We start from the raw sequence: 264,925 nt of genomic DNA, 5'->3' as shown, positions 1-264,925 counted from the left end.
GGGTAGCCAAAGAAGGAAGAAAAAGGGAAGGACAAGAGACATGGATGAAAAGGGAAGTGTGTCATAAATAAAATAATAATAAAATAAACAAACAAATTATTTGAACGGAAGACTATTCTTCAATTATCAAGCTTTATATTCTTGATAATTGATATTATACTTGATGTTAACTTACTTAGAAAAAAATTAACGAATGAACTTTTACTGTAAAATATACAAAACACGTATACAAGGTTACAATAATTTGTACATACATGTATGTACATACTCTTACATTGTGTTGCGAATCCAGGACAACAACATCCATATTTTTCTTATTTTTATAAACGTCTCTTCTCTTCTCTATCTATAGATAGGGCAGTGAAGAAATGATTGTAAGATAAGAAATATATGACAAGAAGAAACTGTCTCTTAACCATCTCACATCGATAAGCCAAGTAGAGACATTGGATGAGAAAGGAAAATCGTCCAATGCTAGAAGCTAATAATTGTTAAACATACAATACACATAACAGATTACAACAACGTGTACCTATACATGTACAGCTCACTCACATTGTATTGGCTACCCATGACTACAAAATCACTATTTTTCTTATTTCAGAAACGTTTCTTCTCTCCTCTATCTATAGATAGAGAGAAAATGAAGAAACGATTGTAAGATAAGAAAAATAAGATAAGACGAAACTGTCTCTTAACTATCTCACACAACATTGCACGATAAAGGAAAATCGTCCGGGGGGGGGGGGTTGAAGAAAAAAATATTTACAATAGTTTACACTATAGACTACAACTACCCACATCATGTTAATACTGATAAACCTGTACCTTAATAACTACTTACACACAATGTTAACCATTAAATCATACTGTTTTTTACTCATCATAGCACACCTTAGATATTACCACCATGTAAGACATAACAACCTACAAACATTTATGACATTGTAAACACCCATACATGTACAGAAACTTACCTTAAGTTTGGTTATCCCTGACAAAACAGGTTGTCATAAAGTGCATCTTAGACAGACAGAAGAAAGGATTTTCAAGAAGAAATGATGACAGCATAACGAAATTGTCTCGTATCTCACACCAATAGGTTAAGGACAAGAGACAGTAATTATAGGATGAAAGGAAAGGTGTCCAAATCGGGGAAAATAAAAAAGGCACAATAATTTGCACCGAAGGCTACACTTATCATGCTAAATACCAATATACTTGTACCGTATTAACTACTTACACATAATGTTAACCATTAATATTTATACTCAGAGCACACCTAAAGTATTACCACCATGTAAGACATAACAAGTTGTAAATATTTCTGACACTGTAAACATACCCATACATGTACAGAAACCTACCTTGAGTTGTTATCCCCTTGACAAAAGCAAGTTGTCATGCGGGGGTGAATCTTAGACAAAGAGGTCCAGAGTCCATAGATTGAGAAGAGACATTTGTATAAGATAATAAAAAAGAAAGGGCTCGGGGACCAGTGTGCTCAACCTGTCATAATATAGCTTAACTATGCTAATTACTACCTTAATAACTAAATGTTAACCACTAAAGACATAAGAAGTTGTAATTACTTCTGACACACATATCAATACATGTACATACATTTCCCTTAAGTTGGTTTTATCCATGACCAAAAAATATGTCATGGGATGGGGAGTGTGTCCCAGAAAAAGAGATTTGGGATCATAAGCAGAAAGATTGTCTGAGATGAGGAAATAAGAAGAAGTATTGGGGGGGGGGGGGCTGTGGGTAGGATTTCCCACAGGTGAGCAGGACAGCCCCAAAAAGCTGCCTTGAAGTGTCACAGAGTAATAACAAACTGCATTTTAAATTATCCTTATTACATTCACAGACACTTATTTCTTTACTTGCAAAAACTTACTTACCATCTACTTTAGATGTAAACCCACATAAAAAAATACAACAAACTAAGCAGGAGGTAGTAAAGGAAGAAAATTACTTGGAAAAACAATTTCAAGTGTTAACTTACCTTTTAAATATAATATTTGTATATACTTAATGGGGAATTTAAAAGACACGTGGTTCACTGAAATCGGTGCTGCAATTCTCTTCAACCAAAGACTATAGATGTGGCAAAGTCATTCATGAAGAAACGTCAAAGTAAGAATCAACACAAGAAGAATGTTGATCAAGACAACGAGCAGAGAGGGGGAGTGGCAGCTGAGTCTTCGTGACCTCAAGTCATCAATGGCAGACCACTAAAGTTTCTTCAAATAAGAGCAATGATGGTGGCAAATACATCAGGAAGAAAAGTCATTGTAAGAATCAACACAAGAAGAATGCTATGTTGATTAATACAAAGAGCAGAGAGAGAGGGGAAGATAGATAGGGGGGATGCCAGCTGTGTCGTCATGACTTCAAGACATCAATGGCAGCCCATATCATACAAAGTTTACAAAAAATATTTAATCTATGGACAAATTCAATACAATTTCACTGGTGCATTCCAACATTGTGTACGAAAACACTTTCTTCACATCCTGACTGCAAACAGGTGAATACCTGATTCACACAGAATGATCACCGTTGGCGCAGAGTGTACATGAGACATGATCACAGAACAGAGAAACTGTGCATTAATCTCAGAACCAAGAAAGATGATGTGGTTTTGAATCCACGAAAGGCAGCATGAACTTGAGTATAAGGACATCAAAAGAGAAACAAGAGGGGGAATAAAGGAGTTCAAAGCAAGATCTTGAATGTATAAGAACTTGAAAGATTTAGTGTGAGAAGAGAAACAATGATTAGACTAAAAACTGTAAGCCTAAACAAAACTAACTTTTAATTTACTTCAAAACACTAGCTTTTCTTGTGTTGTTTTATTTCATAATAATTTTGAATGCACTCCTTTTGCAAACATTCATTCCCTCTCCAGGAGGCTACACGTTCATCCAATTGTTATCTCAATCATTCACTCTACTAAAAAAAAAACTGTAAGCCTAAGAATGCTTTAATTTAATTTACTTCAAACTCTACTTCTGAATTAACTTTAATGTTGTTGTTTTATTTCATAATAATTTGTGTATCCACTCTTTTAGAAAACATTCATTCCCTCTCCAGGAGGTACACGTTCATCCAATTGTTATCTCAACCATTCACTCTATACTACTTGGAACTTGAGCTATAACATCATGTAAATTAAGCACCTATTAACTTGTTTCCTTCCCACTTTCTCGAATTTTCCAAAAGAACTAATTTTTCAGTTGTTTAAACTCCCCTACAGGAGCATTTATTTATATTTAAAGTCCAGTATGTATAGTTCAATGTTTGAATGATTGTTTGGGTCAGTAATGTTGGTGTTGAGTTTTGCCTTTGCATCGCATCGCGTATAAACAAACTGAAATGTTCCAAAGTCAGCTTTCTTACACAGTCATTTAAAAGTTATGCAGTCCAATAGACCCCTAATCCTGTTACGTGCGTTGAAGATCAATGTAGTTTTCTTCTTTTGTTCATCTCCTTTGAAAAGTGTATTACAAATTCTTCTGTTGATGCAATGAATAACATCAGTTCCGAGAGAAGTGTTGGTTTGCTGGAAGCTATTGGCACGCGACTGGTCAACTCTTTCCGTTTCATTGTTCGTTTGAGGGTGAACAGGTGGTGTGTCCACTGCGAGTTCAGCAATAGCCGAGTAGGGATACTACATGATTGCCAAACAATAATAACCTCCATTTCTAGAAAATACTTTATGCTACACACATTAAAACATTTCAATTCATTCTATGTTAAGACTAAAACTTCCTAGTATGACCAAAATTATTTTTGAGCACATGGATACACACACTTGTTCAAAATTAAAACATCATCACAATTTCCACAAAACGTTATTAAGTGAGGTTTGAAATACCCTTTTAAAAACTTGTCATCTTTTTCATTAATCTGTTAAAACATCTTGCGAAACCTGTCTCAATACAGTATGTATTGCTTTCGAATTTGACCAGTAAGTTTAAATTGACAGTTCATGCAGTAGAATGCAAAACTTTGCAAATGGTTACCATTCATTTTTATGGTCACACAGAATTTTTTGTTTGGTGCTTTTATTTTTGAGAAAACAAATACTTGCTAAACACGTATTTCTTACAAGAGCATTAAACTATTTGTTAAATGCTTCATTTGCTTTCTTTTCCCCCAATACCTGAATGGAAAGTACCGTTTAAGATATTTGTTTAATGCTTCATTAGCTCTCTTTTCCCCAAAAACCTGAATGGAAAGTACCGTTTAAGAGGAATATTATTCCTGTGAATCTGTGAGCACGGTATCGAACATTTAAAAAGGTGTTTTAAACGAAATAAACTAGGGTTTTCAACACATAGCTAAACATTAATAATAATTGTTTGTCTTCTAAGATTTTCAGTAAAAAAAACATCAAAACAATATGTTTCCATATTCATGAGAATTGTCTGCCCAACTGAGTACTATTGGTGGTTCTAAAAAGAACCGTTTCGTTTGTTTGTGTTGACTCATTCATGTCATTGACTCACCCCCTCCTGGTCAGGCTTGACCTGGTCTTGAACATTACACAATGATTCGACGACAGTATTCCTCTTTCTGCTAGAAGTAAAACTCAGCTGTCTCTCTTGTTGCACAAAAATTAAGTTCATGTTCAAGTACAACATTCGCCGTCAAGCAATAGTCAAAGTCTTTGCTCACAGTTGTACGGTCTCACCTTCTCGAACAACAGCGACGTCGTGCTCTTGCATGGTTGTTGTCGTACTTTTGCACGGCGCGATGACGGACAGTGCGAGGGCGAAAGGTTGAGATGGCGCAGTGTTTTCACTCCCGAAATTCAGCATTTTTACTCGTCCAGTTCCAGCTTCAGACAGTTTACATTTTGTCTATATAATTTAAGGTGTCCCATTTTTAGTCCATGGCAGACAAAGTTTGGCAACATCTTGAAATATTGCCGTAAATAAGGACGTGAAATACGAAGGAGTCGCAAGTTTGCTACATCCGTTTTAACGTGTGCTAATAACTCCAAATAAAAATCCGCCAAATTGCCTTGGTGGACCATTTACTCATAATTATATTTCTACGCGAGGCGTTTACTTGATTAAAAATGTAAACAAAAGTACATTATTAATAAAAGTAAGATTATTTTCTTCAAAAATAAACAAAATAAAAAAGACTTTGGAAAACTTCATTGTATTTGGCCCTCGTTTTCCAATGTTTATACACAGCAAAGGCGCACTACTTTCACCAGTGTGCGGAAGGAGTTTAGTGTCCTACGGTCGCGGAATGTTGTCCGTGAAACTTTTAGCATGAGAAGCATAGCTAAATCGGATGATTTTTTTATATTTTTTTTTGCGGGGGGGGGGGGGTGGGGGGCTGTCTTGGCATCGGGGTGCACGTACCATGCCAGTGACGTAGGCAAATATTTCATTTTGTTGGGGAGGGGGGGCGGGGGGGGGGGGGTAAGCAGGGGCAATACACAATTAAGGGGTCATATTCTACAACCGATCATTTTAGTTTCGGGGGTTTCGTTCAGTAAAATATAGGGCCTATATCGAACTTACTGATAGGTATCAAGGAAGAACTATTGTTTCTTTTTGTTTGTGTTTTTCTGACTATTAAATGTTTATTTCATGTTATATGTTACTGGTTAAATGTTTATTTCATGTTAGATGTTACTGAGTAAGTTGGACATTTCTTTGTCACGATTGAACTAACTCAAATGTAACTGGATCTTTTATTTGTAATAAAAGAAAACCAAAATTCTTATAAAGAGGTAGGCCTACTTCACCGAGGTGCACTGACATCATCCGCCCTTCGTATAAGTGGGGGGGGGGGGTCCATTAATCTCCTCACTATATTATGACGTCTCAAATGATATTACGATAATTATTATCATGCACTTTATTTAGTTATCCATTTAGCCACTGGACCGCCCAGCCGCCTATCGATATACTGTAGTGGTAGGAGGAAACCTTGCTAGCTTGTGTTTGTAGAAAAAAAAGAAACATCAAAAGAATCATCGATAGTCATTATTAAGCTAATGAAGCTAATGATGGTGAAATAATTTAGCTCTTACCCCAACAAGACGCTCATTAGTAAACACAAAGGAAACTGTATTTATTCATCATTCATGATAATATTGTCGAAAACTCACGCCTTCGCATTTAATCGGTATAATCATTGAGTCAGATAAAAGCCTTGAAAAGCTATTGTGTCCATTGTATCCTTACAAACAAATTAATATTCGCCATAAAAATTACCGTAGCCGTTTAACGAGAGACATGTATTGTTCTCATGCGAACTTGTATTTTTATACAATATCAAGGTTCAAATTGTGCATACAAATTAAGCTGTGGCTATCTTTTAAAATTTGAACAACGATTCCAAGAATTAACTGCAAGAATCTTGAAGTATTAGTTTTCAGCAAACTCGGGCGGTGCAGGGACTAGAGGGTTATAATTTTACGGTATAGTAGAATACAATTATTGCACAGCGGCAATATTATTGACATGACACTAAGTGCAGATCAAAAGGCCATCACTCGGATGGCTGTTCACTACTCGTTGCACGATACTGATAAAGTTTAACAATAAAACAATTACTATTTAAAGATTAATGCGTTGCGAAAAGTTCAATACGTGTAACTGCAGTGGTAAAAACAAACACAATATTCTCACTCTGGGAAACTAACACTCTAATGCCAAGAGGGAAAATGGTGTAATCTAGAACCCGATCTCTCTTCTGGAAGCCAGATGGAGACGAGAAAGGTCGCTTAAACTCAAAATTAAGTTTGTAATGAAAATATATACAAATTAAGGAATGTTACATCATCAGGCCCATCAACACTGAGGGCGTGTTTTCCTTAAGTATCATTGGTGCATTGGTTGGGTCAATGATCACTTTAGAAAGTGTTATCGTCAATAGACCTGTTGTTCATGACGTCATTTGAGTAGTGCCCATGGATTCAGGTCAAAGAGGTTTACACTGCGCGCTGCACTTTCATAATGTGCGATTTACATTGCATCATCGTTTTGATGGCGGTGTGATGACGGCAATGCACTATATCTATTATTAAAAGTAATTTATTTATTTATTTACTTCCGCAAAACCTCCAAAAATTGGAGAAGATAAAAGGATTTATAAAAATCACATCAAATATACAGCATCAGGGATATTAACACGTAAATAAAGAAACAGGATAACCCTGACACTCTCGGACGACCCCCAGACCATCTTGACAAAGTATGAAACAAAAGGGTTGTGAGAACGATCTGAGTAGCCGACCGAGAGTATCAAGGTCATCACATTCAAGAAACTGGTTACGAAACAAAACTGTTTTTTACACTGTCACATTAGTACCATGGTTGACGCAGTTTTGTGGTGCGACATTGTTTCGAATTCATTACAAGGCCAAGTAAAAAAATGTTTAGCGTTCCCACCCGCTTCCTTTTGAGAGGCCGCCTCCTTATTTATTTATTTTTTTTATGCACATTTTTTTTATGCACATTTTTTTTATATGAAAAAAAGGTTGATTTAAACGATCTCAGCTAAAACAATCTGTATGCCTTTTCTGAATGTCTTCACCAAAATGGTTCATTTATGTATTGTGTTTGAGCAGTAGAAAAAAACAATGGATATTTGACATTTTAAAAAGAATGGCGGCCATCTTGAAATAAACAATAAAAAATAAAAAGCCCCTCCTTCCTTTTTGAGAAACCCGGACGCTAAACATGTTTCATTTTTTTACTCGGCCTAATGTCTCTCATGTATGCCCAATGCATCGGTGCCCACCAAAGTTGAACGTTCGTCTGCCGAAGTGTCTCGAACGTGTAAAGTAAGAATAATGTCTTTGTACTTCGTTAAAACTTCCTGATCGCGATCTTGAGCTGAACAAAGTCACAAATCAACCCGTGCCTTCTATCACGGCCATTATGGTGCATAACATGACCAGTTTACCGAATTAAATTATCTTTAATCATGAGAAGAATTGGTGCTATTGACAATTCGTACAGAGTATCATAAGCTGAAGCTTCTTTTTTCTTGCAATCCTAAAATTCCTGCGATCCAGGAATCCTTTCTTACTAAGTTCCGAAATAATTCAACTCCAATGTATCATTCGGGGGAATGTTATCTTTTTATAATCAAACCATCGCCAGTTGGTGTTTAATTCGGAATATAGTGGTTGCAGCTCCCTGCTGTACTCAACATAACCTCAGCATCAGTGCTATTGATCAGCTCACATTGGTTTCCTCTCAAGTTGAATGAGCGGCAACGCTGGTCCTTGTGGCAAGCCAGACAGCACTGCAATCTTCCCCGTACGATGAGAGTCTTGAAGGTGTGGTCGAGCAGACAGCGATCGGTAGCGACGATGGAGCAAGTCGCGGTCTGGGTCATGATCTCTACAGGGCGTTCACACATCACGTTCTTCAACACATCAGTGCAGCTCCAGCTAGCCCATAGAGGATAGTTTATGTTCATAACGGCACACTTTTGATTATCTCCGATGGTCCCATACCATTCCGCACGATACTTCACGTCTTGGGTGTCTCCATTACATTCCCACACCTTGTCACCATCTTCATCCGTACAGCCAATCCACACCCCATTAGACGACGAAGCCCAAAAAGTACTCCATATAAAATCGTATTCTTGTATTGAGTTAGGTGTAGCCAGGTTTGCCCCAAGACCCTGGCAGCTTTCTAAGGCATCTTGCCAGTTGGTCTTTAGAGGGTATAAGCTCTTGTAGCAAGACATTTCCCATAGTTGCCATCCTGCAGGGCAGATACCACAACTTTGAAAAGCAGTGACTTTTCTCAGTAACATGCAGACGATCACAGTAAAGACAAGCGTTACTGCACGATATTTGCCTGCAGTAGAGCTACTGATGACATCCATGCTGTTATAACGAAAGGCTTTTTTAGATTCCGAAATGTAAACTGTCGTCAGTAGGTTAAATTGCTGAGTAGTTTCATCAAAATGTTCTAAAAACTTCCCGTTATTAAAGTTCGCCTCATGAGCTTTAAGGGTGCTCAATTTTGCACGGTTTGTTTTCTTTCTCCAGTCGACCAACGTCAATATCATTTAGACACAGTTTGCAGTGAGTTTAAGTCCTTTAGTTGTGGAGTCTTTGTTGGCAATCGCTGTTCTATCTCAGATCTGAATCCCAAAACAATGTCGTTTAAACAACGCAGTTTGTAAGTTGACTGTCTACAAGTAATATAGGTTTCGAGTCTGTGTACAAGCTGGTTCAGTGACGCCTCGGTGTTTCACATACTGCACAAGCACGACAAAATAGTTTTTGTTTTTCCCATGGAGATGATTTATCTGAGCAGTTCATTTTAATTTGTCGTTGTTCACTTCACTGCACTTAGCCACGCCTACGTACTGCTGTACTATCAGTTTAATAAGTGTTTTTAATCTTCCCGGCCACATTTACCGAGGAGATTCGCTCCATTACATTCCAATTTATTTTATTTTGATTGTGAAGTAAATTACTACCTGAAAAGTGAAACTAATTACTGTAATAGCCAGACCCTCGGTGTTGCGAACCACTGCTAATGTATGCAGCGAAATGTATTCCTTTTGCATGACGTCACAGAAGCGATGGTTTTTCTTGCTCAATTGAGGGCGCTGTTTCGCCAGGAATAGATCAGAAAATTTATTTGTCATTAGTCAGTCATAATTTCACCAATATTTTGTTTAGAAACATGTAACTCACAGTACTGTGTGCTAACACATATTTACCATAGAAGCTTAAGTATTCCATAATATTACAAAGAAGTCTATTACATGGTTTTCCTTTTAATTTTAGCAGAGACAAGAGTTCCGTTTATTTTCTAACTCGAGTTCGTCCTTTGACAATGCACCTTCACTTCGTGTCTTTCCGTAATGTTCATGTGACTTATGACGAGTCGAACAAGCGACTGTTTGCAAAGGGTTCTTTTTAATATTAAGCTTAAACTTCCGCTTTATTGTGATAGCTTGATGTCTACTTCATTTTTAGACTAAAGTGGTTGCATCTTACTACTGTACTCAAATGATCCTCAGCATCAGTGCTATTGATCAGCTCACATTGGTTGCCTCTCAAGTTGAATGAGCGACAACGCTGGTCCTTGTGGCAAGCCAGACAGCACTGCAATCTTCCTCGTACGATGAGAGTCTTGAAGGTGTGGTCGAGCAGACAGCGATCGGTAGCGACTATTGAGCAAGTCGCGGTCTGGCTCATGATCTCTACAGGGCGTTCACGCATCACGTTCTTCTCTTTGTTGCATAGCTTGCTGGCCCACTTAGGAAAGTGCCTGTTCATGACTGCACGCTTTTGATTATCTCCGATGGTCCCAGACCATTCCGCACGATACTTCACGTCTTGTGTGGCTCCATTACATTCCCACACCTTGTCACCATCTTCATCCGTACAGCCAATCCACACCCCATTAGACGCCGACGCCCAAAAAGTACTCCATAAAAAATCGTATTCTTCTATTGAGTTAGGTGTAGCCAGGTTTGCCCCAAGACCCTGGCAGCTTTCTAAGGCATCTTGCCAGTTGGTCTTTAGAGGGTATAAGCTCTTGTAGCAAGACATTTCCCATAGTTGCCATCCTGCAGGGCAGATACCACAACTTTGAAAAGCAGTGACTTTTCCCAGTAACATGCAGACGATCACAGTAAAGACAAGCGTCATTGTTTGACCTTTGACTTCCATATTGATGTGGCGAAAGCGTTTCATGAATGTTTTTCCTTTGTGTCCTTAGTCTTTCAATTGTTTTGTGGATGAAACTCCACGCCAGATTTCGCTCAGCGGTTTGAATCTTTCTCTCACACTCTGTTTTCAAAAGCAATACAAATAGTTTGCAGTGAACTGCCTACTTCACCGAGGTGCACTGAAATCATCCGCCCATCGTATAAGTGGGGGGGGGGGTCCATTAATCTCCTCACTATATTATGACGTCTCAAATGATATTACGATAATTTTTATCATGCACTTTATTTAGTTATCATTTTACGGTATAGTAGAATACAATAATTGCACAGCTGCAATATTATTGACATGACACTAAGTGAAGATCAAAAGGCCATCACTCGGATGGCTGTTCACTACTCGTTGTACGATACTGATAAAGTTTAACAATAAAACAATTACTATTTAAAGGTTAATGCGTTGCGAAAAGTTCAATACGTGTAGCTGCAGTGGTAAAAACAAGCAAAATATTCTCACTCTGGGAAACTAACACTCTAATGCCAAGAGGGAAAATGGTGTAATCTAGAACCCGATCTCTCTTCTGGAAGCCAGATGGAGACGAGAAAGTTCAGAGGTCGCTTAAACTCAAAATTAAGTTTGTAATGAAAATATATACAAATTAATAACACTGAGGGCGTGTTTCCCTTAAGTATCATTGGTGCATTGGTTGTGTCAATGATCACTTTAGAAAGTGATGTTATTCGTCAATAGACCTGTTGTTCATGACGTCATTTGAGTAGTGCCCATGGATTCAGGTCAAAGAGGTTTGCTAATTGGCTAAACACTGTGCGCTGCACTTTCATAATGTGCGATTTACATTGCATCATCGTTTTGCCTCTAAAGATGGCGGCGTGATGACGGCAATGCACTATATCTATTATTAAAAGTAATTTATTTATTTATTTACTTCCGCAAAACCTCAAAAAAATGGAGAAGATAAAAGGATTTATAAAAATCACATCAAATATACAGCATCAGGGATATTAACACGTAAATAAAGAAACAGGATAACCCTGACACTCTCGGACGACCCCCAGACCATCTTGACAAAGCATGAAACAAAAGGATTGTGAGAACGATCTGAGTAGCCGACCGAGAGTATCAAGGTCATCACATTCAAGAAACTGATTACGAAACAAAACTGTTTTTTACACTGTCACATTAATACCATGGTTGACGCAGTTTTGTGGTGCGACATTGTTTCGAATTCATTACAAGGCCAAGTAAAAAAAATGTTTAGCGTTCTCACCCGCTTCCTTTTGAGAGGCCGCCTCCTTATTTATTTTATTTTTTATTTAATTTTTTTATGCACATTTTGTTTATATGAAAATAAAGGTTGATTTAAACGATCTCAGCTAAAACAATCTGTATGCCTTTTCTGAATGTCTTCACCAAAATGGTTCATTTATGTATTGTGTGTTTGAGCAGTAGAAAAAAACAATGGATATTTGACATTTTAAAAAGAATGGCGGCCATCTTGAAATAAACAATAAAAAATAAAAAGCCCCTCCTTCCTTTTTTGAGAAACCCGGACGCTAAACATGTTTCATTTTTTTTACTCGGCTTAATGTCTCTCATGTATGCCCAATGCATCGGTGCCCACCAAAGTTGAACGTTCGTCTGCCGAAGTGTCTCGAACGTGTAAAGTAAGAATAATGTCTTTGTACTTCGTTAAAACTTCCTGTTCGTGATCTTGAGCTGAACATGCACTCTGCCAAAGTCACAAATCAACCCGTGCCTTCTATCACGGCCATTATGGTGCATAATATGACCAGTTTACCGAATTAAATTATCTTTAATCATGAGAAGAATTGGTGCTATTGACAATTCGTACAGAGTATCATAAGCTGAAGCTTCTTTTTTCTTGCAATCCTAAGATTCCTGCGATCCAGGAATCCTTTCTTACTAAGTTCCGAAATAATTCAACTCCAATGTATCATTTGGGGGAATGTTATCTTTTTATAATCAAACCATCGCCAGTTGGTGTGTAATTCGGAATATAGTGGTTGCAGCTCCCTGCTGTACTCAACATAACCTCAGCATCAGTGCTATTGATCAGCTCACATTGGTTTCCTCTCAAGTTGAATGAGCGGCAACGCTGGTCCTTGTGGCAAGCCAGACAGCACTGCAATCTTCCTCGTACGATGAGAGTCTTGAAGGTGTGGTCGAGCAGACAGCGATCGGTAGCGACGATGGAGCAAGTCGCGGTCTGGGTCATGATCTCTACAGGGCGTTCACACATCACGTTCCTCAACACATCAGTGCAGCTCCAGCTAGCCCATAGAGGATAGTTTGTGCTCATAACGGCACACTTTTCATCATCTCCGATGGCTCTGAACCATTCCGCACGATACTTCACGTCTTGTGTGTCTCCATTACATTCCCACACCTTGTCACCATCTTCATCCGTACAGCCAATCCACACACCAATCGACGCCCAAAAAGTACTCCATATAAAATCGTATTCTTCTATTGAGTTAGGTGTAGCCAGGTTTGCCCCAAAATCCTGACAGCTTTCTAAGGCATCGTGCCAGTTGGTCTGTAGAGGGTATAAGCTCTTGTAGCAAGACATTTCCCATAGTTGCCATCCTGCAGGGCAGATACCACAACTTTGAAAAGCAGTGACTTTTCCCAGTAACATGCAGGCGATCACAGTAAAGACACGCGTTACTGTGCGATATTTGCCTGCAGTAGAGCTACTGATGAGATCCATGCTGTTATAACGAAAACCTTTTATAAATGTCGAAAAGTAAACTGTCGTCAATAGGTTAAATTGCTGAGTAGTTTATCAAAATATTCTAAAAACTTCCCGTTAAGTTCGCCTCATGAGCTTTAAGGGTGCTCAATTTTGCACGGTTTGTTTTCTTTCTCCAGTCGACCAACGTCGATATCATTTAGACACAGTTTGCAGTGAGTTTAAGTCCTTTAGTTGTGGAGTCTTTGTTGGTAATCGCCGTTCTATCTCAGATCTGAGTCCCAGAACAATGTCGTTTAAACAACGCAGTTTGTAAGTTGACTGTCTACAAGTACAATGTAATATAGGTTTCGAGTCTGTGTACAAGCTGGTTCAGTGACGCCTCGGTGTTTAACATACTGCACCAGCACGACAAAATAGGTTTTTTTTCCCATGGAGATGATTTATCTGAGCAGTTCATTTTAATTTGTCGTTGTTCACTTCACTGCACTTAGCCACGCCTACGTACTACTGTACTATCAGTTTAATAAGTGTTTTTAATCTTCCCGGCCACATTTACCGAGGAGATTCGCTCCATTACATTCCAATTTATTTTATTTTGATTGTGAAGCAAATTACTACCTGAAAAATGAAACTAATTACTGTAATAGCCAGACCCTCGGTGTTGCGAACCACTGCTAATGTATGCAGCGAAATGTATTCCTTTTGCATGACGTCACAGAAGCGATGGTTTTTCTTGCTCAATTGAGGGCGCTGTTTCGCCAGGAATAGATCAGAAAATTTATTTGTCATTAGTCAGTCATAATTTCACCAATATTTTGTTTAGAAACATGTAACTCACAGTACTGTGTGCTAACACATATTTACCATAGAAGCTTAAGTATTCCATAATATTACAAAGAAGTCTATTACATGGTTTTTCTTTTAATTTTAGCAGAGACAAGAGTTCCGTTTATTTTCTAACTCGAGTTCGTCCTTTGACAATGCACCTTCACTTCGTGTCTTTCCGTAATGTTCATGTGACTTACGACGAGTCGAACAAGCGACTGTTTGCAAAGGGTTCTTTTTAATATTAAGCTTAAACTTCCGCTTTATTGTGATAGCTTGATGTCTACTTCATTTTTAGACTAAAGTGGTTGCATCTTACTACTGTACTCAAATGATCCTCAGCATCAGTGCTATTGATCAGCTCACATTGGTTGCCTCTCAAGTTGAATGAGCGACAACGCTGGTCCTTGTGGCAAGCCAGACAGCACTGCAATCTTCCCCGTACGATGAGAGTCTTGAAGGTGTGGTCGAGCAGACAGCGATCGGTAGCGACTATAGAGCAAGTCGCGGTCTGGGTCATGATCTCTACAGGGCGTTCACACATCACGTTCTTCTCTATGTTGCATATCTTGCTGGCCCATAGAGGATAGTTTTTGTTCATAACGGCACACTTTTGATTATCTCCGATGGTCCCAGACCATTCCGCACGATACTTCACGTCTTGGGTGTCTCCATTACATTCCCACACCTTGTCACCATCTTCATCCGTACAGCCAATCCACACCCCATTAGACGCCGACGCCCAAAAAGTACTCCATAAAAAATCGTATTCTTCTATTGAGTTAGGTGTAGCCAGGTTTGCCCCAAGGTCCTGACAGCTTTCCGAAGCAATTTGCCAGTTGGTCTGTAGAGGGTATAAGCTCTTGTAGCAAGACATTTCCCATAGTTGCCATCCTGCAGGGCAGATACCACAACTTTGAAAAGCAGTGACTTTTCCCAGTAACATGCAGGCGATCACAGTAAAGACACGCGTTACTGCGCGATATTTGCCTGCAGTAGAGCTACTGATGACATCCATGCTGTTATAACGAAAACCTTTTCTAAATGTCGAAAAGTAAACTGTCGTCAATAGGTTAAATTGCTGAGTAGTTTATCAAAATGTTCTAAAAACTTCCCGTTAAGTTCGCCTCATGAGCTTTAAGGGTGCTCAATTTTGCACGGTTTGTTTTCTTTCTTCAGTCGACCAACGTCGATATCATTTAGACACAGTTTGCAGTGAGTTTAAGTCCTTTAGTTGTGGAGTCTTTGTTGGTAATCGCCGTTCTATCTCAGATCTGAGTCCCAGAACAATGTCGTTTAAACAACGCAGTTTGTAAGTTGACTGTCTACAAGTACAATGTAATATAGGTTTCGAGTCTGTGTACAAGCTGGTTCAGTGACGCCTCGGTGTTTAACATACTGCACCAGCACGACAAAATAGGCTTTTTTTCCCATGGAGATGATTTATCTGAGCAGTTCATTTTAATTTGTCGTTGTTCACTTCACTGCACTTAGCCACGCCTACGAACTATTGTACTATCAGTTTAATAAGTGTTTTTAATCTTCCCGGCCACATTTACCGAGGAGATTCGCTCCATTACATTCCAATTTATTTTATTTTGATTGTGAAGCAAATTACTACCTGAAAAGTGAAACTAATTACTGTAATAGCCAGACCCTCGGTGTTGCGAACCACTGCTAATGTATGCAGCGAAATGTATTCCTTTTGCATGACGTCACAGAAGCGATGGTTTTTCTTGCTCAATTGAGGGCGCTGTTTCGCCAGGAATAGATCAGAAAATTTATTTGTCATTAGTCAGTCATAATTTCACCAATATTTTGTTTAGAAACATGTAACTCACAGTACTGTGTGCTAACACATATTTACCATAGAAGCATAAGTATTCCATAATATTACAAAGAAGTCTATTACATGGTTTTCCTTTTAATTTTAGCAGAGACAAGAGTTCCGTTTATTTTCTAACTCGAGTTCGTCCTTTGACAATGCACCTTCACTTCTTGTCTTTCCGTAATGTTCATGTGACTTACGACGAGTCGAACAAGCGACTGTTTGCAAAGGGTTCTTTTTTAATATTAAGCTTAAACTTCCGCTTTATTGTGATAGCTTGATGTCTACTTCATTTTTAGACTAAAGTGGTTGCATCTTACTACTGTACTCAAATGATCCTCAGCATCAGTGCTATTGATCAGCTCACATTGGTTGCCTCTCAAGTTGAATGAGCGACAACGCTGGTCCTTGTGGCAAGCCAGACAGCACTGCAATCTTCCCCGTACGATGAGAGTCTTGAAGGTGTGGTCGAGCAGACAGCGATCGGTAGCGACGATGGAGCAAGTGGCGGTCTGGGTCATGATCTCTACTGGGCGTTCACACATCACGTTCTTCTCTTTGTTGCATAGCTTGCTGGCCCACTTAGGAAAGTGCCTGTTCATGACTGCACACTTTTGATTATCTCCGATGGTCCCATACCATTCCGCACGATACTTCACGTCTTGTGTGTCTCCATTACATTCCCACACCTTGTCACCATCTTCATCCGTACAGCCAATCCACACCCCTCCAGACGACGAAGCCCAAAAAGTATTCCACATGAAGGAATATTCTTCTATTGAGTTAGGTGTAGCCAGGTTTGCCCCAAGGTCCTGACAGCTTTCCGAAGCATTTTGCCAGTTGGTCTTTAGAGGGTATAAGCTCTTGTAGCAAGACATTTCCCATAGTTGCCATCCTGCAAGGCAGATACCACAACTTTGAAAAGCAGTGACTTTTCCCAGTAACATGCAGACGATCACAGTAAAGACAAGCGTCATTGTGCGACGTTTGACTTTCGTATTGATGTTGCGAATGCGTTTTATTTATATTTTCTCTTTGTGTCCTTATAGTCTTTCAATTGTTTAGTGGATGAAACTTCAAGCCAGATTTCGCTCAACGGTTTGAATCTTTCTCTCACACAAATCTTCTTGTTCAAAATATTCTCGATATCTGTAATCTGTTATCCTTATAGTATAGCCAGTAGACCACGAGTCAGAATTCTATAGAGACACAGTTTGCAGTGAATGAACTCCTTCGGGTAACGAGACGGTCTCGGACCTTCTTCAGTTTTTTTCAGTACAACTAGAGTACACACCGTAATGTGTTCGTTTTGTCCCTCCAATCCCCTTTTTGTTTGTTTCATGGTGCTCAAAACTGCTTAGCCACGCCTACTTGAAGGTTTAATTAAACATGTATTGCACTCTTCTTCTACGAATCCTATTGACAACAAAAATCCGTTAATCGACTCTATTATAAAAATGGGCCATAAATGTAATTGAAGTAAGTTTGTGAAACCATAGTGTTTCATAACCAGTTTCATTTTGGTGATAACTTTGGGTGAATATCACCAATTGTTTCCATCCTTTATTCGGATCATAATGAGGCACCAGGCGATGCTGACAATTATTGTTTTTCTCCGAAAAGTCATTGTCGCACTTGGCCAAATATTTAATGTGAAATATTCTACAACACCGCACTTTCGATAGGGCGCCATCTGTCAGCTTGGTGCAAGGTGAATCATTTTATATGAGCTTGACTTTGCATAGACTGGGCTACTCTTTATCTGCACAACCTCGAAGTGTGACGTCAGAATGTTCAGGCAGAGTTGATGACTGGAAAACGCGCTGGCTAAAATCGTTCGCTTAAAAATGTGTGCATTCCGTTTTGCAAAAATTCATTACGTTGTGATATAGTGCTTCTTTTTATTACATTGGTCCACAGTAAAGGACCACATGCCCATTGCTTTGTGTGGATGTAGATTCCGTCACCTGGATATTCTGTCCCTCTGAGATTCTCTTCCTAATGAAGTTGAGCAGTAATTTTGTCTGATAGCGCCCTCTGCTGACTCACCACTCTTCAGCCTACGTTAATTTACCGTGTGGGACAGACTGTATCCCTTATAGGGTGCGTTCGTTTAGCTTCCCCGGGTCGACCCCGGTGTGTGGTTATTTTATTTTTCCAGGACGAACGTGTGCAGATAATTACCCTCGTTTGTCCTGGAAAAAAAACCGCCACACACCGGGGTCGACCCAGGGAAGCTAAACGAACGCACCCATAGATTGGGCCCCTCTCTTTATCCGTGGTGACGTCATGCACCTCGGGCCAGCCCCAGGTGACCCGTTCCACAAGCGGGGCTCTACGGGCTGACCCGGGTGAGCCCCTGGGATGACATCAAAGCTATTCAAACGTACCGGTGCAGATCGGGGTCGACCCGGGGAAGCTAACCAAACGCACCCATTGTTAACACAAATTCCAACGCCCCCCCCCCTTCCAACTGCATTCCAGTGCCAAGATCTTTGGTTTCTGTTGTGTATGCAGTGAATGGTACAGTGACGCAATAAACCACTAAGGCGTGACCGCTGGGGGGCAGCCTCGTGTAGCCCTGCTGGCCACAGTCCGAATCCAGCCATCAACGAGAAAGCATCTAATGTGTCTTTACTGATTGTGTTCTGACTGATGGACCAGCCAAAGACTAGGTAAATACCAATAGGCCGTACAAGGTTAAAACCGTAAGATTCGTCTCTGCCCCAAAAGGGAGATACGATTAATTGTAGTCAAAATAAAAGTAATTTGTCGCAAAAATACATGTTAAGGTTATAAATTTAACATTTTGTACTGTTTTTAAAGCTCTGGGGAAACTCCCAGCGTATGTTTGGGCACACACCCATGCATATGCATGTTTTACAATTGCTGTGGATATAGTGTACACAAACTTATGGAGCACACCACAGTGTTTGCTGTAAAAAAATATTTGATTGTCTTTGTTTTATATTTTTATTGTAAGACGCTTTGGGGTATTTTATGTAAGGTGCTGTAGATGTGCACGATGGTAATAACTCCATTACCGCCTTTTTTCTCATTGATATTATTGACATTGACATTTCATAACTCACAATAGCGATGCAAACTTCACACTTGCGTCACAGTTTAAAAATAGCTCTACGAACTTCGTCATTTCACAGTTTTTATCCGAAATTTTCAGTTAGAAGTTTTAGTATTTCCCACAAAATGACAATCGATATTAATTAAGGGTTTCTGAAAGAACTTTTCTTAATTGAACCACTCCCACCGACACCGCGAAACGACAAAACTCACAATGGACCATTCTTTGGTCTAAATTGAAACGTTTTTGTGTACAGACGAAAACACGGGACCTAATGGCGCTTGAAATTAAACTGCAGGCGTTAATCACTGGTCTACCACTTTTACGGGGACTAGGGGAGCCGTTTGGCGGCACATTACGAGGGGGTTAACTGCCCGGAAGGCGCATGCTTCGGTGCCCGTTAAGTCCACAACAACCCCGGCATGATATGATGGTCAATAAGGCCATCGTTAGTTTACAGGGCTTCTCTTATCTAGTCTGGATGATAACATCCCGAATAGATATGTACATGGAAACTGAACATTAATGTAGTCTAACTATTTCTGTGACGCATCTAATAATGAAGGTCTTATAGCGCACGTATAAACCGCTAAGGTGCTCAAAGTGCTTGAACAGATGTAGACAGAAACAATTTTTGTACAGATTTTGTTATGAAAACTGTTTTATACAGTACCTTTGTACAAGGGTTTACAAAGTGCTGTGGCGCATTCCGACGCCACAGCAAGAAAGATCGGAGCAACCCCATTCTCTTAACGATCAGTGTAACGTAGTTCATTTGCGTGCATTATACAAACACACTGGCAACACCTATGGCATTACGTCCCATCCGAAGGACACAGTAATGATAGCAAAGTGTAGCAAGTGTCACAACTTGGACTCGAACCCACACTCTGCTGATTAGAAACACCAGAGCTTGACTGTTTTCAATTAGTAATGGATCGGGACGGACTATGGAGTTGCATTTTTAATCGATCTATAATTCTATTAATTTTCTTATCAGTGACCTTAGCCAGTCGTTTTGCATTGGCAAGATACATTATAACGAAATCCGAAGAGGTGGTGTGTTATGGCATTTTCAGAGCATTGTAGCTTCGCTGTGGTTTATGTCTATGTGGAAGATTCGTGTGCATTCATTGAAAGACCGTGTCCACCCTTGATTGCTTGTAAGTAGGTATAACTTCACTTGACTCTCCCCCGGTATCCGGTGCCATATTGACGGTAGTCGGTCGCGGTTGTTTTCCCCACCAACTCCCGGAACGCTCATATTGTTTAATTGAGAGCGACAGCTGATGAAATCCTGGATAACAATGCTTTAAATTTAAGACATATCTTGAAATTCAGCCGTGCACAATGGATTGACTGAATCAGTAAGCCCCTTACCTTGTAAGCTAATTCGGCGTTATATTACCATGCCGCGCGATACTAAAAACGGAAGTCGCAATACTTTCCCCTCAAGATTTTCTTAATCAATGAAAATTAAAAATGCACAACTGGGTTGTAAGTAAAGCGCAGAGAATGCAAAGGAATCTTATTAGTAGGGGTTTCCAAATGTGCAAGGGCGTGAAACTACCTCCGTAATTGAAATGTAATTGCAATTGCGCAATAATACACGATTATCATAAAGGCAGTTTTGGTTTCATTGTACAAAATTCGTGTCATGTTCGCATTCACAGAAAGTATGGTAGCATGAACCGGTTTTTTTTTCCAGCCGTGCCCCAACCCTTGCTGTATATTCCAACCATGCACAGGTATTGTTATTTTTTCTGGGGGGGGGGGGGGGGCAACGATTTAGAAATGTCAGGTTAGACCTTTGCTTTATGTGGTAGAGATATCGTGACGTATAAACCTGTGAGTGACAAAGTGATACAACGTCTACGATTTAAACCCAAGGTTACACCAAGAAACCCCTTAGGGTACATAGTATTTCCTCTCCCTCTCCGTCATCAATACAAAATGTCTTAATTGCCACTACAAAATGACCTCAGAAATTGAACGGTTATTAGGCAACCTTTTAGCAGACACCTCGTCCGACACCTCACGCCCGCCACCAAGCGATCAAAACAGGACGAGCCAACTTCCTTCGATTCGCGCCAATTTTCGTCACTTTGGCGCTTTTTTTTGTACACTGGTGGATCGATAGAGTCTGGGATCTCATGTTGGGTAAATGTGGCTTCACAACTATATAGACCCTCGTCGCTATAGCAACTCGCGCTCTTCATGGAGATACCCAAAAGAATCCAGCTGCCATCATTTAAGGAATTGCGTCTACTTACTATTGCAGCTATAGTAACAAGAAAGTGATGATTTGAAAACTGTTTTACTTAATACATTTGAGATTTGTTGACCTTTTATAGACTCGAAAGAAAAAGCCATTTCCCGGTTGTTTGCTTTGAAGAAGTGCGCAATGCTCTCTTATGCTCGTAATCCCCAACATAACCTTATTTCGGCAAGAAAATTGCTCCTTTACCAAAATGACACTGCTACTACGTTTTTGTTCATAAAAGTACCCAAAAGAATATATTTCCCATTCTTATTCAGACTTTAGCATTCCTATAATGACTGGTGCACATTTCAATTTATTGGGGACTTAAACTTAAAGCTCAACTTTCACATTTTGCTCACCGTTTAAAATGTCAGGCCCCTATTATTATACGCATTCGAATGATACAAAGAAGGACTGTACACCTTTCTTAGTAGTTGTCAGAGACCAGTATTCTCACTTGGTGTATCTCAACATTATGCAGAGAATAACAAATCTGTGAAAATTTGTAAAAATGGTCGTCGAAGTTGGACGAGAATAGGGGCAAAACACCCTTGTTGAATATCGGGGGTCAGGCTTGAAGTATTTTAATACTTGATTGAGAAATTAGCCTTTTCTTCAAAATTACGATACTTCAGAGAGAGTCCGTTTCTCGCAATGTTTTATACTTTCAACAGCTCTCCATTGCTCGTCACCGATATCTTTAAAACTAAATAGTTATAACAATCGTGTGTTACTTATCCATGTGGTTTCATCCGCTGTGGTAGCAGTTTTAAGCTGCCGAATAACTCGGTTGTCTGGAAGGTTCGCAACGTTTTTCTCTCTTCGGTCTGTTGTTTGTGAGAAAGCTTTTTAGATTGTCCGTATACCGGGGTGACCGTTCAGTGCGAGACTGCTACCCGTAACGCTCTCTCGACGTGCATACCGCAGAGTCAGGTCCGCTGCCAGGGAACGTATAAGAACGCGCTGCTGGTTTTTGCCTTCCTTGATTTATAATCTTTTATACAAATAGGCATTTTATGTTGACAAAAGTAAATTTTGAATAGTATGAGGAATATGTTGCGAATGTCATTTAACCATGTTATAACAATATTACGAAGTACTTTTATAGCGCTCTACGAAGAACAGAGCGCTTTTTGACGGTTTAGCTGATCGTAAAACATGGGTTTTTTAAAACATGATTTAAACTACATTTCTCAATTAGAGACATAGTTAAACGCAAACAAAAATTAAGCAAGAGACATCATAAGGACAATAAAACAAACCGAATGGATGGGCTGCTGGAAACAATGCCTTTAACGAGCCAGGATGGACCAGGGAAACCCTAACTAGAAACTAAAAACTCAAAAGTTAGAGATGTGTTGATTTGAAAGCGATAAAAGCCGGTTTGTTAAAAATGACACCCATCTGGAAACTGCTGAAGATGCCTAGAATGAGCTGTGACTGTGACAGAGGATGTTTCTTGAAGTCTTCTTCATAGGGGGACATGATCAAGATACCCCCTCTCCACCCTGTCACTTCAGCCATGAAATCAAATAAACAGGGTTCCCGACGACTCTTTTGTTTGGCTTCGAACGAGTTTAGGCTCCCTATACACTTGTTCCAGAAGTAGGTGTTGGTTCGTATCAGGCAATGGAGAGTAGACTAGTTTATAGTGATGTACTTTAAGATGTTTTCTCTTCGTGATCGTTCTTTTAGAAATGATACTTTGTCGTCAGGATGTTGTTATGATGTATTGATAAGTTCTCAAATTTAATTACTTTCCAAAAAGAGTAAGGAAAAAACGACATAATTGAATTGATGTAGTATTGACTATGAGGACTATTTTGCGGCATCGAAAGATTTCATGCGCCATTGTCCCGTACATGAAACAGCCGTTGACTCGAGCATCTTCCCCCTGTTCTGCGTTTAAACGGGGCCTATTACAAAAGGTCTCAGGAGCGCGGCATTTCAAGAGGAAAGACGATTTGAAAAATGCAAATGATGTTTTGTAGGTTTTACCGCGCCGTTGTCTTGAAGCAGGCGATTTTGATACAAGTCTACCGTAAAAGCTCTCGGCGACGTGTATAGGTTTCGAGGGTCACCGAGAGACGTTTTTCTCCAAAGGGTGCGACTTTCAGGACACACAGAGATTTTAATAGTCCATTTATCTTCCAAATAAGTACAGACATCTGAATAAGTCCTCACAATTGTTGAAACGGGATGTGTTGGAATGAAAACAAACTACTTAAAAGAGATCGTGTTTTTCTTTGGAAAACAAACAGACACTAATAAGTCAATAACCACGCTGTTAACATAAGGTGGGTTGCTGTCAGTGAGTTGCACCCCTGACGGCTCACTTGTACTTGACACTTCTTTTAAACACATCGAAACAAGTTAAAGGCAAGTTAGTATACTCTTTTAACTGTTTGATTGTTTTAATCCCACACTTTGTGTAGTTTTTTATAAATGAGTACAACAATTCCACGATAATTTCATTTAAGCATGTACAACCGATTTACGCGACTCTACCGAAAATATTGCTTTGTGATTTTTCCTTTTTTTTCTCTCAAAAACGTGATTGCATGTATATTGCATTATATTACATACATATTTTTTTCACAGTGAGTGGGGATTCATGTCATGGTCAAATACTTGATCTGCAAAAGGTATCAAAACGCTTTAGGTAAACAGTACAAGAAGGAAGATCATTATTGCCTATACACTCATGTAGTAATTTTCCTTTTGTATTGATTGTGTTCCTTGTAGTGCTGAAAGAACATGTATGTCTGACTCATATCTGTTTCACCTCCCATGGATATTACTTCATAAACGGACGGGTACTTTTTGAAACATGAACCATAACACATGATTTATTTTAGGTCTTTTAGAACCTTTTTTAATAAAGATCTGCTCGCTTAATATCATCTTTAACCAATTAATATCTTCACATTGCGTAGTTTGAGTACCCGGGCGAATTCTTTGACGCCAAATGTGGCAAAAGTACATACATATTAAAACAATTAATTACAGCAAAATTCGGCACTTTAGAAGGTCTTAAAGAATGACTGTCCCACGCTGCATATGTGGTTAACGCACATAAAAAAATAACAATACTTGAAATAAACCCATTACTTAATTTTAAATTGTGATAAATCAGTGCACGAAGAGTTGAGGTGACGTTTTTCTTTACAATCCACTCGAGAATCGGTTTGTGTTTACCGTGAACGCACGGCTGAGCCCCGCGGTGCCGACGCTAAAATTCACGGGGGGATATCCGCCCTCTTGCACGGTCCTCTCACCATTGATAGAACGAGCGGTGGTTTTAAACGTTTGACTCTCGGAAGTTTAAATGCGATTTATAACAATTAATGGTTTGGTCTGCCGTCGACAAGGGGAAAGTCGAGAGATTTTTCAGAATAAATGGTTTCTTCAAAACTGTGAAATGTTTATAACTTGGAAACAATTACTCTGGGTTCACAGACATCCCAAGATCATAATAAATAAAGGGGGAAGGATGTGTACATCAATACTAGGAGAACTATAGGAATCTTTCGATTAAAAAAAATCAACTTATCAATACATATAACAGGAAATACAAGGCATGCTTTTGTTAATTACTCCAAAATTTAATGACTATGAAAACGACAGAGCACCGGAGAGCTGTTGATATTATAAAACATTAAAGTACAGTTTGTTTTGCACTCTCCCAGCGAAATTTGAACATGTGAATCCATCATCAAGTCTGTTCATTTCTGAGGAATTTGGCTTCATAGAAAATGTCAAACCCAATGCCGTTTTGATTAAAATACCATCAATACTCAGGAATGAATTAACAATTCTCCGAACAAAAATATGTCCAGACCATTGTTTGAATAGTGACGTCAGTGAAGGATTTTGGGATTAAGATCCTTTGCACTTGAAGGTTGTTTACCAGATCAGTGTCATTATTAATATTAGGTTTGAGATTTTTTGTTCTTCAAAATATTATCCAATAAGGGCTCCATCTTTTGGACAATTTGTGCAACACAAAACCGATTTTGACCTTGGAGCCCATCTTTAACCACAATTTACAAGCCCCTTTTTCACAGAGCTGCTTAAGCACAAAAAGTAGCTAATACTGTAAAAACAATATGCTTACCAGAATAAGGTTACCAGCCAAACCACCATTTTGTTACTAGTGTCCTACTTATTTCTGCTTATAATAGCAGAACATGGTTAAGCAATATTTTTTGCTTCAGCAGCCATATACAATTCAATCATGGGCCAAATTGCATGGCTCTGCTCACCGGAAGCTAAGAATCGGAGCCTATATGGAAGCAGGGCATTTGTTTGCATACGTCAAAGCAATTGTTCACATGTAAACATTGAATGGTGTTTAATCTTTTACCATTCTCTTGCAAATTCGAAGACAAGTTCAATAAAAATGTTCACAGATTTATTATTTGAAACATATTAACATATGAAACGTGTCCAGTGCCTATAACCACAAACACCGTGATTTTCTCATAATTTAACGAACACGTGTCAGTTGCGTAACAACTATTTTTCCAATGATCTTTGGTATTCGGTTATCATATTTTTAATGACGAAAGCAATCGAAAGAGGTCTTTCAAAGTCAGCTTATTTAGATTCTTTGGAAAAATAGTTTTCAAATCCATTATTTTAGCATACTCCGGTCAAAGTACTATCAGTTTTATCATTAAAACACGGGATGGGGGGGGGGGGGGGTAAATAGTTACCTCGTTACGCAAACTCCAAAAATTTCATTTTTTGCGAGCCAAAACTAAACCTTTAGGTTACAGGCTGTTGCTTTGTTGGGTATAATGCGTTGTCCACTTTTCTCGCCTTCCATTGGACCCCAGTTCAAATATCGCAGGGGCACTATGTGGATTTTCTTTTTTCAGTCTTTACCTGAGTGGGTTATAGGTTTTCCCTGAATTATTTTTCTTGGGTTTTCCTCCCACATTATTAAGACTGAAACATTCTTCTTGGTCTTATCTCAATTCGGTTCTTGACTAGTACAGTGATTAAGTTCAGTTTTATGAGAGTTCTTTCCACAGGTTTGTTGTTTCATGGATGTTTGGTTGATCACATACAATTATTACAATTGTCTGTGACTATTCAAGAAAAGCAATTTTTACTTTTAAATGTTTAAACGGAGCCTCAATATCTATAGTTCCAAAACATAACTCAATACTATCCCTTCCGTTTGAATGATACCCTTCCCACGTTCAAACGTTACCGTTTATTTTTTACGACCGTCAAGCGTTCGTATAATTATTCATTCTGTTTTCTTCTTGAAGTCGTAACAAAGGGATAATACCGTCGCTGGGTCATTAGGTAGTAAGCTAATTGTACGGTGGTTCACTAACGGCCATTGCTAATTATATAGGGTAAGTAATTGCCTGTTCATTAGGACTACCACTAGGTCGTAAACGCAAACCAGTTTGGATGTAAATGCGGACGGGTCTATTTTCGAAATTACTGCTAGACTTTAACTTCTGCATTAGACAACCACGGTGCACTAATATTGTGTTTTCGTGTGGGTGGACAATTAGCTACACAAATTGTTGTAATGATGACAATAAAGTTAGTCTGATATTGGATATTTGACATTCCCATAGGTTTGTACAGTGAACATCAATGTTGCTTATTCGATATTGGATATTGGACATTCACATAGGTTTACACTACAGTGAATGTATTTTGTACATCGATATCGATATCGAATATTGGGCAATCCCATAGGTTTGACAGCAAATATCGAGGTTAACACAACCGCATAAGCATGTGCGTATACACCAAATAATAATAAATAAGTGTCTTCCCTCATAAGCGCCCCTCTCACTATCAATAACATCCAATTTGGTTTCAAACAGATTTACTTCAAGGTCAATAATGGTAAGGGATTTTCTGATGTTGAACTTGAAGCTAATTCACATGACCAAAAGGTCAACAACCAGAGCATGAGACAATGGAAGCTCCGTGACCTCAGCGTAATTTCAGGTTGTCTATTGTTTGGTCACCGGTAGCCTTGTGTATTTCGTAAAAGTGAGTTTTATTGGCGGCTTTCGGACGTTTGGTGGCGGTGTATATTACTGGGTAATTTTCCATAGACCTTTTCGCAAATACTGGGGCGCGCGCGTAAAGCTTGGAATTAGGTGCATCGTGGTCTAGCTGGTAGCAAAATTTGATTCATATCTATCCCACAATGCACCTCATTCAACAGTCTGCGCTTGCGCATTGGTATTTGCGATAAGGTCTATACCTAGTTCTGAGCACATTTCAACGAACATTGTAGATAAACCTGACAATTCCACTGCCACGCTGGCGTTGGTCAATCGTCGTCATGAGAAAACAATAAAGTGAATCCAATTGAAAGTATAATGAATCATATATTATAGTTATAAGCTAAAACCGTTGTATATTGTTGTTTGAGAGTAATTATAGACGCCCAAACAAGATGATAAAGCCTATTGCTGTAACCATAAACCAAAATAAAACTATCCGACACACATACTTATTTTATTATGAATGTGATATTGCACAATTTTATCTAAAAAATGCAATCTTAATGTGTGTAATAACTTTCAAAAATACAAGATTTCAAAAGCAAGTTACAAATTAAATAAAACATGTGGCCCAGCTAAAAAAATCAAATGCATAAAACTGTGTTGGCCAAGGATGTTAATTCGACCTCTTTGTTTCATTTCCCCCCATTTTAATTGTTTGCTTAAACTACCCCAGTTGTGCTTGACGCGTTCGTGCTGCCCAATATCATTTCCCCGAACATCTGCGTCTATGTCAAACAAAATTCTCTCCAACAAAAATCATTCTCGTGTCTTTTATGTTTGTACTTCCAACAAACCAACTTCGTGTATAAAAAAAACCCTCAAAACTGTATTATTATTTCCCTTTTCTTCTTAATTGCTTGGGATAATTTGATGCATCAACTCACGATAGAGTGAGATGGGTCGGGTACAGAGTAGACTGTGTATAAAAAAAAAACGTCAAAGAGTAACTTCGATTGAGGCAGACGATCAATATTGGCGGAAAAATACACTCTGACGGGTGTGAAACGCCGTTTGTGACTGGTTGTCCCGTGTGTGTGCCGTCGTGTCCTTTAACAAGGATCTTGATTGGTCGTCTGTAATCAATTTCTATGCTAGGATGAGAGGTTACGTATAAAGTTGAAACTTTACTCACAGACTTAAGATTGGTTTAGTTTTTCAATAATCAATAATATTGTTTCCTTTTTTGCGATTGTTTCTACTTTCAGTTAATTAATGGACCACAGGTACATCACTAGTGCAACCGTAAAGGTTCGGGTCTTTAATGTCAATAAGTTTCATTATTATGTTTTACCACTTCGGTTGCCGCGTTGTTGTTTTTTTTTTTAATCGGGAGTATGTAAACCGTGTTAGAGAACAAGGCCTGAGCTGTCCATGCTATCATAATTAGTTTATAATGATATTTTTTAGATGCAGTAGGATATGTAACAAGCCTGCAAGAACTAACCCACACCCGCCATGTTCTACAGCTACACATGCACATGGGGAGGGTATTACGCCACAATCCTATGATTAACCCTGTAGAACGAACCATGCTTAGCCACCCATTCAATGGTTGCTGAGTTAATATTACTCACTCTCCTCAGCACAAAAACTTAATTACACAGTCAAGGTTGTTCTATCTCTATTTCTCCTCAATATAAACCACAAGGGATCTATTTCTCCTCGTTAACATTTCAAATTCCATGGCAAATTTGCCACGGTTTGGTTTACAAAAACCCAATTAACTCAAACCTTCCGTACACAAGCATGTTGATCAATTTTGTTTCCTTAATAATCTCTGGGGTAATTTGAGGGCGGCCATTTTGTTTTCATCCAAGTAGTAATGCGGAAATGAATGTCAAAGCCCACTCTTACCATTTTCTTGAATATTAACGCCGCTCGCTTACCCGTCTGTGGTTGTTGCTTGAAGCTGACAGGCAAAGCATGTAATAAGTGTACAACATGCCAGCAAGTTGAACGACACTACCTCACTCTGGTGGTTTGGTCATCGAGGGTTCGAATCCCGTTCATGATACTTTGGTCCTTGAGCAAGATGCTTTGAACCGATGGATTATAATCAACCAGTGGTATAATGGGTACAAAGAGTAGAGGTTGATATTGTGTATATAGTAAGTGTTTATTCATGTCGTATTTTGCTTAAAGGAACTGGACATCAATTGCTCGTTACCATAAAAAGAAATATGTTTTCCTCTAAAATATTTTGAGTAATTACCACTGTGTCCAGTTCATTTGAATACCTGCTCCTATTATTAGCATTCTGTCACCGTTTCATAACGCACGTTTCACAGAGGACAATAATAGATACGCTCAAGGGTAAAGCCAAAGGTATATGAAGAAAAAAAATGCACTTTAGAGAAACCGGCAATAATACATTGACTTGGGTTCTGATTATTAATCCTAAGAACTAATCTGAACATCTTCTCATTTTTGTCCCTGAATTTCACGCATAAAACCGTAATTAGCAGGGCCATACCTTCTCACATCTAATAACGTATTGCACACTGTGGAAGCGATTTAATCTACACAATAGATTCCCCTGCTTGCAGCTTTGAGGTATGGCCTAGCGATATATAGAGGAAAGCTTGCGGTGAGGAGGCCGGGTATATTAAAAATCCGACCGTTATTAGTTTAGTGTAGTTTTTTTAGAACCAGCTCATACACAAAAATAATAAGCGATCTGCGAAAGGGTTGTAGGGGGTTGGAAGTAAAATTGGGTTCAATGGGTTTATGCAAAGTGGTTACGTGTCATTATTGGTTCGAGTTAGTGTCAGTGTGAGAAAGGTTTGAAGGGGGAGTGCAAATACTAATGGGCTCAATGTATTTTTTTTTTTTGCAAAGTGGTTACGTATCAGAGTAAGTGTGAGACCCTACTCTAAAATCTTTCTGGTTAAAAACTGACCCCTAATCTGGGTCACACGGGGCCTGACTCATGTCTGGGTCAGTTTGACCAGGAATCTGTGGGACAATGACCCGGAGATGGGTCAAATGGATGCAGAATCCGAGCTTAAAACCTTTTTTTTATCAATCAACTTCCGGTTCATCCTGACCGAGAACGGATCAGGATCGTGGTTCTTGAGCGGGGCTCGGCTCGACTCAGCTCTGAGTCAGTGTGACCCATAAAAGGTTCAGACCCCTTGAAACCGGGTCAATTCTGACCATGCAGTATTCATAGGGTTAAGCTTTAATCTTTGCGATGTTTTTTAACTAAAAAAAACGTTTGATTGAACATTGAAGTTTATCTATGAAGTAATCTTTAAATGCAGTTACGATTAGCTTACCTTGGATCATTTGTCCGAATCAACAAATCTTTTCACAAATTGTCCATTTGTCATCAAATTGACTTGAAACGTCTGACCTTGCAGCTGAGGGATGATTTAAGTATCTATCTTCAACCAGTGTGATGTATTGAAACTTTAAAAACGTAAATCTGAAATAATGGTTTTCATCATTCAAAACAGCTTTTAGTCATGTCATAAAATGCATGGGGCTTTGATTCGCATTTGATGAAGTGTTTTGACGTATCATTAATCTCACGAAAATGACCAGAGCAAGCTAGTCGAAACATTGAGACCAATTAAGAACTCACTCCGCGGTAGTGAAATTTATAACGAGAAGTCCCCTCGATCCATTAAAGCTAAAGTATAGTTTTGTTCTCTTTCTGCCCGAGAAGCAGTTAAAAAGCAGGACAGTTATTTTTTGAACTGATAAGTCTCCCGAATTCCGAAAATCTCCTCCGCGGTAGTAGATTATAAAGCAAGAAAGTTCTCTAAGGAACAAACTCTACCTGGCAACAAGAAGATATACACATGGTGTTGCCGTATACCAAATATACAGATACCCAACCATGCAACTCTTCAAATCTCATATTTTTAATTAATCTGGTATATGACATCTTTGAAGTTGTGGTTAATCTGTATTTTGAGGGTTATTTTTTTCTCACCACAAAAGTGAAAAACGGCATGTTACTTGAACGGCCTGGGCACAATTTCAAAGAGCTGCTTAAGCACAAAGAATGGCCAAGCACAAGTTTTGCTAACAAAAATAAGGTTACCAACCAAACTACTGTGTCACGTATACTACTTGCGCCTGGTATCCTACGCAGCTCTATGCAATTGAACCCAGAACGGATGCAGTTGCAGAGGTATTTCAGTAGCGAACTAGTCTGTCACCTCAATTGCGTAGTGTGATACTTCACTCTCTACTATAGGGAATCCGACCTAGTTGATTCTGGCGGCAATGACACTCGTGAGGCGGGCATTGCCGTCTCGCCTGACGTTCAGATTCGTGCAAAACAAATTTTAAAAACTCATAATTATTTCAGTCCGAAGCTTTCCCCGCTAAAGCACGACACATTAGCTATATTTCGCCATCAATACTGGAACACCAACACTATTAATATTTACAATTTCGTCCCCTTTAATACATCCGCATAAAGCATCCACGAGAAAATTGTCATCTCAGTTTGACGTTTGCAAGCATAACTCATTAATATAAGAACAAAATCCTCCCTTCAAGGACACAACGCAATATGAAGATTTATTTTCCTCGAGAGAAGAAAAAATAATCATTTCTCAGCTCCATCATTGGAATGGAATTGTCTCTTCAATATAAGCCTTCTATTGTCCTCTGCAATGAATAGATAAAACAGTCGAAAAGGCCATGCAAGTTGTATTACTCGCTATAATCCCGAATTCTAATAAATATTGCCATGAGAAATATTGAATATTGATCCCCAGACAAACAAATAACCAAAGGCGAGGGGGGGGGGGGGGTGGCTATCTTTTTAGATTTTTACAAAGCTCCTATAGTGTCGTGTCGTTGAGAGTCAGTTCTGCTCATTTTTAATATTTTTAAGCCATCATCTGGCATTGTATATGAATGCATGAAATGAATTGAATGAAATAATGCATGCCTTGCGTACACCTCAACGTAAAAACAGTCGATAAAAACAACCTCGATGTAGAAATTCCATCGACTGATATTTAGACAGAAAGAGCAGCACCACGAAAAAAAAATGGAAAGCAATTCGGGGAAATGTACTACAACGGAATAACAACGCGTTGAAATGTTAAAACAATAACTAACTTCAACTTAAAGCCATTGGACCCTTTCGGTAAACACTATTGTCCAAGGCCCAAACTTCGTGTATCACAACTTCTATATCAAATAACAAACCTGTGAAAATTAAGCCTCAATCGGTCATCGGAGTCTGGAGAAAATAACGGGAAAACCCACTCGTGTACCCGCGCGTTTCGCCGTGTCATGACATGTGTTTAAAATAAATCCGTAATTCTCGCTAACGAGAATTGATATTGTTTTACTGTTTTCTCAAAAAGTAAAGCATTTCATGGAATAATATTTCAAGGGAACTCTTTCACCACTACCTTCTGTAAACCCTGTAAGTTATTTGTAAATCTGTGAAAGGGTCCAATGGCTTTAAATGTGTAAGTGTCTTCATCCCAACATTAGCCTGTGTGATTTAAGGAGCTACTTATCAAGAATGAGCCGTTAGTGTAAAACATCGATAACAATTTCTTGTTTCAATTAAGTTGTTCCTTTTTATAAATTTAGTTTTGAATTAAGAAAATTGTTGGTAGAGAACAGGACAGAATTGGCGTGTAGCGGAGGAGCAGACAAGAACACCGGACTCAAAGTAATGTGCGAGTATACTCCAGAGGAGGTTTCTGCATAATATAGGAAGATGAAATAGTGTTTCTGATCAGCTGAGTGTGTAGGTCGAGTTCCGATTGTGACATCCCTAGTTCTTATAAAGCAAGATACTTAACCATTTTGGTGCGTCTTTTGGATGGGACTTAAAAGCCGCCAGTCCCGCGTCGTGTTATCTACGTAAAAGAACCCTGGCTTTTATGGAATCTTTTTGAAGATACGTGGGAAAATGTTTGCAACTATTATTACATTTACTAAATTAAAATTCGTTTGATCTCATGTGGACTCAATCCCCTTATTGATTGACAACATTTCAAACTAATTTCGGCAAAGATCATCTGTTTCAGTGTTCGTTTACATGGGTCTTTAAGTTGTATTGAAAAACAAAACAAGAATAGCTTGTTACGTTCAGGGGCAGATATAATTAGAGACAGTTGCTAAAACTACCCTCGCTCCTTCGACGATTGCGGTCGAAGGTTTCTTAAGAATACAGAGGTAAAAACGACTCCCACGTAAAGTTTATCAACACAACACCCAACCTAACGCCACACTGGTCTTCTGCCTTCCCACTGTCAGTGTCATTCAGGCCCCCGCATCATTCCCCATCAACAAAACAAAAAATGACAAAAAACAGGAGTAACAAAGAAGAAGAAGAAGTACCCACATCAAAGTCTCTCAGGGTTAAACCAATTAGAATCATAATCGCACGTCATGTTAAGCTTTATCTTTTCTTTTTAGCAATGGCGTCGTTGGGAGTTTATCATGGAGCCTCACCCCCACTATTTTATTCGATTTTTATCAATTGTGCCGCGTCAAAGCAATAGAGAGATTGCAAGATGGGAGTTTGACCTCTATGTCGTGTAAAGTGAATGGGAGGGCAACTCCAACACAAATACTGTGCGGGCAAAAGAGCGCTCAACAACGACACTCGGTTCCGATTGGACAACAACACAAAAACCACGTGTGATATATGGCGATTATGCGCGCGTGTTTGCTGTAAATGAGCGTGTATGTGACATTGACGTGTGTGTGACATCACGGAACTCCCAGCCAATGGGGTGCGCAGCTGCTAAACAAAGACACGCCCCCGTTCCGGAGCAAGTTAAAAAGCCACGACCAAGCGGGAGATGCTTCATTGATAACGCAATCACAGGCAGAACACGACTATTCGTTAAGTGACAACGATCGCTCGTATCAGAGACACACACACGGAGAAAAGCAGACGACATTTTTAACCGAGAAGGCCAACGCAAAAGCATAGACGCCGTTCCTGCTTCTTTTTATACACAAACATTCCTTTTCTCATTGCAAAGATGAATGCCTCGCCTATGATGAGCCTTGTTGTGGTCGCACTATGCGCCCTACTGGTCGTCTGTCAAGCTGACCTCACAGATATAGGAAACAGCGACATAATGAATGAACCTGGATCGGTAAGTCTTTGCATTATTACTTTGTATATTAAAAAAACTATTTATTTCATCTTTAACATGAGTTTCTTAAATAAATTGCGGTGCATTGCAGTTTGTAATCCTTAGCCACACACCTGTTAGAATCTGCCATGGAAAGTACAACATCGCTATCCTCTGTGATACGATATTTTAGCACAATACTCGGTATTAAATGGCGGGGGGAAATTATTAAAACTCTTCCCGGGAGATTTCAGAATGTGTCTGGTTTGATACTGACACGAACAGGTGGTCTTTGCAGCGTGACAGTTCAGTTAATGAGCGTCTTCAGTGACATGAAAACAAACCAAGCGTTAACATTTATAGTTAAAAATAATATTTAAAAAAGGGAAGAGAAAAAAAAACAGACTTGGAAAGATTTGCGTTCTAGTACATAGGGAAACTTGATTCCATTCTTAGGTAATGATACGGACTTTAAAGGCACTGGACCCTAATGGTATCTGCCAAAGTCAGTCACTCGGTGTATCTCAACATATGCATAAAATAACAAACATATGAACATTTTAACTCAATTGGTCATCGAATTGATATAATGAAGAATTGAAATCGTTTGCAGTACCCGCTGCTAAAACATAGGATTCGAACTGCCTCTAGCTACCGGGCAATCTCGGTGGTCTAGTTGGTATGGCACTGCTCTAGAATTGCAAAGGTCGTGGGTTCGAATCCCACCCGAGTAAAAATGCCTATGATTTTTTTTCACAGGACTCGGGAAAGTACTGAGTATACAGTGCTACACACATCGGTGTATATGGGTAAAAATCAAAAATTAATATTCTTTATCCCCGATGCAAATTTAACATCTATTAAAATGATATAAGAAGAAAATAATGAAAGAAAAAACACCCTTTTTGCACAAATTGTGTGCTTTAGCTGCCTTGTAAAACAAGAGTAACACGTCTTTAAGGCACTGGACACTATTGGTAACTACTATAACTTAACTTTTTAGCATACAACTTACTTGGTAACGAGAAATGAGACAGCTGTCGATACTATAAAACATTGTGAGAAACGGCTACCTTTGAAGTAAAACAGTTTTTGAGAAAGCAGTAAATTGTTTGAATTGAATTTCGGACCTCAGCTCAGGTCCAGAAATCAAGCATCTGAAAGCACGCACCTTGTGCGACAAGGGTGTTTTTCTTCTTCCATTATTCTCTCGCAACCTCGACGACCAATTGAGTTCAAATGTTCACATGTTTGTTATTGTATGCATATGTTGAGATACACCAAGTGAGAAGACTGGTCTTTGACAATTACCAAAGGTGTCCTGGGGTCGATTTCACAAAGAGTTAGGACTAGTCCTAACTTAGGACTAGTCCTAGGAGATATACATATTGCATGGATAGTCCTCAGTTAGGACGAGTAACTAGTCCTAACTCGAGATAAGACGAGTCCTAAGTCTTTGTGAAATCCACCCCAGTGCCTTTAAACGATCGAAGCTATTTCTCAAGACTTTCACTCGAGATTTGCGAGAAGATATTGATTTATATCAAGGGGTTGGAGTGAGATGTAAAAAAACAATGTGTAGAGAAGAAAATATCCTTCAATTCTTACTCTCTTGGAGTAGGATATAGTGGGATCTGAGGCATTGCATGATGAGATATCAATATATTTTATTCGCGGCATCAACATGTGTTTATCTACTTGCCAGGTAGATAATTTGTTTGTTTTTACTTGTCCGCGTAGAAGATTTTTCGGAATTTGGGAGACTTCTCAGTTCTGAAAAGATTTTCAGTCCTGCGTGCTTTGTATTTACTACCTGGACGGAAGGTAGAAAATCGGCTGAGACTTCCACTTTATCGCGGCGGAGTGAGTTCTTAATATTGTTCTAAACGTTTCGACAAGCTCGCTCTAGTCATCGTCAGGAGACTGTTATTTCTTGGTCTAAGATGAGAGATTTTATGAAGTAGCTACTCTGTTTCAATTTTTACTCATTTGGTGTACTTTTGTCCAATACTTTATTTCGAAAACGTAATAATTTTTTTCTTAAGGTGTTTTAGGTTTTTTTAACGGTTTTGGCAATTTTAGTTTAAGTGTAATGAAAAATACTACATTCAAGTAAAATTGTCATTGCATTCACAAATTCACCAACTTAACGGCGGGAAGAAAAATACGAAACAAGTGTATTTACTTTGGCAAAGTGGTTTAAAATGGGCACTGTTGTCATGACAATTGTTTTGCTCTTTCAGTTGGTGTATACATAACCCATAACACAGCCCATCCATTAAGGGTTTGCCGTCCTTTAGGAGCGAGTTGATTTAGCTGTTGCATCCACTAGAAAGTAATTCTCGTTCGCTATTGGACACTCCCCCCCCCCCCCCCTCGCCACGAAATTAACAAAACTCATTGCTTTATGATTGCTTTGGAAACTAATTGTCTCGCTCAATTTGGATGTTTGCGTTATATTACGTGCGGATCTAAGCACATAAATGCCATGAAATGCACACATCGTAAGATCTGATCTATCTTGATTTGCGTTATGATTATGACATTGGTTGTAGGGTAGCGCAGCACACAATACAAGGTCTTCGGCCATGTAGAAGTAAACGTCTCAGTATGTACGAGTCTGTGTGATGCGGCTCCAGGGTGAGCCATTGAGCCCAAACTCGGTGTTAATTCGTCCATTGATCAGTTTGAAGCTGTGCTTGGACATGCATTTTGACAGACAAATAAAACGTTGTTAAGGTTATCTTTTGTAGATCAATTTTTTTGCCAAGACATTAATCCCTACTGTGAATAATGACGTTTACTTGTTGAGGCTTCAACTTCAATCGGCGTCAAGTCTTAAAAGCCATCAATGTTTTAATAGTATAGTATACATTATAAGTCAAAAGCGAAGAATTTCAGCGAAAATACGAAGGTCATACAAATGACAAATCACCGAGCATGCGACCGACTTCTGACGGTTTATTTAGTATTTTCTTTTTATATTTATTTATTTATTTATTTATTTATGCATTTATTTATCTACTTATGTTTTTATTTGTTCACTTTTTATTTATTTATTTATTTATTTATATGTACTAACCTTTGAAAGTTTGTGCTTCATTTACCAGCTTTGCGAGTCTAGGTAGGCCAGATAATTCGAATGATTGTGTTTTCCCCATAGCAAAGTTCTACCTTCATTTATTAGACGTAAACAGATTGTTTACTTATAAAAATGACTCAAAACACCTGTCGACGGCTTGTTAAACCAGAACAGGCCCCGACTTCCTTAAATATTTAAAATACATTTTATCTAGATTCGGACCTAATCAAAAATTGATTATTAAACGCTTTTTCATTCATGGTGATCCGTTTATCGACAGGTGCTATGCATACAAATAATTCCTATCTGAAAAATTGAAACGTGGCCCATGGCTTCGAGGTTTAAAGGCAATGAACACGATCAGTAACTACTCAAAATAATTGAAAGCATAATATATTGCTTGGTAAGAGCAATGGAGAGCTGTTGATAGTTGAGACATTGTGAGAAACAGCTCACTCTGAAACAACGTAGTTTTCAAGAAAGAGGTAATTTCTCACTCGAAGATTTAAAGACTTCAGGCCTGAAGCCTTTTTCTGCGCATCTGATAGTGTGTGGAACAAGGCTGTTTTTAAAGCTTTTTTAAGCAATCCGAAAGCACAAAAATGTGTTCAAAAAGGGTGTTTTCTGTTTCATGCTCTTGCGACTTAGATGAAAAAATAATATCATTGAGTCCGAATTTTCAAAGGTTTGTAATGTTATGCATGTTGTGATACACCGAGTGAGAATGCTGGTCTTTGACAACTACCAAAGGTGCCTTTAAGGCCTCGAACACATCATGAGAAGTGCCAATCCATTTTTATCTAGACGAGTTCGACGGGATTGATTCGATTTCAGCCCATTATACGTGTTTTTGTTGTGGGAGATTTGGCAGTGAGTACGATATTTATAGAGAGGCAGGTTCCGTCGTTCTCATGTTGAACTCTAAACGTGATTTTTTTTTCATCGTCCAAGCCAAAAACATTATAGACACTGGAATGCTTTTTAAACCCTCTGAGAAATATAATGTCAATTTGAATTTTGTTGATAATGTTCTTGGTCGATTTAAGGAGGTCATTTTTGACAAGTGTGCCATGAAACGTACCCGAGTGACTTTAGAACAAGGGTGTTGTCTATAGATGCCTCTAAAAAGCAGTTTATATAATAGTGACGTGGAATGTGTATGCATGACTATGTTGGGATGAATGTAGGCCTAAAACTATTTACTTGATACGGGAGAAATGTTGGTATCATTACACACTGTGTGAAGCGATCAGCTTTGAAGTCGTGTAACTTTAGAGGGAGGAAGAGGTACATGTTTCATCCTTAAAATTGAACCTGAAAATGGCTTGAGGCATGATGCCTTTATCAGCCATCTGAAACCACACCGTTATAAGGAACAAGGGTATTTTCTTGCAACTCAATGATGTTGACAGGTTTACATGGTCACAAGTTTATCCTTCCTATAAGTGAGAACATTTTTAATATCGTGAGATGGATTGTGCACTCGTGCTTATTATCAAGTCAAACTTGTTAAATTCCTATTTCGCGTATGTACACAATGGTGTCAACTTTTACCACTAGGCGCCAAATTAATGAGTACAAATAAAAATGGTGGATGGACGGGGGGGGAAATGAAGTGTACCATCGAACTTGTTTTGTTTTTGTTTGACTGCTGGTTATAATATGTTGGCCTATAAACGATGAAGCATCAACAAAGAAATTTATAATTTGCCTTGAGTAGTAACGAAGCAATGCAGCTAATTTTCCCTTGTCCGAACATTTTACTGTACTGCGATTTTGTTTAACTGTAATTTCCAATAACTTACAATGAATACCTAATATTTGACTTGCTCACATATGGAGTTATTATAGGATTGTTTTCCCTCCTAACAAGGTAATTTAGCCATTACGAGAATTTTTACCCAAAGTGGCTTATACCCAACAGACTTTGTACCGGTGCGCAAGAGTGCATTCCGGGGCCGTACCCGGCTGCATAAAAACGGTCCTGCCCGGTTCTGAAGAACACGATCGCTAAAACGGTGCCGTGTTTCTAGCTGTTTCCTGGGCTCAGTTGACTTAGTGTTTCCTGCTACAGATTGATAATCACGGAGACAAATCTGTAGATACTTTTATTGCTCCCTTGATTCTTCTCCCTTTCTCTCTAGTAATGCGGTTCATTTAAAGCAATAGGCACTATGTGTTATTCCTCAACATAATTGTTAGCTTACAAACTTCCTTGGTAACGAGCAATGGGGGCGGTTGATAAATTATTGTGAGAAATAGCTCCCTTTAAAGTTATGTCTTCTGAGAAAGATGTAATTTCTTACCCAAAATATTAAAGACTTCAGGTCTGAAAACTTTTAGAATGCATCTAAAACACACAATGTGTGCAACTTGGTTATTTCTTTCATTAAGCCTATCTCTTGCAACTTCGCAGGCCAATATGAGTCAAATGTTTACAGATTTGTTATTCATGCATATGTTGGGATACACCAACCAAGTGAACATACTGGTCTATGACAATTACCAAAGGTGTCGAGTGTCTTTAAGTGAAAATTAAAGACAAATATTTTGGTCTGTACTTGCTCTTCAAAAATATAGAAGAGGAAAAAGGGGATTTGATGTCAAGCGAACCGGCTGCGCGGGAAAATTTTCAGCGTGTAACCCAACACGTGGAAAACACTAGAAATGAAGAGCAAATGAAAGCGCAGAGTCCTTCCTCTTCATTGTGTTCCTCCATCACCATGGTAACCATTATCTACTATCATTACGTAATCCCCACTTGAGTCTAATCTTGAGGAGTGGTTGTGTAAATCAATGTGAAGTCAAGTCGAGCGCATCTGTGTCAAACCGTGCCCAGTAATTGGGGAACAAATTAAAACATCTGGGTTTTATATCTACAAGGTCTCTTCTTTGGAAAATTTATGAAAAATATATGATTTGGAGTGTATCGGCGCTACCGTGTACATTGTGAACAAATCATTACAATTTCTATTCACTGGTTCTCAATAACCACACAAAACAAGAGCTTAAGTGTAGTAATGTGGTTATGGAAAAGGATACAATGGATTTTCATCACAACGTTTTGAATTTGAGAAGCTGTTCTTTCTCGGATTTTGTATGCCTACTTTGGTTGCGTTTTTTTTCCCCGGCGATATTTCAAAAACCCAAACCGCATTTGTTAAACAAAGAAATTCACAAGTTAGTTTTATTGTGATTAAAACAATAGCCTGAACAGCTTCCGAAAAAGGGTTTAACCAGATGAACAAACGATAGTAAATAAATAAATAAATAATCAAATAAATAAATAAACAAATGAATCTTTGCGTCAAATCATAGTACAAAAAAAAAATCGTTTTCAATATATGTTTGAACTCATCGTGATTTCGTACAAAAATTATGCGGTCTTAAATCCAACGGTTAGAAACAACTGTGAAAGTAAACCATGCATTTATACTATATAAACAGTTCCATTACATTTGTGTAACGTCATTGCTTTCTTACGGAATCGGGTCTTGGGGAAGATGTTCTGTAGGATGAACGCCCCCCCCCCCAGCCACACCCCCCTCACACCTCAAGACAAAAACCTCCATCTTTGACCTGTTAATATTACATCAACAAACAGGGAGATCAAATTCGACTTCGCAGATGCAATTCTGAGACAAATCTCAAGGCTTTGTGGAGATTTGCGCCGAAGAAGAAAAAACAAAAAAATTGAATCTCGATTTGCTGTATCTTTGAAAAGGTTGTTGAAGACCGCAGACTGGTTGAATAAAAGATTACATCAACACTCTAACAAAACCACCCGCAAGTAAATCCCATCCTTAAGTATTCAACTCACAAAAATATTCATTGTTTGACAAATTCAACCGTCTATATTTTGTTTTTGTTTTGTAGGAGTTTGTATTTTGAATGATATTTTTGAAGTCGTTGTGGGTTAACAAAATACAAAAAGTAAACCTGCTACTAAAAATACATAATGGCTATAGATGATAGTACGAGTGGACTACGTGTGCTCGGAGATCAGGGGACACACAAACAAAAACAAGGAAAGCTAAAGGTCTTCATGAGGGAATTCTAAAGACTGATCCACAAGGAATTTCGTGTAAACATATTCTTTAGGAAGTACAGGGACAAAGGAAATAACAGTAGATCGTTCCACAGGGATGCATTGTCTTAAAGGAATATGTGTAAGCCGATACGCACAAAACAGCACATGCCTAAAAACGGCCGGTCCGCGCGTACACCTTGGCCGCGTCATTGGGTTGGTGAATGTTTTTCTGCGTTGGCTGGAAACTGGATAATGTTTATCCAAGTCACAGCAGGAAAGGACTGTTTCTGTCTGGAACATTCCCAATGGGGAAAAATGAAAAAAGGGCAAAGGACCTTTCTACAATAAGGAAATTGATAGTGTGTGTAAAAATGTCCCGTAGTCCTGTAAATTTGATGTCATGTTCTAGTTTATGGATATACATTGTATTGTCCTTGCTTTTAGTAGGTGGAATCATTCAAGAGCCTGATATGCAATACGACGGCTGTTCTATGGACTGTTTACGTCTGTTTTTATTTATTTATTATTTTGTTTACTTTCTTAAAAACTATTTAAAAACAAGACACCTTCTAGAGAAAAGAAATACATCATATGTTTGTGTTTGACGCTGCATACGAAGTGCGCACCTGAGAAATAAATTATTAAACATAATGAAGGAACTTAAACAAGTTTTTCTTCTTCTTTTTTTTCGTATTATTCTCGAGTGTAGTAAATTTTCTTCTCCGGAAAATCCCCCACGGCTATACATATTTTTTATTAATACAATAATATTTTCATATGCCCTACGCTTGTACTTTTCGTCGAGTGGCTTTAAATGAAGGCTGTCACATTGTGCGCGACGAGACGGCCGAATTCCCTTGGGGTAAAAGGTCACAAGTTTTCTTTTAGAAAAAAAAAAACGAAAAAAAAGAGAAAGTTAGATGAGGAAAAGGTTCTGTTTGGTGAGCAGCAGATTTGATTAGTGCTCCACGATTCATTCGGAGAGAGCAGCAAATTAATTCAGTTTGGAGTGAAGATGTCAGAACGTCAGGGTGCCAGACGCTTAATACGACGGCCGATATTAGCAATTACTGCAAAAAAAAACACTTAAACCGTCGTAATACACGATGCCTCACTTAATTATTCCATCCAATCCTGACGTTCACTCTGAAATTGAAATAAATGAGATGCGTTTCAATCTGTCAGCCTAATTGATTGAGACATTGGTGATACTAAGACTTTAAATCATAAACCGGGTCAGTCTATGGCCTTTTCCGAAACCACGGCTTTGGCTTTGGATTCGGCATTAGACTCCGTCCACTCGTCTGAAGCCCTGAGTTCGTACGTAAAGCACGCGCAATATTATCACCAAAACCGCTGGGTCAAGCTAGCCTGCGCCGAACCTTGAGGGGAAGTCGTGAGCCGAAGCCGTGTACAGCAAGGTTATATGTTGTTTTGTTTTTTTTACAATTACCAATCTTTAAGCATCTTTATATGTTAGGGAGCTGTTTTACAATCCCCCAGTGAGGGTCGAGATATCTCAAACTACGAGTCTGTCAACCCGAGGTAGCTGCCCTTTTACGGGTCGCAAAACACTTTGGGTAACGGCCCACATTGAGTGTGTTTGCTCCAGTTCACATCTGTGCTTTTTTAGGTACAATGTGCTCGGGAATGATCGTTTACTCACATTATTGCTGGGCATGCCGTGCGGCATGACGTCAAACCAAACCGCCCCATCTGTGAAAACTTCGCTAAAAGATGGTATTCGATCAATTATTACTTGGTCACGGTTTGTATTCATGAACAAATAAAGAAAACCGGAAGTGAAGTTTTCGAATACAGAAGAGTCGGTAACCTGTACTTTGATAGAGTACATTGTCGACTCAGCAATAGAAAGTTGATAATCAAATTATGGAAATCGAGTGATTGTAATGTAACAATTGTTTGGTCGAGGACACTAGGGCCAATCAATGTCAGTGCACAATACGGGATACATTCTAAAACAGTCGATTACATTCTTCGATACTCTTTTCGGGTAACCGCTTTTGTGTATTTGAGTGACAAGCACAGTCTCGATTCACGGTTGAACACCCTCGTGAACAGATGAAGTTTTCAATTAATTGATGAAGAACAACATTTATTGAATGTGACATATTCTTGGAGTCGATTACATGAGTTTAATTAGCCTGAACCTCTGACGTCACACTTTTAGGCTGGTTTAATACCCTGCAACTTACGTTGTGAAAGTTAAATTTAGAATCGGCTAATCGTAGTCCCAATGATGACGTCATTCGCAGCCTTGCGATGTGAGTTTGTAAACACCGCTCGATATTGTGTATAAGCTAAACAAAATCGAAAATATGTTCATGTTTTGAAGTTTTTGATTTTCCGTCTATAGAACTGATGAAAACAACGATGTTTCGAAAACGGCTTGCACGCTGTAGTGTTCACAATTCATCCATAAATTAATGTTGGTTGTAACGATCGTCGCAATATCGACACAGATAATTCGCTATAAAGAGTCAAGTGCTGTACATAGCGGCGACTGACCGTACTTTGTATAAAGTGCACTACATACAAGAAGATGACCCACGTGATATGGGTATCAGTATTTCAAAGTGAATGATAACCCACAATGGTAACTTGTCCAACGACTCTTTGAGGGCGCTTTAAGAAAAGAAAAGCAAGTGAGGCCGTGTCCGAAACGGCGACTTCGGCTACAGCTACGGCTAGATCGCGCGCGTCTGCCTATTCTTCAACACTGGTAGACGCGCTGATCTAGACGTAGCTGTAGCCGAAGTCGTCGTTTCGGACACGGCCTAATTCACAGTAAATTCAGATTGACCCAGATCAAGCTACCCGACGACTCTTTCAGTTACATTCAACTGAAGATAAAATCCCAGTTGTCATCCTGCGGGGAAAAAAAACACCCAAATAGTTATACACAGTATTTCAAACTGACCGATCTATTCATCTTTACCCGACGACTCTTTCAGTTGTCATTCTGTATGATGAAAACTAAGCCTCTCAAGGCAAAGTATACATTTGTGTTTGAGTAATTACCAAAAGTATATTCTCCATGTGTAATTAATCGAGCATACTCTTTCAAATTATCCATCGAGTCCAATCCTGAAAACATAATAATACGTCATGTGGCAGAGTTATGACGCATACATAACTGTAATGGATGTTTTGACATCAGATTCATCATATTTCCTTTTAACTTTTAGAGACACTAGATTTATTAGTTGCGATTAGTAGTTTGTGGTGGAAGTTACTTCTAGAATCCAATACAAATCAGTTTAAACTTTGTTAGTGTTCATAAATTATAAACTCGGAAGTGATTTAATTTTTTTGAATCGGGGACATATTTTTGACTTCATGTAGTTTGCGAGTGTTATTAGCATGATACATTGATGACAAGATGACCCAAACTTAAGATTTTAATTAGTGTGTTTTACACACTAAGTTAAAACCACCGTTCATTATCCTGCTGACAAGCTTGATAGTTGGAAGTTTTATTGAAAATTGTCCAGGAGGTTTTTCATAAATAATCCTTTGCTTCTTCTGCCTAAAAATGGTCAGGTTGCTGTAGTATGTTTTACGGCTACAGAGCCTCTTGTAGTCAGGAACCAAGACAAACATAACAAATGCTGTTTCTGTATTTGGAAACATTGGTAAATGCCAGTACAGGATGATGCCTTTTAGCGACCTTTCTGTGTAAGCATTTGTAGCTTTCCAGAGACGAGATCGAAATCAGTTCAGCACTTACAGGTGAAATATCTAACCGTCTCCTTTTTCGAAGAGATTTGGGTGATAAAAAGCCTGTTTGTTTTAGTTTTTTTTTTCCAACGGGGAGTTTACAGAGCAAACCACCACTTTCAACACAAGCCCTTTTATTATGTTAATAATAATATCAAACATTTGTAAATCGCCTAATGCAAAAGCCTCTAAGTGCGTAAAGAGACACATAAAATATACAATAAGTGAAAGATACAATTACAAGTAAGCAGATTACAAATAAACAGCTTTAATCAATGAGTTTTAACAGAGATTTAAAGCAGTTTAAAGAACTGGCCTGGCACGGGAAGACTTTACCAGAGAAACAGTGCGGCGTAAGAAAATGACCTCTGGCCATACAAAATAGGGAAGACGCTTTTACCTATAAGTTGGAAGCAATGACTGTTGAGATGATCTTAAAGTCAGAGTAGGGAATCAGGTGAACAAGTTTATAAGCAGGATATTGACATATTGTTTGAAATGTAAAAGTTAAAAAAACAAAATTCATAAATTTGCACAATGTTATGCATACGATGTGACTCATGCGTAAGAAGGTTGAAGAATGAAAAATGGGGTGTTATCTAACACGGCTCATAACTCGCTATGGCTAGCCAAATAAATCTCTTTGATGGAGTGTTGGCTCTGAAAAGAGCAACGAGCCGTTTTGAACAGTATACTCTGCTCGTCCCCATGAGAGAAAAGAAACAGTACTGTTTACTGGTTCCGGAATCCATGTAATTGAGACAAATATCGGCACAAACCTTTACTGTATCCTTCTTTGCGCAATCGATCCCTCTTTGATTCAGCATGATTTAATATCGTTGCGGCTAGTCTGAGTGGACGACAAACATGTATAAACACCCTACCCCGGGGTGGGCTTTCCTGCCCCCCGATTACTGCAAATCCAATACCACTGATTTTTACACTCGTTCGTTTTACACGTTAGAAACATCCAATTTAGCGTAGGGTTTAGATGACAAACACCTAACCTGGGGGCCAAGTGTTGGGGAGAAGCATGTTCAGCATACGGTTCGAGTTTTGAGAACTGAAGTCGTCATATCTTATTTTTGCTCGTACCGTGTGGCCTTTTAATAATTCAACCAGTCTGCCCTATTTTGACGGGCCCTATATAACAAGTCAGTATTTGCGCTGAGTGATGGGACCGCTTATTGGCTTTCTACGACTACAGACCACCTATCACTAATTCTGTTTTACTGTAAGGAACTCTGATTTAGCAAAAAGCTCAATCGTTTTGTTGTAGGCCCCTACAACTTCATATAAATGTAAACAGATTAAGCTCTGGGGCGGCACTGGTGGATCATGGCCAGTGATTCGTCCCAATAGAAGGAAATTACCTCAAATATCTCTCCGGAGGACTCCATGTCGCAGTTTATATAGATTGAGCAATCGTAGAAACACTTCAAACCGACGTAGAGTTGTACTTTCTGATGTAAAGCAGACTTGGCGTTATTAACCAAAATGTTTGCCTCGAGCCTGTTGCCACGAGCCGAACTCACGTGCGTAAAACACACCATTCGCAGCTCAGTTTTAATTCATCTTTTACCCGGAGTAAGAGAACAGTTGCTCTTGTTAATTTAACCCAGAAACCAGAGTGACTTTATAGAGACCAACAACTTGATGTATGACTCTTGTAATTAGAAATCGCAGACCACTCTCATCTAGAGCAGCGGATGTGTTTGTTTCGTGATAATCACGTCATGTGAGACTTCACACATCGTGTCAGACTTAGTGCCTCAGACGCATCGTTAACGCGTAGATCTTCTTAACAAATTGGTTGCTCCTTTCACTCACAATTACTTACATTAAACCCTATGTGCGCCTTGGCGGACGTGGGCGTAACGACCCCTTCGGCAACAGACACATGCAGTAACTGTCAAAGACTATAATTTTCGTCTAGTGTGTCCCAACATATAATAAGCATAACAAATCTGTGAACATTCTGTGGACTTTAAGAAGTCATCTATAAAGTTGCTAGAGAACGATGAAAGAAAAACACCCTTGCCGAAAGTTGGCACCTTCGTGCCACAAACTCATATTTGTTGCAGTATTATTCCTCTATGCTTATACCATACCTTTTAGTTGGTAAGCAGGTTGCAACAGCTAATTTAATTTTCTCAAAGTTTTGTAAAAGTGTCCCCTCTTCCCTTGTGTGAGCTTTACGTGTTTCAAGGCCCTAAAGCAACTTGCACAAATCCATCTTCAGACTTCCTTGAATATAGGTCAGAATTTAATTGGGGATTTGTCAACTGACTCCATCATTGAACAAATCATAACGTGCCCCGATTACAAATATGCTTTGTGATATAATTGGAACTGAAAAACACTGTGTTTGTTTGTCTTTTTTCTTTCAGCTGCACCGACAGTATTCCGGAACTAGTTGAAAGAAAAATAAAACTGAAATTAAAAATAGAAATAGCAGTTTTAACAATGTGGAAGTTTTACTAGACACAAACTGTGTATTTTCACCGTCTGTTCTGAGAAAATAATCCCATCTGAAATAACTGCCTTCTGCGAACATAATTATTCTGCTCAACACCTCTGTGTTTACTTTTGGTTTCTGTAAATTGGTATAGAAACATATACTTGTACAGGCCTCTGACAAAAGCACAACTCTGAACGTTGTTCGTCCACACATGCCATTCGAAGCAATTGAGATTATTCCAACTTTTGTAGAGTGGCTGTCTTTTTATGTTTAAAAAAAAGAGCAGGGTTTTTACCGCACTCTTCCAAAAACAACCCCACACTTTACTATACATAAAGTTATGCAACCAATATGGTAAATGTCTGTTAATTCTTTGTTGTATTTTAAAACCTTGCTCCTATCAGGTTTATTTTATGCCGTGCTTTCTGAATACTGTAATTGGTTTATGAAAAACAAAAACACATATTCCGATTGTGATTATTTGCTTATTCTTGTGTACTTAATCTGTGTTGGAACTCTAAAGAGTATTAAATGACCTGCATCACCTTGCGGTCATTGCTGCTTAATTCCCTGTTTAGTCAGTTGATGATAACAATTTAGGAGGTTAATCAGCCTTACTCGCCCCAGCTGATGAGAGGTTGAGTTGTGAAGGACACCGGGTTACCGCGCGGTCGAGCCGCTGGCAAGCAACGGCGCATTTGGAGCCACACCAACCCGTGACCAGCCTGCGATTGACCCCAAACCCCCTAAGGGCGTCTAGAACAGACCCCTCGCGGTAGAAAAGACAACCAAGGCATAACTCTCCTCGAGCCGGTTCAGAACAAACGGGACCAACGGCATTGCGTCCTGAGCGCCGGACGAAGCGTCAAATCCCACTCTAGTAAATTTTAACTGTGTGGATTTCTACTCTTTATTAATTGACCACACCCAAACAAAATATTTTTAGTCGAATCACTAAACGCACAACATCACAATCCATCCGCTGACTGACTAAAACCATTTTTTACGACCCGCGTTCAATCAAGCTCAGGAAAAAAATAAATAATTGGCAATTCAATTGATTTAGCTGTTATTAATACCAATCATGCGTGGAAGGAGGAGATTTATCCGAATATGGCCGACCCCCCTTTTTTATTTTAACCTCATAGGTTATCTCTGTAATCGCCTTCAAGCACAAGGGGAAATTTCAATCAGGGGTGACTTACCGAAGCGATCCTCAGATTGCTCCGGGGACTTTACTGCGATCTACCCTGAGGAAGAGAGAAGCAAAGGAGAGGGGAAGAGCAGGGGGGGGGGGGTTGAGAGGCCGACCTCTCAGTCACACTCTACCGGGCAAAGCGGCCTTCCGAACGGGCCCCATCTGCAGTTTCCTCCCGCTTCATTTACCCCCCCCCCCCCACCCGAAGGGAAACGACGAGTTTCGGCCTGTTGTCGGTGCGTAGTTCACAGCGTTTTCTCAGGCTGTCGACTTGGGTTTATATAGGCGAACCTGCCGGACATGCTCTCTCGAGGATAAGGCCAGGCTAGGGTCCCACCCTAACCACATCGGAGATGTCAATGTGTTGTTTCTTGCACCTGCTCATTTTCTTTCGCTTTTGTTTTAGTTATTTTTTGTATTAATTAGCTAGCTGGAAACACACCCTTTAAGCTACGCTAATTTCGGTTCTTAGTGGTGTAACTGATAGTCTGACACCCCGTCGAATAGCAATGCTGCGCAGAGTGTGTGTTTAAATCTCAGTTGACTCCAGTTCCCTTGAGCAAAGCACTTAACCATAAATGCTTCTCTTCACTCAGGTGTTAAAATGGGAACCTGAGGGGGTTGAGACAGTGGTATTTTTAATTAACTCATCGGTGATTACTTTAAACAGCTTAGTTGTATTCTCCTCATGGAGTTGAGAAAGTTGGAGGAATGGTCTAACAATGCAAGATTTACATGGAAAGTATTAGAACGCCTTAATAACTATAGCGTTGTCCTGGGTTCACACTCGTATACCTAAACTAACCCAATACCCAATGCCTCGACCCCCAACCTTCAATTTATTGTCTCCTAGCTCTTTTATTCCTCGAGGAATACCCCTTACCCACGCAATCATGACGTCAATACGATATTGTTTACAACAGCCACCCTTCATAACAAATCCCACAATATTTTCCCCTCAATAATTCAAACAGTAAGGATCATTGAAATTGAATTAACAATCTCAACAACAATGTAAACATTGCCTCTCCCCTTGGCTTCCAAAATAATCTCCAGTCACCAAACATCTCAGGAATTGTCTGCCAGAAACGCACGATCTTTTGTTCGTCCTTCGTAGTCAACATTTCTCGCTAATCGAAAAATTGAATATTAAACATAAGGGAGTTTTCCCCCGGGCCGTACTGGTCAAACAAAGCTACGAGTTTGAGTATTGGGAGAGGGGAACCTGAAGTAGTTAGACAAAAGACAAAATCTGCTATTTTTTATGACAGTAAAAATGAAATTGTATAAAGCTCCGGGGAAAGCATATTGATTTTTATCTTTAATGTGATTAAGCAGAATATTATATTTTGCTTGCTTTGTAGAAGAGAGTTGTAAAGAAGTATCGAATCGAAAAAGAAAATCAATCAGAGGGCGTTCTACTATGTTTCTGTTGTTCAAAGTTGTTGCATGTTTGTCTTTTTAGATTTCATGTTACTGTGGTTACGCTTCTCAGATTCAAATTGTTTGGCATAAAACTTACTCTATCTCCTCATAGGGTGCCCCTTACTGAGGAGAAAGTGCCTTAGTGCAATTGCCCTTTCAAAAACGAAGCATACAGACTTGGTATACACAAACACACTATAGTATACCTATTAATGCACCCGTTCTGCATTCAAACCACTCACTATTCCTAGCGCAGAGTCTAATCTAAATTTCCCATTTAACCAAATCTAAAACCGTATTCATTGAACAAACGTAAATGCCCGGAGGCCTTCATTCAGCTACCGGATACTTCACTGAGTTTACGACAACTCCCGGAATCTTACAAGTGCAAATCTTTCCACGTGCTTTGCAAAGAAATAAAAAATGCACATACATTGTACAAGAAATCCTGATTATGAGAATATCATTTACTGTATCAATGGATTGCATGAGACATTATGGAGAGACCTCAACACCATAAGGAAGTGTTTTGATCAATGGGAATTCATAATTGATAAGTCTGCCCTAAGGTGAAACAAAAAAAGAGATATCACTTACGACGCCATTTGCATTTTCCATTGCAACTTATCACTGGGGCGAACGCCACATTAATGACTCCACTCAGTCATCAGTGAACATTTACGCAAAGTCGCGTCATTCTCCGTCTATAATAGATGTCTGCTGTAAAATTGATGGATCGGTGAGGGATGTGCAACTTTTTTCTGAAGTTTACCCGCGACCTTCATTCATTCTAAACCTGTAAGACTATACCACCTAAGGTTAGAGTTGCTGGGGTGGATTTCACAAAGATTTAAGACTAGTCTTTTATCGAGTTAGGAAGAGTAAACGTCTTACGTCCATGTCCTAACAAGCCTGAAAATTTTAATGACATGTTTGCATTGTAACGCTTACTTCTCCTGATGCGAAAGCTATGACTAGCTGGGCCCAATTTCACGACTCTGCCAACCGTATGCCAAGAATCGGCGCTTACGGAAGTAGGGAATTCTGCGCTTTCGTCAAGCGTAATTCACTGGTTAGCAAGGAATGTTTGCTCATGCGTGTGCGAACTTCACGTTGCTAAACATTCTTCACTTACACAGCTAGCGCAGAAATTTAGGCAAGCGGGGACCGGGAATGGTGATCGTAAGCGCAGAATTCGGTGGTTAGCAGAGCCATGATTGAGGGCTCTGTTGCCGTGCCGTGAGTGTGTATCGAATATAAGTCCACAAAAGCCGATCAAAATACACCATGCACCATTAACCGAGAAGTCGAAGGCGCATGCATCCCATAAGTGGCATCGTATTATACAAACGGGAAACGTCTCGGTTCAATGGGACTGGGTCAGGACATTTGCAAACATTCATCTTCAATTTTTAACCCTTATGGTTAATTAGTGTCAGAATTGTTTAAAGAAACTGGACACCTTTAGTAAAATGTCAAAGACCATTAGTCTCAACTTGTGTATCCCAACATACTGTGCGCATCATACAAAAACATCTGTGAAAACTTGACTCAACTGGTCATCGAAGTAGCAAGAGAATAATGCAATTAAAAATACTTCACTAACTAAAGTCTTTTATTTGTTTGATTGAGAACTAACCCTTTCTCAAAAACTACGTTACTCAGAGAGGGTTGTTTCTCACAATGTTTTATATTATCAGCAACTCTTCATTGCTCGTTACCAATATTGTCCAGCGCCTTTAAGGACATAATAGCATCACGACCGGGACTCGAACACAGAAACATCTGAGCTCGGCCGTCGATTTCACCAAACTCTTCCTAACTTAGGATTAATCTTAGGACGAGTTAGGTTCCGTATATCTAAAGGCTTAGGACGCATTAAACACATTCTAAGTTAGGACGAGTAACTCGTCCTAACTTGGATTAATCTTAGTGCTTACATGCTATAGTGCATGGCTGGGACTCGTTGTAAGTCTTAAGATTGGACTGACGCACTTATTTTTAACATTTAATTCATCCATTTTGTTTGTTACCCAGTACATCTTGTCTTTGTATTCTGTTGTGTTTTTCTCTAGAGCGCTTAGGGACATGTTTTATTATGTGTTATGCGCGATACAAGAATGGTTAATTATTACTATTATATTAAGATTAATCCTAAGTATAGGAAGAGTTTGGTGAAATCGACGGCGGGGGTCTTATCCGCCCGACCACGGTATGCAACACGTTTTGTTCGTCTTGGTGTGTAACGTAAGGAGCTTCGGAAGACGAAAGAGAAAGGAAAGGTTGTGGGGATCTAATTCCATTAGAATTACACAAGCGTAAATTCAAGGATATTAAACTGTGTTTACGGGGAGTCACGTTATACGCTGGTTGTACTGGAGAACGTAAAATGCATTATGGTTACTAATTGGTCCTACTGTGTTACGTTAAGGGAACTGGGGTGGATTTCACAAAGGTAATCCTAACTTAGGACTAGTCCTAAGCAATGCTAAGAGATAGGACTGGTCCTAAGTTAGGACCAGTAACTCATCCTAACTTAGGACTGGTCCTATCTCTTAGCATTGTCTAGGACTAGTCCTAAGTTAGGACTACCTTTGTGAAATCCACCCCTGGGCTAACGTGTAGCCTAGGTTTAACTGGGTTACATTATGAGAAATTGGCCAACGCGTAGGGGTTTAACTGGGTATCGTCAAGTGGAAGTGGGCTAACCCGTAGGTTTAACTATAGGCTACTTAATTGCAAGGGGGGGGGGTTGATGTTGATCTTTCCCGGCTGCCATATTGGAATACGGGTTACGTATTGGTTATACTTGGACGTCAAGGGAACTGGGCTTACGTGTAGGTTTAACTAGATTACATAATGGAAAATGGGCTATGTTTAATTGCTGGAACGTCAAGGGAAGTGTACTTCAGTGTGGGCTAACCTACAGACTAAACTGGCTCAGACTGGGCTATACGCTACTGCAAGTGGGATAAGATTTTGATATTTTTTTCGGCTGCAGTATTGGGATACGAGTTATGCGTTGGTTCTATACGGGCTACGATGTAACCAGTTCAAAGCCATCTTCAGCGAGAAAGATCAGGCACGTTTTTTTCTTTCTCAGTATTTTCTTTGGTTAGTGAGTCACGTATAAGAAACATGTCTTTTGTCCCGTCGAAGTCTTCATTGTGCATGCAGTGCAGTTGGTTGCCTCCTAATTAACCCGAACAAAACTGCCTTGTGTGACACGGCCATAATTGAATTAGCTTGTTGTCTCAACACTCTACGATGGTGCCTGCAAAAAAAAATGACTTTCGGTCTCGCTGGCGTTACTTATAGGAAGCCGACAGGGTGTGTTTTGGCGACCATGACCGAAATTAAGTTTCTGATGTAAAATTCAATGAACGAAACATTTTCCGAAAACTAGGCCTATACAAGAAACAGGTCAGCAAACGGAAACAGTTCATGATGTATTAGGTAAGGGAGTTCATGTTGGTTCATTTTAGGAATGGAAAGTCATAACCCCAGAGTAAATACAAAAATATTTCCCAGAACTTCTTTAAATTGTGTTTAAGTGCAGAGCCATTTCATAACCTTCCGTAAATATATCGTTACCAGAGTAACCGCCATGGGCGTAAGGAGCTTAAAGAGGAGGTTTGCGTTTGATAGTCACTCGAAAAATATGCCAATAAAAATCAACAGTCTAAAAAATCCAGTCAAAAAGAAAAAACAAGTCAGAGGTTATAGAACTCTATCACCTCGCATTGTTGGAGAAACGAGTGGCAAATTTTAAAAGCGAGAAAGGGACAAAAAGTGTGACTTTTGTACCGGAAATCCAAAGACTGCCTTTTATCCATCAAACTTAATTTAGAAAAAGTCTATTTAATCAAGACTGATCGTTTCATAAAAAAAATGTTGGGAGAGGGGTTGAGTTTACTTTTTATTCGTGTCTGCCTATTTGTATTTTCCCCATTGAGAATGAAGTGTGTCGATGATTAATGTGCTTGCTGAAGAGGCTCATAAATGGCTAATACAATAGAGAGATAATTTTATAGGAAGACAAAAAAATGATAACTTCAGATGTGGCTTTATCATTGAGAGATCGAGGAATTTGTATTCGACAGAATGATCAAATTAATTGATTGAATTAAAACAAATCAATGACGACAAGATTGAAGAATCAATTTGCATCTTCAAATTCCCCAGGTGTCAATATAACTAATTTAAAGGAAACGTATTCCTTCTGGTTTGGAACTACTATGCCAGGATCTTGACAATGATACAAGTTTATCATTCAATTTGGTTGATTGCTCGTAAGTTCATTGATGTAATTCAAACCATTTGAGAGTAATAATTATTAACAAAGTTTCTTGACAAGAAAAAGAAAAAGAGTCAGAATCTTTCACTACTGACCTTAACAATAAGTTTAATATCAAAAATGCCTTTGGGAATGTTTAATTCAATGTCACTTAAATTCAAGTCCTTTTGGTTGGTAAGCAGTTTGCAAAATCTAATTATATTAACTCAATCTATCTGTAAAAAAAAAAAAAAATTCCAGACGGAAATCCTGAATTTTATAGGTAGTTATTAAATGTCAATGGTTTCCATTTCTTCTTCTATTTCTACTAACTGCTATACTTCTAGAATATGATGATTTTCATCAAAGCCTGTTCATTATCTAGATTTTAGGCATAAGTGCATTAGATGCCGGGGCGTATCCAGAACTTTTTCGGTTGGGGCACGGGGGTGTTGTACCCCACTAATTACTTGCTTAGCAGAGTCATTTTCTGCTAAACAGCTTTATGAAATCTGGCTCAGATGAGAGGACGGTAATAACACTATAACAACAGTAAATCAAAGACTTGTGTTGTGCACATTTTCACCCAGCTGGGTGATGTCCAGTGCGCATGGCGATTATGTGATTTCGAACGCTGATGCTTAGACCTTTATCACGCTGTCACCATCTTGATCATGTTCCATGTTTCACAACAGTAATGCATGCTTACATTCATTTTACAAACATGGCATCAGGCTACTATTTCGTCTAGCCTCAGTGTGGTGAGTTGGGATGAAGTAAAATCAAGATGACCACGCCGTGATAAAGGTCCGTTGTCTTCAAATGCCCCATTGACATGGTCAAGGGGAATGGTATGATTGCGTATAATACTGAGTCTCCCCTAGTTACACACGGAGAGATAGAGACGCAAATCAATCTCGACAATAGAACAACAGAATCTTTAAAGAAAAAAAATCTACCGCACTATAAGACGGGATTTCATCCAGAACTCCTCTGTGACGTCTGCTGGGCAAACCGGGCTTTAGTCACGTTCCCACAGCTGAAATACCCCCCAAAAAGTTTACTCTGAATGAATACACCCCCCCCCCCCCCAACCAAGCTCCCGCTTGTCTGAAAACGTTTTCCTTTTCCCCCTGATGTTATCTGGATCTTGAAAAAGCTTACCCTTCCAGAGGTACTCGATATAGAAATGAAATTAAAATTGGAGTCGAGGGTAGGAGCGTCAACATTGTCCATCGTGGAGCATCGGAAGTAATTCATCTTGTCGGACGTATATATCGGACACCTCATATATACATCAAATAAAATATTCATTTTTACCTCTACACGTTCACCGCACCGTTTTGTCATTAAAAGCGGGGGAACTTCTCCCTTTGATCAGATAGGCTATAGGATAATAATATAGCATCTCTTTATATCGTACTTGTTCTTGATCAGATATGTTACAATATAGCAACGTTGAGGTATACTTTCTCGTACTAGAGTACCTTTGTTGTGTCTCACATGTTCTTGGATAACAATATAGCAACGTTGAAGTATAAGTCCCGTATTTAAGTTCCTACATTTTTGTAAAGACACTTGTTCTTGATCAGATTATGTTTTAATATAACAACGTTGAGGTATACTTTTATAGCAACGTTGAAGTATAAGTCCCGTATTTAAGTACCTACATTTTTGTAAAGACACTTGTTCTTGATCAGATTATGTTATAATATAACAACGTTGAAGTATAATGCTACCGTATACCGACTACCTTTTTATATCTTACTTGTTTTGGTCAGATACATTATTGTACGTTGCAATATAATTATGATGTCGTACTTGAATACCTTTTTGCATCATTTTGGTTCTTGATCAGATGTAACAGTATAACAACACACAGAGTTCAGGAAACCCTTTTGAAGTGTTTTATAATTACGACTCTGATGTATTGTTTTTCATTATAAATTAGTATTTTCGATCATCATTCTCGTATGGCTAGCACCTTTGTGTTATCCCTCAAAATTATTACCCTTATTCCGGCCCTGCGTTTAACTTTGGAGCGAGTTTTACTTAACACAGTTTGAGGATCCGATTTTTTCCCCACTAACAGTAGCCCTCCCCATCAACCCCCCTCCCCGTCATCCTCATTTCCATACTCACATCTTCTCTCGCATCCTTACATCTCGACCCCGCATATTACTTTTTAATCTAAATTAAACCTCAAAGATCGCAGAGTTCGCTTACTCCCTTCAAGAAGTGCATGACCCCCCTATACTCGGTTGGCATTATTCCACATTATTCCTCATTTCATCATAGCACAATAATTCTCCATCCGGACTTCATAAAACACCCAGAGATAAAAAGCATGGAAGACTTGAACTTCCGATTGTGGGAGGAGAAAATAATAAAAACAAAATCTGGGCAGAGCTAATAATTTGGGCTCGCTTGGGTGGCGTTAATGTTGACGCGTGGGGTTAGTTCATCAACCACTGGTGGGCTTATGGACTTATATGCTATATCGTTAAACTCTTTCGTCAACACTTTTATGTTTTCCTTTTTTTTTTCTGGAGACATCAATAACTTTTAATTGTAAATATGGGGTTGGTTACAATAACAATGACTTGTTTGCTCTTATCAGTGAACTTTAATGGCGCGAATAATGACTTGATTTGCGTTTCAGACAAGTTCTACCCCTTTTCTTGTAAAGGTACTTGCAAATACCAATGTTCTCACTTGGTGTATCCATACATTGCAAAAGATACCAAAGTGAAAATGTTGACTCACTTGGTCATCGACGTTGAAAGAACATAATGAAAGAAACAAAATTTGTTGCATAGAATTGTGCTTTGAGATGCCCGAGAAAAGACTGTGCACCACTGTCCGCCTTAACGCTTGCTTGATTTTCGTCATAATGCCTTCCCCTGTTCGTTTAATTGCAAATGATTTGTTACTGAACCGCAAGGTGTATTAAAGACAATAACCAATCGATCAAGGTTTTCCTCACTATAGTCAGTAGCCACCTGCATGTCACTTAGTTCCCGATCGATAAAGGCTCACAGACGTCCAGGTACTAGATCATAGTTCGCCGACCGTCTTACCCATTGCGTTTTGTGTGTACCTCAAAAACAAAAACAAAACTGCAATTTTTGTTTCGTGCATGAGTTAGTGTTCCACGTGATTCGCTAACCTTCCATTTTGTTTCCAACATGCCTCATTGAGATTTTAATTCGTCGACCGGGCACGGCAAAGCGGCGTTTCCTGCCCCCTGCCTAAAGAAATACCTCAATACGAAAGAGAGCGCCAAGCGATCCTTAACATGAAATCCAGCGACTTTTGCCTGCACTCTTATCCAATTGACTGCATTGCTGTTCAATGGGTCGATATATCTTACCTAGAACACCTGGCAATATATGGTATAGAACACAGCCATCGAGTGTGTGAGAAGATGGGTCTATCTCACTCACTAGATTTATGTTATGTTCTATTTCTGATCCTGAAAACCTCCTAAGAAATTATTTCGAGAAAACCACTCGCCAGACAAACAGAGCTACCTTGCTCTTACCTATACAGTATAGAACACCTGGCGATGAACTGGTAAAACCCATCCATCGGGTGAATGTGCAGATACGCCTTTATCTCCGACTGGATTTATATACTATTTTATCTTCTCGCGATACCTAAAACCCATTAGAAATTACTTCGAGAAACGACGCGCCAAATAAACGGAGATACCGTGCTTTATATGAGACATTGGGTCGATTTCACAAAGAGTATAGGCCTGGTTCTAACTTAGGACTAGTCCTAAGAGACATTGAAAACTTAAGGATAGTCCCTTTAGGACGGGTAACTCGCTTAACTCGAGATAAGACTAGTCTTAACTCTTTGTGAAATCCATCCCTGATATTTTAGCCACCCTGCGAAATCGAGAGCTCTCTGTTTACTTCCCGAACCTTGTTGAATTCATCGAGAGAGCTCCACAATGCACCGAGTTGTATTCTTGTTATTAAACACGTATACTCCATTTATACAACTTATAATGCATTGACACTGATGGTAACAACTCAAAATAATTGTTAGCATAAAACTTACTTGATAACGAGCAATGGAGAGATGTTGATAATATAAAACATTGTGAGAAAGCGGTTATTTCTCACTCAAATAAAATATTTCAGCTGAAGTCATTTGTTATACATCTGAAAGCACATAAAGTAATGCAACAATGTTTTTTTTCTTACAGTACTCTCTTGCAAATCCGATGACTAATTATTGAGCACAAATTTTCACAGGTTTGTTATTTTATGCAGATGTTGGGATACACCAAGTGAGAATACTGGCTTTTAGCAATTGCCAGACGTGTCCAGTGTCTTTAATACATTATAAGTACATATTCGACTCTGAAATCGACCTAAATTATTCTTTTTCACGGAATTCGGAAATTGGTAATATGAGAACATGTTGAAGGAGGACAGGAAAGTAAAACACAAAAATCAATGTTGCATAATTCATGATTTTACGTAAAACTATATCTTCCAAATATAAAAACTTAAAATAACAAAATGCAGCATATCCGACGTGGTGTTCTCGGGATGCAATCGTTAAGTTTTATTACCTTGACTGATGTTTTCAGCACTTTAAAAAAACAATTTTATTTCTGAATAATTTATAGAGATTTTCCTCTCAGTGAAACGGTTCAAGCACAGACTAAAATATATCAACAGTAAGAAGGTCTATTTTGATGCATTCTTCGTTTTTCCAATACCCATTAACTTCCCTTTAAATACTCCTCAATTGCAATTAGATATCATTAAGCAAATGTAAATTCTTAAAAATAAAATATCCAATGTTCAACTCCCATGGGCCTGCGGCAAAATGCGTGCACGGTGTGTAGGCCTACTCAAAAGGTAAACACTGAAGACGGGGTTTATTTGACGATTGAGGAGGGAGAGCTATTCCGGACTGATTGCCGACCTTCCGATACTCATTAATTAGTACTAATTAAGGATAAGTAAACGAGACATAGCCGGGCATTGCTGTATACCGGACCGTTTCATAGAATGCAACAGCTCCCTTAGTTGATTGATACGAGCCTGAGTGTGTGAGCCTGTGAGAACGTAGACTTGATTCAAGTCCCATTCTCGTGTGAGAGGTCCATACGCAAGTCACCCCAACTTTACTATAAAACAACACGTAGCATACATACAGTACAGTGCGCGCTCGCCGTCAAAATGTGGTCCCGATAATGCGGAACAGGTTTGGGAATACAGTGCATCACAAACCAGTAGATTCCTGGGGATGGCACGGGATTGGGACTTGAGTCACGTCTAGTGAGAACGAGGACTTAAGCAATTTTAAGGAGAATAATTCGTTCAGTCTGAACAAAAAAAAAACATTTCGCAGAACTATACAATTTTGTAAATGTCATCGTATATTGAATACACGGTTTTATTTGATGGTTTTATTCGCATGTTTTGTTCTATTTGGGTATGTTGTATTTTTATTGTCGTGCCGTACGCAACTTATGAACGTTGTATCCTCGTTTTTGAATCTCTAATAGAATGATACAAAGAATATTGTACAATCAGCAACGAGTATTAATATTCTGAAATCTTAAGCATAAAACAAATTGATTTTTTTATATTTTTAAAAAGTTGTTATCCCACAAAGTGTAAACGAGAAAGGTTACTGTCATATAGTTTCTCAGATCGTGTATTCCAATTGCGGGTGATGTCTAAAAAACGCAACCATCTTTTGAAATCAATATATCACATTTTAGTTTTATTGTATATTTCAACATTTATATGTAGTGTTAAAAAAAAAATGGTTCCAGAAACAAAAATGTATACTTTGCCTTTAAGTTGTTGTAAAGGTAAACAAAAATAATAATATGCAACAAATTATAGCAACTACTGAAGGAGTCAGTGTTCTTCAATTTAGTTACATTGATTGAGTGTGTATAAACGAAACAGGTACTCTGTTACCTTTCGCGACCCTACATGCTTACTAATGAGGTATATGGATGATAATATGTGTGTATCTACTGGCCATGTAAAGTTTGTTCTTTAGAGAACTGGCTTGCTATATATTCTACTACCATGAAGTATATTTATTGGATTGTTGGAGACTTCTCAGTTCTGAAAAGAACTGTCCTGCTTTCGACAAAATAGTCTATGTGACTTATATATTTGTTGTTGGTTAATTCAAAAACATTCAAAATTGGCAGCCAGAGGCTGAATTGCGTTTAAAAAACATACACAGCATAATAATGTGATCATCAGGTATTCGTGGTTTGTGTGGCAAATCGGGGGCGACTTTTTTTAGGGGGCGACCTTGTCGGGGGCGACTGTGGCGGCGGCGACTTGTGGGGGCGACACTGTTAGGGGGCGAGTTTGTACGTGGAGGGACGAGCTTGCTGGGGGTGACTTTGCCCGGGGGCGAGATGACTGCATGGCAATCATCGAAAGCTCTTCATTGCTTCCTACGAAGTAGGTTCTTACTGCCATTGTATAGAGTAATTACAGAAAGTGTGCCCTGCCTTAAAGTCAGAGCTTTTGATATATTATTGCCTTATTTCTTTTGTTTGCTGATTAGTTACAAGGGATATTGACAAAGCAACAGTCCCTGATGAAGCTCAAGGACACACGCAAACACGGGCTTTTGGGGAAATGTATTCAGATTGAATTACAATCAGAGTTACAAGGACTCGTTGGCGTTTGGAGACCGCGTATATAGTAACTTCTTCTGTGGTTCCAAGGCGAGCCTTTATGGTTTTGCAGCGGCGCAACTAGTTTCATGGGAATGGTCATAATGACTCTAGGCTAGACGGTCCTCCGTCTAAGTCTACCCATGACTCTGTGAGGTAGGCCTACCCCCAAGAGGGAAAGGGAAAGATGATTATGGTAAAAGTTTACCGCGGCTGGTCTTGTTGCTTTTAAGCTCAAAAAATAATAATTGTTAACAATTTAGTTTTTTTATCAGTCAATCGGTAATACTACAATTCAAAATAATGCACAGAATAGCAAGTAGTAAATATAATTTTGGTTTAGCTGGTTGCAACGTTTCGTTGTTCTGTGGCAAAGTATACCTTTACTATTTTTGAAACCGTTCAAACAAAAACGGGGTACTTTGCCGCTCGAGAACCATTATGGGTCTAAGATTGAGTTTTTTACGGCAAATATGTTCCCTTTTATCATACACGATCATGGTCATTGTCGACGAAATATTAGCTGTCAAATGCTCCCAATCGCATCTGGACACATTATAGAATGTTTTTCTATAATGTGGTATTATGTTTTAATGTGGTATTATGGTATCATGTTTTTCTAACATGAAGGTATTATCATGTAGCGTTACTAATCTACATCTAATGCGATGTCCCACGTGCGTGTTCTTACAGTTCAACAAAACGCGCCCCGACAAAGTCACAGTTATTTCGGTATCGCTAGAGGGCTCGACCACGTAAGCTTCCCGGGGAAGAACGTCGTCTTGCCCCCGTGTGACATGAGAGTCAAAAGGAAAGAAACGTGTCTATTCTCGGAGAATAAACTCGGGAAAAGCCCCGAATCTCGACGGGGCGAAAGTTCAGTTTACCCGTCCTCGCAAAGCGGCCAATGCGTCAGTTGTTTTTCTTGCACTTGGCACGAATGTTTCTTGCACTTTTTACTGTTTATATGCCTTCTTGGACACCAAGTAAGAATATAATTACACCTTAACCCAAAAGGATTCATTGAATCTCATATATAGGTTTAGGCGTAATTTTATTCTAGCATTTGCTTAAAAACTTTCGGCTTTTGTGTTTATGCCTTTCTAAACACCAAATAAGAATAAAATTGGGCATAAACCAAGACTCACACTTTCTTTTCTTCAAAGTGTGTTGCTTGAGGGCATAGTTTATTGTAATACCTTTCCACAATATGAAACTGTGCGGTTGCTATTTGCACGAACTAGAAATGCTGGTCATAGCATTAATACAATGGCGTTCTAGTTTCCCCGTGCACCGTTTATGTATGTGGGTTTTACTGATTTTACATAGAGTCCCTGAAGCCAAACAAAACGTGTTATTTAAAGAAATCTGATCATTACAAAAACGTCTGAATATAACCAGAGGGAATATGTTAGATACAACCACACTCTGATGTAATTTAATCACAGTACAGTGTGAGTTACTAATCTAATGCGACTTCTGTACCCGTCAAACAAAATATTGCACGAATTTGAAACAGTTCACATTGGGTCATGTTGATGCTCACAGACTGCCATCTTAACAAAACCGTGTATTGGGTATCGAGTTTCGGACACGAGCTGACCTACCACGTGGCTCAGACAAAACAAAACAGTTGGTAACAGCTGACGTAGGAGTGTCAACCATGATCTTAACTCTTTAGTTGGCGCCAAGAGTTTGAAGCAGCCTGACGAAATTTGGCGCGGAAAACGAGGCACGTTTCACAACGGCTTACGCTCAGGCAACCGCGAAATCAGAGAATGGTTTTATCCCGGGGGTGCACTGCCCTATAGATATTGCTCTCGCTAAATTGGATCCAGAATGGGAATGTGTGAGCTTTATATCTTAACTTCTCTATTTGACAAAAAAAAAAAATTATAGGGTGAAGTTTCCGTGGGGAGGGGGGGGGGTTGGATTCGGTGAAGGGTAAGAGTCATTGTCAGTCAAGAAGACATAACCTGCTCCAGGGTTAGTGGCAGGGCTGTCGATGTTCATATAGCGTTAGCGTCTGTATAAACATAGACGCACCATTTCAAATATTCCTAACACGGTTCTGGGCTGTGCACACGACCGTGTCCAACTGGATTACCCCAGCACCACAACCCCCTGTCTCGCGCCAAACAGTCAACCCCATAAACAAATCAAGAGTTTCTGTGGGTTTTAGCGTTAGCAAAATCAAGAAACTCTCATACCTGAGGGCATGAGTCGGCTGGACGCCAACAGAGCAAACAAATCGTCAGTGAGCCAAGACCTTGATTTTAAGTGGCAGTGTCGCCCACGGATAGAAAATTAAGACAATTCTACTGGTGTATTTTTACCGCGTTAAAAAACATGTGAAGTGATCATCACTAAAAAAATGTGTCAAACAATGATACCCCAACGGCTCATTTGCGTTCATATTAACAAAATTAAAAGAGAGACACATTTACATGCCCCGGAACCATGTAAAGGATTTTCTTGGCTTAATTTAATTCCGGCTGTACGGTGAGAAAACGGAGTCAGCTTTGTAGTTCTGGGGGTATCTACCGTAAATCACGGATCGCGTGAACAGAAGATGAGTGAAGAGTGTAAATTGATCAATGGCAACATACTCTGTCTGTCTGAATGCGTCATCCGTGTACCAACAGGGCCCAATGTCATGGCTCTTCTTACCGCCGAATTATGCACTTACTTTCACCGTTCACCGCTCACGTGTAAGCACAGAATTTCTGCGCTAGGTGTTACTTTAACGGTATCTTAGTTGAAAATCGCAGAAAACCAGTTTCGAACATGATGATGGTAAGCGTTTTGAGACACAAACACAAAACGTTATTATACCAGTTATTTTTCATTCTTATTCTGCTTACATTGAACATCTTCTACCTTTCTCTGTGTACTTGCAGGAAAACGGAGGGTTCCTTCATTTCTTGAGAGAGGACCTGGTCCCAAGATACCTCCTCAGACAGGGTGGCATGAAAAAGCGACCATTCAGCAACAGCAATGACATGGACCCCATCTCAGAAGTCAAGAGGAGAGCGAAGAATGCAAGGTGTATGGCTGACTTCTGGAAGGGCAGAGGACTGGTTGACTGCTAGATGATCATGTCTCCTATCGGCCATCGTACATAACTGGATCCAGTTCAAACCAGATCGGAGCGGATCAAATCAGATGGCACCGGACTTTTTGACAACAGTGGACTTTTTTTGACGCCGATTTTGTTTGTAAAGTTGCTGTATATATTTAGATCGGAAACCCCATTTTAAAGGAAGGAAATGTGATAATTTAGTAGGGTCTGATTCCATAGTGAAAACACAGTGGTACAATGACCCCGGGTAAATCTTAAGTCTGAACAAAAATAGCCGGGGTCCTTTGAGATTCCCTAAATGGACGGACATCAGCGAGTTTCTTAAAAGTTTGAATGCCGTCATCTCACTCTGCATTTCCCCTTAAATGGAACCAATTTTGGCTCCTCTACATCCATCGGATATTGCACATAATAAAGCGATATTCCACCCATCACTTTCAGCAAAGCATTTCTGACTTCTGATCACACGTCATCGGTGACGTCATCGGTTAATTTATGTTGGTTTACTGATTCTGCACATTTATTTTAAGGGGTCGTAGAGTCATCCACACACGGAGTCTTGAGCACCGTTGTCTGTTTGCCAAATGACCCTTCAAATGCACCGTAGGCTTAGAAGTAACAATTTTTAGAATAAGCTGCATGAAATTCAATTGACATTACTAGTCATTGTGAAGACGTTTATTGAGGGTTCTCACCAATCAAACCCCAAGCCAAGAAATAATTGTACAAACATCTCGTTACAGGTTCTAGTGTATAAAGTCTGTGATCTTAAAGGAGTCTAGCGTGTGTGGTTGGTCGTAGAAGGATTACCACAAATTACTTGACCGACTCACATTGACCAATGTAATGTGTTGGGCAGGAATGGTGAAGAAAAGGGGGCATGCTGATTACAAACGATTGACACCTTTGTTTGGTGATTGATGGAAGTTTTCTCAAAACACTTGCAAAGTTTGTACACTAAACTTATAAAGAAACGCAGTGCTTACAATGGGAGAACACATGTTTACAAACCAATGAGACGCCAAGTCCGTGTGTCAGGTTTTTTAGCTTAAAAACTGTGTTTAGCAATTCAAAACCTGTGTACGCAATCAACTTATAGTTTCCCTATTTGTATATCATTTTCGTGATATTCATGCTTAGCATGTTCGTTGTTGTCCGTGCTTACAATCGCATGCACCGGAAGTTGTGTCAATGGGAGACTTTTGGGGTAGCAGCAGACTTACCATGGGGCCATCGTTCTCAGAATTGCGCGCATGCTCAGAATGTAAACAGTGCAAATTTACCTTGTAAGTCTGCTGCCACCTAGCGTTACAAAGTCTGCCATTATTCGGCACCTCTCATTGTGACTCCCTCCGGGTCAACTTAATGTACCACTAACGATTTTTGTGTGTGTTTTACAACTCCTTTGATCTCTTTACTTAATTTTGTTCTAAATATTTATAGAAATGACTTACATCGATTAGAAAGTTGTTTTCCACTATTTTTATTGTTACACCCCGTACCCATACAAAAACATAAGGCCAGTATTCGATTATTAAGGTGGCCAATCCAGAGTGACTTGAAAACGGTTAGTACTAATCGATACATTGCTCTCAACTTTGCATTAAATCAATTAGTACGTTCCTTGAAAAACAAAATGAAGACGGTTTATGCTAATCGATACTTTGCGATAACAGTTGACTCCATTAAATCAGCTTGGTTTTCAAGTCGGGGTATTCGACACCGAAATTATGATTGAAACTTTACAGTCTTACTATAATTAAGAACTTTAAAATAATTATAGTTTATGTTATGGTGAAATAACAAGAGTAATATAGCGTTACAGGACTTCTGTTCATTGCCCGAAGAGTAAAGTTGGACCAAAATATACGTCAATGGCCGCCATTTTGTTTAGGAAGAAAGTAACGCAAATTAGGTTGAGTTTTCATGTACTTTTTTTCCTATGGAAACAAGATGCCCTTTAAAAAGCAGAGTTATGTTTCCAACATTATTTGTAAAAACTTCAAGGACCACGAAAGAAACAATGAAACAGTTGTTAGAGAATAAACTCATAAGGTCATTACGAGCTTAGCGATATAAACTATTACTTTTTTTAAAGATATAATATATTAATTTAATACATTATTCTTATAATATTACGAATTATAAATGGTTTAGTGTGAGTATACAGCAATGGAGAGGGTATTAATGGGCTTGCGCATAGCAGGCTATCTGCATTTTAGACTCGGAGGATGTGAGTGTAAAAGTATAGCACAGAATGGCGACAATAAAATGAGAAGAAAATAAATCATTCAAAACTGACAAGTCTTCTATTAGTCTCACTTCTTGTTTCCAAACTGTGTTTGTTCAAAGACACTGGACACTATTGGTAAAATTGTCAAGGACTATTCTTCGTGTATCTCAATATAATTATGCATAAAGTAACAAACCTGTGAAAATTTGATTTCGAGACCGCAAATTCTAAATCTGAGGTCTCGAAATCAAATTCGTGGAAAATTACTTCTGTCTCGAAAACTACATTACTTCAGAGGGAGCCGTTTCTCACAATGTTTTAAACTACCAAACTCTCCCCAAATACTCGTTACCAAGTAAGGTTTTATGCTAATAATTATTTTGAGTAATTACTGTCCAATAGTGTCCACTGCCTAACATCCGCGTTTGCTATACAGTCATCATTTCTGCATTGACGTAACTCGGTCTGAGCCCTACATCGGGTGCTGAAGCAGAACATACTACTTAAAATTGTTCTGCCAAGCAAACATAAATAGGATTTCAGTGACTGATATAACGACATCGCATTTGGTTTTGTAATCTTTACCTGGCACTTGATACTATTGGTAATTGTCAAAGACCAGTATTCCCATTTGGTGTATCCCAATAATTATATGCATAAAAACTGTGAACATGTTGGCTCAATTGGTCATCCAAATTGCAAGAAAACAATAAAAGAGAAAACCCTTGTTACTCAAACCTATGTGTTTCAGATGCCTGATAGAAGGCTTCAGCTGTAGTTTTTTTTTTTTTTTTTTGTGCTGAGCAATTACCTCTTTCAAAAAAAGTATGACGTTACTAGAGACCGTGTCCAAATTGGTGGCAAAAAAACTACGGCTACGGCTAGATGTCCAAGTCATCGTGCGTTGAGGGTATATGACATCCTTAGCAACACCCTTAGCAACAGCCGTAGCTCTAGCCGTAGTCACCAATTCAGATGTGGGTTCGTATCGTCTGCACCCAGATTTTGCTCACAGTGCTAAGATTAATTAGACATCTCATTTTCCAATGAGCGCGATTAGTAATGATTCACTGGATAAACTCATTACGAGATCAATCTTAAATGCCTGCCTGCTCCATAGCAGGTCGATGACACGTTTTGTAATACCACTTGGATGTTTTCGTCTTGGGTAAAAAGTTGCATCCAAGTCTCGAAATTTTGTGACCCCATCCCAAGTTCCATGCATGCCCAACTCATCTTATAATCTCATACACAGTGGCGTAAACGGGGGCATTGTATGGTAGCAACCCCCACCCCCCCCCCCCCCCTTCCCGGGCGAATTTTTTTCTCCCCAAACGACATAGCAATATTTTTTTTTCCTTTCCGTCAAAATTGGCTCTTTCCGCCAAAATTACGTCATAATGAAATTGGCCTGCTCTTTTACCAAAATCATTGCAATGTCGTTCGGGGGGGGGGGGTAGCTCCCGGGGTCTTTCTGGTGCAGCTAAAAAAAATTACGTCTTTGTGTGCCCGCTTGCCCTCCCCAATTAAAATCCCTGGTTACGCCAGAGTCGTATATTTGAGAGAGTTTCGACAACTTGCGATTGGAAGACATTTGTGTCTTTAACAAAACGCATGGCCGACAAAGTGCCAGACTCGTCTGCCAGTTTGGTTGTGCTGCATTTTGAACCGACAATGGCGTGCAGCCGTTCCCCTTAAAAACAAGAAAATTATGGTCCCTCTGTTTCAGCTTTCTCTCAATAAAATTACACAGCTCTGGTATAAATAATATTATACGCCACTCTACTTACACGTGCCCAGATGGAAACCAACTCTTCTAACTGCAATGATCATAACCACCGGGCAGGACTCTCGCTCCTCAGGGCTGCCTGCTGCCTGCTGGCTGCTGCCGGGCCCTAGCTCCCCTGAAGCATTTTAACATTTTGAGCAAGAAGTTACCTGTTTCTTAAAAAACGTCTTTACTCCAAAGTCACCCCCTTACAAAGTCACCCCTTATTATACTTCACTCTCTGACAAAGTCACCCCTTACAGTTCAACAGGAGGGGATGTTCGAAGAGTGATCTTTCCCGAACGTCCTCCATCGTCTTCGATTTATGTCCTAAAATGGGAAGTTTCGGAAGAGTGTTCATTAACTTTTCATGTTCTTTCGCTCTCTCGCATGATTGCTGCTAAATCAGTCACTGTATTTATAATGGTTAACAAGCCACTGTATCCTACAGGCTCAGTTGGTGGATGGAGAAACATCCGACTCTATTGAATGGATAAGTATGCTTACTTCTTGGGGTCCCAACTAGAAAACCAATCGTCTACCTCATTACTATTGGTATGCCCTCAAATTGTGCAGGCCCTCCAAATATTCGATTATAGACAGATTTGAGAGCCCAAGAAAAGGGATAAATGTGTCTTCCAACTTTAGGCGTTTTGGATGACACAGGCCGTGAAATAAATGGTTTTGCCGAGAGGTGTTTTTCATGCTCGTACGTAGAAAATTACACTGGTGTATGTCACGAGGTGTTTATATTTGGACCGATAATAACTCACTCGGCCTTGGGACTTCCAATGAAGAGACGTAAACGTTCAAGAGTCATAATTTCCGATTTTCTGTAAAAAGCTGTGAGACCGTCTCGTGTATAGTTGAGTGCTTAGCATTGTGCTCATTTGGGTTTCATTTTATAGTGGGGTGTAGCAATAGGGAGGTTGATGTATGATGCACACTCGCACAATAACCCCCGATTCCCCCCCCCCCCCTCCCCGCGATAATGTTCTCATCCAAACCCGGGGTGAGGAATAAAACCGTTATATGTTTTACATCACATAACTCTTTGTAATATGCTGCTGTAAGCTTCCAACATTTTATTGCAATTAATTTGAAGGTGATTACCGGCTGCCTTATTTCCTTTAATTTATCCGGGGGGGGGGGGAACGAGATCCTTCATTTGAAAATCCTGTTCAGACTAATAAGGTCCATCTCGAAAACTTAACCACATAAACAAAACAAAGCACAAAACACCCTCCATTAATTGACAATTCTGATGGCTTCTCGGAACTGCAACATCAATCAAAGCATAGAGGTAGATAGCTACACTAACATTTCCCTCCATAGCAACCAGCCAGAGCCGCTTACCGAAGCCGTACTAGACATTGGCCGCTCATTGGCTACGAAGTCAAGCCAACAACATTAAGTAGTATGTGTACGGTCAGTTACTCATGCGGCTAGCAGTTAGAGAGATACGGGGTACCATACGAACATATAGCGCTGGTGACCAACAAGTTATCGAGTGCCTGCGAAACGTGGTAGTCAAGTACCAGTGAAAGTCGTCTGCTTTTTGCCGAGGTCAAAATAAAGAAATGTCGGAAGGTAGGTTCTCACAAAAACCTTATTTTGTCGAAACTGAAATACTTTGGAAATAGTTGTATGTAAAGTACATGACAGGAAGAGGTTAAAGGGGCTGGAATGTATTATATTAACCCCCAATGTGTCCTTAACATTAGGTAAAATGTGTTTTGAGACTGTCTCTCCGCGGCTGAACAGTGCCACGGTGCACATTTCCGATTCTGGCAAACATGTGGAGATATGATTTAATCATGTACTTGGTGATTCGTCATTTTTTGATACTTTGCCTCATTTTTAAGATATGTAAGATATTTGCGACTACATTCTTGTGCTGTTTTATTATGAAATTTCTATAAAAATGAACTCCCTGTGTGAAAATGAAAGGAGGTGGGAGTTAAAGGTGGCATGAACTACACGTTCTTTGAAGAAAAGGCACACACATTGCATGAGTCACAAAGCATTGAGTGGACTGTGCACAACAATAACAAAGGGCAAGGGGGTGTACTTGTTCCAGCTTGTCTACGCAGTGTATGGTGGAACTGACTCATAAATGTTTACAGTCAGCAAATTTAGGTCTGACGTTATGTTTTAGAGAGCAAGTTAAAGCATGTCTTAAGGTTGTTGCTCAAAACAGAGTGAAAATTACTCGTAAATAATGCAGCAGTAATTAATAAACCTGCTAAATATAAAAGAGGCTGCAAAATCCAGTATGTAATTATTGTGAAGTTGCAGCCTGCTGAGTGGTGTGTTCATTAGGTGTTTCTACCTCCATGGTGTTTTACACCCTTACTCTATGGTTACTCTGTACATTGAAAGTATACACTGTGAGTATCAACTGTATCATGTAAGCTTATATTATTGATAAGACTGGGCGACTAGTGCGACATGTGTCAAAGTCTCGACTATTAAAAATTAGTCACAAATAGTGTAAAATCACAACTATTTGATGCAAAACCTTTGAGTTGAAACCAGTGTAGTAGTTCAATGAAGAACCACCTCAACTCATTTAAAGATTATCATTACATGTGTTGTTACCCCAAATCTTTAATAAATTAAGGCTTTATTTAGCATACTAAACTAAACAACACTAACAGTTAAAATCTAGCTTGATCTCATTAGTTTGAAAACAGGGAAAACATAACAGATTTTTTTCAAAATTTTCTTGTGTCTTTGTCGACTTTCACAGACTGTATTTTGTCATCATGTAGTATGGATTCTGGTTTTGGACACAAATTACACTTAAAAATTCTTATATTTTGTTTACATTTTAGACTTTCTAAATTTGGCATTGGGATTTTTTTTCTTCAAACCTCCCTTTTAAGTTTCCAGTAAATGTACTGAGACAGCAATTATATGAAAAGTGCCCGATTTAACCCCTGTGTAGTTTATATACAAACAGAAATTATCAAAATTGAAGACCTGGTGCGTTTTGTTTGGATTGAATTGGTGCTTGTAGATTAATTGTGTAAAGTAAAAATTTGGGTCAATTCACCAAGATTTTGTGTTTTCGTTTGAAATGTCCGCAATTCGTGTTGGGGGTTGCCATCAACTACTATCAACTGCTGTACCAATCGCTCCGATGTGTTTTTACTTTTTACTCATTTAAACTGATGAGCTACACTTTGAATCTCGGCTTGATAAGACAAACATGCCGTTAATACGGTAAAGTAGTTTTAAATACAGATTGATATTATTCCCCTAACATGAAGGGGTAGACAGGGACTTGTAACTGCCAAGCTTTGAATCTAGAAGCTTGCTTTAATTGTAATTTGTCGGCTCTGATTGATAATACTGAAGTAGGAAACCATTACCTATTTTAACCGAACTTCATGCCATGAATACAAATAATACAATCTATTTGTATGTATACATAGCCAGACGTGTTGTAGGCCTAATACAGGCACGTGCAAAACTCATAGAATCTGGTAATGTGTGTACATGCAACGTTTGACCTGGGCCCAGTTTCATGGCTCTGCTTACCCCCAAATTTCGTGCTTACGATCACCTCGCTTACTGTGCAAGTGCTAAATTTCGGTGGGGCACTACACAAAGAATGCCTAGTAATGTAGAGTACTTCCTTTAACCCAGTTATATTAAAGCTTGCTCAAATAGGAGACACCCAACACTGACTTAATCTCTAACATTTATTTAAAGTACCTTAATGTTGATCACTTTGTAAGCCAACTGATTGAGTAGAAACAAGCTAAACAAACCGAACTGAGCTGAACTGGACTGTACCACTGATCACTTCAATGTCAAATTTACAACCAATGTTGTATACAGTTTAATACAAGCGTATCGGAAACACTTTATTAGCAAAGTCTTTCCAAAAATTAAAAAAGGGGGAGGCGAAGTATCCAAACAAAACAGGTGCCCACCTGGAAATTTCAAATGAACAAGCCTAGAACATGCTCAGAGGTTCACTCGAGGGGCAACCCAGGCACAGGTGAACACCCACGAGTGTTCACCTTGCGACACCAGGGCTTCACCTGCCGCTGTTACTATAAAAAGCACTGCGGCAGTGTGGCTGACAACTCAGTCAGGATAACCCCTGCAGCGGTTTGTAGAGATAACCAGAGAAGAATATTTGGAAATGACAATGGGGAAATTTAAAGGCACACACTAGACTCAAAATAATTGTTAGCATAAAAACTTACTTGGTAACGAGCAATGGAGAGCTGTTGATACACTAGTATTAAACATTTTGAGAAATGGCTACCTCTGAAGTAATGTAAATTTTGAGAAAGGTTATTTCTCACTGAAGCCTTTTATTATGCACACAAATTGTCAGCGAGAAGTTTTTTTTCTTTCATTATTATCTGGCAACTTTGTCGGCCACTTGAGCCAAATTTTTCACAGATTTGCTATTTGATTTTTACTGGGTTACACCAAGTGAGAATACTAGGCCGTGACATTACCAGACTTGTCCAGTACCTTTAAGACAGGTCACAGAACAACTCAGAAAAGAAACTGCTACTTATTCACCAGACAAGCAAGCAGATGCGAGATGTTATGTGTCAGTGAATGACTGACACTTGCTCGATAACTGATGGCTAATTTCAAATTTTCCTACAGCTGCCAACACTTTTTTTGACATCCTGTAAAATATCAAAATACCTGGAGGGACAAGTCAGATTTTTTTTGTGATCTCTGTAACTGAATCATCTATAATTTAATAGTTTGGATACTGTTTTGACTTGAAGATATGGCGTCGCAATTTCTGCTTTTAAATTCAATTTCGGCTTTATCAGGAGGGGCTGGAATGGGGCGAAAAAATGAAGAGAAAAAAAGAAATGGAACAACTGAAAAAGGAGGGCACATGAGATCGATAGCAATGGAATTCAGTTTTTAAAATTTGTGTGAGTGTGGCATTTTCATTTTTTAGGATTACGCATTTTGATGTTTTTATGTGACGATACCACTTTACTTTTAAAAGCTGGGTATTCAGTACTTTGGTACTTGTCTTAGACCAGGATTCTCACTTCTCAACAAATGCATCAATGAGAAATCAGAACATTTTGTGCCAATTGGTCATCAAAGCTTCAAGAAAATAATAAAAGAAAAAACAGTGCACATATTTGTCCCTTGCTCAAAAGCTAGAACGTTCAGTGGGAACTGTTTCTCACAATGTTTCAAATACTGACAGCAGCTCTCCGTTGCTCAAAACCAAGTAAAATTTTATGCTAACAATTGTTTTGAGTAATAACCAATAGTATACGATGCCCTTTAACATCGCATGTGACAGCTCTTTACAGCAGTCCAATATTATCAAGTAATTATATGGTGTCACTATAACCATGGAGTGTATAATAACTTTGTTCAAATTGTAATTTCACGCACTAAACGTCTGTTCATGTCGGCCATTATCACTGTTTAATTGTTGTTTTGACAGTCATTATCAACATGTAATATTGGGTGGACAAGATACTGTTACTTGTTATTCCAAGGTTTCGTTTATCCTGAACACAACAATATGAAAAACATGTAGACAATTACACTGGACAGACTCCGTGAAAACTGACTACATTTACATTTCCTTTTTTTATTTTCTGTAATTGTACTTTTAAAACATTAATGAACTTTTATTGCCTTTTTGATGTCTGTACTGTATGTTTTCTTTGAGGAACATCCACACCCCAACAAAATATTTTAACAAAAATAAAAATAGTAGGTAATAACAAAACAACAACACCAAAACAACACCTACAAACCATCAACTACAACCCCATCACGTAAATGAAAAACAAAGTAGTACATTTTTAATCCATATTTTAAGCGATGTTCAAGTGACACAGACAGCGCCCCCTGGGCAAGCACCATACAGCATGTACAGTGTACATTTTATGTGTTATTGTTAATACCTTTTTTTATTATTTGACTCAACCTATCCAAACTTTTTGACACCATTATTGTAACCTTTTATCAGTTTCTATTACACGTTGAGTTACATACAAGTATAAATTTGCTCTAGTTCTAAGGAAAACAACGACGGGTCCGACACATGTTCAAGTAAATGCTGATCCACCTTCGCTATCACAATGAAGTGTTCGCCCAAGAGTCAGTTTCGTTTCAAGATTGGGGGTCACACTATTTGCTCAGTCCGAAGGCGGTTCCTTTTGTCAATTTTATTAGCCCTACACAAATTTGCGTGGCAGAGAATCCCAGCCTCATTCATTAAGATTTGTTTTTTTTCGGGCCCGGAGGAGGGTAGGCTACAAAGCTGGCGTTGGGATGCTCAATTTACCTGGATTAAACTCGAACTCGCTGACAGAAGGAGCGGATTGGATCCGACGGCCCAGAAGGGATTCCAACAACAACCCGAGCTCGATTGGCGTCGACCGGCAAATTGCACGCTTATTAAATTCTAACACTTGTGATATTGCACGTTGGACTATCGAACACAAAGACCAACAACAGTTGACTGCTTTTTTTTCTCTCTCTAAGCGACATCTGGATCGGCTCGGTGTGGCATAATTAGGGAGCAATTCTCGCTTGAGATATGAAATCGGAGACACAAATTTATCCACCAGGGCCCAATTTCATATTAGAACAGAAAATATTGCTTTAACAACTTTATGCTGAGCGTAAATGAGCAGGAAACCATACACAATATGTAAATGTGCAGTTTGGCTGGTAACCTGTTTCTGGTAAGCATAATTTTGTTGTGCTTAGCTACTTTCTGTGCTTAAGCAGCTCTATGAAATTGGGCCCTTGGAGGTGACGGGAGATGGGGGAAAGGTGCATACACATGTGTGAGATTTACTGGACGCTTTTATAAATAGACACCCAATGTTTCCTGTAGGGAAATAAAATACTTCTTGTGTTGCTTCTTAACCTTGTGTTTGGGCTAGATTTCAATAAAGTTGAATTTCAATGTACCTGACACCCTGTGACCTCCAGCCGCTATTAAAATTACCCTAATTCCACTACCGAGATGTCGATAGATAAATCACTGTATAAATATTATATCGATTTTCCTAGAGCCAAAGCGTATTTTAAAATGAACTTTACAATTGATCATACTTTTAGAACATGCAAAAATGTATTACAAATGTAAATTTTTCCCATATTGAAAAAGTTTAGAATCGTTGCTTTTTTGTTAAATGGGTACCTGCGAAGGTAGGGGTTGGTATTATATACGGCAGCTCTCTCGGGAGCTGAGAAAGATTAAATGATTGTTATTGGCCCAATGATCAGGGCACTAATGTAAAGCGCATTGGGACGTTATTGTGAATGCACATTTATAAGAACTAGTTAGTAATTTTGTAATAATTCAACTCCACCAAATTTGTTGTTCCTAACAGATTGAAACTTCATCAGTTTGAAAATCACTAAAGCACACCATGGCCGAGAACCGCTACGCCATCGACTATGCTCGTTTGGGGACATCTAAGTGTAAGAAATGCAAACAGGGCATCGCTAAGAAGGACCCCCGCATCGCTAAGCTGGTTGCCAATCCGTTTTCTGAGGATGGAGGAGACATGAAACAGTACCACCACGTCAAGTGTATGTTTGAGGCGCTACAGCGGGCACGGCCGTCGACGAAGAAGATAGAGGAGCCCGACGATCTTGAAGGGTTTGACGTGATGGAAGACGAGGAAAAGAAATTGGTCAAGGAATTGATTGCAGGTAAACATGAGACATTATTTACTGAGTTAGCCGTTTCAAACTACTTAAATAACCAACAGGACCGATGGTACAATGTATAAAAGCAAATAATTGTTAGTGGACTGCCGTTTCGACCCTTGCAGAGTTTTTTTTTGAAGGCTACGTGTAGCCTATACAACAAACCAACACATTAATAAATAGGTAATGATAATTTGTTTCCCCTTAATGCTTGATAGTGTTTAGTGTAGGAATTATTTGCCATTTGGTGAAGTGTTATACTGTATAGCAATAAGTCAGTGGCAATCTCCATACATTAGTCTTGCCTACTCCTATGGAGAAACTGTATCAAAAAGCTGGCTTGGGTAGGCATCCCATACATGTACATGTAGAGACAACATCAAAGTCCTCATGCCTCTTTGTTGTCAAAGTGCACCGCAGGAAACAAACATCAAGTTGATAGATACTCTCTCCCTCTCTCCAAAAAAAAAAAAAAAGGGAAGAAAAATAAATCAGTTCTGAGCAGTGCAATGTGTTAATATCAACAGAGCTTTTCCCCCTCCCTGCCTACATGTACATGTACCTAGAATGCTGAGAGATGTTACTAGTGCAAACAAATGATCTATGGATACAGAGTACCTGCATCTTCATCCCCCGAGGGAGCTCTAACTTCCCAACGTCCCCCCTAGGCTAACGAGGCCGGAAATTACACTGCATCTCACTCCATTCTCGGACCCCTTGCCCTACGACCCCGCTGGGGGAGAAACATTAAGTGTTATGGCCAGGCGATTGCCGATCACAAGACAAACCGCCTCCTCAAGAGTTGATGTGAGAACATCAGTCGACACTGTATCCCGTGTCCTCTTTGCTCTGCACTCGAACTTGTCAAGGCTCGTCTCACTTATAATCCCCCTGGCCGATGATGTTGTCTTTTTTTTTTTCTTTCTCTTTTCATCCTGTCCGTGATTGTTCCCCAGTCCCGGCCTTGGTTAAACTTTTTCAATTGGTTTTGGCCCCCAGGGCGGAGCTGTTTGCTCTTGTAGTTGTAAAAAAGCGTGGACTCGCGTTTGTTTAAACCGATGTGGTCCTACACGGCTGTGGTGCTAATTGCCTGATTTGCATTCAGGTAGGAGCGTCGGCCCAAAACCAGGGGTGTACTTTGCGTGCTGTTGAACATTAACAGGTTCTTCTAATCATTTAGCTTGTTGATATTCTGACAGGGAAATCTTGCCGGAAGACAAACTAAGGTCTGAAGTAGATCTGTTTTTAGATTGTTACTAGCTGACAGCTCGGGACTAAAAAAATCCAACGAGTGGTCGCGATGATGGAATTTTGAAGCGGAAAGAGCTGTAGGTATGCACAGTGGTCGGAAACTTGGCATAATGGCAGTCCAACTCCAAATCAGATGTGGTTGAACACCGAGATGTTTCTAGACTCCTCGAAATAACGCGCATACTGCCTTCGTTTGATTTCTCTTCCAGTATCTGTTGTCTGTTGTGAACAAAGATTTTAATGCTAATCAGTGACGGCACTATTACACGAATATAAGCCTTGTGTTAGGCGATTTCTCGTAATTTTGTTTATGAGGACTATGTGGAACTGGCCTGCTATACTCTGTTAGTGTATGCAATAAAATGGTTCTTGAACAGGTTGAATAAAATTAACTGATTGAAGAGGTTCCTTTTTCAAGCATTTCCCTTGTGACGGATTCATAATCTACATTTTAGATGTAGCACACAAACAAAAGAAAACAAAATGTGAAAATACCTACTTTTTGTTTATTTTTTATACTGTGTCCTGAAAGCGCTGTCTGCTATAACCCACATTAAAAACAAAAGACGGTCGATTTTTATTTGTTTGAATTGAGATGTGGAGCTGTTTGTTTTAAAGCACATTGTACCATGTGAAAGCAACCTGTGGTAGAATCCACATGGGGCAGTCAAGACACCCCCAGGGCCCAATTTCATGTAGCTGCTAAGCTCGAAAATTTGCTTAGCAAGAAATTTCTTCCTTGGTAAAAACAGGATTACCAACCGAATTTCCATTTTGTTGCATTGCCTAGTTACTTGTTTTCAGCTGTTTTATGGTTATCTTGAAAATCACGTAGAAATTTGGTTGGGAAATCCTGTTTTTATCAAGGCAAACATTTCATGCTAAGCAAATTTTTGTGCTTAGCAGCCTATGAAATTGGACCCTGGTGTAGCTCCTGTGGAGCGAGAGGGAAGAGAGAATTGGTTGCGAGATTCAGTTTACAATAACAAAGGTAGTCCTTCAAACATGTTAAAGGCACTGCACACCTTTAGTAATTGTCAAAGACCTGGGGTCGATTTCACAAAGAGTTAGGACTCGTCTTATCTCGAATTAGGACAATACTCGTCCTAACTTAGGATTACATGTAATCTAAAGGTCTGCATGCTACAGTGCAGGGTTGGGACACGTCTTAAGTCCTAAGATTAGTCTTAAGTTAGGAAGAGTTTTGTGAAATCGATGGCAGAGTCCTCACTTGGTGTATCCCAACATAAAACAACAAACCTGTGAAAATTTGGAAGCCACTATTAATATTATTTTACTCATTTTGCCTGTTCATTGTTCATGTAGTGACTGCTATGGACTCATGTTGGTTTATTTGTATTTCTTATCCCGTATTTGCCCTTTTCCTTTTGATGCTATCTCGGAATACCATCTCCTTTTATTAAAATCAAAAATATTCCTTAGGCCATGACCCTGACAAAATCCAATTTTCAATTTCAAATGGACTTGTGCACACAACTTGCAGGGTTCTGGCCAATAGTTCTTTAGTGGTGGGGAAATGTTTCCCTGGAAACCATTGCGAGATAGATCAGTTAGGCCTACACGGTGATCATATAAATAGACTCAAATCAGAGGAGTGTTCAAAATGATTGGCTTCGGACTGTTGGATACCATAATACATAAATATCCAATTTTACATTTTGTTGAAACTTGAAAACCTTTGAAAGGAAATTGCAGGTGTAATTTAAAGATTTTGAAAATGTGTGGTCAGTGGTGGTCGGAAACAGAGGAAATTCCTCCAGTGGTGGTTGGGGAATCCGGGTGGTGGTTGGGGAATCCGGAGTGCCGGGCGGCTTTTCCGGCTCAGACCACTGTGGGTAGAACCCTGAACTTGTTTTCCAATTGGAGAAGCTGCACTTCACGGCAATGTGTGTACATTGTATGTGGGCTAACCTACCCTTTAAAATGTGTATGTGTTGCCGCTTGCGTGGATCTCAATTTTAATAGAGTGTGCTTTAATGGACAGGAATCTTGTAAACCAGACAAAATATATGAACTGTGTAAAGTACTGGGGTTGGGCTGTGATGATATTTAACATACATGTACATACACGTCAATCATTCCACCAATCAATCAATCAATCAATCAAATAAAGCGAATCAGTGCAGTGCTGTAAGTGACTCTCATTGACTCTTCATTGGTCCTAATGCTCCAAGGTGTGCCATATTACATTAAAGTGGATCTCACTATCTAGAGTGGATTTCGAGGGTGCCGGTAAATGTTGCTAAATGATGTCTCATGATCTACTTTCATGTTGTGGATTCAAGAATCACCCCCCTCTTATTATCTTCGTCAAGCCACAAAAATATATATATTTTGTTGTAGTGCAGATTTTTTTTATGTACACGTAAAGACATGCAGAAAAAAAGTGCCTGCCGTTTCCCAAGCCGATCAGTGCACATAAGTGAACGCACAAGTCGTGTGTGAAGCCTACATGTAGTCGTGCTGCATTAAGCGTACAGTACATTTCTTGTTTGTCTTGTTACAGTGCCACCAAGCTCTTGTCTTTGCCTTTTGTGTCGGAGTAAATTAAGCTGCAAAGTGTGTCAAATATTCCAACCTTAACCCCTTTTTTTTTACGCCGGGAACCAAGTCAACCGTAGCTGCTTCAGTCTCAAGAATCTCAGTGGTTAACTGACCGACTTGGACAAGATTTAACGGGGATGATACTTAGAAGAAGAATCAAAAAGGGGGGGGGGAGGGGTTTAGCGTTGTACTGTAAAGCTGACTGACGTTTAAGAATGCTCCAACAACCCGGCAATGACATTGAGTATGATCAAACTTCAGAGAGCTTTACAGCAAAGCCTCGATTCCCTCCTCCTTGGATCAACGCACATGTTGTCGTCAGACATCTTGTCAGAAAGAAACGACGAAGAGAAGAAAATACTTCTCAGATGTCGACGAAAGGTGTGCATCAGCTCAGCGAGTCCTTACGGATGTGTGAATTCCTAAATCTTGTCTTTCCAAATATCCAAAGCGTCAGGTTTGAGCGTCAGGTTCGAGCGTCAGGTAGAAAAGGGTCCTCTGTATAAAGTTAAGCGATATACACTCCCCCTCCCCCTACGCATGGGGCTAACTGAATTAGAGCGGTCTTTAGGGATTAAAAGTAGAAGGGTTGAAGAGTACCTCCCGACTTGACTAAAGTGCTAACGAGATTAGAAGCTGGTATCATCTGAAGGAAGCTTCTTGTATCACATGTCACTTCCATGTTGAATAACTCCCTTCAAGATCAAGGTAGATTCCTTACGACAGACAGGTCTGATGTGTCGGGCTGACGAATCTGACACTGGTGCAATCATGCTCACTTCAAGCTGGTCTGAGATAAAATACAAATATATCAACTCGAGTCAAAGATCCCCGTAGGTTTAAACTTAGCATCTTGAAACTCAAGGTGCGGTTACGAGTGATTTGTTCTTTTCGCTTTGTATCACTAAAGGCACTGAACACATTGGTAAATGGTAATTGTCAAAGACCAGTATTCTCACTTGGTATGTCCCAATTATTTGCATAAAAACTTACTTTATTTGTTATTTTATCCAATGTTTTTTGGGATACACCAACTAAGAATACTTGTCTATTTGTTGACAATTAATGTACTACATGTAGGCATATAAGTGTAGTGCCTCTAAAATTGAGTTTTACCTATATATCTATATTATGTAAAACAGTGTTGGTTATTTAAGGTTAAAATCTGATGTCAGACAATAATGAAAACCTTTTCACTATTATCTTTTTTTTATCATTTATTGAGCTTAAACTTTCACAGGTTTGTTTTCATTTAGAGCAATGGTATAGGCCTGTACTTTTTTGAAAGGGCAGGTGCACCAAGGCATCTACTCCTTGGTAAAGGGCACCCTACAAAAACATGAGGAAATTGTAAAGGCATTGATCCAGCGCCGTAAAGGCTTGCAATTACCTGTGTTGTCTCCGTGAAGTATCGGGCATGAAGTCGGGTCACACAAGATACAGAATTTTGACATTGCTCTGTTGTAGTTTACCTTTCCTATTTTGTTTCTTTGATTCGCAGACCTGGCAACCAAGACGCAAAACAAAGCCAAAACTCCTGCCAAGAAGAAGACAACAGTTCAGAGTACTCTCTCCCCAGCTGGGAAGGTCACCACACCCTCCAAAAGCCCCGCTGCTACTGCTCCTTCAGGTAAGGGAAACTTTAACAATCAGTAAATCCATCGGGGATCAGGTCTACCCTAAAGCTTTTATAACATGAGGTAGTCTTAGGAGGCTTGTAGCATCATCAAGAAGCAAATCTCTGTTTAAGAAGCGTAAGAGCCGTTAAATTGTTGCACTTTTCTCAATTTTATTATACAACTAGTAGTTTTAAAGGGAGATAGTCACTTTAAAAATGAATGGCAATAAAAACTGTTGGTTTGAGCAGCTTTTGATAGTGTACATGTAAATGATAATAACAACAGTTGATTCTTTTAGCGTGCACATCAGTCACTTAATCTGAGAAGCATTACGACTGTAACAATTCTCAGATTGTTTAACTCCTATTGGGATTACATAATACTGTAATTCTTCCTGTGTGGACATACATGCCCCGTTTCGCTCCAGATTTTCAGCGATAGTGTACCATAAACGTCACCACCTTTTGAAATGAAATGTTCACACATTGTATACATCCACATTTATGTAGATAATCGAACGGTTTCATCAACGGAAGGTACACTTTACCTTTAATTGCCTTCACCTTTTGCCTTTAATTGTGTCAGATAATGTCAACCTAACTGCCCCCCCCCCCCCTCCAAAGTAACACCTCACCTTAGACTTGAGTAATGTATGTCTGATGAGCAGCGATTAATCAGAAAATTAAGGGGCGCCAATATTTGCTGTCGATTGATATAAGGGGGTAGGGTGTGTAAATTACTCACAACACTATGAAGTGTAAATGAATGAAAGATTTATTAAAAGGAAGACCCTTTGGTAATTACTTCAAATATTAATGACAGTACAAATTTACTTGGTAAAGGGCACTGAAGAGCTGTTGATAGAATAAAACATTGTTCGAAAGGACCCCCCTTGGAGTAATGGAGTTTTAGAGAATGAGTTCATTTCAAAAATGTTCAAAAATGAGACAGGCTTCTGGTATCAGATGAGGCCTTTCTCGGGTAACACTGTTTCAGCCCTAGGAGTAGATTGTAACGGCCTCTGGACAAAAAATTGTGGCCCACACCTTGAAGTGGCCTTCAGACCTTGTGTGTCTGGCAACTTGCATAAAAAATAAATTAAAAAAAGAACATACTCTCTTCAGATTTTCGAGATCTTCAGATTTTCGAGGGACCTTTAAAGAAGTTTGAATCTTTCTTTTGTAACGATTACTTTTAGTATAAATTTGGTTCCCTCTTTTTTTTCTTTTTTTTTGCGCATAGAGGCTCCTGCATTATGCGCCATATAAATATCTTGTATGATATTATTCTTATTATTAAAATTAATCATCTTTTCCTCTTTGTTCTTCACATTTGCAGCCAGCACTTCAGCGACATCATCTAAGAGCTCGGCAGACTTGACCGACACAGACACAAGTCATCCAGACAACTCATTCCGGGAGTTCCGAAAACTCTGCGCCCGAATCTCCGATCAATCAGCTTACCTTTCCAAAACCAGGGAGGTTGCGACGTTCATCAAGAAAGGATCGTCTGGTGGTGAGTAGTGTATGATGAGAATGTTTTGTGGTCTAGGACCGGAGCGCGATAACGATCAGAGTTTTCAGACCTGGGCCCAATTTCATAAAGCTAAAGCAGAAATTATTGCTCAGCAGAAATGAGCAGGATACCAGTCACAAAATGTTCATGTGACATGGTAGATTGGCTGGTAACTTTATTCTTGTAAGCATAACTTTACATGGAAGCCATGGCCGCTGTTGCCTCCTTTTCTTGGTCTTTGACTTACTCCAATGGAAGTGCCCTTTGCAAAATGGAAATGGCCTTGCCCTTTCAACATATTCAAAGATGAAGTTTAGCTATTTTTATATCCGATGGTCATACAGAAATGAGTGGTTTCTGAAGTGTAATAGTAACAAAGAAGCATGTTTGTTTGTAGATGGATTCAAAGGAGACACATACCTGCTGCTGAAGCTGCTGTTGCCGGGTGTGGTCAAAAGAGTTTACAACATCAACAGTAAACAACTCGTTAAGGTCTTCAGCCAGGTGAGAGGCAGAATAGATGATTAATAAAAACACTTAATGATACACTTTAAAGGCACTGGACACTGTTAGGAATTACTTAAAATAATTTTTAGCATGAAACTTACTCAGTAACGAACAATGGAGAGCTGTTGATAGTTTGCAACATTGTGAGGAATGGCTCCCTCAGAAGTATTGCATTTTTGAGAAAGAGGTAATTTCTCACTCAAATAATAAAAGACTTCAGGCCTGAAGCCTTTTATTAGGCCTCTGAAAGCACACAAATTTGTGCAACAAGGGTATTTTTTCTTTCAATGTTTTCTTGCTACAGGCTTGTTATTTTATGCATATATTGGGATACACCAAGTGAGACTACTGGTCTTTGACAACTACCAAAGGTGTCCAGCGGCTTTATGTGTTTTTTTAGGAGTAAATGTTCACTGACATGATGGAATCAAGCTGAAACTCATCAATTTTGTTTCTTTTCTATTCTTTAGGTCTTTGGGACTAATTTGGAGGAGATGGTGGAAGATCTGGACCAAGGAGACGTCGCTGAAACAGTTCAGAAGTTCTTTGATCAAAGTGAGGAATGCCCTCCAGCCAAGAAGAGCAGACTTTCAATTCATGAGGTAGGTGACGTCAATTCCCTTTTTTCTTTCTTCTTGTAGGAAGAGGTACTAATGATAACTAACAGTGAGGTCGTGTTGCACTCACTTTAACAATAATAATACTAGTGGGTTCTTAAATAGTGCATTTATCTGTCACTCAGTGATGCTCCTGGCGCTGTAACATACGTACAGTATTTTCCTGCACGGTACGCAGAACTACATTTGAATTATGAGACCTCATAGCTCAGTTGGCAGAGCATCTGACAAGAGTGTCAGAAGTCTTGGGTTCAAATCCCAATGAGGACCATTCCATTTTTCTCTTATCCCACTAAAGTTAGTGAGAATTCACTTCTTTTCCACAATAAGTGTTTTTAGCTTTTTTACAAACATTACATATCCTAGTACACATGGCCTCTGTCCAAAACAATTTGTTCCTTTATAAAAGTATATTGCTCAAGGGCACAAGCATCGTGGCCAGCCAGGCAAGGATTCGGACCCACACCCTGTGAACAGCAAAAGTTTAGTTCAGCGCACTAGATCTCTTGGCCACGACGTTCTGCATCCTATTCCTGTACTGTTTCTTAAGTACTCTAAAGCTATCTGCATTAATAATAAGCTTAACTAATTGATCACCTGTGTACATGTACATTAGGCATCACTGCCAGCTGTGGCCTCCATAGCTTGAGCTGACAGTTTAATGTAGAGTGTTTGTTTCGCTTTGTCTATTTTTCACAACTTTTGTTCTGTTTTTGTATCGTTTTATTGTAAAGCGCTATGATCACGCTCTTTGGAATACATGTAGCACTGTACAAGCACTCTATGTTATTATTATTGAGAAAATGCAATGATGCAATTGTATCGTTTTAAAGGTATCGCGTCAAAACCACTTAGGAGTTCGTCGATGGATTTAATGCTATACAAATGTGGATGTACAATGTATATATACTGAACAACTTACCTGTGAAAACTTCATTTCAAAAGGTGGTGGCTTTTTTGAGCTATCGCCTAAATTTTGCAACAGTTATGTTCACGCAGGAAGAATAATCTGCAATCGGAATACACAATCTGACAAACAGTAGACATTTAATTGAAACCCGTTCTCACAATCACATTTCTTAGACGGGAATCGTTTCTCAAATGTTACACATTTGAAAAACATTCAAAACAATATTAGGACATTAAAATCATGAATATTTTATAGCCTTGATGACGGAAGAGTGTTTTCTACGTCATGGAATTTAACGCCACAGTAAGCAACAATAATTGGTTCTGAGTATTGACATTTCGACTATTTTCTTGTCGCCCGGAAACACATCCTGCCCTTAAAAAACTCACCTCTACAGAAATCGACATGAAAATAACATTAGTATGGGATTTGTTTTTTCTAAGACTTGTTAAAAACGGTAGCTATTATACAGTGTTATCTGTAAACCATCCCACCTTTTGTCACCGACATTTTTCAAAAAAGTCCCAGGTGTAAATGACTTCCAAGTTGCTAAATTTCTGAATGTAATTAAGAAAAAATTTCTTAGGAACTGAATTATTTGCAGTTATCTCAGGGACATTGTGATTCGGGGAGAAGGGGGGGGGGGATCAGACTTGTTTTTTGTTTTGTTTTTTCTTGAAAATCCCAGCGGAATTTTTGAAAGCTCTTTTGAAAGAAATCGATTCTGAATTTTTTAAATGTATAAATATTTTGTAGGGAGAGTCATTATCAATGGCTTTTGCCATGAGATTTAGGAATGCATTTGACTGGCTTTGTGTCATATTGCGTTTGTATATTTGTTAATTCAATTTTCTGTCTCAAAGATATCCTTGACAACAATCATCAGGAAGCAAGGGGTACTTGAAATTCTAAAACAGAGAAAGACACATAAATTACTTTATGTACGACTGACTTCATATTGTCACCGTTTTCATGAAGAGACACTTGTGTTTTAACAGTTAATTTCTCATTAGTTAAACTTTATATGTACTATGATTAAAATAACAACAGATTTGCAAAATTTCCACTTTCATGCTTGGTTAAAATGTAAATTTTAATAGACAAACGGTGTCCGAAACAGTGATTTCAAAAGATTTTCAACTTCCAACAGGTTTTTTTTTTCAAAACATAAACATACATTTTTTGTTGCAGGGGCTTTAAAAGTGTCTCTTCCTGAAAAGGGTACTGATGTGTGTGGTTTGTTTCGGTTTGTTTTTTAGAATTACAGTAGTAGTTAAAAACATACGAAGATGATTAGAGCCATATGAACCAAAAACTATGGATTAACTTGCCGGCGTCTTATGTCTTAGGGAAATCTGCCCCCGGATATTCTGTCTGCCCATATGGGAAATTAACATGGGTTGGAGGAGGTTGATTCAAGAGAGGGCGCTATCACAAGAAGTTGGTTCACAGTTCACCGTATGAGGGGATAGAATTTTGTTCTTAAAGGGGCACAGCCATTTTTCTTTTAGTAAGAGGCACTTCTATGATGAGGAAAATGTGTATTTGTTTTGCAACGCTGCAAAGGGCACCACAGCAATCGGGCACCATGGCAATTCGTGTCGGTGCTGTTGATTATTTTGAGGCCCTGCAGCCTAAACAGCTATACCAGTTTAACTAGACAATGTACACTAGGCTAGTATTGATGTTGATCCCTGCGTTTCATAAGTTTCAATAACGCTTTCACGCTTTCAAATCTGGTGGTGGTTAAAAGAATACTAACCCTGTTAGGAAAAGAGATTCGATTAGCTGATTTAAGTTTGTAATTTATCTTGACAACAAACCCATTCAGAGGTCGGCCTATGACAGAGGGCTTTTCAGAACTTTCATTGTCGTACATTTTCATCGCGGTTAACAACATTATACCCCATCCAGCCAGGCAATTGAAATAATAATTTAATTTCTGCGAATTGTGCGCCCCATCACGCCAACGTAAGTCGATGCTGTAAATAGGATTATTATTAATGTTTGACGCCACACAGCCCAAACCGTGCGCAGCACCCTGCAAGGGTTTTAACTTTATGTTCTACTTTTCCTTGATCGCATAATTTTGTTTAGAGCCACAGAAATGGCTGTCCACTGCCCTCATTTAATAAGTGGTTTATTGTGGTTCTGGCGCTCAGAATTTAATACGGGGTTGCGTCCTGGAGGGTTGAGCTTCTAAATGAAAAAAAAATTATCCTGTGGAGGAGGGGAAATAAAAAAACAAATGAGAATATCATATTATCTCATTGGTGGTTATTAAGAAGACAAGGCTGTTGGCTTTGTTAAGATTTCCTTTCTCTGGCTCCCCTCCCCCCCCCCCAACGTATCAAACGGAAAAAATTAGATCACAAGAATTTCAGTTATCCTAGTGTTGAACAGGGAGTGGATTTAATTTAAACAGGGGGGCTCCAAGGTCAAATTCAGCTTTATTATCCACTTATTTCCCCTTTCATCATCTTTAATTTACCAAGATTTCTTTAATCCAGTTTGGGCATTGATCGATACTGGAAAGGTAGCAGGTGATCTCCCGACCGTCGCTTCCAAGAACTTGCCACAATAACCTGGGGTACCGTCATCGGCTAAACCAGCTCCCTGTACGAGTTTAAAAACAGCTCATGACTTTGTGCCTTCTAGATCTAAGATGTTTATGGACAGTAAAGGAAGATGGCAAATTAAAGGCCTATCAGTATGATGGTTGATACCCACGGTGGTGTGTGTCATTCAATCCCTAAACAAAATAAAATTATTGTTTCCTGAAAAAGCTCAGATTTCTACAGATAAGTTGGGATGGATACCGCCCCCTTTCTCTTTTTTAGTTTTAGATTATAATCATTATTTTCTCACAATGTTTTACTATGAACAGCTCTCTGTTGCTCATTACTAAGTAAGTTTTTATGCTAACAGTTACATGTATTTTGAGTAATTACCAATATAATAGTGTTCAGTGCCTATATTTGTGGTGCATATGTGTATACATTTGTGTACTGTAGGTAATAATTTGTTGTTCTGCAGAGAACTGTTTGCAAAATAAGCCAGTATACCCCCTTCAGATACAAACTCAAAGTCAAGAAGCTTTTCTCGTAATTGAAATATAAGTGAATAAACACCTCCTTGTCTGTCAAGTTTGTTTCTTTTTTTAACTGAAAATCCCTCGATGTGAAATGTTAAATCCCTAGTGATTTAAACCTTCCCCCCTCTCCTGTTTAATCGCAAAATGTTTTTAAAAATACTTGAAACTGGAGCGAGGTTTACATCTGTCGTTTCGACCCGCAACATACAAAGTATTGGCCATCTGGTGTAGTGCCAGAATGAAACAATTATTGAGACCAACAGAGAAAGGCAGGCTGTCCCATTGCCGATTTGGTTACGTCTAAGTGATGCTTTAGCCTTGTGGCTGCGTTTGGAGAGCTCTCCGATTTCACACACACCAAGAAATCAGATCCCTATACAAAAGCATCCACACGTTTCCCCTTGTTATTTAGGGGATGTTGTGTTAGCGCTCTGGCAATTTTCAGGGTGTTTTGTTAACAGATTAAAATATCTATCTCCAGTTTTTATTTCTTGTGTTTGGTGCACTACCTCAGCGTGTTATTTTGATACCATCAATGACGTTGATTCTTTTAAATGAACGTAATACCAGGTGCCAGGATAGCCTGTACAGAAATACAGGCATACAAAGTTAAAGGGTATCATACCTTTTAGTTTTTGGAACCCTTCAATTCAATTTTCAATGTGAGACTTTTGGGACGCTTGGTGGCAGCAGACTTACCAGGTAAAATCCATTGTTCTTGGTAATGTGTGCATGCTCAGAACTACGTAAACAATGGAAATTTACCTGGTAAGTCTGCTGCCACCTAGTGTTCAAAAGCCCCCAATTGTTTATAATATACATACAATAAAACTTACCTTTTAAATTTTTATTGTGGTAGCACTTTTCATATGCAGCTGATGATTTATATTACTTACCCGTATCTCTTCATTCTCAGTGTAGGGATTCATAAAATAGTCAAAAACTTGATATAAAAGGTATCAAACCCTTTTCAAACTCCTCACACTCACCTACAAATGCAAAAGTTGATCAGCACCAGACTATCTCCAGGAGTTTATTCAACACTATCACCCTCCGCGAAAACTTTGTTCCAGTTCACACAAAGTTCTACGGTCAACATTCCTTCAAATATGCTTCACCTAGATTATGGAACTCTCTTCCCAACAATCTCAAAGACTGTTCCACGCTACTAGAACAATTTAAATCTTAACTTCTTTTTAATACAGAAGCACTTATAGACTTTATTTTGTAATATGTGCTATATAAGAACTGATTATTATTATTATTATTTTTATTTAAGATTCTGAGGTTGATAATGAGTCTTTTCTATCTATTAAACAAAGGTTGATGATTTCCTGGAGCGAATGGCTAAGTTGACTAAAGAGACTGAGCAACGCGTTCATCTGACGAAAATAGCTAAACGCTGCACTGGCAATGACTTGAAGATGGTTGTACGCCTCATAAAACATGATTTACGTATCAACTCTGGTGCAAAACACATGTGAGTATTGAGTGTAACAATTTAAAGGCCATTCATAGCAAGTGGCTCGTGCCAGATGTCCATAGCAGCTGTAGCCATAGCACACATTTTCCAATTTAGTAACTAATCTTAACATACACTGACATAGATACATGTATAGCCATGACAACAGCTTCATTACCATGGTTACAGCCTAGGCCAATCTCAATACAAATGCCTCTGAAAGTACAATGTACTACCCCCGCCAGGTTTATTCTAAGAATAACGGTGCGAAGGGAGTGTGCCATTGTGGACAGTTGACCAACTCAGCACATCCAAAATTGAACAGATCCGCCTTTTAGTTTCATGTTAATACAATAATGGGTTGTGTCGAGCCGCAAAAAAAAGAAAAATGACGAGCCTCAAATGAAAAATGCAGCAGTTTGTGCTGAATGTTTAAAGAGGGCGCCCCAAGGTCAAGTTCAGTTTTGTGATGCACTAATTTTTCATTGGATAGAGTCCATATGATAACAGTAGTGGTTTCTTATATAGCGTTCAAGTCCGTCACGCAGTGACCCTCTTGTGAAGACGAGGGAAGAAATTACAACACCGTAACTAGCCTAAACATCTGATTTCACACTTCAAGGCTTGTGAACAACGCCAGAGATCTGTCAGTGAACCTACACTGTGCATCAATCCCTGCTCATAATCACCTTGCACCTGTATATTTATTTCACACATTTTCTTGAAATTCAGAAAGGCATAAAAAAAAGCCATATAGGACGCCCCAGATTCCAGATTAGGGGGGTTTGAAACAAAAGAATGTATAATACATACTATGTCTTCATGGCTGCAAGCTTTTGCATTCACAAGGTTTTGCCTTTAGGCTCACAAACCAGCATTTGTTATCAACAGCCTGTTATGTCCCTAAACATTCCATGTTATTTCAACTCATGAAACTGTTCTCACCGCTGCACTCCAAAACTTTCCTTATTTGTCTGGCATAGTGTCTTGCAAAATGAAAAGGTCTGTACACCTCCGAAGATAAAATTAACAAGCCTGGAATGGTCCATGAAAAATCTCCACTGAATCTCCACAGACACAGAAAGAACAACATAATCCAGAAGGTGTAAGGATCTTCCCCTCAGCACGGCCTACACTGTACTAATCACTCTACATTAATATTTAATGATGATTTACTCTCAAAGGTCTTCTCTAACAGTTAAGACTTCCTGCTCGAGACTTAAGTGGAACATTACTAAATGACTGTCTGTGTTCTGAATTTTTTATAATCGGAATACTGTTTTGCGAAGCGGAGTGTACAACACATTAATAAATACTCAGCATTATTTCCACTGACCTGCTAACACCTTGAAATGCACCTTGTACCAACCCACTTCTTAAGGAGCCAGTTGTTTAACAATATTTGTAAAGGTTATGAATATCAAAGTCAAAGTCGGTTTATTTCCACAGCATCAAAATCAATTGACAAGGAAACTTTAAAGTTAAGAGATAAATAGTTTATAGCTTATAACCTCACCCTTTAAATAGCCCCCTCTATTGGTTATTATCTTGCTCTTTAGACTAGAAGCCCTAGATCCCAACGCCTACGAAGCGTTTCAAGCGTCACGTGATCTTCGGGATGTTGTCGACCGCGTCAACAAGAACAAGGAGGCATCCAATGGGCGTCCGGGGATGACCAAGAAGCTTAGCGTCAGGGCTTCACTGATGACACCAGTGCTCCCAATGTTGGTAAGAAAAGTAGAGGCTGATGTAACTTGTACTCACAAACTCTGTTGTTGTGCAAGAGCCCAGTGCACTTATCATAAAGAGAAGGGTTCGCCCTGGTGTTCCTGGTTTGATTGGCTGTAAACTGTGTTACAGCACCTTGTTAAAAACCTTTACATGGTGCTATGAAAAGGAAAAAGGTCTTGTCCTTCACAAACAAAGCTCCACATGCTAAAGGTTGTGGCACCATGAGCCTCTCTGAGTGACGGATTTAGGAACTATTTAAAAAATTGTTATTATTACTATTGGTTTTAAATTTGAAAGAAAAAAATAAAAGTGTACCTTTGGTTTATATCCTGGTTTTCATAGCCATATTGCTTTATACAATGTTCTATTAAACACTCATGTAGGCTTCTAACCTGGGCCCAATTTCATAGAGCTGCTTAAGCACAAAATTTGCTTAAGCACGAAAATAGCTTGCTTATTTTACACATGTTACTGGCCAAAATTTCATGCCATGTACATTGCTTGAGGCTGGTATTTAGCTGTTGTTTACTTAGCATAACAATTGAGTGGGGTCTTTGCCGATAATCTGATTTTACTAAGCAAGGAATTTTTTGCTTAAGCAGAATTTTTTGCTTAAGCACCTCTATGAAATTGGCCCCTGAAGGTTTTTATTGCCATTCATCTTAAGAGTAATGACCAAGTGTATACCTCCCTTTTAAAGTGATTGGTGTTTTTGTTCTCCTTTATTCAAGGCTGAGGCTTGCAAGTCAGTTGAGGCGGCCATGAGCAAGTGTCCCAATGGTATGTTTGCTGAGATCAAGTACGATGGTGAACGGGTACAGATACACAAACAAGGTGACACCTTCCAGTACTTCAGTCGCAGTCTGAAGCCGGTCTTACCCCACAAAGTTACCCATATCAAGGATTACCTGCCCAAGGCTTGCCCTCACGGAAACAGTATCATATTAGACAGTGAGGTGAGTAAATGGAACCTAGTTGGGTACCTATGGGGCGCAGCTACCCTGAAGCACCCACAAAGTCACCCATATCAAAGATTACCTGCCCAAAGCTTGCCCTCACGGAAACAGTATCATATTAGACAGTGAGGTGAGTAACGGGAATCTAGTTGTGTACCTATGGGGCACATTTAACCTGAAGTTCCCACAAAGTTATATCATATATTTTGTTCATATTTCCGAGACTGGCACATAATCTCTGATCACATATCCTTACACTGCCCTTGGCTCCGCCCACCTGTCATCCCAGGAGTATGAATATTAAACCATGCCCCTCTTATTGCATCAACAGATTCTGATGGTTGACAAGACTGGTAAGATCTTGCCATTTGGATCCCTCGGCAAACACAAGAGGAATGCCTTCAGCGATGCCAACGTGTGTCTCTTCGTTTTCGACTGTCTTCACTTCAACGGAGAAGACCTCATGGACAAGTAAGCAAGTCTAATTATTTTATTGAGTGTTGAACACTGAGGGCGTACATGGGTTCCCTTCATTACAAATTACTTAAAGCAACCATTTCAGTACAAACATACATCAACTACAAAAACTTATACAATACATGTATAAGGAAGGACACTAAAAGTTCAAAAAAAGTAAATTTAAAAAATGCTGGTTGATTTTTCTGATATACTTGATGCATTGCCATTTTTTTCTCGGAGCAGAAAGTTCCTTGGGAAGGAAGACCAAAGGTAAAAAAAAAACCAGAAGAATCAATCTATTTCCCATTCCTTTTAAAAAAACACCAGTATCTCACAAAGAAATCATCTTCAAGCAAGTTCAAGGCACAAGTCGCTAATTTCACTAGCAAACAATTTAAAGCTCAAGGGGAACAAGTGTAATTTCAGGCGCTATTAAAATTTGTTAAATTATTAAACAATTTTCATAAAACACAAATAACTTGAGGGTAGCTATCAGCAGACCTGATGCATGTACTTTCATGGAGGCAACGAAGGTGATTGCTTCCACGCCCCCTGGTCATTTTGCCTTGGTGCCCTTTACATTTGTAAATGCTCCAGTAGAAACTTAAAATTTCCTCGTAGAGTGCCCTTTACCACAGGAGAAAATATTTGCCTTGGTGCCCTTGCCCTTTTGAAGCATACTGACCTGTATCGTGGAGGTAGATTTTTGAGATGTTTTTTTATATATATATTTTTTTTTTTTACCAATTTTCAGGCCTATGAAGGAGAGGAGAAAAATCATGGAGCAGAACTTGACCCCGATCAAGAACCGAATAATGTTCTCCGAGTCTAAAGATGTCTCGGTAAGTTCTCGATCTGAAGGATGAGCATTTCTCTCTTTATATTATATAATATCGTATATGTAACTCGATATTTGAAAGTAAAATCCCAGCCATACCATTTATTTTGTTTTGTTTTTGCAGAAAGCAAGTGAGTTATCGAGTTTAATAATGAGCGTCATCAGAGAGGGTTTGGAGGGCCTCGTTCTCAAAGACAAGATGGTAAGTAACCATCTTCCAAGACTCTACTCTATGACAATTCACACAAGAGCTTGAGTTCGGTGCTCTTATCCGCTTATTAGTTTTATAGAATAAGCAACTATTTTGTATCCGACTTTTCAGCGGATGATGTTTGCACTTGTCGTTTGTAATTGTCAGTCCCACCTTCAAGCACCCCCCTTTTTTTTACATTGGGATGGGTGTTTTTTTTTAACTGTGGGGTGGGTTTTAGGGGACATTCTTTGCGGCAGGACGGCTTTGTAGAGGTGCTGGTCATCTGTTCCTCCTCGCCACTGGCTTGGTATTTTTAGCTGTTTTGCTTCTTTGTTTCTTTATGTATCGATTTGTAAATTCATATTTTTATGCCAGTGTAAAGTCTAATGAAACCAAAAGTATTTGCCACTGCTCATACTGCATTTATTTGATGGGTTGAAGTACGTGATTCTTTTCTTCTTTAGAGTGTTTATGAGCCAGGCAAGAGACATTGGCTGAAGGTGAAGAAGGATTACCTAGCAGAAGGTGCAATGGCAGACACGGCTGATCTTATTGTCTTAGGAGGATACTTCGGCACCGGCAGCAAAGGTAAGAAAATGGCCAAATCAAATACTATTCTATACGGGCATGATACTCGGGTGGGCTTCAAACCCATGACCCATTCTAGACCAAATGTCTTTCCAACTAGACCACACAATATTCTCTAGCCGAAACTGGTTACCAGATAAAAGTCCATAAAGTTTACATTGATGTGACTGGTGCCCCATCCATTTTTTGCTTAGCAAAGAAATTTGCTAAGCAGTATTTTCTGCTTAACAGCTTTATGAAAACGGGCCCTGATTATTATTCTTGCATTCTCATGTCTGATTTTTGTATTCCAGGGGGTATCATGTCGACATTCCTCCTGGGCGTCCACGACCCGGCTACTGACAAATTCCTGACGGTCACAAAATGCACTGGTCTGGACGATCAGACCATGAATCAAGTCAATCGTGACCTGGACGTCAATAAGATCAGCAAAGATGCATCTAAGGTACCAAGCTGGCTCAGCGTGAGCAGGACTCTGGTGCCGGACTTCGTGGTCAAAGATCCAAAGGTAGAACTGGGGAACCCACCCCCCTGTAGACCTTTACCAACTCAGTCATGTACCCTGTGATCACTAACAGTAATGAATAAGGGAAATAAAAGAGTGGTGGCATTCAAAATTACCGTTTAAAACCTTGCAGGGTCATGATAGACAGATAGATTGTACATTGATTACCAAATATGTTTTTTATAGTTTTGTTAAGAATGTTGTTGTTGTAAACAGATTCAGTCATTTGTTTCTGCTCTCTCGCATTGTTCCCTTTTTCTTTTTTTCAACAGAAATCTCCAGTGTGGGAGATCATGGGGGCGGAGTTTACCCAGTCAGAGAGCCATACAGCTGGGGGGATATCCATCCGGTTCCCAAGGGTCAGTCGATTCAGAGACGACAAAGACTGGCAGTCGGCAAACAACCTGGACAGACTCCAGGTAAAGTTCAAAACATTTTCTTTATAGTTGTAAAGATTGTTGTTTAGATAAATTGTAATCAGAAAACGAACGAGAGCGAAGAATTTGTTATCTCTGAGACTTTTTGTCCACACATGCTAGATGTTGTGTTTCAGCAAGAACTGATCTTCTGTTTTTGTCTTTTGAGTAAAGGCTCTTTATAAGAAGTCCAAAGAGACAAGCGACATACCGGATCTGATCTCCAAGAAAACCACCACCCCGACCAAAATCACAGCCAGGATGCACAAGAAGAAAGGCGGGGCCTCAAAAGAAGAAGAAGAAGAGGAGGAGGAGGAGGCGGTGATAGAGGATTTTGAGGATTCTGATGAAGATGAAGACATAAAACCAAGCCCTGCTAAGAAAATGAAGTTAGACACTAACGGCAGCAGTACCTCCTCCCAGGTTTGTCCATTCTTTACAACTTGACCCTCAAAAGCTTGGTTTTTTTGTGGATGTTAATTGTCACATATGGCACTTGTAGGCCACCATACTTTGTGTTAATAAACCATTGCTTCTAGTTCACACACATGAGTCGCACGTGTCCCCCTAAATCTTATATGTGTCTGACAGAAACGCTTCTGAGCTTTTGTTGTTTATAAAAACTGATATCTCCATATTCATTCTTTCCTTTAGCATGGTCGCCCAAAGTACACCCTGCCTTTGTACACCCTGCCTTTAACTAAACTGTTATGCCGTATTTTCTTTTATCCTTTTTGCTCCTTTTGTTTTTGTTTGAAGAATAATCCTTTTTTTAGTTCTTAGTGGTTTTATAATTGTATTTTCTGTATTTTGTGTTGCCTTTTACCTAACTTAATGATTTTATGTGCTAAGTTCTTTGAGGCCTAGCATAAGATAAATACCTTATTATTAATACTATTATTTATAAATAGTTGTACTTGATATCGTTGGCACCAGTAATTTCTTATGTATTAACTTTTGTGATCATGTGTTTTAGATAATCCCACTCGTTAACAAATTCTTTGTTATAGATGTACATAATTATAGTAGTATTTTGTTCTATATATTAATTAACGAACATGCACTTCATGATAACTGCATTGTGTCATACACTCATTGACCATGTTGACTTCAACTGTTTGTTACTTATTACAAGAAAGTGTTGTGTTGATCTTAGTAGCCAATCGTATACCAAACTTCCGTACCAAGAAATCATCTTTGCTTTTAAATCCTTTCTTTACAGAGCAAGCCAACTTGTAAGTACGGGGCCCAGTGCTATCAAACCAACCCCCAGCACAAAGCAAAATTCAGCCACCCTGGTGACGCGGATAGCTCGCCCAGTAAGAAGATCGCTCCAAGCCCTAGTAAGATGACTCCAACCAAACCCAGCGCCTCAACAAGTGTCTCTAAACCAAACACGTCAAGCACCCAGAGTCCTAGCAAGGTGAGTTTATTTGATCCACTTTCTGTTCTATGGCTCTGTGCCAAAAGTCACTTCAGCATTAAGTATTTTAGTGCACAGTATTGGAGTTACATTTTTTAACTATGAGACCTATTCCTTTATAGCAATGATGATTTACAATTTTATTCATGACATCTTATTTATGATCCACATCCAGAGTTAATTATTCAAACTTATTTATTATGAGACAACTACTTATTTATTACTATTCATGATTCCCAGGCTCTGCCTAACATCTTCTCCAATGTTGCCGTCTATATGCCGAAGACGACACCAGATTTCTACAAACTGAAGCGATACCTGATTGCGTACGATGGAGACATCGTGACAGACTTCAACCAAGCCAATGCAACTCATTTTATTCATGACCCACAAGCAGAGGTAAGAAAAGAGGTCAACTTCTCTTACAAATTTAAAAAAATTCACAAATTAGTTAATGAGAGAATAGAATTTGCTTACCAACCAAAAGGACCAACTGGTGTAAATGCAAATAATAGTTAATGGTCTGATGTCCCCCCCCCCCAGCAGACTCTTTTTCACAGGTTTAATGACAACACACCAAACATGAACAGGTGTAACATAAGGGTTGAAGTGTCAGGCCTTTTACTAATGTTTGCTTTTATACCATAGGACTATTTCTTAATGATTTTCCAGACATGTTTCAGTACAAGCTGACATGGTGTTTCGTCGTATTAATTTATTACATTTTAAAGCATTTCAAAGTGTTGTTTTTGTTTTCTTTTTGATTGCAACAGGAGCCAACGTCGACAGCTGGCAAGACCGTGGTCACAGCGGACTGGATCTGGCAATGCGTCAAACTCAAAAAGTTATTGCCTACTGCAAAGTTTGCGCCCAAATAACAAGTTCGCTAACTGGTACAACAATGTAGGGGTAAATCTTTCAGAATTCGGAAGACTTCTCTACTTCCGTGGAGTAGATGATGAGGCAAGACAAGTTCTCAAAAACACATAATCTACCCAGCAAGTAGATGTACACGTGGTGTTACCACAAACCAAAATATTTATTGACACGCCACTATGCAATGTCTCAAGAGTCCCATATGGGTATCACAATGGTATCAAAAAAAATTTAGGATCATGGACTTTATTCTTATGATTGAAATTAATTGGAGGATATCAAAGTTTTAAATGTTAGGAATAACTTTAAACCGATTGGAAGATGAAATAATATATAAATTCCTGTTTGAATTTATCTTTAAAGCGCAATGATGCATTTCATTTAACAATTTTATGAATTTTGATATTTTTTAGTAAACTTAATTTAAAATGTTTCATTTCTTAATTGTATTTTTTTTTTAAACGTGGAATTTTTTTTTTCTTACTATAAAAAAAAGGTATTTGTTATGAAATTGTACATTGTTTTCAAGATGACATTAGCAGCTTTTTTCCTAATGTAGACCATAGTGGTGTCATTTTATTTTAAAAGGTGATCATGAGTTAAGTTTCTGCTAAGCTTAAAATCATTCTAGCACAAAGCAGTTTTGCTTACCGTGTATAGTGTTTGTAATTACTGATTCTCAGATTTTGAAGGATTAGAAATTTGAGACTTTTATATGAGTTCAGATAGTTTAAGTGTATGCCTTGTGAAGAAAATGAAGATTTACTTTTACAAATACAAAGAAATTCCTTCTCGTGAAAGGGAGGGTAATAACACCAAAAATAAATGACAGAAATAACTTACTGCATAAGAAACACTGCAACTGTTGCTAATGTATAAGTTTTTTTAGAAACAACCCCTTCGAATGAAGGTTTAAGAGAAAGACATTCAAAAACATTTCAATCTGAGAAACTTTTGTGCATAAAACATTTCTCAGATTGTCTTTTCCAAAAACAGATTGTTCTTCATGTGTGTACATACATGTACCTGCTTCAGAATTTCAGCAAAATCTCAACAACCCTACCCCCTTTTGAAATGAAATTTTCACATGTTAGTTTTATGGTAAATATCTGCATTTATGTACGATTAAAGCAACCAAATGATTCCACAAACCAAAGGTATACTTTGCCTTTATTTCACTTCTCTTGTAATGGGAGACTTTCGAGACCCTGGTGGCAGCAGACATAATGTGGCTCTGAGCGTGCACCCACGTGCTTAAAATTGTGCGCGTTGGCCGGGCACTACTCGCGCAAACTGTGAAAAAAAGGCCAGCCAAGTCCATTGGGACACTGTTCCCCAAAAGTTTTTACGATGCAAGAAAAGATCTCACGCCTTAGCGTTTTGTGAAGTCCGCTGCAAGGAACTAAAACAAAGCGCATTGAGACGTTTTTGTGGAATGCGCTATATAAAAACTAGTTATTATTCTTATTATAATAAACTCCCGAGTACAAAAGTTTTAACAATAAGGTTCAAAAGATAACTCAATACACACAGTGTTTGTTTTATATTCTTTAATATAACAAAAAGTTCACTTCCCATACTTGTTTATTTTATAACAAATTCTGACAAAAATTTCATGAATTTTTCCTTGGTAAGTTCTTGCTTCTTTTTTTAACAGTTGTATTTTTTTACATTCATCATAATTATATAAGCTAGAAAGAAATAAGCATTCTCAAAACAACACAAAACTTGGATCAAACTTTTATAGTGGTACAGATCCTTGTTATGATTTTACGTATAGATCTCTTTACACGGCTTTGTCGGGTATGGCCACCATTTCAGGCCCAATTCATTCAAGAGATAAATATTCACTACATGCACAATTGTTAAAGGCACCACAAAGGCCGTAAGCGTCAATGGTTTGGTACCTCTTTCATATCAGTTCTATACTGACTATCACTGCACAAGGAACCGGATTTGGATACGCCATGCATGGTGTGTCATGTTGATGCCCAATGCACACTATAAGCGTCTGAATAATAAATTTTAACAAACAAAAGCGCAACAGCGGTAATTTATGAAGATGCTTTTCTTTTCTCTCTCCAAGGAATGGTTTCAGACTGAGAGTGCGCGTAAAAACAATGATTTCTTTTTTAATAACTGAGAATAAATATTGTACTATCAATTTCTAAATGGGCTTTTCTCATATGACAGGATATTTAACAGCTAGATTGTTGTTTAATTGCATCAATGGATTGATTTCTCATCTCTAACTTGGATCTATGCGAAGAATCTCAAGTAAAAAAATGACTAAAAATATTTGCATCAAGTCTTTCAACCAACCCGAGACTTAAAGGGTATTCCTTTAGTAATTACTCCAAATATGAACGATAAACTGTTGATAATGTATAACATTTTGAGAACTGAGTCTTTTCAAATGAGTACGGCTTTACAGAAAGATTGAAACAAAATTTCAATCCAAGAAACATTTCTACAAGAGACATTTCTAAAATTGTGTATTCCAAGTATGTATAATTCTTCCCACGTGGACTCAACCGCTTCAGATTTTTCAGCAATATCCCAAAACCACTACTTGCTTTTGAAATGAAAATTTCACGCGTTAGTTTTATTGTATACATTAAAACAACCGAACAGTTCCAAAAAACCAAAGGTATACTTTGCCTCTAAAACCTGCCTTGTCCCATACTAACCAACAATGTTTGCATCACTTCTCATTAGGGTAGAAACTACCCCCACAGATGCGCAACATCAGAAATAATTGGTAAAATTTTATTTTAATAGATACGAAGGGAATATTTACTGGACTACAACAGTGACGACCCCACTCTAAAAGATGGTTTTCTATGAACTTATTTAAATAAACGAATAAACTTATTTTGCTCTGTGATTATTTCTACATTTTAACAGTAAATTCAAATACCTTGGGTTAATAATGATATAACAGGATGATGGAGAGCTTAAAACAAATTAGGGTAAAAATATTTGTAAAGAAACCCTGGGGATTTTGAACTACTTCTTATGTGTATGTTACCATAACAACACAGATACATGTACAACAAAAACGGGGGGAACGAACTGAGCCCAATTTTATAAAGCTGTTAAGCAGAAAACAATAAGTGGGGCACCTGTACCAAAAAATGTAAACTATATGGCATTTAGGCTTGAAACTAGTTTCTGTTTAGCAAAATTTGTCTGTGCTTAGCAAGTTTTCACGCTAAAATTGTTACAAAACAATTCTGAAGATGGACTTATTTTTCTTATTTCAAGGTAACATGAACACAATAAAAGAGTAAAGGAGTATGTTACAAATAATCTTTGTAGAAATTCAAATGTTCATTTTCAGGAAAATTTTGGGAGTTGGTAAACAAATGAATGGAAAGTGACTAAACATCGGTTAAGTGATTCGATGAATCCTGCGGTAACCTCAATACAAAAAACGGGGAATGAACAAAATCTCAACCTTTGCTTATCTTAATATAGCAACCAAGAAGAAAAATATTGCTTGACACTTTTTTTTATGATAACATGTACCCCAATAATAATAACAAACCAAGGAGGAAGAAATAGTGTATGGTATGACCCCATTTCTTAAAACAGGCAAGAGGAAAAGTCCATACTTATGATCCCATCCTTGACTTTTCTACAAAAAAAACTCAATATTATTGGAAGTGTTACAGAGTTGCACTGGCAATCAAAGTGCATTGACTGAAACAAAAATGTGCAAGTATACCCTTGTATATAAATTTGGGTTGAATTCCTAAATGCATTGACCCACAGGCTGTTGCCCTAAAATGGAATGCAACAAACCCACGTCGTTAATCGAAGTGTTATCCCATCCCCGCTGCTGAAAATGAAAAAGCCCTCTGTAGACTTGTAAAGTATCTCTGTTGAGATAGGGGAGCCACGCTTACTTGCGACCCTGAAAGTTTTGAAGTAATTCCTTTGCTAGCTGCTGTTGCTGGTCCTTTGCACTTAAGTTGGAGACACACCTGTTGGTATAGAAAGAGTAACGGTTCAGAGTTAACGGCTTTCTTGATTGAATACATGTATCTAGACCTCTGTTTATACCGGGCCTGATAAATGGTAGGGGAGTTACCCTCACCTTGCCAAATATTCTGAAACTACCGGTACATCCGATCAGCTTCCCTGTGTCGACCCCGCCGTGCTCATTGGGTTGAGCCCCTGACAACAGCTAATCGAACGATCACTTACCCTCTCGTGGTGACTTCATGCACCTCGGGCCAGCCCCCAAGTAACCTGTTCCACAAACAGGGCACTTGGGGCTGACTCGGGTGAGCCCCTGGAATGACATCAAAGCTATACGAACGTACCAGGGCAGTCCGGGGTCGCCCCGGGGAAGCTTACCAAACGCACCCGTTATTACACCTGCTTGTTATACTACATGTATATAACAAACCAACTGAAACTTAAAAGGTGTTATTCCATCAAGATCGTAGCGCACATGACGGTCCTTTAACATGGTTAGAGGTGAGTCTTAAGAGCTGAACGGAATAGAGATAAACTAACAGATTCCCTAATAATTTAAGTTAAAATTTACCTTAAATCATTAATGATGTCTCTCGTCTTTCCAAAGTAGATTTCATTAAGTGTAGTTCTCATTTTGTTCTCCATTGACTGAAGGAAACAAACAACAGGAAGGAAGCTATTTTTTAACAGTTTATACAAACATATCTTAAAAACATGTTTGAAAGGTGTTAAACAGGATTGGTCGCAAATTGATAATATCTGTGGACATTTGTTCTTATGTGTCGAACCAAACCCTATTAAAGAACTTGTGGACATACCTCAACCATCTTGCCGATGTTGACGATGTGGGGAGTCGCCTCACTGACTTGACAATCCCCCTCGGACTGCCGTGTCAAACTTCCACCGAGGTTCATCGTACCGGAGCCGCTTTTGTTGGTCTGCATTGAAACGAAAGGAGTCAATATACAAATTTGAGGATTGTACAGAAATTACAGAAATATAATGAATCAGTTTGTGCGGGATCTTGTCATACGTACCCTTGAAATAAAATGAGATAACTCTTCTCTTCATCAACTAATAACAATTTCATCTAATAAACTGTTTTGAAAATGTTTCTTTTTGATTCTGGTTTTGTGAAAAGAATCTTTAAAGCTTTGTGGACTTTTCCCGCCATAATTTCAAGCCTTGCTTGTGAATCCACCTTCTCCTACAAAGTGGTTTAAAAAGATGAAACTACTTTCAGTGATAACTAACCTGTAGCCAGAGCATGACGGTTGATGTCAACTTGTAGTGTGCATTGCGTCCACTTGATTTATCCTGGGGAGAAACATACATAGATCTCATAAGGTTTCAAGAAGTTACTTTTGTTTGCAATTTACAAAAAATTGTCAAAGAGTGGATCCATATGATTAACGCTAACAGATGCCTTTGGAACACGCAGAAACACATATTCAAGTTGGAAAGAATAACGTTGGCTTCCGGTTACTATGCAAGTTTTTGCAAAGTCTATCCCGAGCCAACGTGGCTCATCAGCCCGGTGTTTATATCCGGTGTCCTTGACATTAAACGACTAAGAATATTTTTGTATACCCCCTGGACAAAACTCCCCTGATCTCTCCAAAACCCAGTTGTACTCCTGGGTGGAGAGAAGCTATTATGATAAAATGCCTTGCTCAAGGACACAAGTGCAGTAATTGACCAGTCATGGACTTACTTGTACTTCAACGACGTGGATGGAATCCCAGCATCCCTGGATGGTCTTGGATCCATCTCCGGCTTTCTTGATGAGAATGACCCCAGCGAAGCCATGGTCAAGATCCCAAAGATACACTGAAGATACACCCCCTTCAAAATATCTATAGAAAACCATCAAGAATAATAAAATAACCACAAGATAGATATGTCTGTAAGGGTCAAGTGAATGCAACACCAAGTTTCAACCCTTTTTGTGTCAAATGCAACTTTCGTCGACTGCAGCAGAGCTGTCAACATTTGCATCTTTTAACCGGAAAGATTTTGTACAACAACCAGGGAGATACTTAAATCTTTTCACCATAATAGGGAAAAAGAGTTTCCGTAAAACTGAATCCAAGTCCTAACTCATACTAGAATTGTAAAAACTTATTCTTGAAAGTGTTGGACCAAAGTTTGCCAGCTTCAATCAGCAACCTCTCACAAACTAAATACAACAAAACAATATCTGAGCTGAACACTAATAGAATAACAGGTTCTTACAGGTCTCTATAGGTGTCAAAGGCAATATTGGCCTCCACCTCGAGCTTGCGAAGTTTGGCGGAAGGTACTGCTCCATCTTCAAGGGGTGGGTCGTACTTGTTATTCCAGGGTGACCTATGTGAACAAAAAATATGTCTATATTATATTTCTAAAGGAAGAGCTATTGGCAAACTGCTTAAAACAAGCCCCAACTCAACATTCCTGATGTGTTAACGGCAGAGTATAATTTTAGTAGTTGCTGTGGAGTATCTCGAGACATGGCCCTAACACACACCTGTAAGAATCGCCGTCTCTGTTATAATCACACAGAAGATAATCTTTCCCAGCTGAGCTGTCACGAGCGATCTTGAGTGGCTGATCAACCGATGACAACAGGTCCTCGCAGAGCTCTGGAACCTACGTTTTCGTAGATGAAAAGGAAAAATGGGTGTAAGGGTACTGAGAGACAGTGTGAATGTCAAAACTACTAAAATGCCTTCAACGGATCTATTAAGGTCATGACACACAGGATGCTTCGTTTTAGAAAAGGTAAGGGCACAAAGACATTTTCTCCTTGGTAAAGGGCACCCTATGAGGAAATTGTAACTTTCAAGGGAGCATTTCAAGGGCACCAAGACAGTGACATGGGGGCACAGAGGCAATCGGCTTTGTTGCCTCTGTGAAGGATCAGGCCTGGGAGACCATTTGAATGCCAAAACTAATAAGGCCTTGAGCAGATCACTAAAGGCCACGTCACACAGGGCAATTTGTACAGCCAATTTTGAAGCAACCAACTGCTCTGTATGCAAAAGAAACAGTTCAGCAGCACAAGAGACATTCTTCTAGCTGTAAAGGTTCGGTCACACAGGCCTCGATAACAAGATCGAAAACAAGAAAGTTAAAAATGCACGCCCTCCATTGTTATCGCTGCAGTGTGACTCGACTTTAAGTCACTATTATCCCTTGTAGAATCCAGGGACATGCCCCCCCCCCCACCCCGAGTGTCTTACCAAGTCTATAAGGTCACTGAGGTTCTTTTCAATCTCTTGTGGTGGGAGTCTTCTCATTAAGTCCAATGCGCAATCCAACTGTGTGTCTAGATCAACCTGCGTTGCCTAGCAGGATGCAAACATAATCACAAATATAGCGTTAAATGCCAAGTACATAGTATTTTTTAACCACTTGAGGTAAGGAACACAATTTTAAGAGTAAATATAAATATAAATATGAATAGTAAATATGTGGGTACAACCATGAGTAAAATCTCTTTTGAAGGAGTGGTGGCTCTGAAAAGAGCCGGTTTGGTCTCGACGTTTCGAACAGTATACTCTGCTCATCTTCAGGAGAAAGGACAATTTGGTAGTTTTCCAAACATAGTCACTGTAAGTACCAACAAATACACAGTGTGATTGTTAAGTGCGTTTAATACAAGAAAGTTAAACAGATGTAATGTACACTACACTAATTTCAACGAACGTTCTATTACAACACTTAAACGCTGCCAACAAATATCTTTACAATGAAAGGATACTTGGTGTGGCATCCCGTATTCCAATAAAGATTACCAGTACAGTTAAATTGCTATAAGGAAAGGCCTGACTATTTTTACCAGGAAATGATTTGACAATGACAGTCAATAGTGCAATTATAAGTGTACTTGTCATGGAAGAAAAATGTACACATGTACGTGCATCAAGTTGCTCAGGTATCAAATAGCATCCACACTACATGTACATGTACATTCCATTGTTATTAGTCAAATTAAACTTGCAGTATGTAGTCATTTGAGATTTTTATTACGCACATGCCCCACGCCTTTTGGAACTGTCTCTTTCATTCAATTTGTTCAGCTGAGTCAATTTAAGTTTTCAAGACAAATCTCTAAAAAATATCTGGTGTGACTAAAACAACTTTGACATCTTGGAGAGATACATGCTAATTGCACAAAAAATGCATTTCTCGCTGTTAAAATGTTGTAATGTCTACTACCGGTACTACATGTATAGAGGTTTCTTTCTCCACCAGTCCAAACTTTACCAAAAAAAATCAAGTTGTTGTGAAGTTTAGGCACCAGTGTGTATGAACCAGCCTATAATCACAAATATGATAAAAAAATACACTCAAATGTAGTCATAAACACACATACATCTAGGGTTGTTCTTTACTTCCTGTTTGCATGCATTCAGTACACAGACAAGATAAGTGTACAACAATAATAGCACTACAGTGTAGAGTATGATCTATGCATCACAGAGATACAGTACCTCAATTGTTTGTTATAACAGACACAGAATAACAAACTGAGTGCACACCGAATGTTAATCTTGAGTTACAAACGTGACATTTTTTAGTAGCAATCCAGACCAAAATTGCAGATGACTATTTTAATAATATTAATGGATTTTGTGTAGCATTGCTAATACATTTCTACCTACTGAGCTACACTACACCTGCGTATGATTCAACTGTTTGCACTGAATGTCTAATGAATGTGTAAGGGAATGATTCACCACATTTTATGGCAATGGATCTTGTTTGCCATCTTGCAGCAATTCCACCCCCACTCTAGTCTAGATGCATGGTGGCAATATAAATGCAATAATGTTGGGCAGTTGGCATTTATTATTACACAAATTAAATCACCCAGGATTGTTGCTATTTTACATGCCAAGGTTTCATATATTGTGTATATATTTTTTTATAGAAATTCAACTGCTATATTGTGAAGGGGTGACTAATAAAAATGATAAAGAATAGAGAAGTTTAAGATTGAAAAATAGACAAAAATGGCATACAACCAAGCCCAAGTTAGGCTACCAACAACTCAACAGAGGAAATAAAAAAGTGGCCCACCCACTTTTTTCACCAAATAAATAATTAAATAGCTTCAAAAAATCCCACTATTTTACAAAGCTGTCACACACATCAATGTTTGCTTAATCTTGAAAAAGACCGTGCATTATTTATAGTTAATAAAACAAACGGCAAATTCTGGGAAACTAATCGGCAGTATCAGGGTTAAAATTTTCCCGGACACTTGACAGTGTTTTACTTTTTTAGGGTCATTTTTGTTGACGCCCTCTAGCGGCTAGCCTACACGATAACAACGGGCGGAGCCCGTCACACAAAATGGAGGCATTTACTGCCAAATAATGCGTGGATATGCTCGATCTTTTGTCTTAGAAACAATCGAAGATTAACATAAGCGCTCGTCACTTACCATCGTAAAGAAATGTGGTGGTACCCCCTGAATCTCAGCGTGCAGACGGTAACTCTAACTTCGGGAATAACCACTCAACACACGATATTCATCTCAAGATGGCGAACATCCGGGCTTTTGTGACGTTTCTTTATGGGCCAAAAGTCTAACCAATCAAAGGGCACGGTTGTGAATAAATCTGCCCAAATAAGGTCAAAAACGATGAGCAGGTTTTAATAATAGGTGAAGTTCCAGCAGATTGCTTCCTTGTTATTTTATTGTTTTTAGCTGCTCAAAGCAATGGAGGTAGGTTCTTATTCGGATTAGTTTTTCCACACATTAATCATTATGTGCGAAATGTACGTGAAATGAACTTACGCGTATTCTCCCACTTCAAATCTAAGCTATTAAAGCCGGGGAGTTCTTTTGTTATAATGTTCAATCACTTGCGACATAAATTTGTGTGCTCTGTAAGTATAAATTTATTCTTATTCTTGTCTGTAGCCCTGACTTATTACCTTTTCGCTCGGCCTACGCAATAGAGCAAGGACTTGTTCTATTGCCTTCTTTATAAACAGATCGTACCGATTATTTTCCCCCCGTCATGCTAAAAAAAAAAAATCGGGCTCCCCCCCCCCCCCCCCCCGAGAGACTATACCATAGAGAGGGCGCCATTTAAATATGCACGGGGGGGGGGGTAGAGTTCGGATCGGAAAATCACACTGAAAAATTGAGGGCGCTTGATTTTGTTGGTAAAGAAGATCGAGTGGAGGGCACTGAAATTAACAATTATTTAGTAAGGACCAGATGAACTGAGTAGTGAAGGAGGGAAAGGAACACAAGTAGGCGTTTACCTATGGACTTTTGTAGACGACGTAGGGTCACAACTATGAGTAACAAACACTGATATTGACCAGCATGATCGTTCCTTTTTTTTATACAAAAATATGTTCATTATTTATTTTTCTCAAGCTGACCATGACCGACGCCCAGGCTATTCTTTATGCCAAAAAAATTAAGACGGACCAATAAAACAAAATTCAAAGTTGTGTGTATTTAAAATATTGTGTTTTTCAAGACTTTTATTTTGATTTTTTGTTAATCATAGCATAGTAATTATAAATCAAACTTTTGAACCGTACTCTTTTCAAAGTTGAGATGAATGGGCGTTTCTTCAAAATCCGGCTCTGAAAATTCGACAGGGCGCCCCCTATTGGGCTGTGTTACTCAGCCCGCGCTGCTAGCTAGACAGACGACATTTCGCAGGCAGTGCTAACTTTACGGTCTTCGCAATTCGCCACAAAAATATGTCTTCAAAGTCTTCATATGGAGCCAGTGCAGTGAGCAAACAACAGAACTGAAGAACTGATAGTCGAAGAAGAAGATACTGCTGTATTCTGAGCCAAAAACAGCTGTGCAAGGTAGGTAAAAATGGTTTAAATCACGACGTGAAAACTTAGAGTGTTCAGTTTTTATGTTTGACAAAATACGCGTGAACTTTGCTGTGGGAGTCGGCCGCAGAACGTGTGAAATGTGTAGACTGTGATTGTGGGTGCCATTTGTCAACAAACCATTTTGGACCATCATTTTTAGTCGTGATAAATCAGCATCACATGACTTTTGCTTTACGTGAATACCAAATAAGGGAAGTGTTTTTTCTTCTTCAATTGCTCTCTTGTCTTTATTAAGGAATCATATTAATATTATAATTAATAATAAGTTGTGACAATAACATTTCAATTCAATGAATGAAATTGCTGACATTGGACAATTTATTTTGACATAATTATTTTGACGGACAGTCGTTGACACTCTTCAATCAATTATCTGCTGTAGGTACTTTTTATTGGTTTATTTATTTAAATATTGTTGGCAATAGCTGTGATTTCATCACATAATTGTGTTTCTTTTTTTGTTTTAATGATTTTTTCTTACCATTGTTTTGTTAAGTCTTATTCACAATACGAGCACTCATTTATGTTGATGACCAAATTGATTTCTTGTCATATTTTTCCAGGATAACATTATTGTGGCGAAAATACTGTATTTCTCCAACCTCTTACTTACTTTCGTCATGGAAGTATATTAAGAATTGATGGCAGAATGACAGGGAGGGATGAAAGGGCTTTTTAGTATCAAAATCATTAATTTATAAACAAGTAAAGTTATTTTGCGGCCTATCTATAGGCTATGGTCTTGTTATGGTTTGTTTTAAAAAAGTAATAATTAATTATTGTAACTACCAATTCCCAAGAGAGATAGCGCATCATCGCGAGGTCCCTATGCGCTGTAAAAGGAAACCAAGTATTGTACGAAGAAAGCACATGTTGTTAACCAGGTTTTGAACTGTTCTGATGTCTCAGCCTGTTTGACAAACTCTGCATCAATTGTTTAGTTCATCATTGTGAAACATTTCCCAATGGGCCCATTTTGGTGAAAGATGCATCCCAGTTGTTTACAATACAGTTGCTGCAATCTGTATAACCAGTAAATAAATGCAAAAACAAGAACAACAACAATCACATAACTTGCAAAACTGTTAGACCTACTACCAGATTATCCCATTAGCAAAACATATTCTTAAAATTAAATTTTATAAAAAGCCTATGTCCCTACGAAAGGATTTGGACAGGGAAGCTGTTTATAAAATTGATTTAAATCTCATGGCTGTCCCAAAGCAGGATCTTTTCTTCTTTGATTGAGTAACATTGCATCACAAAAACGCAATACTTCCCACAAAAACAATTCCCTTTAACACAAATCAATCACACAGCCTATTGTCATTTACAGTGGGCATCCTCTACATAACCACATTAATCTCTTGTTGGAATATATTACGATTGCTCACGTACATGTTGAACTCAATTGTTTAGGCCACTTCTCCTATTCAGCGTAGCACAAAAGGGGGTTCGTCTGCATTTTCCCAGTTATTAACTGCTCTTCTTGAAGGGCCGTTGTGGTAGTCGTGCCGATATTGCAATTCTGGGTTAGAGCACGTACGAATGCTTTCCACTCAATTATCATCCGAATCAACATTTTACAAACCCTTTTTTAACCTTTCGTCATGAATAGTCACTAAACTGCGCCGTGTGCAGAAATTATATTGACAGTACTGCATTGAAAATTAATTTTGTTAAGACACACAATTATTGACTGTTCAATCTCAACCATCGTAATGACCTAACACCATGAACACCAATAATTCATTATTCTAAACTAATTATGTAGTCCTCACTATGCATCCTGTTAAAAAAATTGATTTAGTCGTTGGCACTTTAAAGGGGATACTCAGGCTTGACATCGAGGCAACCAACTGACCAAGGTGATTGCCTTTACACCGCTGATCACTGCCTTGGTGCCCTTTAAATTGTTCTGGGAGTCGAAATTGTCCTTCTTTTAAGGGTGCCCTTTAGACCCTCTGTGTTGCAGTCACTCTCTGGACATTCCTTTAAATCCTATTCTTCAACACATAAAATGGTTGTGTGTGTGCCTCTTACGTCGACTTCAGGACCACAACCCTTCGTATGATTTTTTAATTAAATAACTCCCCTAAAAATGAAAACACAACAATGTATATGCGTAGCAACTAACTTCATTTTATTACTTCTTTTTCAATAGTTGGATAAAAATAATGCCTTTTACTAAATCCTTTTACTAAATCTTCAGATATTGATGACTGTATCAGTATGTGATTTGAGGCATTGTATGGTAAGGTATCAGTGTTATAAATAGAAAAACTGATCAAGGTACACTCTGAATTTTTCATCAAAATTTTGATGACTGTAGAACTGACCTGATTTTTGATATAAATTTCTTCATCATTGATTCTCGGAAATGTCCAACCAAAGAAAAAAAAAATATGTATGTCAATGAAGTAGGTAGGGGAATAACTGTAAAGCATTTTCACTTGAGTGACCTACATGTTCAATGTAAAATAATACTGATGTTTCCTACATTTTCTTCCTTGAAAATATATTTTTGTAAATAGAGAGACTGTTTATTCAATTGAAATTTTGTTCATTGCATTTATTTTTTTGCGATTCCAATTCGATTGTTAAAGTGACCCGTGCTTATAAAAATCCTCAGCGAGCCGTTATAAAAATGCCTGTCGGCAACCCTTTCCTCTAGGAAGCCCCTCGACGTCCAACTTGACACTTCACCGCACACGCTGTCCAGCAGTCAGGATATTAAATTCATCTTTCCCTCATTGATTGAAATTGGCTCTTAATTGGGAGGGGAAACAATATTACCAAGGATGCGCTTACGATCCTACAGGTTTTTCTTTTTAAATTCTTGTCTTGTATTTTTTTATTTTGATTGGTCTGGGTGATGCTTAGAGGAAGACACTGGCGTCTTGATATTTATGCAGTTATTCTTCATCTGGAATTATTATTTTGTGGCTGTTTTTTTTCATCTTGATTGCACTTTTTGTAAGGGTTCCTGTACTATCGTTGCTCAGCCTCTGAAGGTCAGCCGGAGCAATCTCAGTCAGAAGTTGATATTTTTCTTAGGAGTCATTGCACTTTCGAAGTACTCTACTCCTGTATTGAGACGGTAAAAGATTTGTAGCTTAAATTTGAGTGGTACGTGTTATGTCTTCAAATTGATTTTTAAAACCAAATCAAAACAACTGGTACGCCTCAAGTGAAATGAGACACGTGTATATCAAGCCATTGTCATGTAAGATTTGAAACTTGCAGGTCTGATTCTTCACGGAGGCAATGAAGGTAATTGCCTCCATGCCCCATGGTCATTGCCTTGGTGCCCATGAATGGTACAGTAGAAACTTACAATGTCCTCATTTACGGTTCCCTTCAAGGAGAAAATGCCTCGGTGCCTTTCTAAAACTTGCATCGTGGGACTGTGCATACGGTCAAGTGACTAGCCAGCAGGACCAGGCAGGTTGTCGTTTTGCTAGTCTGCAGCTTTTCACAAGTCCACAGTTTTTTCACAAGTCCACAAATATAAACTAAAACAGGGCTGTTATTCAACACTGAACTAGTGGGGCGACTGCTGCATCATGCAGGAAAAGCAAGCAGACATTCAATGTTGTACGGGTGTACAACACTGTACGTGTAATGTATAGTAGGGGCCTAACTGTAATTGTAGTTGTACACTACATGTAGTTGAAGGTAGTGGCTTCCTATTAAACCAATTTATTCTCGGAGTGCTGTCAATGTTTGAAGCTCATCTCATAAGATGTATGACGTAGTGAACTGGCAACACAGCCGGCACTGCACTATCCTTGTCATTATTGTAAGATTCCCTCAAGCGAAACTGAAGAGCAGGGCTTGCCAGGGACTTCTTTTCTGGCGTCCCGGTATTCTTGGAACAGCTGGTATTAAAGACATTTTGCTTGTGTTTTTGAGTTTTAATGTGAATGGGCTGAAAGGCAGATGTGCTGGACTCCTTTGACCACTCCCCCAAACTCCCAACACCATTAAAGTAAGGACCTCCCCGCCCCCTTAAAATGAATAATAGGGGGGGGGGGGCTAATAAATCAAAATATTGAATCAAATGCAACAGGAGATAATAAAAATTACAATGAATAGAAATATAAAAAAAAACAGATAACATTTGTATTATGATAATAAATACAATACTCAGGTCCAGAAAGATAGAAAGATAGATAGAAAGAAAGAAAGCTTTTTAGCATAGAAGATTAAGTGCGATACAGTTCTTCGACGTTTACATGCCTACAGCATTGGACTGACATCTTTCTTGTGGTAATAAATTGTCCGCCATAGGCCAGTCCAGTAAAATTTGGTAGATCGGATTAAATACACGCACTCTGAAGTAAAGTGGTTGAGTGCTGAAAGGTTGAGCTTGTACTGAGGGGTTTTAGAGAAATTCAGATTACTGTTAAAGACATACTTTTGCCAGAAATAGGCAATATGAATGTTGTGGAAATGTTGTTTTTAGTCAACCCATAACATACACAAACAAGGCTTGAAGTACACTATGCAAGGGACCACTGGTCAAAGTCGAGTAATTTTTAAAATTGGTCCAATAACTGCATTTAAGTCCTGCAGTCTGGTGTTATTTCACAAATATTTGGCAGGATTATTAGGCCTATAACGTTGAACATGGAAAACTTGAAAATGGCTTACAACAAGATATGAAGCATTGAAGCATACAGATAACCAGGCTAGCCCTCTACCATCTGAGCTATTAGTGCCATCGTTGTACGGGGTTACCCGTCAGGAGCCATTCAACCTTTGGCTGTACATAACCAGGGATCACACCAAAGTTTACGGTACAACCTGGGAAGCAGCAGGGCAAGGATCACAGTCATTACAAATCTATCTGTACATGAAAAAGACCCGACCCAGCAATATAAAGACATTACCACGGACGACAACATCTGGAACTTCGCCAAAGCATAATTTTCTTTCCTGATTTACCCGTCAGTTCACACACCCCAACAGCCGTTTGGGAGAGAAGATTTCCAAGACCCACACCTCGAGCGTACAGAGCTCTTAGATGTGTGTTGGCAGCGCTGGCCAAACAGATTCTGAAATTGAAGAAAATTACATTTGTTTTTTGTCTAACCAGTAGGTGACCTTTACAGCGGGGCACAGACGAGTCGTTAGATGTCAATATATAACCCACGGGTTAGCTTCTTACGCTTGCTGATTCTTATCTTAAAATATGTGCGATCCATTGTGACACAGAGTGTGCAAATTGTCTAAATGCATAATTCTGAACTCATTTTGTGCAGTTTTTATGCAATATGAGATCAAGGGTCCAAAAAAATAGATCGAGGGTGCTAATTCTCAGATGTTATTTTCAAAAAAGAGAAAAGGAGAACCCAACTTCCTCTTTCGTACAATTCATCATATATTGTGGAATTGGCTTTGGGTCACACTGTACACACTATGCATATCAGGCTGATACTTGATAAGCATGCAAATTTCATACACACACAGTTTTCCACATCACATCATTTCTATAATTTAAACCATTGAAACTACTTTTTCCCTTTGACCGCTTTCTCTACCTTGGTTTCCTCATGAAGAATTGATGTCATACTCGCACAGTTTGCCACAGACACCATAATTTAAACTATAATTTAAACTATTGATATAGCTGATAGCCGATTTACACAGCGTGGAGTCGATGTTTGCGTTGTCATCAATCTATTCCAGGCATTCACGTCACGAACCCCAGTCAGGGCTGATTGGCCCTAAACGAAGATTGCCATCACTACTAATCTGGTGAAATGACAAATTAACAACATTCAATGGAACGTTGCTCATCGTGTTCAATCCAGTAATGAGGTTGGAAAAATCGATCGGCAGTAGGGACTTGATGAAAGAACCAAGGCTGCTGCTTTAAAGAAATTATAGAGAGCCATTGGAAAATGATTTACTTGCTGCTGCAGTTCGAACAAGGAAATCCGTGAAGCTATTGTAAACTAATGAATTGTGTTGGCATTTTTATTGCTTGCTTGCTGCTATGTTGTGTTCCAGTAAATCAGGAATTGATTATGTTGAATGTTTTAAATATCTTCCTAGTTGTTGTACAAAATATTTTTGATTCTGCAGAAAGCGCCCTGAAAATAAACCTTTCTTTCCATGTTTTGATGAACAGATTTGAAAATCTCCCTGATTATGAAAATGTTGTCCTTATTACATGGTATGTAAGACAGGCTAGTACAGGTGTATGCTTCGATTTTGAAAGTGCAGGGGCACCAAGGCATCTTCTCTTTGGTAAAGGGGCACCCTATGATATGAAGAAATTGTAAGTTTCTACCGGATCATTTTAAGGGCAACAAAGCAATGACCAGGGGGCAATCGCCTTCAATGCCTCTGTGAAGTATCAGGCCTGTCGCCTACATGAACACTGTACGTACACATAGGACTGTACATGATGTCAAAGGCACCAAGGCAATGACCAGGGGGCATGGAGGCAATCACCCTCGTTGCCTCGGTGCAGAGTATGTTGAATTTAAAATATCCCTTTGTTGTACAATTTCATCCTGATTGGAAGTTGGAAGCTACGTGTATAGCATTTTGTAATGCATTACATTACAGACGGATGACTTACAGACTGGACTACTGCTGTGTGTTTACACACATAGATTAACAAGCATTGTCTGCAATGTTGTTATTTCTACACTGAACCTCATGACCCGATGACTGTTTGAATGATGTTGATGTCTGTGGACACGCTGTGCACTGACATGATACATGTATTTAAGTTACATTGTCATATTTTTTCAGTGCCCACTTTTGGGGCATATTTAACCTAAAATACCTCAGCCATTGTGCTAAAGAAAATATAACCTACTTTTTTCCCAAAGACCCAATGTAAATGTATGCTACCGACAATGCACAAAATACGAATGTAACATTCTGAAATTAAGTCATTCTGACCAAACAAAAATATATCTACATTTGTAGCTGATTTGTTTTGCCTTGGTACATCCAAAAGTTACTTCTGAGGGAGCCGTTTCTCACAACCTTGTATACAGAGTTGCTCGTTACCAAGTAAGTTTTCATGCTAACAATTGTTGTTAAAGTAATTACCAATCGTGTTCAGTGCCTTTAGTCTGCGGTTCTGGAGGTTCTCTTTCTTTTGTATCTGGGTAAGGAAGGGAGGGAGGGAGGGGGTTGGGCGGAAGGATGTTCCTCTGGAACCCAACACCGTTTCATGATAAGTGTTGTATGTTCCTCATGTTCAATCAGAAAGCGGCGCTTTGATTGGTTCTCACAATGCATACCTGATACGAAGATGCCAAGAACCATTAACTAAATTGTCTTGGCATGGAGGTATTGAGTTGCATCACAAAGCCTACAAGGTCTTCCTCTACGTGGGTATTCCAAACTTGATTAATAATATCCGAAACTTGAACACACAAAAAAGACTCAAAACTTGAGCTACAATCATGTTCGCTATCTTTAAAGGGGTGTTGCCTGCCTCATACTTCATGGAGGCAATTTAGGAAATTGCCCCTTTGGGCTTAGCATTGCTAAATCTTCCGAATCAAATTTTTATTTCTCTCATACAGTTTAACTCAATGGCCGCAAATGGCACACATACACACACAAAAAGGCTCCAAATTTCAGCTATGTATTCATTGTCCATTCTCTTTATATACAATAGCTGGGTATTGCCCGCCTGATACTTTATGGAGGTGATTGGCCAATTGCCCTTGTGGGCATTGAAATTGCTGCCCCTTGAAATCCAGAGATTTCAAATTTGTATTTCTCTCATACATACATAAGCTTTAAGGAAATATCAAGCAGTTTTTTGGCGGTTTTCTTGTCAAGTACCTAGGCCTGTATTCTGCTGAAACTGTATGTGACTTTTATTGTACATTTGTACATCTTTCTTTTAAAGTCTTGCCGATAAATCAGCATTACGTTTACAACAACCAATCTTTTACCCTACCTCTAATTACTTGTCAAAAATACTTTGCTCACCAAAACAGGTCAACTCTCTTAAGGTCTGTCCTCCGACAGGCTCAATTGACACATTGACCCCATTACTTGTCCATTCGGAAACCATACTATAAAATAGGCTGTGCGTTAACATCTCGCACCATTGCTTTTGTACACAGTATGTGTTGCAAATAAAAATTTGGGGTAAACTACAAGTACTTGTATCCAACCTCTGGGCTGGTATTAGGCTGGAACAGTATGGCATTATGGAGTAATAATTCAGTTCGGTAAAGAGGAGCATTTTTATTTCAACATTTTTATAAGATAGCAATTACTCTAAACCTTTATAGTCTCCAAGGATTTTAAATGATGAAATCATCGACCTTACAAAATATATGTGACTGATAAAACCAAAAGCTTTTTTTTATTCCATTGCAAAATCTTGAAATCTAAGTGGCATCAAGACCAGGGCCACGTGGTCAGAAAATTTGAAACACGTTTTGAGACTTAAATTTTCCTGGTATCTGCAGTCATGATAATAATTCTTCCTACTTTGATTTCTGATTGCTTTGTAAAATGAAAAGCTTTGTTTCTAATGGATTTCTTGTGTAACGAAACTTGATTTTAATTTTAATGAGTACATCAAGAAAATTGTTTCACATTATTTTCCACTGCAATCTTGAACCTTCCCTTAAGGGAGAAGACGCACGCACGTGGTCACTACAGTGTATTATTCCCTTCATCTGTCTCAAGCCCAGGGATATTTCTGATATTAAAGACTCTTTTTTGGGTGGTTCTTCGTCGGAGCTTTGCTGGAATTGATTTTAATCTTTCAATGAGGAGATCACGATCGTTCTACAACCCCCCCTTATACGTCAGTACAACTCATTGGGCGATTGTTTTACGTGCATCTTAAGAATCTGACGTAGCATTATACATGTACTCTGGAATGTTCCTGGGGTATTTTGACGGCTAGGCGGGCATATCTCTCCAGAGAGTGTCAAGATGAAGACAGGAAAGTTTCCTGTCACGCTTGCTAAAAATACTTAAGTTTTAAGTGCAACTCATTGATTGGTGGGTAAAGAAAGCATTAAACAACAAAATATATACTTTTTTTGTAACTTTTTTTTATAAACGTCATTAAGCTCAGGCGTACTATGATTGTCAGAATATTAAGTCTGGGAGCTGCCAAACACTTGTCTAAGATAAACATACCATTGGGGGTAGTTGTAGCCTCGACGACGTGTCAGTAACCCTTTTAGTTTCCATTCATGAAAATACAGCCTGTAGATTAAAAGCTGGTTATAAATACTGGTTTCTCAGTCAATCGCTCTCTCGTAGGTTTATTATTTTGTGCTTTGTTGGGATACACCAAGTGAAAATACAGGTCCTTGACAAATACCAAAGGTGTCCGTCTCAGTGCCTTTAAGAAAACTTCCTTAACTCTTGAGCCGAAAATACGTACACACACACTGCAGTCTCCACAAGCCAAGTCTAAGTGTCGTATGCAAATTTTCTCTGTTGGCGATTACTCTGCCCGGAGGCACTTTATTACTTTTAAAATGAATTCCCTGACGCCCGTAACGTTACCCTTGAGTGTTTAATGTGTATTTTATTTTGGGTTCCCGTTGCTCTCCAGGCGCCACTTGATATTTGTTTTGAGCACGTTCAATCAAAAATGGTTGTGATATGAATGGCGCTCATTAACGTTGTCCGACAGCGGCCGTGGTGTATGCAGGGTCAGTGTATACTGTGCAAATTCCCAAGTTTAAAACGAGATGACATTGCCGACTGTCATGCATGAGATCTTATATGACAATTTGAGCAGTAATTTTGATCCTCACCTGTGCGGAATTCCCACTGGAAGTGTTTCTCAATTGCTTATTTTCAATTGCTTATTTTTTCAATTGCTTACATTATATTCAATTGACTAAGAGAGGTTTACGATACTAACACTATTTGAATATTTCCTTTTGAGTAGTGTTGATTCTGAAAAGCACATATGGTTAGAACCAGTCCTACACAAAAAGAGATATTCACTGTATATAATGGTGTTACCTCAAACCTTTGGGGTGAACAATTTTCCCAACCATAATACTGTTGTTTTCTCTATTATAATGGAATCCAGCTACTTTTATCAACCTTTCTACTGAGGAGACTGTTCCCAAAAGCTCCTTGAGAACTCCACGAGTTACCAACAGGTGGGAAAAAACATCATTTGAACAGACCATAAGGTGGAACCATCATTATTTAAAACGTACCTTCTAAAATATTCAACGATGACTCTTATTCCTGATTTCAACACATCTGGACTCTGAGATTAGATCCAAATGTACTGTGACTATGGGTGTAAATATTGCTTCAGGCACTATCAGGAAAAAAATATTTTGCATTTCCCGTTCCATAAAACGATGTCTGGCCGGCAAGTGACACAGGGGATGATCCTTCTATGTAAATTTGAAAGTGCCAATGTTGGCATTCATCCAACTTCCTAGACTCTGGGTCGGGATCATGTGACATGTGACGTCACAAGTTGTTCACCCATGGTCCCTCAGGTCATACTAAAAAGCATGCAGGTCATCAAAGTCTTAAAAGAAACGAAGATGTTTTGATATTTAGTTTGATATTTTTTAACAAAGTGTGAACTTGTGAGGAAGATTTTGATGTTGCACTAGCGTCAAAGCGTTTGGAGTTATCATTTAATAAAAGTTCCTCAATACCTTAGGGGCCTTTGGTTATTACACCTTGAAATGTGAGCTGGTTTCTCTAGTGTACTGCCTCCCTCTGGCCCAGAGATATGTTTAGCTTCCATTAAAAACCTTTTAGGGGTTTCATATTTGATCCGCCGCATTTGGTTTTTATTTCATAGCGGGCAGCTTCAGGACTGAAGTTGGTTTCCATTGATTTACAGAACCTTGTCGAAGACTGACTACTCGGCTTACCAAAACACCCAGCAACTGTCAAACTATACTGTGTACTTATGAAAACAAGTTTTTGTAAATTCTGCTTATTACAGTTTAGTAAAGGCACTGGACGCTATTTGTAATTGCTCAAAAAAATTGTAAGTATAAAAACTTACTTGGGAACAAGCATTGGAGAGCTGTTGATAGTATAAAACATTGTGAGAAACGGCTCTCTCTCAAGTATTAGCTTTTGAGAGAGAGGTATTTTTTCACTCAAATAATAAAATACTTTAAGCCTAGAGCCTTTTATTGGGCATCTGAAAACACATAAATTTGTGCAGCAAGGGTGTTTTTTTCTTTCACTACTCTCTTGCAACTTCTATGACCAATTGAGCCCAATGTTCACAGATTTGTTATGGGATACACCAAGTGTGTGAAGACTGGTCTTTGAAAACTACCTAACATGTCCAGTGCCGTTAGCTTACATATTGGATACAATGTACAGTACAGGTACCAGACTAATTGCATTGGTCCATGAGTATGAAGAGTTCTCAGCAAATGACAAATTGCTAAATGGCAGCGCCATCTAAACTCATAATTGCTGATATTGCATTAGAGTTTCTTACATCCACGTGGCAGTTGGCAATAATTGGTTGGATAATTAATCTAATAATAATATGTCAAAATGTCATGAAAGCAAATTGTGGTAATTGGAGAGAAAAATAATGTTATGAGTTGTTTATTCAAGAGCATGGCTACTGACAAAGGGGTTGTGGTCATTTGCGACATTGATGGAATTTACTTTTATCTTTAGAATGGATCTTGACTAAAAACAGGATGTTTTTAAATTTTAAACTAATCTTATTTTATTTACTCCAAGGGCAGATGGAAATTGGGGAATGTATACCTTTGGTTTTTTTAACCATATTTTTGTTATAATCTAAAATAAATTTTGCCATGTTTAAAATATATTTTCAGTAAATCCTGACCAGCAATTTTATTGCATTTACACAGATTGTTTACATAATGTGTTTATTGAAAAAAATGAAAAGGTTGAGGACGGAAATTAATTGTCACTTCCAAGAAAACATGATGCAATTTTATTTTGAGTAACATGTACCATGTTATTTATTATGTCCGTCCCTACCTCGAGACACAGACACATGAACGAATAAGAAGTGGAGAGGCTGAGTCATTTGTGCATTCATGAATAATTCATGATGCTAGGCGCCTCATTATGCACTCATTTGCATTTTGGAAATACGCATCTGCTCAAGATCTGTGCACACACACAGTCATGATCACAAAGAAACAAAGTCAATAGTTATTGAATGAATGGTGCCTCAGAAATTTTTGTTTTACATAATTGTAAAATTTGTTGCCGTTTGCCAGGTTAGCTCGTTCCGTTTTCAAGGAAGTGTCCTCACTGGGAAAATCGACAAGACCCCAGGGATTTCTGCTCAGAGTGTTTTCTGGACCAGAATTCTATAAAGCAATCTATATAATCTGAACCAACCAGCACATTTCTATCACACATTTTGAGCTCTGTGTTGCATACGTTCTTTTATCTTTTTTAAAATTATTATTTATGTTATTATTATTTGCCAAAACAAAATACAAGACAAATTTTACCCGAGATGGGCAAGGGACAGTAAAAGCATAATGATCCGTAGATCAAGATTTTGTTTCCTTTAAACTACTTTCCATATGGTCTTGTTCCCAAATTGAGACAGCAAATTTGCTGATGGAACATTTGTCCTTTACAACAACTGCTGTTTGAGCGATTTCTGTCGTGTACAAAGAAACTGAAATTAAAGTGTGCAATTTGCTGATTAGGTTTTCATGGTTTTGTTTAATTGTGCCAAACTCTTTTATGTCCAACTTACATGACTTACGGTCGTTTTCCTGATAAAAAATTTGCTGATGGAACATTTGTCCTTTACAAAAACTGCTGTTTGAGCAATTTCTGTTGTGTTTAAAGAAACTGAAATTAAAAGTGTGCAATCTGCTGATTAGGTTTTCATGGTTTTGTTTTGTGCCAATTTGTTTGTAACCCAGTGTCATGTGGCAGGCGCTGTGAGATGACTAAAAACCTTGTCAGTTTTCCCATGGCAAACTTTGCAAATGGCCTCTCCAGCGCTAACTGTAAAGGGCGCACTGTAACGCAAATCGTCCTAAAAGGGATGCATAATTTTGTTCCTTATAATCAAGCAAAACCATTTATTTTTACAAAAAATAAGTATTCTGTATTTATCTTGCTGTATATTATAACTAAATAAATATGATGCAACCTGAAATACAAGAGTGTTCTACTTTTCAGTTTTCATACTAACAGTTTTTCCAATTTTTTTTTCTGTTTTAATAAGTATCTGAAACCATAATGTGTTTTGCAGCATGTGAATGTCTGTGTGGGTTTTTAACATGGTGCCCCATTTAAAAAATGTTTCAGTAAGTGATTTTCACCTTTTTTCATAAAGACTTGACGGCTAATGAAGCTGAAACTTCTACAGATACATTATATATTACTTCATTCACAGTGTGTAGGGATTCATGTCATGGCCAAAAACTTGATCTACAAAAGATATAAAAACCCTGTAAGTACGCAAAACAACGCTATAACTTTACCTATTGAAAGGGCAGGGACGTGTTCAAAGGTCTCTTTCACTCATTTGAAGATCTTTAATAAGGTCGTGGGTTCAAATCCCACCCGAGTAAAATGCCTGTGATTTTTTTCACAGGACTCGGGAAAGTACTGAGTATACAGTGCTACACACATCGGTGTATATGGGTAAAAACCAAAAATTAATATTCTTTATCCCCGATGCAAATTTAACATCTATTAAAATCGTTTGCAGTACCCGCTGCTAAACCATAGGATTCGAACTGCCTCTAGCTACCGGGCAATCTCGGTGGTCTAGTTGGTATGACACTGCTCTAGAATTGCATAGGTCGTGGGTTCGAATCCCACCCAAGTAAAATGCCTGTGATTTTTTTCACAGGACTCGGGAAAGTACTGAGTATACACTGCTACACACATCGGTGTATATGGGTAAAAACCAAAAATTTATATTCTTTATCCCCGATGCAAATTTAACATCTATTAAAATCTTTAATAAGTCTATGGTAACTTTTGGAGGTGCGCAAAAGCCAAGATTAAACCAACAGAGGCCATGGCTTCTGTGTAATTCGGTGTGTCGTGGCCGAGCGGATAAGAGCACCGAATTCAAGCTCTGATGCTTCTGTTCAGCAGAGTGTGGGTTCGAATCCCGGTCGTGACACTTGTGTCTCTGAGCAAGACACTTAACTATAATTGCTTCTCTCCACCCAGGGGTAAATGGGTACCTGTGAGGGCAGAGATGGTTCTTGTGATTGATTTAGCCGAGTAGCGCATATTAATGTTGCACAGGCTGCATACTCCCTACCAGGGAGCTGAGATGGTTTAAGGAGTGAATTAAGGCCCAGTGACCAGGGGTAATAATGTGAAGCGCTTTGGGACGCCCTCCGGGTGTGAAAAGCGCTATATAAAAACGGGTTATTAATTCCAGACCTGAGATGCCTTTTAAGTGGATTTGTAATGCATTATTCACAAGCTCAATAGTGACTTTAACTTGATTCAAATTTATAAGACGCTATAGACTGTATTGAATATGACGCCACCGTTCAACTTTCTGACCTACAACATGGTGTCTGTGCGTGTGTGCGTGCATTGGTGCTTGCATGTGCCATAGAAATCAAACCGGGAATGCTGCGTGCTTCTTCGATGTACGTGTTGGACGCGCATGCGGTTTGTCCTACAAGATGGCGACTTTCATAGCAAAAAGGGGGTTATGTAATACAGTTTATTCCATCAAGATCATAGCGCACATAATAGAAATTAACATGGATAGAGGAAATCTTTAAAGCCATTGGACACTTTCGGTAAACAGTATTGTCCAAGGCCCACACTTCGTGTACCACAACTTCTATATCAAATAACAAACCTGTGAAAATTTAGGCTCAATCGGTCATCGGAGTCGGGACAAAATAACGGGAAAACCCACTCTTGTTTCTGCACGTTTTGCCGTGTCATGACATGTGTTTAAAATAAATCCGTAATTCTCGTTAACGAGAATTGATATCGTTTTGCTGTTTTCTCAAAAGTAAAGCATTTCATGGAATCATATTTCAAGAGAAGTCTTTCACCACTACCTTCTGTAAACCCTGTAAGTTATTTGTAAATCTGTGAACTTTTTTTTTTTTTCTGAACCGAAAGGGTCCAATGGCTTTCAGGCTTGACGAATAGATATAACTATTTATGGAATTATACTGTGTACACTGATGCACATGTAGCCGATAGGCCAACTCTCCCTGATTCTGCAGTAAAGTTCCTTGAAAATTTGAAAAAATAAATCATAATTGACAAATAAATGTTTTACTCAAAAAATGAATGTTTCTTTTTGATAAACAAAGACCTATAAGACCACTCTTGATCAATAAACCCCATTAACAAGGTGCTTCCAAATATGCAAAACAATTGCACTAATGACCTTATATTCCTGCGCAGGCGAAACGTTTTGCCACTAATGATTCTGACGAGTCTGTAAAATGTTTGCCCTCCAGGGTAAAAAAGCACTAGACTAGAACCAAAGCTCCAAATTCAAATTCATCCCTGGATTTGATACCCTGCCCATATTCCCATTATAAATACAGCTGTGTGTAGTCATTTAAGGCACTGGCCACTATTAGTAATTACTCCAAATATTTATTAGCATAAAACTAACTTGGTAACAAGCAATGGAGAGCTGTTATAGAATAAAACATTGAGAGAAACAGCTGTCTCTGAAGTAACCTAGTTTTTGAGAAAGAGGTACTTGTGCTCAATTAATAAAAGGCTTCAGGCCTGAAGTCTTCCAATATTTTGTAAGGCATCTGAAAGCACACAAATTTGTGCAACAAGGACAACGTTTTTTTTCCATTATTCTCTTGCAAACTCGATCACAAATTGAGTCCAAATTTTCTGTTGAGATGTACACCAGATGAGAATACTGGTCTTTGACAATTACTTTGCCTTTTTAAGATGTTTGGCCCAAGACTACAGCCATATGGTGAACCTGGGCCAGCAAGCGCTGTCTAGTGAGCGCCAGCGCCATGGTACTTGAAAATGCGGCCGATCATATCATGTCGACCAATCGACGCTGCCTGGCTGAGAGAATAACATACATGTGACCTGTGATTACGGCGAACGCAGTGCTCTGATGCCATTCACTGAATATGCATGAGGTCGTCTGTAAAGGAAGTGGTGTTGAGTAGGGGATGGAGCACTAAAGATTGAGGGGGCATAGGGGAGGGGGGTGGCTGTTTGGGGTATGTGTAAATCTTGAGAGCTTGAGATGTGGGGAAATGGGACGCACATTGTGTATAGATGTTGTCATTCACGTTTGTTGATTTAATTGTAGCCTTTTGGAGAGAGTGTTTTACAGGCCTGATACTTCACATTGCCTACATGCCCCCTGCAGTCGGTTTCACGAAATGCTAGGATTAATCCTCTAGATTACTCGTCCTAACTCTAGATACATGTAGGTTTAATGCGTCCTAACATTTAGGATTCGTAACTTTACTCGTCCTAATTCTATAAGATTAAATCTAAGTTAGGAGGAGTTTGGTGAAATCGACGGCTGGTCATATATTGCCTTTGTGGTGCCCTTGAAATGCTCCAGTAGAAATTTACAATTTCCTCATAGGGTGCCCTTTGTAGAACATACCTTTTGGTGCCCTTGCCCTTTCAAAAACGAAGCATACATTCTAGAGGCCTGGGTTTAGTTTGGGAGAACCAGAAAGGGGAGGGGGTACCATTGATTGACATGCAACCTCATGAATATTTAGTGAATTACATCAAAGCTTTTAAAAAACCAATCCTCCAGTGTGTACACTTGAAATCTAGGTTAAGGACTTGTTGTCTACTCAGTCACTGAATATTCATGACCTAGTAGCTATGGATAACACACTAGCAGTCTTGCCTTTAGGGGCGGGACTTAAGGATGGGAGGAGGGTGAAGTAATCTTTGGGGCTCTTATTAAGTACCACACTCCTACTATCGCCATGCTCCTACGTAATACTCAAGCATAGTGGCAGCTGCACAGTCTAAAGTACTGTGTTTGTTTTTGAACTTGAAATGTGGATGATTGTTATACTGTGTATTTTACTTCCATGGTTTATCATTGTATCAGCTGCTTTATCTGAGCTAATGTGTGACCTTTGCTGGCTAATGTGGTATGATAATTGTCAGTACCGGTTCAAAGTTTGTAAGCATATTGGGTTTTTAATTAGAAGACACCACTTGACAGGTATGATTGAATTCTAGGAGGCAAGAGAGGTCTCCATGCCTGTGACCAATATATGCCTGATACTTCATGGATGTTACACCATGTTACACCTACCTCCATGGTTACACTGAGGCAATTGCCTTCAGTGCAGGACTGCTTCATAGCCCCTTGTCATTGCCCTCGGTGGCCCTTTTCCCTACAATTTCCTCATAGAAGAGAGCACCTTGGTGCCCTTGCTTCCAGCCCCTAACCTCTTAACTACGGATGCGGTTGGTTCAGTGGTTTTCACCCTGTTGTTCGCCTCTGTGACCTCCTTTCACACGTAGATTGTGTTTTCATTCCCTACTTGATTGCATCCATGGGTTTTGCCAATTTGGGATTTTCCTAGAGCATACGTACATGTAGGTTGTTCACAAGGTAAAATTCAAACCCTTTCAGTACAGAGCTTTTCTTAGTAAGCACTAACTAGTAATAAAATTAATCAAATTATGGTTAACTGCTCATGGATGGTAATAGACCTTTATAACGGTGCAGCCATCTTGAATTTCTCCCATTGATATCAATGTTACCAAACCGAGGCTGGAAGAACAAAATAGTCTGGTTCCTATTTCAAAATGATTGTTAGTATTCATTATTGTTATTCGATACGAGGAACATGACCAAGATGGAGGCAGTATGATAAAGGTCTATAGTACACTCTCTTCACCTTTCAAGTATTCTGTTCCTGCAAGGTGTTCCACTCAGCAGCTGTATGAAATAGTGCCTAGGTTCATTTCTTATTCGTCTCAGGGCGAGTATTTTAAATCCGTGGACACTCAATTCCAAGGGATTGTGGTCGTCGCTCTGGAGGATATTTTAAGCACTACTAGCGCATAATTGGGTCAGACCAGAAATCCTATACATCTCATCAGTATGTGATGTGTGGATTTGATGGGGACGTTCTGGAGCCACAGCTCGCTATTGAAATAATGTTAGCAGTTAGCGTAAAGTTAAAAGCAGTGGACACTAATTGCAATTGCTAAAAATAGTTGTTAGCATGAAAGCTTACTTGGTAACAAGCAATGGAGAGCTGTTTATAGTATGAAACATTGTGAGAAACGGCTTTCACTGAAGTAACGTAGTTATTGAGGGAGAGGTAGTTTCTCACTCAAAATATTAAAAGACTTCAGGCACAAGGCATTATTTAGGTACCTTATTGTTCAAAACCACAGCGTGGATGATGTTGAATGGTCAGACAGTCTTCAGGCAAACTTAAGTGTCACTTGAGTATTGTGACTCAGACCCGCAACATTACAGTACATGACAAACTACCATCGTTCATTTAATGTATACAGTGTAGTCTATGAAACCTCAAATGAACAGATTGTCTCAAGATTGGCTTTGAAATGAAAATGGAAAAGTACAGAGACCAGCTGCGTAGACATCAACTCAATCCCTAGCTTGAGAATACAGTGGCACTTGTCTCCTACAACGCATCATTATCAGTTGCTATATCAAGGTTTTAAAGGCACTGGACACTATTGGTGTTACTCAAAATAATTGTTAGCATGAAAAACATACTTGGAACGAGCAATGGAGAGGAGACCAAATTTTCACAGGTTTGTTATTTTGTGCATAGGCTATTGTTGAGATACACCAAGTGCGAAGACTAGTCTTTGACAATCACCAATAGTGTCCAGTGTCTTTAAGGAGGATGGATTGTACTGAGTAGTAGGGTTGCTATATCAAGACAGATGAGATCCTAAACGACCGCTGTCTTTAGTCTTATTTCTTCCAGTCCGATGATATTACTGGAAAGTGTACAATTTAGTCAGAGTTCAAAGGGGGGTGATTGGTACTTTAAAGTGATTGATGTGTGGGCGGGTTGTAGTTTTAAGCTGTTTAGAATGTACTTGTCAAGCTGGTGGGCAAACATCTCAATGAATACCTATGATAAGATTTGTGGAAGCTTAATTGATTGTAAATAATGCATCAAGAATAGAGGAAAAAAAAATCTTTTTTTCACACCTATGATTGTTAAGGTAAATACTCAATACTTTCCGGGTTGGAAAGCACTGACTGTACAGTGCTGAAAAGGTCCATGAATTTTGTTTTCCTTTATCAGGCCTATAATAATTACGACTATATGGCCAAAGCCAGAGAAGAACATTCCAAAAGAAGAGTTTTTCAGTGCAGTGTCTCCTGGGTAGTAAGACTAGGATGCCATACAGGGGCAGCATATTCTGCCATGGGACGTACGAAACCATGTTGACTATTGTCCAAATGCGAAGTGACTTCTTATTCGGCTGACAACTGAAATGATAAATGTGACATCTTAACCCAGTAGCATACCATTTATCACAACTTATTAAAAGAAAGCCCCATGTGGGAGGACACACGTCTTCCAGTTGAAACGGACGTGGAACAAACCATACATGTATGTCACGTCCATGTGTGCCGTGCCTGTGTGCATATTTTAAAAGCGTGCGGACCAGCGTTGTAGCCACGGTGGGCGGCGGTGGGCGGGCCCGCCCAGCACTGACAATTTCCGCCCGGCACTTCAGCTGAAAAATAGACTGCCGCCCACCACAAAATTTCCCCCAAAATTAATAAAAAATAAAAAGTTCTACTGATATTGATCACATTGCAAGACTAGAATGTCATGTTTTTACGTGTTTTGTCATTTTAAATGCAGTTTGTAATTTTTTTGAGCCAGAATTACGAGCAATAAAAACCTCAAACGTGTTTTCCCACGTAACTTGCCTCTTGCCATCTTGTGAAAACGCAAAAAGATTGGAAGATGATATAAAAGTATCTCGTGCAGCTTCAGTTAGTGCTGAGAATGAAACTGTACCATGAGACTATCGAGACAGTTACTCCACCTTCAAAGTTCAACTTTATCGCGGCGGGATTACAACAAGCAAATAGCAGAAACTATTTCAAAAACAGTCTTTTCACAACAAATGCATCACAATTATTTTGTATTAACACATTTTTGTAATAACAATTGTCATTATACTTAAAAATTGTGATTCTTGAATCTTACATAATGTTCATTTGGCACGATTGGAATGTTAATATTTAGCCCTGAAAACGATCCTCACAACAAAGTACGCGCGCACTGCTCGCAATTTCTGACCAAGTTTAAATTTAGCTGCGCCCACCACTAAAAATGTCCTAGCTACAACACTGGTGCGGACCCATACCAATAAGGTTTCAGAGTTTACATGTTGTACATGACGCATTTTGTTAAAAGCTACAGACTGAGGAATGGTGTGAGTACACTTTTGTCTTCCTTCTGTCGAGAGAGAGTGAAATGTCTGTATAGCGCATTCATGGACTGTACATTTTAGTGTACTGATATGTGCACTTTGAGTACATTATGTTTGCGCGTGTTGTCAACTGTACATGTAGGCACGTCTACATTAGCCGTATTGATCTTCAGATTGACTAGAGGTTGTTGAAGCCCCAGGTGCTATTACCCCTTCAGCATTTCCATACGGTACACCTTAAAGGCAGGAGACACTATTGGTAACTACTCAAAATAGTGTTAGCATAAACTTACTTGGTAATGAACAATGGAGAGCTGTTGATACAATGTAGTATAAAACATTGTGAGAAACGGCTCCCTTTGAAGTAACATAGTTTACTAAAATATTTGAACTGAACTTAAGAGACCTCAGCTGAGGTCTCAAACTCAAGGCATCTGAAAGCACACAACTTGTGCAAGAAGGGTGTTTTTTCTTCCACTATATTCTTGCAACTTCCATGACCAACTGAGTCCAAATTCGTAGAGGTTTGTTATTTTATACAGATACACCAAGTGAGAAACATTTAAGAAGATGTTTTTGCTGTTGACCAACTGTACTGTACATGAACATAAGTGCAAAGTAAGAATTCTTTGTTAGAGCTGTCATTTGAAAAATTATGCCTAAAAATCCAATTGAAGAATGGACTCCACAATATAACAACACCTGCTGGGTCAATTTGGACAAAGATACACTTATACTAGAAATACGAATGTAGTTTGCACTTCCAAGGCAGTCTAAACTTGCTGGAGTGATCAAACATCCTGAATCGAGATGGATTGCAATCGCAATGCCACCTGCCGCCGAGCACGCATAGACAAAGACGCCACCTGGACAATATGCACACCTTCAGGCTATCCCAACATTGATACAGGATGTCATTAGAAGCATTTCCACATAATGCGGACGCCTGACAAGGTATTTAGCTGGCAACATCATTGTGGTGGTGTGTTATGGTTGAGCGTCATGTGTATTGATCAACCTTCAATCAAGTGGAACCGGGTTCGAATTCCCAATTAGGATGTCTACAATGTATACATGTGCGGCAGGAACTTACATTGTATATTATAACCATTCATGTACATGTAGTATGTACTTGCGGGGCAATGGTACCAACATGACCAAGGCATTTTGTAATTGGTAAAGGGCACCCTATGAGGAAATTGTAAACTTCTACTGGAGCATATTTCAAAGGGCACCAAGACAATGATCAAAGGACAATATTAATAATGAAAATAATTGTTGTCCAGGGCTGTATGCTGTTTTTGAAAGGACAAGGACACCAAGGCATTGTCTCCTTGGTAAAGGGCACCCTAATAAAAAATTCCAAATTTCTACTGTAGCATTTCAAAAGCACCAAGGCAATGATCAGGGGACACGGAGGCAATCACCTTCAGTGCCTCCGTGAAGTATCAGTCCTGGTTGTCAGTACTTTACATGAAGCTTTAATCCTAGTTGAGTTCAGACCGATGTCAAAAGTGAAATGAAAACACGCAAATAACGCTCAAAATAAAGCGGAATCGCCTCATCCATGGAATTTCATCAGATCAATTCTACAGCCTTTTGCTTTTTGCGCTTTGCGTTTATTTGCTACATGGTTTATTGTACACAAATTATTTCTGTTCACACTTGTTTTGTTGTTTTCCACGCTCCGTCGCGATCACTGGATTTGATTAATACACCATTTGTCATCTGAAGAAGCAAGCAACGGGTGAGTGGGATGTCGGCGAGGGGGGGGGAGGGGATGGGAAGTTTGCGTCGCCGATATTCTACTGATGCATGGGGTCCTAGCGCTGGCTGATCAAAGGCGGCGACTGAAGGGCCAAGGTCAGCCTTAACACTTCAGTTACTCCTTACAAATAGCCAGCTGACGTGAGGGCTTGACTTTATAGGAGAGTTTTCTTCCTTAGGTCAAACAAAAACAATTTTTGTTTAGTGTCCACGCCCACTTCCCTTTTTAGAGGCCACCTCCACTTTTTTTGTTTTGTTATATAAATAGAAACAAAATAAATTAAAAAATTATATTTCAAAAAGCACAGATGAAAAAAATAAAATAAATTAGCCTGTTCAGCATCCCCCTCTTGTTTCCCTTTTTTGAGATGCAACCTCCTTTTTAATTTTTAATATTTTTTATTTTTATATTCAAAAAGAAAAGGATGCATTTTAACGAACTTGGATTTTTAATCAAAAAATGGATTGTAAAAAAAAAATAGCCTAGCCGGTTGTCTTTAAGAATGTGTCAGCAGACATTTAAAAAAACAAAAACCTCCTCTCTTTTTTCTAAAAGGCAAGACGCTAAACATGTTCATTTATTTTTTGCCTTATATGTGCGATTTCTTCCTTCTTGCCTCATCTCCTTTTCCCCCTCCTCAAGCTCTCCCAAAGCTCTCCAGCGAGAACAATCACTGTCATGTTGCGGTTTAAGCCTCCTCAAAGACAACTTACACACTCTGTAGATTGCTCTGAGATTGATAAATCATTTTCTTTTTGTCAGTGTGACCTCTCCAAAACATTAAGAGTTGTTCGTTGTTAAAGTTCGAGTAGATAAAATCCACAGTCGTAATATGTTTATGCTACTGGATTGAGATGGTGTGAATTTTGAAATATAAAAAGATATCGATTTTTATCCCCCAAAAAGTTGAATCTGATATCCATCACTGCCAGATAAATTTCTCATAGGTTTGGCTACTCGTATGTATGGATTATTCTTCCTGCGTGGACATTATTCACTCCACATTTCTGACGAAATCCCAAGATTGCTACCATCTTTTGAAATGAAATTTTCACCGGTTATTTTTTCATAATATCTACATTTATTTAGGATTAAAACAAGTGAACGGTTAACAAACCAAAGGTATACTTTGCCTTTAAGTTTCATTTGAATTATTGTAATGTACATCTTCTTGTTTGTACTAGCTCCATGAGCCCTTTTGCGGATTTGTACGCTTTTTAAGTTTTCATTGTTAATTTTATTATTTTTAATATTATTATTAAATTTACATTGATAAAACACTTTACCTCTAACAGTAACACAGTATTACATGACTTTGTCTCCACCAAGGTCATCCTCCACACTGAGTCACATCACAGTAATAAATGTCATGACAATTCCTTTCCTCTCGGCTCAACTGGAAACCGTAAAACACTAATATTTGTCGCGACAAATTCAAATTAAAGCCGTACACTTAATGCTCTCATTTTCACATTGCTAAGTTGCATGACCGCAGACAACAAAGCGCCAATTTACTTTGCCGTCTGTCACCAAGACATCCACTTTATTAGATTTATAAATAATTATCCTTAGAAGGAAAAAAATTTATTCCACCACCATTATAAGACGACATTGACACAACAGTCGCAAACCCTCAGTCTGTCTGGGGATGACGTTGCTCATCAAAGATGCTTGGAGTATTTTTTCTTATTGGTTTTGCCTCTCACGGTCGCGTCATCATTCTTATTTTGGCTGCCCATTGTGGCTTAGGCCTTCGTCATTAGGGTCATCCACAACAGCGGCAGGTGGAGAGCGCCTTGAACGTGTTTTTTCTTCGTTCTCGCATCGTCGTAATTTTCTCATCTTTTCCCATCTCTCTCTCTCTCTCTCTTACGTCTGTCTCCCACTCACTCACTCACTTGCGACTTCATCATCTTATTTTCAGATTGGACAAGGTTAACATTTGTTAAAAGCCAGAGTAATCGACGGTTCTGACATGCCACAGTCTTCAGGTGCTTCCGGGTGAGAAGGCCTTGGGGGTCTCCCTAACCCCCCCCCACCATCCTCGCCGAGAGCCCGACAATTGTTGCTGTTTATACTGCAGCAGTACCCTCATGCTTGAGGTTTTAACAAGAAGTCTTCCATGGTTGTTGGAGTTAGTAAGCCCAGGGCTCGACAAGACCACACTCTGAGAGGAAGTGGAGGCATCTTCCAGGGACTTCCACTGTTTGGATTGAGGTGAAGCTATGGATGATATGGGCGATCCAGTTTATGACTCTGTGTGTGACGATAGAAACTCAAAGGTAAGATGACTAACAACTTATTAATATATACAATTTATTTGACTTCCCCTTCACCGATATTTTAAAAGCACTGTATACTCAGTACTTTCCCAAGTTCTGTAAAAACAGGTAAATCACTTGGGCGGTTGGGATTCGAACCCACGACCTTTGCATCGCTAGAGCAGATGTCTTACCACTAGACCACCAAGCTACATGTAGCCCGGTGGCTTTTGTAGGCAGTTTGAGTCCTACTGAGTGTTAGCAACGGATACCATGTATCCAATACAACCCAACCCCAACCATAACCCTAACCACATCCATCTTTGGGCTAGAGACCCTCACGGTATTCTTCAAAATACTCCACTCTTTGGTCAACTCTTCACCCAAATGTTTGGACTCTTCACCCAGGGGTATAAATGGGTACCTGTGAGGGTAGAGGCTGATATTGTGAATGAAAAGCTTTCGGAGCGCCACGGCAGCTCGGGGCTGTATACTCCCTAAATGGGAGCTGAGAAAGATTAAAGGGATGTTTATTGGCCCAATGACCAGGGGACTAATGTAAAGCGCATTGATACGGTTTATTGTGAAATGCGCTATATAAGAACTTGTTATTATTGTTATTATTTGGATGAAATGTGTATCGCACTTATCTTATAATAAGCAGTTGTTGTTTGGGTGTGTATTCATGTACCTTGATAGCATTTTGGATGATTTGTAAAGGTGTGCTGAAATCTTGAGTCACACTGTCAGCTTCTGCGGTTTTGAATGTGCAATGTTCAATGACCATGCTCTGTTGACTTGGATAAAATCTGTATCCCAATGATAAGCAAATGTTATTTGGACATGTAGAAGTCATACGTCCTAAAGAATTTAGGATTCTGGATGATTTGAAAACATCTACTGAAATCCTGAGTCACACCGTCAGCTACTGTGGTTATGAATACACAACTGGTTCACGTACATGTACATTTGTCCGTGCTCCTTACATTTGTCCATGTGTTTGGAATGGTAAAAGCCAGCCTGAGTAAGCTTGATTGCGGAAGAAAAACACATTCTTGGCCGGAGTTTTATGCCCGGTGGCAAACTCAGTTACTGGAACTAATTAGTTTGTATCTATTGCAGACCATGCTCAGCGGATATTGGAAACGATGATATTGAATTTGAGCTGCATGAGTCCGGCTCATGGACTGGACTGTATTAAAAAACATGTTGTGTTTCTGTTTTGCAAATTTCATTTGGTTGTCAATGGGTACGTGGCGTGGTGCCCCCCCCCCCCCCCCCATCCCTCTCATTGTTTCTTCACTAGTAATCTCAAGAATTCGGGATGTTCTTCCGAAGGATGATCTGAGCTCATTTCCATGACTTGTTACTTGCCGGAAAATTCTGCACTTAAATACGGCCTGTGTGCCTTACAGGGTCCGATAAGCGCAGAATTCACGGTGAGCATTAGGCATGAAATTAGATCCCCTTTAGAGCAACATACAATAGACAAGGATTTGGGGCTCATTGTAATTCAAATATGTAGTCCAACATCTTGGAAAACTGTATGTTCAGTACCTGGGAGCAACGACACTACGTGACGGACATGCGCGCTATACAAGGAGCCACTATTGTTATTATTATGTAGATGAAATTGTGCAGAAATTACAACACCAAATCTTCACTATTACAGCAGCCATGCACTGTGTCAGTAAGCAGATGCGAATAGATGTAACTTGTACCTGTACTTGATCATAAAGTAAATGTCTGCATCATTCAGGTTGTTGTCTGATAGTCTGAGTGTTTATAGTGTGAATATTTCTGGATGTTTTTGTATCGTCATCTTACACTTTTTGTTTGTACAACATTCTGCACGTTGTGCAGTGTCTACACTGGCCGTTTAGAAATTATCAGTGCAATCAATCTGGCAACTGCGTATCGGGTATCGTGTGGGATACGGGTATTGATTGCGCAAGCCCATTAGCAGTATTGGATACCGTGGGGGAACGACTACAGTTCTTGCATCCCAACTCGCCTTGGTGTGTTTGTCATACACCTCACCAGAACAATGTTTTTGTTTGGTGTTCTTGGTGAAAACAAGACTACGTCTGACACGTTTGTTCTTAGGACGAGTCTTTGTAGAAGACTGTTAAGTCCAAATATTGACTGTCTGCAAGAGGGGAATTTGAAAAAAACTTTACCCAAATAATTTGTCCAGAATGTTGTAAAATTTACAAGAAAAATGAGTCTGGTTTGTTAGTTTAGACTCCAGAGCCAAGGGCTTAATTTCATAGAGCTGCTTAAGCAGTGCTTAAATATTCCTGTGGAAGCAATCTGCTTAGCATAAATGAGCAAAATACCTGTCATAAATCATTGTAATTTGGCTGGTGTCCTTAAATTCTCATATTCTCATACATGATGCAAAGTAATTTCCCCCCAAAACATTGGAACCAAGTACATTAAAACATAGTATTGTATTTAAAACGATTGGTTGCAGCTGTATCAATTTCCTCTGAAATGTTGGCTTTAAACCTACATGTAGTCTCATTTGTAAGGAGACAGCTAGTTACATACAATGAAACTTATTTATTCCTTCGATCGCTCTTTTTGCCACTGTGCTATTGGCGAGAACCTTACTAAATGTCCTCAATGAAGTAGCTCTGTACAGAGAATGTACCTTTAATTCCCATCCAGTAAATTTCCTTTCACATCGTCCCGCACACTCTGCTAGACACGCTGTAGGGATATCACTCTCATCCCACAAAGGATATTTCTTCTGCATTTTTAGAGACACACACACTCCTTACAGAGCAGTACCCGAGGAACTTTTAGGACACACCACGCAATAGAATACCAGCGTTAATATCACCTGTCATGCCTAAGTGACTTCCCCTGCAAGCCATGTCAGTCTTTATAGACGCACATCCCATAATGCCTTGCTGCTTCGTTTTGGAGTCAAGCTCACGATGAATTTCCCACCTTGGGGAACAGTCGGGAGTATTCAGTGTGCCGATAGTCGGATAATTTATTTGCCGTTTGCGCGCCTAGTCATGCCGGTAAACACTTGTTATTTTGGACCAAATCTATTGGAAATCTGTTCGAGCATGCTGTGCTGATTATTTTGCATCTTACAAAAAAACTTGTGTGGTTTATCAGCTTAAACCTTAAAGGCACTGGGGCCGATTTCACAAAGATCTCAAATTGATCGTAACTTCAAATCAATCGTAGTTGCTAAAGTAAAGTGTGATGTCACAATACAAATCTCTATGGTGATACTGAAAATTTGTCTTGCGATGAATTGTATTGCTTTGTGAAATCGGCCCCTGAACACCTTTTGGTAATTGTCAAAGACCAGTGTTCACAGTTGGTGTATCCCAACATATGCATAATATAAGAGTAATGCCCTTTTTAAAGCAAAATGAATGGCATTGCCCTCTCAATAGTACGTGAAAATTCAATTTGAAGTTGTAAACAGACCCAACAAATTTGAAAAAAAATTAACAAGTGAGGTTAAATATACAATAAGAGATATGAAGGGTGCTGTACATTTTTCAATTGACCATATTTTTGACCACACGAGGGTGCTCTCATCAAGGAATGTCTTGCATTCCCACAAATTACAGTTCATCTTGTTTTAATTGCTTATAAATGTAATTTTCTTGCGTCAATGACAAAATTTATCAACATAATAATAGCAACCACTTGTTTTTCATGTCCTGAAATTGGTCCAAAAAACGCCTCCACACGGTCATTTTCATAAACAGTTCCCTTCAAAGGAATGAAGTTTTAGAGAGAGGGATTCAAAGAATTTAAATGTTTCATGTTTCCACACGAAGCGTTTCTCCGAACTCAGAATGTGAGTATTCCAATTATGGATTATTTTTCCTCATTTGTTTACTTTTTTTCATGTCGTGAACTCGGTCTAAATTATGCTTTCACATGGTCAAAAATACGGCGAATTCATTGTAAGTTTCCTACCTTTAAGAATTCTTAGTAAATGTTCTGTCCCAGATCCTGAGGGTGTGCACATTACACAAAAACGCTCAATCTTACCCTCCCCCTAATCGTTTAATTCCGTTGCAGTTTCGTTTCCAAAACTGTCCCAGAGCAGAATCACTCTTAGTGGTTGGACGGATGAAACCCGTCCGAGCGAGATGTTTAAGACTGATAAAAGGAACCCAGGATTCGTGCCAATGGGTGGGACGCGGCCGGCAGTAGGGCAAAGGGTGTTAAATGTGTTTACGAGACATACAATGTACAACCGTTCACGGCAGCAGAAGAAGCATTTAGGCTTTCTGGAATAGCGATTTACGGAATTACATTCTTTTTAAAGGCACTGGAGTCTTGCCAAGAAGAAGACAACATCCCGATGAAGGATGATTGTGTGTATGTAATGAGACTAGACATAGTGTGTTTGGAGAGCGGTAGCTAATAAGCCAGTCATTAGCCCCACAGGGAGGATAAATTAGAATGTTGGAGACCTGATAGTCGCAGACATTTAATGGGACTAGATGTACTGCAAGGGGGCATTAATGGAGGCATAATAGGCATTGAGCATAAAATAGGGAGGGTATACCTTTGGTAATTATTTTAAAACTGCTTACCAAGCAAAAGGCCATACTGTACAACCTCCATGGTACAACTGTGCGCAAACAATTAATTCCTTTTTTATTACCCAGGGTGAGCCAAATCAGTAGAAAAACTGGTTTCCATTTCGGCCCTGCATTTACAAATACTCATATTAAATGGTATAAAGATGGTTTAACCAAGGTTTAAATGGCCTGACGTTTCAACCCTAGCAGAGTCTTTCTCAAAGATTAAACTTATGACAACACAACATAAAGTACATGTATGCACATATTTCTAGACGTGCGTGTAAGCAGTGAAGGGGAAATACATAAAAACTTACTTGGTAACAAGACATCAGTTGATCTATTGGACAACATTTTCAGAAACAGTTCCCTCCAAAGGAGTGTTTTTAGAAAGTGGTGTTCAAAATATAGATTATAATCAATCTGAGATTAAATCTGAGAAATGTTTCTGCATGGGATGTTTTTCAGATTGTGTACGGATAATTATTCTTCCTGCGTGAACATAACCGCTCCAGATTTACATATCCAGTTTTGTTTTTATTAGTAACCCACAATAAAAGTTATCAATTCATGGTTATATTATTTGTTGATAATTTTCAGTACTTTAACTGGTACTCTAACATGCCTACTATTGGGTACAGAGTCTCTTTATCTTATCAAATACATGTGTAATCAAGTTTACAAATTGACTGGCCCCAAAAAATTCCAAACACAATCAATCTTTTTTTTTTTTTCAATTTCCAAGTCCAAACTTCACTCCCCCGGAACAGGTGATGAAACACACAGTAAGAACGGCGTGCCGTGCAAACAAGGTCCGCAATTAACTTTCCGCCTCAGCGCAGGGAAGTCTGGGAGTCTCCTATTGGCATTAACTTCAAGCGAACGAAACGCTCGCAGGAGTTGCCTTCAGGGAATTACTTTACGATTATGAAATACTGCCGATATGTGTGAACATTTTGGAGGTTTGACGGGAATTATGTGATATGGATTATCAGAATTTAATCCGAGGTAATATTTATGACTTGCACAAAACACCTGGTACTGCTGATTGTAGTTTTTATGCAGGCTTAACTCGTCTTAAAAACAAGGGCACTCACCAGTATCTGTACGTTTTTGTTTGTGTCAGGTTTGTTGATAGAATTTTTTGAAAACCATGTCTGGAATAATATGGAAGTCTTTGTATTGATTTGAAGCCCTGTACTTTTTTTCTTGTACATGTAAGGGCAATGAAGAAAAAGAACAACTCTGAGGGGCAACAAAGCACCACTGCCTCTGTTGCCTCTGAAGTATTGCCCCTGCAATGGTCCCTAGGGGGCATCGGGGCAATTGCCTTTGTTGCCCCCATGAAGTATCAGCCCTGCATTGATGTAACTTTCTCCTGAAACGTTTCAACAAACACCAAGGAAATCACCATGGGCACGGATGCAGTTGTCTTCATTGCCTCAATGTTCTATCACTCCTGCTTAAGTGAAATGATCTTAATGCCACACAAACAAGACAAAATCCCTGAGGCAGCAGAGAGTCCACGTTAATCACCATTAAGAATTCTCTCACACGTTTGCCAGCCATGAATCCCACTTAACAATAGCCTCCGAGTTGAAACATAAGGCCAATCAAATGCGTTGCATGAAACAACAGCAAAATTACACACTTTTGTTTTTAAATCTAAAACGGACTGCTGTGGCAGATGGTAGGAACAGGCCCCAATTTCATAGAGCTGCTAAGCACAAAACTTTGCTTAGCATGAAATTTTTTCCTACATAAAAACTGGATTACCAAAAAAATTCCGTTTGTTGCATATTGCTTGTTACTGGTATTCAGCTGATGTTCGCTCATCCTGAAAATCATGTGGTAATTTTATGCTAAGCAAATTTTTGTGCTCGGCTCAGCTCTACAAAATTGGGCCCTGGTCGCGAGCCCGATACTGATCATCAGTAATGAAACCTCCTGTCATTTACACTTCATTGCTCCCCTCCCCTCCCCCCCCCCCTCCCAGTCTTATTGCCCTGGCTCAACAGCCTTCATCGCATCACTCAAGTTCAAGGCAACTTCAGGGGAGGAGGAAAGTCGGTCGGGGCAGAGGAGGCCACCTAAGAAACCGGGGTGCCACATCCATGTAATCACACGATCACAGGTGTCGGTGGTCAGGAAACGACATGCGATCGGGAAGTTAATTAGAGCATGAACATTGACCTTATCCATTGGGGGAGAAGGAGGGGAGGGGGGGGGGGGATTGAAGCTGTATCTGAATCTAGTCTGGAATACCAAATGCATATTACTACATGATTAAACTGTAAATCTCCAGTGAGTGATGTTTCTACCGGTAGGACAAGGTAGTGTTTTTCGCGCATAGGGCAATATCCAAAGCTCTGGGTGTAGTATGAAATGATCATCCCCTGCTCCCCCCCCCCCCCCAAGTACCACAGAATGCTTAGCAGTAGACCCCAGGCTTTGCCACTAACTTTTCCAGTGACTAGCTAGCAGGACCAGGGCCCAATTTCAAAAGCCTGTAAGCACAACACAATCGCTAAGCACAAACAAACTTGCAAAGCACAAAACATCTTGCTTGACAGAAACTGGTTACCAGGCAAAAATCCAGGGCCCAACATTTACTTATCAATACAAATTTAAAAACATTGTCCAGTGGTGAAGTTAACTTTTCCCCATGCCCAGTTATCGCATTCAATAATCTCAACAAATCCTTGGTACAATTTCTTAGATCATCAGTGTGTGGGATCCATTGAATCGTTAACATGCCAAACAGGAGATGTCTACATGTATGACATCCGCACACATGACCTCTCTATAATATGATTCACTCGCTATGCAAATCACCACTCCTAGCTCAGCAAGCTCATCTTACACTGCGTGTACGCTCCGTACAAACAAGGACTTCATGATTCTCTGCTGTATTTGTACTCTGTTAATCATTGATTCTTTTTTCTTCTGAAATCTTGAGACTCTGAGAAGGAGAGGGGGGAGGTACTCCCTAGGTATTCCAGGCATAAAATACTTGAGACCACAGAACTCAATTTTTTCAGTTTAAAGGCACCGGACGTCTTTGGTACATGTAACTGTCAAAGACCAGTATTTTCTCTTGGTGATCCCAACATTTGCATTATAAAGTAACAAATCTGTTAAAATGTGGACTCAATTGATCTTCGGAAGTTGCAAGAGAATATTGAAAGAAAAAACAATCTTGTGGCACAAGAAGGCATTTAGTATTTGGGTCTTTCTCAAAAACTTTGAGGGAGCAGTTTCTCACAATGTTTTATACTACCAACAGCTCTCCTTTGCTCTTTACCAATAAGTTTTTATGCTGTTAAAGCAATTATTTTGAGTAATTACCAATATTGTACAGTGCCTTTAAAAACAAGTGTTATAGTGGGTTTTTGGGTTGAGTTTTCCGTACACTAGGTTCCTTGAGCAAACTCTGAGGATGCGAAGATGATTCTGTTTATAGGTTACCATGGTTATGGATAGCGCATTTGATAATTCCTTGTATAAATGTCAGTAGACTTTACGCGTATTTGAATTGACGTCGAGACAAGACACTCTTTGGATCTGTTGATCCAAAAACAAATCATATGTATGATACATTCTAAAGTACGTAATAGGATAACTGAAGATAGTGTGTGGCTTAGGTTTTCAGTCTGTTATTTGTTCTGCCAAATCAACGGTCTTAAACAAGATTGTTGGACGAAGATGTCGATGTCAAAGTCACATCATTTTGTGACTTTGAACGTTTAGAGGTGTTCTGGAGCACTAACAAACAATATAATGTTCAGTCTTGACGTTTCAAACAGCATTCAGTATACTCAATATGCATTGTCCTGGAGACGAACAGAGTACATTGTTTGAAACGTCAAGACCAAACCAGCTCTTTTCAGAGCCAACACTCACTCATAAGAGATTTACACGGTTGTACCTGCAGGTTTACTATTTATTTATAGTTTTTTTCTTTTCTTCTTTCTTTTTTACAGATATCCGATCCAAGTGGAGGCCAATCACTGCAAAACCTTGACTCCACTGAGGTGACAAATGACCAAACAGAAAGCAATATTGATGAGAACAGACTACATGGTATGTCAGAGTTACTAACAATCACGGAAGAGGACATTTACGATGATGTCATCCCTGGCAACCCACTAGTAGAAAGCCCTCAGTTTAACTATTCCAACAATAGGTCGGAGGTCAAGGAGGAGGATATTTACGACGATGTCATTCCAGCCAACATGGCGTGTGTGGGCGTGCTCCGACCAGTCAGCAATGACGATGAAAAGCTTCCAGACACAAATGGTCACACAAAGGCGAAGAAGAATCGTCCAACCAACCTGGACATGCCGACACAGTACGTAGAGACAAAAGGCACGTCCGTCAAAGTTGCAACGATCATAGAAAAACTCTCAAACCAACCACCGGGAGCGCTATTATCGTTCGCCAGTGACAGCAAAGCGAACAGACCTAGTCAAACATCATTGCCGACACCAAGGCATGATGGGAGTTCCAGTGCCGAGCCGACAATCTACGAGGTCGATGCTCCACACTGGAGGGATAAATACCACAACCAAAATGGAGGTGAGGATCTCGAAGAAGCTGGTTGGCATGACAATGAGATCTATCAAGGTAGGGTGTTTGTGGTTTTACAAAACCTCTCTGAGACGTCATGGGGAGTTCATCATCTTCGTCTTACGTGTACATCCATTCATCTCTCTGTCATGTCTCCAGTCTCTGTATGTATAAACTCTATGACATTCTATGTGAACTCATTCTAAGGGTACATCTGTCATATTCATAAAAATAGCTTAGATTAAATGTACTGCCTCATTTCCTTCTAACCTAAGCTGTGAAATAATAATAATAATAATAAATATCATTTGTATGGCGCTTTCCACAGGCGTTTGAAAACGCTTTAATATTGTCTGAAAAGATGTGTTTTTAACTGAGTCTTGAATGAGCTGATTGAAGATGAGTCACGGATGTGAAGAGGGATCCAAAAGCAAACAAAGTATGCTTGGTACTGTTAAGTGGGATTTATGCTTGGCCTGTAAGCATAAATACTTGCTAAGCACAGACAAATTCGGTGCTCACTCAGGTGAGCCCCTGCCATGCGCTAATCAAACGATCACCCGCCCTCTCGTGGTGACATCAAGCACCTCGGGTCACACCAAGTGACCCACCCCACAAGCGGGGCCATGGGGGCTGATCTGGTGAGCCCCTGGAATGACGTCAAGGCTATTGAAACACAGCCGGGAACAGACCGGGGTCGACCCAGGGAAGCTTAACGAACGCACCCAATATGTTCTGTAAAACATGTCCTTACTTGTCTCTGTTATTTGTTTTTTCCCTTTCTGATGCGCTGTCTTCTGTAAACTGAAATTACTGCAAAGGAATTTTTAAATGAATTTCAAAACCTGCAACTATTTGCAGAATTGACTGAAATCACCAATAATGTGGATTTTTTTTTTAGATGAGTTTTCGGCAGGGCTGTGTATTTAATTCACATCCATCGATAAAAAAGACACTTTTTTTCCCTCTTCACTTCACATTTTGCAAAGCAAACATTTTTTCAATTTACGGGACCTCTCAGATATTGGTTGGATTAATTCCTAGCCTGTTGACATTACTCCTCAGCAACAGCGACCTTCCCGCTTTTGCATAAGAGGTGTCGCTGGCTCTGATGATTTTAACGCTAGGGGTACGTCTGGCTTGGGTGTCAAAGCTATAATATTTTGCAGCCTTCTCAGTCGTCTGACGTACATGTGTAGGTCCCCAACTTGTCAAATTGCGGGTCACTACCCAAAGCCTGCTGCCCCTATAATTATTTTCGCTCGTCTGCATTCGCTTTTTAATGTCACAGGTTGTCAAAAAAGAGTCGCGGGTAATCCCATACCTTGTGGGATTAAAGGGGCCAAGTCATGATTGTGAAGCTACAGCTTGGGATGTTTTGCTGGGAAGAGGGGAGGGGAGGGGGGGAGGTCGGTTGTCATTATCTCACTCGTTGATGATAGTTGTGCAGCGTTATGTGTGTGTCTGTGTTTGTGTACAGCATTACAATGTGGCTCTTTATTTTGTTGTAACGCTACTTACAAAGCAGTGTTGTAGCCACGGTGGTTGAAGTTGCGACTATTGATTGCTTAGTCTAGTTGCGTCTACCGTTATATAACTACATGTATTTGGTGAATCGTGCCGCCACGACTACTACAAAATAGTTGCAACTTCATGCTTGAACCAAATGTGTTGTTCACTACTATTTGCAACAACAACTTACTGACAAAACACAATCAGGTATCAGTGATGCAATCCTTCAATCCTTTCAGCATAAATGTTCCTATATATTGCGCCTATATGGCATACTGCTTCACTGCTTCAATGCATCTTTAATCGCGACTGTTATCAAAGTAAGAAACTATTTGAGGCCCGACTTGTCGAGTAGTATTAAAATTTCACCAGTAGCCTAAGCTCAGTGGTGGGGGTTGGGGATAGGGGAAGGGGAGATAGGGACCAAATTATTTTACCCATAGGGTCTTTGCCTCACACTGGTCATTAACTGTTTCCCATTCCTAACATTACCCCAGGCTATAACATGGAGGGAGTTGGCGAGTCCCCGAATCATCATGTGACCCACTTTGATGCCTTGGAGTGCGGAGGTGATGATAACGGACCGTACGAGGATCTCCACTTTGATGAGGGGGAACAAGGTTGGTACAAAACGTTGATTGATCGGTCCATTAAGCTGAACTTGTGTTGGGATTTTCAGACAAGTAAACTCTGACTACCCTGAACGTTTCGGAAAACTCTGCATTCTGGATTCTCCTGCTTTTGATGGATTCCTACTTTTTAAAGAGGTGTTTAACCTTTTAAAGAGGTGTTTAGTAGAAAACAAGATCAAGAATGATGTCAGGGTTTGCACAGTGGAGGTACTTTACAGTAAAAAACAGGTGACACTGGCAGGGTATACGTTTGGTAGGCTAACTACTCTAGAAACAGCAAAGAAGACATGAGATAGCAAAACACATTCCACTTGCAGTCCCCTCCTACAATTTCGCTGTTTTTTTTTCTTCATTTTCAGCGATGTTTGTTTAATTTCCTATTGAACCTCCAGGGTAACAGTTCCCCGCAAGATGGTGATGTCAGTCGATGACGTGGGAGTAGTTGTCATTATTACATTCAAATTTCTAGATCAAATCAATTAGGCTGCGGCCAGGATGGGGAACACCCCTCAAGCTTCTTGAAGGAGTCCCTTGAAATACCCACTGGCTCGCTGCTCCAAGTTAAGGTATTAAAACATTGTGCCGTTAACATAAACCTCTCCATCTAACGACTCAACTTTTTCCCCAGTCAGTGCAAATACAACGTTCTTTACTTTTCTTGTTTAAATTAAAAAACAGTTTTGATTAAAGCCCGGCAAGCTCAAACACAATTCTACAACTCCTTACTTTACAGAATTAAATAATGAAATCAGTTAGGTGAAAAATTAATGAACTATGAAACTAAATAAATTAGTATATATGCCGTTCAATAAAAAAAAATTAATATATCATAATGAGAAGGGGAGATGGCCTTAGCTTTCAATCCAAACCGGACCTTCTTCAAAGGCATAAACAAGTAAAAACAAATACATCCATATCCTAACCTGTGAATTATGCTTATATATAGAAATTTTCTTTTTAGTTAGCACGCAAATTTGCTCACCACTAAGCAGCGCTATGAAATTGGCCCAATGACTGCCAGATTTGTCCAGTCATGGCCTGATGTTAAAGTCACTGGCCTCAGCTTACCTTCCAGTGTTAGTTTTAAGCCTGGGACAATAATACTTGTACATTGTACATAAATTAAAAAGGCGAGAACTGAATTGATGTAATGTGCGGCTATTTCGAGACGTATAAATACCGTCAATAACAAGCTTCTCTCCCAAGCCTACTAAATATCTAATGCAGCTCGTCAAACAAACACTTCATAGCCGCCTATTCTAATAGAAATTGAAGGTCAGAGCGAGAATCCCTAGTGAGCCTGTGCATGCCATAGGCCAATCTGAAATCTACATCTCTCTTGACACTTGTAATCTGGTTATCTTACGCAAGGACCCCCTCGGATACGCAGGGGAAAGCTATGTTCCCTCCTCTACTGACTTCAATTCAAGCTTGAAGGCTTTTAGGGAGTAATCTTCGGGAAATTTTTCGTTTTTATTACCTTCTCTTATCCGTCGAGATCAGCTGCGAGTAAACAAAGCGAGTGAATAACGGTTCTAAGTAAGTTCCCCCGCGCACAATTATGTTGTTTTCCTTCTTCGTTTTCTTGGATCGGTCAACTCGGTAAACGGCGCTATTTCTTCCTCCATGGTCAAACAAAGAAACTTTCCAGCTTTGGAGGTTGTCTTTGTGTAGTTAGAAGTGCCCTATACCATACGTAGTAAAGGTAGACAAAATGAAATTGGTCATCCCTCTTAAATATTAAATTTCAGCTAACTGTATAATTTGTTTTAAAAAAAAATATTTGGAACACTACAACTCTTTTCACGAGCCCATAATTTATATATTTGGTGTGTGTTTAACACTGTGTGTGAGTCTTTTTGCCAGATAGATTATTTCTTTTGTGAACTTGTCTTGCTTTATCTTCTACTACTGCATAGTAGATTTTCTGAAGATGAGAGAATCATAAGTTCTGAAAAGGACCGTCCTGCTTTTTGTTTGTCAACACCAAGATGTTTGTCAACATTAGATGTTTGTCAACACCACACTAGCTGGGGGACTAGCTGGGAAATTTCACTGCAGTCCCAAGGTGTTGTAGTGGATTTAAGGGAGCATTCACATTGAAGACACAATTTATGGGGGGGGGGGACCCAAGGTGTATTGAGCTCCAAATGCAACAGCTGTTTGTTTGGTCATTACCACCTTAATCCTCCAAGGCCAGCATTATTAAGAAGTTTATTACATACAAAGGATGGATGACCAGTGAAGCAGAAAGACATAGGCCTGTTGTTGGTCAAGTAGTGGCTGGATTATGTAATCAATGATTGTTGTTAGGCTTTGTGCACTCTACCTAGGTGAAGGCCTAGAAGAATGCATGATGTTGCATGATGACCAGGCAAGCATGTTGTTCAACCATTGCTCCATGGTTAAACCAGTACAATCATGGTTCAGCATGATTTCTTGATATCAGATTGGAACAACTGTACAGCAATAGGAACAGCCATCTACATCTCTAGCTACTGTACCTCGTTATCTTCTGAATTTGAATTGCATCTCGCTAGAATTGGAAGAGGAGATAAGTAGCAGACAAGTGATTTCTGAGGACGTAGGATTTGGTTGTTGAAAATACTCCAGCTATCTTCCAGCAGGACAACTCAAAACACGTCCAACTAGAAGTTGGAGGAAGTCCTTAAGTAGCAGGCGTGTGATTTCTAAGGATTTTAGTCGCTCCAAGGATTTTCGCGGAATTTTATTGAGACTCCAAATTATCTTTAATAGAAAAGAAACAGTCGCCAAAGGGAGAAAGAACAGTGAGTGTAAACTTCTCTGTTTAGGCATGGAGCAGGTTTAGGTGATGCATAGAGTCTACAAGCTGCCTGAAGGTCTTGGAGGTTCTGGGTCTAGAGTAAGGAGGAACCGAGGCCCCCTAGGCCTGGAAATTTCACACTTGTCAAATTTTATCCTTGAAGTAGTGTGACTGTGAATTCTACCAGAAGTACATATCTGGAGAAGTTGGTGGTGTTGGGAAAGGGTCAAATTGCTTTTTCCTCCTTACGGCTGAATGTTTGACTTTTTTGTGTCCTGCCCTTCGTCAGGAGACCAAGAAGAGCTTCAGATGGGATTCATACTGTAGGCGATTGGCAATTGCCTCCATGCCCCATGGTCATTGCCTTGGTGCCCTTGAAATGCTCCAGTTAAAATTTACAATTTCCTCATCATAGGGTTCCCTTTTACCAAGAAGAATATTGGTGCCCTTGCTCTTTTCAAAATTTAAGCATAGAGGCCTCTGGATTGAACTTTTACATAATTCTCTTGAACACTGGGAGTTAAGTATAGAATCTGTATTTAATAACAACAGTATCTCTCATCTGTCTGATTAAACTACGTGTGCAGTTACTGTGACGATCACGCTGACTGTGGAGTGTCAGAGCTTTTGTGATTAACAACTGGTGAGTTCATTAAGCCCATGAAGAGTTAATTAAGTCCCTAGATGAAGACAAAGGATCCTGAACTACTCCCGGATATGTGTACATCATCTTTAATGTAGCTACTATAAAAAAGCTCATTTTAACAAATGACAGAGAAGCAGTTGGTGAACGCCGTTTCAACTTCCACTTGCTCCTGTCTTGCAGTCCTACATGTATTTCTGATTTCCATTTCACTGTTCTGGTGAGATCTAGCAAGATCTCAATAACATTCATGCTGTCGCATTGAATAGACTTCAGGAATAGACACCATTTTGTTGTGAGCACGCAAATCAAGATGTCTGACGACATCCATGCATAGAGGATCAGCCGACTCAATGCAGTGTGGGGCAACTGTGACAAGCTTTCTCTTGATCTTTTCATCCACCAGCAAGCTACTATAAAAAAGCTCATTTTAACAAATGACAGAGAAGCAGTTGGTGAACGCCGTTTCAACTTCCACTTGCTCCTGTCTTGCAGTCCTACATGTATTTCTGATTTCCATTTCACTGTTCTGGTGAGCGCTGTAGCAAGATCTCAATAACATTCATGCTGTCGCATTGAATAGACTTCAGGAATAGACACCATTTTGTTGTGAGCACGCAAATCAAGATGTCTGACGACATCCATGCATAGAGGATCAGCCGACTCAATGCAGTGTGGGGCAACTGTGACAAGCTTTCTCTTGATCTTTTCATCCACCAGCAAGCCTAGGATTCGGCCATCCAGCGTTAGCTCGTATTTTCACTCTAAAGGTTCTCATTGAATGTTGCCAATTATCAGCGTCTATTCTTTGGAATCTGCTGCCCCCAGAGGATTCAGTCGATGTGCGTAAAGAGGAAAATCCACCCCTTGTCTTGACAACCTGGAGGTTACAAGGAAGTAGAGCAGTTTGATTGAACTGCCTGCATTAAATGATCTTCTCAATTCATCTCAAGAACGCTTCACTGTGATGCAATTTTGGTTAGGATTTTTTAGGGTCTCGGTTTTCCAATAGTGGATAATGGCAGCTTTCGAGAACTTTTCGCTAGAACAAGAAAAACTTTGAGCAGCTACGGAGAAATTAAAAAACTATAAAGAGACTGGAAGTTAGTTTCAACGTTGACCAAGGATGGCGCTTCAATTGTTTACATAAAAATTGATGTTGTGCTGTTGACTGAACAGTACAACTCCATTATTTCCTGTTTGATTATAAACTAACACAAAGTGGACTCCATGAATTATTGAATGTGAGATTTATTCAAATTTCACTTCCCGGGATCCCTGCGGGATATGCCACGATGATGATGTATACAGATTCATATGAGACACAGTCCAACGGTGACAATGAGCAAGATTCAGGAGAGGATCCGTGCCAAAAAGGATGCAGCCCGCCTCGGACTCTGGTGTGGGGCAATTCACCCTCTCTGGAGGAGCAGCAGGACCAGTCGGTTGGACGCATGAATCAGCGTGTCCTGATGGAGTTTGACAGCCTCCTGTCAGGATGGACTATTATACCGCCTTTCACGCTGTACTCACCTATGAATTATCGATCACGCTGGGATTCTTATTTAGACATGACAGGTACAAACTTCCACAATTTATCCCTTTATCGAGACTGTAATGTAGACCTTTCTAAATGAAACCGTCTAATACGGTCTACACTAGGGCTATGACGTTGTAATATTGCATCCTCACAGCCCAAGTTTTTGTCAACCAAGGTTGGAAAACTATGGGAAAACATAAATGCAATGCAAAAAAGTTTCATAATTTTTACATTTGTGGGTACATTGCTTGATTGGTAGAGCAGTGGTACGTTAATCTGGAGGTTGCAGGTTCGAGTCATGCCATTGTCTTTCTTTCAGAACCGAGATTCTTTTTTGAAAGTTTACCCATTTCGTTTTTTCTTCTGAGTTATCTCAACAATTTGTATCTACATTTTCATGAGATTGCAAGACACGGCAGTGGTCTAATTTGCGGCTATTGGCTAAGGTTATGGCCGTTGCTACATGTATGAGTGTTGCTATGTGTGCACCCTATGCTTCAATGCCATTCCCATGACGATCAATCCATAGCCACTACTAATCCAGACACTGCCTACATACCTGAATTATAGGCTTTGTTGACAGGCTCAAGGATAAAAAGAGCAACAAAATTGCTTCAATTTTTGTCTGGCTGATGTAGTATAAAAAAAAAATGAAAAAAATGTCGGAACACGAATCCGTAGGGCATTGTGAGAGATACCGTTGCAGGAAATTAAAGCCGGCTGAACCCCCCTCGCTTGCTGGGAATGGAATAGTTGATTAGGAGTAGGAAATGAAGAAGCCGTGTAAATGCACGGACATTAATCCCGGTTACTCATCTATACAATTAAGGGCCAGCGTACTGCGCTAATGTTGAACGTTGAACCTACAAAAATGTATAATATAATACTTGGATATTGAGTTTCATACCGTTGTACTTCTGAATACATTGACGGCGCATGTAGACATTGATGATGATTCCTCTGGCAGGCCCTCTCTCTTGTTGTGTATGAATGAACATCAAGCCTCATTGTGTCAGCTTTTTTGTCCCATTTGGGTGGTGAAAAGATCATCAGAATTGCACATGTCATTTGCTGCCATTGTCAGAAACAAGGTTTTAAGTAGCTCATTGCATTCCTAGATAATGTGTAGCCGGGCTAACTGTTCAAACAGTTAGCCTTAAAAGGATAAACTTGCTACATGACTGTTTTTCTATACACAACATGACAACACACAAGGCCTACACTCAGCTTGTTTTCTGCTTTAAGTATGTTGAAGCAGCTCTTCGAAATTGAGCCTTGACCTGGACCTGGTATAATTGGATGCAGTTTGCAGAATAGCTTCTTGTTAACCATTACAGAAAAAGAACAGCCGTATTGAATTCAAACATAGCTCCACATACCTCGTAGGAAAGTTTAATGAGCATATATATCTTTATTCAATTTAATTCACTTCATGCCAGCATGAAAATCAATACCTCAGTTTGCGCATAAACAAAATCTTACGCAAAAAATAAACAAGTACAATAAGATATAAACTTTTATGAAACTAAAATTCAAGAACAATCAATGCATGACTTAAAAACAGAATTTAAGGAAATGAATTATTGACACATTTATTCGAATTGTCAACCGTGATGATGGAGTTACCTAGGGAGATGATTATGAATACATTACACACTGGAGAGTAAATAAAAAGGCATCCAGTCCACTGCATAAAGCATGACCCTGAATGCAGAGTTAGCATTGAGTGTGAACAATTCATAAAGAGTACATGTACATGTAATTCACAAAGCACTCTTCTTCAATTGTCCACAATGCAAAGATATCTTTCTATTGAAGTGAGGGTTACCAATTCACTCAGGGACGCAGCAGTACAAAGCTTCAAAACAAAACCCAGAATGAATGAAAATGCTTACAAAGATATTTAAAGTGCAGTTAATGGAAACATACTCGGGTGTTACCATGGTGATAATCATACAATGGCGACATCTTTGAAGAGGAATTCTTGGTCTGCAAGGCAAGAGATTAATGCGATTATGCAGACTGCGAGTACAAGCTTTGTGTCAAGTACAGACAGTATCTGTACAGACTTTTTTTTACTTTCATCCACCATTTATTTTGAGTGAGAAATTGATCATAGGGACACATTAATTGTTTATTAAATATTGGATATTGGCAACTCCCCCCACCAAAAAAAAAATAAATGATAATAATGATAATAATAATAATAATTCCTACATGTAACTAAGGATTTATTTTTGGACTTGGGATGAGTTTAATAAGTTTTGTATCCATATAGATGTTACATGTAGGTCGCATTGAACCCATCCTCGGACGAGATACAGAAGATTAATTCTAGCGTTTTGTGAAATCGGCTGCTGTGCCCTTAAAGGGGAATCAAGATTAATCATATAAGAATGTTTGAAACCAAAAAGTTCTCCTATCTTATTACAACCCAGGCTTCTTCATTGATGACGACCTCCTTTACGAAGACCTACTGGATTGCAATGAGGAGGACGAGGAACTTCTCATGGAGGATTCGGACTCCAGCTGGGGATCGGACGAGTGGGAGGGCTACTCAGACGAGAGCGACTGCGAGATGGTCCACAGCTTCTGCATCGAGCCCAACTCGCCTCTCCCTAAGGGACCCTCGAATGGCGACAACAGGTCGTCAACGAGGAACCGCTCTCTCGTAACATCGTACGGGATGGACAGACGGGAAGAGGAAAAGCCCCAGGTAGGGATTGTTCTACCTTTTAATTCAATTCAAATACACATTTATGTCCATACTTCCATGATCTTTTGCAATCAAACAGCATGAGTCCTTAGTTGCTGGTTTGGTGATAGCACTAGTAAAACCCAAGAGAATTAAAATGTATTGTATGCAACCTTTACTGCCAAAGTCAAGAAAATAACATTTAAAAACCCCACAATTCAATGTTGTTTGTTTTGATTGCTGCAGTCAAAATAATCTTGATACAAAATCCCTGAAGCAAACGTAATCGAACACTGATTCGAATTAATTTATTCAATCTAAAAATATAGACTTTCCCTTTCAGTGGGGATTTCAATTCAAAGAAAATCGCATCAACACATACTTGGATGCATTGTTTTAGAAAGTGAAAGAAAAACGGGAATCTACATCGAGAAATCAGAAGAAACACAAACTTAAAGATATAGAAGAGTTTGCGGTAACACCATGTGATAATCTCTAAATGAGTTGGGGTGGTTCTGAAACGAACTGTTGGTTTAACTCGACGTTTCGATCAGTATGCTCTGAAAGCTTCTTTTATTTTTTGTTGCAGAGTAATTTCTTCAAACTATAATTTTGAAGAAATGCTTAAAGGGGAGATTTGCGTTTAGTATTCGGTAATCATTTTTTAAGTAATTGGCAATGTAAACTTATTAGTTATAAGCCTACAGAAGCGTTCGGTTTTGAGAAACATTTCACTTCAATAAACGTGGTTAAATGGACAAAGCAAATAAGTCTTTATCCCCACCAAATTGAATGTGAGAAGCATTACTGTCAAAAATGTTTCTCAGGTTTTGATTCAAATTTGAGGACTATTCTTCCTGCTTAGACATACATGTAAATGTACTCACTTCAGATGTGTGGGTTGAACTAAGAACTAACTAGAGAGTGGGATTCAAACCAAAGACCTCTGGATTAACGTGCCGGCACTCTACCAACTGAGCTATCTAGCCCTATGTTGGCGGTGTCAGATTTGAGGAGATAAATTGTCGTAAACATGTACAGTAGTTTATTTATTTATTTTCTTGATTGTCAATAGGACTCTGTGCCAACCAACTTGGAATTCCCTCAGACAGCGAAAAAAGTACCCAAGGTATTAATGATGCCATCTTTATCCAAAGATCCACAAGCATTAACTCCAGTCCATTCTCAAGACTCGAAAGCACTTACACTCCATCCCCCCCCCCCCTCAGGATTTCGTCAATCAAACGCCAAAATTACAGCCGTCAGAAAAAATATTTGGAAGAAGACCTTTTAGTAATTTCTTATTGTTACAGGCAGTCCATTCACTGTTCACGTTTTTTGTTATTGCGACCGCTCTTCTGCGTCTTTCAGTGTTTGCTTTGGGGGGAAAAACAGAATTAGAGGAAGCAAACATTATATATGCAGCATCAGTGTTTTTATAATCGGTTGATTCATTGCAAATCTGCAACATTAACTGTATGACTCATGTTTCTTTGAACCTCCAAACCAGTGGGTAAGAAATTCAAAATTGCTTAAAAAAATTCAAGGTCCAAAGTTCAACGACCTTTAAACCACATGACCCCCAAATACTTTAATGTTTAGCAGATTTAAAGAAACTGTGATGTTTACCCTGCAATTCTGTTTGAACAGTTTCCAAACCTGTTGGGAATAAAGAATTTAAAAGTTGTGAAAAAAACTTTGTGTGAAAAGTTCAACAACCTTTAAACCACATGACCCCCCAAACACCTGTACTTGGGTAACAATTTTAGCAAAATTACAGAAAGTCTGAAATGTGTTTCGATTTGGCATAGAATATCTTTGCTAAGTACTTTTGGAAAACATCTTTACAAAATACAAAATTTGTTTTTGTCTCTTCAATATTATTTCAAATTACTATTCCACCCCTCAAATTTCGAGATTTTCCATGAGTACTTGCACAAAGCAGAGGCCTGTAACGCTTAATCATAAGGTAATTGCCAAGCGATTTGTCCTCGTATCTATAAAGTAATTCCAATCTAATGAAACTCTAAGGTAAGTCATAAATTATAAAAGCCAATTTCATATCCGCTGATGCTGCCATTTGTCACAAATGTCACAATCGGTTTTATTCAACAAAAGCCCGTGAGAGTCAACCCAAAACGTTGGGGGATTCTTGCATTTTGTAATTTCCTCCATTGCCTCTGAGCTGACATCTCTCTTTTGTTCATGCGGTGCTTCTGGGAACTCTCTCTATCAGGACACTAAGTTGCTTTCCTTCACCAGTACAGTTGGTTTTTAAAGGCACTGTTGTCAAAGACTAGTCTTCTCACTTGGTGTATCCCAACATAGATGCATAAAATAACAAACCTGTCAACATTTGGGCTAAATTGGTCAACCAAATTGCAAGAGAATAATAAAAGAAAAAACACCCTTGTTGTACAAATTTGTGATGCATAATAAAAGGATTCAGGCCTGAAATCTTTTAATATTTGAGTAAGAAATTACCTCTTTCTCAAAAACTACTTTACTTCAGAGGGACCGTTTCTCGCAATCCGTTGTTCGTTACCAAGTAAGTTTGTATGCTAACAATTACTTTGAGTAATTACCAATAGTGTCCTTTGCCTTTAACATTGACATGATATTTGCTTGCTTTCGTGCTCTAAAAATAAACAGCATGGATACCTCAAAGGAATATATGCAAAGGGACAAGAGAATTCTTACAAATGAATGTAAGAAGACTAAAATTGCCCATGTGCCATCTACAGTCTCTGCAACTGATTGATGGAGATTTCAGAATTTATAGGATTTGAACTATAGTTTCAAACGAAAGAACATAGACTCAGGCATGTATGCTATGTTTTTGAAAGGGCAAGGGCACTAAATACTAACTTAGGCATTTTCTCTTTGGTGAAGGGCACCCTATGAGGACATTTTAAATTTCTACTGGAGAATACTGCACCAAGGCAATGTCTAGGGGGCACGGAGGCAATCGCCTTCATTGCCCCTGAAGTATCAAGCCTGCCCAAGCCTGCATCATTAAAGTGCACATACATCTATACATTTATGCATTGAAAGCAACATACATTATATGTTACCATACATGTACCTAAGCCAGCTTGCTTTCAAATGCAAATTCTTTATTAATGCTTAGGGCTGACATTAAAGCCCCTTCTGTATTTAAATCTTTGCAGTCGATCCTTTTACTCGCAACCGAAAAGATAAATGCTATACACCTGTGAATAATCAATTAATTTGGGGAATTCCTGATGGGGTTGCAGCTAAATGCTTCTATATTAATCTTTGAAGTAACTTTTGTAGGCTCTTGTTCTACTGGCAATGTATGTATTGTATGTTACCAAGACTGTTTAGAACAAGGGTAGTATAATAGCCCAGAGGAGGGGGGGGGGGTGACCTGGCCTGGCCTACATGGTATGTCTGGGCAAACTTCCAAGTTTGTCCCACGTACACACTACACAAATGTTAGTCAAATCTTGCAGCCATTTGTGGCCGCTATTGGCTTTTTTGTTCTCTAAAAGGGGTAATCTTTAAAGCCCATATTAATCTTTACGCACACATTGCTGGTCCTACAGTATCATTTAATGTACAATATGTGCATTAAGAACAAGGGTAGTGTTCTATATGGAGGAGAGGGCGGCAGCTTTGACACTAACCTGGTTCCAGATTATGTAAATTTATCTGTGTCATATTTAACTTACATGTTTTCCATTTCTACTGTAACTCCATTTTCTCCCTGTGCTTTTTTTCCTTCCCTGCATTTTCACCACCCATCTATCACCCCATCTGTCACACTGTTTGTCACCCCTTCTGTCAACCTGCACCTCTGTCTGTAGTCTTATCTCGAGTGGGTGAGTAGTGGTTCTACTAATCATGATAAAAGGTGGATTAGTAATAGTCTTGGCTCAAGACCTGCTGGTCAAGTTGGCTAAATATTGCCAACAGAGGGCGTGCGATTACTAATTACTACAAACACAAAAGCGAACAATCCACTATGGGTCACTATGTCTTGAGCCAAACTATTGACTGACAGCATTTCCCTACAGTTGTGCTTTTGGGTTGCGGTTTTTCGTTTGTGTGTTTTTTTTAACTAATTTTTTTTGGGTACACGGTTGTATTTTTATTCAGCAGTTCTTGTTCCCAAGAAGCATGCAAAAAAAAAAAATTTGTTTAAACAAATAAAATACACAGCCATTTTTTTTTCTGCAAATATGCTTTGTTGTAAGAAACATCTCAGATCCGCAGTGAATGTTTGTGTACTGTTACAGTTTTTTTTCTTTTCTTTGTCAATTGGTTTTATGTCCTCTAGAGGTAAGGATATAATTTTTGGTAATTTTTTTATTTATCTATTTATATTTGGTTTGCGGTAACACCGGGTAGAGTTAGTTCTTTAGAACTGTCTTACGATATTCTACTGCCACAGACATGACAGAGTAAATTTTCTTTTTTGTTACTTGAGTTCACGATGTTCTGACTCTGAATATCCTCTTTCAAAAAAAGAGAATGCCTCAGGCCCGTATGCTTCACTTTTTGTGAGGGCAAAGACACCAAGGCATTTTCTCCTTGGTAGAGGGCACCCTACATGTGTATGAGGAAATTGAAAATTTCTACTGTAGAGCATTTCAAGGGCACCTAGGCAATCACCATGGGGCATGGAGGCAATTGCTTCAAGTATCAAGTCTGACGCCTACACAGGATGGTTTGTGACGGAAGATGGGGTTGGGAACGCCCCGGGCAAAGCAGATGTCAGTAATAAGGGGCGAGTTATGAATATTTAAACGTTGCGACGGGGTTTGTTGGTTTTATGGAGACTCTTTTCATTAGCCATGCCTATGCAATGTTGTAGCTACTCATCACATTAGTGTCAATGAAACCCGTCAACTATGCACGCATGTTGCGTACCTCATTCGCTATTCACTTTGTGACGCAAGATACTTCTTTGCATTATCCCTGCATGGCCGCTAGATACGAAGGGCACTGTTAGGCAAAAAAGGTTAGCGACTCGCTTCCTTTTTTAGCAACTCGGTCCTTTTTAGGGGCTGCCTCCTTTCTTTCTTTTTGTTTCTGTTTTTTATGAAAAAACGTAGGATACACTACAAGTATTAAGGAAAGTAAATGTTGAAAAATACAGCTGGTTCTCTTTAAAATTTTGTTGTGCAGCCCTTTTGAAAAAATTAACCCAAAACTAAAAAGGCTCCTCTTTTTTTCTAAAAAGGCAGGACGCTAAACAAGTTATTTTTATTTAAGGCCAGGGATGAGATGGTGTTGGGAGTGATCACCAAACTCTCGGAGCGTAAGACATTTGCGAAAGGAAGAGAGGGGTGGAGGAGGGGGGGGGGGGTCGCTTCTCATCCCTTAGGGGGGATGATCAGGTTGTCTGGCCTATTGTTTATTCTAGCCTGATGAGTTCAGGGTAAGAGTAATGTGGATATTTTTAACCTGGGTAGGGTTGGGTTGGAAAGTGATACTACAGCATGGCGGGTTTTGAAAAGGTTATGTTAGGTTTTTTTTGTAAACCTTGAATTTTTTCATTAGTAAATTTAAAGGGAGGGTATGGCTTTTTTTAAAGATCAAATGCTGAAAGAAATGGAGATAATATTACCATATAGTAATGCAGAGTAGGACTTTTAAAACCAAAAATAAATGTAATTATTTGGATTCATGCTCGCAAGTTTTCCAGCCTGCTTGCTTTCGCACTTTGTGCTCAGAGCTCATTTTTTTCTTCTTAACAGCCTATCATATCCCTGCATCATAAACACCTGCTTCTAATTGAAATAACCTGAGCAAATTAAGTATCCTGACATGAATATATATAATTATTATTCTTTGTGTCTAGCTGAAAGAGTACAAGGGGAGAAGCAATCTGGACAAAGTCAGGAACTTCCTGTTCGGACGAAACGCAGGACCTAAAGAAGAGGAGAAGGAAGATATGGATGAAGGTAAGGCGTCAGGGTTGCTTGAGGAATTCTGCATGGTTGATATTTGTTATCTGGGCCCAATTTCAACTGCCTACTATATAAGCAAAGAATCGGCGGCTTGCAGAGGTTCTGTCAAGCATGTTGTACGGGTTAGTAGGGAATGACCCAGAAAGCTAGCTTTAGCCGTAGCCGTAGCCACTAATTTGGACATGGCCTAACTGTACTCTAAAAACAACATCAACTGTCTATTGGTGTGGCCCTAAACCAACAGTAGAGGACTGACTATATTCAATTTCACCGGAGCAGTATTGGTTTTATTCTCAACGGACTGTGTTTTTCGAAAAATGTGTTTGCATTGAGCCAGTAAACGCTGACAACTGCCTTTAAAGGCACTGGACATTTTGGTAATTGTCAAAGACCAGTATTCTCATTTGGTGTATCCCAACTATGCATTATAAGATAACAAGTCTGTGAAAATTTGAACCCAATTGGTCATCGAAGTTGCAATAGAATAATGAAAGAAAAAACACCCATAGTTGCACAAATTTGTGTGATTTCAGCAGATGCTTGAATATGCTTAAAGTCTTCTAATATTTGAGTGAGAAATTACCTCTTTCTCATGAACTATGTTACTTCAGAGGGAGCCGTTTCTCCCAATGTTTATAGTATCAATAGCTCTCAATTGCTTGTTACCAAGTAAGTTTTTATGCTAACAATTATTTTGAGAAATTACCACTAGTGTCCAGTGTCTTTAAAGAAGAAAAGACCCACATCCAGCAGAACCCCATGGGTACTGATAGTGCTGGCAAACTTTACTCAGTTTGAATGCCACCTTTGCATTCCGTCATCAGTCATTACTGACAACATTTGCAGACGACCACTTATCACAACCCCCCTGGGAATGTTGAGTGGGCACAGACTTTCTCAGGATCTTCGTAAAACAGTTTTAAAAAGTTCTGAATAGAACAGGTTTTTTTTACATTCGTGTGTAGTAGAAGTTGTCTTTAATCTTGACGAACTTAATGTGGGTAACAGTGATATCGATTATCTAGAATAAGGGGAAACCAGTGCCCATTTTCATAAAGCCTGTAAGCAGAAGATATTGCTTGTCAAATTGTTTTTGCTTAGCGGAAATTGAGTGGGGCACCAGCCACAACAGTTCAAACTTAGTTTAGTTTGGCTGGTAACCTGTTCCTACTAAGCAATACTATTCTGTGCTCAGCAAGTTTTTGTGGTTACAGGCTTTATGAATTGGGCCCGTATAAGTTTTTGGGAAGGATTTCCACATTGGTCAAAAATCTCATCCCCGCTTTTCTCTGTAGTCGACTCGCAGACAGAGACGATATCCATTACAGCGATGTGAAGCTGTTGTAGAAATTGTCGTTTAAATTAACAAACTTATCATGGGTAATAGTGACATCGATTATCTTTAATCAAAGGAAAACCAGGGCTTAGATTTTGGGAAGGACTTACCACAAAAAACTCATCCCTTGTTTGTCTCGCCGATCATTTCGCAGACAAAGACGATATCCACTACATCGATGTAAAGTTATCGCAGGTCAAGCACCCGCCACCCGCCTTGCCTCCCCAACCCAAGGGATTGACGACGGAGGAGGTGGTACGGAGACACGTTGTCCAATCGATCATCGACAGCGAACGATCGTACATGCTCTCCCTTCAGAGACTTATCCAGGTTGGTTTAACCTTTTCTCCCCAACAATTTATAAAAAAAGATGTTATTCTTGGGAGCCCTTTTTTTTACTGGTTGTGAAAGCTGGTGATCATGGCTAGATTTTTCAGGCTCTTTTTGTATATATGATTAAAAAAAAAGATACTAAACTGTAGTATCGATAGTGCCTGTATAAGAACCCACAACACTTTCATAGAAGAGTAGGGGTTAACCCTTGTACTTCTTTGTATAAATAGTAAGCACCCTTTACAGATTTCCTGAGGCTTGCAAGCTACAGTGATTAATTTAATTTTTGAGGTGTCCTTGGTTTCACTACCAGAAATGAATGATATGAAAAGTTACCACTTTTTTTTAAAACTATGTTACTTCAAAGGGAACCGTTTCTCACAATACTATCAACAGCTCTCCATTGCTTGTTACCAAGTAAGTTTTTACCAATAGTGTCCAGTGCTTTTGAGGTACATGTGTGTATACTTTGCCTTTAAAGTGTTATTTTCCCGCCGTAGGCCTATGAGAAACCTCTGTTGGACAGTAACCCACCTCTACTTGAGAAGGAGAAAGTTCGAATGATCTTCTACCGAGTACGAGGCATCTACCAGTGTCATCTCATGTTCCAGATTGCTCTATCCAGCCGAGTCAAGAACTGGGACTCATCAGATCAGATTGGAGATGTCTTTGTTGCATCGGTAACAGAATTCTTATCCATCAAATTAATTTGTTTCCATAGTGTTATTATTATTAATATTTTATTATCGATCATTTCGGCCATTTCCACAAAGTACAGTAAAAAATACTTGCAAACCAAAGTTTAGTCGTGACACTTCCTACATAAAATTTGAGAGGTATTGCTTTCTACTCTACTAGCCATGCTTCTGATTGATGATACCCAAGCCTACATCCGTATGGATTCTGAAGGGGGTAACTCTGTTTAAGCCCTAGGAGTAGATGGCAACGGCCTCTGGAAAAAAAAATTGTAGCCCACACCTTGAAGTGGCCTTCAGGCCTTGTGTGTCCGGCTACTTCCATTAAAAAAGAAATAATCATAATATAAAAAAATATATTAAAAAAAGAGAATTTGAATCACAGTAGCGACGACATCATCAATCTTAACTTCTACTTTGAAAAAGCACTTTGAAACAGTGTTAAAGCGCTTTATAAATGCATTTAAGTTAAGTTAAGTTGATCCCACTGTCTCCTTGCAGTTTTCCAAAGCGATGGTATTAGACGTGTACAGTGCCTACGTTAACAACTTCACCAATGCAATGGAGGTGGCTAAGAGAGCAGCCAATCAGAGGCCAGCGTTCAGGAACTTCATTGAGGTGAGCTTTCATGACCGGTACCCTGTCACTCTTCAGCAAAGTGTGGGTTTGAATCTCGGTTGTTACACTTGTGTCCCTGAGCAAGACACTTAACTGTAATTGCTTCTCTCCACCCAGGGGTAAATAAGTACCTGTGAGGGCAGACATGGTTCTTGTGATTGCTTTAGCCGAGTAGTGCATATTAATGTTGCACAGGCTGCGTACTCCCCACCAGGGAGCTGAGATGGTTTTAGGAATGAATGAAGGCCCACTACTAACCAGGGGGTAATAATGTTGGAAGCGGCTTGAGACGCCCTTCAGGAGTGAAAAGCACTATAGACGATGTGACCTGTGATGTCACCAAAAACCATAACATGATTCGCGCGCATACCGCCTAGCAAAACCTTTGTGCTTTGGCAGCCAGCTAGAAAGTACTCGCAATCTTACCATGACTACGCACCTTTTTGCCCGGCGAAACATGACATGTACAGTTTTTTGTCATCAGAGGGCGGTTTGAATATAAACATAGGTCACATCGTCTATATACAAAAACTTGTTATTTTTATTTTTATTACGGCCATGGCTGTACTGGCCATACCGCTTCCTACAGCCCTATACTAATCACTACTCCTTGTAATAACTGTTTTTGTTCTTTCTCTCATCAGACTCGGCAAGTCAGTAGCATTGATCGTCTGAGTCTCTATGCACTCATGCTGAAACCTATTCAACGCTTCCCTCAATTCATCTGTCTTCTCCAGGTATGACCCATCTACTCCCCCCACCCCCTCCCATTATATGGTTTTCTGTCTTCTCCAGAAACGACTTATCTACTACCCCCCCCCCCCCACCCCCTCCCGTAATATTGTTTTCTGTCTTGTCCAGGAATGAATTATCTACTCCCCCTCCAACCCTCTCCCCGAAAATTGTATTCTGTCTTCTCCATGAATGATCTACCTGTATCAAAACAAATTATTTGCCTCCAGCACCCCCATGCCCTGTAAAAATGTCTACTGTAGTGTTTGCATTGCTGCCATGTAATAACACTAATATCCCTGAATTTGACCGGGGTTTCTTTATTCAGGCGGGATCCCTGTTTCATTTTCTATGAGGATTATATATACTGCCCTCTATTGACAAAGATCCCAGAATGCCCACATCATAGTTTTTGAGAAATTAGTTAACAAATTCACAAAAATAGTTTTCGGCTCAGTGAGGCAAATTTTTTGTTTAGCATGTACAACATGTACAGCTGATTTACGTGACTCTCCTGAAAACATTGCTCTGTCATTTTCACTTTTTTGCTAAAAAACTTGACGACGAATGAAGCTAAAACTTTTACAGGTAAATTATATTACATACATCTTCATTCACAGTGAGTAGGGATTCTTGTCATGGCCAAAAACTTGATCTACAAAAGGTACCAACACCTTTAAATGAGAATTAACCTGATAGCCTTTTTCTCTCGACTCCTTCTCCAGGATCTTTTAAAGCGAACTCCTCTAGGCCATGCAGACCGCATGCCTCTACAGCTGGCACTGACCAAACTAGAGACGCTAGCTAGCGTCTTGAATGAGAGGAAACGACAGAGTGAGCAACGATACGCCGTCAAGCAACTCATGAAATGCCTCAATGTCAAATTCTCCAGCAAGGTTAGTTTTTAATCCTGGGCAACTATTGAAATTCACTCTTTGAGTTATTTCGCCTCTGTGAGAGACTTTAGAACGCTAGGTGGCAGCAGACTTGTGCCGTGTTCCCATCTTGTAGGGTGTCGTGGCCGAGCGGACAAGAGCACCGAACTCACGCTCTTGTGATTCTGTTCAGCAGAGTGTGGGTTCGGCTGTCGCGACTCTTGTGTCCCTGAGCAAGACACTTCATGCTTCTCTCCACTCAGGAGTAATGGGTACCTGTGAGAGCTGAGTTGGTTCTTGTGATTGATTTAGCCGAGTAGTGCCTGTATACTCCCCAGGGAGCGAGATGATTTAAGGAATGATTTAAGGCCTAGTGACCAGGGGTAATAATGTGAAGCGCTTTGAGATGCCCCTTGGGTGTTCAATGCACTTTATAAAGACTGGTTAATGACTATTATCAGATTGTTCCTGGTCACATAATATTTACCCTAAAAAAAGGCAATATGACAAAATATGAATAAAATACTCTTGACATCAATCACATCCTTAAAACGTGTAACAATAGTTTAAAAATTTATGATTCTCAAGTCAACTTGATTCTCAAGTCTTGGAGTGTCTCTAAATTGGACAGCGCCATCACTTATCAATCTTTATCAATTAATGTATGTGCCAAAATATTACACCCCCCCCCCTCCCTTGATGTTTTGAGTCACAACTTTGTTACAATAATGCCATGTTTTTTTTCCATTTTTAAACAGTTCAAACATGACAGAAGCCGATGGCTGATCAGACAAGATGATATGCTTCAAACTGTAAGTTATTTCACTCACTTCTACATTTTCAAGGAGGTTGGAGACACTTTCTCAAATGAAAAAAAAAATAAAAGAACACATGAAGTATCAAGGCTTATAATAGTCATTACATTACTTTTTCAAAAGACATCTTTCCGTTATAAAATTTGTGTTCAATGCTTTGCATGGTGTGGATAAATAGAAAGAAACAATCAATAAATAGTATTACGAGCCGGTACAACCATGTTTTAATCTCTTTTGAGGGAGTGTTGGCTCTGAAAAGAGCCGGTTTAGTCTCGACTTTTCAAAAGGTCTTTTGAATTTATTTACACTTTTTTTATTTGTCATTGGTAACCATTCTTAAATTGTTCTTCCATTCAATTCAATTAATCAAAACATCAGATTGTTTTCATTTTTTTTTGGGGGGGGGGGTATAATATACATGTACATAAATCTATATATTATAACTAAACTTTGACATTTTCATTTAATGATTTGACCTTTGACCCCTTTTTTCTCATCCCTCCGGCCAATGATGTTTTTATCATAGAGTGAAGTGAGTACCAGCAGATGTCCAGTGTTCAAATTGTAAAACTGAGCCATTGAGTTTTGAGTTGACTCATTTAGTTTTGAGTTGGTGGAACTATTGAACTGAGATGTTGAGTTTTCAGTAAACTTTGTGAAGGGAACAATGGCTCTGTTGTTATCCTTCGTTGTAAAAATGTTCACTAATATTGTATTGTAGAGGTAGCTTAATCAAAAACTTAGAACTCAAAGACTCAAAACTCATTGGCTCTCCCGTAGTCCAGATTTTCATATTGTATGGTCAGTGATTTTACCCACGCTAATAGAGAGTAGGCCGAATACACATGGAAAAAAAATCACCCATCATGCCAAAATAAATCACCATATGCATGTATATGCAAATTTAAAACCACATATGTCATCATGTGCACTCCATGGCAGAGTTGAAATTGTAAATTCCTCAGACAAGAACAAAAGTAGTTTTTATATGCATTTGAGTTTTCATTGGTAGAGATTCACTATCATTGAGGCCTTTGTTAGTTAAAAAAACCCTCCCTGAATGTGGAAGTTTTCCACCTATGATGTTGAATATAATTCTAAATATCTCCCTGAGCATTGTACAAAAACTCCCCGATTGCAAGATGCAAATATTGGCAGCTCTGTGACTGTAACATGGTGCAAGACAATGATGTTCCAGTTTACAAACAATGTAGATTGGCGAAAATTGAAAAAAATTGAAGTGAAACTTCATCAGTCAGATACAGAGTTCTGTGTTCCAAAAAATAGTTAAAAAAAAAAAAAAATTCCTTTTTTGCAAGTGGAGAATCATTGACCTAAATATGTATGCATGCTCCGATCCCAATCCCCCCACTATAGATATTGTCGTGTTGTGATTGTAAACTAAACTTGGCGGTATCGATGTTTTAAGAGCAAAAACACTCCCTGTGTCTTTACCATATGTTTTTCTTGTTGATCCATTTGATGTTGTTATTCATGGTGTGATCGTAGTAACTTTGTGGTGTATGTTACTAAAAATAATATCTTGGCATGGTTGGCTTGTGCATAAAGCACTTGCCTCTCACCAATGTTGCCCTGGTTCGATTCCCGACTCAGACTATAAGTGAGTAGATGTGTCAGTGGTACTTTCCTTTCCACAAGGTTTTTTTCTCTCCAGACTCTCCGGTTTTCCTCCCTCTGGAACAAGCAAACACTTTCAATCATTGGCTGTGCTCCTCAGTCACAATTTTGGTCAATGTGGCTGGCTGGCTAACACTCGTTTCAGACAGGTGCTCCAGAGTCACGCCGAACCAAATTCTGTATTAAGTAGATGAAAAGCTTGACGTCTGAAACAGTTAGGAGCGACTGGATGCGCCAAAAGTTGAAAGATTGACTGTTGCAGCCATTTGGAATGACTCTGGAGCACCTTGGTTTCAGATGTCGATCTTGTCATGAGACGAGCCAATGTAAATATTGGGCCGTGGAGTTTTGACAGCTCATACCCAGTGTCTCAAGCTAGCAAGGAGCAGGCTACACTCACCCTTCCTCTTCTAACCCTGACCCTAAATCTTTCACCAGGCATGGTTGTAATGTAATCCCCCTTTACCTGTTTACAGCTTTGAACACCTTGTGAGCGTCTGTCACCTTTGTGGTCAGGTGATGTCAATGATAATTGCCTGTACTTAACGCATGTAGCACTGTGCAACATGACAAGGAAGAGAAGATAGGTCATCAGATACAACTCTTTTGCATACAAAGTTTAAGATATCGGCATGGATGGAATGCCTTGTTAATTTGTTATCAAATACTATTTATTCAAGTATGATAGCGAGATGAAAATATTGTCGTAGTTGTCGTCAGCTACATGCACTTGAATGATTGTTTTCTATGATCTGAGCATGTTATTAATTAAATGCATCGTAAACAAAATAATCATAGACTTCAACAAGTTTTTCTCGGTAAAATTAGTTTCCCTCACCTCCCCCCTTTTCTCTGTCTCTCAAACACATGAATGAGTAATCTGCACATTAAGATTGTCTTTTGTTTTCCATTTGTTGTTCTTCCTAATTCATTAGCATAATTTATGCACGAGTAAACACTTAGTATAGCATGGTTTGAACGAGAGTGATTGTGGTTTGGCATGGTGTACAGATTATGGCCCTGATAACTGGAGATTAGAAACCAACTCCCTCACTCCCTCTCTCCCTTTTGCCCTTACCCCTAACTCCCATTAAGCCCCTATCACACTATTTAACATTGTTTTGAAAACTGAAAAGGTTGCTTTTGTACATTGCATGCATGTTCTTAGCATCTGTGAGTTTGATCAGATTGATATGAAAGACCTAACAGTAAGCTAGTATTTTGGGCCTACAATACCAAATACTATAGACCATTCCATTTAAGCCCGCACGCGCAAGTGCTGTATGCTGCCTGTGGCCTGCGTCGCCATTGCTTGGTCGCGGCAGCGCAATGTCTTGTACATGAGGGCATGGCAAAATCATTGGCTTGGAACGGTCTATAAAATCAAATGACTTTCTGAAGAGAGTTCCACATGATGTGGAATCATAAATGGTTTAATAATAGACCTAGTAATTTGTTCTCCTTGTTTTGTTTTGACTAGACCTACGACAGCCAAGGAGAGTCGATAAAATGCAAAGAGAGGCGCCTCTTCATGCTGAACGACCTTCTTGTTTGTACAACTGTTTTATCAAAGTGAGTAAACCCATTCTGTGTTGTTGTCGTTGCCGAGCGATCAAGTGATCAAATGATTTTTTATTATTAATGAACAGGCAATCCAAAAAAGTTGAAAGATTAAGAATTCATTAACACCCCCTTTTTTAAAATGGTTTGTCCCTTACAGAACCTCTTCCCCAGGTCTCTCACCTGGTTCTGATATGCCGAGGTGTAAGCACAGATGGAGCGTACCACTCGGTGAAGTGGAGATTATTGAGTCATCGGGGGATTCAGGGGCAGAAGTAGAGGTTTCCCAAGAACCTGGGAAGCTGACAATCACAACGCAGCAGGCCGAAGAACACGGTGAGAAAAGCAGTCGTGGTGTTGTCTTAAACGTCTTTTTTTTTCTTTCTTTTTTTCAGTGGATTATCTCATTTGGTACTGGCCACACCCAGCGATACTGAATCGGAATTTGAATTTTATTAAAATTGACAGTCTTCGTGATATTTTTTCACAGGACTCGGGGAAAGTACTGAGTATGAAGGAAAGTACTGAGTATGCAGTGCTAACACACCGGTGTATTGGTAAAAAAACAAAATTAATATAAGTTTTTTTTTCCTTCTTCTTTTTTTCCCTTCAGATTATACCTATGCAGGATCAGCCCGCCAGATGTACCAGGAACGCAACGACCTAATGCACGACATGGCAGTGGTCAAACAGATTGGTGCTCTGCTTACAACACTTAAGGTTGGTACACAAACAATTGTATAGACTGTATTGAATAACCCCTTTGTTGCTGTGAAAGGCGTAAGCCATCTTGTAGGGCAAACTGTATGCGTGTCTAAATGCATACATCAAAGAAGCACGCAGCGTTCCCGGTTTGATTTCTACGGCACATGCACGCGTACACACACGCACATGCACACAGACGCCATGTTGTAGGTCAGATATTTGAACGATGACATCATATTCAATACAGTCTATTAGCCCTTGGGCGCATCCAGTCCTTGCGTGTTTTTTTTTCTTGACCAGAATGCTGGGCAAGCAGATAGCAAGCACCTTTGTATACAGGTTTCCTTAGGATTGCGAGCTACAGTGATGAAGTTCGCTTATGAGGCATCCTTGGTTTTGTGCCACCACACTCGGCTACAAGTTGCTTTTTTGACTGAAACAGTCTTGCACAAGTGACGGGAAAGGAATGTTTAACCTTTTGGGGCACAAGGCAGTCATAACTTAAAAACTACAACCCCCAAATATACCGCCCTCATTTGATTATTTAGAGTGAGTGTTGAGCTTTCTTTTGGTGTGAGTTCATTAGTGGGTGCTACATGTATTAAAAATTTCGAGAAAACCGAGGTTGAACATGTTTTTTTTTTGCTTTTTCAAAAATGAATCCATGCACCAAAGGGTTAATACAACGATACATTAGGCTCCGCCCACGGCGCACGTGTGAGCAAGAACACGTGAGCCTCTTTAATGCCATTTTGCAAAACTCTGCGGCGTGCGCATAGCATATCGGACTTTATAGTGTCAGACTTTTGGTTGTGCAATAGGTTGTGATTGGTCAATACGCATTGGGGCGGAGCTTAGTGGATTGGTCTATTGTGAAGCAAGCTGATCAACTTATCATTAATTTAATATTCTGATGTTATTTGTCATCCTTGTTTGTTCAGGGGCCATACAACACGCTGACTAAAAATGACATTGAAGACTGGTCCGATATCATCCAGAAGCTTATAAATAAGAAGAGTCAGGATATCAGACAAGCTGATGTCAGTAAAATACAGCTCTCACTACCAGCTGTTGCAATGTATGTCTTATGTTTTGCTTTAAAGACACTGGACACTATTGGTAATTGTCAAAGGCCAGTCTTCTCACTTGGTGTATCTCAACATATGAATAAAATAACAAACCTGTGAAATCTTGAACTCAATTGGTCGTCTGAGTTGGGAGATACTATGAAAAAAAAAAACCCTTGTCACACGAAGTTGTGTGCTTTCAGATGCTTGATTTCGAGGCCCTCAAATTCTAAATCTGAGGTCTCGAAACCAAATTCGTGGAAAATTACTTCTTTCTCGAAAACTACATCACTTCAGAGGGAACTGTTTCTCACAATGTTTTATTCTATCAACCTCTCTCCATTACTCATCACCAAGTAAGGTTTTATGCCAATTATTTTGACTAATTACCAATAGTGTCCACTGCCTTTAAATGTTTTTAAAGAAGGGGCTCTAAGTCAAATTCAGTATTTATGATGCACTCAATTTTCAATGGCCTGTCTTTTCCGAGTGGTCTAGTTCACTGGACCCAAGCTCTGATGTTGTCAGCAGTAGAGTGTGGGATCAAATCTTGGTCATGACACTCTGCCCTTGAGCAATCACTTCATCACTTTTAAGTTGGCGTTTGGGTCTGCTGCTAAGCCTATGCCTGGAGTTGGGGTCGACGTTATCTTTAGCAAATTTCACTTTTGCCGCACATTGTGTGTATTGATGTTTCTTGGTCAGATAGTAACCAAATCGTTATCAATTTATCCTAACTGAACAGGGAGAAGCGTGTAACGTTAGTGTTTGATGCTGTCAGCTCTAAGACTAAACTGGACTGGATAACGGCATTGGAAACAGCCAAACTTGCCTTGAGTAAGTCAACAGCTTGTGCACATCGATTTAAACTTTATTACTCTTTAAAGGATTTTTGGTATATTTTGTATAACACAAAACACAATGTCCACAGATTTGCATTGAACTTACAAGGTTTGAAGATAGTGATGGTAGAAAGCTTCCGCCCTTAAAATATTACCTGCTGAGGTGCTGAGTCTTTGAGAAATGAGTAAAACAATGTCACAAAAATAATAATTGCTCAGGAGAGAAAAATTATTTTAAGCAATGTTGTAGCAAATGTTTGTTTGTTTATTTGTTTACAGAACCTCACAACAACCCGGGTTGGTACGCTCCGGAGGAGAGTGATAGCGCTCACTCTGAGATGAATTATGGCGTGCCGCTTCTCATGACAGCCCTACCAGTATTCACTACCAGGCATTCAGCAAAGGTAAGGCGTGACACCTTTTCTTCCATGGTAAAAAAGAGCCTCCTGGTATCTCACCTGGCGTCTTGAAACCAGGTGAGCAACTGGGTGTACTGGCCCAGCTTCAAGATGTTCCCTTTTGGTCCATTGTTGTCCAGTCCATAACTATGGCTCCCCTCCTGGAACCAAACAATAGACACAACTTTCGGGTGTAAAAAGCGCATTATAAAAACGATTATTATTGTTATTAGATTTTCAGAAAGGAAGCCTGGGACCATTTTCATGTAACAGCGCCCTCTATCAATATCTCTTGTTGATCTCGCCGACAGGTGCAGTGTGCCACACTCTGCCCATTAGAGCCCTCCTTCTCCAGAAGTAGGCGGAAACGAACGATTGAGAGCGAGGCGACCAAAAACTGTCTGTGGGTCGTCAGCTCCGACAACAAGAAATCTTACGTCAGCATTGTGGGCTTCCAACCTCCATCCCCAAAGATACTGGAGACATTCGAGCTCGGGGAGTTGAGGATACTGTGCTCTGAGTGTGTGCCAGGGATCAGGAGATCGCTCGGGGTCAATGGAACCTCGGGGAAGAGTTTCAAGGACAGCGTCAGACGGAGCGAGTTTTTTTTCTTGAAGACAACGGTGTGGCTCGGCACAGAGAGTGGGAGGTGAGTCTGTCTTGGACCCAATATCATTGCTTAGAGTTCTTTTATATTCAAGTGGTGAGGTTGTTGAACAGATGTACATGTAAAGCACCAGACTTAATCTTTCAGATCAGTGGAGTGTGGGTTTGAATCTTGGTCTTGTCACTTTGCTTTTTCACTTTTTCTCTCAAAATCTTGACGACTAACGGAAGCTTAAACTTCTACAGGTGAATTATATTTCATACATCGACTTCAATCGCAATGAGTGGGAATTCATGTCATGGCCATAAACTTGATCTACAAAAGGTATCAAAACCCTTCAATCTCTTTTTTTCTGTTTGTATTCCTTTTTAGGATCAGCATTTATGAAGCTAGTCAGATGGACAAAACGCAGTGTCTCGTCAGCTTCAAAGTTCCCAAAGCCGTCACCTCCATGAAATATCTCAACAATCGGATGTTCCTGGCTCAGAAAGATGGCACAGTCCTCATCTATGTCCGAACAGAAGGTGAATATGAAGCTTCTCATTTAAAAATTTGATCTTTCTTTTAATAACAATAATATAGTCATTTCCTTTTAAAGGTACATGTTGCCTTGGATTGGGATAGTTTGTCTTACAAAAAATGTTTTTAACCATTTGTTATGAAATGCATATGGTTAGAAAGATGTTTTAAAAGTAGAGTATAATGATCCGTATAAAAATGCCTTGACTGTTTTTCTCATTTGAAAATAAGATCTTTTAATAACAATAATATAGTCATTTCCTTTTAAAGGTACACGTTGCCTTGGATTGGGATAGTTTGTCTTAGAAAAAATGTTTTTAACCGTTTGTTATGCAATGCATATGGTTAGAAAGATGTTTTAAAAGTTGAATATACTGATCCGCACAAAAATGCCTTGACTGTTTTTCTTATACGTTGTGAACTATAAACACTACAAAATGGCCGACTTGTATATTCACCCAGACATTCCATTGTGTAGTGTGCACAGGCATGCATCTACCATGCTACACTTCCGCTTTCTCCCTTACAAAGAGGGACAGAAGTTACCGGAACTCATGCTCGTAATTTCCATTTTTCTGGGGTTATTGTTTATTCTGTGATTCCAAATCTTTGTCCTTTTGTTATACAAATGTGGCCTTGTGAAATCGGCCACCCTTTTAGGATATATTAAACCTTTACATCATTTGAGGAAAATCTTTTTGTCTGTAAAGATTCAAACAATTTTTGTCAAACTTTTCTCATTCAGAGGGGGAGTGGAAGGTGAAAGAGCCGCGCATATCAGAGTTGGGTTCAAATCCAGTCACGTCCCTCCTTCCAGTCAAGCAGAACATGTGGTGTGGATGTGGAAATCAGATACACGTCGTCGACACAGAGAGTGAATTCAGACAGGTATGAGAGAACCCCCTCCCCATTCCCCTCTCCCCCTCCCTCAATAAGTTTGCATCTAGGATTTGTGTTTTACCCATACACTGATGTGTGTAATGCACTGTTAAGTACAAACAGTAGCTAAGCATAACAAAGTTATGCTTACCAGAATAATTATACCAGCAAAACTAGCCTGTCACATGTACAAATTGCGACTGGTATCCTGCTCATTTCCACTTTTCAGCGTAAGCAGACTATTCTTAAGCAATGTTTTCAGCTAAAGCATGAATATGGGCACAGGTCAGGTTTCTGCCTGCAAAAGGAAAGAGTTTTAAAAGTGATTGACACGTGAAATTCTTGTTTCCTCCTTAAGACGGAGTTTGAGGTCCATCAGGACTCAACCCAGAGTGTCCAGAGTATGGTGGTGGCCGGCGTGGGGGTGTGGGTTTCCTTCCAGACGTTGGATATTATCAGATTATTCCACACAGAGACGTTGCAAAACCTACAGGAAATCAGCTTGGCTAGCCCGATCGGGAGGATGGTTGCAGGTAGGTTGGGAAGCCGGAAGGGTGGGGGTGGGGTAGGGGGAAGGGTGGGGTAGGGGGAAGGGTGGGGGGTGGGGTAGGGGAAGGGTGGGGATGGGGTAGGGGAAGGGTGGGGATGGGGTAGGGGAAGGGTGGGGGGTGGGGTAGGGGAAGGGTGGGGATGGGGTAGGGGAAGGGTGGGGATGGGGTAGGGGAAGGGTGGGGGTGGGGTAGGGGGAAGGGTGGGGATGGGGTAGGGGAAGGGTGGGGGTGGGGTAGGGGGAGGGGTGGGGGTGGGGTAGGGGGAAGGGTGGGGGGTGGGGTAGGGGAAGGGTGGGGATGGGGTAGGGGAAGGGTGGGGATGGGGTAGGGGAAGGGTGGGGGGTGGGGTAGGGGAAGGGTGGGGATGGGGTAGGGGAAGGGTGGGGATGGGGTAGGGGAAGGGTGGGGGTGGGGTAGGGGGAAGGGTGGGGATGGGGTAGGGGAAGGGTGGGGGTGGGGTAGGGGGAGGGGTGGGGGTGGGGTAGGGGGAAGGGTGGGGATGGGGTAGGGGAAGGGTGGGGGTGGGGTAGGGGGAAGGGTGGGGATGGGGTAGGGGAAGGGTGGGGATGGGGTAGGGGAAGGGTGGGGATGGGGTAGGGGGAAGGGTGGGGATAGGGTAGGGGGAAGGGTGGGGATGGGGTAGGGGAAGGGTGGGGGTGGGGTAGGGGAAGGGTGAGGGGCTGGAAGTGGGGAAGGGGTTACACTAGGATATGTGAGGGTGAAAGCAAAAGGGAGTGGCGCTTCAGCCCTCAAACATATTCAGCCACAAGACTTGTTTTCAACCTGTCAACAGTCACCATTAAGTAAGCATCTACTCATGTGTTAAGATTAACCATATTTGCCTTACTACAAGAAAATCCATAGATTAGCAAAAAGTTAAAGTCTTTCTTTGTACTCTCTCTACTTGACTGCACTTTGGCGACCCCAACCAGAAACATGTTTGAGCTTTGGTCATTGGTTGAGCGTTTTCGCATGTTCAGTTAAACCGCGGACGAGGCTGTTCAGACCAATTGGTAACCAACTTGTTGACTCGGTTGGGCTTGGTTGGGGTCGCCAAAATGCACTCCTTATGTTCAAAGCTCAACATTTCCTTCTGATTAATACATCATGTGTGTGTGGTTTGTTTTTCATCCTGGAAGGCCTGGGCGTCAAATCTCAAGCGATCTTCCACAACATTCACTCCGTCCATGTGACTAACCTGCTGGCGTGCTACGGCTCCCTGTGGGTCGGCACCAACCTCGGCATATTAGTCAACTTCCCGCTGCCTCGGCTAGAGGGAGTTCCCCTGGTAAACGGCCCAGCCATGGTGGCGTACCACACCCACGGGGGACCGGTGCGATTCATGCTGGCCCTTGAGATCAACCGGCAGAGCGATCGGATTCATTACTCATCCAAGGAGGACAGTAACGATGGTAAATTATTTGTTTTTGTGATTGAGGCTTAGCCTGACACTATTTGTAATTACTCAAAATAATCGTTAGCATAAAAACTTACTTGGTAACAAGGGGATGCGACTTTTTGTTTCAGATATCAATATAAACCACAACAAAGGAAACTGACTGGGTAATATTTACCCACTCAGTTTCCCTTGTGGTTTATACCGATAAAACAATCCTTGCTTTACTTTACCAGTAGAGGGCGCTATATACATAAACTGTTATAAAAACTAATAGAATGGTATTGCAAGGCTATGGATACAGATATGGATACAAAGACGTCAACGTACAGGAAAATACTGTAGAATAAAGCGCTTTGAGTGTCACTGCGAGATGGATATGCTCACTAAGAAGCCGCTATTAATATTTGTAAGTCAAGGTTGCCCATGTAGGAGAAACTCATACAATGATTGTCGTTAAAATCATCCTCTGGTAATAGTGATTGTAATTGTATTCCTTTTTATTTTTTCCCCAGCGTCTACACCAACACCGACCCCAACGCCACATTCCACACCGGACGATGCGCCACGCACTCCGCCCCGTACCAAAGCAAGCACCCACACCGCAAACCTTGTCACCTCTGCCATGTCACCAATGACGGAGTACTTCTCGTTGGCATTCGACGAAGCCGAAGACGACAAACCCAGTACTGCGGACAGCGGTGCCGGCAGCAGCAACCTCTCTGAGGACAGCGGGAGGTGTGACATCGTGTCAAAGGTCAAAGGTCATATGGACCAAGTGTCAGCGAGTATCACAAGCACAACAAGCCTTGTGCTGTGTGGAGGCGAGGGACATAACTACCTTATGCAGGAGGGGTCAGAGGGCAAAGGTCGCGAGGCAGAGCTCCTGATCTGGCAAGTGTCAATGTAGACATGGATGCATGTGAATCTAAGCATCTTTGTGGAAACGGTGTCAATGGATAACTGATGAGAAGGCATTGTAAAAAGGAAGCATCATTGATGTGTGTGAAAATTGAGCATCACAGTTTTATGACAGTACTTGCAACGAATGAAAAAAACGTATAAATTGCAATGTGTAATAATGTAAATTATATTTCTTTGAAGAGAAAAAAACAGCTGATTTTTAGGTGGAATATATCAAGTTTGTAGTATAAATAAACCTTCTCACCCAAGCTTGCCCTCTGTATACATGGATTTCTTACGACATCTTTTCAGCATAAAGTTTTGCAAAGAGTATAAATGGCTGTAAATGTTAGCTGAAAGATGTCTGTTTTTTTAAAGGTTATTTTAAAATGATGAGTGTATTATAGCGGGGAAATGTTTGTCTGTGATACTTTTTAACGTTTGATGAAGTCAAGGCTTCAGATTTTTTAGCAATGACAACAAACTTTGGCAAAATGTAGAGTTGGTTTACCACCATTGTAGTTACACACCGCCCTCTAGGGTTAAAAGTTGTCCATGGTGGCTATTAAAACCCTCATATTATTGGTGTGTTTTTAGGGGGCAAACAACCCGTACCTCAATATGCCACGACAGTAGCATTTTGAGTCACACACTGTGTCACAATTGTGGCTTTTTGAGGCATACACATGCTTAGCTAAAGAGTTTAGTCCTAGCTGTTAGTGCTAGCCGTAAGTGCTTCAATGAGAGTGGTGAACTGGAGAAGCAATGGGAGACTTTTGGGACCAAGGTTGAGAACCTTATCTCTTCCAACAGTGGCTCGAATTCCATTGCAATGGGAGACTTTGAAGCCCTAGGTGGCAGCAGACTTACCAGGTAAAATCCATTGTAATGTGCGCACACTCAGAACTACGTAAACAATGGAAATTTACCTGGTAAGTCTGCCGCCACCTAGGGTTTCAAAGTCTCCCATTGCAATGGAATTCGAGCCACTGTTGGAAGAGATAAGGTTCTCAACCTTGGTCAGTTTCTGCTGTGGCAATCTGTGGCACTGATCGACTATACATACAGATTCAATGACAGTGACATGGACACCGTTGTGTTCATAGCACATGGGATATATTAAAGCTTCTTGGAGTTTGAACCTATGTTGTTTTTCTTTTAATGTAATTTTTGTTTTTATGTACTTCGGTGTCTAAACTTTGAAACAAACCAAAAAATTCTGCAGTACTTCGGAAGTGTTAAACAGTTCTATTGGTTACTTGCTTGTAGAAAAGATAACGTTAAGGAACTTGACTATAGTAGGCTACACTTGTATTCCACGGCAACTTATGATCAGACTCCTTATTCCACTCTTCTGGAGGGTTATCATCATTAAGATTTATGTTGGCTTTATTTTTCGGAAACTTAATGTTTTGTTTTGGCCCTTGGGCAACAGCAGTGAGAAATTACCTCTTTGACAAAAACTATGTTACTTCAGAGGAAGCGATTCTCACAATGTGTTATACTATCAACAGCTCTCCATTGCTTGTTACCAAGTAAAGTTGTTATGCTCACAATTATTTTGAGTAGCTACCAATAGTGTCCGGTGCCTTTAAACTCATTTTGTGTTTGGAGAAACATTGTGACAGTTGCTCTCATTGAGTCATACTTCCTTTAGATGGATCACTACTTCGGAAACTTGTGTTATCTTCTACTCATGTTTTACTTTACAAACAAGCAGACATACCAACCAAGATGAAATAGTTTGGGGGATCGGAGCGACATATTTGGAGTCCGGTAACATACAAAGAGGATATGAAAACCCTTTTTTCTTCTTCTGTCTTAAAAAAATGTGAAATGTTTCTGTGTAAAAGATTAATATGGTAGTCCTTCTGGATTGCTGATGTACGCTTCCTCGTTTGTTTAAAATAACCACAAGATCATGAGGATTATTAGGGTGATTCAAAGCTTCCAAACTCTCCCTGATTCTGCAGAAAGTTCCGTTCTAATGAAAACATTTGAGTGACAATTTATTATTGGAGTTAAACAACTAGTTCTTGGGGTGTGTTTCAGAGCTGCCAATTCTACCTGATTCTGAAGAGAATTTCCTGAAAATACTAAAAACTAAACCAATCTTTCTATAATCTTGCGAACAAATTTTAAAAACTACCTGATTGTGGAACCTTTTCCCTATTATGGTGAATTTAATTCTAAGTATTTCTCCATGATTCTTCTAAACCTCTTTGATTGCCAGATGCAAATGTTGATAGCCCTGGGTTTTTTTTTTTAGATGCTCAAGGTTGTTTTCAAAGTAGTGTTTATTTAATTTGTTGACTGAAATACATATTAGTGCTTCAATAACTGTTTTATTTTATTTTATTTTATTTTTATCTGAATATTTGTCAACACTTACGAGAACGGTTGATAGCAGTAACAATATTAATGGCTCTTTTGTAGTGCAATCCCAAAGAAATGAGCATTGCGCTTTAAACCATTTTTACCCCTGGTCACTGGGGCCCTTCATTTCCTTCCTTAAACAATCTTAGCTCCAATGGGAGTATACGGCATGTGCTGCCAAGTTTGTATTTCACAAAGATCAAACAACCACAAGAAACAACTCTGCCTTACAGGTACCCATTTACAGTTTTGCGAGGCCGTCTTAAAAATGTTGATTAAAAGTTTCTTCTACTTAGCAAATATGTGTGGGGACCATTTTCACACAAATCGATTTCTGTAAATACTAAGCTGCTAAGTGGACGGTTAAAATCTAGCTTAGCAGAATAAGTGTTACCAGTCAAAATATCATGCATTACACACTGGTTTGATGAATGGTCCCCACACAACTTCACAAAACATAAAAAACTTATCGCTACGTTTGAGTGAGGCATTTTTAGTTTCGAATTTAACAAAGTCTTTTTCGAAAAGAAGTTTATAAAATTTCCTCATCGAATTATCTCACATAATTTTTTTTAATGAACCACCTGTTTAATCTATTCAGTTCTATTTTTGTAGAAATTACTGAAGACTTTTTTTATTGTAAAATGATTCATTTAATTCCGTCGTGTTTGATTTTATTATTTTCATACTCGGACCATTTGGTGCAAATAAACAAGTAAATAGAGAACAACGTGAGATTGGTATAAACGACCAAAAACAAAACTGTAATAATTTCTTTTGTACAACGAATGTATTTAACAATTTTATGACAACAGTATTGTAAATTTTCCTTTGTATAGATACTATCTCAAGTCATACAGATATTGATAAATAAATAAATTGCAAGTGATGGATTATTAATGTATAACGTTGGGCCTTGTCACACATGGCAATTCAAAGAGACAATTTGTGGGGGCAACTAACTTCTCTGCCGGAACATTTCGGCAGCACAATCGACATTCTTGTTGCTGTAAATCACTATCCCCAGGAAAATAATGAAAACAACTAAAACGTGAATGAATTGGGGATTGACTGGAACTGGTTGCCTGTAAATTGCATTGTGTGACATGGCCTTTGGAGGGTGCAAACCAAACCTATTTAGTTTAAAACAAAAATCAAAATTAATAAAATTGCGCACTTTACTCAGAGAAAGATATTGTTTGTTTGTGTTTTTGGTGGTCATTCACAGCTCTTTTTTTAATTGTATATATCAAAATTGATCTCTTTTAGTGTCAGGCGATGTGTTTGAATGTTCAGAAGTCAGTTGTTGAAAGTTGTAGCATGCTGTAAGCCATTTGCGAGTTGGATTTTAATGTCTAATACAATGACATGAGCTGTATGTTATGTATCGTGATTCAACTGGGCATGCTCAGTTAATATTATGACAGTAATGTGAGGGTCTTTTCCAGTCATGATAGGTGTAACTGACAGTTCATGTTATCACAACAATCAATAAGAAAGACCACTCCATATGTTCCTATGCATAAGCCAATTAGCACGGATGGCCATTTAATTAAGTTGAAACAAAAACAAGACATTAGACTCTGTCATGTTAGAAATCGAGAGAGCGATTTTCATGCTCGGCATGATGAATAAAGATTTGAATTGAATTGAATAGAATTGAATTAGGTCGATGGTTAAATGACATGATCCATTTTATGTTTAAGTTAAGCGATAACAGCTTGGGGAGCTGGTATCCACTGTATGGTAGTTACCATTTACGGAGTGTTGGTGGCTGACTGCCCCAAAAAAATATGAAACCGGGATTCCGCCGGGCAAATGTTTGGGTAAATTAAGTTTTTTGTTTTCAATTTCAAAGTTTTAAAGGCATACTTTGTATGGATGTGAATAAACTTGTTATAATTATCCCAGAAAAAACATATTATATCAGAAGTTATATTTCAGAAAAACATCTTCATCTAGTTAAAAAGTTAAAACAAATGTTTTGAATTTGTTATTATGATTACCACTTATGTACCTTTTCTTGGTTCAAAGACAGTTCAAAGACAGTAAGCTTTTTAATACCAGTAGAAGCAAAACATGGAATTTTGAAGAATACTTTTTACTCTTGTCACAAGCTCCAACATTATGAAATCTTGACTCCAGAAATTAATTTCAAATTTAATACAGTTCCTTGTCTTTATCAAGGATATGTCTTCAATACTTGCACCCAAGCCAATTTTCTGCAGCCCCCGGACTCGAATGAACTTGATGTTTGTGTTCTATTCAAGGTTTAAAAATTATGTTTTTTAATGATTTTGTATTAAGTAATTTTAATGAAGAATCTAACGAGGCATGCACAGAGACCTCGAAGGTAAATTACTTTGGTTTTGGCTCTGATCCAATTTTCCGTTGCATAATAAACTTTAAGAATAGTGACGTATGTAAATCGGCGCCATTGCTTCTTAAGGTCAAATGACCTTTCTTCATTATGCCATTGTTCTTGCTCTATGATTATGCCAAGGGCTTTTTCATAATTTTGTGGAAAGGGTTTCGTTTGGGATGGGTGGGGGTGGGGTGATACGAAATTGTTTTGTTTTTAACAGCTATGAAGCTTCCCTCAAATTAGTCTTTCGTCAAGGCTAACTTTAGCATTGTGGGTTGATATTAGTTAGAGGTAATACTAATAACAGGAATAGTGGCTTGTATCTGTCGACCAGTGTTGCCCAAGGCGCATCCAACATTCAATGCTTCCCTGTATTACGTATTGTGTGGAACTTAAAGTATGCGACCAATGGGAGAATTTTGAGACGCTGGCGGCAGCAGACATAACGGTACTTTTTTGCGGCTCTGAGCGAGCGCGCGCAGGTCTGATACACTGTGGAAAAGGAATCGTCTAAAAGTCTCCAATTCCTTTTACATGGCACCATGAAATGGTTTACAATGTGCATTATGCAGCCAATCAAACCGGGAACAACAGGGCGAATCTTCTCTTGTCAATAAGTGCACTGGGTTCTTTTTATTGCGTCACACAACACACGGGACCAATTGTTTTGTTAGACTTATTATTGTAAGGGGAAGCATTATTTGCGGAATATTTGTGTATTTATTAGAGAGATTTTTAGAGAAGCTTTCCTCGATAGCAATTTTTCAGTAAGAATCTTATATTTCAATCATCACTTTTTGCTCTCAAAATATGACTCATAATCAGACCTTGTAAAACATTTTTCTTTTCCTGAAAAAAACAAAATTAATTCCCCTCCTTAAAATCACGGTTCGTTTATTAAATTCGTCTTCAGTCATCCAAGAATATCAGTTTAATATACTAAGACACTTCCTGGTTTGTGATGGTTCTAAAAATGAAGTTCTAACTTGTTTGGAAATGAACTGTACTTCCCCCTTTCAAATCTACGTTTGATGTAAAATAATTAATTTTTTAATGAACCACATTTCCCTCGTGAAGAAAAAAAAATCTCCGCATCCTTTCTGGCGCAGCTGCAACTATGCGAGATCCCTGGCTATACGGCAGTGACGTCATGAGTGGCGGCCTCAACCCCCCCCCCCCCCCCAAAAAAAAAAAGAAGAAGAAGAAGAAGAAGAAAAAGAAGAAGAAGAAGATATTGACAAAGTTCGCTCTACAGCTCAGTTAGTGGGGCATAGGCTTTTTAACCTGGAGGTTACAGGTTCTATCCCACTCTGGTCACTTTCTCTTCGCTCTTGTCTCCCCAAAATGAGTATATCGCACCTGCCACGCTGAGCAAGTGTCTTGCTCAGGGACTCAAGCGTCATGACCGGGACTCGAAGCCACACTCCGCTGAACAGGAACACCAGAGCTTGAGTCTGGTGCTCTTATCTGCTCAGCCACGACACCCTTATTACATCTAACTTCTAACCTCTTCTCAACATGTTATCAATATCGGAAGTGTCTTTCATCTTATCTAACAGGAATTTATTGTCACTTTAAGATCAAATCCTGATGGGGGGGGGGGGGGTGACCCCCATCATCCATCTGTACTCTCTTTTCTTTTCTCTAGAATTAAAGGGGATCCGGGCCTGTCTTTCCTGTGAGGAAACACTGGCCAAGGCCTGGGAAATGTGATATTGGTTGTTTAAATCGTGTCTATCAACGCGAGTAAAGAACTGCTTTCCTGAAACAATCAAATGTCATCTTTTATAAACGGACTTATTTCCACCAGTGATAAAACAAAATAAAACCACAGGGGTTATTTCTCCCCCACTCTGTTTCAGCATAGTTTTCCCAGAGAGGGTTGATCTGTGTTGCAACGCAGTTTGTGCTATGGTTACACCTTTATGTACCAGAATCCCTACTTCGACACCCCTATGTTCCGACACCCCTTGTGTGTTTTCTGAATCTTAACCCTGAATCCTAAAGACAATACCTAACCCTTGCGTGTAAATCATATTATGTTTCAGGGGCGTTGGAACAGTCACCGTTATAATAAGGGATAGCTACACGCCTCCCGTATAGTAGTACTACAATAAAAGCCAGGGAGTGCTAGGTCTGTACCATTGAGAAATGAGTCTTTTCTCTATGGTATGCACCAACTTCTAAAGTTGGGCTCGTAAATGAGCTATGCTTTAGGGCTTTGTAAAACTGGCTGGAATTATCCCACTTGTTTTTTACGAGGGCACTCATTTATTTCAACTATTATGTCGTCAAATATTTGATGGGGTTCTTCCTCAGAAGGGAAACCTTGTTTAATAGTTTGACATTGTTAAGGAGGGAACAATTATTGGACTTCCCATGTGTGGATGGGAAGGGAAGGCTTAATGTCACAAGACCTAGCAAGCACACAGCACAGTAACATTATTGAGTATGAAGTGTTAAAAAATTGTGGGAAACTTTTGAAAACATCAGGTGGAAGTGAATAATAATAAGGCCTATACCGCTCAGATACTATTAAATGCTACTTGTCGTTTCTCTGCTTTTATATAAAATATTCCCCATTCTTCTTGTTCTTATTCTATTAGGTTGTCACTGATGTGTCTCCTGTGTCAATCAATTGGCCACCCCAAGCGTTCAACAAAAATATTAACTTGACAGAGACAAATAGACCCCCTTGCATGTTGCGTCACACGTTCAAAAGCACCCTCAATGGGGTCAAATAGCCCCCTCACTGGGCTCAAATGAGGCAAATGATTGGACGATAGCTGGTCTTGTGCGTAAAACGCGTCCTGTAGCGTTTCGCGTTATGCAAGGGTCTAAACCATTGATCTCAATGGTCTAAATACACCTCGAAGGGATACACTTTTGACTATCAGATCATCTACAGAGGGCGTCATCATTTCATGACACATTACATTCTTCATCACTCTGAGATCTGAACAGTCTTCCAATGTAAGTTTTCTTGTAACATGAGCTTAATAATGCTTCTAGCCGCCCAGTTTCCGGAGCTCGACTCTTTGCCTTGTTATCAACGTCTTGGCATTGAGTCCCCGCTTTACATTAGTCGATGCCTCGGCAACGCCTAGCGATGCACAAAGTTGCTAAGCAACGGCTCACAATACCACATGCTCTCTGGAGGACATTGGTAATAAGTCCGGGCTATGTTGTGATCTTTGGCTTGATTGAGGTGAGATCCATTCCTTCCTCCGCTCTTCCTCCCCCTGGAGATAGAAAACCACACCCGACTCGCTTCCTGACAAACAGTCTAGCCTTTTCCCCATTTTGTCTTAGAGTAAACCACAACCTTTGTTGTCAATGTTTCTAAACAGTTTAGCTACCCCTGGGGCATAGTGTGTCTGCTACGCTGCCAACTCTCCCTGAAAATAAACAAAAAAATAAGGATAAGTTAATACATTTTCACCCACTGAAGCCCACCCCTACCGTTGTTAACCAAACAACTCATTGGCAAACTCGCGAAAATCATGATGTCCCAAAAAGAAAGTTCTATAAAATGTAAGAAATCTGAATTCGCTTCCACAAAAATGTAAGCACATGAATACAAAAATTGTACACTTGAAGCACCGATCCACCGATGACATCAGCAGGTCATGACTCCAATCCCATGGCCACTTTAATTAACACACATATGCTAGTCATTCCGCCCTCAATCTTTGCAGGAACCAGTCTATTGTGCGGTCATTTCGGTAAATATCCTGTTGAATCAGGCATAATGCGTTTGGGTCCAATAATGGCTCCCGGTCAACACCAACAACTCTCTGATCAAACTGTATACAAATAAAAATACAATGTATAAGACATCGTGAACTTAACCTTTTAAACGTGTGTATCATTCAAGCCCATTAAGCTTCCTTTGACGGAACTATAAGATCACAACATCTTCTGCAGTGTCAATGCACTTTTGCACTTATCTTGTGAATGTAATGAGCAATTAGTCACATGTCGCTTATCTCATGTTGTTGAAACCGCAATTGGCATTCTAATGTTCGTTTTTGTTTATTTCATTTGAACATGAGTTCCTTTATCATCATCATCATCATCATCATCGATTATTTAGGCTGTGTTCATCTAGTGTCTTAAGATGTAGCCCTCCTCATGTAAATCCAATGCCCTTGGGTCCATCTATTGTCAAAAACTTCTTCAGAGGGAACCGTTTCTCACAATGTTTTGTACTATCAACAACAGTCCATTGCTCGTTACCATGTGATTTTTTAAACTAAAAGTTATTTTTGAGTAATATTGCCAATAGTGTCCAGTGCCTTTAAACAGTTCAGTCTTGGTTTGTTCAATCTGTTCAACTCCCAAACTAGTGAAACATGGACCCGTTACCGATTGTTGAATGGTATTATTCAACCTGTAGGGTGTTGCAGTGACTCACTTCCTTTGAGGCAAACAAGTACTAAAGTGCCATCACACTCCAGTCCCAACCATAGCCAGTCAGGCTGACTTTCTTTTAAAATACACAAAGTTTCACTTAAAAACTTGCCTCAGATTTGACCTGCACTGAAGTTATGTTTCAGGAAAGAAATTGAAACACATACAGAAAATGCTGAGCTTCGCTCTACTAAATGGAGTTGAAAGTACCCGTGTTTTACTCATGAAAGAGTTGTCCGCCATTATGGCTCTTTGCAAGATTGGTATGGGGGACGAAACGAGTGGCTCTTCACTAGTTTATATTAAGAGAATTCCAGACATCGTTCTGCTTGTTCTTTCTTCAAAGTTGATCCCTAAAGAGTGGAGGACTGATGATAGCGTAATTTATATAACTAATTGATGGGTTACAAAACGAACAGAGTACAGAAAAACAATTAAGACAAATTGGAACTAGTGCACAAACTTCCTTTTTTTTGCGCCGTTAAAATCTTTCACAAAAATAAATAGAAAATCGCTGCAGTCAAAGGGAACAAACGCCACACTTTGTGGCTAACAACCGTCACGTGTAAAAACAAAAAAAAAAACTGTTATACAACATCATCAGAGGATACCAGTTGATACGAATAAACTCTTTAAGATGCCTTTTTAAATAAAAAAGACTTCTCTGGAGAGAAAGTACCCTTTTTTTTCAAAAATATTGTACTTAAGAGGGAGCAGTTTCTCACAATGTTTTATACTATCAACAGCTCTCAAAAGCTGTTGACTCTAACAATTATTTTGAGTATTACCAGTACTGTGCAGTGCCTTTAACTTCGGAGAGAGACATGTTTCCCTGGGGACGGTTTCTCACACTTTTTGCATTGTCTAAGAAAGAAGAGGAGATGGGAGGGGGATGTAAGAGAGTCAGAAAGGATGACTGTCCTCATAAACCAGAGTATATGAGTAATTTAAAGCGTCGTAAACAAACGTAACCCTCAGCAGGTAATCGCTGAGTGTGGCTTCCTGAAGAACTTGATTTGTTGGAGTCGACAACTTTCCGTCCCAGCCCATAATTGACACCTGAAAACCCCGGTTAAGTCAGCTTCAGATTCACTCACCGACCCCCCCCCCCTTCCACCTTCCACAAGAACCTAGGAGTACTCTGCAATGCTACATCTCTGATTCAGATGTATTTAAAGTTTCAGTCCAGATTGCTTTAACGTAAGGTCAACCTTAGTCCTAACGAGCTACATGGGAACTTCCGGAAAAGACCAGATACCCCTAACTTATTTAGAGTTGACAAAGTTGGTTTGCTCAGCCAGTTATGAATTGAGACTGCTTGGCACGGAATGAATTAAGAGCCAAATCTGATTGCGGTCACCCGACCGTTCTGCCTACTGTTTCCATGAGGGTAGTTTATAAATAAAGATTAAGTGTGGATTTACCAACATCCAGTATGTAAGAGCACGCCTGCTGTTAACATGGCCCAACTTCATAGAGCTGCTAAGCACCAACATTTGCAGAGAGGGAACCATCAGTCGGCTTAGTAGAGTCGATAGTTATGTTTTTTTCAACCAAAAATCTAGCGTAGGGTCACCCCTATGGACCTTGATCATGGTGCAGCCATCTTGAATTTCTCCCATTGGTATCGATGTTACCAAACTGAGGCTGGAAGAACAAAATAGTCTGTTTCATATTTTGCAAAATGATTATTAGCATCAATTACTATTATTTGATACGAGGAACGTGACCAAGATGGATGCAGCACGATAAAGGTCAATTATAGCCAATAAGAGAAGTTTTAAGTTGTCAAACTTCCTATTACAAATTGGTAGGTTAAATTTAGGCTTTGAAATTAAATCATTCAAAAGTATTTTAACAATTATTTTCATAACTTATTAAGGATTTATTTGAGGAGTGCGCCCTCTGTAGCTCAGTTTTAGGTAGGTAATGAAGCGGGTTATTTTGATGTTGATAATCGTTGATATTTTTATGTTGTACTTCAGGCAAAATGTCTCCTTCAAGCCCATCCTTAGGCTTCGTGTCAATGTGGCTGTTTGACAGAGGATGGCCGGACCTATCAAGGTATGTTTTAGGGTGATATATTGAGAAACACGCATTCCCTGACACCTTTATGTTGGCATGTTTTGATTTTAAAGATTACACGACCCTGACCGCATGGTCACCATACATCCACCTATGAGTCGAGTGCGTTCTTTTTGAAAAAAACCCAAAACTGTATTTCTCAAAATGTCTTAGTTCATGCAACTATCCCCTTTTTGATTAACTAAAAGGGCTCAAAAGTGTACATTCATGGAGGTCAACTCAGTTTCCCCGGCCGCTCACTAGATTGAACAGCAACACCGTTCCATTCATTATACAACTGAATCGCAAGCAATAGACAATTCTCTTCCAGAGACATAAGAATGATTTTGATTGGTCTCGAGGAATGAATGGCTTTTTAAGATCCAATTGTTGAGCTCCTTAATTAAAGACGTGAGTAGTCTGGTACCAAAGGTTTCCCGTATGCATGCAACGAACGCGCTTGTTGTTTACTGGGGATGGGAACTAGCTCGTACGTTCACGTCAAACAAAAGGCCCTTGATTCTACTACTAGACCAAAATAATATACTGCTTGAATCTAAGATTCTTTTAAAGTGAGGGGATTTTATAAAAAAGGGTAATGTTCCGGTTCCTCTTATGTTCATCCCATAAGTCAAATCCGTCTATATATCCAGCACTTATGTGCAATAGTCAATGGCTTTGGGTTGGGTCACCTCATTATTTGCAACCGTGTGTGCATACATATATCTTTACAGGTTTGTATAAAATTAAATTGTTTCGCAAGTTTTATAATTTCCAGTAAGTAAATAACTTATTGATTTTTTTTTTCTCTACAGGTATGTAAATAACTTATCAATTTTTGTTTTCTCTATTTCCCTACAGGTTTGTAAATAACTTATGAATTTTTGTTTTCTCTATTTCCCTACAGGTTTGTAAATAACTTATGAATTTTATTTTTCTCTGTTTCTCTACAGGTTTGTAAATAACTTATGATTTTTGTTTTCTCTACAGATTTGTAACTAACTTATTGGTTTTTGTTTTCTCTACAGGTTTGTAAATAACTTATCAATTTTTGTTTTCTCTATTTCCCTACAGGTTTGTAACTAACTTATGAATTTTATTTCTCTACAGGTTTGTAAATAACTTATTGATTTTTGTTTTCTTTACAGGTTTGTAAATAACTTATCAATTTTTTTTCTCTCTATTTCCCTACAGGTTTGTAAACAACTTATGAATTTTTGTTTTCTCTATAGGTTTGTAAATAACTTATTGATTTTCGTTTTCTCTATTTTCTCTACAGATTTGTAACTAACTTATTAATTTTATTTTCTCTACAGGTTTGTAAATAACTTATGAATTTTTGTTTTCTCTATTTCTCTACAGGTTTGTAAATAACTTGTGAATTTTATTTTGTCTACAGGTTTGTAAATAACTTATTGATTTTTGTTTTCTCTACAGGTTTGTAAATAACTTATGAATTTTTGTTTTCTCTATTTCTCTACAGGTTTGTAAATAACTTATTGATTTTTGTTTTCTTTACAGGTTTGTAAATGACTTATCAATTTTTGTTTTCTCTTTTTCACTACAGGTTTGTAAATAACTTATGAATTTTTGTTTTCTCTACAGGTTTGTAAATAACTTATTGATTTTCGTTTTCTCTATTTTCTCTACAGATTTGTAACTAACTTATGAATTTTTGTTTTCTCTATTTCTCACAGGTTTGTAAATAACTTTTGAATTTTTGTTTTCTCTATAGGTTTATTAATAACTTATTGATTTTCGTTTTCTCTATTTTCTCTACAGATTTGTAACTAACTTATGAATTTTTGTTTTCTCTACAGGTTTGTAAATAACTTATCAATTTTTGTTTTCTCTATTTCCCTTCAGGTTTGTAACTAACTTATGAATTTTTTTTTTTCTCTATTTCTCTACAGGTTTGTAAATAACTTATTGATTTTTGTTTTCTTTACAGGTTTGTAAATAACTTATCAATTTTTGTTTTCTCTATTTCCCTACAGGTTTGTAAATAACTTATGAATTTTTGTTTTCTCTATAGGTTTGTAAATAACTTATTGATTTTCGTTTTCTCTATTTTCTCTACAGATTTGTAACTAACTTATGAATTTTATTTTGTCTACAGGTTTGTAAATAACTTATTGATTTTTTTTTTCTCTACAGGTTTGTAAATAACTTATGAGTTTTTGTTTTCTCTATTTCTCTACAGGTTTGTAAATAACTTATCAATTTTTGTTTTCTCTGTAGGTTTGTAAATAACTTATTGATTTTCGTTTTCTCTATTTTCTCTACAGATTTGTAACTAACTTATGAATTTTTGTTTTCTCTATTTCTCACAGGTTTGTAAATAACTTTTGAATTTTTGTTTTCTCTATAGGTTTATAAATAACTTATTGATTTTCGTTTTCTCTATTTTCTCTACAGATTTGTAACTAACTTATGAATTTTTGTTTTCTCTACAGGTTTGTAAATAACTTATCAATTTTTGTTTTCTCTATTTCCCTACAGGTTTGTAACTAACTTATGAATTTTTGTTTTCTCTACAGGTTTGTAAATAACTTATCAATTTTTGTTTTCTCTATTTCTCTACAGGTTTGTAAATAACTTATTGATTTTTGTTTTCTTTACAGGTTTGTAAATAACTTATCAATTTTTGTTTTCTCTATTTCCCTACAGGTTTGTAAATAACTTATGAATTTTTGTTTTCTCTATAGGTTTGTAAATAACTTATTGATTTTCGTTTTCTCTATTTTCTCTACAGATTTGTAACTAACTTATGAATTTTATTTTGTCTACAGGTTTGTAAATAACTTATTGATTTTTTTTTTCTCTACAGGTTTGTAAATAACTTATGAATTTTTGTTTTCTCTATTTCTCACAGGTTTGTAAATAACTTTTGAATTTTTGTTTTCTCTATAGGTTTATAAATAACTTATTGATTTTCGTTTTCTCTATTTTCTCTACAGATTTGTAACTTACTTATGAATTTTTGTTTTCTCTACAGGTTTGTAAATAACTTATCAATTTTTGTTTTCTCTATTTCCCTACAGGTTTGTAAATAACTTATGAATTTTTTTTTCTCTATTTCTCTACAGGTTTGTAAATAACTTATTGATTTTTGTTTTCTTTACAGGTTTGTAAATAACTTATCAATTTTTGTTTTCTCTATTTCCCTACAGGTTTGTAAATAACTTATGAATTTTTGTTTTCTCTATAGGTTTGTAAATAACTTATTGATTTTCGTTTTCTCTATTTTCTCTACAGATTTGTAACTAACTTATGAATTTTATTTTGTCTACAGGTTTGTAAATAACTTATTGACTTTTGTTTTCTCTACAGGTTTGTAAATAACTTATCAATTTTTGTTTTCTCTATTTCTCACAGGTTTGTAAATAACTTTTGAATTTTTGTTTTCTCTATAGGTTTATTAATAACTTATTGATTTTCGTTTTCTCTATTTTCTCTACAGATTTGCAACTAACTTATGAATTTTTGTTTTCTCTACAGGTTTGTAAATAACTTATCAATTTTTGTTTTCTCTATTTCCCTTCAGGTTTGTAACTAACTTATGAATTTTTTTTTTCTCTATTTCTCTACAGGTTTGTAAATAACTTATTGATTTTTGTTTTCTTTACAGGTTTGTAAATAACTTATCAATTTTTGTTTTCTCTATTTCCCTACAGGTTTGTAAATAACTTATGAATTTTTGTTTTCTCTATAGGTTTGTAAATAACTTATTGATTTTCGTTTTCTCTATTTTCTCTACAGATTTGTAACTAACTTATGAATTTTATTTTGTCTACAGGTTTGTAAATAACTTATTGATTTTTTTTTCTCTACAGGTTTGTAAATAACTTATGAGTTTTTGTTTTCTCTATTTCTCTACAGGTTTGTAAATAACTTATCAATTTTTGTTTTCTCTGTAGGTTTGTAAATAACTTATTGATTTTCGTTTTCTCTATTTTCTCTACAGATTTGTAACTAACTTATGAATTTTTGTTTTCTCTATTTCTCACAGGTTTGTAAATAACTTTTGAATTTTTGTTTTCTCTATAGGTTTATAAATAACTTATTGATTTTCGTTTTCTCTATTTTCTCTACAGATTTGTAACTAACTTATGAATTTTTGTTTTCTCTACAGGTTTGTAAATAACTTATCAATTTTTGTTTTCTCTATTTCCCTACAGGTTTGTAACTAACTTATGAATTTTTTTTTTCTCTATTTCTCTACAGGTTTGTAAATAACTTATTGATTTTTGTTTTCTTTACAGGTTTGTAAATAACTTATCAATTTTTGTTTTCTCTATTTCCCTACAGGTTTGTAAATAACTTATGAATTTTTGTTTTCTCTATAGGTTTGTAAATAACTTATTGATTTTCGTTTTCTCTATTTTCTCTACAGATTTGTAACTAACTTATGAATTTTATTTTGTCTACAGGTTTGTAAATAACTTATTGATTTTTTTTTTCTCTACAGGTTTGTAAATAACTTATGAATTTTTGTTTTCTCTATTTCTCACAGGTTTGTAAATAACTTTTGAATTTTTGTTTTCTCTATAGGTTTATAAATAACTTATTGATTTTCGTTTTCTCTATTTTCTCTCAGATTTGTAACTTACTTATGAATTTTTGTTTTCTCTACAGGTTTGTAAATAACTTATCAATTTTTGTTTTCTCTATTTCCCTACAGGTTTGTAACTAACTTATGAATTTTTTTTTCTCTATTTCTCTACAGGTTTGTAAATAACTTATTGATTTTTGTTTTCTTTAAAGGTTTGTAAATAACTTATCAATTTTTGTTTTCTCTATTTCCCTACAGGTTTGTAAATAACTTATGAATTTTTGTTTTCTCTATAGGTTTGTAAATAACTTATTGATTTTCGTTTTCTCTATTTTCTCTACAGATTTGTAACTAACTTATGAATTTTATTTTGTCTACAGGTTTGTAAATAACTTATTGATTTTTTTTTTCTCTACAGGTTTGTAAATAACTTATGAATTTTTGTTTTCTCTGTAGGTTTGTAAATAACTTATTGATTTTCGTTTTCTCTATTTTCTCTACAGATTTGTAACTAACCTATGAATTTTTATTTTGTCTACAGTTTTGAAAATAACTTATTGATTTTTGTTTTCTCTACAGGTTTGTAAATAACTTATCAATTTTTGTTTTCTCTATTTCCCTACAGGTTTGTAAATAACTTATGAATTTTTGTTTTCTCTGTAGGTTTGTAAATAACTTATTGATTTTCGTTTTCTCTATTTTCTCTACAGATTTGTAACTAACCTATGAATTTTTATTTTGTCTACAGGTTTGAAAATAACTTATTGATTTTTGTTTTCTCTACAGGTTTGTAAATAACTTATCAATTTTTGTTTTCTCTATTTCCCTACAGGTTTGTAAATAACTTATGATTTTTTTTCTCTACAGGTTTGTAAATAAGTTATCAATTTTCGTTTTTTTCTACAGGTTTGTAAATATTTATTTTTCTCTTTACATGTGCTTGTTAAAAGCTTAGTTTCAAAACTGTACTTATTACAAATGCAAGTATTTGTTTTTTAGTTATATTATAAGGGAAACTGATTGGGTAAAATACTTTGTGGTTAAACAAAGGGAAATTAAAAACGGCGGGACTTGAATCAATGACCTCCAGATTAATGTGTGATGTTATATACCAGCTGAGCTATCTAGCCCTTTGTTAACGGTATTTTGTTTACATTTGTTAACGGTATTTTGTTTACACTTGTTCGCATAATTTGTTTAAATTGCTTGCATATAATTGCCCTAATTTGTTACAATATAAACTCAGTGCTGTCTTCTCTCGTTTTGTTTTCTAGGAAGCTAGTGGACAGTACATTGAGGAACTGGCATTCGGGAGTTGGATCATTACCGTTGTCATGGAGACTCACTCTGACCGAGTGGCATACTCAGTATTTACATATATAGACCTTCGTATTGTAAGGTCACAACCTGAGTTTTTGACAAACGAGTTGGAAAGATATGGAAAGCCATAATGCAAATCAAAAACAGATATCCATCGTTTGTAGAAATGTTACAGAAACATTTTAAAATATGTTGAATTTGTTGGAAACAAGTTATAAAGGGATATTTCAAACCATAAATCTTTACCGAAAATGTTGAATGTTGTCACAATGTTTTCCACACATTGATTGTTTTGCCAACCGGAGCACTTTGTTTATCAACAATGGACTAATGGGTGAAAATTCATTTAACTGCACTCTCAGCTCTGGATGTATGAGATAGAAAAAAAAAAACATTATGTAGGGGCCAATGAATAATGTTCCCGGGGGGGGGGGGGGGTAGGCATAAAATGGCTCAACATTTAATTATTATATATTCAAATACATGTATTGTATATTTTATTTATCATTGTGTTTACAGAAAGAACATGCTTTTTTAATAAAAGGTTAGCATCTGTTCAATTAAAAAGTGCCTCCGGATTCAAATTTGTTATAGGAGTACTGTCAGATAGTAAACAATAAAATCGTCCAATGGCGATTTGACCAACGAGGAGAGCTTCGTTTTGTTATCCTTATTAGATGCATTAAAGGGAAGGTACACGTTTGGTAATTGTCAAAGACAAGTCTTCTCACTTGGTGTATCCCATCATAACCATAAAGTAACAATAAAAACATGCCTGTGAAAATTTGGGCTCGCGAAGTTGTGAGAAAAATAATGACGAAAGAAAAAACACCGGTGTTGGACAATTTGTATGTGTGTGCTTTCAGATAAGAATAAAAGACTTCTAGCTAGAAGTCTTTTATTATTTTAGTCGGTTTTTAAGTTCTATTTGTTATGAGTAATTACCAAACATTTACCTTCCATTTAAAGGCTCTGGACACTGTTGGTAATTACTAAAAACAATTGTTATCATCAAAACTTACATGGTAACGAGTAACGGAGAGTTGTTGATAGTATAACACATTGTGGGAAATGGCTCCCTCTGAAGTAACGTAGTTGTTGAGAAAGAAGTAATTTATCACTCAAAGTAATTTGAATAAGAGACCTCAGCTGAAGCCTCGAATTCCAGGCCAGGAAAGCACCCAACTTGCGCGACAAGGGTGTTTTCTCTCCAAGTATTCTCTCGCAAATTCGAAGAGCCCAAATTTTCACAGGTCTTTTATTAATAATATGCATAATATAGTTGAGATACACCAAGTGAGCCAAAATTTTCACAGGTTTGTTATTTTCTGCATAATATTAAATGTCGAGATACACCAAGTGAGAGCACTGCTTTTTGACAATAATTGCCAAAGGTGTCTGTGTCTTTAAAGCCTGGGCCCACTTGCATAGAGCTTATTGAGCACAAAAAGTAGCTTAGCACAAAATAATTATGATTACCAGAATAGAGTTACCATCCAAAATTGCATGTCAAATGTAAAATTTACCTCTGCTATCATGCTTCATCTTGCTAAGCAGCAAATTGTTAAGCAATATTCCCTGCTCAAAAAGCTCTATGATATTGGGCCCTCTGGCATGATGACATGGTACAAAATGTGTTGCTTTGGTCGGGGGGGGGGGCGGGGACATAAACCTCGGGTTAACATGGAGGAGTCTAAACTTTAATATTGCTAAGCAGATTTTTGTTTTGCTAAACAGCTTTTATGAAAATGAAGAAAACAAAAGGCCAATGCTAGCTAAATTATTGTAACTTAAAGTATCTGTGTCAACCCAAAACATACATCCCAATTTTCTGCCTTCAGGGTCCGCCCCCAACATGTTACCCCCTTCTACTTCGATGCGTTTGTTAGGCCTGCATACTTAAAAAAACAGTTTCTCGTTTTGGCTTTTTTACAAGAAAGAGGGGTGCCACTTTTTAAATCCATTATAGCATTTTTTACCCAACTGAACAGGTCAACTCCCTATTTCTATAAAACCACTCATTAAAAAAGTGCCCCAATCAATATGAAAATGTTAGATGAGGAGGCCCTGTTGTAAACCCAAGAAAGAATGTTTTACCCAACTGGCTTAGTCAACTCCCTATCCCCAGATGAAAATATTGTGAACAAAATACAACTGATGAGGCAGCAGTGAAAATAAGGTGTTTTTTTTAGGCGATCTAAAGTATCAATCTGAATTATGCACCCCACTCTTCTGCAATTCAGGGCCCACCCCAACATGTTACCCCTTCTAACTACTTCAAATTTGTACAACCTAAAACATGCACCCCCTTGTCTGCCATTCAGGACCCGCCCCCAACATTTTACCCCTTCTACTTCATTCTGTATCAATCCAACATGCGCCCCCTTTTTGTGCCACTCAGGAGCCCAAACCCTACCCCTACAAATCTGTTTCAACCCCAATGTCTGCCATTCAGGACCAGAAAACAATCAGCAAAAGCTAGCTACAAATTATTGTAACTCAAAAAACAAGCTTATGAGTCCCGACATTTTGCTAAAGACACTGGACACTATCTCGAAATAATTACTTGGTAAAGCAAATAGAGCTGTTGAAACGGCTCCCTCTGAAGTAATGTAGTTTTCGACAAAAAAGAAGTAATTTTCCACTAAAATAATTTTACTTCGAGACCTCAGAGGTAGAATATTGAGGTCCCGCCAAAATAAAACATCTGCTGAAAGCACTACTTCGTGTGACAAGGGTGTTTTTTTCTTACATTATTATCTCACAACTTCGACGACCAATAATATTGAGTTCAAATTAATTTCGCAGGTTTGTTATTTTGTGCATAATTATATTGAGATATTGACAATTACACAAATAATTATGTTAGATTTATCATCGTGTTTTTACTATGGCTAAACGAGAGGATGGAGCATTAAGTCGAATCCGAAGCCGTGGTTTCGAAAAGGGTTTGTGTGTGACTGTGCCATCCGTGAAATCCAGCCCCTTTTAATTTAATTACGGAGTGCGCCCTCCAGGGGTCAGTTTTAGGCAGGTAGTAAACAAGGAAATTATTTTGACGTTGATCATGCCGATTTTTGTCAGGCAAAATGTCTCCTTCAAGACCATCAATAGGATTCATGTAAATGTGGCTGTTCATCAGAGGCTGACTGGACCTATCAAGGTATGTTTTAGAGTGATATATTGAGAAACACACATTTCCTGATACTTTTATGTTGACATGTTTGCATGTTTTGATTTTAACGAGTACGGCCCTTGACCGCATGATCACCGTACACCCTACCCTGACCGGTGGTACCTGACCATTGTACGGCGCGGCCCTCTGGTCTGTGGTGGGTGGTTGTACGTAGTTCACGCTACGTGTACATAGTAGTTGTCTCTGCTTACACTTACAGTAGTTTTTGGTCCTATTTCAAGCCAAGATTCCAACCAACCAACGACCAAACAGTGTTTTGAGTCCCCACACAATGAAATGTTTTGTTATTATTTTGTTTTGGTTTTCGTGAAACTTTTTTTAGGGGGGGGGGGGGTATATTAAAAAAAAAAAATCACGCGACTTTAACATTTATTGGGGTATTAAACATGAATTAGTTTATTTTTTACAGTGATAATGATTGCAATGCTATTGATAATAATTTTTGTTTTAAACTTTCCTCTTTGGTTCGAATTTTCATATTATGATTTTTTGTTTGAGAAAATTTGTTTAAGGCCATTTGATGCCTGGTATTTTTTTAGCTTTGATTCGCTTTAAGATATTTTATTGTGATCAGTTAGTAACACCATAGGTTTAGTTTTTCAGTTTGGAAAATCTCTTTGGTGAGAAATTATAAAAAATTCTCTCTTTGACTTAAATTTGTTGACAATTTAGCCACTCTTAAGCACCAAGTTTTTTTTCATCTTTATCTATTTTTTTTTTTTTTTTTTTTTTTTTTTGGGGGGGGGTCATTTGATGCCCAATTAGAAAAAAATGGTCCTGTCTAAAAAATCAGACCCTTAATTAGAATTGCAAGAACATTTTCTTGAAGTTCTCTTTTAAGTTCAAATTGGTTGGCATATTTTTCAGAACCACAAAGTTGTTTTCAGGTCATTTGATGCCAATCAGTATTACAAAATATTGTTGTGCTTAAACTATGAGTAATAAATAAGGTTGAATGTTTTTGACATAGTTTTAGAAACTCAAATTTTTTTAGGAACTTTTCAGTCTAATCTGCTTGAAAATTGATAATAATTTCCCATGACAGTTTATTGGAATTAAATGTTGTTTGACATTCTTTTTTCTTCCAGATCTCATAATGTATGTTTGAAATCCAATTGCAGCATGGAATTCATTTATCAAATTTAAGGACTACCAGTCTCACCATTCATCAGTTTTGAACATCACCGCTTCAAATTATAACGGTGAGTTCTCAAAAATTATAAATACTCCCATCATTAGATGTGTGTACTTTAGAAATCAATTAATGTGAATCTAACGTCTATAATGCCCCTTCAAAAAATTACATGGAGATAAGTAACCAAATTTTGAAAACAGCTTTGTTTTCTGGTGAAACTGTATATATAAAACTTTAAAATTATACAGTATCAAACTGAAATATGCACCCCACTTTTCAGCCTTTCAGGATCTGCCCCCAATATGTTACCCCTTCTGCTTCAAATCTTAGGCCTACATACAAGAATAAAAAACAGTTCCTCATTTTGGCTTATTACAAGAAATTAAGGGCCACATTTTTAAACCTATGATAGCATTTTTTTAGCATCTCTTGTCTGACATTCAGGACCACCCCAACATGTTACCCCTTCTTCACTTGAAATCTGTCAGCCAAAACGTATAACCCCTTCGATCGAAAGTATCAAACCTAAATATGCACCCCACTTTTCTGCCATTCAGGACCCACCCCCAAAATGTTACCCCCCTTCTTCACTTCCAATCTGTATCAACCCAAAACATGCACCCCACTTTTCTGCCTTCAGGATCCGCCCCCGCCATGTTACCTTCTTCTACTTACATACTTAAAAAAACAGTTTCTCGTTTTGGCTTTTGCAAGAAAGAGGGAGGCCACTTAAAATCCATGATATAATTTTTTTACCCAACTGAATAGGTCAACTCCCTATTTCTATAATACCACTCATTAAAAAAGTGCCCCAATCAATATGAAAATGTTTCGCTGTTTTCTTATTAAAAAACTCTAAAAACAATTAAATTTAAGCAGCAGTGAACAAAATAATATGCACCCCACATTTCTGCCTTTTAGGACCCGCCACAACATCAAATCTTTATCACTCCAATATGCACAACACTTGTCTACCATTTAGGACCCACCCCCAAAATGTTACCCCTTCCACTTCAAATCTGTATCAATTCTATGCACCCCACTTGTCTGCCTTCAGGACCCACCCCAAAAGTGTTACCCCTTCAAATCTGTATCAATCCTATGCACCCCCTTGTCTGCCATTCAGGACCCGCCCCAACATTTTACCCCCTTCTACTTCAAATCTGTATCACTCCAATATGCACAACACTTGTCTGCCATTCAGGACCCGCCCCCAACATTTTACCCCTTCTACTTCAAATCTGTATCGATCCCATGCACCCCCTGTCTGCCATTCAGGACCCGCCCCCAACATTTTACCCCTTCTACTTCAAATCTGTATCGATCCTATGCACCCACTGTCTGCCATTCAGGACCCGCCCCCAACATTTTACCCCTTCTACTTCAAATCTGTATCGATCCTATGCACCCCTTGTCTGCCATTCAGGACCCGCCCCCAACATTTTACCCCTTCTACTTCAAATCTGTATCGATCCTATGCACCCACTGTCTGCCATTCAGGACCCGCCCCCAACATTTTACCCCTTCTACTTCAAATCTGTATCGATCCTATGCACCCACTTGTCTGCCATTCAGGACCCGCCCCCAACATTTTACCCCTTCTACTTCAAATCTGTATCGATCCTATGCACCCCTTGTCTGCCATTCAGGACCCGCCCCCAACATTTTACCCCTTCTACTTCAAATCTGTATCGATCCTATGCACCCACTGTCTGCCATTCAGGACCCGCCCCCAACATTTTACCCCTTCTACTTCAAATCTGTATCGATCCTATGCACCCCTTGTCTGCCATTCAGGACCCGCCCCCAACATTTTACCCCTTCTACTTCAAATCTGTATCGATCCTATGCACCCACTTGTCTGCCATTCAGGACCCACCCCCAACATTTTACCCCTTCTAATTCAAAGATCTGTATCAATCATATGCGCCCACTTGTCTGCCATTCAGGACCCGCCCCCAACATTTTACCCCCTTCTACTTCAAATCTGTATCACTCCAATATGCACAACACTTGTCTGCCATTCAGGACCCACCCCCAACATTTTTACCCCTTCTACTTCAAATCTGTATCGATCCTATGCACCCCACTTGTCTGCCATTCAGGACCCACCCCAAACATTTTACCCCCTTCTACTTCAAATCTGTATCACTCCAATATGCACAACACTTGTCTGCCATTCAGGACCCACCCCCAACATTTTTACCCCTTCTACTTCAAATCTGTATCGATCCTATGCACCCCCTTGTCTGCCATTCAGGACCCACCCCAAACATTTTACCCCCTTCTACTTCAAATCTGTATCACTCCAATATGCACAACACTTGTCTGCCATTCAGGACCCACCCCCAACATTTTTACCCCTTCTACTTCAAATCTGTATCGATCCTATGCACCCCACTTGTCTGCCATTCTGGACCCACCCCAAACATTTTACCCCCTTCTACTTCAAATCTGTATCACTCCAATATGCACAACACTTGTCTGCCATTCAGGACCCACCCCCAACATTTTTACCCCTTCTACTTCAAATCTGTATCGATCCTATGCACCCACTGTCTGCCATTCAGGACCCGCCCCCAACATTTTACCCCTTCTAATTCAAGTATGTATCAATCATAATGCGCCCCACTTGTCTGCCATTCAGGACCCGCCCCACCCTACGTATCAGGGGGTGGGGGGGGGGGTGTCAGCAGCCGAGTGGTGGTTGATGCGCTGACAGTGAAGGAGTCAGGGCTTAATAATTTGCTAGAGGAAAATCATTTGAAGAAAGTGATAGGCTACTGTTTATTCAATAGTATAATTCAATTAGTTTTCAGTCTTACAATGCTAAAATGGCTATGAAGCTTCTTGTAGGCTAAGATTTTATTGTTTAATGTTAGATTTAAAAACACTTTTTTAGAAAACTGTACGCCGGGCATTAACCCCCTCTCCCAGTGTGAGCTTTGTACGCTTGTGAAAATGTTGATAACTGTGAATGGCCCCTTAGTTTAGTGTTGAAGGTACAACATGTAAACACATGCTTTATTTGTCAACTATCAAACCATCAACATCTTTTCTTTTAAACTTTTCAAGACTTTTCAACTATTAGGGTACAATGATGTGCCTATATGGTCTAATTGATTGGGGTAAGGGGGGACGGTTTGACTTCAAAGCTGTTTCCACTTGTCCACTGCCTTTAAACCCATCCTTAGCCTACCGAAGGTGCAAAGTGCTTACTGTTTTCTTAGACCTGCCGCCAATGTTATTACCCCTTGTACTTCAAATCTGTATCACTGCCTGAGGTGCAAAACACTTGTTTGTTTTTATAGTCCCGTCGCTGCTATGATTCTGTATCATTCTGAATCCTCATCACCACTCATCTGCCGTTCTTGACCTGTCCCCAATATGATCACCACTTAAGATGTAAAACACTTTTCTGCCAAACTGGATCCACCACCAACCTTCAGCCCCTTCTACAAACTGAATTACATCTGTATACAATGTTTCATCTTGACATATAATTCATGAGCATTCATTTTATCTTGTGAACTTGTTTATAGAACACCCCAAGATGATGACAAGCATTGGTATGAAAGATGCGCTAGCCTGACTGAAGAGAGCCTGTGAGATGCTGCCTCGTCATGATTTCAAACACGTCATCTTCTCAGCGTCTCAAGCTAATTCAGTTCAACTTTGTGATTCATTCCATACTAAGATGTTAAGGTACGTCTCACGTAGTGAGTTTTAAATTGTTGTAAAAAGATCTGTTTACAAATGGACTCTTAAAAAACCACTCAGACATCAGTCTTTACTGTTTACAACTTGACAAAGTTTATATTTATTTCAAAAGCTATGAATTTAAACAAAAGTAAAGTGTACAGCGTAAACAGACCTTTACCATGTTGAGCCCTATGTGGCTGTTTATGTCATGAAGTAAAAACGTTGCTCGATATAGTCGTGTACATTTTATAACTCCTTTGAATCATCAGGCCTGATACTTTGCGGAGACAAATTACGCTGCAATTGCCTCCCTGCACTCGGTCTTGGTCATTGCCTTGGTGCCCAAAATGGTCCGGTACTTATTCAAATTTCCCTCTTACTCTTGCGTTTTACTGAGAAACAGCCTTCCCCTTACAAGAATGAAGCATCAGGCCTGAAGAATGGGTAATGAAATGCAGAAATCAAAGAGCACTGAATACAAAGCAATGAAGTAAAAAGTCATGCAATCTCGTTGTACGTATGCATGGTTAATGTAAAGTGAACATAATTTTTACACAGGTCAGTTAGAGTTAAAACATGTTTTAAATGCTTAGTTTGGTTTTTATTATGTGGTAAATGATGTATTTGTATTCCACGTGATGATATTTAACTGTAAAACATTGTACAAATTGAGCAGAGCCTTTAGTTTTAAACAGAATGCAAATGTATGGAAACTTAGAGTGAACATCTGCATGTCCAGAAAGTTTTATGCTTAGTACTTAAAGTTCTATATTGTATCTTTCCACCATTTTATCTTGAAAAGTAGATTCTGTAAATACATAAGAACCCTAAAATACAGAGTTATCTATTTTTTTTAGATTTCTTTGTTGTGTTTAACTTGGAAATTTGTCTATGCAGATGGTCGTTCTAAGCTTCCATACAATTTTTAGCAACAGTTTGGAAGTCTGGCTTCCTGTCTCTTAGCTCTTTTACAACACTATTCTTAATGTTGGTACCAGACTAATTTCTTCACACACTTGTTTAATATAGCTTATAATTGTGTATAAAATGACCCTTTTTAAACAAGCTAATTAAATAAGACAGCTTCGTAATTCACAGTAAAGCGAAGCATACTATCTGTTACACTAAAAAATAAGAAGTTTGAAGGTTAGAAGTCACGAACGTGTGTTCAGTGCATTTAAATTGATGTAAATAAGAGTTACAGCATGTACAATTTACGCTAAGTGCCGTTTTAAGAGTTATATAAGCAATTATTTATTGAAAAAACAACTTTCCTGTGAATATTTTTGTCACCAGAATACGATTACATGTAGAATGTTAATAGGACACTCTGTGGTGTATTCTGTACTGTTTTAAGGCGTTTTGAAGGGTTTTGACTCTCCATTTTTGTAATTTTCAGTGATTTTTAGAGTTTTTTTGGGCAAAAAAAAAATTTTCAAATAAAAATTAACGAGCATGCGTTTCAGGCGATTTTAAGAAAATGAATTACCAAAAAAAAAAAATTAGTGGTGATTTTTGCAAGTTTTTACAATTTTGGATTTTCTTTAATGGAAAATAAAAAAAATTAACGAGCGTACGTTTCAGGCGATTTTAAGAAAATCATTCACCGTTAATTTTAATTTTTTTTTTTTTTTTTTTTATTAAAATTAAATAAAATTTAATTAAAAAAAAATCTCGCCTCCACTCTCCTTCCTACCCGGTCCACCGCTCCCCCCTCTCTCTCTCTCCGGGTCCACGCCTCCCCTCTGGTGTATCTCCGCCATGTTGCCTCCTCGTCGTGGTCCGGGGTCCGTGGGCGTTCCTCTGGTGTCTCCATGATGGTGGTGTCCAGGCCGGGGCTCGAACCCGCACAGATGTCTCCAGTGTAGTCCTCCAAAGCCGTCTCCTTATCCGCTAGGCTATGGCGTCTTCCGGGTTGGAAAAAAAATTTTCAATGTGGTATACATTAGAACGAAATTTGATGTACACATGTATTATACGCATGAACGCAGGGTAGCGATTCAGTCGTAAAAAGAGCGCCCTCTTGTGGCAATATTAATTAATATGTAATTAATAGTGCCAAAACAATTAATATTGCCACAAGAGGGCGCGCTCTCTCTCAAAAAATTCTTGAATCAAGACTACGAATCAATAGCCTACTCGGCCACATGGAAACATAAACTTGTTTGTCTGTTTTGTTTTTAATAAATATATATATATATATATATTTTTTTTTTAATTTGAATAAGCTAAGATTGCCTTATGTGCACATGTTCGTTTCGTTTTATGAAGTCAAATAAAGCTTTTAAACAAATAAATACAGGTTTGGCAACAAAATAATGACAATCAGACAAAAACAGGTTTAGATTAATAGTGCACCATTTTTATTTATTACAGTAATAATAATGAACAGTTTTAATATTGCACAAAATTACAATAAAGTCTCCATGCTATAACAGCAATTAACATTAATCATTCATTTTTAATTAAATCTAGAATTTCTATTATCACCTTTTTACCAGTAAATTATTTACATCAAATAATACTACCCATTTCAAAGTCCTAAAACTGCGTTTGATTATAACTCAAGTTCGATATGGATAACTAAATGAGAAAAGTTTGATAACTTATTATTGAATGATCAAATAACACTTTTCTTCTCAAAAAGTACAGTACTTTGTTTAAATTATCCATCAAGCTGAAAACAGACCGTCTCCTGGATTATGGATATTTTTTGTGTGAATTCTTCTGAAGTAATGTAGTTATTGCAAAAGTGGTAATTTCTCACTCAAATAATAAAAGTCATCAGACCTGAAGCCTTGTATTATGCATTGGAAGCACACTTAGTGCATGCAGCAATAGATATTTTCTGTCATTATTTGTATTGCAACTTTGATGACTATCTGAGTGCACAAAAATTGTACAAATTTGTTACTTTATGCATAGTTGTGATACACCAAGTGCAAAAAACTGGTCTTTGACAAAACTGTGTCCAGTGCCTTTAATTGAACCATATTAAGTCTGAAATTGTTGTAGTTTTTTAACTAAGATTCTTTTTACTACACAGTTTGCACACACAGATCTGTGTTAAACATTGTCAATGTGGGAATCAGCGACGTTGCTGTCCATTTCATGTTGCTGTCCATTTAAGAATCCTTAAGAAGCTGTCCATATAAGAATCCAAATGTCACTGTCCATACGAATCAGCCGTTGCTGTCCATGTAGGAATCCAAACGTCGCTCTGTCCATACGAATCAGCCGTTGCTGTCCATGTGGAAACCAAACATCGCTCTGTCCATACGAATCAGCCGCTGCTGTCCATGAAGGAATCCAAACGTTGCTGTTCATTTTAGGAATCAGATGTTGCTGTCTATGTAGGAATCAGATGTTGCTGTCTGTAGAACTCCAAATGTAGCTGCCCCATGTGGGAATCAAAAGCAGATGTCAACGTTGGAATCAAACATCACCGCTCATATAAGAATTGGATGTCTGACCTGCACACAAAAATAAAAACCACAAAAATGATGTAAATAAAATGTCATGAACGAAACTTTCCTGGGCGAATTGCATTTAGCCATTTTGAGATATGGTGGGCACAATACTACAACACTATAAAGGTTTAGGACACCCCAACCAAACAGCACACTCCTATCAAATCCGCTATACCTCAAACAGGCTTTAAATGACTGCTTACTGCAAATTCTGTGCTTCACTATTCTTCGCTTGCAGGGCAAGCCCCAAATTTCCAGTGCTTACTGTGTAAGCGAAGAATGTCTAGTAATGTGGAGTACACAATCACACAAGGCAAGAGTCCCTTCTTTCCTGCTTCTGTAATGGCCAATATTTCGCTTACGGTAAGCAGAGCCATGAAATTGGGCCCTGTTGTGTGAATGAACAATTTTTCAACAATATTCGCCATTAATAACTGCTAAAACTAGTGTTCCAACAAACTTAAAAAAAAAACTTAATTCTTAAAAATTTTTGACAAGTTTCTCATAATCAAGCACATAAAAGTTAATCAAGCTGTTCAATAAACGATACCCAACATAAAAACAAGACACTGCACAATAATAAATATTTTACAGTTTCAACTACAGAAAACGGATTTGACATACAAAAATAATTTATTTCCCAAAGTATAGGCCTATTTGAGTTGTGGAGGCCTATGCAGAAAATAATTTGTCATACTCATAAACTGCCAAAAAATGTGTACAAAACCAAGAGAAAAACAATGTATGTTTCTTCAAGAGTAAATTATTCAAATTGAACAAAACAGGGAAACTAAAACAAATTAAAAAGAAATTTGTGTTTCTCAGATGTATTCACTGTACACAAAAATTATGCAAAGGGTTTTGTTTTAAAGACAGTGGACACTATTGGTAAATGTCAAAGATCAGTCTTCTCATAAAATAACAAACCTGTGAAAATTTGAGCTCAATCGGTTGTCGAAGTTGTGAAATAATAATGAAAGAAAAAACACCCTTGTCACATGAACTTGCGTGCTTTCAGATGCTTGATTTCAAGACCCCAAATTCTAAACCTTAGGTCTTGAGATCAAATTCGTGGAAAATTACTTTTTCTCAAAAACTACGCTACTTCAGAGGGGTTGTTTTTTACCATGTTTTATACCATCAACAGCTCCCCATTACTCATTAACAAGTAAGGTTTTATGCTAATAATTATTTTGACCAATAGACTAGTGTCCACGGCCTTTAAACTTCACTTTTATCTTCTTCTTTTTTTTTTTTGGGGGGGGGGTGTTGAAAATTGGGTTTCAAATAGATCTGGAAATTTGGTTAAGGTTAGAAATTCAAGTTTTTAAGTTACATGCAGTATCACAACAAAACATTTTTATCCAGGGATAAACACAGTTTGATAGGTAACCAGGGAAACAGTTGACCCCTGATAAAGTTTATGTACAATGACCCTGGATACATATTGGGAAAGTTAAAGAATGTTGTAGTGATTGGTTTCAGCATTTAAAAGGTAACAATTGGACAAGAAAGATGTGTTTTGAGTGAAGATACAACTGCCATAATAATACAGGGTCAAGTAACTAAAGGAAGATTGTCCTCCACAAACTCACAGCCCAGCAATAATGATCAGGATTTATGTACTGGCATATCATGTTTATTGTTTACTCACCATGTTTAAGATGTAATGAAGATGTTCCCACTGTAGCATGACGCTTGATTGACCTTGACCAGGAACAACAACACACTAGAAACAAAAACATTGAGGTCAAATTATAAAGAAATCAATAGAGGAAAATCAGTAAATCAAGAGAAAGCCAATAAACATTTTTATTGTATTTTTATATAAAGATTGTTTTGGGAAAAAAACATCCCCAGCTTTACATGGTTGATTAAAGCAAAAAACAAATCATGTTTCTCAAAACACCTTTTAAAAATGTTTGAACAAAACTGAACACAGTACTTCAGGAACACAAAAAATGGACTGGTTTATGCCAAAGGAAGTGCTTTTGTTTATTTAAAAATAGTTTCTGTTATTTGAGGGAAAAACATGTTTTTTTTTTAAACCTATTAGTATGTATACGATTAGTATGTATACTTCAGTGTTAAACATTTCTGTTTCTCAAAACACCTGTTAGAGAAATAACATTTCTCAAAACCCATGGAAAAAAAATAAATTGTTTCTCAAAATATCTTTACAAAAATCTTGTTTCTCAAAACACCTTTTAATTTTTGTGTACAAAAGTTGAACAAAGAAATGTTTTTCTTCCTTCCAAATATTTCCCAAAACACCATTTAAAAAATAATAATCTGAAAACCCCCCAATTTTTTTTTTTTTTTTTTTTTTTTTACAAAAGATGAACAAAGAACTTCCAACACAAAAAAGGACTGATACAAAGAAAACAGTTTTCTTTCTTTTAAAATAATTTCTGTAATTTGTGAAGAAAAAAAAACATCCATAGGTTAAAAAAACAATTGTTGTTTTTTTCTCAAAACATCTTTACCAAGTTTCTCACAACAATATAAGAATTAATTATGTTTCATGCAAGGGGTCTGTTCACGCCGTTGAAGTAGAGCGCCCTCTATAGAGGTCAAACGATCATTGCTCATCATGACATTGGACTGTGATGGACCATGTACTTAAACAGCTGTTTGTATTTATATTAAATAATCATGGGACATAAAAAAGAAACATTATGTAATGTACAATAAGGCAAGAATCCAGGGAACAAATTCTTGCTTGTATCAATTTAAGAAGTTCCACAGACAAGTACAGAGGAAAATCAGGAAGGCTGTTAATGGAACAATTTTGCCTTGGATTGGTCGAGTTGGTCTTTGAAAAGCGTTTGTAACTGTTTGTTGTAAAATGAATATGGGTAGAAAGATGTTGTAAAAGTAGAATACAGTGATTCACACAAACATGCCTCGAAATTGCACGGTTTTCCTTTTACCTCGTCATAACACGGTCGGCCATTAAGGAAGTGAAAATATGTGCCCCATAAAATGGCCGACCGTGTTAGTTTGACAATAAAAGGAAAACTACGCAAATTCGAGGCAAATTTGTGTGGACTATTGTGTTCTAATTTTAAAACATCTTTTCCAACCATATGCACTTTATTTAACAAAAAAAACCCGTTACAAACGCTTTTTATAGACCAACTTGTCCGATCCAAGGCAACGTGTTCCTTTAAGTATGACATCACATTGGTGGTAGTCTCAAATCAAACAACACAAAACCTTTCTAGAATTTTTATCAAGTCTAACAATCGGGAATCGACCAGGGTCTCCCCTCTTCAGATCAACAACTAAAATTTTAGTAAGGGCTCAAGAAAAGGTAGAGGCACTTAACAAACAGTTTACGCCAGTCTCCACAAATGAGAATATTCATAAAATCTTGGCAGTGGTGATTAAGACATTTCTGAGTGGTCATATCCATGGAAAAGGAGAAGAGTAGTTACTCAAAGACCCGAAGAGCCACACAGTTACTGGCCAGCTAGTGTATGTGACAGCAGCCTTGATTCACCTTTTTGGTTGAGTTTAAGAGATAAAGACTCTGACTCTGAGTCAGAGTTAGTTGCAACTAAGCTAAGTCAGAGTCGGACTAGAAAGACCTTGCCCTTGGTTATCTTAGTTAACTGACAATTAATTACCTTGGTTGCATCATGTAGAGGATCATCCAAAGACTTCTACATCTATCCAGCTACTTGTCAAAGTCTGTCATTATGTGAGGACATGATGAAGCTGCCAATTCCACCAAACCATCGTCGTCCTTCCTGCCAATACAGCATTCACTGGCAGCAGCAGTAAAACCAGTAGTACACTCCATCATGATCTTGTGCACACGACGAAGGAAAGGGAAGTGTCACTAGTCTTTCAGTTTTCACTACATACCAGTCACTAAGGAGTGTTTGCATGATTCTTAGCTTTGGAGTAATCCTCAAGACTTATGAACAGCCACATTATAAGAAGAGTCCTTGTAGATATGGTTCAAACCAGACATTTTGTTGAATTACTCAGCTGTCATCGCTCGTCGAACGTAAACATTGCCTCCATTATTATTAATAATAGCACGCTGTATTACGTCATAGTTACCGACAATTGAACTAGAGAGGGCGCACTCTATACAAAAACAAAAATCAGAAAGTTATTTATTTTTTGGTACGGTAACGGAGCATGTTCTTTTCAAAATTATTGGTTGTTTCTATAAACACCCAACCTTTGACCCACGTTGTCCTCCAAAACAATAGGGAGACAGGTTGTCTTGTCAATCGACTTGAACAACAAAAACAACTGTCTGTACGTTTAGAATTTAGCACAAAAAGGGAGGGGGAGGGGGCGGGGTGACAGAGTTTTTTATCTGAATGAGAAACTCAAGTTGACCCACATTTCGCTCAAAATTACAAAGGTACAGTTCATAATAATAAATAAATTTGGGTCCTAACAGGAATCCGCGGTTCGAAAATCTGGGAATAGTTATTCACTTGAGCTTTTGTGAAGTCTCAGAGGACGCTTCCACAGCGTGCTTGAGCCGCACGCGACGAACCCCCCCCCCCCCCCCCCCCCCCCTGACAGAACTCATTGCCACAAATTTCCAAAATGAGATAAAAGAAAAGTTTAAAGGCACTGGACGCCGTGAATATTGTTAATTACTCAACTTAATGGGTAACAAGAAAACGGAGAAACGGCTCCCTCGGAGGTAACGTCGTTTTGAAAAAGAGGTGTAACTTCTCACTCAAGTTTTCAAAGACTTTAGGCCTGAGGCATTTTTAGGCATCCGACGAGATCACACTTTGCAACGAGGTTGTTTTCCCGTCCAATTGAAGCTTTGATGACCAATTGAGTCCTCATTTTGACAGGTTTGTCATTATGTAGGGATATACACCAATTAAGAATAAGGGTCTAATTGACTAAGTTGTCCCCGAAATGTTGTACCCAATTTTAGCTGGATGAGCCCCCACCTATTGAAGCTATTTGTGTCCAGTGACATTATTCTCAACTCGTTTTTGTTTTTGCAACTAAAAAGATCTTTCGCGGGTAAGCTGTAATCGAACAAGTTTTGCACTACGTGCATTCACCTTTGACTTCGCATCATTACACATGGCCTTTGGTATGGAGATTCACAGTCAAATCTAACAAGCATGTGCATAACATAAAAACTAAAAGCTGTAAGAACAGGGGACCAGTATACCAAAGCAATACCATCCTTCGTCCATGTCGAAAAGGACGGAGCAATACTGGACTTGCTCAAGGACCTACTATTAATCAAGGGACCCTTGCTATTATTGCTCTCGTGTGGAAGGGGCTAAAGTAAGTATGCCTTGCAAGAGCTTCATGTGTATGAATCATTGTGGTTGACCAGAGCCATGAAACGAAGCTTAGGGGAGGAGCTTAGACCCCCCCCCCTCCCCAACAAGAAGATTGATAAGGGAAGCCTCGAGCTGACAAGATTCCGGCGATATCTACCTAGGGTGGACTTCATAAAGAGTTACTCGTCCTAACTTAGGACTTTTAATATCTCCTAGGACTAGTCCTAAGTTAGGTCTAGTTGATAAACCTTGCATTTCTTTTACTAAAAATCGTAAGCGATAGGCCTAAGCCTTGGAGCTTTGCCTAAAAAAGAAAGAAAAAAAAAAGCCAACTTTCACTAAAAATGCTGGCTTTACCCCCTTGTCATTTTTTGCAAAATTCATAGAAAATCCTGGTTTTACCCCTTGTATTTTTTGCAAAATTTCTTACAAATGCTGCGAGTGTCTGTTAAATGAAAAGTGTGCTTACTATTTGTCTAGACCAGAGTTTTCGCATAACAAGCAATAAAATGTCACACAAAGTGTTCCCCATCACCTTAGAACTTATATTAACTTGATGGATAAGACACATGCCAATGTGACACCAGATTTCATATTTTCCCTGAGGTAGCGTGACATACGATTTTATTGGTTGACTTTCATCAATACAGACCTGCGCTTCCAATATTCTGTGCGCAGACAGCATTGGTTTTCATACATTGTTTTAAGTGCAGCATTACCCATATCATTATATTTAATTGACCATACTCTTTATAGCAAAACAACAAAAATACATTTCCATGTGATATGATTTTGTCCCTTTTGGCTTTAATTTCAGTTCAATTCTTCAGTTGAGGTTTCTTAAGACAAGTTCATTATTATAATGGGTGAGTGTAACAGTTAGATTCCTATACAAACAGATTTGCTCAGTATAAATTGGTTACCAGCCAAACTACTCATACTGTTCATAATATTATTGTTTTGACTGGTGCCCTGAAGTTACATTAGTAAGCAAAGAAAAACTTGCTGAAAAGTTTTGACGAAAATTGAGCCCATCTCTATTCTGAGTTTCAGAACTACTGAGATACTTTGTGAGAATATTACTTCTGGCTCGTACAATGTCTAAATTTCTGCTTAGCATGTAAAAGAGCAAATTTAATCTTCAGAATCAACGTTAAATGAACCCATACAACAGACTTAACAGTGATTTTAGGTTTAAAATGGTTCATGGAAAATAATACAAGCACATTATACGTATGGAGATAACCTATATCTTTTACTCGTTATAATATTAATATAATAATTAATATATACAAATGAAATCTTAATTTGCTTTTAATATAACATATTTCTGTAAGAATAGCCAAGTAGGTAAGTATACACAAGTTTTACACAAAAAAGCAGAAATTCAAATATGAGAGTCAAAAATTAATCATTTTGAAAGTTTGTCGAGACTTTTCGAATAAGTCAGAGACACACAGCATGACACAAGAAATTAACATTTTTTTGAATTGCTGAGTGCCGACACCCCCCCCCCCCACTCCAAACATTTTGTACAAACACGAAACGAGCATCCCTTAAACATTTTGATTTTTCTCAGTGTGCCATTTCATTATAATACAATTCATTTATAATCGTGCCCAACTTTCAAAAATAAAATGAAAATAAAAAACAACCCAAAACAGGCATGCATATTAAATTAAAACCGAAGCTGTACAAAGTATACACAGTCTGTTACACACATTGGTTGCAATGGAAAACAATCAAATTAGAATAAAACATAAACCCACTATTTGAATATCCGACTCTCGTTACTAAGATTTGCCCCATAAAAAAACTGCTCTTTAGGTAAATGTTTGTTTGTTTTTCAACCCCGACAACAATTGTCCTTCAAAGGTGCCAAAAAAAAAACCTGTGACCAGTAGCCATTTCAGTTATTGAAATATTTTTGTTTGAAAAACAACACTTTTTGGAGAGCAAATAAAACTATCAGTTTGATCTTACAAGTCCAAACTTAGCGTTTTCCTCTTTTTTTCTTACGATTCCAAAGACCGATTGAGCTAAAGTTTCCACATGTTTGTTAATCCATGTTCCGGTATATGTTTGGTCACATCAAGAATGGATACTGTTTTTTTGTGTGACAAATACCAATTTTACAAATGTGCTTCAAAGCTCATTTTAATAATTTCATTTAAATTTGGTTCCCCGGCTTTTCATATGCATTGTGTTCACCATGAACAGTTCATCCGTTGCAATACAGTAGATGCGTGAACATGATTAGTGTCAAGTAAATCGTGGAAAAATGGTTGCTAAGTAGTTGCTAGGCAAACACCAACGCAGTGGATTTTATCGTCATATTCATGGGCATGTTTTTTTTTGCTATGATATTACCATTCAAAATATTATTCGTCGAACAATGCACCATCTATTAATGCTTGCACTGACGAATTACAGATCACAGTAAACATAGATTAGATGAAACACAACAGAGTAATTACCCCACCCTTTTCCAGCAATGTCATCTTAACATCACCAAAATATACAGTCAGTGTAAAAAAAGGAAAAACACAGCAACAACGCTGTCTTTTTACGATATACATTTTGTTAACCCTTTTTAACATTGAAACAAATTGAATTTGTTTAACACAAATTTCACATAAAGAACACAACAAAATTATATATCGTTATTATATATTATTAAGTAAAGCTGCGAAGGTGTGTATTTTTCACTTGAACAAATGTTTTGTTTTTCTCCATTCATTGCATATCGTGAAAAAGGACAAAGCAAGGGAGGAAGAAGTATGGACTGCGCAAGTCTAATGTGGAACCCAACATTGGGACAAATTAAAGTACGCAAGATTGTTTCCTTCACATTATAAAGACAGGGTATACGTTTTGTAATTGTCTAAGACAGGTATCCTCACTTAGTGTGTCCCAACAAAATGAAAAATCTGTGAACATTTGTATGCAATTGGTCTTTAAAGTTGCAAGAAAAAAAAAAAGAAAAAAAACCAACATTGTTGCATAGAATTGTGTGCTTTCAGATTCCTGAGGAAGGCTTCATGCCAGAAGCCTTTCCTCAGATTCAACTCTTGGGGCTGGACATTACCTTTCTCTAAAACTACACAACTTCAAAGGCTATTAAATAATAGCTCTTTACCAAGTGAGTTTTAGAGCTCATTACTTTGTGGAGTAAAAACCAAAAGTACACCCCGTCTTTAAAGTCACTTGACCATTATTGCCGTGTCCTCCGGATGGGACATTAAGACGTAGGTCCTGTGTCTTCTTGTGTAACACAAAGCACTCATCAATAAGAGAAGTGGTTCTCCCTGGTTTTGATGGGATGTAACTTGCGCCACAGCACCTTGCAAAACATGGTACTATGTGAAGAAAAAAGGTATCATACTTCAAAAACATAGCTCCACATACCTCGCAAGATAAATTATAATAATGTTGGAGCGCCATGAGTTTGACAGATTAGAGCGCTACATACATAAGAAGTTGTGTTATTTTACTAAATGTTTGTCAAGTAAAGCCTACATCTTTCCAGACACTCGATGATCAGTCTTAATACTAGCGTACATTGGTTTGGATTTCAAGAAAGGAAAAGGTGGGGACTGAGACCTGGCACACAGAAAACATTTGAATTTTAACTAAAATCATCAACACGATTATCGAACAGTTGTCCGTCATGAATATGTTACAATAATGAAACTTCTAATCACTGGATTCATTATTGATCGGTTTGACTGTTTACATTGATAACCAGTGCAGCATATTGGTTTGGGGGATCTCTCCAATTCAACTTAAAACAATTGGCAACCTCACATTTGTAAAACAGATCTATGCAAAATACATGCTAGTCACTAATTTTGATACTCATTCATATTCAAATTTGATGCTAATAATATGCAAATTACATGCAGATGTTGCCATATTGTTGTTGTTTACACCCTTGCAATCCTCCATTGCAAGAATGAGAGCAAGCTTTAAATGTTTACTTTTAACATTCAACAGAAAATACAGATATGTCAAGATTTGAGGTTATACATGATTTTTTGAGTTTTAAATTAGTCCCGGAATTTCTAGCTTTTAATGCAGCTCCTTTATAATAAATGCAAATAATTTTAATACAATATTTTGAGCCATTACTGTTACATTAAAAAATAATACTACTACTTAATATATGAACTTAGATTTGTTGTGTGTGGCTTTGTGGTATTTATTTCAGTAAATTTTGCGCCATTAATAATCCACAGCCGTACAAGAAATAAAAGCTACGTTACCGCTCAATATTCGTTTATATTTTATTAATTACCAGTATAATGAGATAAACGAATAAGGCAAGGTAGCAACTCTACAGTGTTAGCGTTGAATATAATCTCTCGTAAACATATAAATCAGTCGCAGATTTCTGCTAAATTATTTATACTAGTTTGATACCCGTGCTTTAAAAAAAGAAAGAAGAGAAAAAAAATGATTTTGTTTTTCTTGTTTTGCCTCTTGAAATTGATGTTGGCCAGGATCCATGAGTATAAAAATAAAATAAAATGCATGGTTGCCACGGCAACGGAGTAATATCTAATCTGAAAGGGGAGTCTATTGAGCAGGTTAACGCCAATTTGGTTCTTAAGATTGCATCAAGTGCAGTCGGATTTGGCAAATGTTGCAAATGACGTCTGTAAGAATTAACATATTTTTTTCTTTCTCGCCACAATTTCTTAGTTTGTGGAATTAAATAACCTGTACCTGTGTTATCTCTTTCAAATGTACGTTAGTCAATACTACAGAGGGGGATGAGATTGTTATTGTTCTTGTTGTTGTTTTTTACAACAAACAACTCTTGGACCCTGAACAACATCACCATGTCAATACTACAAGAACCTGAAATGCATTAAAAAAAAAAAAAAACAGTTGTAAAAAAAGAAAATCAAAATGCAATACACATACTCTAAAAAATAAAATTACATAAAATTTGTTGAATGATAATAAATTTCTGCTTGTAAAAAAACAGTAGGGCACTGGATTAAGCTCAAGGGTGATTTTCGGCTGTATATTGTAATTTCTCTATAGTATTTTATTCACAAATTAAACACCCCTGAAAACAGAATACACTGTCCTACTGTTTGCATGTCATTATAGATAAACTGGAACATACCATTATGTTCAGAAGGTAATTAAAGCTGTACAAAGAAAGTCAAAAGTTATTATTAGTAAGCAAATATACATGTTAATGCTTAATAACAAAAGGTAAGCATCGTAAGTTTTGCCAAATGCAGCATCTTTTTTTCCAATTCCAATCCCTAATACACATTGAAGGCACCACACTATTTGAATATACACGCTGTTTTGTTAATAGCGAAACTTTCAAATTAAAAACTAGCCACCAGCCAGGTCAAAGGTCACAACCTTACCCGCAGTCTTTCAAGCGTCAACTAAGGGTAATTTACACATGTACACTTACATTAAAATACGTTATTTTTATCTTATATCAACAACTAGCATTACGCAACCATCTCATTATACGAACAATACTTACTGGCCAATTTACAACTTTAACGACATCATCTACGTGTTCACTGACAAAGGGGGGGTCGGTCCAATTTAAAGCAACACATTACTTAGGATCGTGTAGTTCAGATTATACATATGTTTTACGTGACCACATCTGCCTTTTTCTGTGGATTTTCATCACCCATAGTGTGGGCAACTTCGCAATCCATCACAAGAAAGGGGAAACCCCGAACACCAAAACACCAACTGAACAGGTTTCACCCTTGTACAAAGTAAAAACCCAACCACACTTCGCTTCCGCCGAGCAAAAAAATATATCAACTTTTTTCACACCAGTTTGTTTTATTACAATACAGAAAAGCAGCACTCTTTAAATGGCAGAAATGCAATCTCAACCGTGGTATAACAATATAAAGCATTTCTTCATTTCAAACAAGCATCTTCGTTTTTCTTTTTTTTTCAATATGCAAAATGAGGTAGTTTTAATTTTTCGGAAGTTAGCAATCGGTTCGACAAAAAATTTACACACTGTCTGTAAGGCTAAGAAATTTGCTACATGCTACGAAATGTTTGCTCCATTAATTGTGCACACAGAATCTTTAACTCGGCACACAACGATAGATGTATTACATTTTTTTTTCTTTACGATTCCTATTTTAATTATTTTGAATCCACGACACAGATGCATCCCGTTACTTTGCACATTTGTACCGCACAGAGCCACATTTCCCTCTTTTGCCTTTAAACCATTTTTAAGTTTCCACAACAGCCATCTTTCTGCATATTTACAAGTAAACACTGCAGGTAAATTTTTGTTACTTTTGTTTTTGTTTGATTTAATATCTACATCTGATCACGAACCCCACTTCAGCTGAAGTTTCCCACCACTGGTAGCAGAACAGCCATTGAAATCGCCACAATGATTGAGTGTGTTGTCTAACAAATATTCTTAGCCTTTGCCAATGTATTTTCATCATTAAATTTTGTTTATCTTTTATTTCTTTAAGCATGGACAGGTGTTTTCGGACTTCCGAGACAATTTCCCGGTTCGAGACCACCCTCTGTAGAATCTTTCTCTACTTTAACTTTCCCGGTATCCTCGACCCTCTTTTGTCCCGCCTCTCCAGCATTCCTCTCTGCCAAACGTTTCATTAGTTGTTCCTTCTCACCTTCAACAGCATCCAGCCTCTCCCTCATGTAGTCATTCTCGGCCCTGAGCCGTGCCCGCTCCTTACCGGCGTCCTGGGGACCCTTGCGATTCCGAAGCATCTCTACCTCGTTCTTGAGGTGCTGTTTGGAGTCGTTGAGCTCCCGCAGTTTGCGTTCGTAGTCTGTGCGCAGTCGCTCGTTCTCCTTCCTCAGGTTGCGTTTGGTCTCAGCTGCCTCTCGCAACTTCTCTTTCTTAGTGGTTCGGACAAACTCTAATTCCTGTTGATGAGATAAAAAAATAAATATTTATTTATTAATATTCTAGTTGTCATTTTCTTCTTGCATCTCGCAAGAACAAAAGATCTCAAATTTCCAGAGTAGGGCCTACTATGAATCAGCCACTCTCTAAGGGTCTAACTTCCATCGGCACAAGGATGTCATTTAATGGTTTACAGCGGGCAGGTTGTGATGATTTAATCTTAAAGAATCTCTTAAGTTTATTTGAATGGGTTTGAGTCCCAATCATGACACATGTGTCCTCCAAGACACTTAGCCATGAGACTTCGTCACAAAATGGGTTTGCGTGATGTTTCTAGTTTGATTGGTTGCATATTGCACTGCTGCACCTAGTAAACCATGGTGCTACATGTATGTAAATGGGGAAGGTCGCATAATTCTAACATAGTCATCACTGAGGGATATGCGCACTATTAAAGATGCCACTATTATAAGCTCACTAGCCAAGAAAGAATCCCTACAGCACATTAGTTCTACCAACATTAACGCTAACTACATACCTGCTGCAAGTCTTTCTTGGCCACCAGTGCGTTCTGGAGTCTCTCCTCCTGTCTCATACGAATCCTGGCCAGCTCGTGGAGAAGCTTCTCGCGGCCGGCTCTCGTCTCCACAACGTCGCCCTCTAGCATCGAGCGCACCATCTCAATCTCCTGCTCTATCGAGGTGTCTAAGGTCACGTCTTCATCTCGCCGTCTCTTGTTTGTTGGATTGTCTGCCGATTCTTAACACACAAATAAAAGATCGGGAATCGTTTGATACTTTGCCTGGTAGAGACGTGACATCATTTTCAGGTTTCTGAGTGGCCATGTACAGGCCTTGCATAACCAACAAAACCCAGACGTGGGCACCCTGTGCTTTTGCTTTCCTTTGAAAAGTTCCAAAACAAACTGATGTTTTCTTCATAGAATTGCCCCACAACAAAGAAAAATTGCTGTGCCGCTTCAAGAGCGAAGTTCATTTAGTATGATTTGAGGGAAAATGCAACATAAATGACCTTGCCAGAGTGACAGTCAGGTTTTGAAAAAGGGGATGTTGGGGGGTAGACTAAGCGCTTACCTGGTGACCTGCCTCTGGATTCCGAGCTTGAATCTTTGGAATCAGTGCCATCGCTCTTCAATGGAGTTTCTGGCTTGCTTGGAGGTGCCAACGTAACATTGGGGGCGTAGTGACTGTCGAAACTACAACACAAAACAACAAATAGGTTTTAAAATTGGACGTCCAATGTGGGAACCAATTCTTGAGACAGTTGGAGCTTTGCTTATATTGCACTGGATGGACCAAGTTTGCCTCATAACTTGAGGACAAAGTGACCAAGCTTTTGGTAAAGTGACTGCACACGGACCTGGTTTCAATAGTTTGGTGTGTCCTTGAAACTACCCGCTTTGTGAACAGATTGTGTCACTCTAGAATTATTCACAACAATATAATTTACTGATAATAAACAATCATACATCAGTGACACATCCTTCAATCCTTTCAGCATGAATTTTACTGGGCCTGCGGCAAACATTTGTACAATGCGTCTTGAGAATCACGAAGTCGCAACTAGTGTTTTAGTCGCAACTCTTTGAGGTGTGACTGGTCAAGTAGTAAGTTTCACTAGTTGCCCAGGCCTAGTATACAGTAGGTGAATAATGTCACCAGTGCTACTGGTTTAATTTCTGAGTATTGCTATGAGGAGGTTGGAATGGAAATGGGAAGTTTAAAGAGGGGCGTGGCTTGACTTACTTGGAGGCGGCAGTGTGAGGCACAACCCTTTCTGGGTTCAGCAAGACAGGTGGACCCATACTGAGGTAGGTCGGGATCCCACGACTACAAGAAAGAAAGACAAGAAAAAGGAAAACAATTCAATTAATTTGTATAATTCATTGCAATTTCATAAAGAACTGATCACTAACTGCGAAAATTCAGTAATATCTAGCACAAAGCTTGTACTATTATTTGGAGTTGAAGATATTTAATATGCATCTAAAAACACACAAGCTTGTGAAACAAGGATTTTTTTTTCACTATTCTACTTCCAACTTCGATGACCAATTGAGTTTAGATTTTCACAGGTTTGTTATTTTATGCATATTTTGGAATACACCAGGTGAGAAGACTGGTCTTTGATAATTACCAAAGGTGTCCAGTGCCTTCAAACACTGCTTATTTCTTTACCCAACAATATTTAAACAAACCACCAGTCACAACAACGTTAACTTAATGTAATTTTGGCTGATAACCCGTTTCTGTTAAGCAAACCATGTCAGTGATTAGCAAGGTTTTTGACTTAGGCTTCATGAAAGTTGACCTGGATGGCAGCGCTGTCTAATATTGGTATGTATTTAACCTATATTTATACAAATAGCAAATATAACTGTACAACATGTTTAACAAATATTGTTGCACATACTTAACCTATATCATTCATATTGCATACGTGTACACTTTATTTGTTGAATATGTTGTCTACTTATTTCCCCAACCATGCAGACACGCAAAGTCAGCCACCATGTGGTGGGAAATAAACCGCAACAGCTCGCCTGCAGGGCTCAGCCCAACAAAATGGTATTGACACAAGCGGGTCCGAGAGGAAATTTGCATGACAAGAGCACAGCCAACCATTGGGTTGAGTTAAGGTGTTGGATTAGTCTGGTCTACAGTGATGTACGTCAATGGTTAAAGCCTGCTGAACAGATGGTCTGGGTCACGATCAAGGACACGAGTGCCAGACAAGAGGTATGGGTCATCCGTTTGAGCGCAGAGTAAATATCTAGTTATGTAAACAAGGAGGCCGTTCCATTTGTTGTAAAGGGCAGTGTTGTTCTCTAGACGAGACATTTTATCAGGGACAAATTGTATTTCTGCTAGAACGTTTTCAAATGGCACCAAGACATTATATGCAGTCCTGATACTTCATAGTGCACTGTACATGTGAGGGCAACGTAGTTTTTAGTTTCATTCTTACTTTACTTTTTTATATTTCAAGGGGAACAAAGGCAAGGCCAAATAATTTCTTGTAGGGAAAGACCATTTTTAGGGACAAATTTAAGTTTCCACTAGAACATCACACCATGGGCAACACAGTAACATACAAGTAACCCCTATACTTCATGATTCATTGAAGGGCAAGGCACCTGCTCCTTTTGTTAAAGACACAACATTGAGAGAAACGTTAATTTTTTACTAGAACATTTCACAGGGCACCTTTAAACTTAGTACTTAAAAGTTCAATTTTTGGTCTCCAAATGGCAGTTTGACCTTGTTTGACCCATACCACGCTGATGGCAAACCAGCAGAGGCCATATCTATGATAGAAATCTACCTCCATGCCCAAAACCAATCAGTTCATGGGAAGCAGACAACAAGGACCAGCAATAACTTCTCTGATCTTAGACATTGGAAGTAAATATTTGCAAAGTCCAGTTTGTCTACAGCTGAGTCTATCTAAAGTCACCTTAAATGGATTCCAGTCGCAGCCCTTTGGGAGAGTGTAAATAAATGGAACCTTTGGCATGGGGCTATATGTAGGTTTGTGGTTAAAAATAGCTGGACTTCAATTAGTGATTTGCTGGTTAGATTTCAACAATGTCTGGAGAAAACCAATTTCAAAAACATAATTTTAATATCCACTATTCTAAATGGCCCGTGCATGCCTATAATAAGTATGTGCACATACATGTACACGAGCATGACATGTACAAGTACATACATAAATCATGTATTACATGGTATAAGACTATCATACTTCTACCATGCCTAATACATGTACATTGACATTATCCATACATATGTACAGTGTATTTAGCTTTACCAGTACATGTACATTAAACAGTGTACTGTGCCTACATGCACTGTGCTCTGCCTGTAATTTAATGTGCAAATCAAGAAAGTGATTTTCATGCTGGGCATGACGAATAAAAAAGTCTAATCTACTGCAATAAATTGCCCACAACAATAATGATAATCCATTCTTAAATCATAGCACTACTCACACCAGAAGGGAGTGTCAAAGAAGTGCTCATTAAATTTTTCTACAGGTATGTTTATAAATTTTGTTCTTATCACACTACAAAGCAAGGTGTTGAACTTGCATTGCATTTTTTATTTGGCTTGCAACAAATCTGGGTTCATATAAAAGTCAAACATATTCCATGATTTGATTGCCATTCATTTTTAGGGTCGTTACAATTGCATAGAGCCCCTGTAATGAGTAAAGAATGATAGTTAAGTTTCCTTTCCTTCCGTCAACAGTACTTGAAACCAACAATGTAAAACTAATACTTTGTTAAATCAAGAAATATGTCTCATAAAAAATCCCTCAGTGGGCTGACAGATTGCTATTTTACTTTCATTTAGCGTGAGAACTTCCCTATTATCATTTCCAGAAAAGATATTCCCTCTGGCCAAACAAATAAAAACTAATGTTTCATGTCCCCACTCACTTCCCTTTGAGAGGCCACAAACAAAAACATATTTTGACTATCTGGAAAAAAATATATATATTTTGAAAATGAGCTCAGCTTTTGTCTTAAAAATGTCTTCACAAATGTGTCGAGTTGCCATTTTTGAAACAAAAAGAAGACACAAAATGAACACCTTCTATTTTTCAAAAAGCCAGGATGCTAAACAAGTTTTCTTTTTTATTTGGCCTTACATCTGATAGATATAAAACAATAAAAATGAAAGCAACCAAAGACAAAAGATTATATTTTTTGCCCATCCGATAAACCAAGACAGGAAAACCGCAGTGGCCTCCTTGAATAACACATCATGTGAAGGAAAAAAAAAAAGGAAAAAAAGGGTAAAAAAAAACAGTGAAGAAAAAAATGTTTGTGGTCACATATTTGTAGGGGTCAGATGTCTGTGGGACCAATTATCTACGATCTGCCATGTCTGGACTGAACTGAACCAGCAATGGGATCTCCCACTACTGATGCTAGCATGGACAGTAACAATAAACCTCCAGGTTTCTGTGTCAATAGGTGCAATGTCAGCTAAACTTGAACTCTTGGAGGCCAATGATGGGGTGAGTCGCTCAGTTCAGTATTTCATTATTAAAAGGCACTGGAAGACCAGTATTTTCACTTGGTGTATCTCAACATACATGCATACATTAACAAATCTGTGAACATTTGGGCCAAATTGGTCATCAGAGTTGCGATTATGCAAGAGGATAATGAAACAAAAACACCCTTGAATTTGTTTGCTTCAGGCCGAGTCTTCTAATGTTTTAATGAGAAATTACTTCTTTCTCGAAAACTACTTTACTTCAGAGGGAGCCATTTCTTACAATGTTTGTACCATCAACAGCTTCAATCCCTTCTCCAATTTGCATCTTGGAAAATTTCTCAGAAGTGGTTTTTGGTTTTCCGTGAAGTGGATCTATATGCAAAATGGGCTTACGCGGTATTATGCTGCCGCCCTATCTTATTGAATCCTAAGAGACAACAACTGTGAAAGTCCCCCTGAAGTATTCTGGCTTTTAGTTCTTTAATACTTAGTAAATAAAAAATAAAGCTCATTTAGTGATAGCGCCCGTAACACAAGTTTACGTGGACTGCGTCAAGTAGAGGATGTGCCACTGCACCACTGTGTGCCACTGAACTCTGAAATCCAATTATTTTTGAAGAGAATGCTCAAATCCACAATTATAATAAGGGGCCATGCAGAATAAATGATGGTTTAAAAATGTTGATCTCTTTTTACGAAAAAATAAGGTCAACCCGAGACCTCTCAGCTGCTAGTTGTACAGTAGTGCATACAAACGTGTGCATTCACATGATTGTCCTCACCTGAAGGAATTTACTTCAAAATAAACATCGACATGAAGTTTCATCTTTGATGTGTAGGGCAAGGCTGTTTTCATTTTGCAAAGGGCACTTCCATTGGACAATCTTAAAATCTACGGGAAACTTTTGAAGGGTCACCCAGGCCAAGGGCAATCACAAATGAAGGCCGTAGCCATCGTGGCCTGTGTGTAATTTGCAGGTCTGCTCTAAAACAAAAAAAACAATTGACTTTACCTCAAAATAATGTGCGATTTTGATAGCACTGTTCGTGTACAATGTTGTACTCCATGATGGTTCATTTAACATCCTGTGCGTGGGCGTGCGTGGGGGGGGGGGGTCATAGGCCCTAGAAGCCTATGACCTTCAACGGTCTCAACAGATGTCAAGAATTGGAACACCGCTGAGAAACATGTACCACAAACCCTGCACAACATTATTATCTAAGCTTCTTCTTCATTTTGGGGTCACATGAGTGTTCCACTTCAGTCATCTGCTTTTGACATTTTCAGCGCCCCTGGCAAACATGACAATTAACCAATGTTCCATATCCACCATCCATTCTGGCGCCAGTCCAAGATTCTCGAGCGAGTAAATCAGATGTAACATTTATTATGTCCTTGATCAATAAAGAGCCGAAGAACAAAATTTCTTGAACTAGTTCGTTGGCCTTTATCTATGTACAGTATGCGCTCTTGACACTCAACGTGTGCGAGGACTTCACAGCATGATGGGACAGGAGTTTGTTCTTAAAGGGAAGGTAGACCCTATAAGTTTATAAACTATCGGTTAGAAGCCTAACGCAGCTTCAGAAAGTAAAAGCATTTTTGAGAAACATTTCACTTCGAAGTAGTGCAACTATCATGTTAAAACAAATGGGTTTGTATGTGCCCAAAGTTGATACTGGAAAGCATTACAGCTATTAAGAAAAGGTTATCCTCTCTGGGATTATTTTGATTGCATGGACCATGGACATATTTGCATCTGAGAAGCGTTACCGCTGTAATGCTTTTCAGATTGTGCATTCCTATCTGGGGTTATTCTTCCTAGTAGGCCCCTATATGGCCATATTCAGTCTTGGTGCCCCTTCAAAAGTTTCCCACAGCCTATAAGATTTTCAAGTAGAAGTGCCGTTTGCAAAATGAAAACGCCCTTGCCCTCCCCTCAAAGATTAAATTCCAGACAAGATAAACCTATCCTGATAATAAAGTGATGAATCCATAACTCACCCACACCTAGGGGCGGACTACCAAAGATAAGCGGGGCTGAGTTTATGCATTATTCAACAGGACAGGTATGATCACAAGAGGGCGCTGTTTTAAGCGCGCCGAAACAGGGGTGTGCGCAATACCCACCTATCTCTGACCAGGACCGTTCCATGCTCGGGTAGCCCCTTGTTGTCCTTGCCCATTGCTGATGGCGACCATGGCCGGAATGCAGACGGTCGTTGCAGGGATAGCCCATCCGCTGACCACGCTGACGTGACAATGGCGTCTTTGGACATAAGATGTTCATCTTCCAATTTGATCTTCTTCGGGTTGCTGTTTTCATCGATAGCCTGGAATGAACCAAGAAAAAATCAATAAAAAATAAAAAAATTAATATCTCAATGTTTGGCTGGACAACTAAAGGGTTTTTATATCTTTTGTACGTCAGGTTTTTGGCCATGGCATGAATCCCTACTCACTGTGAATGAAGATGTTTGTAATGTAATTTTCATGTTAAAGTTTCAGCTTCATTAGTTGTCAAAGTTTTCGAAAAAAAAAAAAAGACAAAACAAAAAACAGGCCAATGTGTTTTTAGAAGAGCTGCAAAAAAATGTTTTACTAATTTTTCAAAAGCTACAACACCTCAAATCTTTGAGGAGCGGTTAAGAACACCGAATTCAAACTCTGGTGTTTCTGATCAGCAGAGTGTGGGTTCGAATCCCCAGCCGTGACACTGTGTCCTTGAGCAAGACACTTAACCATTGCTTCGTCCTTCGGAAGGGACGTAAAGCCGTTGGTCCCATGTGTTGTGTAACGCATGTAAAAGAACCCAGTGCACTTATCGAAAAGAGAAGGGGTTCGCCCCGGTGTTCCTGGTTGTGGCTGCTTAATGCGCCGTAGCGCCTTGTAAACCCTTATAAGGTGCTAAATAATTGGGTCTCAGAATTCATCACTGCAATAACCTATCTTTCTGAAAGTTTGTATATATACTCAGCGCCTTGAGCACCTTGTTTGGTGGATACGTGCGCTATATATAAGACTTCGATATTATTACCTCAGCGAGTTATATATAAAGGGAAGCTATTTTTACCATCATTATATCACATCATGTAGGCCTCAGTTTAATATGTGTTTTGTATAAGTAACCTTGAAACTCTCTATAGGCAGAATCTTTGGACCCTTCCTGCAAATAATATACCTCTTATGCTAAACCTAACCATCACTAAACTCATCTCGTCAAGGCCAGCGGTAATTTCCTTCTGCTATTTGAACCGCTTCTCTTTATTTCCACCATCTATTGTCCTCTACTTTATCTCAAGGTCCTTTTCAAAGGGTTTAATAAATTTGAAGAGGGGGGGGGGGCAGTGGCAACACCAGGGATACTCATTGTGCCACCCAAGCTAACCTGGATGGCCTAGAATGTAATAGTTATTAATGACATGTCAGATCAAAATTGAAAAAAGACAGCAGCACAGGCTTCAGTGGTAAACACATTCCAGTGGCCATTTTCAAGAGCTGGTTATGTCAGGCGTTCTGCAACAGCGCAGTAATGTTATTGCTTGACTTCGTCCAATGTTTATATCCAATGGATCTCAATTTGTAACGATTGATCAAAGTGAGCAAAATAAACACGGCAAGCCTACGTCACGCGGCGGCCATGTTTGTCTGGTTCCCTCAACCCACACTAACAAATACAGTCAGGATTCTCATGTTATAATCAAGGGACCATGCTATTTCCCTCCATGCCCCAATCTCATTGACTAGAAATGTTGAACTTGAGGAACCCCCCAAAATAGTACAACTGCTAAATTTAAACTAAGAGCATGCTTCTAAAAACCCAGCGACCCGGAACAAATAAACTCTCCATTCAAAAGACCAACAATTGTTTTCTTTGACTTCAAAAGCAGCATCTGCTCTCTACACTGCATTCAGCTGAATCCCGTCCCCTAATAAACTGCAGGTGCCTGGATTCATGGAATTACAGCTGGCAAGTAAATAATGATTCAAGAACAGTGTAGGCAGATCTTATTAAACCCTACGCGCAAAAACTTGGCAATTTGACAAAAAAACATAATCACCACAATCCGTTTGATGTGGGTTACTATAAAGCATGGCTGTGGCCTCAACCTCTTTTATAACTTTCTCCCAAAAACTCGGTCAATAGGTGAGACCCTACAGTCAACACTAAAAAGGCAGACCATAATATTTACTATTATTGACACATTTTATTCCAGGTTGATTCACTGTCACCATTTTCCTCAGCTTACCACATTATCTCTGGCTATTTCCTTGTCATCATAAAATAGGGATTGGGGGGGGGGGGGAGTTGAGCAATCAAATTGCCAACTACCATCTGTTCTCAATTAATCTTTTTTTTGCAGGTTAAAGGAAAGCAACATTCTCTCCCAAAGGATCCATTCTACATACGAATAAGTGGTTGGACTAGAGCAGGGGTGTTATGTGCTGTTAAAAACCAATCTCAACTGTAAACTCAAAAGAATGAAAGCGCTCAAGCTTGTTTATCTATGGTTTCCAAAGCGCTACTCTGCAATCTGGGGCATTATATGGTTTCATCTTCATGTTATTATGAACCTTATACAAATGGAGGCGGTTAAAGCCATTGGACCCTTTCGGTACAGAAAAAGAAAAAAAAGTTCACAGATTTACAAATAATTTACAGGGTTTACAGAAGGTAATGGTGAAAGACTTCTCTTGAAATATTAGCCATGAAATGCATTACTTTTTGAGAAAACATTAAAACAATATAAATTCTTGTTAGCGAGAATTACGGACTGATTGAGCCCATATTTCCACAGGTTTGTTGTTTTTTAAATTATAAGTTGTGATACACAAGTGTGGGACTTGGACAATACTGTTTACCGAAAGTGTATAACTATAATGGCTTTAAGGGGGTGTAAACAAAAACTGGATTTCTGGTAAAAATCATCAGAAATATCACATCCTTGCTAGTGGTGTTGATGTCTGGGCTGTTGCTGAAACACCTAAATATTTTCCCGCTGGATTAAGAAGAGCAAAGAGAAACCCTGCTAGGGTCTCTGACCTCTCTCTGGTTGGTACCCTTCATAGGGGCCAATTAAAGCTACAACACTCCAGGCAAGACATGACACGCTCACAGATAGTGCACACGCACCCACTGGCAAAAGAAACAGCAGAAAAAAGCAGGCAAAACCATTAGTAATATAACATTACATTTTCTTTTGCGATCTGTGTCACATTCCCTGTATCCCAGACTATGATTTATGATAATCGTACACGAAAATTCACCCTCATCACCAAACTTATACCTTCTCCTTAGAAAATAGAACTAGCTGTTGCAAAGTACATACCAACCAAAAAGACATATAATGGCAAAAAATAATTAATGGCCCGACGCTTCAACCCTAGCAGAGTCTTTCTCAAAGGCTACAGGCTATTACCTATTCACTACCTCCTCTTTAAATACAGCACAAAATTATGTGAAAGGTTGAATATCTATTATGCAATCTTCCCTTTAAGAGGTGTTGGGGCCTTGAATGTTCCACATGGGGTTTACATCTAAACAAACCTATGCCAAGCATGCTGCTAAACTCACAGCAGGGGAAGGCAACAGTGGGCCCAGGGTTGGCTCCAAGCCAAGGTATAATTTGCCAGCCACAAAAGAACCAGAAACCCATGCTGCATGTAAACAAAACCTCACATCCCCCCCTTTTCTTCGCCTCTTCCATTCTTTACATGATTGATTTTGGGTGAATCGGGGATCAAGGGGAAACATACCTCAGAACTGGACAGCAACCTACACTTCTTTCATGTCACACTTGAATGAAATCAGTAAATAAAAGTGCAATTTTATTTACTATTTGCGCTTATCTGTGTTATTGAACCTAAACCCATGACACACATAACGTTCCATTCCTCAACACACACACACTGCTTTGAGCTTTGATTGAATACGTAAGCATGCAATCGCAGCATAGCAGTAAAAATATACTACAAAACTGGGCTCTGCTTACCATAATATCAAGCAGATGTCATGGGTAAGCAGGGAATTTGTAATCAGCAATAGTAGGCCTATTTGACTTTCAGCTGACCTTGCCACCCCCTCCCTCATTTCTAGACACAGAACCGCCCAGATGTTACAATTCTGAGGTCAACAAACTCTGAAAGCAACAAACAACCCAACGTAGGGCACCTCATTGAGGTGAGTGCTTTACTTCTTTCAATCAAGGAACTTTGAAGTCTCGACAACGTTTTGAGAAAAATTCATACGTCAGGTTAGAATAATTAGAAAATCAGACGTCTGGTAAACTCTCAAGATTACCCAAGAAACTCTCCCCAAACATCTCTCCGCAGAAATATCTAGCCCCATCGTTCCATAAAACTGCAGACTACAAAAAAAATCCCAACAAGCGAATGGCCAAGAATAGATACGCCTTCTAACATCACACTGAATTAAGCAGCCACTATTGTCCTTTGTCATACAGTGACTGAATAGAGCGCTCACGAGTGACCGATTCTGCGATCAGCTACCGAGAAAAGAAGAGAAAAGAAGAGAAGAGGAGAAAGGAAGCATTGCAGAATGGCAAGCCACTAGGGAAGGTTTTTTTGTTGCCTTGATGGTTAGTGCACTATAGCCCGGCTATTACCACAACCTTGGTGAATAGAGGGCTCCTGGTAAGTTCCAATTGTACTGAAAAGGGCAGAAAAAAAATTGTTTAACGTACTGCCTCTTTAAAAAAGGAAGGAGGAGAACCTTTCAAAATGGCTGCCCACATTTTTTAAGTTAAGCGGCTGTTTTTTGGTGTGTTTTTTTCCCCACAAAGTTATTTGTTTCGCCTGAAAGAGAAAAAAACAGGACACGGTCTCTAAAAAGGAAGCAGGGTCGCAGATGCAAAACATGTTTTTTTTTTTACTTGGCCTATAACACACTAAACTGAGCAGAATGGCAGATAACTGCACGCTCCCCTGCTCACAATCACAAGCTGCACACTTAAAAAAAACGCATTATCAATGAATCCATGCCTGTACACACTTTGAAAAAGCAGTTATCAACGACAAAGAAGCTCAACATTCCCTCTTTTTGTGAAGCGGGGACGACTTAATTGTGATACTCCCTCAGTAATGAGCATTCCCAAAATAACCAACAAATAAACAAACATCATTGTAAACAACATAAAGCCCCGCAAGATTAAAAAGAGAAAAAAAAGAACAAGGCTTTTTAGGCATTGATAGGGCAATGCCCTCTGTAAGATCCATGTCTAGTCATGGGAGTATACCTCAACACAACTCCTGGACTTTATTCTTGAACCACAGATTACAAATGCCAGTCTTTTAAACAGACGTGTGGATCAACCCTCCGTAAAAGATGGATTAAAATTGCTGGATCTTGAATTAGATCTGATTCTGCTTTTTAGGGTTGACACTAGCTGATAATCCACCTCGATCAGATCCTTGAAGGTCCCTCAGGCATCAGGCCTGTTTTCTACCTCCATCCAAAAGAAAAATAAATCGCCCAAAACAAGGCCAAAGGACTACTTCAGTTTGCAGTTGAGAGCCAAAGACAGAAAAAGACTTTCCATTGTTTACGTATTTCCGATAATACCTCCCGAATTGAATTTACACAATAAGTCTACCACCTCCATGACTGCAGAAGAGGTCTCTCAACCCATTCTCACTTGTACCATTATATTCACATCAAGTCATTGTATTATTTTTTTTTATTCAATTTTTATTCAATATTTTTGGGGGGATTTGCCTGGCTCTGAAAGCATCTTGGTTTTGTAAGTAACTCATTCTGCAATATACTTGTACATGCCATTTTCATTAGATAGATACAGAGTCCTAACTTAGGGCTACAATGTAGTCCTAGGACTCTTTATGAGTTATTCAAGACCAAAGCTAAGTCCTAATGAAAAATCCACCCCCATGTCCTGAAAAACCAGGCCAATGAGGCAATCTGAATTGTCTCCCTACATAACACAGAAAGTTCACATCTCGTTTTAAAACGATAAGTTTTATCTTCTTGTGCCAGTTTGAACTTTGATCTCCGTCATTTCCTCTGAGCGATAAGCAAAAAAAAATGAGACCAGGTCGAGTGTTACGTCATGTCAGGAGGCAACAACAATCACCAACATCAGTTTACTCAATCTCCACCAATCACTATGGCAATAATATGTACCCACAAACCCTTGAAGAGGCAATGATGTGTCTCAAGAGCCCACGCCCACCCCACCCCCTCCACGCTAGGTGATATCCCAGGATATTCTTAGGAAACATTTTGCTGGCATTTACCTAACTGAAGCAAACAGTGAGACAGGTTTGCAGTCACACCATGTGAATGCCTCTTTTTTGAGAAGTGTTGGTTCTGAAAATGAAAAGAACCTGGGTTACAACTCAATGAGAGATATTTACATGGTGCAACTGTGCAAACCTCTCTAAGTTATACTTCTAACGTGCAAAGTTTCAAATCCTACTCATAGCAAACCCCAAGGAAATAGCTCCCTCTACTTGGGAGTAGGGTTTTACCCAGGGTTAACCCCGGTAAATTGCATGAAGTGTGAAAGGACCATAGGATAGTGGTGGGTTCAACTTCCAGAATGAAGTCTACCTGAAATGAATTACACTAACTTCATAACCATCTGGAGTTTTGTCTGTCAAGAATCTTAATTTTCTTCAATCTTGTTGTCTGGTCCTTGATGACTTGTCTCAGCTCAGTGAGCTTACAGTCCAATCAAGGGGTCTGAGCTGTGTCTGGACTGAGTAATTGGCCGACAAACACTGCCTAGGATTATCTAGTTATGGGTCTTGGGTCTGTGATCACAGAGCATGGCAGAGGGTTTGCAGAATCCAAAGGAGCTCAATTGGGGGGAAATGGGTGTTTACTCAGTTACCAGTAGTCAGCTTCTGGGTTTTGTTATTTAAAGTGTATTGTGTTTGGTTTGAAGGGATAGTGGTGTGTGGGGTGTGTGGGGGGGGGGGGAGGGGTGGAGAGGAAGTTATGGAATAAGGATTATGATTTTTAGCCTGTGGTTAATTATATCGAAGGTTATTTAAGAAGGAAACTGCTAATAGAGGTCGCGCACAATACATCAGAGGCAATGTGGTGGTGGGTGTGGACAAGTTTGACTAATATCAGTTTAGCAACTTTAGGGATGTAAAGGGGGGGGGGGTGCGATTTCTATTCAGTATGAAACATACCTGACATGCATGTAAGCAAGAAACTGGATAGGCACAGATTAGTATTGGTTAGCAGAAACAGATTACCAGCTCAAATTACATTAAGTTTACATTGGCGGGCTGGTGCTCGACTAAATTTTTGCTCAGCTAAGAAATTTGTTGAGCAGTATTTTCTGCTTATAATGAAATAATGCCCTGAGTAGCAGACTAAGCTATCAGGGGGGATGTCTCCATGCCAGAACAAGTCTGCACCTAAAGAAACCCAAGACACCAAAGGGGATTGGGGGCATTGTATGTTCCAACAACTTATGCTGTTCCAGTAAGCATCATGTCTCCCTCTGTATTCAATTTTACAGTTAGTCTCTACGATTGGCATTGTTGTGCGCACAACTGTGTATAACTGGTTTGTTTACTTCCGGATTTACCAAAGCGGCTACATTTGTTTACCAATGTGGCAAGGGGAATTACATTAACATTCAACTGATTTTCGTTTGATCAGTGCCACAATTAATAGCTTGTGAAACATTAATGCATGAAAGGTGAAAGGCTACCATTGGCTAAGAAGACAAGAGTAGCGCACAGCACTGACACGCATGCTCTTTTCCATGTAGTACCAATCAAAAAGACCTATAGTATAAATGCATTAAAAGGGCCTCAGCGCCCAAAATACATCAAGTTGGCAGTCAACAACCCCCCCCCCCCCCCCCCCGGGTCACAATGGGGTAAAAGAAATTAACACGGTACCTTTAAAATTTTGTCTCTCAAATCTGTCTGATGTAATTATTTTGAGGGCCTGCAAACCATGGCTTCTGCTTTGGATTTGCTCCATGTTTGGCTTCGGCTTAGGCTAGCTTGGCCCCGCAGTTGATTTCACAATATTGAGGGTGCTTTGCGTACAAGCTCATGGCTTCAGACTAGAGGATGGAACCCAAAGCCGAGGTTTTGAAAAGGGCCTTTACCTGTTCTCTCATCATTCAGAGGGGTGCACTGATGCATTCAGGGGTAACAAAAAGCATTAACTATCTCAGTATGAATGGTATAGGAGATCAATGATTGGTGTGAGCATGGAGGCTCTGTGGTGTGAGACAGGGATAGATTATCAGCAACTGGGAGTAGGAGGTTGCATCAATTGATGTTGTCTTTTCAGCTTACTGGCAAGGATTAGTTTGTCTGGGGGCATGATTATAGGGGGCTCTGATCCAATCTTGTTGTGGGTGGGGGGGGGGGGGGGGTGTAACTTGGCTTAGAGCCAATTTTACAGTCTACATTCTCAGCAAGCCTGGCTGGATGGGTTTCTTTCAGGGGTGTTCTGGGGGATGGTGTTATGTAATAGCTATTTACTTTTGTTGTATTGCCTTTCTCTATAGTTGTATTGGAGTACAACAGTCAATGAGACCTTTTCATGTGGAATTAGCATAGAGCAGACCAACCTCTATGGTTGCAGCATGAACCACACTGGGACTGTTCAGTAAGCGGAAAGAATGTGGGTACAGTAACTGGAATAATCCAATGCTGATGACCTTTACTGATAATGCCTTCTTGACTATTTCTATTTCTCAACTGAATGTATTTATAGGTTTGAATTTAAAGTTCTAGTCAGAGTGTCTGTTTAAGGCATCTGAATGTGCCTGATGCCATTGAACATTACTTGCTTCTCTGCTACCAGGAGTGAAATGGATACTGTGAGTTCAAGGAGTGTTGCTTTTCACTCAGTAGACTATAGGACTTTGCTACTTATTACATGGGGGTCAAGTGAATGCTACAAATGACAAAGACCCGGGCCAAATTTTATATCGCCCAAAACCACACAATCCTGCGCTTCCACCCTTAGTACAGCCGGTATACACAAACACATTTTACAGAACTCTGTAAGCCCATGCCTAAGCGAAGCCTTCCATGCTAAAACAGTCGCAAGAAAATTTGCCCTGGTAAGCAGGCAACCACACACATAACAATGTGTACTAAACAACTGAAACAGTGATATCATGTATCATGTAGTTGGTGCATTACAAACTGTTAAGGCTTTCCAATAGAGGACTTCAGCACCAAGTACGGGGCAATCACCAAAAGGATGGGTGGGTGTCATTATACCAAAGGGTAGTTTGTCAACAAGTTCTGTGCGTTAGAATAAACATTCACTGCACCCTCGATGTTTTTGTCAAAGTCCAAGTTGTGTTTACTCAAATAATTTTTTTATCAGTAATCAGGGCCGTTTTTATCTGCGCTTGTTGTACCACATAACATGTAGATATTGCAGAGATGTATTATTTGCATTGCGATTTAAATGTTGCCACAGGGTCTGACTGTAGTTTCTTTATGGTTGTAGTAAAGTTCAGAAATTTGTGAAAATAAAGTGCATGTGCCCCCCCCCACCCACCCCACAATAAAAAAAGAATAAAAAATGGAAGCTGGAGGGGACACTTAACATGTATTTTTTACTTCGCCTGATATAAAGGAAGATAGCCTTGTACCCTTTGGGAAAACACAACATTTTCAGAAACATTTGTCAACACCAGACTGTCACAAATGTATGATAAAGTGGCACTGACTTTCCACAGCAAATACTGAACGCACTTTGTACTTGTAATTGCATGAATTGCTACACACCCCTACTGTTGCCTTAGCAACATGTTAAAAGTTGGCAAAGACCATTCCCCGTCTTTCAACTTGCACAAATGATTAAATCCCTGAATTCCCTTGAGCACTTCACCTTCCTCACTGCCAACAAAACCCAACGCCGTAATTGGTAACTTGGCACCCTAACCCATTGTACTCTTGTGAATGGTGGTGTGCACGATCACATACATTTACCTGCTTAAATCAGTATACAAGTTCACAGTCCTCAGTCCAAAACAATCAAACAAAACATTCCGAGTTGGAGTTCGGGATGGTTCAAAATATTTTGCATAACCCTTTTTTTCAGAGGGTATTACCCAGCCCAAAGAATTCAAACTTGTGCATTTCATTGCCACATCAAGGTTTAGGATGAAGATGCAAACTACAATGTACGGCTGTGTAACTAGATGTTGACATAGATCACTGATCGAAACCTGTTGCATTTTGAATTGTAGAATACTTCTTGAAGACAGAAATTAAACAAAAGAAAGTAAATTTGTAAGAATTATTTTTCTTCAAATTTTGACTCTGAATGCTACTCATCCTTTCGTGTTTCAATTCCATCCTTACTCCATAATGAGAAAAACCATGGAACAACAAAACTACAGGTTTCCCTGCACACAAAGTGTCGTCAAACATAAATCAGTCGTTGTCAGCCCAAGCCCAAAGCTTTCAATAAAAATTTATTACAGTCCAACAGGAAAAGAAAAAGTCTTACTCTTTCTGGCCAGATTTCACACTATGATATAATCTAACCTTCATTTTGGACTTATCAATCATGAATCATTGACCATCTCACTGGCTAGGGACACACAAGGGCATCCAGCGCCAGTACAGGAAATACTCTTTATCATTCAGATCACGCAAGGAATCGAAACCAAATCCCAAAAGACCATCGACTTAACAAATTTCAAAAGGCATCCTCCATCACCCCCCCCCCCCTTACCCAAGACGTCAGGGTCAACAATTAGCAGCTCTTAAAGCCGTTTGTTTTTTGGTCAAGTACAGATCAAGAAAAACTAACAAGCCTCGCAACTGCTCAACTCATCTGCTGTCAGCAACAATTACAGCTGAGGCTGGACAGCTCCTTCAAGAGAAATAAACAAATATTTGGGCCAAGAAATCCCCCAGAACACAAGACAAAATTTGCAATATCTATATAATATATCAAGATATTTTTTTGCCATAAAATTTAAAGAATGAAGGCCTGCTCAATTCTCAAAAACTACAGCACCTCGGCAAGACGCATTTTAATTTCAATCTGTGGACATTGTGTTTTGTGTTGAGTACAAAAATTACCCAAACCCTAAGAGAAGAACCATGAATGCCCCCATCCCCTTCGGTCCCCCTCTCCCCCTTGCCACCATTATCATGTAATACTCTTGGGGGTACGCACAAGCACATACTGACCATATAAGGGAATAAAGTTGACACCCGTTTCCGTTACAGGTCAGAAATGAAAGAAGGAAATCAAAAGGGACGCCTTAAAATAAGTCTTCCTCCTTGAACGGACTCCTCAGCGTCTACCAAAAAACAACTACAGAAATTAGTTTCCTCTTCTAAACTGTGCCAGGAAGTTTCCTTCAGTGATCAGGGACAGTTTTCACCAATTTCCTCAGTTCCTTCCATTATTTCAATTACACATTTCATTTCACAGTATCCCAAAATAAATATTTTCTTCAATTAAAAACACCTTAGTTAACCCTACACCCGTATGTAATTTAGTCTGTACTTTAACATGGAAAAAGTAGGCGGTGGCAGCATACCAACATAATCAGAGTCCAACTGTTTTAGTGTTGGGTTACCAGTGATAGTCTGAGCAGATTTCTTGCCATCAGCAAGGGAATAAGGATTTAAAGCATGTAAGCAGTGAGCAGACCTGAACTTTTATTGCTGCAAAAAAAAAAAAAAAAATGGATGTTGAACTAATGGTTCCTTGCTTCAGTCAGTGAAGGAATTGATTTTTTCCATTGACACCAATATTATTGGTGTCAATAACAGAAAATCAATTAGCACTGGATAAAAATTTGAATAACATTTTTGTTTTCAATTGTGGTAGGCCTAATTCCACTATTTGGGTCGATGAGTCTGGCTGCATAAAGGCGCCTTTTCAAACCAGTGGTTTGACCACATCGTGGTATTTGCTTTCACAATTCCACTTTTCAGCAGCTGCTAGTACGGATGATTAGCCTCCCAAATTATAATTCTAATTTTAATACTATTAACAAATATCATCTTGGTTCTTCACAAGAAATGTAAGTATTTGGTAGGATTTGTCGACTTATGCTGAATAGAAACTCTGCATCCCGAGTTTCCTCTGTCCCACGCAATCCCCCAAGCCATCAAAATATGAATCTAGGAATTTTTTTGGGGTGCTCTGTTACAGAAGGCCTTGTCTGCATTGTTCATTAGTGTATGATTCGTTCTGTTTTGACCATTATTCATTATTTATCTGTATACGATTGTATGGATGGAAATAAAACAAACAACAAACATGAACATGTCACAAAACAAAGCATTCTCCAGTTGAAAGTGCATTAACCGTATTTTTAAACCCACATTAAAGTGCATTAACCGTATTTTTAAACCCACATTAAAAGTTTGCCAAACGGAATCGCCACTTTGTAATCCATTTTCAGTGTTTATTGTGCGACTTAGTTTGTTAGTTTTCTATTCTTATTTGTTGTTTTCTTTCTCAGAATTGGCAAGGTTGTTGCTTTCTTACAGAAGTCAAAACCGTTTGTTTCTACGTTGAGTCTTCAGGGGATATGGGGGTGGAAAACACAAGGAAACAGAGAATAACACTTACGTCTTTCTTGTTTATTTTCCCTCAGAAAATGAATCTTGCTTTCGGGTAAAACAACTTCGCATCCGTTGAGTTTCCTCTGTGGTCTTTCCCCTGACACTTAAGGCACAACTTACATGTACTTATGTGTAAGAATACTAATAAACACAAGCGAAATACTTCAAAAGGTCTTCGTGGCTGGGAAAATACCAGAACCCAGCAGCAAACTACAGAAAAACATCGGACAAAAAATTGTAAAGATTTTGCTTTTCTTTGATGATGACATCATGATGGAATCCATGACACAAGAAATCAAACTCTTCCGCAGCCTGTCTTGGAGTCCTGGAGACACCTTTATGGCCCTCCATTACAGCCTCCTTCCATACAGGACGCATCAAGAGACACTAGGTCTAGGCGATCCACTTAACCCGTGTCAACTAGGAGGCAAAATCTGTGGCTTTCCGTTCTTGAGAAACCAGCTACAGATACATCCTGATTACTTAATGACAGGTGGGGGTTGTAAAAGATCCAATCCGTCCACCCTGCTCCCCCCTATAAGAGGTAGTGACGTACAGAGTCAAATTATCTTATATAAGTGGACTCGGGAGTCCAGCAACGCTTTAGCCCAGATTTGGTCAAAGGGTGTCCAGATTTGCTGGAAATTGAATAACTGGGTTTCCAAATTGCTCACTTACAAAACATTTACTCGTAACTTACTGATAGAAAAGGGCGACCAGATTTACAGGAAATTTAAAGACTGGGTGTCGAAGTTGGTCACCTACAAAACATTTTACATGTAAATGACAGATGAAGGTTAAAACAGGGTGTCCAAATTTAAAAGAAACTTTGGAAAGCAGCGAATCAACCCCGTTGTTGCTAGACAATTTAGACAGGATTTCAACTTGACCACAAAAATGTGACATGAAACCTCCCTCCATGATGAAACTGGCAGTTGGCCACAAGGGAGAACAATGCCTCACAGACTCTTCCCTCTGACAACAATGGATAGAGATCTTTTGTCTTTGAACGCTATATCTACTTCCACCAGTACCGCAAACCATTTGGCAGAAACTCAACAACAAGAAATTAGAAAACAGGACAAGTGGTTGGGCCAACGTCACTGGCAATTTATAATAGTAATAATAATTTTGATTTATAAAGCACAATACATTATTCATGGTGCAACAGCCATAAATGAAAACAGATGTATAAAACAACAAAAATAACAATCGAAATACTGAAAAACAGTAAGCTTGTGTAAAGAGCAGTGTCTTTGGTTCTATTGTGAAAGTCTCTAGAGAAACAATGTCCTGGATGGAATTTTGTAGTTTATTCCAGAGAACAGGTCCAACGTGTGAGAAGAAATGGTCACCATAGCGTACTGTACTGGGTTAAATGACAGCAGCAATGATAAATGTCCATGAGTGTATAATAACAGTGACAATGTTACATGGACAATAGTGACAGTCAGCAATCACAGATCACAGTGACAACCCTAGAGAGATAGCGTTGACATTTAGTACAAGGACAATGGTCAAGACAGTGACAACCTGACACAGAAAACATTGACAATTATGCTCAAGTGACAGTACAATGAAAAATTACCGTGACAGTGACAACCCTACAGATAAAGCAATGACATTTCTGCTCTTCAAGTGACAGCAGCAGTGACAAATGGCTGAGACAGTGACAACCTGACAAAGATATCATTGACACTTCAGCTCAAGTTACAGCAGCAATCAGAAATGACTGCGTGACATTGACACAGATAACCATGGCAATCCTTGAAAATAGAATCCACTCAACAACGCAAAGAGCTAAAAAATATGTGAAGGCCGTCATTGCTATGAACTCTAATTCACCGAGAGACTGCCTTGGTCACACACACAGATATTAAACTTAATGGATCCAGGAGAATTGCCGCACCAAGTCAATGTCTGAAAGAGGTATTCTTTCCCACACTCTGGTAATTATTTGTCAGACTGCGAAGGATAGGGCCTGTGCATTTCCTCTTTGGCTTTTTGTTCAGTCCCAGACGTCATATCTTTCCTATCTAATCAGGTTACAATTAAGAGGATCTCCGAGACGAAAAAAGAATCTGCCCTTGAGTCGAAAGGACTCTTATTTAAAAAGCATTCAGAAAGGAAAATATCAACACTTTGAGGCAAATTTAACAGTTCATTGATTTTTGAAACGTGCGGATTTCTTCCAGTGGGGGGAATTTCACTCGCCGCTAAATATCGCATAAAATTATTTGTTGGAAATTAAGTTTGGATGAAGTTGAACATTTTTATATACTGTGTGTACGGGTGCTCACCAACCCGTTGCAGAATTTGCAGTTGGAATTGAATGAGTGGTAATGAAGTGTGGGATTTGTATTTAATCAAAACACTTAAAACCCAGAGACATCTCATAATAAAAACCTTCTCGGTACTGTGAACAGTAGCAGTCTAATAAGAGCACTCAGTGTTAAAAAATAATGCCATCTGTTACAAACTAGATACTCAAAATCTCATGCACTTCACCCTCCGCTAAATTTCAACATGGCTTATTAAATCCGATCGCGGCGTTCCAGACCTTTCTGAAATTCAGGAATGACTGGTCTGAGTTCCTTTTTTAATCAGCCTCTATGAATCCCGTCACAGTGAATTGCCTTTCTTGTGTGCGAGTGTAATACCAAAAATTCTGACTGACCCGTCTGACGCCAGATCAACACGGCGGGGGATGCACGTCCGTTTGACGACAAGATAAACATGCCTGGCTGGTCTCGGCATGTTTGCGCGAGGTGTCTGCGGCCAATGCTTTCACAGACACGACCGTGGTGCATGTCAACGGTGGAGCGTGCCGGCAATCCAATCTGACCATCCTGCTCTGGACAGGTTTAACACTTATCCAACCCACAGAGTTAATCATTGATAGAGTGGAGACCCTCTTCATGAAAAAATGGAAAAATACAAAAAAACAAAATGTCATCACTACATTGTAATTAAATTTTTCCAGCTTGTCTTGTAAACACTGAGCAATACCACCCTAATATTTGCCGTTTTAACGCTTGAGAATGCATTTAATTAAAACTACAAAGGAATACTAATTATTATTTTTCTGTGGTATATAAATAAATGTAGGCTCCTACTTATTAGAAGTCGCCGTTAGAATTTTATTGTATTTATTTTATGGTTGTTTTTTTCTGCACATACTTTGACAGATGGCACAAATACATGTGACACGCCAAATTGTTTGTACATGGCTAACAGACGCGACATTATGTCGAGACTACAATAATTCTATTTTTGGTTTTTATTTACTTTTACTTATCAGAGGCAAAACAATATTTTGCAAATGCCTTTGATTTCAAAAGGTGTTTTTGAGATCCCGCTGAAAATCCAACACTGACAGTAATGTTTATTAAATTCAAATTTTGTGCGATGAAAACTTGTATTTTTGTCCATCCACATCACTTAGAAGTAAAATGAATCTCTAAATGCTTCAAATACTATCGAAACATGCTCTATATCAAAGCAAAAATTGTAAAATTTCATTACTATAATTATTATTTAGAAGTGATTACGAAATGTATCTATAGGCCCCTTACATGAAATTAAAAAAAGATTGGGGTCAATTTGGTGAAAAACATTTCATAAGCCAACTCTTGCAGTTGTACAAACCTGCATACCAAACTGAACCCCCACCCCTGAGATTATATTAGACATATGTTTTTCTATTTTTGTCATGGAATGTCCCTAAGATTAATGGGCTTCTAGGGTCTAGATGGCACTAGTGATTTGTGGGTTAGTTTCAACCTCAGAGCCCCATCAGATATTGAAGTGATTTCCACAAAATCCTCAGAGCTGAAAAAAATTCAGTCCAGATTTTTGATGTATTTGGATTTGTTTTAACTGAGAAGAAAACATAGTTTAAAAAAAAACAAAAACGGAAAAAACATGGATAATTTAAAAGAGTGTTAAGGATAAAATATGTCCTCCTTCATCTTTTCCCCATGACTTTGACAAACTGAAGAAAAAAACAACTGTTTTTTTAACACAGAGGAGTTTTTTTCTGGCTACTTAGGCCTATTCAAAAATCTTTGCGTAGCTACTTCTCTCAATTCCAAAGGAAACATGCATGTTCAATAAGGGACAGGTACAAAAATTCAATCGAGGGTAAAAAAAAATATGTTGCGGAGCATAGCAGTACGTTGGATAGAGCGAGAGCGCAAGAGAGAACGGGACGAACTTGTTACCGGGCACCTGTGAGTGATGACTCATGTTCAATAAATGGAGCAAGCAACCTCAAGAAGTAGGACAATTTATTTCAAATGTTCATCATTTATTCTGAAGGGAGGGACAGAGAAGCCGGGACATGAACTGTAATGCGGCCATGTCTTGCTGGCTCATAGTTTTTTTCTTTTGGACCGATTTCAGGTGTTTTTTTTCTTTTCGGCTTTTTCAATGACTTGCAGCAGGAAAGCAGTCAGTCTTGATTTACGATCAGTGGGTGCCTTAACCAAGACGCAAACAGAGCAGCCAATCAAAGTCATCATTGACTTGGACATTCTACCTTGTATTTGTTTCTACCAACCCCCCCCCCCCCCGCCCTTTTTTCCTTCTCCCATCCTCAAGTCTTATTTTGAATTCCATCTGAGAAAAGGAGTAAGCCATTCAGTATCCCCAATTACTGAACAGAAACTTGTAGGGCAGGGGGTAATGATTTCACCAGTCGCCAAGGTTTTTTGCATAAATAGGAATAAACAGTGCTCTGTTTATAGGCCTACTTATATCTGCAAACGTATTCACAAAAATAATCAAGAGAAACCATATAGAATGCTCCACAGAACGCAGAGTAGATTTTTTTTTTTTCGAAATAAAATAAATAAACATCGAATAGAAAACATTCCAAAGACCTTGTTTCGCTTCTTTGGGTTCAGAATGCCTTTGAAAAAGTTCTTTGGAGAACCTTGCCTGTAATTTTACTCTAATGCTAGGTAATTGAACTTTGCAGTCGCACAAAAAAAATTACCTGGAAGGTATGGAGGAATGAGAAAGAGGCACTTTGATTCACATAGCTATAAAAAAAAACCAGCGGGGTACACGCCATCTGTAGATAATATTGTTTGCAACATCATTACACAGATGATGAATTTAAGAAGGATGCGCTGGTTGTTTTTTCCCACGCCGATGAGAATGTTGGGTTTCCTGTTATCGAGGATCAGAGCGACCGCAGGATCCTACCACTCACGAGCGTGGACAAATATTTTTCAGCAATAACAATCATTCGGATATTAAAGGCAGGGTATCCTGGTAAATGTCATAATAATGCATACATCTATGTGGAGTAAAAATGGAGGTAGAAATAGTGGAATAACTAACCTGTGAAAGTTTGGGCTCAATTGCCCAACAAAGTTGCAAGAAAATATAATAAAAGAATTAACACCCTTGTCGCAGAGAACTGTGTGTTTTCAGATGACTGAAAAAGGCTTCATGCATATTCTCAAATTCAAAGTTCTGGGTGAAAAATTCCCTTTTGCTCTAATAAAAGCATCCTTCATTGGTTGTAATTTCTAACAATAGTTTACATAGCAACAGCCCTCAAGAGCTCTGAACTAAGTATGGTTTTTATGGTCGTTATAATTGTGGAGAACATGAAGGCTTTAATGTCCAAAGTTAGTATACCCTGTCTTTAAAGCACGAGTGCCCCATGTAGGAGACCAGGATATGAACAATTTGTGGTGATCTGGATTTCCCTGTCTTGTATTGTAAGTAAAGCGAGTGAAAACAATGAAGTCAAACGCTATTATCAGACTCTAAATTCCCCCAAATCAAATTTCACACTTTTTTTCCAAGATATCGATGCCTGGAGGTCTGTGGTCCTGAATTTGAGAGTCAACATTAGTTCTGCAGTTGAAACATCCAATTGTAGATTGTCAATTACACTTTTAAATTTATACTAGAGTTATAACTGAAATCATTGTTTTAATATATAAGCAAATTGTTACACATTTTCATTCTGTATTTTGTCCTACCCATGTATACAAATCATGCCCCTTATTTTTTTAATAACAGCACAACTCTTTACCATGGTAGGAAGGAATGTACTCAACTCAGTTGGCCCTAATTGCCCACTTCCACCCTTTGTGCACCCCCATTCCCCCAAATGGTATGTCCCAATCAGCAGACTCAATAATGCTGGACAGACTGTCCAAGCAGCCTCAGTGGAATGCTCCCCCCCCCCCCCCCAACCAAGACCGCCTCAATTGATTTTCATCAATGCCCTATAACTAGCCAGTCTCTCCAGCCTGTCCAGGCTGGCTGCTGTACCAGTATACAGATGCTACCATGCATACATAATGACCATCCACACTCGACTTGACTGACTATATTGCTCCACACTATACAACATCTCATCTCCCCTAACCACATTGTGCCCAAATCTCCCCCTGGCATGCAAATTAGGGTCAATAGTTCAGCCACCTCCATGAACCCGTGTGGCTCTGTCCAGCTCCTTGCCCAGCATTCTCATCAGTATGGACCAACAGTCACATGTCTGACTACTCCATTGTACGCCTCCATGGGTTATCACAATAGCTAGGCCCTTCAGTCCAGAGACTGCCATTGTCCACTACTACTGTATATTATTATTAAAACTCATTTCCCCCACCCTGACTCCCCCTCATCGCTTCAAGCTGGGCCCCCACTAAGGCAGCGCAAATCCTGGAAATCATTAGCATGACAAACAGCAAGGAAGCTTGGTTTAGACGGACAGTTTGGGTCGGGCTAGCTGTGGGTAGTACTTGTTATAATTTGCAGTATCCTTCGGTTCTGGAGGACATTGGCCCTGGATGAATGAATTGCTCCCTGTGGTCTTTAAAAATGAAAACCTGGTGATGAGATAGAATTAATTCAACTGGCTTTGATAAAGGCGGATTAACAATTATCATGTAATATAAGATTACAAAAACCTTCAACTGGGCTTGTGATGTAATCACTCTATTAGCCGAGTCCCAACAGACTATGATAAGAAGGACACATGGATGGATACACAATAACAATAATACATGGGTTCTTTAAAAGGGCAAGAGCACCAAGGCATTTATGAGGGCACCCTTTGAGGAAATCGTTTTTCAAGGGCACCAAGGCAATGACTAGGTGGCATGGAGGCACTATCGCCTTTGTTGATTTAGTGAAGTATCAGGCCAAGACCCATTCAAAGTTCTCTCCAAAGAAATCCGGCTGGCTAGTTCAGTGATGAAAACATCCTCGTGAACATTTCTTGAATTTGGCGACTGGTTCCACTGGTCAGTCACTAAAAAAAGTTAAGGCCAACTCCTGATGTAGCACAGGCAAATGTCGCAGTCATCACAATTACTGTCTCGTACATCGTCCTTACCTCTAAAGGCCAGCTCAGAACCGTGACCTGCAGCACACCAATAATACTTTCAAACCATTAATTATTGGGACTTATTCACCTGAAACCTCCTTGAACTTCGTAGTCTGTTGATAAATAAAATTGCTCCCTTCATTGCTTCGGACGAAGTCAGTTGCAGCAATGATGGCTCAATGTGAAGGTTTTCGTATTTCAGTTACAGTTACATTACATGGAGCATACGCGCAATCATCACGTTCCTATTGAACATTCTTAAATACTATTGGAAACTTTTGAAGGGGCACCAAGGCGAACACAAGGGACAATAGAGGACATTACCTCCATGACATCCATGATATTGTCTATTGAGAAGACAGAAGGTCGTTAATATTTCATTTTGTTTTATTACCAGACCAGCGAGGCAATCTCTACCTTTGAAACACCACTGACCAGTTTATGGTAAAACTGCAATGTGCAATTCTTCATTCAAGAAAAATACAAAGCCTTGTTTGTACAGTGTCCACTAGCTGAATTCGAGTAAACAAAAACGAAACACAAGAGATCTAGGGGGCCTTTCATTCAACAATGAAGAGATACAGGTTTGGGGTGGGCTTATCATTCAACGATGAATAGATCAGAGGTCTAAGGTGGGCAGGTCTGGGGTGGGCAGGTCTGGGGTGTGCTTTTCATTCATTATTTCCATAGTCTACAATGTACAGATAGGTCTAGGGTGGGCCCTTCAGTCTACAGTATACAATGTAAAGATTTATGGGTGGGTATTTCAGGTAGGTCTAGGGATGGGTAGTCTAGGGTTGGCCTTTCATACAGTGTACGTCTAGGGTTGGCCTTTCATGTACCTACAATGTACAGATTCTACAGGGGTGGGTATTTCATTTATATTATGTATAGATAGGTCTAGGGTGGGCCTTGATGTACCTACAATTGTGGTATAGGGGTGGGTATTTCATTTATATGATTTGTAGAGAGGTCTAGGGTGTGCCTTCATTACATACAATGTACAGAGAGACGCCTGGTCATTCCCTGCCTCATGGTTGTAGCATTGAGCTACCCATGATCAGTTGGAGAGAGAAAGGTTGACAACATGGAGAATAGCTTTTGTGTGTGTATACAGCAAACAACCGACTCTGCTTTGGAGCACTTTGTACAGCCATGGAACTGTTTGTTCTGGTGCTGTGACTGGCTGGCTAGCCGGGTTAATTGACTTGGGATGGTCAGTGCTGGTCAGCTATCCGCCTCTATTATCAGATAGGCAGTTCAGTTTTATGGCAATGTGTGCACAGTGGGTTTATACAATTAACATACAGTACACAGCGACCATGATTGATGCTGGGCGTTCAAGTTGTTCATCTGTAGGCCTGCACAAACCCACTGGTCAAATTTTTGCCAACTTTTATGAGTTTTGAATCAATCATTCTTGAAGTTGCCTTGGATGGGATTGGGGGGGGGGGATGAAGTGCTTATCAATCAAAAACGTTTCATAACAAAATCACTTCACAAATTACTCCAAAAATACTTGAGATATCAGCCAGTCTGACTGTCTTCAGTAACGTCAGGGCGCCTCTTGGAGGAATGAAAATGTCTACTCTTGGAATAACTCAGGGCACCAGGGCAATAACCAGGGGCATGACGACAATTGCTTCGGTTTGTCTTTGTACAGTACTCGGGTAACTCGACTGATACTTCACACAGAAAAAGAAGGCAATTGCATCATGCCTTGGTGCCCTTTATAAAACTCCAGTAGAAATTTACAATTTTCCTCATAAAGCAACCATTCAAAAACAAAGCATACAGGGTCACAGTTTACAAACCATGTTGTTTACAAACTCAACTCAATATATGCTGACGTACATGGGTTATTAATGTTTACAACCTCCTCAGGGCCAGAACACAAGGGAAAAAGCGACCCAGTTCAATTTTGCTGGTATAAATAAACAGATTTCCGAATTAACTTATGAATAATTGTATTAGACAATAACCTACTGCTTATTAATAGAATCCCTCAGACACTTTCACTAACTTGTTCTGTGCTTGTGTTTATTTGATGGGTGAGGTTATTCTTTAGTGGATGGACTACATAAAATGTTAATCGCAAAGTAAGCTTTAGTGAATGGACTACATAAAATGTTAATAGCAAAGTAAGCTTTAGTGTCAATCATCTGCAAGATTGTACCACCTTTTCCATTTGAAGTAAAATATTGTTTTGTAAGCTTTAATAAGTCCAAGTGCAGAATTCATGTCAGTGAAAAAAATTTGTAAAAATAATAAAATATAAGTACAACTAGATAGAGGCATTTTAACATGTAATGTGTAAACAGGGTGACAGGTCTTTTTGTCAGTTGTGCCATGCATCTGGAACTCTCTACCACTTAATCTTAGAAGATCTCGTCTGTACCCCAAATTCACTTCTCAAAACATATCTTAAATGTCGCAAGTTTTCAAGGACCAACTTAGTTAGTTTGTTTTCTTTCTTTGTTTCTGGATAACATCTTTACTATATTATTACTTTAAATAATACAAATGTTAATCTGCAAGATTAGGCTGATAAAAATATTAACTTGGATGGGTTTAAATAAATGTAGGCAGCCCTAAAACAATTCTTCGTCCTTGAAATTCTAACACTACGCATGCAGTCACGAGACTGTACAACAGTCTCCATATAGGCTCAATGCAAACACATCTGCACGTTGCCGGCAAGTAATATTTCCACACCACACCTATCATATGATTGACCTGGCTTGAGCAATCCTGCCTTATTCACAAACAGCATCCCCTGCCATCCCTGTCTACAGACCGCTGGCTGCATAGAGGAGGAATGCCGACACCTACCCCCCCCCCCCCCCCTGCCCCCGACAGCTACGGTCGCATAAAGAGAAGCGTGTTGGCCACGGGGAAATAAATAACATTAGAAAAAAAAAAAGGTGTATACCATACCACACTGCATAGCAGACCTAGCTATACGCAAATAAGGCATAGAAAGTGCCCCCCGGGCCATAGAAGCATATCTTTCAGCCGTTAGGGTCACGTCCAGCTGACTGGTTATTCCATCAATGCTCGCCTTTTTCTTATAATATTTCAATCTCTCCCCCTTTTTTTTTTATATGTAAGTGTCCGCGTCGATGTCGGGGGACGGGCGAGACTCTTTGGTCTTACGCATCAGTAGGGATTACCCGACCGCGGAACGGACTGCACTGTAATTTATTTAGTCTGATGGAAGGGGGGGGGGGTGAGGGCTCCTCCCCAAGGGGTTTTAAAAAGCTGCCAATTAAAAGACAGCGCCCACATCAACAGTGCAGCAGACTTGGTAATGGTGTATAGGGTACTTTACTGTACTTTGATCACCACCAAATTGATGTCGGACAAAACAGATCTTCAGTTGCTTGCTAATGTCCCTGTACTTTTTGTCAATGGATTTATCAATATTATTGGGTATTACACCACTCAAAATAACAAGTTTTCTCAAGGGAACTTTGACAGATGTTGTCGAATCATCAACATTCATACAATTCACTTATTGGCTTGTGGGAATGAAATTTATTTAACAGCTTTTATTTATTCATGAAATAAAGTCGCATTCTGTTTGGGAATTAGTAATCCCGTTATTAGCTACTGAAAGCAAAACATAGCCATTTATAACAGAAACATTTCTGCCACGTTTGTGTTTCTTTCAATTCAAGAACTGTCTCGAAATGTCCTCAGGATTAACAATGAGTATCCCGTCACGCAATGCCACGTTGAAAGTACTTCATGTCATTCAACGAAAGTGCCATGTACTTCTGATTGCTCCCACAAAAAGAAACAAGGAAATTGGTGAAAGTTTGCACACTGTATGAAAGCCAGACTTGTCTGATGCTTATAATTTATTAGTTTGTCGTTTAAAAGTTCGCTGCGAACAAACGAAAAGCAACCTTTTATAGCACAGTAAAATGCTACACAAATTGTACCGCTTACAAATAAAAATATGATTATTTGTTATTCAACATCATCAATCAGTGTGCATAAAGCATGTCCAGTCTAATTATTTCGCTATGCAAAACTGCTGGACGACATCGTTACCTTGGCTATATATAAAAACAAACCAACGTCCAACGAAAACAGGGTACAAGCTGAATGTAGGACGGAATAAAAAAATACTTGCCAGGTGGGGAGGTCCCCCCCCCCAAAAAAAAAGGCAACATGGCTCAATACGTTAATAAAGAAAGGTAACTTGTATTTAGAATTAAAAAAATATATATACAAAATATATACAAAATACAAAACTGAATACTCTATAAAATTTAAATTCACATCTAGATTGGCGGCTCTGGCTACAGCTGTTGCTAAAGGCTGTTGCTAAGGACGTCCTATACTTCAACGCATGATGACATGACATGTCAATCCAACCGTAGCTGTAGCCGCCAACAGCCTTCTTATCCAATTGAAGAGTTTGGTTTTATTTAATCACCCAAATCTTAATCAATTTATACCTCCTATAATAAAATATCCGCACCTGAATCCAACATACATGTTACATGTAGGCTTTTAAAAATTTTTTAACTGGCCACACCCAAATATCACTTCACATAAAATACTGCTTCCTGTGGCAACATTCAATGACCACCACGCATCTCCGTCTGCAGTGCGGTCGGTCAGTCCTTCAGTTGCCTAGGCAACGGTCAGAGACAGGGCAACCTTTCCAGAATAGAATATGTACGCTGCTGATGTCACACGCTAAGGGGCATCATGAGCATGGCTAGCCGGCTGTTCACGCCGAAGCAGCGTGTGGAATGAAATGAAAAGGGAGAGGGTGGCATAACTCGTCCGCTATGCCAACGAGATTGAAGTGTGCATCATTTGCTTGGGAGATGCTAAATAAACAGACAGATTGGACAAATAAATAGAGGCGAGTTGAAGAAGGGAGGAAAAAACATAATGAGGCAAAAAGCATCTTGATGATATAAAGCCTAAACCCATTCAGAAAAAAAATAAATAAAAAATATTCGTTACAGATTCAAAACCTCAATAGCAATCAAATATTCAACAAATGTGTTCAGTCCATGAAATATTATTCTGCATATTATAAAAAATATCTAGCCCATTAAAAAACAAAACAATTCTTTGGCACCTTCACACTACAAAACTCATGGATCTCAAATTGATGCTAACACAGACAGTATACAAGTACTGATCCTTGGAAAATGCAGGGAATTTATTTTTAAAATTTTACACATATGGTACAGGATTTAATAGGCACAGGACACCTTCCATAATTGTCAAAGACCAGAATCGACAAAGGCCAGAATTATCATTTGGTGAATCCCTAATGCGTAACTAGCAATTTATTTGTGAAAATTTTGACTCAATTCCTCATCAGAGTTCCAAGAGAATAATGAGAACAAAAAAACACAACCTTGTTGGTTGCCGCATTTTACTTCTCTTTTATAAGAATTATTAAAAGTGAAACGATAAAACCTCCAACTTGTATAAGCCGTGACAAGATGCATTTAATATTAAATCCCGCATGATTCATTCACTGGACAGGTCATCCATAGCCTCATTCCCTCGCCTTGGATCAATTTCCAATTCAAAGTCTTTACTGGAATATTATCAACCTCCACACTCGGCCCTTCTAGAGTTTCAGCCTGGCTGACTGGCTGGATTTTTTTATCTGCTGTGGCCAGACTCTCTCTCACCACCTGCAATTCCCAGCCACTGTGGTCAGAGGTATTGGGTGACCATCAACCAAGTGGCAAATAATACCGAAAAGGGAGGCTCAAGTAATCTAGTCCATGGTGTCTGGCATGTCAGTAGTTCAGAGAGGATACCCTGCTATTGTACCCTGATTTACAGCCTGGCCTAGTTGGTTTTTCTTGATTTAAGTCTGGCGGTTTTACTTTGAGCAATATCTATTGCAATGCAGAGCTTCCCCCACAAACAGTGGGAAAAGGTATAAACCTTCAAAGTAACGGATAATATAACAAATTTGAGATTGATTTCAAATTACGATTTACAAATTCAAAAATCTCCTGAAGACGGACCAATATCCCCCCCCCGAAAAAAAAAAAAAAAACAGGGAACTTACAGGGAATGCAGAAAAAGAAAACAAAGATTAGTCCCGCAACTTGATCTGGTGTGGGGTTTTTGGGGTTTTTCTTTTTGCTCGTGTAGCGATTGGATTGGATTTTTATAGAGACTATCTTCTGCACCACACATGAATGTTATAATTTGTTTATTTTGTTTAAAAAATAATCAAAACTAAACTGAAATAATGTCATTTGATGATTTACAAAAGAAAGTATACAAACCAATCGTGGGAAAACTCTGTATGACATGTAGTCCTTTACATTTTATGCTACCCACTGATTAAGTTTTTTTTAATAGAAAGACTCGCCGAAGACCGACTTGCACTTTCAGTTTCAATTCCAATCTCAACACCGCTATGTTATGGCTGCCTTTTCACATTGTTTATCTTGTAGTTTTGTCGCAAGCTTTTCATTATTATAGGCCCTATATTACATACAGCTGGACTAAAAAAACATACAAAGAACAAAGTGAATCTTGCACAAGGAATCCAACAATACCAATCTGTTACAATAACAGCAAAAAAAGTAAAAATTAACAGCAAGTCTTTAAGTGATTTCTACAAGGTGCCAGTTTTTTAAATTTAATACAGTACTTTCAAATGCAGTCTCTGAAGCGATTCTAAGACATTTGGAAGCAAAGCTAGGATGTGCTTAAAATGCTATAGGCATCTGAGATTTAGTAAAAAAACACATACATGTTTAAAAAAGAAAACGCATGTGAACAAAATTATTTGCAATTCGCTGGCAACTCTCCCACACATGTCAAAAGGGTAACCAAACACTTAAAACCTATGGACCCTGATAATGGTGATACGAGTTGCCCCAAACCGAGCATGAAGAGTTGGGGTTAGGGTTTAGTGTTCATGTTCCAAACAGAATGAAACAAAATCCTGCCGTTGGATTCTGCTGGGTTTAGAATGACTGAGAGTTAAATGTCAACCAAATACCAAGCCTTACGTTAACCACAACCAACCTCAAGTTCTATTACGCACCATCCATGCTAATAATGCATCAAAATGCATCACACTTGAAGTGACGACCCTGCTATGCAGTCAAATGAAATCGAGGATTCTTTTCTGGTTTTACACTGGGCATTTAAGTGCACCAAATATGCATTGCAGTTTGCTGGGGACTGGGATTGCACATTGACATTGATGCCAAGGCTATCTAGAAAAAAAAACTATAATGCAGACTTTCAGTATAACCATAGCACAAGTACGACAACAAGCTAATGGGATTAAAAATGGCTACCAATTGCCCAAATAATCATCCAACATCTTTTACCCTATGGTGCATTTTGCTGTATAGCAGGGACATGGTACATGGCTGCCAATACAAAAAGTATTTTAACAAAAATCACACGAAACTGGGTTTGATTTCTAAACATGTAAACGGTATTGGCTCGGTTCCATGAAATTCTAGTTGCGAAAAGGCCCCCTACATCCCCCCATAAAAATGTGCTGTCCATTAACGTTCAGTACTGACGCTAAACACTTCTAGTATGATCTGACCTACAAGACCTTTGAAATTAACAGAGCTAAGGGAAGATACGTGACTCAAGCTCGGAAGCCACCTTTGCCTTCATTTAACTGGCGTCAGGTTTATCTCCCAACCCCCCCCCCCAACCCCCGCCGTACTTGAGTCACATGGTTTAGAGGAAGAGGGATGTTAGGTATCTTCAAGTAGACCCAACAACCCCCCCCCCCCCCCATCCCAAATCCTCCCTCGGGGTAGATTAGGAGTTCCTTACACTGTTTGTAAATCAATATGAAAGGATGAAGAAACCAATCTCGGTTCTTCCTTGAGTCATTCCTTCAATAAATCAAAACTATATTTTTTAATACTTTTTTAAAATCACCACTGATCGTCTCTGGGTGGTACAAAGAAAGGGACGTCACGTATGACAATGTCAGTAAATAGTCAATGTTATAATAAATTACTGTTTAATCTAACTTCCAATTAGTACATCCCTCCAGAGGAGTATACATGTAGTCAAACTTGGCTGGTAGGCCTATTTATTTACTTGGTACAAAGTACAAAGCTGCTAGTCCCCTTCATGTCTGAAATGAAATCTTGCTTAAAGTTGTTTGTAAATAGAATTTGATGTTATTTCTGGCACAAAGCCAGTCAACTTTGGTTCTACCTGACATTACAATAAAAAAATATACGAAAAATACCAGCATCTGTTGACCGGAAAAGAAAAAAAAATTGTGTTTACTAAAAAGGGTACTAACGGTATGGGAATTGATTGGCATTGATGCAGTGTTGCTAATGTGGGGAAATATTCCCAACCAAAATTTTCCCAAAACCTGCCATGTTTGATGAAGTGGGTGCTGATATTTCTGTGTGTAAACATAACATGACCCAGACCTAGCCCTGAAAATATAGAATCTGCAGAGCTGTGGTTTTTATTTAAAGTTCTTTGTGCCGAGCCCCAACAGACATTTCAACCACAATGACCTCCAGACTTTGCACTCTGTCACCAGCCAAGCATGTAAGTCTAGTCGGCCCATCTACACCATCATCATCATTCTCCATCGTGCATATTTTATTAAAGCAAGAATGCCCATGCCGAAGCAGCATGCCATGGGATGTTTATTTCTCCCCATCTATCCACCATCAGTCCGAGTCCCTCGCCTGCCAGTGCCCTGCCACTGGATCCCAGACCCATACACAGTACTTGCCTACTGGCCTTTAGACACGACTGCAAGCCGCCCCACTTCAGTATAGACTTTACGGCACCATGCAAATAAGGCACGGTCTGAGGCAGAGCTGGACCAAGGTCAAAGGTAATATTTGCAGGGAAGATTGCTATGTGTTGACTACACGCTGAATCCAATATCCCTGTGTGTGGCACAGACTGCGATTGAACAAAGAGCAAAAACATGTCTTTGCCTAGCTGTAAAAACATGTACAAAAAAACACGATCTTCTGATAGCTGAAATTACCATTATGTAAATGGCGGATACATACCTACACAGATAAACTCTGCCGGTGATAACAAACAATTACCACAACATTGGACACTGATAAACTCTGGTGGCACGATTATAAAAAACTAAAACTGCTCAAATCTGTCGGACCTACAATTTCTAAAACTACAACTTAATTTTACAAAGTAATCACACCCAATGCACACTCAAGATTTCAAAACATAAGTTTCTTGAACTGTCCAGTCCAAACAAAAAAGTTATTCCAAAACAAACAAACTGCACTAACCAAAACACAACTGCAGCAAAAATACTTCCCAAACAATGCCCTGTTTTTTTTTTGGTGGGTACCAAATCGAACCATGGCTCACATTTGCACCCATAATCCAGTTGAGAATGTTGTTTACATGACCTCCATGGCAGGGAGCATGGAACCAGTCCCTGGGCTGGCTCCACAATGTTATTTATTAAGAGATCCTTGGATCCAGGCAGCCTGGTAGATCATGACATTCTTGGCAGATCTCCAGATGTTATGTGGCAATGTTACCTCAAGTCACTCCCACTGCCACAGTGGCAAGGTTCCCCAAAACAACATCATGCAAGTCCTACCATCTAGGCCTTGACAAAATCAGGGCCATGAAGACCATGGTCTCTGTTGCCCCTAGTCTTGGTGCCTCGAAAGTCTCCCATTGAATTTAAGATTCTCCAATGGGAGTGCCCTTTCCAAAAATGAAAATGGCCATGCCCTTTCAGAGAAAAACTTCCAGGCCTGCAATTAAAATCTGCAGGCCTACTACAACTGCCTCAACATGGGTATGCTGCATTGGTGCCCCTTAATTGCCCTCTGCCCTTATCAACAGTAAGATCTTCAGTCCTTCTGAATCCTCGCTTGGACATCGATATATAGAAGGGTCTTAGACTGTAAAAATAAAAGACTTGGGCAGGAAGCCTTTGGTTAGGCATCTTAAAGCACACACATTTTTGCAACAAGGGTGTTATTTTTTCTTTCATTAGTTTCTTGCACCTTCGATGATCAATTGAGTGCAGATTTTAACAGATTTGTTATTCTATGCCTTGTCCGGGATACAAAGTGAGAATACTGGTCTTTGACATTTTATCAAAGGTGTCCATTGCCTTTAACCCTTGGTCCAATGCACAATTGCTAGACCCATTACTCTATGGTAGACCACAGGGTCAGGGTCGGACACAGGGTCACATCTTTTCACATGGGTCACTTTACTTGTGGTCATTGTGGATTTTCAGTTTGTGGCCAGGTTAATGGCCAGACTGATCCAGTGTGGGTTACCTTAGACCATAGACCTACATGTGGGGCTAAATGTTAATGGTTTTATGGATACTGTGCTCTAGGACCATGCCACCATGTCAGTGGTCAGATGAAATACTTTGGGCATTACCACAGGTCCTTCTGGTCTGTAAGCTTTTAGCATTCCGCTAAGAACTTCCTATTTTCTCAGTTTTAATTTGTAAGTAAGAATTTCAATAAGGTTTTTTCATGAAGCCAAGTATAAAAAAAAATGCATGTATTTTAGTCCATGATCTGTAATGTTTAAAGTCCTTTTTTGAAAGTCTGGAGTTTTCTACCCCCACCCCACCTCCCCAAACTGATTGAATAGAACTCAAAATGAAGGTTTTCAGTGAACGATCATATGGTAAAACCCATGTTAAAAACCCTGAAGAAAAATCCCCCATTAAATTCTTGGGGGAAAAAGTGGTGGGTGGTAACCAGCAGAAATGTGGGGGAGGGGACGGGGGGGGGGGGGGGGGGGGGGTCATGAGAATCCTTTGAAAGATTTATTCCAGGAAAACCCATGGAGTGACTCGTGAAGGTATGTGCCGAATTTTAATTGCATCAAGTTTTCTTGTTCCACTTCAACACCCATTACATCAACTGAAACCTTGTACATGGTACAATTGCATGTATGGCAGCATACACTTTTTGTAGGTTCATTTGTTAATTGGGTCCGACAAAATGTGATGTGACAAAAATACAGGTTTGACAACGGCTGCAGGCAGAGTAGTGTAGAGTTTCTGAGAAAAAGGGTTTATTAACATCTGTAAATAAAAAGGAATAGATTGGAATTTGGAATGAACCAAGACAGTAGTTTTCTTCGATAGCAAATAGCATTTTGAGAATCATTTCACTTTGAAGTAATGCGGTTATGGAGAAAGATTTATCATTTTTTTCAATAAATTTGAAAGATTGTGTATTTCCAATTACAAGTTACTCTTTAAACTGCGTGTACTTAACTGCTCCGAATTTGCAACTCTCAAAAACGCTATCATCTTTTGAAATGAAACTTTCACAGTTGAGTTTTGTTTTTACACATTTATAGGATTAAAACAATCGAACGGTTAAAGAAAATCAAAGGAGTACGTTCCCTTTAACTGGAGTTGTAAAAAAAAACATCCTGGGGGAAGCTGTTAACTTTCCAGAAGCAACCAATTTGAAAAGTAACTTGTCTTTTGATAGCAACCGTTGCTACATTGCTTTTCAAGAGGGATTTGACATCGGGGCGATTAAACCAGGGCAATGCCCTCTGTGTGATAATCACTACTGCTTATTTTTCTTATTACACCAGAGGCTTAAAATGCCAGTTTTAATGTCTAAAACAGATGCAGTTAAGTTTACCTTGAATGCTGTAAACACTGGTCAGTCAATTTTGTGTTTTCAATTTGGCCTTTTGTGAAATTCGTCCTTGCCCTCAACTGTGTAAGAACCTCACAAAAAAGAAATGGAACTTGCGAACGCACAAAGTGTAAGTCTTTGTTGGTGAGTCTTTCCCCAGCTTTTTTAATTTTTTAGAAAAGAAGATTTGTAACAAAACAAGTTTTTTCCCATCAAACAAAATGTATCCCGTACAATTTGTGTTACGTTCCATTTCAAAGCTAACTGAGTAATTCATGCCCTCTTGTGATATAACATCGAGGCCAACATACGATTAATTCCACTTTTTGACAACTAAAACCAAGAAATACTTCAAAAGTCATCATATTGAATGCATCGTACACGATCGACTACGGCACTGATAGAGTACACTGTTTTCTGCAACCAGCACTTTACATTTTTTTACCCACTCCCTAACTTCATCGGCCAGGGAACACTCACAAAAATCACCTGATTGAAAAAAAACAACAACCATCCGGGAACACACACCTACATGGTTCCGGGACAAACTCAGTAAATTTTGCCTTTTAGTCTTAAAATTCTCTATCCAATAGGAAGTGTTGAGTACATGTACACAACGTTCTGGGGTCATTCAGGTCAACAGGCAGGTGTTTCAGTCAAGGATAAAGGAAATGGAAGAGAGAGAGGCTGTAGAATGGTCTAGACGTCTCTCTTCAAATTTCTGGGAAATAGTATCAACACAATGATACAAATCCCTGATATTATAGGGAAAAGGGCACAGTGGCAAAGACCAGGGGCATGGAGGCTTGTCCATGTGGCAGTATTAGGCTTGCAGTTAAAGGGTTTTGGTACTTTGGTAGTTAAGTCCCTACTCACTGTGAATAAGTTACCTGTATTAATTTCAGCTTCAATAGTCAAGTTTTGAAGGAAAAAAAGTGAAAATTACAGATCAATGTTTTCAGGAGAGTCACCCAGATTATATGTACCGGTAAATCCATTGTGCATGGTCAATAAAATTACTTTCGTCTCACTGAGAAGAAAACTATTTTTGAGAAATAGTTTGACTTGACTCATTTCTCAAAAACTACAGCACCTAACTTTTTAAGGGAAGCATTCTGCCATCATTATCATAAAACTGTGTTATGTAAATCTGTGGAAGCTTTTGTTTTGTATCGCACAAAAAGTACCCAAACCCTTCAAGAGCTTATTTTTTTTACGGCTTTAAGACAAGTTTTCAATACTTTTTTCTTTGTTATATTTAGCACAAACATTGTCATGTAATGTAAAAAGACTTTATGGGCATGATGCCAAAAGGGTTGTTAACACGCACGCAATTTTACTGCAGTCCTCCAAAGGGGACTGTGTTATTTGATAGGAAATGCATGCAGGGTAAACACAAAGGCATGTTCGGACGTGCCTCCCCAATGAAGATGTGAATAATTAACATACAATCTCCAATTATGCTCATTTTTTTTTCTTTTGATATAAATATACCATTCAATATGCTAAGCCATTTCACATCATGTTGTAATCGTTTACATTCTGCATCATTAGTTTTGGAATTTTTGATAAAAAATTTATAAACTTAAAACTGAAACTCATTCTCAAACATTTTAATGGTTTTCTAATAAATAATGAATAGAAGTTGGATTTTAGTATTCCTTGACGAGATGTAGCAAGAAGCGAGACAAATAATCATCCAGACAATCAATCAGTCCAAAAGGTTACGAAAATGTGCTTTTTCAGATGCAGGGAGGTCATTTGATAGTTAAAAAACTCATGGGAAAATTGCTACAAGATTCAGCGTCTTTCTTGACCCAGAACCTCTCAGATGTTAATTTGTTATAATTCACTTCACACGAAATAAGCAAAGTTTGGACTTAATTTTGTCTAATCTTTCTCCATTTGGCGATTGCTTTTAAAAATACTTCTCAAAGCTCAAGGAGGTTTTGAGAAAAGTCCTAAAATTAGGACAACTCATGAATCTGATTTCTCTTCAGATATTTGTATTCTAAGCAATGTTTCTTAAAAAAACAAAAGGGGTTATCGGCGCCAGAAGAAAGGAAGATAATGATTTGTGGAGTTGTTTCTTTTATTTGTCACAAATTCCGTTCTACCGTTTGCTTTTCCAATAATGGACTTCCTGTCCGTTTTAGCAATGTAATGCCACAAGGAGCATCAGGATTCACTAACCAGATCGCAGGACTGGAGAGAGAGTCGAGAGACATGAGAAGATGGTCTCGCATCGCTAGCCGACTCCAGAAAAATGCCCCCCATGTCCTCGAGGGAACACCCAGCTAAAGATGAATCAACCATTTTAAGATAAACAATCTTCAAAGAAACGCAGGAAGAGGACAATTTAAATGGCGCACGGATTAATAGGGGGTGCTTTTAGCAATTTTTTTCTTCTTTCTGCTTCTGAATTGTTTCTTGTAAAAAGAGAAACGGGCAGACCTTAAATAATGTTGTGTTGTCAAGAAGTAGACCTTAGCAACCCCTCCTCTCCCCGCCAGCCGCGATAAACCAACACTTCCTGGACAGATCTTTCATGAGTAACCTTCCTGCCAGAGAGGACCCCCCACTGATTAACATTGCCTTTTTTGAAAACATTTTCATATTGATTAATCTTGCACCAAATGTCTACTCATTGGCACTGTTTGACAGAACTGACTGACAGTTCTCCTGAGAGAACGATTCAAAAAGATGATTTGGAACTGTAAATCCAGGCCATTTTTTTCTGGTTTCTAAAGGAGAGCCGAAAAATTTCTGACTGAATTGGACTGAATTAGATACAGAACTGGACCCTTTTTTCCATCTATAAAAATATTGCTTACTTATTGCTCCATGCCATTCCACAGCCAACTATCTGTCATTTCCCATTACATTGAAACTAAAAAGACACGGCTACTGGATTTAACGAGAAATCCACTTTCGCAGTCTTTAAACTTAATTGTGTTTTATGTAAATTGGGTTTCCTGTACTTTGTACTTTAACCATGTAGTACACCATCATTATAAAGGTTAGAACATGTGCTGACATGTACTATTAGTTACAAATTAAATGCATTTGGCAGATTACGATGAAACTGGGCATGTTTCTGTTGTCACGCAAACGTCGTTGTCGGACTAAAAATTGCAACTGATACTTCATAATTAAGGCATTTTGTATGCGACCTTAACTACCACTCGGCCTCTAAGTTAAAGTTATCAGTCAAAAGTTGGGTCGATAAAGAAAGCAAACATTGGGCATTGTTTTCAGAACGGTGGGAAAAAAAAGGTTCCCATGTTTGCGTGCCAGGAATTGTTGATGTTAGGATGTACGAACACTCTGACATTTAGACGGAAGTTGATCATTTTCTTTTTGCTCTTTAAAGTTTTAAAGGGCTAGAGAAGTCTTTAATACTTTCATATGATACCCATTAACCATGTGGCCAACATTGAGTAGAAGACCAGTATCCACGCTTAAAAGGTAGGGTCATCGATTAGTTTTTGTCAACGTAATGCTGATCAGGAAAGCTGTTGATGGCATTATAAACAAATAATGTCAGTTAATTGTGTAATATCATTGTTTTTCCTCTGTTTAGCATCCCACCCACCTTCTTGTTGTTGGTCGCTGCATGGATTTTATTTTTTATAAAATCCTACCCGGACACTTAAGATAACTTTTTTTCACTTGAGAACCTAGAATGAGTTTGTGTGGAATTTTTTACCTTAGGGGAGGTGGTTATTCTGACAATTTGACACCGATTGGTACAACAAAAATCATGTGAGACTGACTTACTATGAAGATGTTGAAACAAAAACACAGTCAGCATTCAGCAGTCTGACTAAAAATCAGCTGTTGTCAATTGTAAAAAAAGTTCAATTATTTGCACAGAAAAAAAACTTTAACTTCAAAACAAACAAGTCCCTTGGTTCAAGATATGGGAAAAACTAAACAGTACAGTCTCAAGCCTTTGAACTTAAACCTATAATTAGCATTTTATCTCCAATATTAAACAAAACATACAAAGGTTTTGCCACAGACATGTAGTGCAAGTATTAACTCCTGTTTTTATCAAAAGTTAATTGCGCATTTACCTTAATTCATATCTTAATTCCGATCACTTATTTTGGATTCCCTAAAGCAAAAAGTCATACATTTTCTGTTGTATTTTTCGTTAGGAGATCTCTGCCCCCACTTTCCTAATTGAAGACTTAACGATAGAGTACTATGGCATTTATATCTCGGCTAGAGAAAGTCCATCATATCACTTGACAAAAAAGGATCAAATTTCACAATACTCATCGACCAGGAATATGTAAGCACAGCAATGCTTGTCACTGCAGTTCTATGACAGCATTATCCCTGAAAATAAAAATGGCCTTGCCCACTCAAAGTCAAAGATGGAATTCCAGGCCTGTGAATTAAGTTGGCAGTTGGCAGATTTAGTTTTTTTCTCAGTAAATCTGGAGTTATACAGCAGTACAAAAATAAAAAAATATGCTAAATATGACCTGTAAGCACTTTTTCATTTTTTTTTATAGCTTTCAAGAAATACTCTGCTTAGTGGAGTTGAAACGTCAGGCCCTTTTATAACTGGTCCTATCTCCACACGTTACGACTCTCAATGAGAGTTAATGTTTTGGGTCATAAAACTGAATGAAAAGTGGCAGTCGGACTCGGCACCTTTTCCCAAAAGTGTGAAATGCTCATTATAAAATGCATGTTCAGGGGCTCCAACAACAATCACAGGATAAATAAAAACAAAACATTTGCAGACAGATACTCAAAAGGCAAGAGGTCTCTCAGTAGAACTTTGAGGTTGGTTCCGCTACATTGTGGCGACGGTAGCGGAATGAATCTCATAGTTCTAGAGATTAAGGGGGACGAGGTAGAGGTGCGTTTTCTGCTTATCGTTGTCCTTGTGCTGATCTCTGGAATAAAAAACAGTGAGTTACTGACTGGTGCTCGCTACTTACATGCTTTCTCTTGAAGCGACTCATAAAGTCAAACTTGGCCTTCATGTCTGCCAGTGCCGCTTGGTACTTTTCATCGGTCTCTTGCTGTCTGGACACGAGGACGTAACTTCTCCAATTAGCGGAATCGAACCCCCAATGACAAGTGCGATTCTCTTTCCCCTTGTGGGAGTGCATCACAAACTTCTGTGGGGAGAAGATGCATTTGCATTCTGAACACTCGATGCAGGGGGAGTGGGGACTGATGTAAAGTTCCGAGATGACGACACCTCTGCATTTCCCAAAACACTCGTGATAGACCGGGATGCAGTTTTCACGGAGCATATTTCCGTGTTTGCCGTGCGATCGTGGTGACGGAAGCATATACTGTTTAGTGTCCAAAAGGCCGTATAACAGCATGTTACAAAGTCTCTCTGCGTCGGTTTTCGTGATCAAGCCACAGGATGGGGCACTTGCCGGCAGGATTCCCGTAAATTTTAGAATCTCCAATTGGTCAGGACTGCATCGCGAGCAGTAAATATGTAAGTCCTCGCAGATAGCGTTTATCTGCTGCAAGCTGAAGTCGCGAAGGACGCTGTTTAGAATCTGGGGGAGGCAGAGCCGCTTTTCCCCGCCCACAATAAAGCAAGCGATAGTTTCATTCTCAAGAACAGTTTCACATTTCTCACCGGACGATTGGTCGATGGGTGTGAAGACGGGCATTTGCTGAATAGGGAATGGCGGTGGGTGCAGCAAAGGGTCGAAATCAAGGTATTTGGCGGCTGATTTCTTGGCTGGTTGTCCCTGCGGCGAGGCTGCCATGATATTTTCCGATGGTTTGATAAGCGCCACATTGAGCCCGGTCATGTGGCTGTCTGTGGTTGTTGCTGCTCCTGGCACGGCCGTCATTGGGGCCGCTGATTCCAGTCCAACGAGCTTGCGTGCAATCGCCATAGCTTCGGAGCTTGCTGCCCACCGGGCGTTGAAACTGCTAGGTCCCCCTAAACTAGACATCGCTACTGTCTGGTAACTCTTCAATACTTTGTCCAGATTATGGTTAAAAGGTTGGGGCTGTATTTGCTCCATTTTGTCCGTAGAAAGTGTCCAACTGAAGATGATAAATATTCACTGCAGTTCCCATTCAGATATTCGCGTGTGTACTTTCCAATAACATTGCTAAGTCTGGTTCGATCGTGCGGCGTGTCTGCTGTCTGTGTGTGTACGTCTCCCCAATCCGTCAGTCATAACACACGTGTAGCCCAATCACATTGAGTAGCACGCGACAAAAGGCTGACGAGAAGCGCCCAACGTACAATGCCTTTACACGTTGGCCGTGGCTATAGAAATAGCAGCACTATGCGAATAACCCGCAGACAGCCGGCATGGCGCTGTTGACAATTATGCAAATTAGATATAAAAAAAAATCCCTGTCTGTCGACTGCATGCATAACGAACGGCTGTTTACATACCTCATACAGAGATGGCCATACAAAACAGAAATGATGTTACTCCTTACTCAATTACATCAAAATTACCTGAAATCGTAAACAATTATGTCATAGGAAACAATTTACATTGTAAATAATGACTAAAGCAATTTTGTTGTCAGTATTTTTTTCGACTATGAATATAACTAAAAATTATGAATGGCCATCGTATCAATTGCAAAAAATAATAATATAAAAACAGCAATAACAATAAATATATATACGAAACTATAGTTGCTGTTGTGTTTTTTATTGTTTTTATACTCTCAGAAAAAAAACGAACGAAGAAGTTATTGTAAACAGAACCTAAACATAAAGAAACATATTTTAATAACCAAAAAGGATGTATATTTTAGACCCGTTGTATTTGTAATGTATTTATACTGAACAGTCATTTGTTCAGAACTGTAATTGTGACTGATTTTTTTTAAATGAAAAATATGAATGTTGAACTGTTCACAAATATTTAGGAGAAAATAACCTTTAAACCAAAGTATTCGCAAACTGTATTTTCTTTGCTGCGTAAAGGATCCCCCACCCCATGAAATCACGAAGTCTGTGCCGCCACACACAGACACATGCGAAGGTTCAACTAATTAACATAACGACGGAGAGAGCACTTCAAAAATGGGGGTGTTCATCACCGCCATGCGGCATAAACAAACGCCCACCCAAGCCCGCAGTAGTCAGCAAATAGGCAAAAGGTTTTGACTGATGCGAGTTAGAAGTTAGAGTACCATGTTCTTACGCATAGCAATTAAAACTAATAACTAGCAAAAGTGGTTTCAATATTTCGCTCTCAGTGTAAAAACAAATTTAATACAAACAACAAATGTTTTGAACAAAACATGATTTCTAGTTTTGCTGTCTAGTCTGGATTGTTGCTGCCCATGTTCAGGGGCCCTGCAGTCTGCTGCAAATCAAATTGTCTTGTTCCGGCCTCTAAACAGTGTTCTGTATAAGATAACTTACGAAACCAAACTAAAGGATAACCTTTTACCGTTGATAATCCACAGGGTGTTTTTAGAAGCATGATAAATAAATTACAATGTTCAAATATTATTTTTTAAGACCTGAGCAAATGGTTCCGTCATTTTATTTTAACACAACAAGAAAACTACATGTTTATTTGCCACATAAATAAACTAGTTACGACCTTTCAAATTGTTGTAGTGGCAGTTCAGTGTTTTTCACTCTCTGGAAATTAAACAGCTTCTTCATCAGCGGTGTTTATACTTTGCACACACACGTGCGTCCGTTTCATGTACACACGAGGCGAGTAGAGAGGAAATACGGCCGTGTTGCTGAACGAAATTGAGACAGAATTTCCCAAAATGTCACAAATATTTCGCTGGAATTATGACAATGTTCTATTCTGATTGCAAAGATTAAGCTGGCGTCATGTTGACAACAACAATGCCTTGGAACGTGCAGCTTGTGGAGACGGATTGTGACTGGTTGCTTGACGGCCACACGGCGTTGTTTTTGGCTGTCAGTGTCAGACAACTCGTCCGTCGGACAACTCGTCGTTCAGACAACCCGACCGTTCGCACAACTCGACGGAAAGCTCGGAAAACCTGTTTTTTAGTGCCTTCATAAAATCGTCGCATGCCAGGAGTGACGCCAGATGGACTTCCAAATTCTCAAAGCATGGATTTTAACCCACACTTTCTTGCACCAATCTGTAAGTAAATTAAGTACACAGAATAGTTTGGTTTTTGAATATTCAAAAGAATAAAACGGCCCTTACTTACTCAGATTTGTCTGTGCTTTATTTGGCCAGTATTACTATTTGTTGTACTTGAAGTTGATCACTATAAATAATACATTTTGAGCTCAGGCCAGGAGTGACATCTTCTGTGAATTTTTTTTTACCCCATCTTCTGTCGTGTGGCATCAATTTTAATTGTATTCTTTGTAGATTAATTTTAAAATATGCATGAAAGTAAATCTTGACCCCTAGCGAAACATTTTATTGAAAATTGTTTATCGTATAAAAATTGTTTAGTGTAAAACATGGCCAATAGCAGACGATATTTTACTTAGTAGTATTAGTAAATTTGCACAACTTTTCAACCTTTGTCAGTAAGATTATTTTTTTTTACTCCTTTTATACATAGTTAAACATTACAATTTTCCAAAATTTCCATTATCTTCAAAACCCACCTACTTTCGTGGTAAAATTAGGCTTATTTTGTAAAAAAGTAAAGTGTAAAGACGAATGTTTTGACGTCACACTGTCAACAAGTGAGAAAAGCATAGGCAGAAATTTGTCCATGTCCAGGGGCCATTTTTACCGCTGATTGGTTTATGCTGCTCCAGCTGGTCTTGTGACGTACTCTCCGCCAATAGGAATAGAGAAACTGTCTTTGGTATTATTAATAGCTCTTTTTAGAGATTTTAAGTTTTCAGTAATGATACTGCACAACAAATATAAATTGCAAATGATAATTGGTAGTTAATTATTTTAAACTAAAAATTAAATTATTTTTGCAAAAATTGTAGGCCTATACGCAGCATGCCTTTTTTGTCCTGTAAGAGAAAAAAAAAAGTTTTGTTTTTTAATCCTTGGACATCAATTGATTAAATCAATTGGAAACAGTGAAAGTTAATTAGAATGATGTATACAATATTTCAGGTAGATGGTTGATTTCGAGACCTCAATTTCTAAATCTGATGTCTTGAAATCAAATTCGTGGAAAATTACTTCTTTATCGAAAACTATGGCACATCAGAGGGAGCCGTTTCTCACAATGTTTTATACCATCAACCTCTCCCCATTACTCCTCACCAAGAAAGGATTTATGCTAATAATTATTTTGAGTAATTACCAATAGTGTCCACTGCCTTTAAAGGAACACGTTGCCTTGGATCGGACGAGTTGGTCAAAACAAAAGCGTTTGTAACCGTTTTTTATAAAATGCATATGGTTGGAAAGATGTTTTAAAAGTAGAATACAATGATCCACACAAGTTTGCCTCGAAATTGCGTGGTTTTCCTTCTACTGTGCGAACTAACATGGTCGGCCATTTATGGGAGTCAAAATTTTGACCCCCATAAATGGCCGACGTGTTAGTCGACAAGGTAAAAGGAAAACCACGCAATTTCGAGGCATGTTTGTGTGGATCATTGTATTCTACTTTCACAACATCTTTCTACCCATATGCATTTTATAAAAAACGGTTACAAACGCTTTTCAAAGACCAACTCGACCGATCCAAGGCAACGTGTTCCTTTAATATCAAAGGTTTGATAAAAACAGACAGTGCAGTCTCAATAAAGCATAAGATTTTATGTTTTATTCCATTGCCGTGTACAAAGTGCGCAAACAGGAAGTCCAGCCCCTGGGGGTCTTTTCTTACATTGTCCATGCAGTATGATTGCATCGGTGGAAATGAAGATTGTGTAATCATGCAATATACAAAACAAAATTATTAATAAATGAAATTGAATAATCCAAGACGGAATACATTGTACTCCGATGTATTTGTTGAGACTTTCTCTGGTCATCTTCACGGATATGCACTTTTGCATTGTAATGTTATTAAGATGTTCACAATGGGTTTCCGCACGGGGCGAGTTCAATGCAGAAAGTACATGCTGAGGAGGAGGGTGGCGCGACGAAGTAAAAAGGGGCCCATTCACATTTCATATCCTTTATTTACCACAGGAAAATTCGAGTAAAACCGAATGATTGCTCATTTTTCTTCAGTGATAATGGGTGATCATGTTACCAAGAATCGATGTAAACATGTACAACGGACATCCTCATGCCCGGTAGGGCCTGCATCTGGGTGACAGACAACATTGAACTTAAAACAATGACTATGAAACATTTCAGCACAATAATATTTCCCAGAATCAATCCTATTATTTTCAGTAAAAACGCAACCAAGCTCTAACTAGTATTTACGAAAAGGTGTCGACAACGTGCGTTGGTTTCGGATGCATGAATAAAGTCAAAACCGGGGGGGGGGGGGTGGGTGTTGTTAACATGATATTTTAGCAATTTTTTTAAAAACAGTTGTCATGTTGAAAGGGCCTTAGGCCGAAACCTTTTTACCACACATATCACAAGCCGCGAGTCTCAAACACCTGTGTCAACCAATCGCAAGCCTTGTGCGTCTTACTATCAACCAATCAAAGGCCTTAGTTGCGCGCCTAAACACCTGTTGACATTCCGCAAAAGTAAACGTGCACTCTCTCCATCCTAATATCATATTACAAGTTGCGAAACAAACAAATTTACTCGTCCAATGCTATTTTCGGCCTAGTGTTTCTTAAACCAATCACAAGCCACGGTCGCGCGTCTCAATGTTTTACTATCAACCAATCACAAGTCACAGTTGCGCGTCTCAAACACCTGTTTTCATTCTGCAATACGCGCACATTCAACTTTATATCACAACACGCTTGTAATGGACAAGCATATGGTTATCTCATTAACACTGAAGAAACATTACGAAGGCTGTGTACATTTACAAAGAGAAAAGAATCGAAAAAATACGAACTTCCTAATAGTTTGGCAAATATTTTTTATACGATTATTTTGTCAATGATATTTACATTGTGTATCCCGGGGCTGGGTACTTTTTACATTAATCGTGTAACATTTTTTTAAATGTTTTTATTTTTACCCGTTCACTTATTTTGTTACCATTCATGAGTACAACAAAATGCAAACGCGAGTTTCGGCGGGCAGCAAAATGACTCGAGAGGTTGTTTCATTCGATT

The 264,925-nt window shown here is 38.9% G+C and overlaps 5 protein-coding genes and 2 long non-coding RNA genes across 12 annotated transcripts; 4 read left to right on the top strand and 3 right to left on the bottom strand.

The window, feature by feature from the left end:
• The first annotated feature begins 34,273 nt into the window (after positions 1-34,273).
• Positions 34,274-66,818, top strand: LOC139951049 (uncharacterized). The gene is made up of 2 exons (XM_071949867.1): positions 34,274-34,575; positions 64,350-66,818. Exons 1-2 carry the CDS (start codon positions 34,459-34,461, stop codon positions 64,539-64,541), a joined length of 309 nt encoding a protein of 102 aa, XP_071805968.1. The 5' UTR covers positions 34,274-34,458; the 3' UTR covers positions 64,542-66,818.
• A 3,263-nt stretch (positions 66,819-70,081) lies between these two features.
• Positions 70,082-100,398, top strand: LOC139950374 (DNA ligase 3-like). 3 transcript variants are annotated; one of them, XM_071948995.1, is made up of 19 exons: positions 70,082-70,122; positions 75,903-76,227; positions 81,542-81,670; positions 82,998-83,174; positions 83,572-83,678; positions 84,152-84,283; positions 89,625-89,782; positions 91,324-91,492; positions 92,227-92,451; positions 92,783-92,922; positions 93,665-93,752; positions 93,873-93,950; positions 94,406-94,529; positions 94,823-95,037; positions 95,307-95,453; positions 95,625-95,873; positions 96,673-96,873; positions 97,114-97,272; positions 97,647-100,398. In XM_071948995.1, the coding sequence occupies exons 2-19, from the start codon at positions 75,942-75,944 to the stop codon at positions 97,749-97,751; spliced, it is 2,889 nt and encodes a 962-aa protein (XP_071805096.1). In that variant the 5' UTR covers positions 70,082-70,122; positions 75,903-75,941; the 3' UTR covers positions 97,752-100,398. The 3 variants fall into 3 exon arrangements, with proteins under 3 accessions (XP_071805096.1, XP_071805098.1, XP_071805097.1); XM_071948997.1 differs by lacking the exon at positions 70,082-70,122 and adding an exon at positions 70,651-70,671; XM_071948996.1 differs by lacking the exon at positions 70,082-70,122 and adding an exon at positions 70,736-70,922.
• Positions 100,388-107,292, bottom strand: LOC139950375 (F-actin-capping protein subunit beta-like). The gene is made up of 9 exons (XM_071948998.1): positions 107,171-107,292; positions 104,961-105,065; positions 104,246-104,367; positions 103,972-104,085; positions 103,451-103,592; positions 102,991-103,053; positions 102,555-102,674; positions 102,308-102,384; positions 100,388-101,738 (listed from the first exon to the last, which is right to left on the bottom strand). Exons 1-9 carry the CDS (start codon positions 107,171-107,173, stop codon positions 101,657-101,659), a joined length of 828 nt encoding a protein of 275 aa, XP_071805099.1. The 5' UTR covers positions 107,174-107,292; the 3' UTR covers positions 100,388-101,656.
• A 1,124-nt stretch (positions 107,293-108,416) lies between these two features.
• On the top strand, positions 108,417-177,942 carry LOC139950376 (rho guanine nucleotide exchange factor 10-like). 4 transcript variants are annotated; one of them, XM_071949003.1, is made up of 25 exons: positions 108,417-108,570; positions 132,684-133,041; positions 141,575-142,169; positions 144,170-144,292; positions 151,711-151,988; positions 153,043-153,096; positions 157,798-157,900; positions 159,397-159,572; positions 160,076-160,255; positions 160,772-160,888; positions 161,533-161,625; positions 162,346-162,516; positions 163,254-163,307; positions 166,429-166,520; positions 166,669-166,844; positions 167,122-167,228; positions 168,155-168,291; positions 169,026-169,117; positions 169,402-169,526; positions 169,832-170,169; positions 170,500-170,651; positions 171,392-171,534; positions 171,884-172,058; positions 173,216-173,488; positions 173,988-177,942. In XM_071949003.1, exons 2-25 carry the CDS (start codon positions 132,985-132,987, stop codon positions 174,380-174,382), a joined length of 4,206 nt encoding a protein of 1,401 aa, XP_071805104.1. In that variant the 5' UTR covers positions 108,417-108,570; positions 132,684-132,984; the 3' UTR covers positions 174,383-177,942. The 4 variants fall into 4 exon arrangements, with proteins under 4 accessions (XP_071805104.1, XP_071805103.1, XP_071805102.1 ...); XM_071949002.1 differs by lacking the exon at positions 153,043-153,096 and adding an exon at positions 155,798-155,812 and having other exon boundaries at positions 141,575-142,217; XM_071949001.1 differs by having other exon boundaries at positions 141,575-142,217.
• A 16,560-nt stretch (positions 177,943-194,502) lies between these two features.
• LOC139950710 (uncharacterized) lies at positions 194,503-201,102 on the top strand. Its single transcript, XR_011787693.1, has 3 exons — positions 194,503-194,631; positions 195,753-195,866; positions 199,342-201,102. It is a non-coding gene; the product is annotated as an uncharacterized lncRNA (long non-coding RNA).
• Positions 201,103-201,891: 789 nt separating this feature from the next.
• LOC139950711 (uncharacterized) lies at positions 201,892-207,004 on the bottom strand. The gene is made up of 3 exons (XR_011787694.1): positions 206,604-207,004; positions 204,626-204,700; positions 201,892-202,974 (listed from the first exon to the last, which is right to left on the bottom strand). It is a non-coding gene; the product is annotated as an uncharacterized lncRNA (long non-coding RNA).
• A 1,843-nt stretch (positions 207,005-208,847) lies between these two features.
• LOC139950417 (ski oncogene-like) lies at positions 208,848-259,890 on the bottom strand. The gene is made up of 6 exons (XM_071949089.1): positions 258,729-259,890; positions 222,325-222,527; positions 216,927-217,010; positions 216,255-216,376; positions 215,699-215,919; positions 208,848-215,180 (listed from the first exon to the last, which is right to left on the bottom strand). The coding sequence occupies exons 1-6, from the start codon at positions 259,788-259,790 to the stop codon at positions 214,755-214,757; spliced, it is 2,118 nt and encodes a 705-aa protein (XP_071805190.1). The 5' UTR covers positions 259,791-259,890; the 3' UTR covers positions 208,848-214,754.
• Between the last annotated feature and the right edge of the window lie 5,035 nt (positions 259,891-264,925).

The sequence above is a fragment of the Asterias amurensis genome, chromosome 18 (assembly GCF_032118995.1).
Source record: "Asterias amurensis chromosome 18, ASM3211899v1".
In the NCBI taxonomy this organism is placed as follows: domain Eukaryota; kingdom Metazoa; phylum Echinodermata; class Asteroidea; order Forcipulatida; family Asteriidae; genus Asterias; species Asterias amurensis.
This window is presented reverse-complemented; position numbering and strand designations above follow the sequence as displayed.

Coding starts and splice junctions, on each gene's coding strand:
- LOC139951049 (XM_071949867.1), top strand. CDS start 34,459: ATGAATGCCTCGCCTATGATGAGCCTTGTTGTGGTCGCACTATGCGCC. Junction 34,576..64,349: donor TAATGAATGAACCTGGATCG/GTAAGTCTTTGC, acceptor GTGTACTTGCAG/GAAAACGGAGGGTTCCTTCA.
- LOC139950374 (XM_071948995.1), top strand. CDS start 75,942: ATGGCCGAGAACCGCTACGCCATCGACTATGCTCGTTTGGGGACATCT. Junction 83,679..84,151: donor TCGTTAAGGTCTTCAGCCAG/GTGAGAGGCAGA, acceptor TCTATTCTTTAG/GTCTTTGGGACTAATTTGGA. Junction 92,923..93,664: donor GGAGAAGACCTCATGGACAA/GTAAGCAAGTCT, acceptor ACCAATTTTCAG/GCCTATGAAGGAGAGGAGAA.
- LOC139950375 (XM_071948998.1), bottom strand. Junction 102,675..102,990: donor CCGTCATGCTCTGGCTACAG/GTTAGTTATCAC, acceptor GTTTCAATGCAG/ACCAACAAAAGCGGCTCCGG. Junction 102,385..102,554: donor ACATCGGCAAGATGGTTGAG/GTATGTCCACAA, acceptor TGTTTCCTTCAG/TCAATGGAGAACAAAATGAG.
- LOC139950376 (XM_071949001.1), top strand. CDS start 132,985: ATGGATGATATGGGCGATCCAGTTTATGACTCTGTGTGTGACGATAGA. Junction 151,989..153,042: donor GGGAAGAGGAAAAGCCCCAG/GTAGGGATTGTT, acceptor GATTGTCAATAG/GACTCTGTGCCAACCAACTT. Junction 170,170..170,499: donor CTCGGCACAGAGAGTGGGAG/GTGAGTCTGTCT, acceptor ATTCCTTTTTAG/GATCAGCATTTATGAAGCTA.
- LOC139950417 (XM_071949089.1), bottom strand. CDS start 259,790: ATGGAGCAAATACAGCCCCAACCTTTTAACCATAATCTGGACAAAGTA. Junction 217,011..222,324: donor ACGGTCCTGGTCAGAGATAG/GTGGGTATTGCG, acceptor TCTTTCTTGTAG/TCGTGGGATCCCGACCTACC. Junction 216,377..216,926: donor CCTCACACTGCCGCCTCCAA/GTAAGTCAAGCC, acceptor TTTGTGTTGTAG/TTTCGACAGTCACTACGCCC.